This window comes from Poromitra crassiceps (genome assembly GCF_964638095.1).
Source record: "Poromitra crassiceps genome assembly, chromosome: 10".
NCBI lineage: Eukaryota > Metazoa > Chordata > Actinopteri > Beryciformes > Melamphaidae > Poromitra > Poromitra crassiceps.
The window spans coordinates 20,715,073-20,995,072 of record NC_139631.1 but is presented as its reverse complement, the minus strand read 5'-3'; the positions used below and the strand labels follow the sequence as shown (position 1 = coordinate 20,995,072).

General features: G+C 43.3%; 17 protein-coding genes and 2 pseudogenes across 24 annotated transcripts in view; 12 read left to right on the top strand and 7 right to left on the bottom strand.

Moving 5' to 3' along the window:
- The window catches only part of sgsm1a (small G protein signaling modulator 1a), a gene marked incomplete at its 5' end in the record, with an annotated part of 40,273 nt that extends 10,287 nt beyond the window's left edge, over window positions 1-29,986 (top strand). Inside the window, 24 exons of the mRNA XM_083645328.1 lie at window positions 865-940; window positions 6,953-7,115; window positions 8,228-8,380; window positions 8,482-8,549; window positions 9,048-9,193; window positions 9,848-9,985; window positions 13,111-13,235; window positions 13,889-13,956; window positions 14,262-14,425; window positions 14,884-15,019; window positions 15,153-15,281; window positions 15,965-16,094; window positions 16,794-16,858; window positions 17,179-17,324; window positions 18,953-19,081; window positions 19,190-19,372; window positions 20,052-20,123; window positions 20,307-21,686; window positions 21,790-21,914; window positions 22,819-22,901; window positions 23,999-24,108; window positions 24,261-24,357; window positions 24,826-24,993; window positions 29,853-29,986. Of these exons, the coding sequence (XP_083501454.1) occupies window positions 865-940; window positions 6,953-7,115; window positions 8,228-8,380; window positions 8,482-8,549; window positions 9,048-9,193; window positions 9,848-9,985; window positions 13,111-13,235; window positions 13,889-13,956; window positions 14,262-14,425; window positions 14,884-15,019; window positions 15,153-15,281; window positions 15,965-16,094; window positions 16,794-16,858; window positions 17,179-17,324; window positions 18,953-19,081; window positions 19,190-19,372; window positions 20,052-20,123; window positions 20,307-21,686; window positions 21,790-21,914; window positions 22,819-22,901; window positions 23,999-24,108; window positions 24,261-24,357; window positions 24,826-24,993; window positions 29,853-29,941 (4,143 nt within the window). The 3' untranslated portion in view covers window positions 29,942-29,986. The remainder of the gene's footprint in view (window positions 1-864; window positions 941-6,952; window positions 7,116-8,227; window positions 8,381-8,481; window positions 8,550-9,047; window positions 9,194-9,847; window positions 9,986-13,110; window positions 13,236-13,888; window positions 13,957-14,261; window positions 14,426-14,883; window positions 15,020-15,152; window positions 15,282-15,964; window positions 16,095-16,793; window positions 16,859-17,178; window positions 17,325-18,952; window positions 19,082-19,189; window positions 19,373-20,051; window positions 20,124-20,306; window positions 21,687-21,789; window positions 21,915-22,818; window positions 22,902-23,998; window positions 24,109-24,260; window positions 24,358-24,825; window positions 24,994-29,852) is intronic.
- A 10,082-nt stretch (window positions 29,987-40,068) lies between these two features.
- On the top strand, window positions 40,069-42,522 carry gatc (glutamyl-tRNA amidotransferase subunit C). Of its 2 annotated transcripts, none has more exons than XM_083644586.1 (5): window positions 40,069-40,402; window positions 40,578-40,628; window positions 41,102-41,271; window positions 41,958-42,061; window positions 42,242-42,522. In XM_083644586.1, exons 1-5 carry the CDS (start codon window positions 40,220-40,222, stop codon window positions 42,301-42,303), a joined length of 570 nt encoding a protein of 189 aa, XP_083500712.1. In that variant the 5' UTR covers window positions 40,069-40,219; the 3' UTR covers window positions 42,304-42,522. The 2 variants fall into 2 exon arrangements, with proteins under 2 accessions (XP_083500712.1, XP_083500711.1); XM_083644585.1 differs by having other exon boundaries at window positions 41,916-42,061.
- A 1,220-nt stretch (window positions 42,523-43,742) lies between these two features.
- Window positions 43,743-45,674, top strand: isg15 (ISG15 ubiquitin like modifier). Its single transcript, XM_083644589.1, has 2 exons — window positions 43,743-43,792; window positions 44,922-45,674. The coding sequence occupies exon 2, from the start codon at window positions 44,937-44,939 to the stop codon at window positions 45,414-45,416; it is 480 nt and encodes a 159-aa protein (XP_083500715.1). The 5' UTR covers window positions 43,743-43,792; window positions 44,922-44,936; the 3' UTR covers window positions 45,417-45,674.
- Window positions 45,675-45,801: 127 nt separating this feature from the next.
- On the bottom strand, window positions 45,802-48,590 carry pxmp2 (peroxisomal membrane protein 2). Its single transcript, XM_083644587.1, has 5 exons — window positions 48,445-48,590; window positions 47,731-47,853; window positions 46,546-46,708; window positions 46,330-46,449; window positions 45,802-46,225 (listed from the first exon to the last, which is right to left on the bottom strand). Exons 1-5 carry the CDS (start codon window positions 48,552-48,554, stop codon window positions 46,157-46,159), a joined length of 585 nt encoding a protein of 194 aa, XP_083500713.1. The 5' UTR covers window positions 48,555-48,590; the 3' UTR covers window positions 45,802-46,156.
- Window positions 48,591-49,736: 1,146 nt separating this feature from the next.
- Window positions 49,737-52,451, bottom strand: unga (uracil DNA glycosylase a). Its single transcript, XM_083644583.1, has 7 exons — window positions 52,257-52,451; window positions 51,699-51,905; window positions 51,513-51,608; window positions 50,855-50,952; window positions 50,470-50,558; window positions 50,205-50,383; window positions 49,737-50,125 (listed from the first exon to the last, which is right to left on the bottom strand). The coding sequence occupies exons 1-7, from the start codon at window positions 52,353-52,355 to the stop codon at window positions 49,985-49,987; spliced, it is 909 nt and encodes a 302-aa protein (XP_083500709.1). The 5' UTR covers window positions 52,356-52,451; the 3' UTR covers window positions 49,737-49,984.
- Window positions 52,452-52,911: 460 nt separating this feature from the next.
- alkbh2 (alkB homolog 2, alpha-ketoglutarate dependent dioxygenase) lies at window positions 52,912-54,554 on the top strand (the record flags this gene model as incomplete). Its single annotated transcript, XM_083645327.1, has 3 exons — window positions 52,912-53,179; window positions 53,264-53,462; window positions 53,548-54,554. The coding sequence occupies 3 exons, from the start codon at window positions 52,912-52,914 to the stop codon at window positions 53,855-53,857; spliced, it is 777 nt and encodes a 258-aa protein (XP_083501453.1). The 3' UTR covers window positions 53,858-54,554.
- Window positions 54,555-54,975: 421 nt separating this feature from the next.
- On the bottom strand, window positions 54,976-60,410 carry usp30 (ubiquitin specific peptidase 30). 2 transcript variants are annotated; one of them, XM_083644573.1, is made up of 13 exons: window positions 60,323-60,410; window positions 59,546-59,655; window positions 59,121-59,294; window positions 58,912-59,015; window positions 58,689-58,787; window positions 58,056-58,101; window positions 57,876-57,970; window positions 57,733-57,792; window positions 57,467-57,553; window positions 57,173-57,253; window positions 56,612-56,834; window positions 56,378-56,486; window positions 54,976-56,277 (listed from the first exon to the last, which is right to left on the bottom strand). In XM_083644573.1, exons 1-13 carry the CDS (start codon window positions 60,388-60,390, stop codon window positions 56,025-56,027), a joined length of 1,509 nt encoding a protein of 502 aa, XP_083500699.1. In that variant the 5' UTR covers window positions 60,391-60,410; the 3' UTR covers window positions 54,976-56,024. The 2 variants fall into 2 exon arrangements, with proteins under 2 accessions (XP_083500699.1, XP_083500700.1); XM_083644574.1 differs by having other exon boundaries at window positions 56,612-56,804.
- A 1,008-nt stretch (window positions 60,411-61,418) lies between these two features.
- On the top strand, window positions 61,419-68,504 carry svopa (SV2 related protein a; the record flags this gene model as incomplete). The annotated part of the gene is made up of 16 exons (XM_083644579.1): window positions 61,419-61,453; window positions 62,954-63,105; window positions 63,252-63,337; window positions 63,450-63,548; window positions 63,920-63,991; window positions 64,518-64,642; window positions 64,723-64,786; window positions 64,901-65,026; window positions 65,128-65,256; window positions 65,912-65,985; window positions 66,206-66,276; window positions 66,637-66,741; window positions 66,875-66,986; window positions 67,097-67,178; window positions 68,094-68,183; window positions 68,292-68,504. 16 exons carry the CDS (start codon window positions 61,419-61,421, stop codon window positions 68,502-68,504), a joined length of 1,635 nt encoding a protein of 544 aa, XP_083500705.1.
- Window positions 68,505-71,623: 3,119 nt separating this feature from the next.
- LOC310783669 (D-amino-acid oxidase-like) lies at window positions 71,624-80,310 on the bottom strand. The gene is made up of 11 exons (XM_083644582.1): window positions 80,259-80,310; window positions 77,988-78,183; window positions 77,753-77,867; window positions 77,064-77,140; window positions 76,840-76,905; window positions 76,178-76,232; window positions 75,873-75,977; window positions 75,686-75,768; window positions 72,939-73,056; window positions 72,393-72,491; window positions 71,624-71,852 (listed from the first exon to the last, which is right to left on the bottom strand). The coding sequence occupies exons 2-11, from the start codon at window positions 78,179-78,181 to the stop codon at window positions 71,727-71,729; spliced, it is 1,038 nt and encodes a 345-aa protein (XP_083500708.1). The 5' UTR covers window positions 78,182-78,183; window positions 80,259-80,310; the 3' UTR covers window positions 71,624-71,726.
- Window positions 79,732-103,775, top strand: ssh1a (slingshot protein phosphatase 1a). Its single transcript, XM_083644568.1, has 15 exons — window positions 79,732-79,858; window positions 83,043-83,080; window positions 90,409-90,509; window positions 94,711-94,775; window positions 95,442-95,563; window positions 96,368-96,436; window positions 97,001-97,066; window positions 97,917-98,111; window positions 98,239-98,332; window positions 99,062-99,190; window positions 99,384-99,430; window positions 99,556-99,702; window positions 99,895-100,095; window positions 100,282-100,978; window positions 101,151-103,775. Exons 1-15 carry the CDS (start codon window positions 79,778-79,780, stop codon window positions 102,243-102,245), a joined length of 3,147 nt encoding a protein of 1,048 aa, XP_083500694.1. The 5' UTR covers window positions 79,732-79,777; the 3' UTR covers window positions 102,246-103,775.
- A 7,114-nt stretch (window positions 103,776-110,889) lies between these two features.
- coro1ca (coronin, actin binding protein, 1Ca) lies at window positions 110,890-158,335 on the top strand. 3 transcript variants are annotated; one of them, XM_083644576.1, is made up of 12 exons: window positions 115,980-116,003; window positions 116,859-116,919; window positions 132,747-132,946; window positions 149,216-149,338; window positions 150,750-150,879; window positions 151,211-151,392; window positions 152,865-152,984; window positions 153,336-153,440; window positions 153,568-153,713; window positions 154,074-154,131; window positions 154,247-154,489; window positions 155,291-158,335. In XM_083644576.1, exons 2-12 carry the CDS (start codon window positions 116,913-116,915, stop codon window positions 155,408-155,410), a joined length of 1,434 nt encoding a protein of 477 aa, XP_083500702.1. In that variant the 5' UTR covers window positions 115,980-116,003; window positions 116,859-116,912; the 3' UTR covers window positions 155,411-158,335. The 3 variants fall into 3 exon arrangements, with proteins under 3 accessions (XP_083500703.1, XP_083500701.1, XP_083500702.1); XM_083644577.1 differs by lacking the exons at window positions 115,980-116,003; window positions 116,859-116,919 and adding an exon at window positions 110,890-111,005; XM_083644575.1 differs by lacking the exon at window positions 116,859-116,919 and having other exon boundaries at window positions 115,961-116,003.
- A 3,540-nt stretch (window positions 158,336-161,875) lies between these two features.
- On the top strand, window positions 161,876-166,477 carry tmem119a (transmembrane protein 119a). The gene is made up of 2 exons (XM_083644584.1): window positions 161,876-162,000; window positions 163,587-166,477. The coding sequence occupies exon 2, from the start codon at window positions 163,602-163,604 to the stop codon at window positions 164,328-164,330; it is 729 nt and encodes a 242-aa protein (XP_083500710.1). The 5' UTR covers window positions 161,876-162,000; window positions 163,587-163,601; the 3' UTR covers window positions 164,331-166,477.
- Window positions 166,478-170,416: 3,939 nt separating this feature from the next.
- iscua (iron-sulfur cluster assembly enzyme a) lies at window positions 170,417-172,002 on the bottom strand. The gene is made up of 5 exons (XM_083644588.1): window positions 171,879-172,002; window positions 171,558-171,671; window positions 171,336-171,446; window positions 171,147-171,225; window positions 170,417-170,994 (listed from the first exon to the last, which is right to left on the bottom strand). The coding sequence occupies exons 1-5, from the start codon at window positions 171,978-171,980 to the stop codon at window positions 170,903-170,905; spliced, it is 498 nt and encodes a 165-aa protein (XP_083500714.1). The 5' UTR covers window positions 171,981-172,002; the 3' UTR covers window positions 170,417-170,902.
- Window positions 172,003-172,410: 408 nt separating this feature from the next.
- On the top strand, window positions 172,411-186,840 carry sart3 (spliceosome associated factor 3, U4/U6 recycling protein; the record flags this gene model as incomplete). The annotated part of the gene is made up of 19 exons (XM_083644570.1): window positions 172,411-172,596; window positions 173,206-173,332; window positions 173,442-173,546; window positions 173,640-173,824; window positions 174,405-174,510; window positions 175,912-176,036; window positions 176,186-176,341; window positions 178,353-178,491; window positions 180,199-180,306; window positions 180,409-180,486; window positions 180,587-180,645; window positions 181,088-181,197; window positions 181,342-181,454; window positions 181,921-181,997; window positions 182,700-182,868; window positions 183,398-183,855; window positions 183,978-184,130; window positions 184,370-184,548; window positions 185,263-186,840. The coding sequence occupies 19 exons, from the start codon at window positions 172,411-172,413 to the stop codon at window positions 185,453-185,455; spliced, it is 2,826 nt and encodes a 941-aa protein (XP_083500696.1). The 3' UTR covers window positions 185,456-186,840.
- A 222-nt stretch (window positions 186,841-187,062) lies between these two features.
- ficd (FIC domain protein adenylyltransferase) lies at window positions 187,063-189,735 on the bottom strand. The gene is made up of 2 exons (XM_083644578.1): window positions 189,119-189,735; window positions 187,063-188,640 (listed from the first exon to the last, which is right to left on the bottom strand). The coding sequence occupies exons 1-2, from the start codon at window positions 189,396-189,398 to the stop codon at window positions 187,559-187,561; spliced, it is 1,362 nt and encodes a 453-aa protein (XP_083500704.1). The 5' UTR covers window positions 189,399-189,735; the 3' UTR covers window positions 187,063-187,558.
- Window positions 189,736-196,855: 7,120 nt separating this feature from the next.
- Window positions 196,856-221,262, top strand: LOC310783668 (chemerin-like receptor 1 pseudogene; annotated as a pseudogene). 2 transcript variants are annotated; one of them, XR_014554069.1, is made up of 2 exons: window positions 196,856-196,947; window positions 220,009-221,262. The product of XR_014554069.1 is annotated as a chemerin-like receptor 1 pseudogene (transcript). The 2 variants fall into 2 exon arrangements; XR_014554070.1 differs by lacking the exon at window positions 196,856-196,947 and adding an exon at window positions 219,653-219,747.
- Window positions 221,263-231,267: 10,005 nt separating this feature from the next.
- LOC310783665 (chemerin-like receptor 1) lies at window positions 231,268-232,821 on the top strand. Its single transcript, XM_083644580.1, has 2 exons — window positions 231,268-231,361; window positions 231,501-232,821. Exons 1-2 carry the CDS (start codon window positions 231,349-231,351, stop codon window positions 232,589-232,591), a joined length of 1,104 nt encoding a protein of 367 aa, XP_083500706.1. The 5' UTR covers window positions 231,268-231,348; the 3' UTR covers window positions 232,592-232,821.
- A 12,185-nt stretch (window positions 232,822-245,006) lies between these two features.
- Window positions 245,007-247,379, top strand: LOC310783667 (chemerin-like receptor 1 pseudogene; annotated as a pseudogene). The gene is made up of 2 exons (XR_014554068.1): window positions 245,007-245,039; window positions 245,184-247,379. The product of XR_014554068.1 is annotated as a chemerin-like receptor 1 pseudogene (transcript).
- A 5,995-nt stretch (window positions 247,380-253,374) lies between these two features.
- On the bottom strand, window positions 253,375-268,821 carry wscd2 (WSC domain containing 2; the record flags this gene model as incomplete). The annotated part of the gene is made up of 8 exons (XM_083644571.1): window positions 253,375-253,727; window positions 256,369-256,569; window positions 256,657-256,821; window positions 259,991-260,165; window positions 260,256-260,377; window positions 263,142-263,326; window positions 264,664-264,778; window positions 268,431-268,821. 8 exons carry the CDS (start codon window positions 268,819-268,821, stop codon window positions 253,375-253,377), a joined length of 1,707 nt encoding a protein of 568 aa, XP_083500697.1.
- Between the last annotated feature and the right edge of the window lie 11,179 nt (window positions 268,822-280,000).

The window sequence follows — 280,000 nt, the reverse complement described above, 5'->3', positions numbered from 1 at the left end:
GAAAACATTTTAGGTCCAAAAACCAAAGTAGGCCACTGGAGCACACGGATCCTTTTATAAAACTTTTTTATTGAAAAACTAACGTTTCAACGCCATGCGTCTTCATCAGAGTTGGTAGAGCGTAACCCTTCTCCCTGGAATTGTAAATTCAGCCTGTCTCTGCAGTGCTCCCTAGCGCTAAACCTGCCATCCTACCTCAATAATATGTTATACCATTAGTGAAACTGGTAAGTGGGAAAAGATGATATTCTGAATGTTTGAGGTCATGACTGTGATCTCCTGCCTCAAGATGTATCATAACACTAGTAATCACAGATTGGTGGGAAGTTTGGGAACCTATTCTCTGCTGCTGGGGGGCAGGACTTTGGGAAGGGGTCTGGCAGACACAGACCATTCTCCTCAGTCTGTCCTCCCTTCATCAAATACATTTGAGTTGATGCAAATGGACTGCTGATGGAAATTCATTAGTAGCTACATCTGGTGCAAAGCATCTCTCTCTGAGCTTACTGTTTTTGTACATGAAAATTGGCATAACTTATGTTAAAGTAGCCTTTAGAACACTAATTTGTTCCAATCCATACATGAGTTAGAGCAGGTTATGCATTGAGTTTGAGTGATTTCCATGGGCAGTGGGACCGTTTTACTTGCTCTGCCTTTCTCTGTGTGTGTGCAATCAGAGAGAGAGAGAGAGAGAGAGAGACAGAGATTTAACTTTTGATTGGGTGGACAAGAGATGCACATTTGGGTGGGTTGAGCCCACCCCTGCCCATAGCTACTGCCAGCCTTGATCCTAACGCATTGTTCGTATGTCAGTTGTAGCATATAAATGAATGAGTCATCCGGCATCTGCCATGTCATTCACAGGTGAAGCAGATTATGGAGGAAGCTGTCACCAGGAAATTTGTTCATGAAGACAGCAGCCATATTGTCTCTTTTTGTGGTAAGTAAAGACAATACATTTTAAAACATTCAATTTTGCTCTTTCATAATCTTTTTTGAGTTGGAACAAATCTGCATGCCAGTAGAGCTTGATTTTAGAAATCACAGTTGACGTAGACCTACCTCAAGGCCTATGAATCATCTAATTTGCATTATAGTGCAATTTTTACCTACTGTAGGGAATATGTTGTTGTGTTTGTTAGAACACAGGACGCAGAGGAGATATGACATCATCATCATCCGCCTGTGATGTCGGTGGGTCAGGGTTACGGTTCTGATCCGACTCATTTGTTTATCATAGCAGACTGGAGTATTGGCCTTTGCGGAGGTCTGCGCTCTCCGAGTGAGCTTCTAGTTTACAGAATTTCTCTCTAATAACATTACATTGGGTTTAAACGCAACTTGCTCATAATTGAACTTGTAGTCGATGTTTGCCCTAGGTGAAACAGCTTTACAGTCTGGCCTCTTTCCACTTAGCTGAAAGGCTTAGTATCATCTGCCTTAAATTTACTGTCTCACCCAAACATCGTTTTCTGCGAAGCTGCAGGTGACTGCAAAATAGCTATTAAGCAGATTCAATGATTTGTCCAATGATAGAAAAGCAAATTTTTTGATTGTTTTTGTGCTATCCACATATTATGTGGAAAGAGTATTTAAATATTTTACTCGGTAGAAATACTGACTTGAGTTTTGTCTGGCAAATTAAAGTAAAGCAGTAGAAAAAAAAACATTCATGCTCTAAAATCTAACTTGTTTGTAATGTGACTTTCAAAGTTTTCAGCCTGCAGAGAATTTGACATTTTTAGCTTACCTGCGAGGCACTTCTACATTCCCGAATGTCCCTGAGTGAGTGATAGATGGAAATGCGCTGACTGAAATGCAGGGAGGGGGAGGGGCTGCAGCTGGGAGTAAGGGGGTGGAGGGAGGAGGGGGGTGCAAGCAGGGGGACTACTTTCCTTGGAAAAGATTTGGCAACACTGTGGGTCAGCTACACTGTAGCTGCTACAGTATATAGGCTACTAGGTTTTACACCTAGTCTTGTTATTCTTTGGAAGCACTGTGTGCAGAGAAAGACTGTTCTTTACTCACATCCCCATGATTATGACTTGATAAGATTTAATGGTGCTAACCTCAGTGTAATAACTGTTATGGTTAATGTTGCGCGATTTCATATAGTCCATCACCCGAGTCCCTGAGGTGACCAAAATCATGTTTAGAGTTGGTTTGATGAAACCAAACCACTTGAATAAATCTAGGAAAAAATCATATTGGATAAAAAAAAGATCTGTGAGACATTTCCTTGATACAGAACTAAGTAGCTCATTACCATATAGAGTTGTGCTGGTAAATCAACCATCTATAGTGCAGTGGTCATCTAACCGCCGGCATATATACTGTCTGAGAAACTGTGGCATATAATGACTCTCTGCATTATTAGATTGCTATTGGCCTGTCTGCCTTATATGGTTTAATTTCACACTTGCTTGGATACAGTGCATTGCACTGACTTGATGTGGAGATGGGTGACATCTCTAATATAGCACCATTCCATCAACTAATGAGAAATTAAAGCTACAATCTGTATTACTGTAAGTCACACATTCACCATTTTAGTCAGATATAAGATATACCGTAAGTGAAAAATGGACAGCATCTGGGTCAAGGCACACAAAAAAGGGACAACCATTTCAACCCTCTTCCTAGAAGATTGAAATGGTTGCTCCCCCTTTTTTGTTTGTTTACCAGAATAAAATGCCCTACAGTGGGCCAGAGGGGCAGTAAATTATGTTAGACACAAGCCAACTACTCAGTGTTCAGCTGACCCCAGGCTAGGGTGTAATAATAATAATAATAATAATAATAATAATAATAATAATAATAATAATAATAAAGGTAATAATAATAATAATAATAACAACGATAATAATAATAATAATAACAATAATAATAATAATAATTATTATTGTTATTACTAGAAATCTTTTCTAGGGTGGAGACTCTGGGGACGATGTGCCATGGGACCAGTTTTTTGGGGGGTTGGGACCAAACTCATGTCATGCCACGCCATCCTATCATCATTGGTATGACATCACTTGACGATTGTGGGGCATGACATGAAATCATCAGTGATTATTATGACATCATCCTTAACGTTGCTCAGTGTTTTCCAGTTGAGCCTTGCTTCGCTGCCTGCTGAGCTTGTCTCTGTCAGGGATTGGCTGTTTAGAGTGTAGCCCTCCTGGTCATACCAGGCGCTCAGTCGAAAGGCCTCAGTATGTCTGGGTTGACCATGACTGTTGAGCTGAACAAAGCAGAGATGTGCCCCAAAATCAGACAGGTGAGCTCCTTTGATGGTGACGTGGTCATGGACCGTTCTGGTGGCTCCCTAAGTAGAGCGCGTACCATAAGGCGCAGTCCTTCCCGCAGCGACCCGGGTTTTAATCCGGCCCGTGGTAATTTTCTGCATGTCCTCCCCTCCCCTCACTCTCTCTCCTATACTTTCCTGTATATTTCACTATATACAGTATATCTATCTACTAAAGTATGAAAATGCCAAAAATAAATCTTAAGAAAAAAGAAACAGAGCGCTCATTACCAGTATTTCCAGCTCGCACGTGACTGGACTGGCAGCACTCATTTGTACCATCATGCCTTGTTGGTTTGTATCATGCCTTGTTGCTTTGCCCTCAAGGTCTTGTGCTTGCAGACGCAGCTTGTGTGGTCACATGCGCGGTTGAGCAATTGAGCAATCTTTTTTATATATATTTTTTAATTTTCCATTAATGGAGATAGAGTGCATGACAAAAATCAATCAGATAGGGAATCAAAGTGCAGTGTGCTCTTGGTGGGTTATGAAATGAATTTGTCGTATAGTATTGATTTTTATTATGGTATGACTATGTTGTAAATTCCACTTTTATGTTGCTCAAAGTGGCAGTGTTGCCATGTATTGTGTACGGAGGCATTATATATATGAGCACTTTCATGTTGGTGTCATCAGTTTTGCTGGCCTGCGGACGGACATCATTCTTATAGCCTCTAAATTTGAGGGTTTATCGGCTGCTGGTCATTCAATTGAGTGCCAACCCCTCCCTTACTAGCACTATTTTTCAGCCAGTGCGCTGACATCTTTGTTGTAGTTCTTATTGCTCCATGCTCTGCTCTTGACTGTTTCATAGATAACAGTGTGGAGGATGGGTGCAGAGCAGAGGCGTGGCTCGGCCAGCTCACCAGGGAGTCATTAGCCTCTAGCTAGCATAATGGCTGCTTTTATGATTTGACAAGGCACAATCTAAATGGCAGCCGAAGCATACTCTCTGACGAATGTGCGTCAAAACGGCGTTGTTGATTTGAGCTTTGGAATCATGAAAAGTAATTCAACCATGCTGAAATCTAGCCGTGTAAATGTGAAGTTTGGTGTTTGGAAATCCAACTTAATATTATTGATGAATTGAAAAGACGACATTTAATCTTAACGTAAGGTTTGGTTACCAACTGTCCGTTCAGTTTTTAATTCTTCATTTTTCAGATAGCATTGTGATGACTTGTGAACACCGGCAGTATAGGAGGTGATGGAGCAGAATGTGTTCAGGTGTGTTAATTGCTGTGATGCCAGCTCACAATGATGTGCCGACAGAGACAACTCAGACACCAAGAGTCTCTTAATGTGCTCAGTTGCCACAGTTACAGTCTGATTAGAGGTAATTTACTCTGGGTATCTGTTATTACCTTTTTACCAAGAGTGACTGGAGAGTGGACCGCTCTTACTTAGACACACATTTCCTGTTGTGTTAACAGCAACAGCTTAACAGCTCATCATGATTGCTGCTGTGGAAAATTGTATGGATAAAGCATTTATCTCTGAAAATGTACAGAAAAGGTTCACATACTGTATGTGTAATACTATGTGATCCTGACCTATCTGTTACACTGTGCTTCTTATGTTTTTATGTCTAGGCTATTTGTAAATGTGACCTACAGTGGTAAAGAGATTTCCCAAGTGTGGGGTAAACAAAGTATTAAGTATTAATACTAACTGATGATGGTTTTCTGTATCTCGGTGGGAAGACAATTGGCAGTAACGCTGTAAAGGTTTGAGCTTGGCTACCTGTATTTAAAAGGTCTGCACACGCAGCATTGTGAGGGATGTTTGTCATCTGAGTCTAGTTAGCACAGATGATCAGAGAGTAACGAGGGTGCGCTAACCAGCACAACCTTTTACTGTTACGCTTTGTTCTGACATTTAGCTTCTTGCTCTCATAATGGCAAGGCAAAAACAGAGTGGCACATAGAGATAAGGAGCGAAAACGCAGGACGAGAGAAAGATCAGCAGAGATATGGAGAGGATGTTGAGGGCACGTTGCTGAATAGTCCCCAGAATACAAAAACGTGAAATTTAATTTTCCAAGTTGACGGCTCTGAAGACGTTTTTGTTTTGGAAGTGAACAGTAAAACCCTGTTGGCGTGGTGATCATGGCCGAGAGCGACAGAGTGACGTAGAGACTCAGAGGGATTGAATGAGTGGAAAGCGGACTCAGACAGACACAGAGAGAGAGGCTGGGGGAAGGCGAGGAGCCACATCTGAAGGAGAGAGAGAGATGTTGATGCTGATGAATCGCAGCCCCTCCTTCGTCTCCTCTCTCCCAGAGCTCCATCGCTCCATCAACATGGGTTTCCATGACAACCCCAGCCTCCCCCCTGACCCCATGTGAACAGAGCCACAGGATTAGTCCTGGAAGAGAACTCAAATGTCAACACAGCTCGAGGCGCTGCCACGTAGGCCTTAGATGGAAGAGGGGTGTCTGCTCTTCTCTACACTAGAGTTGTGTCGTCGCATCATTTATGTTGTTACTAGTGTGTGTGCGTGGGTGGGTGTGTGTGTGTGTGTGTGTGTGTGTGTGTGTGTGTGTGTGTGTGTGTGTGTGTGTGCGCGCTGCGGCTTATTGGATAAGCTCTTCACTTATGCAAAGATGATCATGTTAATGTTTAATGATCCTTTGTGATTCTTGTCTGTTTTAGCCTGAGCAGACTTTTTCTTTTTCTTTTGTGTGAGAGTACATTGAGAGTTAAGCGAACCGGAGCCAATTTCCTTGTATGTGTGTACATACTTGGCCAATAAAGCTGATTCTGATTCTGATTCTCATATCAAGGCACACAAGGCTCATTTCAGACCATTTTCAATGCAGCCTGAAGAGAAAGTCTCTTTTAATACTATGGAGAAAGTCTCTTCACTTACAGTATGATGCCGTACTATGGAGTGTCCTTTACCTCTTTTACCTTGATGATACAGCTAAAATGTAAATCTGCCAGAGTTATATATTCTCTCAGAAGAGTAAATGTTCTCTCAGTTTGACTTATGTCCATGCTATGTAGAGTAAGCAAGTCTACATGGGATAACACTTCATTATCAGTTGCCAGGTGACGTTTTTTCAGTTTTTCTCCCATTTTTCTCCCCAATTGTACTTGGCCACTTACCTCTGCTGTCCCCGTCATTGTTCCACCCCCTCAGTCGATCTGCGGAGAGCCGTAGACTAGCACATCGCCAGCCGCTTCTTTTCACCTGACAGTGAGGAGTTTCACCGGCAGGACGTAGCGCGTGGAAGGATCACGCTATTCCCCCCAGTTCCCCTCCCCACCGAACAGGTGTCCCGACTGACCAGAGGAGGCACTAGTGCAGCAACCAGGACACATACTGTACCCCACGGGCTTCCCACCCGCAGACACGGCCAATTGTGTCTGTAAGAACGTCTGACCAAGCCGGAAATACCGCTGCCGGGAATTGCGCAAAACAGATTCCAGGTCGACCGAACGTTGTTGTAACCGGAAGTGTAGATAAAAAGCGCTACTTCAAACTACTCAAATGTGCCAGGCCTAAGTTCTCTATGAGGCTGCTCCTTTCTCTTCATGGTTTAGTTCTTTACTGTCATGTTCATTTCTTGTGTTCAGTCATGATTGTTGCACTTTCCTGGCATATCATTGTGTGTTTCCAACCATGTGTGTCTCATCCACACAGCTGCAGTGGAGGCATGTGTTCTGCACGGGCTGAGGCGGCGAGCCGCAGGCTTTCTGCGTAGCAACAAGATAGCGGCGCTCTTCATGAAGGTGGGGAAGAGCTTCACCCCGGCCGAGGAGCTGTGCAGGAAGGCCCAGGAGGTCGAGCAGATCCTCGAGACCAAGTGAGTCACACCGCGTCCACATACACACATCGCGTCCACACATACACACACCACGTCCACATACTGTACATGCACCGCATCCACATACACACATCGAGTCCACATACACACATCGCGTCCACACATACACACACCGCATCCACATAAACACACCGCGTCCACATACACACACCGCGTCCACATACACACACCGCGTCCACATACACACACCGCGTCCACATACACACACCGCATCCACATACACACACCGCGTCCACATACACACGCCGCGTCCACATACACACACCGCGTCCACATACACACAACCGCATCCACATACACGCACCGCTTCCACATACACACACCACGTCCACATACACACACCACGTCCACATACACACACCGCGTCCACATACACACATCAAGTCCACATACACACACCGCATCCACACACACACACCACGTCCACATACACACACCACGTCCACATACACACACCGCGTCCACATACACACATCGAGTCCACATACACACACCGCGTCCACACACACACACACCGCGTCCACACACACACACACCACATCCACATACACACAGCGCGTCCACATACACACACCACGTCCACATACACACATTGCAGCTCATTCTCACACATCAAAGCTCACATCAAAGGCGTTGAAAACAAATGCTTCTCTTAGTTGAAGGGATTTTTTTATTAAAGGCTTCAAAATAATCCATATTTATTAGCTGTAATGAATCACTGATGTCATCCGGTTCATACAGAAGCAGTTTTGCTTGTTCGTGAGGGGGTGCAAATTATTTAACAGATGCATTATTTGAAAAATAGCTGGAGGGGGGGCTTTGAAATCCCACACATGTGGGTGTAAGAATTTGTTCGTAACCCTTTTATTGTGTTCCCGTTGATGAGTCACTGGTTTTACTTTGTCTTCCCGGGTCAAATTCTGAGCACAACTTAAATGACTTAACTTTATAAATAAAGGTGAAGTTAATAAAATAAAATAAAATCATAATGTCAATAGGACATTTTTAAATGTTATTATGTTATTGTTATTATTATTACTCTTTTTAAACTTCCTACTGTATGTGTTATCTCTTGCTCTCTCCTGCCGCAGACGAACCCAAAGCATGCATAGTCAAGACAGCTTGCGGAGGTTGCCGAGACTGCCGAGCCTCACCCCACAGGTGGCTAAGAACTTGTGGATCCGCACGGCGCTGTTTGAGAAGGTCCTGGACAAGATCGTCCTTTACCTGGTGGAGAACAGCAGGTGAGTTGAGAGAAGGTGAAGAATGACGTGGCTAGCTGTGACCGTTCACATCAGAAGGAACTCCATGTTGACTCAGTTTCTGTGACATGTTTGTGTTCCAGTAAATTCTACGAGAAAGAAGCTGTTCTAATGGACCCTGTGGATGGACCGATCCTTGCCTCTTTGTTAGGTAATTATCTGTGACACTGTGAGCATTTGTATCAGCATGTTGTGGAGAGAAAAACAAAGTTTTATTTTGCATTGTGTTAGACTGGTCCTGACTTGTTTTTAGACAGGACACACATTTCAATGATTATGAAATGTACAAAGCCTTTGGCGATTAGACTCCGACCGACCAGAGGAGGCGCTAGACAGTGCAGCGACCAGGACATATACCCCGCCGGCTTCCCACCCGCAGACACGGCCAATTGTGTCTGTAGAAACGTCTGACTAAGACGGAAGTACCTCTACCGGGAATTCAACTCGGGTCCCCGCGGTGGCGAGTGCTTTTACTCCTACACTACCCAGACAGACAGACAGACAGACAGAATGGTGGAAGTCAAAATTGTTCTCACAGCAGTTCCTTGGACACGCTAGATGTTGAAAAGTGAGCTGATACTGGACACTGGTTGACACAGTCTTGTAGTGTGCATCTGCCCCCTGTAATTGTGCATCTTCATTGCGGCAGTTGGACCTTGTGCACTGGAGTACACCAAGATGAAGACAGCTGACCATTTCTGGACAGACCCCTCGGCTGATGAGCTGGTGCAGCGACATCGCATCCATGGTGGCCACGGCAGACAGGACTCTCCCACCAAGAGGCCCGCTCTGTGTGTAAGTAGCGGTGAAGATGAGTATGATGAGGCCATGCAGATTTACACAGTAATAAACCCCTTTTCTGTATCTGCATGTGCCATGTATGTACTATTCTGATCCAGTTGTAGGCGAACAGAGTGTCAGTGGTGAGATTGATCATGAAATCTCCCCTCTTACTCTCTCATCCGGTTAAAGGACCTGCTAAGATCACATTCACTCACTGAAGTACAGTGTGTCCCGAGGGAAAGGACAGAGTGTATCTGAAACCCTCTCTCCGGTTCACTCGTCAAGTAATCAGTGACCCAGCGCAGGTCAGGATATCTTGCAGTGCACAGCACTATAACAGTGGAGTGGTGCACTGAATATCTGCACACCCCAGGGAAAGCATAATGGTCTGTGGCATCAGAAACAGGGTAGGAATGGATTCAGTACACATTTCGATTACCTTGAATGAATGAAACCATTATCTTCCGCCATTTGAAACAGATTTAGCCACGGAAACGGCTATAGTCTTGTATCTGTTTGACTGGCCTGCTGTAATTCATTCTGCAAAGATAGTCATCAATTTAGCGTGTTATAGACGCAAACATGGTGTGTGAACAACATGTAAGAATGCATGGTAATGGTAAATATGGCGACAGGATTGGAGCTGATATTAGTGTGTGTTCCCAGATCCAGAAGAGGCACTCCAGCAGCAGCATGGACGAGCGTCCCTCCCCATCCCCCTCAGCTCGTGACTATGTGGAGTCACTGCATCAGAACAACAGGGCCACCCTCCTGTTCGGCAAAAACAACGTGCTCGTACAACCGGTAACCGCCTGCTTCTTTCCTCCCATCTCTACTAGAAAGAACATTAGCCATTAAGATGATGTTTGTGACCCAAAACACAAGATGGAGAAAGGACTGTATTTCCTTCTTCCTTCACAACACAGAGAACATAAACTGGGGGGTAATAACGCATGCATTCGCTAATGACTATTGATTAACTATTAACTAAGGCAACATGAAAGGGTACAGTGTGTCAGAGTAACGATGTCACACTTTGACATAAACCACCAAAGGTCCAGAATTTAGATGAGTGGCCTTGGCTAGCTTTCATTCGCTTAATGTAAGCAGCTCAAAGGGTCCGGGGGGGGAGAATAATGTTAATTTTGTGACTATTAGAGGGGTCAGTTTCTCCATATCACAGGCGATTCTGTAGTAAGGCTACAGCACAATATTACCATTAAAATGTGATGTAGAGCAGTGGTTCTCAACTGGTGGGTCGGGACCCAGATGTGGGTCGCGGGGCCGATTTGAGTGGGTGGCGGATGTGTGCATGAAAAAAAAAGATCTTCTACTCCTTGAGAATGCCGGCGTCCACGACCAACATTGCTGTCTTTCAGAGGCTGTAGCAGCAGGCTCATTTTATGGTATCCTCTGAAACTAGAAGGCCTAACGCATCCATTGGTACCAAACATGCCATGCTAGCTGTGAGCATCACCAGTTTAAACTAGTTTAAAAAGCATAGGCCTAAAAAAACAACTTAAATTTGCGTAGCGACTTAATGACTAAGGAAAGATGTGGGTCAGGACCAGTTGAGAACCACTGATGTAGAGCATCTTCTGAACTGGAACGTTCATGAGTAAGCAGCAGCACAGCAGAAGATATACTATCAGCTCTAATTCTGGCCGTGCATTCCAGTACAGAATAATACAAAGCCATCATTGTGCAGGTGAAAGCAAGCGGCTAACCTGGTTAAAGCGGCCTCAATCACAATCAGGAATAACAACAACAACAAAGCTTCCTCAGTCATCAAATCAGTAGCAAGTTCAGGATGGCTTACACAATCATAGAAGACCTCATTCATAATTTCATTTATTGTTTATTTGATAGGGACAGATGTGTTAAACATAAACAATTGCAATACAGTCATCCAATGCAGCACATCATAGCATGTATAGCTTTTGCTAGTTTCCAATGCTTGTCCCTAGACTATAAAAAGGAAAAAAGTTAAAAACAATACACAGTAAATTGCACATGGGTATAAACAATAAGTATACAAAGATACACACGCACACACACCACTCGCCCCACAAGCGTCCACACTTCCATCATGCATGGAAACACACACACACACACACACACACACACACACACACACACACACACACACACACACACACACACAGGTCAATTAGCTCATTATTAACTATACTACACACACATCTCCCCACCCTACACATGAGCACATGATTGACCATCCTTTAAAAAAAAACTTCAATTTAGTTTTGAAATGTTGGCAATCTGTAGACATTTTAAGATCTGATGGTAGTGCATTCCATGTTTTTGCCCCTTTTACCGAAAAGGATGTCTGGCCAAATGAGGTTTTCCGGAATGGCACTTTACAGTTCCCTGAAGTGGCATTCCTAGTAGACCTTCCAGAGGCCTGTAACGGTCGCACCATGTCACAGAGAACTTGAGGAGCCTGGCCATTCAGGCACTTGCAGATAAGGTTTGCGTGGGCAAATGCAATGTAGTTGTCAAAACTTAGCATCTTCATCTCTCTCAGGATGTGACAGTGGTGTGATCTTAACGGCCTCCTACATAGTATTTTCAGTGAACGGTTGTACAGCCTCTCTAGGGGTTTGATCACAGTAGGACTAGCCTGCGCCCATGAGGTTACACAATAACTAAAATGTGAGAGGAGGACTATTGAGTGCAGAAATATTTTGGCTGCCTCAAAAGTTAGGAAATCTCGGATCCTTCTAAAATTTAGACGGATCCGAGATTTCCTAACTTTTGAGGCAAATCTGTAAAGGCAAATCTGTATACATTTAGACTCTAAATGTATACAGATTTGCCTTTACAGTTCTATTGACTTTTTTAACATGTTTGTCAAATTTCAGGTGGGGGTCTAACATTAGACCAAGATATCTGACCTCACGAACTTGATCAATTTGTTGGCTCTTAAAGGAACACTCTGCCCATTTTCAACCAGCTTTGTATCATTAGAACATCAGTAGTATATCAGAAAACTGTAAACGGTTTTGAAGTCTGTCATTTAATTTGACAGTTATTGAGTGTTAAAGAGTGGACCAGTGACATCACTGGTCCACACTAACTCAAATTAATAACTCATTAACTCAAATCAGCTCTCAATAACTGTCAAACTAGATGAATGATGAATAGTTTGACAGTTATTGAGAGTTGATTTGAGTTAATGAGTTATTAATTTGAGTTAGTGTGGACTAGTGATGTCACTGGTCCACACTTTAACACTCAATAACTGTCAAATTAAATGACAGACTTCAAAACAGTTTACAGTTTTCTGATATACTACTGATGTTCTAATGATACAAAGCTGGTTGAAAATGGGCGGAGTGTTCCTTTAAGTTTTTAATTCTAGGTCAGTTGATGTGGGGCATCTTCCGGACGAAAAGCAGATTGACACTGTTTTCTTGACATTAAGTGTCAAACAGGAATTTTCAAGCCAAGAGATTGTCTCCAGATGCTTTGACAGTTGCTCAGTAACTGTTGCGGCTGTTTTTGCATACGCATAGACGTCAAAATGAGTATGGTTTGCCCACATCCCCTCGAACCCCACAGTGACTTAGGATCACATATCCTACCATTTTGACACTCAGTAAAAATGAAGCAAGTCTAAGAAATCATTTGTCCAATACATCAGCTGTAAAAGGGAAATGCAAAGTGGTGTGTTGTGTGTTAAGATGTGGGAACTCTCCTAATCTTTTTACTAGTATCCTTTTTTCTAGTGATTGTTATTTTTGTGTTTCTGCATATAGCATCCTCCTGCTAATGCTACACACTGCTTTGTATTGCTGTTTTGTCTTTTAGTCACAGTGTAAGGAAGGGGGGGAAATTATTTGAATCTAATACAGAAGTAGCCCCAGCTTTATATCAAATGAAAACAGTTGTCCTCCTGGTTGTTTCAGAGGGACGACATGGAGGCCATCCCAGGTTACCTGTCTCTGCACCAGACAGCAGACATCATGACCCTCAAGTGGACACCCAATCAACTCATGAATGGCTCTGTTGGAGACCTGGACTATGAGCGCAGGTGCAGATTACCCAGGGAGCAATAGGATTATGTTGGTCGTGTCTGTCGACAAAGCCTGGGCTCCATCGTATTAGTAATCCTTCAATACATTTGATATGTGACTAGTGCAGATTAATCTATACCAAACACAGGTTTACATTGTCTTTGAAATCCTCAAGTCTGCTGGTGTAAACGTCTTCCAACAAAGACACTGGGCGCTATGTTTTCTGCTTGTCTCTGCTGTTATATGCAACACATGCATATGAGTGAAGTGTGTGACTCAGGCTCTCGTATGCTAGACTAAATGCTGCGGCTATGATGAGGCTTGTTTTCAGCACACCAGCAGCCACCAGATGGTTTATTGAGTGAGCCACTGTCAAGCATCGCTCAAACTAACAAACCGCATTATGTTGCTATGCGTGTGCTGCATGGTTTCTGTCACCAGAAATAGATTGCTCCATTAGGTCTGCTTATCTACGGGCACACACTTTCACTTATTTTCTTGATTAAGCATAAAATTTGTGTTCCTTCAGGTTTTGTCTGGTAAGATGCACATTCCCTATTCAAATGTGTTGTTGCTGCTGCAGTGTTACGTGTTGTTCCTCACAATGTGAGAAGGGGAGTCTGGATTGTTCTCTCATGGACTCATGTGTATTTGATTGGATCTTTTTCAGTGTGTACTGGGACTATGCCATGACCATCCGTCTGGAGGAAATTGTTTACTTGCACTGTCATCAACAGGGTGGGTCCAGGCTCCTGGCATAACACCGCCTTCCATCAATGTTTAGTCTTTAAACTATATGCCATTGTGAAACTCAAGTGAACAATCTCCAGTGCTGGATCGTATGCAGTGAGATGTATTTGTCACTACCATTTGCTATCTCAGTCTGCACTCCGCTTTAATTCAATGCGATGTTTTGATATTACGATGTTTACTATTTATTACCGCTGTCTGTGGCTGTGCAGCTGTCCAATAACATGTCATCATGAATCATCATTTAAAGCCGAACCCATCTCGACTTCATCCCGTATGTTGTCCTCCTCTAGTGGACAGCGGGGGAACGGTGGTGCTGGTGAGTCAGGACGGGATCCAGAGGCCTCCGCTCCGCTTCCCTAAAGGAGGCCACTTGCTCCAGTTCCTGTCCTGCCTGGAGAACGGCCTCCTACCCCACGGCCAGCTGGACCCTCCGCTCTGGTCCCAGAGGGGAAAGGTCAGCACGGAAGGGGGGGTCATTCTCTTGTGTCAAATTACTTGTAGTGGGCATTCTTCCAGTGGAAACGAGATAAGTACTAAAATGCATCGGAGCAAATCAACCTGACCTGATCAATAAAATCAATATTGGAATTTGAAAATAGCAGGCTGTAGCCTCTGATGTGTTTGGCTTGTTTGCATCAATGGTTGGAGCAATACTGATGGAAGTATGTCCGTCCCCTCGTTGTGATGTTTCCACCGCCGGACAATACGTGTCCCTCATCGTGTCCCTTTGTGTGAATGGATGTCTTTGTTAGACTGAATAGCATTCACAGTATCTGCAGGACAAACTGTATCATGAAAACCCGCCCACGCATGTTCAGCCACTTCAGTGTGCAAACAGCCAGCCTCTTTAAATCACATGCTTTAGTGACTCTTGCTGGCATTAGTTTAATAACAGTTATTTTCTCATGGCAGGGCAAGGTGTTCCCTAAGCTGCGGAAGAGGGTTCCGCAGGGATCTGTATCCTCCGACTCGGTCTCCGATAAAGAGGAGGATGAGGCCACCGATTACGTCTTCCGCATCCTCTTTCCGAACAGCCAATCAGAGTTCGGTGAGAGACGTCTCCCCTCCAGTGAACCATGTCAACACGACATGTGTCTGGGCAGCTGTTAATGTGCAGCAGCACCATTAGCCTTGCCCGAGTGTTGACTTCTCATGAAAATGTTGCTCGTTGTTCGTTACAGTGACAGTAAGCCACCCTCCCCACCTGACTTCCTCCCTGTCCCTTCAACCGAGAGGAGCAGGGGCGCTGGTTGTCCCCAAGCGGTCCTGCAGCTGTCCAGAAGAATCCCCCTCACTCACAGGAAGCCCCTGTAACCCTGTCACACCTTGGCTTGTCTGTCCATCTGTCAGCTTGTCTTGCTTTAATTCCCTGCATTTAATATCCTCTTGGTCGACCTCTGTGCCCCTGGCAAAATTTATTGATGTTTCCCGTTATTAAAGCCACGTCCCCCCCCGTCCCCTGCAGCCCCCCATGTCCCATCTTTTTTAATGCATTACAAGGAAATAACCTTTTAACAGGCGATGGTGGACAAGGAATATTGCTGCTGAACTGAGAAAGGCTCTGGATCGCTTGATTTCTCTTGGTTTTGGGCTAAACATCAGTGTAATGTTAAAAAGACGCAAGAGCATTGAGTCGTTTACCAATTCCAAATGTTCTTGTTTATATGCTTCCCTATCTTTTCTCTAATCGAAATCCAGCGCAAACAAATTGTACTCTGAAGTGCTACCAACAGATCACAATTGATCAGTGTAATTCTGCTTATGCACAACATTTCCAGCTGTGTTCAAATCATCTAAGTGCAAATTGCAATAGTTCTTGAGTGCTTGAACAGCCTAATACTTTAAGCGCAATATGCTGATGACAGTCACTTTGTGTGTCTGTGTGCTTATGTATTTGTGTGTGCACATGCGTGTGTGTGTGTGTGTGTGTGTGTGTGTGTGTGTGTGCGCGCGCGCGCATGCACGTCATGATGCACATGCATGTATGCCACAGTGACTCCTCCAGACTTGATGGACCAGGGAGCTACAATGTGGCACCCGACACTCAGGAAGTCCTCCTGCTCCTCCTGTTCCCAGGGCAGCCTCTCTGACGGGATGCCACTCAAAGGCTGCAACCATGAGAGGTGAGCGATAACGCTCAGTAAAGGATAAGTTCACCCCAAAATTAAAATTCTGTCATTACCTACTCATCACTCAAGGACAGGCGACGTTTTTAGTCCACAAAACATTTGTGGAGTTTCACTGTAAAACACTGCATTCTCCTAAACAATTGAAGTGGATGGGGACAAACTTTATGTTTGAAACTTGGTCCCATCCACTTCAATCGTTTAGGAGAATTCTCATTTAACATTTGCTTGCTACTTTTGCTGGCATCGTATATTGACAGGGGGGACCTGTTTGCCTGAGGTTGCAGAGCCACAGCTGCTCAGCAGACCCCCGTCCCCCAGCGCCCATCAGGAGTTCTAAACACTGCAGAGGAGACAGGGATGCTAAAAGCATGCAAGAAACATGCAATTACCCCGAAGACAGTCATGTGACATTTACATAAGTGAGAGAAGAATGTGTTGGGGGAAATGAGATGATAAGCAAGGCAAATTAATTGCTTGAAGACTATTCATAGCTATCAGCACCACAGGTAGTCATTTGAATATTAAAAGGCTGGGGCCCCTGAAACACATTAGATACTGTATCTCACTGTTTCAGGACAGTATATGAATAATAACTCACAGATTTCATGAGGCTCCTGCAAGAAAACAACAGCACAGACAGAATAGTTGCATAATCATGTCAAAATGTCTTGAACGTGCTGTCTGTCCCTGCAGGGCTCCTTTAAAGATGCTGTGCGACAACATGAAGTATCAGATCATCTCTCGGGCATTCTATGGCTGTAAGTGATTGATTATTGTGTGCATTGAAATGCCTCGAATATTTTATCTTTTCTCATTCAAAATCACTGTGAAAATATAATTGATTGACAACTTACAGTACTGTTAGATGAATATATTCATTTTAACTATAGACGGTTTTCACGGAATTGTGTTGCTAGGGAACAGTTTGAAAGCTAGCTGATTTCCTGTCAGCTAGTATTAGCATTATAGACTGCATACACTGCAACAGGAAGTTAGCTAGGGGCAATTTAGAATGTTTATGTTGTCAAGTTGAAACCTTCTATAAGTACATTGTGCATTGACTTGTCTTGTCATGTAGGGCTGGCATACTGCCGTCACCTGTCCACTGTCCGCACACACCTCTCTGCTCTTGTTAATCACACCATTGTGGAGCCTGACGTGCCGCGTGACGCCTACAGGGGGCTCACCACCGACGTGTGGCACACCTTCCTCCAGGACGGCAGCGTAAGCGTCACTGCTCCTCACTCCACACGTCATTGTCACAGTCACACCACTGCAAATTAACCCCTGATGATATACTGACCACACGCAGACTACACAAGCCTGCATGTCCATCTCTCTCTCTCTCCCTCTCTCCCTCCCCCCCCTCTCTCTCTCCCTATGTTGCTCTTCTCTCTCATCCATATTTATCCCCTCTAATCATGTGGCTCACTCCATAATTCACACAATAATATGCATGAAGCATAACTAATGTCCTGCCAATCTTAAATGTATTTGGGCCCGTAAATATTAGTTATATTATCCTGAATTGATTAAGAGTTTGTCTTGAACATGAAAAAGGTCAGTTAAAAAAGGGGCAGTTTTTTTTTTGAAAATTAAAAAAATATGATTTTATTTCCTTTTTTTCTCTCTGAATACTGGTCGGTTACATCACATTTTTCAGTATCTGTTTTGTTTCAGTAGCTTGGAAATCTAATATTTGAAAATATTTACCAACATACAGGATGCGATGTTAAAATCCCTTGTGCCATACAGAAGCCCAACTCATCTGTCAAAAGAGTGATGTACTAATCCACCAATCAGGGTACACTGTTATAAATCTACAGGACCATCAGACAGGCAGCACCATTCACCAGCCACCTCATCTGTTACAGGGTTGAGTGTGTGTGTGTGTGTGTGTGTGTGTGTGTGTGTGTTGGGGGGGGTGGGGGATTTCACTGGAGGTGTCAAGTCACAAAATCCACTATCCACTGGGCTTCAGACCTCAACACAGTATTCAGTTCAGCTTCAGTGTTTCAAAGGTTATCAGCTCTTTCCTTCAAATCCATTAACCAATCTCTGCACCCCTGGTTGGCCTATAATATATATGCCTGCCCCAACAAGATACTCTTTTCTCCCGCACAGACAAAACCACAACCAGCTTTAATATCTGCCTTCCTATCAGATGACAGATTAATTTACTAATCATCTGCTCTGAATTGTCTCTGATGGACCCTTCAGCACTTGCTTATGTTGCCATGTGCATCATCCTTGCAATAGACTATTAATATCCTGACAAAATAGAGAAATAGATAGCGGTACATATAGGAGTAGCACCTGAACAGGAGGCCTTCACCTAACGAGCCAATTAACTGTTCTCAACTTACTTCAATGAACTCTCATCATTCAGCCCTCCCTGTAGCCTTTTCCCGTCTACCACCCACTTTGATCCACTAATTATTACCTCCATTGTCATAGTGAAAGCTAGAGGGGAATGCCGGTCTCCACATGCTGCCATGCTGTATTACCCTGTTGTTGTGAAGCAGATCTGATTATCTTGAATATGTAGAGTGGAAAACATTTTCTTTTTAATCCGATGAATGAAAATCTAAAGTAGTGGTTTGACAGTGTTTCACCACCAGATATATTCACCCACTGAGTCAACCAATAGAAATGTAAAAACTGAACTGCTTATATTCACCAGAGCATGTCATGTTAGAAACGCGTTTATATAATGGTGAATTCAATATATAATTTCAGGACAACACAAGGCACACTAGCAAGGATCATATACATTTCCTGTTGTGTGTGTATGTGTGCTCTATAACGTGTATTTTATAATATGACATATTGTGTTTGATGTCTCCCTGAAGGCCTACGAGGAGCAGGAGCTCCTGCGTCTGGTCTACTTTGGCGGTGTGGAGCCCTCGCTGCGTAAGGAGGTGTGGCCTTTCCTCCTGGGCCATTACCGGTTTGGAATGTCTGAAGTGGAGAGGAAGGAGGTTTGTCATTTCACTCATTTACTCATGCTGGCTTTGCTCTCAAAGAATTATCCGCCGAATAGCTGACCCTGGACCCTTGACCCCTGAACACTAACATCTCGCCACCAGGTGGATGAACAGGTCAGGGCATGCTATCAGCAGACCATGCAAGAGTGGCTCGGCTGCGAGGAGATCGTCCGCCAGCGGGAGAAGGAGCAGCATGCTGCAGCGTTAGCCAAGTGTTCCTCCGGGGCCAGCGTGGACAGCAGCAGCCAGAAGATGATCCATCGCGACTCCACCATCAGCAACGAGGTGACACAGTAACACTCATACAGTACGCACAAGTTATAGAGCCACCGGGGTGTTTGTGTAGTGTAGAGGTGAAAGCACTCGCCTACCACCGCAGAGACCCGGGAGGGGAACTGGGGGGTATAGCGCAATCCTCCCATGCGCTATGTCCTGCTGGTGAAACCCCTCGCTGTCAGGTGAAAATTGGAGGAAGCATGTGCTAGTCTACGGCTCTCCCCAGAACAGCAGAGGGGTGGAACAGCGAACAGGACAACAACAGCGGGAATTGGCCAAGTACAATAGGCCTTTTTCACAGCAGCCATTTTGTGCCTAAAAGGCAGGAAGTAACACAGGTGTAACCAAACATTAATTAGGGTTTACAACTTCCAATCCATTATGTGTTCCAGTGCTGGGGCCCTAATTAATGATTTGGTTGCACCTGTGTTTACCCTGCCATTTAGACACACAATGGCAGCTGTGAAAAAGGCCCATCTGAGAGAAAATGGGAGGAGAAAAAAGTTCTAGAGCCACTGTGCACACTGTAATGTTCAGACACATTGTAATCTGACACATTGTTTTTGTATTTACTATTTATTTCATTTTTGCATTGAGCTGTTGATGTGGATCATTTAACCTCATTTAGAACCAGACGAAGTTTTGCATGTATTGTCTTGGTTTCATTGTCTTTGTTTCCCAATCACAGTCCTCCCAGAGCTGCAGCTCAGACAGACAGAGTCTGGCTCGTCTACAGAGCGACTCCAGCAGCAGCACACAGGTATCACAGCCTCACTGCAGTACACACTGCACTAAATCTACAAATGAAGTAAAATTTCAGTGTTTTTAATGTTCTTGCTGATCACATTTTTGAGAAATCTTTTCAGTGTATGTCCAAAGTAATGTAATGATCTCAACCTTTTTGAACCAATATTCCTCACCCTTGCATTCTCTCTCCTGCTAGTTCTTCACATCCTCCCATCCCTTCCCCTGGAGTAGCCTGCTTCCCTCTGGCTTGTTCTTTCAGGTGTTTGAGTCCGTGGAGGAGGTGGACCAGATCGAGACGGAGCCCAAGAACGAAGAGGCCAAACAGGTTCCTAAGATGCCCAACGGAGCACTCCAGAATGGGACGAGCTCTCCTGACTCCGGCCATCCCTCCTCCCGCAACTTCTCCGTCACCTCTGGCCTGTCTGATGGCTCGCTCAGCACAGAGGACTGCCCCGCGCCCGACGTAGCTGCCAGAGCCGCCGCTGCCCCTCCTGCACCGCAGAGCCCCGTCAAGGAGGAAACACCTGAAGTGACCAAAAAGACAGAAGACACCATGGCTGAGGTGCTAGAAGATAGCACAGTCCAGCCAGTTGAAGAAGGCGAGTTAAAGGCCAGCGAAGGCATGAATCTACCTAAATTAAAAGACGGTGCTATAGATTTACCAGTGGAGTCCAAAGCTGTTAATCCTGAGGATGTTGAACAGAAGACAGAAACAGAGGGGACCAAGGCTGAAGATGGAGAGCTGATTGCACCGGTAGACATTAAAGAAAATGCTTCAGGACAAGAGGTCAAATGTGAGACATTTAAATTAGAGTCAGGGAAAACAGAGAAAGAAGTGCCTCAAGAGGATAGTGCTGTAGTATCACCAGTGGCTGCAGAACCCAAAGGAGAACAGAGAGATGTTGAACAAACTCTTAAACAAGGCGTAGACATGGTGGGTAATGAGGAGACATCAAAGGTAGAAAAAACTGTAGAAACAAGTGTGGAAAAGCCACGGGAAGAAAGTGAGGGAGAGGTTGAGAGACGTCAGGCAGAGATTTTGAAATTGGAGGAAACGGGAGAAACAAAGGCAAGTGAGACACCACAAGAGGCTTTATTGGCAAAGGAGGATCAGATTAGTAAAGCAGAAGAGACAGCAGCAGCTGAAGGGAAGGAAGAAATATTAAAAGATCCCAGGGCTCCCGCAGTAGAGAAGAATCTCATTTTCTCAGCAGAAGCTCGGGTCTCGAGAGCGATGGAAGCCTTCTGCGGCTCGCAGAACGACGAGGCTCACATCACGACTGAATCCGACGAATCTCCCTCCGCCATAGAGATGGAGGAGATCCCCAAAGCCAAAGTTTCCATGGTGCCTTGGAGCAGGGAGGGGCCTTGCGAAGCGTCCTCGTCCTCCGAGGACTCTGAGGTCCCCCACCTGGAGTTCAGGACGGAGGAGGAGCAGGGGAAGCCCAGTCCAGAAGGCACCGAGTCCATCCTGTCTGACGAGCCAGAGATGGAGAGCCTCTACCCTCATTTTGACTGTGTGGCCGTGTCCGGAGAGACCAAGAACGAAGCGGCCTCTCCAGAGTCCAGCTACTCTGTATGCACACCTTTTTTTCTTTTTTCTTTTTGTATTTCCAGTTGATTTATCCTCAAGTAATTCTACAGTATGATGAGTGACTTGTGTTTTTTCTGTGTTGCAGCAAGAGCTTTTGAACCTGTACACGTTAAATCTGCACCGCATTGAGAAGGATGTTCAGCGTTGTGACAGGAACTACTGGTACTTCACTCCTGCCAACCTGGAGAAACTGCGCAACATCATGTGCAGGTAAGTGCTGACAGGGAAGGGGTGACGGGTAAAGTCAATTTTCTATTCACAGAAGAGAATTTACCCATCTTTTAAGGCTATCCTGTTTTTTTTATATAAGTTATTTAGTATACATCATAGTAGGTAGTATTATATAAGTAATTTAGTGTACATCATAGTAAGTAGTATTATATAAGTCATTTAGTGTTCATCATAGTAAGTAGTATTATATAAGTCATTTAGTGTACATCATAGTAAGTTACACAGAAGCATCTGGGACGTCGTCTTTGGAAACTGTTTGGAATTCAAACGCATTCAAGGCGCATTCAAAAAATACCTGCCAGGTGATTGGATGAACCATCTGTCTATCCCCATCTATCACGGGCTCGCTTCTCACTGTCGTCACACCTAAATCCCGCCCATAGCTGCCTCTGGATGCTGATTGGTCCGGCCCACTGGTAGGACGGAGTTAAACCACAATAGCTTGGAACACGGCAAGATGGATTTCTTACGTGATCATGATCTCGCAAATCCAGCTGCCTCGCAAGTTAGCTACTATCGATGCTACCTATATGGGGATAGGGTCTTTAGAGGAAAACAAACAAACATAATTGATATTTGTTTACACTGGCGGTTGTTTGCCTTATGATGATCACTGACTGGAAGTTTCTCTGCCTTTTAATATGACCACATCACTTCCTATCACTGCTTATCTCTTGTTCCCAAAGGCAGAGAGTAATTACCAAATAAATGTTTTCACCATACTGAGGATAGGATGAGAAGCCTGATCATAATAAGGAATAAGGAAAAATACATGAATTGCACTCCAAAAGTACGGTAGTCATCTTGATCAACAATTAATTACTTTTTGAATTACCTTTTGTAGAAATGCTTCTAAATATGGACAATGTTGTACTATTTGCAGCTATATCTGGCGCCATCTAGAAATCGGTTATGTACAGGGCATGTGTGATCTTCTGGCTCCACTTCTCGTCATCCTGGATGATGGTGAGTCAACACGTTGGGTCAATTCTCACATTCACTCGTCTTTGACACTTGGTCTGTTTTTACCATTGAGATTCGTGGTGATGATGGAACAACAGAATAGACTTTGGCTGAGTTTCCCAACAAAGAAGCTTCTTAAGAGTTAAGAAGCTTCTTAAGGAGTTAAGAAGCTTCTTAAGGAGTTAAGAAGGCTCCAAAGAAGTGTTTCCCAAACGCCTTCTTAACAGTCGAGAAAAATAAAAAAAATAGAAGGGTCTTAAGAAGCATCTTAACTGGAGCGGCTCACTTGATGGCACTCTGAGCCCAGCAGTGGGCCACGACTCAGTGGTTGAGAAACACTGTTAACACCTAATCATGGTCATGTTAAACTTTATTAAACATTATTTATTTCAGACATGGACTGCAGTTCAAATTGCTTTATATACACAGCATACAACAAAACAGAGAAACACTACAGAATTTAAGCGACCTTGGGTTCTGTGAAAGGTGCTATATAAATCCACAACATTATAAAAGTAATCCATTCTGATTAGAGGAATATAGCCTACGGTAAAACATTTAAAACACAAGTAACCATACATACAGGGGAGATTTTCAAGTGTTCCCTAATTTTAAACACTAAAGGGTACATGAAAGAAAGGAAAAAGGGAAAAACACAAGAGGAACAGTGGACACAAGTATCTCCTTTTGCCTGACGCGGCTGGATCTGCCAGTGTTTTGTCATTAAGAAGGTGTTAAGAAGGCTCCAGACCCTTCTTACAAAACCTTCTTAACGAAAGATCATCTTAGCGCTAAGAAGCATTTGGGAAACGCAGCCTTCTTAACGGAGGATAATTGGAAGATAATTTTAGGCTAAGAAGCAATCGGGAAATGCGTTGGCTTCGTTGGCTTCTTACGGGAGCCTTAAGAAGGGTCAAAGAAGCTTCTTAGCGCTAAGAAGCTTTTGGGAAACGCATGCCTTCGTAAAGAAGCAATTGGGAAACGCGTTTGCTTCTTAAGGGGGCCTTAAGAAGGGTTGAATTAGCTTCTTAGCGCAAAGAAGCTTTTGGGAAACCCAGCCTTTGTCCCTCCACCTTCCTCTCTCTGTTTTCTGCTCTTAGAGGCCATGGCCTTCAGCTGCTTCACTGAACTGATGAAGAGGATGAATCAAAACTTTCCCCATGGAGGAGCTATGGACACTCACTTTGCCAACATGCGCTCTCTCATCCAGGTAAGGCATGCACCTCTGAAGTCAAAGTCAATAGAAATAAATCCTTTCAGTCCTCACAAACTCCCCACGTAACCTAATGTCTGTCTTTTCTTCCCCGCAACCAATCTCATTATTTGGTCCCTTGTGTCTCCCACAATCTCCTCTCTCGGCAGATCCTGGATTCTGAGCTCTTTGAGCTGATGCACCAGAACGGGGACTACACCCACTTCTACTTCTGCTACCGCTGGTTCCTCTTAGACTTCAAGCGAGGTATGGTGGTGGTTACTGCAAAAGGGTTTGTGCCAATTAGATGAATAGGAGATGGTGTCTTCACTAAGCCCTGCTTGTTGCTCAAATGACAAAACCACTTGACAGCCGGCTAACAAGGCCTGCCGGTAATAAGGCTTGGGAGGGATATGGAGGTCAGTGAGATTTTGTAAAACGCTTCTCAGGAATTGCTTTTGAAAAAATAGGCATGAATTGCTATTGCATGGATGTAATGAATTGTGGGCATACTGAAGATTTAGCCATGGGCGATTTCAGTATAATTCTCATGTTCTCTTCACCTGCTCACCCGGCTATCTCAGACAGTATATCCCTTCTGTCTGAATCTGATCCAGCTGACACCTGCTTCTTCTCTTATCTCTCTGACTGATAACTGATAAGACTTGCCTCCCAACTCTGTCAGTTGTGGGGGCTGACTCCTCTCCTCCTGTTCCTTTGTGCTTTGTCCTCCAGAGCTGGTGTATGACGACGTGTTTGCAGTCTGGGAGACCATCTGGGCAGCCAAGTATGCCTCCTCCAGTCACTTTGTGCTCTTTATTGCCCTGGCACTGGTGGAGATCTACAGGGACATCATCCTGGAGAACAACATGGACTTCACTGACATCATTAAGTTCTTCAATGGTAATGAGCCTCATTTATTTTAATGCACTGGAATGTATTGTTTGACTGTGAAGAGAATTATGCTAAATATTTAATTGCTATTATTAATTATAAATTGATAAAACATGTAGCTGGTAGCTAATAACCAACCACATAACCCGTGTTGAGTGCAAGATTCAGTAATGGAGGAGAATATTATTAACCCAACCTTTTCCTTTATTATACAGTAGGAAGGGAAATTTGGACAAGAGATTTTTTTTTCTATTAATAAATGAAAAGATGGGGACCGCACTCAAGGAATATCGTTTTTAATTTTCTTTTTCTTTAGCAACAAAACGTTTTCGGCCGTCCGGCCTTCATCAGTGTGCAAGTGCAGAATGGTTGAAACAGACAGGTCTTAACTAGGCTGTGACTGACAACATGACAGGTGGGCACAATCAGCAATTAGCACAGTTAATAGGTAGACTATGTCACACATGATCATGAATGCGTAATGGCTATGGTGTTGATACGATTATATCCTGGATAAATACATTATGCGAACATATATACATATTTCAAAACATTTAAACATTTAAAAATCTGTATGGAAATCAACTGTAGCACATTGGGAGTATCAGGTTGTGTAGAACCGTTCATAAATCATTGTACTAGTCATTATTGATAGACGAGTGTTTACAGATATAGGCTATGTCTCCAATTACAGGAATGGAGTCAAATTAAGCTCTTCGTTCATACCAGCAGGAAACATGGATTGGAGCCGATGAATCCATATACATTCACGCTGCAAAAGGATTTGTTCATGGTTACCACCCCTTCTATTAAGATACACCATCTCCAAACCTATACACTTGAGGTCACTGATTTTATGATCCATTTCGTTAAAGTGCCGTGCCACGGGAGAATTGATGTCGGCCCGCTTTATATTACTTCTGTGTTCGTTTAACCTAACTTTTAATTTGCGGGATGTCTGTCCAACATAATATTTTTTACACTGGCAGAATAATAAGTATACTATATGTGTAGAATTGCACGTTATTAAAGATCTGATCTTGTAACTCTTTCCAGTATGGGAATCGTGGAATGCATTTGTTTTAATCATGTGGCTACAAGATACACAGGTTCTACATGGAAAGCTTCCATAAATAAAAGGCTCTGGCCTTGAATATGAGTCCGCTTTAACGAAGCGGTCTCTCAAATTTTTCGCTCTCTTATGCGTAAAGCGAGGAGGGTGTTGGAAGCGGTCATTTAGAGTTCTATCGGATGACAGAATGTGCCAGTGTTTCAAGACTGTGGACTTAATAATGGAACTAAATGGATCATAAGTCAGGACGTAGTTGATGGTGCCTGGTGTTCTGTCCCTTTCTTTCTTTTGGAACAGTTCTTTTCTTTCGACTTGATTTACAGTGACCATGGCTGAGTTAAGGCACTGTTTTGGGTAGCCCTTTTCTCTAAATCTTCCCAGCATGTTCTCACTTTCAGAGTGAAACTCCTCCTCAGAGCTGCAGATACGTTTGAGTCTATATAATTGACTTACAGGCAGGCTTTTCTTCAAGGGCATTGGATGGTGACTAGAAAATTGTAGGAGGTTGTTTTTATCTGTCGGTTTTCTATAGATGGTTGTGGCAATTACATTATCAATTTTAGTTAGTTTTACGTCTAGAAAATGGATGGATTCTCGGCTCTTTTCCATGCTAAAAGTGATTGATTCCAAACAGGAGTTCAAATAGGACAAAAATGATGACAAATCTACCTCACTCCCTGACCAGACCATGAAAATATCATCAATAAATCGAGCAAAATATTTGATATGGGGTCTAAATACATTATTATTGTAAATAAAGTCTTCTTCAAATTTGCCCATAAATAAGCATGCATATGCGCACGCAGACGGGGAGCCCATAGCAGAACCATATTCCTGTTGGTAGTAGACATTTTCAAACATAAACACATTTCTGTTGAGTGTAAATCTCATCAGTTCCATGATAAATTCATGTGGAGGTGTTTGATCTGGGAGTTTACCTATGAAATAGTTCAGAGCTTCTAGACCAAGGTTATGGTTAATATTTGAATATAACGAGGTAATGTCTAGGGTTACAAGAATATCACTGTCAACAATATTTCTAACTAAATCTAGTTTAGAAAGAAAGTCAGAGGTATCTTTGACATAAGAGGGAAGTTTCCAAACCAGTGGTTGAATGTGGTAGTCTACATACTTAGAGATATTCTCAGTGAGGGACCCTTTCCCTGAGATTATCGGTCGAAGTGGTGGGTCATTTTGACATTTGTGCACCTTGGCTAGACCATAGATGACAGGTGTAACAGGGAAATCATTCACCAGAAACTTTGCTTCTTTTGCAGTGACCCATTTATTTTCTTCTGCTCTTTTAATAATCTGTTTCAATTCAAGGTCGTAATTATTCCTGGGATTCAACAGTATTTTTTTATAGTATTTGGTGTCAGTCAACATTTCTTTAATCTTTTCACTGTATCTGGATGTATCCATTATAGAGATCCCACCACCTTTATCACAAGCCTTGATGGTGATGTTTTTATTCTTAGCTAATTGGTCTGCAGCCTTTCTTTCGGCTTGGGAAACATTTTTTCTCTTGCTATTGATAGGTTGTTCCCTTACCACAAACTGATTCTCAACCTCATCCTCTACCAGTCTACAAAATGCATTAATAGAGTGATTGTTGATCTAAACTAGATTTAGTTAGAAATATTGTTGACAGTGATATTCTTGTAACCCTAGACATTACCTCGTTATATTCAAATATTAACCATAACCTTGGTCTAGAAGCTCTGAACTATTTCATAGGTAAACTCCCAGATCAAACACCTCCACATGAATTTATCATGGAACTGATGAGATTTACACTCAACAGAAATGTGTTTATGTTTGAAAATGTCTACTACCAACAGGAATATGGTTCTGCTATGGGCTCCCCGTCTGCGTGCGCATATGCATGCTTATTTATGGGCAAATTTGAAGAAGACTTTATTTACAATAATAATGTATTTAGACCCCATATCAAATATTTTGCTCGATTTATTGATGATATTTTCATGGTCTGGTCAGGGAGTGAGGTAGATTTGTCATCATTTTTGTCCTATTTGAACTCCTGTTTGGAATCAATCACTTTTAGCATGGAAAAGAGCCGAGAATCCATCCATTTTCTAGACGTAAAACTAACTAAAATTGATAATGTAATTGCCACAACCATCTATAGAAAACCGACAGATAAAAACAACCTCCTACAATTTTCTAGTCACCATCCAATGCCCTTGAAGAAAAGCCTGCCTGTAAGTCAATTATATAGACTCAAACGTATCTGCAGCTCTGAGGAGGAGTTTCACTCTGAAAGTGAGAACATGCTGGGAAGATTTAGAGAAAAGGGCTACCCAAAACAGTGCCTTAACTCAGCCATGGTCACTGTAAATCAAGTCGAAAGAAAAGAACTGTTCCAAAAGAAAGAAAGGGACAGAACACCAGGCACCATCAACTACGTCCTGACTTATGATCCATTTAGTTCCATTATTAAGTCCACAGTCTTGAAACACTGGCACATTCTGTCATCCGATAGAACTCTAAATGACCGCTTCCAACACCCTCCTCGCTTTACGCATAAGAGAGCGAAAAATTTGAGAGACCGCTTCGTTAAAGCGGACTCATATTCAAGGCCAGAGCCTTTTATTTATGGAAGCTTTCCATGTAGAACCTGTGTATCTTGTAGCCACATGATTAAAACAAATGCATTCCACGATTCCCATACTGGAAAGAGTTACAAGATCAGATCTTTAATAACGTGCAATTCTACACATATAGTATACTTATTATTCTGCCAGTGTAAAAAATATTATGTTGGACAGACATCCCGCAAATTAAAAGTTAGGTTAAACGAACACAGAAGTAATATAAAGCGGGCCGACATCAATTCTCCCGTGGCACGGCACTTTAACGAAATGGATCATAAAATCAGTGACCTCAAGTGTATAGGTTTGGAGATGGTGTATCTTAATAGAAGGGGTGGTAACCATGAACAAATCCTTTTGCAGCGTGAATGTATATGGATTCATCGGCTCCAATCCATGTTTCCTGCTGGTATGAACGAAGAGCTTAATTTGACTCCATTCCTGTAATTGGAGACATAGCCTATATCTGTAAACACTCGTCTATCAATAATGACTAGTACAATGATTTATGAACGGTTCTACACAACCTGATACTCCCAATGTGCTACAGTTGATTTCCATACAGATTTTTAAATGTTTAAATGTTTTGAAATATGTATATATGTTCGCATAATGTATTTATCCAGGATATAATCGTATCAACACCATAGCCATTACGCATTCATGATCATGTGTGACATAGTCTACCTATTAACTGTGCTAATTGCTGATTGTGCCCACCTGTCATGTTGTCAGTCACAGCCTAGTTAAGACCTGTCTGTTTCAACCATTCTGCACTTGCACACTGATGAAGGCCGGACGGCCGAAAACGTTTTGTTGCTAAAGAAAAAGAAAATTAAAAACGATATTCCTTGAGTGCGGTCCCCATCTTTTCATTTATTTGTGACATTTCTATATTGGACTACGCACCTGTCTGAGCGCAGTGGTTACCTTTTCTACTTTCATTTTTCTATTAATAAACATTAATAGATCAACATTGAAGCAATTTCAAAGTGATTGAAAACATGTCTGTCCTGTGGAGTCTGATTTGCAGTTAAAATGCTTCGAATTGGATTATCAGTAATGGAATTTATTTCCACCAATTGTGCATAACTACATTCAATGCATCATATTTTGTTCATGATGCCATTTTGTTGACTGGTGATGTAATGGACTTCAGTGAGTGTGTCTTTTGTTTGTTTCAGAAATGGCCGAGCATCACAACATAAAGCAGATCCTGACGATGGCCAGAGATCTGGTGTGCAAGGTGCAGATGCTCATCGAGAACAAGTGATCCCGCTTGTGTTTGTTTCTCCTTCTCCTTCCCATCCAACTTAAGTGTGAATAGCTGTAGCAGCACCAGAGTAAATACATACATACATGGTCTCTCTCTCTCTCTCACACGCACCACGCACGCGCGCACACACACACACACACACACACACACACACACACACACACACACACACACACACACACACACACACACACACACACAGCCTTTACAATCACAGTTTGCTGCTATGAGCCTTTATCCAGCGTATCCACTATGTTGTATGTGTTGTCAACTGGTGTGTGAGAATATTATGCTTCTGTCAGTAATTTCAAGTTAAGAGATGAAATAGTAAGAATGTTTTCTTTCATTTCCAAATATTTTTGTCAGAGAATCTGTTAAGTGTCGATCTTTATCTGAGTGCATTTTGACTTAATATTTAGAGATGAAGCTGGTTTTAGTTGCACATTTCAAACCAAATTGCCACTTGAGACTTGAAATTCAACCAGAGACTATATTTATGATAGAAGAAAATATGGTGCATTGTGATAATCGTCTGTATTCATTATTTTAATATGTAGGATATTAGTCTAGAAGATAAATATAAAATATCAGCAGTTATTCCCTATATTTAGGTGATACAGACAGAACTGCAGACGTCTTTTAAATTGCTGCTCATCAGACAATTTCATAATTCTCAAATCAAATGAAGTGTTCTTGTGATATTCCTTCATGTTGCCGTTTCATAGCATTAAAATGCTAGTGGGTCGTAGTCCAGTATAATCGAGGTTTGGCGCTGAGCATTACAAATAATTTTGGTTTCAACACCATGCCAGTGATTTAGTATCAGTATACAGTGTTTTAACTTAATCCATGGACTGCCTTGTCTACCAAATAGTATGTATGTCTCTCTATTTGTTGTGTGTGAATTGTACTGTAAAGAGAAAAAATGTTTAAATTATGAGGACTATATTATATTATTACACATAGAAACATTCAAGATTCAAGAGCATAACCTGATATTCAAGTGACTGACAGATCTCTGGGAAGGGATGCACACAAAGCAACAAGCCTGATGATTTGATAGTCCTCCTAGTTATATTTTTTATTATCCAGTGAACCATTGTATATTTTGTAAATTGTGTTGTTTAGTCACTTTTTTTGTCTTCTCTTGTCTTTCAGCATTTCCTAGATTTCTGTTCTTTGAATCAAATGTTATTTTGAGCTTGAGTGTAGTAGTGAATGGGGATGTCCCGACGAGGCAGTAATGATCCTTAGTCACAGTGACCAAATTAACAATCCTACCTATGTGTTATTCAGACTAGCTGGTGTGAAAGTAGCCCAAAAAGGCACTACAGTATGGTTTAGTTCTCTGGTTACAGCCAAACAAAGACTGAAAGTGTTTTGCTCAGACCTGATGTCATGAGGGGAACTGTGTGAATGGTTTGGCATATTTTGTTTGTTGATGATTTAACCAAGAATACGTCATCATGTTGCCGTTGCCCCTTTGTCTCCCATGATTTCGGAGTATCTCATTCATCGAAGTAGCTTGACAATATGTGAGGACATACAGTATAGCTATATGCTGTCATCCCCTAAATTAATATGAACGTTGGTCTCAATGACCAAAAAACTCATGCATTCATTGCCTAAAACTTCACTCAGTTCTCAAAGTGTTGTTTCATGAATGTGATTAGATTCATTGCATTTAGTATAGTGGTTATTTGTGAATGCAAACTGCTGTAACAGAAAATGAAAAGCTATTTTAATTTATTGTAACCATAATTTATTTACTAACATATTTATTTATTTGTTTATTTATTTACTTACTCATTCTGATGCTGCTTTGTTTGTAAAGCTGATATTCTTATTTTGTGCCCAGTTCTAAATGTGTATTGTAAAACAATCAAATTCTATATTAAGAATTCACATATATTAAATGGTATATGTTTTTATAATAAAAAATGAAATAAAATGGAATCATTCTTATTTTTCCAAAAAAGGTTCTAATGTCAATTTTTCCACATTACATCAACTTTGACCTGAGTGATACTCTGATGATTTTCGGCGCATACAGATATGATTTAGCTAAAAACATCCCAGCAGCTTTGGAGCATATTTAAGCAACTGCATCTCGCGCGCTGGATTCATAGGCTCGCCCGCCCTTCATTACTTAATGATTACTAAATGTCAGCTCGTGAATATAGTAGTTAATCATTAGTTACTGATTAGTCGGTCAGCTCCATGAGTAGAGTAGTTAATAGTTTGTTAATGATTAATAAATGTCAGTTCGTGAATATATTAGTTAATCATTAGTTAAGGTCATATTGTGAGTATAGTAGTTAATCATTAGTTCATGATTAGTTCTTAGTTCCTTAGTAGAGTAATTACTCATTAGTTAATGGTTAGTCAATGGTCAGTCAGTGAGTATAGTAGTTCATTGTTAGTTACTCATTACTTAATTATTACCGGTCCATTAGTTACTCTTTTTGTGTACCCTGTTGTAAAGTAGTGCATCATACTCAGTAGTTTATGAGTACTGAATGATTACTTAATTATTACCTGTACAAAGTTACTATTTTGTGTACCCTATTGTAAAGTGGTGCATCATACTGAGTAGTTTATGAGTACTTAATCATTACCTGATCATTAGTTACTCTTTTTGTGTACCCTAATATAAATTGAAACATCATATAAGTAATAAGTAAGTAGTAAGATAAGTAATAAATTCAAGACTTGTTCCAGGTGAGATTTTAACCCTCTGCCGCAAAGGGTGTAAGTCCGGTTCTCTACCAACTGAGCTAACCAGCCTGTTAACACAGTTTAGTCAGTAGAGCCATACTATGGATCTGTAGAGCTGGAGACCAAGTATTATAGTTTTGAAGGTATATTCCACTTAAATACTACTTTCTGTCCAAAGTACTTATAGTTTTGGAGGTATATTCTGTGCTTTAAAACACAAGTACTTAGACAGAAGTAGTATTTGGCTGAAACATATCTAAGTACTTGGACATGAAGTAGTATTTCAATGGAATATACCTTTAAAACTATAAGTATTTGGAGAGAATGAATAGGGTACACAAAAAGAATAACTAATAGACAGGTGATGATTCAGTACTCATAAACTACTGAGTATGATGCACCACTTTACAATAGGGTACACACAAAGAGTAACTAATGGTCAGGTAATAAATAAGTAATGATTCAGTATTCATTAACTACTCAGTATAAGAGTAACTAATGACCAGGTAATAATTAAGTAATGATTCAGTACCCCAGCATTGGGGAAGCTACTTTGAAAGCATAGCTTAGGAAGCTACCAACTACTTCACCATTGAAGTAGTTGAAATTACAGCAAAGCTACGCTGGGAGAAATGTAGTTTAGGAAACTACAAGCTACGCAGAAAAAGTACTTCAAACTACTTTGTAAAATAAAGCATTAAATTGACAATGTACATGTATGATATATGAAATAAAATATAATAGCCTACAAAAAAGCGTAATGCCAGCTAAAATATGCCTCTTAATTGAGTTTATTATCACAACAGTATGAAAACTTCGAGAAATCAGATGCTAACCCCCACATTGAGGAACAGCTCAGCAGGATGAGCAGCTGTTTCTCTGTCTCTGCATGAAGGGCTGAGTGTCGGTTCCCGATGGAGGAGAAATGTTGTTCCGTAAACCGGTCTCCCATCTCTTTAACATGGCTGGAAACACACTGGCTGACAGAGCGCCTCCTACAGACAGTCAGCCTACCCCTCAGTCACTTTTGAATGGCAACAGCCAGAGGAAAGAGTGAAAACCACTGAGAAAATCAGTCTTAAGAGGTCTGACCTGGTGGCACAGAGGGTTAGCTTGCTGCCCAGCAGTTTTGAGCTCATGGGTTTCGGTCTCAGTCAGTTGAATGGACAGCTAGAGGAAAGAGAAGAAAGTGCCCACAGATTAGTTACTTAACTATTTCTAAATTGACTAAAAGTTAAAATATATCCTTTTGACCTATAGCCAGCCACTTCAAAAGTAATACAGAGAGAAATACAGCATCAGTGGCAGTGCCTTTGTGGTTCACTGTGTATGTCAGCTGCCTTCAGAGAGAGAGGTTGTGAGTTCTAACCTGGGATGTGCACAGACTGAACTTTAAAGTTATTTGTATTTGAATAAAACTGGAAATAGGTGTAACAATCTTTATTTGGGTTTCCTTGCGCTTCTAATTAGAGTAATAATAATAATAATAATAATAATAATAATAATAATAATATTTTTGACAGTGCAGATAATCATAGTTTTTTTTAAATAACATTAAATAATAAATTAAGTTAAATTATATTTACACTAAAGTCAGGTGCTTTCATCACATTATTTATGTTATTTTCCTTTAACTTGTGCTTTTTTGTCTTCCATCCATAATTTATAAAATATTTTCAGCCATTGTATACGTTTTTGACAGATGTGTGTTGCTTTACAGCTGAAATTGGGTAAGAGAGCTGAAATTGGGTGAGAGACATAGAGAGTGATAAAGAGAGAGAGAGGTTTTGCTGAATACCAGACAGGTCAAACTTTTCATAGTGCATTGTGAAAGGTTCAACCAGCCACACCTGAACAATCACACCCAGGTGGTGCTAATTAAGTGTCTTAAAGTGGTAATCCACAACAGCTGCGCTGGATTAGGTAATGGAATTGATGAGGGAGAGAAGTCTCCCCTCAGGAAACCTGGGTTACATCATAACCATCCGTTCATCTCTATGCCTCTAAATCCCATTCTATAAAGTCTGGCCCGCTGACTTAAAGATGGATGCAGTCAGATTATTTAAACAATCTTTGAGCAACAGTTGTACCAAAGGTTTGTGGCTTTGTGTTGTTATTATTGTGGAAGAATCTTACAAATTGGACCTTGATGGTATGCAAACGCATGGGATATTTGAAATTATTTTGAATGACGGCTAATGTGCTACGTGCCATATCAGGTTTTATTTGGGGGCGGGGGGGGGGGGGGGGGGGGCTTCATTATAAAGTAACTTTGAAGTCATGAAAATCGACTATTTTCTTAGCACTTGGTCTAGCCTCCCCCAATCCCCCCCTTCGAAAAATCCTGGAGCCGTGCATGTTCCTTTCATTTTATTGCAAAAAATTGTAGTTTGTAGTCTGAGTAGTTAAACTACACCAAAATGACCAAAAAGTACTTTAACTACTTGACTCACTACACAAATATGAATGTAGTTGAACTACCAGCAAGCTACTAAAAAATGTAGTTCAACTACATAGTTCAACTACATGTAGTTCACTACTCCCCAACACTGTTGACTACTCAGTATGATGCATCACTTTACATTAGGGTACACAAAAAGAAGAACTAATGGTCAGGTAATAAGTAAGTAATGATTCAGTACTCATGCAGTAACAACTCTGGAGCAGCACTTAAGGTACGATAAACGTAAGTGGTGTTAAGTAATAATGAATGAGTCACTCTTTGGAGTGAACAGCTTTGATATACCTACAAAATAATCATTAACTAATCATTAGCTAATGATTAACTACTCTATATATTCACAAACTCACATTTAGGCTGCTAATCATTAACCATCTATTCAGGAATTGACCGACTAATCAGTAACTAATGATTAACTACTACTACTACTACTACTATATTCACGAGCTGATATTTAGTAATCATTAAAGGAACACTCCGCCCATTTTCAACCAGCTTTGTATCATTAGAACAGCAGTAGTATATCAGAAAACTGTAAACTGTTTTGAAGTCTGTCATTTAATTTGACAGTTATTGAGTGTTAAAGTGTGGACCAGTGACATCACTGGTCCACACTAACTCAAATTAATAACTCATTAACTCAAATCAACTCTCAATAACTGTCAAACTATTCATCATTCATCTAGTTTGACAGTTATTGAGAGTTGATTTGAGTTAATGAGTTATTAATATGAGTTAGTGTGGACCAGTGATGTCACTGGTCCACACTTTAACACTCAATAACTGTCAAATTAAATGACAGACTTCAAAACAGTTTACAGTTTTCTGATATACTACTGATGTTCTAATGATACAAAGCTGGTTGAAAATGGGCAGAGTGTTCCTTTAAGTAATGATTAACTACTCTACTCAGGAACTTAGATACTAATCATTAACTAATGACTACCTACTCATTAACTATGATTAACTAGTGATTGACTAATGACGAAGTATTCATTAGCTACTCATGAATAATGATTAGTTTACTAGTAACTACTACATTATTTGTGTACGTTATTGTAAAGTGTTACCGAATATTCATATAATGTAACGTTAGTGTGCACAATTTATTTTACTCCTCTGTTGTCTGGAAATTGACATTGTCTCATAGATTGTGTAAATAACATTGTCTGCAATTGACGTTGGACTGCCACCTTGTGGCTAAAGTGGAATGACAGGACAGCATAGTCAACACTTTTTCCATTGTTTTTCTGCTGAAAATCAATATTGTATATAGGCCTATTGGAAATTAGCTGTGTTCTTGATGAATCCAGGTCAAAGTCCTGACATTTACTGTAAAACTGAATAATTCCTCATCTCTTCTCTTCCAGTTCCATACAATCCAAAAAGGCCATCTGTAGACTCAAATTTTCCTCTGTTTCTATGCTGGTTGTGCTATATTTATTTCTGTATTATCCCAATCATGTATTGTTCTTATTTCCAAAAACCACATTCCACACTCTTTATATAGGCTACCCAGCAATGGGTATATGTAGGCTACAGCCACTTTACAGTCCCGTTTGGGAATTCATTAAGATCTCATGTATTTTAGTGGATAAACCACAGCGGCTAGAACTACTTTAATCTCAAAATACGTCAGAAAGTAATCTACATTGCAACTACGGTGCGACGAAGATAGAAAATTATTCCGCCCGAACAGGGACTTGAACCCTGGACCCTCAGATTAAAAGTCTGATGCTCTACCGACTGAGCTAAAGCTGGGGAACAATAGTCTGGATGGAGGGGGGAAGAAGGGGAAAGAAGGGGAAGAAGGGGGAAGAAGGGGGGAAGGAGAAAAAGGAAGAAAAAGAGAGAAAAAGAGAGAAAATTGGGTTCAAATGAAGTTAATTGAGAGTTACTATTGACTCTGCTGCCCATCAGAAGTTCTAGGTCACACTTTTGAGCCTCTTAATTTGAGAAATGTGTCTAAACATGACATTTCACTAAGTATAACATGGGGGACTATGGATGTGAAGGTGACAAGTTTGAATCCCGGCTGGAACACATCTCTAAACCCAAACGCTTACCAAGTGTTGGGCGGCATCTTTCAAATACCTGTTTGTCAGCAGGATTACATCAAAACTACTGGGCCGATTTTCATGAAACTTAATGGAAAGGCGTAGCATGGGCCAAGGAAGAACCCATTGAACATGGGCCTTGGTGGAGGTCTGTGTTCGGATATATATATATAGATATATATGATGTCTGCTTTAGAAAGGAGGCACAGCAACAATGTAATTGTCTTCTCTGAATGACGTAATAAGTGTGCATGCTTGTATGCAATGTGGAACTGTTTGCAATACTGTTCTGTTGATGTACATTTTCTGGTAATTTCATTACCTGCTTGGGGTTGCACAAAGCAATACTTTGCTTGACTCCTGTTGTCACAGATATTTTTGGTAGAAATAAGTAAAAAGTACTGCTGTAGAAATATAGTGCAAATTTATTACAAAATATATACCTCTCTCTCACACAACAAAGACATGAATGAAATTATATGAAATAATAAAAAAGGGGCAATTGACGCAAACAGTAAACTAAGATAAAATAAATATAAAAAAAGTGTCTACATTGTCCAAAAGTGTCCACTTCTCAGTGTGCAAGTGGGCAAATGTGAGCTTCATCAGACCTGTCTTGGAGTATGCTTTTCCAGTCTGGGGAGGGCTGAACAAAAACCTAACTCAGGACCTGGAATGTGTGCAGCGGAGGTGCTGCCGTATTATGGGCCTACCAAGTGGAACGTTCCCCAGCCTGGCGGAGCGGAGAGATGAAGCCACCGCCAGAGAATTCAAGCGGATGCTGGAGGAGGAAGGGTCCAACCCCCTACTTGGAGCCCTCAAAACTCCACAGCACCAATATGGCCTGAGAACTACTAGATTGTTCACAGGGCCAATAAGTCACACAAAAAGACAGCAGCAGTCCTTCTTACCAAGAGCTTACAGGCTGTGCTCACATTGTCCATCCTTTTAGTTATCTCCTCCCTGTACTGTAGACATGTTATTGTTATACTGTATCTATTCTGGTCTGTTTTCTAACTTGTAAAAAAATATCTCATTTCAGCTTGTGATGCAACAATGTTTTTTCTTTAATAAACTTGAAACTGATAACACAAATGAGAATAACCAGGGTTCCCACACCTTGTTAAACATCAAATTCAAGGACATTCCAGGCCCATTTCCCTCAAGTGCAAGGACCCAACACAGTATGCCGTTTGAGACACGGATCATGGTAAATTACTGTTACAACACTGATAATTGTATAATGAGAACTAGCAGCTTTACAGAAGCCCACAGACAACAATTACAAAGAGACAGAGAGAGGCTGCTTTTAATATGGCATAGCTTTATGTTTTATGATTGTACATAATCACTTTGTCCAAGTTTACCTTCAGATACAGATCATGCCACCTTTTCTGGTTTGATGCTGGTCTGTTTCCTGCCTCAGAGGGCCAGACCTCAGAGGCAGCAAACCTCCTGCCTCAGAGGGCCAGACCTCAGAGGCAACCTCCGCAGGCGGGCCATCCATTCCTCATCACCTGTGGTTGGAAGCCATCTGCCATTAGAGAACAGAAAAGTGCTGCTTAAACTAAACCAGCTAAAGTTTATAACTATTCAGTTTCATTACACTACTGTATAAACATATTAATGTGGGTAGTTCTAACTCAATAATATAAAAACAAATAATAGCATTTGTAAATCAACAAATAGGGTTAGGGTCTAACACAGTGAGTGGTTCTCAACCTTTTTACACCAAGTAGGCTACCACCACCACAGAAATTACCATCATATGACAGTGGTGCCAGTACCACAGGTTGAGAACCACTACACATTTCAGCTCCTAGTAGTATATTAAGCCTTGTGTTAAAACAGGAACATCTGAATACGACATATAATTATGCTAAATCTCTTTCAGTGTGCTAAAACTGCATGACAATATGTTCTAACGTTATTAAATGACTGTCTAACTAGGTTAGGTAGTACATATTAAAGTAGAATGACTCGAGCGTAAAATTGGAGCTCACGTCATGCATGTTCTTGGAAATAAACCAACGTTATTGCAATGACTGTCAAACCTACGTTAGCTAACGCTAGCTACATAAAGTAGAATGGGGGTAAAATTGGAGCTTACGTGATGCATGTTATTTGACATAATTCATGTTGTACTTACTGTTCCTTTGCGTGGAAAACTTTTGCGGCGCTGGTGATGCTGCTGTGTTTGTTTACATAGCATGTCAGAAGCTGGGATTGATGAGACATGAATGGACGATAGCGATGGAGGGGGGGGCGGGCACAAAGCTGGAAAGATGGAAAGGTGTAGACGTGATTGGACGACAAAGCTGGAAAGCTGGGCAGGTGATTGGACGACAAAGCTGGAGAGCTGGGAAGGTGATTGGACGACAAAGCTGGAAAGCTGGAAAGGCGTACACGTGATTGGACAGCAAAGGTGGACATGCTTAGATGTGATTCGACGAGAGTAGCCAGTCTCTCGCTCCCCCGGCACCGCTATCCGGGCTCTGAAAGCACATAGGATGCCAGGAGCAATTTCAGTATTCCACCACTAGTGGGCGTTGCCTTTACATTCCAAGATTGTATATGTATCAGAATAGGTCACATCCTGGTGGGTATGGAAACATTGTCCGGTTGACTGGAGAGGGCCAGATGAACATAAGTGTTTCTCTTTCTATGTGAAAGATAGGGCTAGGATTGTCTCACACCAACCCTATCAAGATCTATATGACGCTAAACGCTGTTTGGCTAGAACAAATAATCCTCCCGCAGACCTGATTTAAGCGAAGAAGGAAGTGCGCAGAAATGAAACCTCTCGCTCATGGCCAAAGATGTCATGACGCCCGGCTGACCCTGGTGACGTGAGGTTACCCCGCTGTCACACCGGAAATCCCGATTGACTTGAGAAAAGCTAGCTACAGCTATAGCAAGTTAACGTTACAATGTATTTTATGCAACAGTAGATATGTTTTCTGACATAGCGAGTTAGTTTATATGTAACTTACAACCCTTAGTTAGGTACACCTCGAAGATAGTTAGCAACGTTTGCCAATGACGCTGAAAATGGTTGTATTTGGCGTCGGGGTGCCGCTCAAAGTCCTCAGGACTTCATTTCACCAGTTCAGAACAGGTGAAGTTTCAGTGACAAACGTGGTGAGCCTCCAGATAAGAAGGGACTACTGCATACAGAGAAATGTAACGCGTCTGTACAGCTCTCATACACACAATCCCAAGGTAAAATAACGTAATCTGTAATGATCAATTTAACACTGTCAAATCACTTATTCAATACATGAGGCCTATAAAAAATGAACACTATTAAAATGAGTAAATTAGCTATATAGCCTACCGGTATATGTTTTTTTTTTTTTTACACATCTCGTTTGTGTGTGTGTGTTTGTGTTTCTAGGTACCAAAGGTTGCAACATGGGAACCTGTAGGAGAGGACCAACTTCCCCCGGTAATGATGTCACGAGGGGATGAATGTCAACAAACACTGTGTGTGACCTCATGCCATGAATTCCTGGTTTTCCCCCTGACATGTCATACTTTAATTATGGGGAGGGAGGGGGGGGGGGGCGTGGCACAAGAAAGCTCAGCAGGCCAACAGTGTAACAATGAAGAGAAAAAAGGAGCTTCTTCGATTACTTGCAGCAAGTTTTAATCCCGAAGTAAAGTACATGTGTACTGAAACAGTTTAGCAAACAATGTACATCTTGTATAAACTGGGGCACAAAATGCAATGCATTTCAACCTTCAACCTCACTGGTCTTCGGCAGGCTGTATGCATTTTGTGCCCCCCGGTTTATTATTAAACTGTTTCAGTAAACATGTACTTTACTTCGTGATTAAAACTTGCTCCAAGTATCCTAGAAGCTCCTTTTTCTCTTCATTGTTACATTTTAATTATAACCACCAGAACTGCTTTTACAGCCGGCCCAGATCCCCGCTGACCTGGTGGACAAACTGGAGAGACTGGCCCTGGTGGACTTCCGCACCCGGCAGGGACTGACCTGTCTGGAGAGAGCCATACGCTTTGCAGATCAGCTTCATGTCGTTGACACCACGGGGGTTGAGCCAATGGATTCAGTTCTGGAGGACAGGTATGCTACAAACAGACAGTGATTACAAATATGTGTGTTTGTGATGGGTGTGTGAACATAAGTAGTCTGTTAAAACGGATGTGTTGGTTCCCGCAATTTGCAAAATGTTTCCACCTAACTTTCTGTACGGCACAGGGGAAAGTTGGTCAAAACGGATATAAGGCGTGACATCCGCTGAAGGCAGGCACATCCGCTAATTTCTCCAATCACCTGCCTCGGTTTTATTTAAATGTGTTGTGATTGGTTGAATACTGAATACCATCGAATGTCCTCCGGTCTGAAGCATTTTTTTTTCTTCTTTGGAAGATGACAACTTCCTCTGGCCAATTTTTAATGGGCTGAAGTACAGACTGTCTCTGGAGCATTCAAAGATTGTGGAAGAGATAGTCTGGCTTGAGAGACTAATCACAAAGGCCAAGTGATGACATAGTTAAAGAAAATTCAGGAATGTGAGTGTTAACAGTTGCTAATAGTAATGGTATAGAAAACATATAACTCTGGGTGCAGACTTGTACTAAACACCCATAGGTCCCAAAATGGCTGATGTAGTGCATCGGTAGCTGTACATGTCCATCTCTCTGGCACTTCTGCTTCCCCAATATGATATAACACAAAATGTGTGTGTTTCATTCCTGCACATTCAGAGTGCTGTACCTGATGTGTGTGTTTCATTCCTGCACATTCAGAGTGCTGTACCTGAGGGACGATGCTGTGACAGAGGGGGACTGTGCAGAAGAACTGCTCCAGCTCCCCAAAAGCACAGTGGAGGAGTACTTTGTGGCACCACCAGGTAAGAAAACCACAGGGATGAATAAATAATTAGTGGAGTGACTGTTACTAGCGTGTTTCGCAATGAGATTGATCTAACATTTTGAAGTATGACTTGAAATTGAATAAAACTAAAGATGGCACTGCACAAACGTAAATCGTTTCCTGTGATAATAAAGTTTCTCCCCCCACTCTGCCACAGGAAACATTCCACTTCCAAAGAGGGAGGAGAGGGCTGCCATGCTGAAACACTCAGAGTTCTGACCTGAGCTTTGTGATTTTGTTTTTCTTTATATTTATTTATTTATTACAAGGTTTTCATTCGAGGAGGCGGTGTGTCTTCCATGAAATGATGTTCCAGATCTGTCAGTCATGTGCCTAAAGTTCAGACTTTGTTCACCTCACTGCTTTTGTGCAACCATCAGCTAATCACAGAAGGTGATAAACCTTTTTTTAGTGAATAAATTATTTGTCAGACGTGTAGTTCGGATTGTTTCATTTCAGAGCATAACCCAGCAGTCCTGTGCTGTAGTATGTTTTTTAATTAAGAAGGAAAAAAAGCATCTGAAGTGTACATGTAGTACAGGGATACTCAACTTGCTTTGCCCGGGGGCCACTTTTGTAAAATGATAGGAGGCCAGGGGCCAGGTAATAAACAAACATTAATATACATTTTTAGTCTGACAATTTTGTGCACACAAATAGTTAGTTAGGTTAAGTTAGTTAAGTACATGGGTGGCAAGCAGACAGCAGTATTTGACAATTTAGCTAGAGCTCAGTGAAACTTGATTTCACGTTAGTTTTCATTGTGAATTAGAAAATGGTAGGGGGGGCCACTCCGCACCTTATCGTGGGCCGCATCTGGCCCCCGTGCCGCAAGTTGAATGTCACTGATGTAGTAAATATGCATCTCCAACTTGCTGAATAAAAATCATCAAAAGGGGGTGCCCCGGTGGCTCATTTTCTTTTATTTTCTATTTCAGCTTAGTTTGTTTTGAGAGTTAAGTTTTGATACCTCAGAAATGCTTTAGTTTCAGTATCAGTTTTGAGCAATGTGTTGGTACAGTGTTATTATGTGGGTGTGTCTTGAAGGGAGATTATAATTGGTAGGGTATTTATAATTTAGATGACTCTTTTCACGTGGCATTGTTTCATCAGTTTTATTAAACTTTAGGCTAACAACACTGATTTAGGTTAAACCACATTTCTGTTGAAAATCCTACATTACAGTGAGTCATAAAATAGCCACCACATTTCTGTTGAAAATCCTACATTACAGTGAGTCATAAAATAGCCTATAACTTGGTAGTAGGGTACACATAAGGATGAAAGTTGTTGTTACCAAACAAATAAAATAATTTGTTTAGTCTATGGTTTTAACCTATCAGCTGGACTTCATGTGTTAATACAAGGCCTATTCTACCTTAATAACGGTAGTTATTTCTCGGATCAAGATTCAAGATCACTGATAAAACATGGGTTTAACCTGGTGAATTCATAAATTGTCCTCCAGGCCCAGTTGGAGCAAAGCCCAAACATGATGGTAAGTTACATTTCAGCAAACTCATGAGTGCAGAATGGAAACCGAAACTTATAGCTACTAGGAAGGGAAAACGAATCTAATACGTAATGGGGCGGGGCAGCCCGCTCAGCTGGAGTTTATAAACACCAGGCAGTCAGCTGAAACCAGAGAGTCTCGTCGCTGAAGCTCATCAGAGGAATCAATTGTTTTTGTAGCCTACTCAAGAACAAGGTAAGATGCCGTGACTTTCAAACTTGTAGGCTAATAATATAAATACTTTTCAATCAGTGGTTCTCGGGTGGGAGGTCATTTATAAGAACTTAACTTAATTAGAAAATGTAGAAGAATGATTATTTTGACATTTCACTGTTATCTCTCAACTATGCCTACAACACAAAGTCATTGAATTTTGGACAAAATCATCTGTAAAAAAATATTCTCTGATTTGTTTGGGTCCAAGAGACATCTCGTCATCAAATGAAAAAAAAATTAAGATAATGGTAAAGTTTTATGGGATACGAAAAATTCGGACGACAGCTACTGACTGCTATGGTGACTCAAGTTGTTATTAAAGTTATCATTTATTTATCCCCATGCAGCGTACGGGGACCAACTCCAGTTATTTAGCCTGTGCTTTGGTCAGGGGCACTGACAGGAGTAGCCTATTAACCATAACATACATGTCTTTTGGTGGTGGGAGGAAACCGGAGCACCCGGAGGAAACACACACGAACACGGGGAGAACATGCACACTCCACACAGAAAGGACCTGAGACGTACCGGGGTTCGAACCCGAGACCTTCTTGCTGTGAGGCAACAGTGCTACCCACTGAGCTCAGTTTTTAGCGCTGCTGCATCACAGCAAGAAGGTCCCGGGTTCGAACCCCGGTCCGTCCCAGGTTCCCTCTGTCATTCTGTGTGGAGTTTGCATGTTCTTCCCGTGTTCGTCGTGTGGGTTTCCTCCCACCATCAAAAGACAATGTTATGGTTAAAATGGCAATTCTATAACTGGAGTTCCAAGGGACAGCAGTTATTATTCATCTGGCTAGCACATACATTGACAGTAGCCTAATGTTCATTAATGTGCATTGTCCCTCAAATAAATAACATTGCTGTTATGGTCGATAATCGATATTTACCGATGTTGAATTATCTGTTAAAAAACAAGTTTATATGATAATCAAATTTTGTACTGAAAAAACATGTAAACACTGAATTTGGAGGAATTTTTGCCGATACGATAACCGATATTAACATTGGTGTTCTTTTGCTCATCGGCTGATACCGATATTGCTGATATATCGTGCATCCCTGTTTTAAATGATATAATCTGTCTAAGGCAATTGTAATACTCTTCCAGGCAATAGCTTTCATCATGGAGATAACCATCACAATGCTGAACGGGCTGAAACATCACCAGAGGGTGGACCCAGACACCACAGTGGCGTCTCTGAAAAGCCTGGTCCACCAGATCTTCAGTGTATCTCCAGAGAAGCAGAGGCTGACACATGGTAACGGCCAGAAGATAGACCTCAGTGACGATTCAAGGTCTGTCAGCTCCTATGGGTTGACACACGGATCTAAAGTGTGGGTGCTGATAACAGAGCCGGCTGAACCAACTCCAGTCCAGGTGTTCCTGAAAAACGAGAAGGGACAGACGCGCACATTCAACATCACCCCCGCCGAGACAGTGGAGGCATTCAAGCTCAAGGTCCAGCAGCGGGAGAGCGTGCCAACAGACCAGCAGAGGCTCATCTTCCAGGGCAAGCAGATGGACTCCGGCAAGCTGTGGGACTACGGCGTGACAGAGGGAAGCACCATCTACCTGACTCTCCGCCTGAGAGGGGGCTGCTGAGGACCCCCCATGGGACCTGCTCACACCTTAGCATTATTTAATTGATCATAAATTAACCATGACCAAATATTAGTTCATTTATTTTTTTATTATTGAGAAAGCACCTGTCACAGAATTTGTAATCCTGTTAGTAGTCTTAAGAAAATGTTTTCTGTTGTAGTTTTATTTTGGTAACCAAATCAAAGTCAACATGTCATACCACATTGTTAACAGAATCTATGCAAGAAAAAGGATAAAACAATAAACATGTATAACACATTTTCTGTACCTCTTTCTTTTGACCTGAGAAAAGTAACATTTAGCCCTGCATAGCTACGGTATATCCTGTATTACAAGGGCAGTGTAGTGAGAGTACACAAGAAGTAACAAAAAAGGCTTCCTTTAGGATTTGCTATTCAGATATTAAAAAATAGACTAATTCACTCACATAATTATTTTACAAGACTTTGGCATTTCTTTAAGAAAAATATTAATTACAGCATATTATAAACTACTACATTTACCATAGTCAGTTATTATACAGTCATGTGTTCAAATATCAACATCAGCAGTGCCAATTACATGTTACAATGACTCTTACCAGTTCAACTCGTTATTAGTTCATTAGAGAGCTACTGTGTGGGAATTGTGGTCCAGCTTACGACTAGTTGTACCGGCTGGATTATCTGGCATTGAAAAGCATTCCCCAGCTGCTGTGTCTTTCCTCCAAATTCATTATCAGGGAGAAACCTTGAGAAGCTTCATTTCCTCACAGATGAAAGGTAAGCGTACCAAAACAAGGCAACCACGTTGGCAAACAGCACTCGGAACTGAAAGTAAGAACAGAGGAGAAGGCAATGGAAAAGAGAACTCCCAAATAGTTTGGATCTGACTCATCGTTTGCTCGATCTCTCTGAAATCTGCCGCTGCTTACCTGAACAGGCACAAAGTTGATGTTGATGAACTGGAAGGGAGTCCATACTTTCCAGTTCATCTTTAAAGCAGTCCAGTAACTACTTCTCATTTTCCTTTCAAAGTCTTGCCACCCTTTAGCCTGAATAGATGTCAGAAGACAATGGACCATGACATTTCGTAAATATCTGATAGGTTAATATAAAAAAACATTACATGATTACGCATGATGTCCCACCTCCAGAATGTTCATAACAAAGTAGAAGATGAGCAGAAAGCCAGGGGCAAAGACAAGCCGGTCCAAAAGCAGACGTTTGACGATGCAGTACGGGTCTGTGCTGGGCATCCACACCTCCATCAGCTGGTAAAAGTAGTGGCTCACTGGTCCAGTAATAAACAACCTGAAACAGGCAACAATTAGTTATGACAGCAAAAAGCATCAACTATTGGCAACTAAATTGTTGGGATAATTTATTGGAAATGGTCAATGTACAACTCATTCGTATGTAAGCAGGACAGGAGGGTCAACTTTTGACTAGATCTTAATAGGGCAAACTATGTTGTAACATCAGTAGTTAGGCAGGCCTGCAACTGCCTGGCAGCAATAGGTTGCATACTGAAATATGGAAACTGGCCTAAGGGTGGCACTACAGCAACGGTTCAAATCTTAAAACCTCATGAGGTTGTTTGCTCAATGGAGAGGAAACCTTTGTACACTGCAAGTATGTGGAAATGAAGTCCATGACTCAGACGTTTTCAAAAACTGTAAAACTAATTAACTGCATGTTATGCAAAATTGCCCACAGGCACCTGCATGCTGTCATTGAAAAATGATCTATGAGGCTTGTTGATATCTGCAGAACTAAAACTTAGCTGTGCATGTAAACACACAATATGCCTACTCAACTGTACACATATGTAGACTACATTCTTGCTTGATATGAGTCCATATTAATCCAATCTTGATGACAACTATATGATGTTGATCAACGAACTATATATGTTAAAAAAGCCTGCTGATGATACTCATACTACTATGCTATTCTTTCATGCCATGACAATTCTCATATGCTAATGCAGCTTATTTGTGTGATCTGCATGTCCCCTTAATAGCTTTAAGACATAGTTTAGGCCTAACAGATTTTATTTCTCTCCCTTTTTCTCATATTTTCCTCATGAGTAAATGGCTAAGCTGTTCCTGGACACCGTATGGCTGCTTTGAGCTTTATTTAACTTTGAAATTAATGATAATAATAATTATGTAGCCCTACGGTTTAACTTGGAAGTCACCCTTACATTAATTTTCTTCTTGTAGATGAGTCCAGGTTCACACATCATAGCCAGTTCAAACCCCCTCACCAAGTTTTCACTCTGTATATAAATTCCTGTGATTTAGTGTTCATGAACAATCAGCACAGCTCACCCATAAATAGCATAACGTGTAGCAACAGCTGTGTCAATCTCCTTGGCTGGAGCTCCATTCTTGGCTTTCTGTTTCACCTCCAAAATCTGAGACAGAAGATTGCCTAAAGCTGAGAGGATGGCGCTGAAAATGTCACACACACACACCGCGCACGCACGCACACACACACACACACACACACACACACGCATACCCCCCCCCCCCCCCCACACACACACACACACACACACACACACACACACACACACACACACACAATAGGTAAATTCAGAACAAGACATGCTTATTAAATAAAGTGGTATCATAAACATCAGTATCTATCCAAAAATAGCCATGACAATGTTATTGGAAGTTATCAGGGGAGGTTCCCAAGCCAGATGCTGATTGGTTTAAACCAGAGGACTATGAGGTCAGTGCAAACAAAGTGGTCAAGAGGCTTCACTTTGAAGTCAACAAGCAAGTATAATTGTCAACAAATGGCAATAATGGAATAAAATCCAATGTGGTAAGGCAAACTGTGGACAACGATGCTAGTCTATGCAATAGTTTTACTATTTTCCTGTCGTTTGGCTTTGGTCCAACTTAAGTAGGCTAAACTTATCTCTATAAACTAACGTTAACTGAGCAAACATGGCCAGACACAAACGCCTGTCTGCAAAGCATGACTTTGTCAATGCTTTACAGATGCCATGTCAGTGAATGAATGATACTGACCTCGTTACAGACTTGGTTAGAATGGGATATTTCTTCAAAAGAACCAAATACTGCTGCAGCAACCGCACATGGATGGACGAATCTCGGATCGGCAAACTCTCCACAGGCATTGTCAGTTCTCTGTCTAGACGAGCAACACTAACATTACCGCTAAAACAATCAGCCAAGTTGAAGCTGAGCAAAGAGGAGAGGCACGTCTTCCTGACTATTTCAGCTCACCAGACCGGTGACGTCACTACGTACACTACAGTCACGCCTTCATCACGTCCAAAATATGAAGCAGAAAGAAGACAATCTTCAAATTATAAAACGCAAAGTAAAATATATTTTAAAGTGACATAGTGGAGTCCATGTAAATATTCATGTAATAAGTCCACATAAAATGTTTTTATTTTCCTCATTTTGACCAGGGACTCATCAAGAGGGTTCAGCCTAAAGTGTAGCAGCCCGTAGCAGCACACAACAGCCTACTACTGTATCTCCTGGTATACTGGATGTCAGCGCGCCACTATAGAGCCTCTTCCAACACAGCTCACTTATTAGTTTTCAATTCAGAATCCTCAAATCCCTGTAACAAATTTCATACTATGACCATGGACAGTTCACTCTGACTACAGTCCCAAAACTAGACAAATAACCAAGAGAGCCTAGGAGATCACCCTGATGTTACAAGAAAAGTTCAGGAGGTATTCCACCAACAAAGGATGGGAGATTTACTTTGATTGTTATGGGGATTTCACATGAACACACATCCAGCTGGGAGGAGACCACAGGGCAGATGGAGAACTAGGTGGAGATTATATCTCCACACTGGCCTGGGAACACATCGGGATCGCCCATTCAGAGCTGGCTTATGTGGCCGGGGAAAGGGAAGTTTGGGGTCTCCTGCTGGAACTGCTACCTCCGTGACCCGATCCCAGATAAGCGGTTGAAGATGTATGATGGAAATTATGTTCAGGCTTGTGCCTTTTATCACCTCAAACGTCACATGAAGATTAGAGGGTCAGACATTATACTTCCAGGGTTGTTGAACACACTCCGTTCACAAACTGATCCTGAGATGCTGCTGCTGAGCCTGGGCAACACCTGCATCTGCTTTATGGGCAGGGAAAAAAAAGATGGCATCTGAGGAAGTGAGCATATTTTAAGATTTGCTGTGCTGAGCAAAACCCAGAGACATACGGTACATTCACTTTATGGAACCAGTGTTTCAGTAAAAAAGTACAAAAGCAAACTTTAATGTGCTATAAAACAACAGAAGACAAAAATATTAACAATGTTAAACTGTAGCGTTGGGGATGAAATACTATAAAGACGTATCAACGTATCACAACTTTGGGAAAATGGCTGGAAATAGTGTACAGCACAAACAAAATGAACAATGTTTTTTTTACGAAGGAAACTGTCAATTGTGTTGTTGAAACAAAATAGAAAATCAGCTTATGGAATCAGCTTATGGATTGGTCTTAAGTCTGTAGTTGATCAACATGCATGTTCAGTGGTGTCTTCGAAAAACGGACACATGTATGTGTATGATGTTTTAGAGTGCCTTCCAGTCTATGGGCTTCTTCCCAGATTTCTCCAGCAGTTCGTTGGCCTTGGAGAAATGCCGGCTTCCAAAGAATCCACGATGAGCCGACAAAGGAGACGGATGCACAGTCTGCAGGATGTGGTGACGCTTCTACAAAGCAAGAATATAAAAAAGCTTTAGTTGGCGTCAGTACGGTAGTGTGCATATTAATACAATAGAGTACGCCTACCCTATTAATAGCTGCTCCTTTCTTCTGAGCGTACGCTCCCCACAGCATGAAGACGAGGCCCTCCGAGTTGGAGCTGAGCCACTGCACTACAGCGTCGGTGAATGTCTCCCAGCCTTTGTCTTTGTGGGAGTTGGCCTGGTGCGCTCGAACAGTCAGCACAGCATTCAGCAACAATACACCTGATGGAGAAGAGGGCAGGTCAGATGATGATTGACAGCTCTCTTGGTGTGTAGATATTTAATACACTGCTTTTTTTTTTAAATACCTTGTTTAGCCCATCCAGTCAGATCTCCGTGTCCAGGGTGCACAAAGCCTTCGATGTCTGTGGCCAATTCTTTGTACATGTTTACCAAACTGAGAGTGAGAGGGTTTAAGCATCTGATCAATACACCAAAAGACAGAATTATTAATAGTATTAATTTGGCTAAATATTTACTCCATGTGGGTTAGTATTACCCATATGGAATAAATATTTAGCACAACCAGTTCAGTTCAAACCAGCGCAGTTCACAGTGCAATGTAGGAATTGTATTTGTCACATAAATAAATAAATAAATGAATAAAATAAGCTGCAACAAAACTTCAGTTGTGGGTACTGTATTGGAACTGTGTTGGGACATCTTGCCAACATAGATCAAAAGGATGTTTACCTGGGTGGAGGTGGAACTGGTCTTTGCACACTGAAGCATAATCCATGGGCTTGGTTGGGACCATGATACGGATCCTGGCCGAGTATCACCACTTTGACCTGTAGTTAGAGGCAGAAACTTAAGGAGGCAACGGTGATAATTACTGCCAAACTAACTCAAAGCTCACCTAATGCATCTAACCACCATATTGAACACAACAGATATTTGTGCTATTTGCACTGGGCTTTCAGTAATTGTATCACAAAAAGGGAGAATAGCTAGACAATTCGATTAGTTTAGGATTAGTTTGTTTATGGAAACTAATTTACAGTCACTCCTTGAAGGTATGAACTCTATCCTGTTAATATTTGATAATGGATTTTCCATTATTTGTAGAATTGTATAGCCTAAATGTGTGTGTATTTTCCCAATATATCTTCCTCATGAACTTCTTTTAGGATGTGGATGATATATTTTAGTGCTGCTGCAGGAGCTACACCAAGGAGGAGGAGGTTGTGTGCATCACCACTGAATGAATACATTGGTAACACCTTGAGACAAATTTGATTTGTCTCCTTGTATCTACAATAAATGCTTGCTTTGATCAAGAGTACCTTTTTTGCCAAGTTGTAAGACATACAGCTTGGTGTCACAGGTATGACAGTATAGTTAACCTTACATCTCGGATGTTACACATCTGTGTCCAGGTGAAGACGTGCTCAGCTGGTGGGTACACAGTGTGGCGTTTCCTCTCTTCAGCAACGAAGGACGTCAACTGTGGAGTGGGTGGGGGGACTTGTTAAAAAACGTTCGCAACAACAGAGCGACACACTGTATTGTGCAACGTGATGGTTAACACTCTCACTTGTTTTAAATAAGGCTTTCCGAACTCTTTGGACAGTCCCGTTCTCCAGCTCTCCCCAAATCCATCTGGCGTTTGAGTGAAAGCAAGTTTCTGAAGAGCTGCTTTCTTGCTTTGGGCAATCCGGTCCAGCTGCTCCTGTGTCAGAGGAGCAGGAGGAGATGTCGGCTCTGCCTCTGCTGCAGCTGGGGACTTCTTCTTCCTCACAATCTTAGTATATTGAGCAAAACACAAAGTTGGTAAAACGTGTGTGGCTGGCCGTGCAACTACCCGTAGAGGCCGTCTGCCGTACAGTACAAACATTGTGCTGCCTGCAGTCAATGGGCACTGCTTTTGACAACAACCACGAACAGTGACGCTTGTGAATGCAGCCTTGTGTGTTGCACATGTCGCGGGATGTGATGTGACGGGTGCACTGCAAACACTTCAAAGAGGAGATTAAACTTACTGTGAGTGATTTTACCGGTATTGACATTTTACAAGCTAGCGCAAACGTGCATACATGGCGAGTCTTAGCAACCAAGTTAGCAAATTAAAAACCCGTTTTGGGGTGACGCTCACCGACTCGTCTTTGGCATCCTCGGTTTCATTCAGGTCCTGAGAAGTTCTCTTTTTCGAGACAGGCGAGAAGAAAGAATTAATAGTTTTCTGTCCAATCATCTTTCTAAAACAGACACGTTTAGTTTAACGTTAACTAGCTAGTTCGCTGGGGGGAAACAGAAAACCTAGAAAAACTCCCTCACATGCTTCCTCCTACCAAACCTGTTCCGCGCGAAAACAGTGGGACGTGACAGGGTTATGCTAATGAGATGAGTGCTGTTCAGGACCTCCACATGCTGTTGAACCAGGAGGGCTTCTCTGTGCAGGCTGCTGCTAAATCGCATAGCATGCATCTTGTCTTGAGCAAATCAGGTTGGCTCGTCATTTGATAATAATGAGATATTGTGTTATTTAGAGGATTTCCTTGTCATGATATTATTCTCCGAAGGTGTTACAGTCTGTCTTCAGGACAGGTATATGCAATGGTCTTCCTGGATACAGAATTTCAGTCAACACATAAAACTGTATGCTTTAGAAGATTCTGACAGGTGGACAGATTTCTCTGACTATTTCAGTTTCAAAATTGGTGATGTGTTTAATTCTATCTGGCATTGTCAAGGCCTTAAATTGTAGCCTATATTTAACTTGATGAAACTCACAGACAGCAGATTGCTTAATGGATAGCTTTGTAACTGGGGGACGGAAGCGTTCCTGCACTGATGATGACCTAAGAGGAAGAATCAAAGTGGAGAAGCGTGATGATGAGGGGATGAAGGAGGATGCTGAGGAAGATGAGGATGCAGCTTTTGCAGAGTTCTCTGAGCCTGTTCCCTGGCAGAAACTAGAGGCAGAAAGCCTGGACTGTGACTACGCTTTACTCTTCTCCAAGGAGGAGGCAGACCACCTTTTTAAACAGCTGGAGGAGGAGGTGGTGTACTTAACAGGTACTGTATCGACCCTGCCTTCCAGCAAAGTCATGACCAGAAATAGCTGTCCAGCTGAATGTCTTGTTGTTGTTTTTGTTCCAGGGGAAGAAGCAAAGGTCCAAGTATTTGGAAAGGTGTACAGTGTACCAAGAAAGCAGGCAACGTATGGAGATGCAGGACTAACATACACTTATTCTGGAGTGAAACATTTAGCCCGACCATGGACTCCAACCTTGGAATATATCCGGGATGCTGTTACCAAAACAACAGGGCAGACGTTCAACTTTGTCTTGGTTAACAGGTGAGGAATTACTGAGCGCCAAGTTGAAAAGTTCACTTTGATTTGATATTTCCGTCCCTGCTGAGCCTGTTCTTGTCTCCACCAGGTACAAAGATGGGCAGGATCACATGGGTGAGCACCGTGATGATGAGAAGGAGCTGGATCCTCTCTGCCCCATCGCCTCGGTCTCTCTGGGGGCAGCACGAGACTTCATCTTCCGGCACAGGGACGCCCGGGGGAAACAGAGCTGTCGACAGATTGAACCAGTGAGGCTGGAGCTTGCTCATGGAAGCCTGCTCCTCATGAACGCACCCACCAACACCTTCTGGTACCACAGCCTGCCTGCTCGCAAGAAGGTCCTCCTGCCTCGCATCAATCTCACCTTTAGACGCATCCAGCTGGCCTGCAAGAGATGAGAGCCACGGCACGATGCTGCTGAGAGGGATTTCAAAAAGTCAAACAAATATTCAGTTCTTTTGAGACTGAGCAATGGTGGTGCTTTTGTTGGGTGAATTTGTCCTTGCTCCTTCTCTAAGAAATGTCTGTTTATCTTTAGGGAAATTCTGTTCAAATTCAGCTACAGAACAAAACGCCTGAGGGACTCAGCGTGTCTTGCTCAAGGACGCTTCAGCAGGGTATTTCACAGACACAGAGGCTTGATCCTCCGTCTGAAGGACGGACTCTCTAACCACCACTCCACCCTGCTTCTGCAACCGACAATGTAGATCAGGGGTTTTCAAAGTCTGAGACTGTGGGCATCCCCCAGACATAGCTTGGAAGAAGGCACCCCCCTCGCTCAATTCCTGGATGCCTATGGCCCATAGGCTATGGGATCATTATTATTTGATGATGATTTGATCCCATATAGACACTCAACAATTGAGCCAAGATTGCTGTTTGGCATAAAGACTACACCAAATGCATGAAAAAGGTCTGTCTGAAGGCATTTATTTGTTTCTGACTCTGGGAAAGTGGGAAAAACTGTCAAATTCCCCAAAACTGTGTGTATCACACACATTTAGGCTATTCTGTGATCTCCTTTTGATATAACAAATGTATTATTTTTCACTTCCATTCACTGAGCCCCCGAGGAGGGCCACCTCCCACTTTGAAAACCTCTGATGTAGACCACCAACAGAACAGTTGCAATGTGCCAACAGAATGTGGGAGTTCAGTAGCCTAGGTAAACCCAGCCCCCACGTGATCTGCCCTCATTGTTCCCAGTCACTAGTATTAGTGTAGTGACTGAGAACAGGTCTGAGAGCAGGTCACGTGGATGCTGGGTTCACCCAGGCTAGGAGTTCAGCTCATAAGCGATTTTTCCCATTGTCGTAGTCATATTGTTTTTCAAACAGAACTTTACTGATGCCCTGTTTATGCAATGCATTTCATGGCTTGAAATGCAATCACTGCAATTTTAAGTGTATAATAAAGTGTCTAATAACTGGCAACATAGTGGATTTATAAAGTGCACATCTTCAGCAAATATTCCTTGATTTAGAAAACTGTACAAGTGTGCGTTTATAGTTTTATTTTGTACCTGAAAACAATCACCTTCTTTACAGATTGCACACAAATACACACAATCTCACATAAATATACATTAGTGCAAATTGATCAGCAAACACTAACAAGAGCTTGAACCAGGCCAAATTCTAATTTGAATCGAGAGGTGAAACGGCAGTATCTGTTACATACAACTATTGAGGATAACGTCATGCCAAGACATGCTGTCACTCTCCTTAACTTCAGAGGCTAGAGTCTTCGACAACAGCAGTTAGGCAATATAACGATCAATTAAACTGCCTTGTTGAATTAACTAATTGTAAATATTGCCATTGTACCAAATGGCGGTAATGCATCCACATTCTCATTCTGGGCTAAAACAGTCTTTGATGTATGTTCACATTAGGTTTACAGCATGTGTTAAAAATCTTAAGCATCAGAGACAATATGGCACTTTGACCTCAACTGTGCAGCAGCTATGCAAGTTATGACATATGGTTTATTTGAAACATAGAAAAATATAAAATTTAGCAGCTTATGAACAATGTAAATTGGGAAATTATTTCAAATACAATTTACACATACTGCAGTATGGGAATGATTAGGCAAATTATAGAGGACAAGAGCTGAGGAAAATGATACACATTTGACTTGTAATAACTTGAAACAACTCAAGTCCAAGAAGTCACAATCAACTACCTCTGAAATGTACAGTAGAATCCAAATGCTAGATGGTAGAAACAGTCAATTAACTTATATGATCAAAGATGTTTAAATTAAAGTCCTGCAGGTCCACAATCTTTGGGATCAAGAGCCTCCTACTCTGCATCTGAGCCACAGGCAAAGTATCCATTCATGAAATTAGCATCAGAACGGATAACCGGCTGACCGTTAGCATCTTGCTACAAACCCTGATGCAATATTGTCTCTATGATGACTTTGTCTATAATGACTCTCCTCTTGGCAGTCTCATTGTCACAAAGTCACCATCCATCTGCTGCTAACTGGCACACAAACCGAGTGTGAGTGGGAAGCAGGGAGGATAGTCAGGCTCTAGGCTGAAACCCCCCACCCGGGCTACTCCTCTGACCGCCAGGCGGGGCTGAATCTTCTGACCCTCTCATAGAAGAGCAGGTAGGCGTTGGAAGACAGCGCCTCCTGCAGGCTGGCTTTACGAACCGAGTCGTCCGACACCCAAAGCCACTGGGAGTTGAAGGGTGAGGGACTGCGAGGCGAGGAAGGGCTGCGGCGATACGTGACAAAATGTCCTGAGTGCATGTCGCCATGGTGGACCAGCACCGCCATGAGCTGGAAAAGATATTCTGAGGAACTGAGGGGGGAAAGAAGACATACATAAACTCATGAAAACTGAATAGCTTGATAGTGTATGTGTACTACCTTCAGGATCTGCTGGTTTAAAGGCGGTTTACCTGTAGTTGTATGCAAAGCTGAGCTGGGGGCTCACACCAGGAGAGTGGAGAAACACAGATGAGCAGGTTCCATTGGACAGAGGTTTGTTGTTGTTATGGTGCCCAGCATCTGGCAAAAAACATGTTGAGAAGAATGAATAGCTAAGTTGCTAAAATAAAGGAATGCATAAAAATAGTAATAACTGTAAAGCAAAACGATATATACAACAGTCAGTGTTCGCAGATGCATCATACCGGTGCCGTTGGGGGTGGGCTTGTCCCCGCCCTCCTCAGCGCTCTCTGCCTTCAGCAGCTTGGGAACACACTTCATCTGCTGAATCCTCTGGATGGTGGCATTGTGCTTGTAGCGGTCCATGGACAAGAACTCTGTGAAGTGCACATGCTCCTGCCTCTTGATGGGGGTTCCTTCGCTGGACCACGTCAGTCTCTGCAAATGGATGCAGAGGCACTGGGGGAGCTAGAAGGGACAGACATCAGACTGGCATTGACTAAATGGCTGTAATATAGTTGTGTTTGTCCAACTCTCAGACTTCCAACAGGTTTTCTATTGAATGGACACAATAGTACTGAGAGTTTTACAAAAGTTGTTATTGAGGAATAAGGAGAAGCTTTGGTCTGGGCAACATGTATAGAATTCCAAACATTTCATTCTCCTGAATGTCTTCCCAATCGGTTTCAATAAACAAGGTTCCGCTGTGCTCAGATTGCGCACCACTTTCTTTACTGATTATTAATAACTTGAGAAGATGTTAGTCACTAAATAAAAACACAATGTTGAACATAAACGATAATTACTTTTCCCAGTTTAAGCTGCTTGATAAATGTTGTCCTCTGGCTTTGCTGGACCGGCCCAATCCCTAAGGAGCCTTGTTGAAGCTGAGGAGAAATGAACAAAATGAGCAAAATCTATATCTGAAAATAAACACATACAGACCTTTCTGATGTACACCAATGCATATAATTGGAGATTGAAGTTACCTACTACTGCTAATAGTTCCGTCCATTTTCTATACATTTTTTTATTTAAAAAAATTTAAGCAATCACTTGATTTGTTATAAGGCAAGATGCTGGTAATGCAAGAGACGTACCTTGGTGCAGTTTTCACACTCCACTTCTTTAATGGTTTCTGAGGAGATGAAATGCTGAAGACATTGATCTAGAGAGACAGGCCGACCCTAAGGACAAATATCCATTAGATTATGATATACAGTTCACATTAGAAACGACAACATTTAGAAGCTGTTCATATTAAGCAGATATATGTACTATGATAACTGTGCTTCACCACAATATGTTTTTAGTCTCTTTCTTTACTACTTTTATTGTACTGCTCAGTATTGGCGATTTTGCTTACCCACTGAGGTGAGGGGATAGACAGAGACAGGCTCTCGAATGAGTCATATCGCACAGGACTCTACAAAAAGGATTAAAGGTTAGGGTGAGAAGACAACACACAAATTAACTTACTATTCAGTTCCGTAGCCTAAACAAACTCACTTGTTGCTCACAGCGCTTGCATGACATGTTGCTTGTTAACCGGCCGTGAAAAGGATGTTGAAACTTCCAAGGGCTTGGTATTGGATGAAGAGGGGCTGCAAAAAGAAACATGTATCTTGCTGAAATGTAATTCTCTCCGGTGTGATATTCCACAGCAAAATTATTTCTCTGTCTCCTTACCTCGAATTCTGCAAGTCATAGTTTTCTCATCTAGTTCAGGGAGACTCTAGGATATAAAAATAAAGAAAAAGAAAAACAGAATAAACGGGCATGCAGGGCCATAGTATTCATTACTCACACTTGTAGGAAACGGGCCACGGTTGACATACTAAAGACGGTTGTTCAAAACAGCAGAAAGCAGAATTTGGATCAAAATGAACAAGTGCACACATCTTGACAGAACCCACATGCCCTCCGATATGTTCTGCACTCCACCTCTTCTCAGAGAAACAACTTTTAAACATTAACTGGAGAGATGAGACTACATTACATTCAGTAATTACTTATTTCCATGCAGTTTTTCTTTGCATGAAAAAAATAATTGGGACATATTTGTCAAATATGAGTAAGGTCAGTTTCCTGCACCAAATGTTACAGCGAACCAAGTGCACAAGCGCACAGCAGTATCCACCAGCTACTGAGCAACACATTGTACAGCTGTGTGCAGGGCTCCTGCTGTGTCCTGTACTCCCTATAGATTATACATTTATGTCAAGAAAACTGCAGTGTAGAGCAAACAGAAGGCATCTGTCTTCAGGACATATTTGTACACAGTCTTTAATAGAAATAATGAAAGCAGAGAGGGCGACTTGCCTCGAGCGACTGCATGTCAAACAAGTGGGTGACTTTGGGTTGACGATCCCGCTCCTCCTCCAAAGAAGATGTAAGGACGTGAAAAAGTTCATGGGCATCCTAAGAATGGGCAAACAGAGAGAAATATACAGCTGTTGAGACCTGAATAAAATGCATAATTTTAGCACTACACATTATGAGACATAACATTAAAAAAAAACATTGTACACCATTATTGACCTACCTGCTCTTCAAACGAGTTGATGTGCCACCGGTAGAGTCTGAGAACGTCCAGCAAGCAACCAGCATCAAGCACATCCTCCTCCCCTGGGTCGTCCCTGGAGAGGGCTGTGCAGAGCATTTATATCAGCAGTGCCCAATGCCCATGTGAAAGACCCAGAATCAACTTTAGGTGTCTACTAGCTCATATTAAAAAAGACTGGGTTTACACACCTTTGAGGAGCTGGAGGAGAGTCCTGGACAGCTGGTTGTCTTTACACGGCTTGTCCTCAGACAGACTTGAAAATGTCTGAAGCCACCTGATGAAGGAAGGACATGCTGCCAGGCCCTGGAGCAAAGAGTTCAGGAAGCAAGTGTTGCCCAGGTTCAGCAGGCCTGGAACCATACCTGCAGGGAAAGAAGAGCCTTTGTAAGTGACCGCATTACTGACAGTTTCCCTGGAATTATGTTGCTAGGGAACAGTTTGGACTCAAGTTTATTTCCGGTCAGTTACTGATTATCAAACACTGCAACAGGAAGTAGGGCTAGGGCAATTTTAGATTGTTTATGTTGTCAAGTTGAAACAGTCTATAGCCAACATATTGTACATGATCAAGCGGTTACGCTAATTATGCTATGCTAATTATGCTAATCCTTACCTCTCTTCCTCTTCTTTCGCTCTGTAATTGGGCCCCACAGAACGTAAACTCCAGCTGCAATGGCAGCAGCTATCCCACCTATGACACCCCAGTTTTTTATCATCTTGCTTCTGAAAAGACAATAATGAGCATATTTGGCACAAGCTCAGATGGTCTATAGAGCAACCTCTCAAGGCGGATGAGAAATTCCTCATATCTACTACTGAGAGTCTATATGACCTAAACTGTGAGCTACCCTGTCGCACAAGAAAACCAAGTGAATCAGTAACATTAACTTAAAATCTGGTTGATTCACCGACAGCAGCGTTTAATTTCAGACTTAGAAAACCGGTTTCACTGTGAGATCAAATCGTTGTTATTTTATGAAATGTGCTGTCGGGGCTAACGTTAACATTAGTGATATGATTCCTGATCCAATTAATCCACAGATCTGTGGTTAAAAAAAAAGAGGAGCTGACACGTCTGATTGAGCCAAGATTCTTGCATCATAACCCCTGGTGGCCAAGTTAGCTAGATTTAATTATCTATTAAACAGCCAAAATTAGCGTAGGTAACACTACTAGAACTTACGACGCCAGGTCATGAACCTCAGACTCGTCTTAGCAACTATGTTAGCTAGTGACGTTAGCTAGCGTTAGCGTCATTGCTAACGGGATGTTTCTTGTCTGCGCACGTTCCGGGTTCAGTGCACGACAGTGTAGTAGTGGTCCGATTCACTCCTTCCCAAGTACAAGCTTACTAACGTTTGCTTGTTGTTTGCCAGGAGGGAGATTTTACCTGACTGGTCCAGTACCGAGGAACTCCCCAACAAGCTTGTCAGAGGTTTCTGGTCGGCACCACAACATGCTGTTGTCTTTGCCCAACGGAACCCCGTCTTTTGTTTGTTTGTTTTTTATTTCAGCCCGGACCAATAAAAAGGCGTACCGAGGTGTTCGCAGTTTGCATTCCGACCTGCACGCGGAACCATAGGAACCGTAGTTCTTTACAAAGTAGTTGTCAGAGCTGTAGATTAGCACTACGTGAAACCATGCGTGAAACAACTTGCAGTGAAATCAAACTGAACGGATTACCGAATGTACCTGGCCCCTACCACCCAGTGTGCCCACAAATGGTGTCTGTTAGAAGTTAATTGTCATTCATATAGAAATTAAAATACATATTTTAATCAAATCAAAAAAAGAATTTGAGGGGTGGGGGAGCAATCATATCAGAGTTGAAATTCCAGTCTAAATGTTGAATATGAATGATTACAGAATAATAATTATACTGCATTTTTTTTTAACAGATTCATTTGTTATCTATGCCAGGAAACATATAGGCTATTCAAAGCCCTTTCCCCCAAAACAGTACATTTTTATTATGTTTTTTTTCTATATGAGCATGGTCTAAATATCAATTTAATCAAAATATGTCTACACTTTATTTTCACTTCACATTTAATTGAATGTCCCCTATGAATGAATACTTGCACAACCTGTTTGGAGGCGGTGTAGAAACACTACTAGCCTACTGCGTAGAAATGATAATAAGCAGCAGCAGACCAAATTGTGTTATTTTGGGCATAGATACAATTAAGGGCGCCCACCTTGCACACGGTAATGTCTCATTACTTCTTAAAACATTTGAACGGCTAATCGTGGGTGGTGATTATTATCCATGCGTGGAATGTGGAACTGATCAGCAGTCCCAGAGTCCCACCCAGATCCTATCCGTGCGCTCCGTGCTGTGACTCGGGCAGCGAAGCCTCCCATTGGCTGTCAGCTGACAACACCCGGAGCAGGTCGCTCTCCCTGGTGCTGAAATCGCTGCTTCTTGGGATAATGTATTGTGATGGCGATGAGGCAAAACACAACGCCAGCCGATAAACACCAAAATGGACGATGATCTGTTCCAACTGAGACAACTGCCGTGAGTAACCTCTGCTGCTCACACACGCCTTTTGCTGTCATTCATCACGACAGCCTTGTTTGGCCGAGCCCGACGGTCGCCCTCCGACAGACAGACAGACAGAGAGACAGACATTGTGTGTGATTACTGTAGATCATTTAAGAAAGCACCAGAGGTAGACAGATATAACATGCAGGGATATCCACCCAGGTAGATTATCTGAAAATGCTCAAAGTTTAAAATAAATGAACAAAACTATGGTGTTGAGGCACTGACTGTGCAGTTTGTTTACAGTCATAGCATTTTCATAAGGGGCGACAAGGTTTCTTTGATTATAATTTATTTATAATATGCAGGTGCATTTATAATATGCGGGTGTTTACATATTTGTAACGTGATTATTTCAAACCTATGCATGCATGCACTAGGGCTAGGCTAAAGGCTGTCCTTGACTGACATGTAGCCTGGGTGTCAGAAGGATTTTGTTTTTGCCAACAGAAAAGAAATATGAACATGATGACATATCGAATTTCCCAATTAAATGTTGTATTAATCAAATAATTGAAAGTATACATGGACATATAGCAATCCACTCCCAAATGTAGGCTATTAAAATGAGCAACAATTGGCTGGATAAACAAGGCATTGCTACAATATTTCTGGATAGTTACGTATTCGTTGTGCATTTCCCTTCACAGACAATCACATTGGCTTAGAGTACAAGACAGATATTTTTAGACATCTCACAGGATGATCTTCAGTACTTCCCATGGCAAGTCTTTCTTTAATTACAGCGATTAAGACATCACTGTCAGTCTCCAAGTTCCCTCCACTGTGGTTCATCCTCAACAAGCCTTCTATTATCAACCAGTGCGAGGAGACTATATCCTCCATTTTCAAAGTTTATTAATTATCCCCAAAGGGCGATTTGTATTGCAGCAAGCATAAAACCACATAGTATCACATACACAAGATGTAAAAACAATACAAGTAAAACATGGATACCAGTTTACAGTACAAGTAGGCTAAGTGTACACCCTAACCCCTCAGCACAGCACCTCTGCATTTCAAGCTAATTGATGCTACAATAGTGCTATTGTATCTCAAATACTGCAAATACTGACTTTAACAAAAGTTGAGACATTGTTATTCTCACAATCTCTGCTATAAAATACATACCTCTAAGAAAACATTTTAAAAAATGGGGCCAGTCAACATAAGACAACGGCAACAGCAACATAAATACATACAATACATCTTTAGACGACATGTGTCTTTGGGTGGGTAGCCTTGTGAGCTTGCCAAGGGGTGAAGATTGATGTGCAGAACAATTGGCCTGACATGATTCACGTATAGGAGGATATCGCCACCCTTTCACAAAATACAACACATTTCACCAAGGCAACAGCCTCTGATTCTTATTTGCACTCAGTTTTGCCTTGATATGAACCTTCTGGCAGTTCTTTGACCAGTTAGACGGTTGGACCTTTAAATCCTCCTGCGTGTCTTTGTTTCTGTCAGTGTTGTCAAGTTCCGTCGCACAGGTGAGAGCGCGCGCTCCGAGGATGACGGTGAGACTCGAGAGCGGGACGTCGGGGTGGGCGTTGATCTGGAGTCTGTGGCGCTCGCAGATGGAGCGCCAGTTCCCCGGGAGTTTGCTAATCCGACTGATGGTACATTTCTTCCTCAGACAATGTCTTTGCATCCCTACCCAAGCTCGAAACTCCATGTTGTTTTCTATCCCTGATGTAGGACACTTTTTCAAATGATACCTTCTTGCACTTGGCTTTCAAGGTTTTCATATTTCTCATCCCTTCAGACACATTCATGGTGGAAGATGCTGTAGAGGCCATAGGCTTTGGGACGTTTCAATGGAAACTCTCCGTCCTTACTGGTCTGGCCTGGGTGAGAGCCACACTTTAGTGAAAATATGTCAATTTGTGGGACACCATGTCTGTGTGTGCATTTCTTTCAGTGAATACTAATGTATTTTCTCTCCTGACTGTGCTTTATTCAGATGGCCGATGCCATGGAGATGATGCTCCTCAGCATCTTAGCCCCACAGCTCCACTGTGAATGGAGACTGCCAAGCCTGGAGGTGGCACTACTTACGTCGGTAATGGCTCGTTCACATCCACAAAGTGCTCCTGTTTGTAGTGCTGTGTTGTTCTGATAGATGTTGATGAAGTGCTTGCAAATTGTTTTGAAATAAGTGCTTGTCTGGAACAGTGACAAGAATATGGGGGCGGGGGGGGTGCTCTTGTTCTGATTATATTATAAACAACATGTAAAAATGGGAACTAGTTTCATTGTCTGTCAAAAGATATCACTCAGATTAAAATTTCATCCTCAGTGGCTATCAGTAGCTCTCTCAAATAAAGGTGTACAGAACAGTTCATTTTGAAAATATGCATGAAATTATGCAAATTGCAGTGACGCTATCAGGCATTAGTTCAACATTTTTTTATTTTTTATTTTTTACTGCAGGCAGTGTTTATTGGAATGATGATCAGCTCCTCCCTTTGGGGAAACATATCTGACAAGTACGGCAGGAAGACAGTAAGTATTGTTGTACTAATGCCTCTGTTTGACAGGAAGAGGATTTCTATTGGATAGAAGTAGACCACATGGCATGATGTAGCTACTGACTGTCTGTGACACCCCTCAGGGTTCATACTATGGAAAGTGACGAATTAAAAATGATGAATACACATAAGCAGTTTTATTAATTGGTCAAACAATTAACCTCCATCGTCGGCAGCTCCAGTGTTCAGGATTGTTTTCCATGCTCTTTAAATACATAAAGGCAAATAGCATTATACATAATTGAAAACTTTGACTCAGAAGACAAAATGTAATGAAATGACATATGTCTGTAGTTTGTAGCTTTGCTTTTAGGTTTCAAAATAGAAGCAAGTGAGTAACATCACTACAGATACAGGAGGGGAGACATTAGTGGTGGATCATTCATAATCTCGTAGGGGGCTATAAGTGGTGAGAAATGAAAAGGTTCTCCTGAAGTGAAATATTCGATCACAGTGATTGATTTAGCAGCTTGTTGTGTTTTGACGCTCTGTGCCTGCAGGGCCTGAAAATGAGTGTGTTGTGGACCATGTTCTACGGCCTCATGAGTGCTTTTGCACCCGTATACGGCTGGATCCTCTTCCTCCGCGCTCTGGTGGGCTTCGGCATCGGAGGAGCCCCGCAGTCGTAAGCACCCCCCGTCTTTCCTCCCTCTGAAAATATAATGATGTGAGTTTGGGACTAACCGATGTGTCTGTCCTCACAAGGGTGACTCTTTATGCTGAGTTTCTGCCCATGAGGTCCAGAGCTACATGCATCTTGCTGATAGAGGTACAGAGGACCTGTTACAATGCCATCCGTTGGTCATCCGTCCAGCCACAGCACCGCATGCCTTGTATCTTCAATATCCACTTCCCCACTGTGTCAATTGCTGTTCCCTCACAGATCTTTTGGGCGCTCGGCACGGTGTTTGAGGTGCTTTTAGCAATCCTGGTAATGCCCACTCTGGGGTGGCGTTGGCTGCTCGGCCTTTCTACCATTCCTCTCTTCATCTTTGCTATCCTGTGTTTTGTGAGTATTAAGATATCAGTAGTTCCAGTTTAAGTATTCCCGTATTAACAATTACAGCAGTATCAAAATAACTGACATGTCATCATTTTGTTGGGGAACAGTGGCTACCAGAGAGCGCTCGATACGACGTGCTGACGGGGAACCAGGAGAAAGCTCTGGCCACCTTGAAGCGCATCGCCACAGAGAACGGAGCGCCCATGCCACTGGGAAAACTCATCGCTGCTAGACAGGTACAGCCTATTTATAAAGGGATGTGAGATTGTAGCTTTATTGTCTGTCATCACAAGTAACAGACATGTTCCTTTTGACAAGGCTCAAAAGTGCACATTCAACGACATGTTGAAAACACACACACACACACACACACACACACACACACACACACACACACACACACACACACACACACACACACACACACACACACACACACACACACACACACAATAAAAGCACAACTGTTAGCATCAGTGTTAAAACAGGTCAAAGTGCCATGTGCAGTGCAAAGTGCAGTGCCTAGTTTAAGTTGTTTGAAAGGATGAAGGATTCTTTTGTATGTGTTTTTCTGGTTTCCGGGCCAGTGGGACTTTATAGCGTGGACCTGATGGAAGGAGCTGGAAGGATTGGTGGAGGGGGTGAGAGGGGTCCTGCTTGATCAGGGTGGCTTTCCTGATTACTGACCGGTTGTACAGTTCAGACAAAGGAGTTTGGGGTGAACCAATTATTTTGCAGGCCTGATTGGTTATACAGGAGTTTCGTTTGACATAATTCATACATTTGTTTATGTACGAGCCCTAACCGCTTCTCTCAATTTGTCATTTGCATATTAATGTGTTCTTTGTTGAATCTCTTCTTTGTTGTTGAATCTGTCTGTTTTTGGATTAGGAGGATCGTGGGAAGATTCGAGACTTGTTTTCACCACACTTTCGCTGGACCACAATTCTGCTGTGGTTTATTTGGTAAACGAGCACTAATTATATCACAGTCATATCCCCAACTGTGAATAGATTTCATTGTTAATAGCTGCCAATGTATTTCTTATGTATTTGTATATATTTCTTATCTACCAAAGCGTGTTCTTCTGACTTTTATTTTAAATTGCTCATTATGATCTTTTTAACTATCTTTTTAACTTTGTCCTGTGAAGATCCACAGATTGTTGTGTCTCTGTCTCCTCAGGTTCTCCAATGCCTTCTCCTACTACGGACTGGTGCTGCTCACCACAGAGCTTTTCCAAGAGGGCGGTGCATGTGGAGGCGAGTCACTGCTCCACTCACATGTACATAACACCACCGCACAAACTCAAAGACACCCACTTTCACTTTGTAGGCTGAAAACAAAACACGGATAACCTATTGGACTGTTCTGCCTCACAATACAGTCAAATGTTTGAATAAAATAGTTCAAACTGAAATGGGACGTGCTGTTAGCGACCCATGTGTTTGCATAAAAACCTCAAATAAGGTGTGCTTCGGTGAATCACTGTAACAATACAATGTTACATTTTTATGCACACAGATTTGGATGTTTGTCTCTAAAAGTGATGCAGATGCATCTGCAGAGCCAGCCTGTGCTGTGTTGTGTAAACGGTTTGTTATTGCCCCCTCTAGTGTCCAAAGGTAATAAGATGGAGCCCCGATGCAGCTTGGAGTGTAAAGCCCTGAACTCTGACGACTATAAGGACCTGCTGTGGACCACCTTATCTGAATTCCCAGGTACACTTCAGTAAAATCATCACTGGGTCAACTGATTTATTTTCAATATAATATTTTTATAATTTACACTTGTGATGAACTTTGTGATACATGCAATCTTGGGAACTTTGTTGATTAAGTTTATGTTGCATAGGACTGCTGGTGACATTGTGGGCTATTGACCGTTTGGGAAGGAGGAAGACCATGGCATTGTGTTTCTTCATCTTCTCTCTATGCATTATTCCACTCTATGCTTGCATTGGGAGGTAAGGTGGACCAGAGTCAGAATGCATTTTTTTTTGTAAAACTCACTTGTGAAATAGTGTACCCACCATTTATGCCAATAAGAGTTTTGCTGTTGGTTTCTCTGTTACAGGACGCCCATGACGGTGTTGATATTCATCGCCAGGGCATTCATTGCAGGAGGATTCCAGGCTGCCTATGTGTACACTCCAGAGGTACGGTTGTCATGTTTCAAGTCAGTCTCAGGTCTTGAGGCACAAGTCTCAAGTCATGTCACGACTCTACATTACCAAGTCAAGTCCATATCATTAATACCAGTCTGAAGTCTAAATGTAGAACACCAGTCAAGTTAGAACAAATCAAGAGTCCAGTATCAATTAATACCTAAAGGAAAACTATCTTCAAAATCGATGGTTTTTCAGTGTCGTTGTTTTAATAGTACTAATCTCATAACTTTCAGTCCCATGGCGCAAGCACACTGGAAACGGAAGCGATGCAGGAGCGATGTGAAGCGTCTGGAAGCGCAGGCAGTTTCATTTCCACGTCCTTGTTCACACCGGCCACGGCGTGGCACGGGCGGCTCGCGGCCTGCAGCCATAGTTTCCGTGTCTGGTCTATTTTTGACACGAGCCACGAGCGATTGTGTGGAAGTCAGTACAACTCGTGACCGGCATGGAGGAAAACAGACCGCTTCTTGGTGGGAATGGCCAGGCTCCTGCTCGAGATTCATTTACGTGCGGCAGTGTGTTTGCGCCGTCAGTCATTATTTTATGCAAACACAAGCTCTTTTGTAAATAATTTAGAAACATTTTCAAGTCATCAAAGTAAAAGTCAAAATCGAGTCCTGAGTCACTAGAACTCAAGTCCCAAGTGTTCTCTTCATGCATAAAGTCCAGTCTCAAGCAATTAAAAAAAGTGACTTGAGTCTGACTTGAGTCCCAGTTAGGTAACTTGAGTCTCCACTTCTGATCGTAGGTAATGTACTACATCTATCCAACTAGAGTAAAGATTTATAAGCGTCATTCTGTTGTTAAATGCAGTAGTCGAGGATGATCTCAGCCAATCAGCTGAATAAAGGGAGCTGAGGGCGGGACAAGGCTATCTCCTCAGTGTTTTGTGAACCTCTGCAGGTCTACCCAACAGCGACCAGGGCTTTAGGTCTTGGAACAAGTAGTGGAATGGCCCGAGTCGGAGCCCTTATTACACCTTTTGTTGCCCAGGTAACACCAAGCCTCCATCTATCAAATTTCCTCCTTTCAATACTGTACAAAAACACAATGGAATAGGAAGGTCCTCTTATGTCTTTGCTGCTGGCCCTCGTCATGCAGGTGATGCTGGAGTCCTCTGTGTACCTGACGCTCTCTGTGTACTGCTGCTGCTGCCTGCTAGCTGCCTTCGCCTCCTGCGCTCTGCCCATCGAGACCACGGGCCGGGGACTGCAGGAGTCCAGCCACCGGGAGTGGGGTCAGGAGATGACGGGCCGCGCCTCGTCCCGCAGACCAGAGGGAACGCCCGGCTCCAGCTCGGGCTCCCAGGACTGACGACAGGCTGGGGTATGACAGAGAGGCGTATGACTCTTCAGTATATGCACCATAGTGGCGTCAGAGAGCCAGCCAGCACAGTGTTTTTGAAACTACAGTATGTCACTGTACTTCAGCCACCATTACTGTCATGTTTTTGCCAGTGTATGATAACCACACCCTGAGTGATTAGAAAGACCAAATGAGCTCCACCAGAACAACATTAACAAATTGAACTGTAGCATTATTATAATGAGCTCCATCAGATCAACATAACACATTGAACGGTGGCATTATTATCTTTTTTTAAACGGGGAGGGCCATTGAGAGGAAAGCCCTGATTACAGTAGATATACAAACAATAATAGCACACGAAAGTTACAGTATATATCAACAACAAATCATATATGAGAACAATAAAAACAATCAAAGTACATATAAAAACAATAAAATCACACAAATAAAGCACACAAAAGTTACTGTAAACAGATTTGACAACAAACAGGACAAAGACATGGACAACATCAATTCAAAGAAGACATTCACATTCACAGTGTGAAGCTTGTGAAGCCTTCTAGACAGACTGACATTTCAAGTGTAGTATTTGAATCCTCCTGTGGTGTTAAGATAGATTTATTTCACAACACCACTTTCATGTTGTGAGAAAAGTGAAGTGAGTGAATGAAGAGCGTAAAAGTGTTAGATAGGAGGTTGAAAATGTAGCTTCAGACAACTTACTTCTTTTCAAAAAGTCTTAAAACAATGGTCCTATTCACTTAATTGAGAGAGACTAAGGTCGTTTTCACACCTGCCTTGTTTAGTTCGGTTGAATCGAACTGTGGTTTGTTTTCCCCTTTGGTGCGATTGGTTTGGGCAGGTGTGAATGCAGCAATCGCACTCGGGTGCACACCAAAACAACCGGACCGAGACCTTGTTGAAGAGGTGGTATCGGTCCGGTTCCAAAAGAACTCTGGTACGGTTCATTTGTGGTGATAACGTGATCCGACCTCGATCTGACCCAACTGCAAGATATTGCACATTTGGTTAGTAGCCAGCTGCGCTGTGCGTAATGGGCTGAGAAGAACCATTTTACCTGCTAACAAGCACAAACTTTTTAGACCGCAGCACTTTTCTCCCTCACCCCCCCCAACACCACCCATATCCCCTAGCCACTAATCCTACCCACCCCTCGAATCCCGTCTAGCACCTTCCTATCCCTATGCCCCCCACCCCCAAAACCACACATAACCCCCTAGCCACCATTCCTACGCACCCCTCGAATCCTGAATCTCTAGCACCTTACTATCCCAAGCTATGGTCGTTTTCCTAAACTCACTAAACATCCATGAGTGAGTGAGTGAGTGAGTGACTGTCCTGACTTTTCCATCTCATGACCCTGGCAGGACCACTGGTCCAGCACCGCGGTAAAACATCTTCATTCTTCACATCCTGTTTTGGTGACTGGTGAAACTGCATCGATTAACTTTTGGGAATTTTTGCATCATTGCAATCATCTGGAGTTTGGACTGGACCAACTTACCTCCCTGGTCTTGTATGGCAAATGCCAACAAGTCGGGGTCTCATCAGAGCTACAGTATAGCTTTCTTCTGTGACAAGATTGTCTGATTGCAGCGTCTTCATTATTTATTGTTATTTTATTCTTGACAGGCGTTCATATGCTTCTCCATGATAGGCCTACTATAGGCAAAGTTGCGAGGGTTTGGATGGAGCCAAATTACCGCTTGTTATTGCCACATGGCAACACACAGCAGCCTGAACATTGCATTTTGGGTCTTGGCCTTGATTGACTGGTGAGAGAAGCATGGCTGGCACAGGGAATTGATGAATTACAGGATGGATTACTTTGTGGATTACAGGCAAATTTGATTGACGCAAATCTGTTTAGAAATTAGTTTGAATGAAGGTCTGTTCAGATACCATTCAGGTTTTCGCTGCTGTTGCTCTCCCTCCCTCTGTCTCTCTCACACACACACACACACACACACCCACACACACACACACACACACACACACACACACACACTGTCACCATTACGCAATGCCAAATACCACCTGCACCTGACATACAAAGTACCCAGCGCACACACGCATTCTTAGAATTTCAGCAGTCTAAAAATCTCTGGGAATGTTTTTTTTCCATCCCGGGAGACTATCCTAGACTGTAGACAATGTGGGAGGGTTGACAACCCTGTCAGTCATGTTTGAGTTTTGGCTGGTGAAGCGAACCAGCTGAAAAACGGACTATCAGGTCTGAAAACGTCCTTACTCACCCTTTATCTTATGGAACAACTGCTCATGGCGTTGAGATAGAGAGATAATAAGTAAGAAAGATCATTATCTTGTGCACACAAATTGCCTCTCTTAATGCACTAATTATTAACTCAGTTTTATTAGAAGTACATTGCTGGAGTTAAGTGCAGTGCCACATCATCAAAGTAATCATCAGACCATGAGATTAAATAAGGTCTGGGGCTACTTCACTTAAGATGCACTACTGTGAAGGCAGACATTCATTATCAAGGCAGTCAATGAGATGACATGTGTCAGTGCTTCATGTTTTTATTCTGTCTTAAAGCATTGTAATTTCCTGTGTTCAAGTAGGCTAATAATGTTTCATGTAAAATCCAGTTTGCACATGAATGACCAGAAAGGTGCAATATACACATATTATGTGAGTTTAAGAAGTGGAAGTGTTAGGAATTACAAAAGTCTGAAAATATTTGTGTATTTTCAGCACTCTATTTGAACAAAGACCTTGGTGATGTGCGCACATAAACATACACACCTGCGTCTTTATTGAGCAAAAGTGATTTCTGTAAATATTGTATTAATACCTGGTTTAGCTGTTGTCTTTGCTTTTGTTTGTAAGAAAGGTGATGTGGGGTTGGACTTTTGTCACAGATTCTTGTCAATACACTGGATGTAAATGTGTATGATACAGTAAATTATGTTTCAAAAAGAGTCGTCATGTTAGTCATCTTTTATTTCATAATAGACGGGAACAACAGGAGTGTCTCTACATATTGGTTATATATATATACAATTATATATATATACAATGTTTTAAAGTGATGTAATTACCCCATACTCAGTCACTACTGTATCTGGTTGCATTCAATTTTAACAATAAGTTAGTACAGTACATTATGACGAGTGGACCAATCACTGCTGACCACTCTGCTCTGAAAATCCAGTATTAGTAGGTGAAATGGTTGCACTGGTTTACAAGCGAGCTCTCGACCCTCTGCCTTTTTGTTCTGCGATCTGACCAAAGAGCCTGGCAGCTTCCTGGGCACAGCCGCGGTGAATGGTGAGTCCAAAACCTCCATGGCCGTAGTTGTGTATCACCTGAATGACAGGTGATTTTTTTAAATCAAGTCTTTCTGCTTTTTTTCTCTCATTTTTTCTCCCCAATTGTACTTGGCCAATTCCCCCTGCTGTCCCAGTCGTTGCTCCACCCCCTCTGCCGATCTGGGGAGAATTGTAGACTAGCACATACTTCCTCCGATACATGTGCAGTCGCCAGCCGATTCTTTTCACCTGACAGCGACGAGTTTCACCGGCAGGATGTAGCGCGTGGGAGGATCACACTATTCCCCCCAGTTCTCCTCCCCCTCTAATATGCGCCCCGAACCGACCAGAGGAGGCATTGGCGCAATGACCAGAACACATACCCCACTGGCTTTCCACCCACAGACACGGACAATTGTGTCTGTAAGAACTTCTGACCAAGTCGGAAGTACCGCTGCCGGGAATTGAACCCAAGTCTCCGCGGTGGTAGGTGAATGCTTTTACCTCTACACTACCCAGATGGCCCATGATAGGTGATATCAGAAGTGATGTGACCAACAATAACATCTAGTCTACTCATCAGCTTTGGTGGTTTACCTCTATGGTCGTTGCCCCAGATTGAATGCTCTCCCTCTCCAGTCTCACTTTGCAGCGAACCGGTCTGAGACCGGCCCAGTCCTCCACTATCCTGGCATGCTGAGGTCAGAACAACAAGGCAGATATGACTCAGTTCAAACAGAAATGACCTGGAATAACCTCTCTCTGCTGAGGGATTAGTTCAGGAGTGGCTTCACATTTTGCTGAAATGTCAACAAAACAATGTGAATCTAAATGATTACATTTACTTTACTAAACTTTAATGTAATTTGCTGTTTTCTCCAGCGTAATGCAATTTGGGCAAAGTCCAGCAGCTGGTTTAGGCTTTGTCTGACTTTTCAAGCAATCAATAATTTGATCTGCCTTAGGATTTTGCCACCAAAGTGTGCCTTGCTTGGCACTAAAACAGTCGAGGACTACTGAACTGCAGAACATGTCTTGACTTTATCAAATGTACTATGTTAATTACATCATTTATTGCTGCTGAGACAGAAACTCTTTTTGTGACCTCTTCGAGAAACCATATTTCGATAAGTATCACCTCACCTGGAGACTAGGCTCCAGCTTGCAAGCAGTATCCCAGATATTATTATGGTCAGTAGAGTTGTTCATTTCACTCCAGTTTCCCAGCTGGAAAACCCCACCAACAGTCACTAGACGACTCCTGCATGTAGACACAGAGCTCATAATCAATTTTGGGTAAAAACTACATGTATATTCCAAAATCATAACAAGTGCTGTGATATACAGTATGTAGATTAACACCTTGGCAGTGGGATAGCACCGCAAAACAATTGCTACAGTACCACTGCTGGCAAGGTGGGGAAAAGAGAGTGGGGGAAGCAGACAGAATTTAGCACAGCAACATGCAATAGTAAAAAAACAAGGCCAGGTCGAAACCTGGCATACGGCCGGTGCATGGGATCACCCATGTATACCCATACACATCTTAACAATCAACAGAACACATATAAGCCGTCATCTGATTTTCCACCTTTTTTCCCCGTTTGTGTTTAGGGATGCAGGATAAAGATTTTTTTTTTTAAATAAATGCTGCAGCTGCACACTTACTGTTTCAACTTGAATTATAATTGTTTTTCTTTGTTGTTTGATGTGAATTTATGGCTTTTTGGCACCTATATGTAACCTTTTAAGGTTGAGATATAATAATTGTATTATCATTATATGGTCCAAATATTTCAGTAAAGCACTTGAAACACTTGAAATATTCTTACTTGGGTGGTATCATTCTACTTGAAATGATGGTAAAATGTATTATTTTTAGTAAAATAACATGTCACGTGTGCAATGCAATATTTGTAATGGAATCATTATGGGACACGGCTAAGAGCCAAACTTAGCCATAGTTCCATAATGATTCCATTTGCATTGCACACGTGCTACACTATGCTAGCTAACGCTGTGCCAGGTATTAGCCGTGTCCCATAAAGATTCCATTACAAAACATGTTAACGTTAAAGGAACACTCCGCCCATTTTCAACCAGCTTTGTATCATGTATCAATTAGAAGTAGTATATCAGAAAACTGTAAACGGTTTTGAAGTCTGTCATTTAATTTGACAGTTATTGAGTGTTAAAGTGTGGACCAGTGACATCACTGGTCCACACTAACTCAAATTAATAACTCATTAACTCAAATCAACTCTCAATAACTGTCAAACTATTCATCATTCATCTAGTTTGACAGTTATTGAGAGTTGATTTGAGTTAATTAGTTATTAATTTGAGTTAGTGTGGACCAGTGATGTCACTGGTCCACACTTTAACACTCAATAACTGTCAAATTAAATGACAGACTTCAAAACAGTTTACAGTTTTCTAATATACTACTGATGTTCTAATGATACAAAGCTGGTTGAAAATGGGCGGAGTGTTCCTTTAAGGTTAGCCAAACGTTTTTTTGGTTACACAATGCATTGCCAGCTATCTCAAAAACTAATGTGACAGGATAAGGTCTGTTTGATATGTTGTTAAACGTGTTATTTTACACCGTTTGAAAGAATGAACCCACCTTGAATTCTTTGAACAGGTCTGCCATAAAAAGTTGAATGGAGGCTAAGTAAGCAGCAGAAGCACTATTGTTTTTGTTTTAAATACTTGAGGGCTACATGCCACTGGTGTTGCACTGTCTGCACTCACTGCTATACAGAGTTGAATGTAAGAAGTAAGCAGAAGCACATTGTTTTGTTTTAAAGTTGAAGGCTACATGCCATTTGTTCATTGGAAATGGTTGCATACTTTAATAAAGGAGATCTCACCGCTGTTTACATGCTTTTCCGATCGGCTAACACGCTAGTTATAGCCTACTTAGCTCAGCTGTTAGCTACTTATCTTAGCTCTCTGCCTCGCGGTAAGATGTTCATGTTCCTTACGCATAACATTCATGTATATTTGCTGGAAGGGGAGACGTCTCCCACTACTGTTGATGTCCAGAGACACTGGGAAATGTGTGTTTGTTTATTTGTTGCGTCGCGTGTAACGTTAACATGGGCGCGGACCCTCTGCGGCCGTGAGCGACTCTGTCAAGCTAAACAAGATCAGATCAGGGCAGACAGGAAGTCCGAAACCGGACATTCGTCAAATAAAACAAATTTCAAAGTAAAAGCCCATCTTGATGAAAGGGTGCCAGGAAGGGTGCCAGGAGTCGTGTATGCAGCGATTGGGACACACGTGCTCCTATAGGCCAGTGCAAGCACCGGCCTAAAAAGGGGGGGGTTAACCTGACTCTGCCAGACGGAGGCGGTATTGTGTTCCCAAGACACGTGAACACAATACCGCCCCCATCTGGCAGAGTCAGGTAAGGGAGGGCGAGGGGACAGGGACCAAATTGTGTAGACCAGAGGTTCTCAAATGTTTTTCAGCCAAGGACCCCTTACAAGATAGAAAATATACCGGGGACCCCCTCATTCTGATTCGTGATTTTGGGCTAAGCTTAATTGTTTCCACGGTAACGTGCCTGACTTTTAAATTGATAGGTTTGTTAGGTTAGAATGTAATCCATGAACCATTTTAGATTTAAAGCATAATATGTTCATTGAACTATGAAGCTTTTGAAAAAAAAAAGTTTTTATTTTTATTTTCCTGAAAACTTTTCGCGGACCCCCTGGCAAAGTGCCACGGACCGCTGGGGATCCCTGGACCCCCATTTGAGAACCAACTCAACCATTTGAGAAGACAACTCAAAAACCCAAGTACCACCAACCACCACTAGAACAACTAGTGGGGTATTTTGCCGTTCAATATTGATCAGTGGGCAGTGCCACTAGTCCTACCCTGGAATGATGTATGGTGAATTGTAGACTCCTGTGGAAAAATTGTGGGTAAGAATCCAGTGCTTCAGCCATGGAGCATCCACCTGAAGTACAGAGGGGTAAAGAAGGATACCAGCTATTTCCCTTATTCCAGTACAGTCAGATGACATAAGCAGTGAACAGCCATCTGAACATTTTGCATTCTCACCTTCACTATCTGCCCGCGGCCTGGTTTGAGCTCGGGGTCGGCCTGGAGTTCTCCTGATCTCACTCCGGTGCAGTTTATTATGACGTCTGCCCCACTTTCTGCCAGCTAGATATACAGTAGGGGAGCAACATGAGAGATGAGACACAAGTGAGACAACCAAACTTTTCTGTTTCTCTGTCTTTTTTGAGTAAATAGAAATCACAACTGTTTGGACAGTAGGATATTACAGTCTGGGTGTAATTAGCATTTTCTAAAATAACATGAAAATATAAATTTAATATTGAGTTTGAAAAGCCCTAACTAACCTCCTTGAAGGACTCTATTTTCCTCTGGTAAAATTTCACACCCCTCTTCTGCAACCTGGGATTAAATCAAAACTAGATGTTCATTATGAGCAGTAAAGAGCATTCCTGGGGAAAAAAAAACAATTCTCTAACATTGCATCTTACTCAAGGAATCATAGCGTTGGCCTAAACAATATGTTGTGAGGATATTTGATATGGCGTGACATCATTTGATCATGTGTTGAAGAAGTCTAGGACTGGCCTTCATTCTGGCCTTCATATGATATGATTAACTTAATTGATCCCCATAGGGACAATAAGAAATTAGCAGACAATTAAATCAATAGAGGATCTAAATAGCACACTATTAATTGTTTACTCCTTTATATGTATATGGTAATAAATGGTCTTGCAAACAGGTGCTCCAGTATTCACTTATTTAAACAGCAAGTTCAACTCTTGGCTTTTGAGTTGTTAAGTTTAGTTCAAATAAAAATGTCTTTAAGCTTTATTTTGTCATGTACCAATGCAAGTATCCATGAGTGTGTGTAACCTGCGTTGTGTAGTCCCCCACAACTAGCTATCAAGGAGTGAGGTTTACTCATTCTACAGTACTACCTGCTGGCTACTGTTAGATGTGCATGGGAAATAATTGACGACAACAACACAACTAAATCACTGACCAGTCCATCAGCCAAGGCAAGTAGGTCTTTCCCTCCACCATGAGAGCCGTGTTGAACCAGCCATGGCTAACATGTTGTCCACATTAAAAGAGGGAGAACAGTGTGGCAGCTGGTGAGACGGCATCATGACAATCATCCGTTCACAAGTCCTTTCTGCTATACATTAATTATCACTTTCTTTCAATGCTTTGCACCGATTCATGATATTTTCAACAACAATATACCTGTATCCAGGGAACATCTGCAGCTCTTGCTCTGTGAGATGTCGGAAGCCCAGGACGATATCTTTAAATGAGGGTTCCTACAAAAACAACAACATTCCAGGCTTTGTAAGGCTGAGCAGATCACTCTATTCATTTGGGTTGAATACTAATGACCTGTTTACATCATCATACACCATAGCAAGAAGAGGAAGTCCGCACACCGTTGACGCTCCAGCGACCACAATTTTAATTAAAGCTCATACAACGTTTCGACCCCTTCGGGTCTTCATGTCATCTTCATACCTGATGAAGACCCGAAGGGGTCGAAACGTTGTATGAGCTTTAATTAAAATTGTGGTCGCTGGAGCGTCAACGGTGTGCGGACTTCCTCTTCTTTCTATGGTGTGTATTTTTGAGTCCAGCACCTGTAAATTTTTACGGAAATGTGCGTGCTTCCCTTTTTGCTCTGAGTACATCATCATACAGCCATTGTATGCCAGATATTGTACTGGCCTGGTGTGTTATAATGAAGAGGAGTCATTTGAGGTTACATAGGCTGTGCACTCATCCACGTCAAGAGTTGCTGTTATAGTTTGACAGTTTCATTGCACAGTACCTTTGCTCTTGGCTGTAAAAGCCCTTTAATACCCAGTCAAAAGCTGCAATCTTATCTTAGAAGTTAGATTGACCAATAATGCAGTACTACTCACTGGTGCAGGCTCACTGAAGAGGTTGTAGCCAGATTGAAGGAATATACCCATTTTTACTGACTCTGGTGAACTGAGCCAGCTCAGCAAGTAGTCAAATGTCTCTTTATTCCATTTTCTAAAGGTGTGAAAAATACAGAATCAAACTGATGGTCACTGTTTGCAGTTGAAGATGAGAAACAGCCAATAGGTTTCTCATACGCTCTGCAGTGTCGTTTGCGTGAGACTCTGCACTTACGTCTCCTGGACGTTGCCCTTGTCATAGAGGTACGGCTGCCAGAGACCTGCAGCTCCATCACTGGTGGTCAGTGGAGTGAAACGGTCTGCGTACACCTCGATGGTCAGTGGACTGACGATAGAGTGGTACTGCTCATACAGGCTCTGAGCAGTCGACAGGCCGATGACTCCAGCTCCAATCACTGCCACCCGCATGTCTGAAGGAACAAGACAGAGGCCACATTAAGCTCTAGAAATCCAGGACTTGCCCACCCACAAAGAATTAAATCAATGTCAGCCTTAGCCTTAGAAAGCAGACCACATGTTCTTGTCAATTGAATGGTCAACCTGAATATACAGTAGTAGGTGGTTCCCAACCTTTTTTGGCCCATGACCCTATTTTGAAGTCACAAAAATCCAGGGACCCTAGACTTTTTTGTGTGTGTGCTAATAATAGGATAGGATATATTAGATAGACTACATAGATTAGGAATTGATTCTATATTATAGCCATATATTCACATTAGCCTATATGGAAAGTACAAATATTAACCCTACTTATAAAATAGAAGAACAAAAATCCTTACATCAACAAATAGTTCAGAACATGTAATATCCAAATTTGAAACAAATCAAGGTCACCCAATTTTCACTTTTTGTATGGCTATTGGTCAACCTAATGGAATTACCTCATAATAGGCCAGCTGGATCATCCACTACCACTGTGTAAACAAAACAGGCTACACAAAACAATCTCGGTAACGTTACAATAATTATTAGGCTATGTAACTGCGACTATATAGTCCAATAGTGAGCAAACCCTTCGAGACAAGTTTCGAGAATAAACGTTTCCAGTGCAATCAATCATCAACGTGAAAAGTTTGGCATTGGTGTAAGCGGTCTAATGTAAAAGTTGTATTCAAATAAAACTGTTCAAAAAGTTCCATAAAGTTTCGCATTACCTTCAAACTGGCGTCAGTCTGTCAACTCGATCGAGCTGCAGTGGTTTCTGACATGGGCGTTAATGTGTAACCGCACTCACCGCAGAGGGCGCTTGTTGCTGGGTGAACCCAGCCTCCACGTGACCTGCTCTCAGACCTGTTCTCAGTCACTACAGTCTGGCTAGTGACAGAACTCTGAGAGCAGGTCACGTGGCGGCTGGGTTCACCCAGGCTACTTGTTGCTGGCTCTGTGATGATCAGTCCCAGACAAGAATAGGCTACTTTTGTGACCAAGTGGTCTATGTTGTTTAAAATCATGAGAAAAGGCAAATGCTAAGTAATAAATTATTATTATAAAAATATAATTAATTAAGTTATTTATTTACCGTATTTATTATGACAGCAGATATTGTCATATATCAATATAAACACAATATAATAGGCTACTAGCACAATTTCTGAAGATGATTGTGATGTTGTGATGTAGCGTAGTTACTACTACTCTATACTAGCGTACTACTACTGCTACTACTATTACTACTACTACTACTACTACTGTTGTTGTTGTTGTTGTTGTAGTTGTTGTTACTGTACTAACACTAGGCCTACTACTACTACTACTACTACTACAGTACGACTATTACTACTAATTGTAATATGCCTACTACTCACATGGGTCTAAAGAGTTTACAAGACAGAAAGTCCCATCTAATTCAGTCAGTGCCCTGGACGTTCAGAGGATGGACGGGGCCTTGAAGGCACCACTTCCTCCTCAGCCAGACAGTATTTCTCTCTCCATCCATATTAGCAAGCCCAGCAGTTAGCTGCACACCAGGCCACAGCGGCCGCCGGGCATCCCCAGCTTCCAGCCATGGCGTTGGTTACTCTGCATCGGTCCCCGACCCCAAGCGCCGCATCCACCGCCAGCACCACAACAACGGCCGCGGGGGAGGTAAGTCTACACCTGGATAAAAAAGGATGCTCCAGGGCAGTGAGGTGTTCGTGGAAGCACTGAGGATGTGGGGGATGTTTCTGGTGATGGGCCCGCTGAATGAAGCTACGTTAGCATCTTTAGGCAACGTATGCTAGGCGGTGGCTAGCTAGCTTAACGTTCTTGGTTATTCATAACCAAACATGTACGGTAAAGGTATTGCTGGAACACCGGCCAAAATTGGGTAACTGCCAGATTTTTAGAAAACTGGAAAGAATACGTTAGCAAATAATATTCTCAAATTTGGTCAAAGGTTAGAGATAAAGAAGGACCAAGTAGCAGTTTAGCAAGTATGAATGATGGAAGCTGTAGCTAGCGGTTTATGATGTGATTGGCTGACATTGCAAAGTTGTTTTCCCACCTGAACTTTATCCTATACCACACAGTAACTGCTGCTGCTGCTGCTACTGAAGTCCACCCACTGTTAACTGTACATTATTACAAAATCTAACATTTAGTCGTTGTGATCAAATAGCTTGATGGCTCCTGCCCAGGCATGGAGACAGACAGCCAAGCATTAACAAGTTATTTCCATGCAGTTGTGGTGTCCTGCCTTCATCCCTCTGACAAGGAAAGGGAAGAGATGTCTGGGATTTCCAGACTGGGAAACAGTCATGTGGAAAAGGGCGAGACCTAACTTGCTCATACTCCAAGCTAGCTTCAGTTCAGAGGGTCACAATGAGCTGTTCAAATTTCACTTCCTCATAACTCAAAGCAAGAATCAGTGGTCATGTTCCACTGAACTGTTATCATACAAATATAATTTCCCCATGGCAATTTCAACTGCAGTGATGTCCCTCCCAGAGAGAAATCAATCTGTGGCAATCACACTGTCTTCACCACCAGATGGGGCCGCTAACGTAACTACTAGAGACAAGGAGGAGGCTCACCCTCAGTCCACTCTGTGGGACTGCATAGGCAGATGAGAGTCGAAATCCGTAGGTGGATTTATTTGCAACCACCAGTGCTGGGTTTATTTAGAATTAACTTTGGTAAAAATAGTTTGTTTCACTGGACCATGGTGTACAAAACCATAAACCACTCTGCATTTTAATTGTAGTAGTTTATCACATAGTTATTACCTATTGCGATGAGAACGGCCCTTTTAATGGTAGTAGTGTGTTAGTTTGACCAGGTTTAGTGTGATGTTCCCATACGTGTCGTTCTGGATCAGTGTGGTGAGGTGGGACAGATAAAGCTCACAGGAGGCTGCTGCAGCTATGATGTCATCTACTCCTGATGGGGGTGGGGTGGTGGTGGAGCTACTACTGTAGGATGGGGAGGAAAAGAGAATGAAGATGAAAATGCATTTAGGTTTAGTCATATCATTTCACCCTTAGTTCTACAATATCATCGTTTTGTATTACAGGCTTTGTATGGTGTAGCCTGCTGCTTTTGTTATTTTGTTGTATTTATTTATTTATTTTTCCACTGTGCTGCTGAATTACTTCACTTGCAGCGAGTGCATGTTGGATTACCCTGACAGTGACAGTGAACTGAACCATGTCTTCAAACACTCACACTTGCCCCTCCCTTGTTTCAGTTGCCAACCCTAGTCTTTGATTCAGGACTTATGCTTTATACATGAACATGTAGGCTATTATTCCAGTCACTATTTTGATTGATCATCAGATATGGATGAAAAGGTCTCCATAAAACATAAACATGGTTAATTCACATTTGTGCTTTTGGTGGTGCACCACCTTACTCTAGTCTATATACAGCAAATGGGAACTTGCTGTTTACAATAGGTGAAACACTGGCTTACTCCTCCAGCAGCCCCCTTACTTTCTGCTCCCTTAGTAATCTGGGCACCCAGAGTGTATCAGTCTGACGACTAATAAGACTGTGGGACAGATGGGTGATATTTCGGGGTTTCCGGTTGTTGAGCGGATATGCCCGCGCCAAGACTTCCACTTCCGTGTGCATCGGTCACAGTCTGATCGACACGAGGACGGAGATGGACCTGATCGATTGTAGGTGTTTTAGGTCCTTGCAGCATTTCGGGCTATTCATAATAATATATAGCTGCATATGAGAAGTCATCAGACTGTAAACAATGACAGAAGCGGAAGTCTTGGGGCGGACATAACCGCTCCGTACCGGAAACCACGACATATCGGCCGTCTGTCCCAGAGTCCATATAGTCGTGTGTCCATATAGCTTCGTTTCCTAAGCTCCAGCATCTTTTTTCAGTTGTTTACAATGAGGAGAGAGCGTATGCGGGCGCATAGGGCCGTCTAGAGAAAGTGCGCTGCGCCCAGCGTCTATTTTCAGAAGGCCCCGGCTTTTTTGTGCGCCGACTCACAGCGTTTCCAGCTGAAAATATCTGAACTTTTCAGAAAGATGCTGGTGTCGGGCGCACCGTTTCACGCAACTAATCATATGGAGAAACTATCACAACAGAGACAGAAAGGCTCAATTGTGGGAGCAGATTGGCTAGACACTTATTTCTGGGGAGTGTTGCGCTAAATCACCGTATGTGTGTTGTTAGCTAATGTTAGCTGTCAGCTATCAAGCTAGCTACCGCTGCTGAGCTAATGTTACTTTCATAACATTAGCTTCCTTGCTTCCTTGCATATTGCATATTGTGCGTTCAGATCACCGCTCCCCAGCGTACTTCCAGAGTTTACCTGTCAGAAAAAGAAGCTATATGGACACACAGCCTTAGTTATTACGGTAGTCATCATCAGACTGATAGACTCTGGGTTCCCAGATTGCTCCCTAGAGGCTAAACTTAACCCTATACTCAACCGTCCCTACACAATGCATCCTTCCTTCTGAAGTTCTGCAGTGAAACTTAGTGACCCCATTCCCACTATTTTGTAACACTCTCACCTCTGTCAAGGTGGAAAGTGGGTCAACACATACTGTATGAGGTGTCATATTGCTGTTACGGTAACATTTGTAGACAGTTTTTCTTCTTATATAATAGGCCTTGGAACAATTACACAGCTTGGTCACACAGACCATTACAAAATAATTAGGATTATCTTTCTTAAAAACAACAGTGACATACACCTTATCACCTTATATATGATTTGGTGTATTGAGTGTAATATAGGCAGGCATAAGCCTCTGTCTAGGTGGTGGAGCTTTTGTAGTATTGAATTCATGATATACTTCCCTCTTATCTGTATTACAGGATTTTGGGAGTGATGATGAACGGCGAATAAATCAGAGGTAAGTTTGGTTTAGCACTTCTTCTCAAATGTTGCATGGTACAGGGCAGGCCATGGCAAAGTAGGTCAGATATAGACAGGTGTTAGTACCATTTATTGGTTGCATCTGTCTTTGAGTTGGCATTACATTGTAATAAAACATCTGCCTGTCTATGTGGAGGTCGTTGATTCCTTGTTTTTACAAACCATGTTGTTCTCAGTAGTCTAGTCTCACAAGCACCATTCCTTCATTTTGATACTGTGGGTGTTTTTTGTATAGTTTGTCACCACTTCAAGTTTAGAGAACTAGTTTTGGAAAGAGTGTGTTATCAGCTGAGTTACAACTAGCTCTACCACATGGTGCATGCACACTGTAGAATAGATGTATGGCAGATTGGCAGTAGCTTGTTGTGAGTGAGTGACAAGTGTTCAAACCTGAAGTCAGCTTTCTCTGCAACTGTTAGAAGGCAGTAGAGTCCCCTGGAGCTGTTTCAAGTAAGGAGAGATCTTTCAAGTAAGATGAGCTGGTACTTTCACCGTTCCTTTTATTATGCAACATATTGTACTTATAGAAATGCAGACTTAAGTCTGGGGCTACGTGACCTAAATATGACATCAATGTGTCACGTAAAAAAAAAAGACGTAATGTTCACCAAGCCAGAAATGTAATTTTTATTTTTATTTTTTCTTCAGTAAACTAAAATATTTCTTACTCGAAGTTATCTTCAATTACCATCCTAATTGGACTGAAACATGACAGCCTTTAGGCTACTCTTTTGAAACAAAATAAATCGTGCGGAGCTCTTTGCTAATAAGCATTAAGCTGTAAAGACAGGCTGAACAGCTGTCTGTCAGTCACATGGCATCAGATCAGCTGAAGGACGCCTCTCCTTGCAGCCTCCAAATGAACAAACAGGTGGGGATATTAACATTATACTATTAAATGATCAGGGTGCACAACTGCACATAGCCTGCAGCTTTTGGACTAGTTCCCGAATATGATTTATGAATTGGCGTTGCTTTTTTTGCATAAATTGATCAAACAGTATGTGCCGCTTCTGACCAGCAAAACAGAAAATGCCTTCTATTTCTTTTCAACTCCAAATGCCAGTTCTTATTCGTACTGTGAATTGCGCTTCACAGGTTAATTAGTTATTAGCATTAAATTAGCAATTTAAAATGACAAAAATCGTAGGAAAAAAAAATCAACCGGCGGTAGAACTCAGCCAATACCAAATCGTCCTATCGTTCAATGCTATTCTCGGTAACAGTGTCAAGTGAGTGAATTGTAGTTTTTTTTCTCCTCCAGTCTATCTCAGGACACTCAGACATCTTATCAAAGCTGTTCTTCTGCTTTAGCAATTCATTCCATTTAACAAGATGAAAACAAAATGAGACCATGACACCTGCTTACAAAGGTTTCATTCTTTCCACAGTTTTTGATGTATATTGATTATAGCCTTATAAAACATTTTCATGGTCTAGCGGCCATGGGAAGCTATGTGACCTTATGATCAAATGTCATCAGTCATCAGCATTATAAGCAGTCTGATGATACCATAACGTTTTCTCTTCAGTTATGTAATAGCTTATGCGATGTCCTTAAGCGATGTGTCTGTGCAGGAATGATCTATACATGATGCGAGTCCTGTCTTGCCTCCAGAGTCCTATTAGTTTTAGGGACTGGCAAACCCCATTACGTAATGAAATCACCAATAAATTAAGCTCTTCCTCTGAGTTTTCTTTTACTTGACGGGTGGAATTTCTCATAGTCCAGGCACTGCTAAATTAGCACAACAGATAGATAGCCACGTTAATTGACAGCTACGTGACTGCCAGGTGGGCGTATCAAATATTTTGCACACGGCACGCTGTTCCATACTGAACTTGATAATCATGGAAAGCCCGAGGGGCTGATGGAGGCCAACATAAACATGCAGGTGTCAGCGGCACTCTACCAAGGAATGATGTCATCTCACCACATGGTACCCAGCCGTGTTAGGCAAGAAACAGAGAGGAGCCAGAAGGCTGTGTGTGTGTGTGTGTGTGTGTGTGTGTGTGTGTGTGTGTGTGTGTGTGTGTGTGTGTGTGTGTGTTTGTGTGTGTGTGTGTGTGTGTGTGTGTGTACAGGTGTGTGTGTGTGTGTGTGTGTGTGTGTGTGTGTGTGTGTGTGTGTGTGTGTGGTGTGCGGTGTGTTCAACAACAGGTGCGGTGCTTGGGTTTGGTTTGGGGAGGGGAGGGGAGGGAAAGGAGGGGGTATTCAGCATGGAGGCTGAGAAGTATGCTCTGCAGGTGATGATCTCTACAATCTTTTATCTCATGAGGTTAACTCCTATATTACTAATGTGAATTCCATTTGAACTTTATGCAACACTTCTTCACTTAAAACGCACGCATTGTCAAGACAGCTGGTGATAAAAATGTCATAATATGTCTGTTACGTTTATATATACAGTTTACTCCCTTTGGGTTTAATGTTAAAAATGTTTGGAAAGGCCCAAGCCCGTTACTGTGGGTCCTGTGCAGACCAGCCGTCTCCAACACCCCCCCCCCCCCCCCCCCCCCGACACCTGAGGAGGTTGGTCCCTCCCTTCTCTCCTCCTCCTCACCCTGTTCTCCCCTTACCCCTTTCAGCAGTGTCAGTGAGAAAATGCCAACGTTATGCAACCCGACAGCCCCAAGAGGAGTCTTTTCTTCCTTTGTGCTGGTGTGTGCAAACCGCTCTGAAACCATGACTAAACCAGCCTGCTGACTGCTTCTCTGTAGCCTCTTTGTAGTGAGTCCTCGGGGGTAATCCGCCGCACTTCTCACATACACCTGCTGATTCAGAACAGCGGCGTACAGGACATCTGGTTCTGTTTGGCCCCGTCCAGGTCCATCTAGCTGCTGCTGCAACAACAGCTAGCTATGCTATGCTTGCTGCTTCTAACTCTCCTCAAATCAAGAACCACCAGGATCTGACCCAGTCCCTCCACTACTGGATACTCCTGACATGTTCAGCTGTCCAAATTCCCACCTGGAACATCAGCCAGCAGATGATCTGTTAGTGACCAGGCCCTTTATAAGCCTGAGTCTAGTGAGATTGGGGAGTTTTGGGAGCTTTGCCAGTTCTTGCTGCCCTTCCCGTCCATGCTTGGCCCGTGTGTGAAGCTCCCTGGCAGCCCTGCCTTGGATTCAGTTGACCCATAGGGTGGCATGCAGATCAAGACATCCCATTAGGATGCTTTGGCCAAACTTCCTCTGTCCTCTTTTTGTCTTCCACAACTGATGCAAGTACTCTTGCTTGTCCCAGGAAGAGAGAGAGAGCGGCACTCTCAATGGTTTTGGAGAGCTTTTTTTCTTTTATTGGACAGCAATGCAAGATCCTGAATCTGGACATGTTTTGCATTGCTGAAGTGGGAGCCCCTCGCTCACTGTCTAGTGTCTACTGGAAAGTAGGCCATGGTTTGAGAGCTGTGCCATGCCTGATGGAGGAGGACAGTCAACAATCACAGAGTTCATGCTCCAGGAAGAGGAAATCCAAAGCTTGAATTCCACTGGATTTATTGCCCTCTCGAGCCGTCTGTCTGTCTGTCTGTCTGTCTGTCTGTCTGTCTGTCTGTCTGTCTGTCTGTCTGCCTGTCTGTCTGCCTGTCTGTCTGTCTGTCTGTCTGTCTGCCTGTCTGTCTGTCTGCCTGTCTGTCTGCCTGCCTGTCTGTCTGTCTGTCTGCCTGCCTGTCTGTATGTCTGTCTGTCTGCCTGCCTGTCTGTCTGTCTGTCTGTCTGTCTGTCTGTCTGCCTGTCTGTCTGTCTGCCTGTCTGTCTGTCTGTCTGTCTGTCTCTCCTGTCTGCCTGTCTGTCTGCCTGTCTGTCTGTCTGTCTGTCTCTCCTGTCTGCCTGTCTGTCTGTCTGTCTGTCTGCCTGTCTGTCTGTCTATCTGTCTGTCTGTCTGTATGTCTGTCTGCTTATGTTCATGTTCATGTTCGATAGCAAAAGGGAGTTTGACTCTGTGTGCGCGCGTGTGTGTGTGTGTGTGTGTGTGTGTTTCTGTGTGTGTGTGTGTGTGTGTGTGTGTGTGTGTGTGTGTTTCTGTGTGTGTGTGGGTGGGTGGTGGGTGAGTGAGTTTGTGTGTGTAGCCAATGCTGTTAAAGAGAGTGAGGGAAGGAGAAGGCGAGCACAGCCCTCTGTGCCTCAGGCTGCGGGTGGAGACTCCAGGCAGGCAGGAGTGTGACTGGACTCTTCCTCACAGCTCCTCTCACTCAAACCCGGCGAGACGCACAGACCAGACAAGGGAGGAGGGGACAGAGGGAGGGGCATCGGGACAGACATCGCTTTTCTACTGAGCGGCACTGATGAGTGCAGACTTAACTGTCAGTCAGTCTGTCACTCAGAAGCATGGGCCAAGCCTGAAACAGTCTGTCTTCATCTGGACATTGCTCTGGCACTTTGTTGTCTGGAGGCTGATGAAGAGGAGGTAGCTTGTTGTCTGGAGGCTGATGAAGGAGAGGCAGCTCGTACTGGAGAGGTCTGGCTTCGCTCCGGGCAACAGGATGCATCTGGTCCATGAGTCCATGATGATACCCTATTTTGTGGAGAACGCTGTGTTGACCCAGTCTGAAATATGCCGCATGTGAGTCTTTTAAAGTGGGGTGGGAGGGAACTGCTACTAACATGTCTGTCACTGATCACATTTGTGGACAGTTAATATGAAACTTGACTCATGTTTGGCCGACTTACCATGAACTTCTGTTTTTGAGACGTGGGAACTCATTCACCGATTGACTTCTTACAGTTATTTTAAGTCGCAATATTACTAGTTCACTGTAAGAATGTTGGCTCTTGAATTGATTTTTCATTGTCATTTTGCTACAAAAGCATGGTGTCATTATATCAGACGAACAAACTGAATCAGTAAGCGAACTTGCCCAGTTGATTATGCGTTATTTAGCTATAATTAGCTATCATTCAACAGCCGTTGTTCAATGGGACTAGCCTGTGTCTGTACGGGGTATCTGCGCCGTAGGTTGTAATCATGTGGAATCATTGAGGCTATCTGGCAAGCTTTCTATCACCGGCGTCTTTGTTTGCCTTGATAGCAGATGTATTTTTAGCGCTGGTGTTTGTGGAGAGGCTGATAGCAGGGTGCTGGAGGGGCGAGAGACACCAGAGCCAGGGCTATTTAATTAGGCTGTCTGAGCCTGCGGAGCAGCGGGGCCGCTTTTGATTTACACGCCGGGAGAAGTTTCACACTTGCTCAGATTTCATGAAGAATGCACCTTTGAAGGGATTTGTACTGGTACGTTTCAGGTATCAGGTACTAAGTCCTGTGAGCCCTAAGTTGCCCTACCCGTAGCTGAGCAGTAGGGGGTTGTGCAGAGTACTGCAGCGTTGAGTCTTCCCCCGGCTACTGCAGCTCTCCCCTCTTTAATATCCATCATTCCCTGACAGGAGAGCCTCCTGACAGCCCCATAAATCTCTGAGAGGACAGACAGACAGAACAAAACCAAACCAAACAAAAGTGAGACAAAAGCTGGTGATGAGTGTCCACCCCCGTGCTCTGTTACTGTGGAACTTTGTTCCTGTGCTGTTGGCGGTGTTGGGATTTTTTTTGTGAGGCGCACAGAATGGAGTCTCTTGTTCCTGCAAAATCATCTGTTTAGTCTTCTGTACTGGACTCTGGAAATCCAGTCTGAGAGAGCCGGGGCCTGTACTACGAACTACAAAGCAAGTCCAACAAAGTCTGGATATCTTAGAAATTAGATTGTTGCACAGCAAAAGTAATATGATTCAGCTGGGAAAAGGCCAAAGAACATGAGCACAAAAATATAAAAAGAACGAATAACCTACAAATAGTTGAAAATAATACAACATCCTAATCAAACAATAAAAGCCGTAGACAATAGACCTAATTATAGGATGATATAATGTAATAAGCCCTAATAGCCTATTTCCTGCTGACATTTTCAACACATGGTTATCGGAAAGAAATACATTACATTACTGACATTGGCTTCTTCTCTCAAGAAGAATAAAATCTTATAATAGTGAATAACTGTCAGCATTACAAGACAAACGTTGTTTCTGCTTCAAAGGTTAGAGAGGATTACTGGACGAACTGCCCCGTCATTAGGAGACAGTGGGCATATTTTCATTGATAAAATGGTTTGTTGTGGACACATTGAGGCTTTAACAAAGTAAAGTTGGCCTCATGTTGTTCAGTGCCACACCAGTGTTTGGTACCTGTTTGGGATTTGTTTTGTTCCAGTCTCTCACCACCTCGTTCTTTAATGATGTCCTGGTCTGCTAGACTGTGCACACCCACAATACGTACGTGTTCCGCCCTCCTGCCAGGTAGATTTATGAATGTGCTCAGACTGTCATGCTGTAAGCACAGTGAAATGGAAGGATTGAAGCCCTGAGGAAACACCTCCATTCCACTCGCACTCCAGTGTAACTTATGTAATCGTCAGTTTGCTCAAAAGCCCAGAAACACGCAGGATTTTGAAGGCAGGTGTGAATTGTTAATTGCTGGTTTTTCAGCCATCGGGAATGTGAAGCATTACAAACAACTGCAGTTAGGTCCATTATTTAGGTCTGTAGTTCATTAGGCCAAAGCCAGCAGAGAGTTGACAAGTGAAATTAGAATGCAGCTCATGCAGCAAGGGGAAAAAAAGCCAGATAAGCACTCAGCTTGATTCATGGCTACTGCAACCCTGAAGTCTCCCTCTCTAAATGTGGCAACTGGGCCTTTTTCAATTGGCTGTTGTGTAACGTACAGGGCAGGCAGCAGACAAGCATGATTTATGCTCGTCTCATTGCCTAGGTCTTCTGAACGGAACCTCTCCACTAAAACGAATACTTCATTTGTCCCGCGTCCCACTTCTTAGCCTCCACTCACAGTGCACTGAACTAGGAGTGATGATTCTAACAAACAGGTGGGACACAGTCCCACTTGGAGCCTAAGTGCTAACGCCCCGTGCAGACTACAGCGTGTAGACGCCTGCTGTTGCCTGCTGGTCGCTTGGTGCTGCAGCTTGATTGGCTGTCTTGCTGTATTTCCGTCTTCAATTAGTTGATTTCAAACTGGCCCCTCCTCTCGTCGCTGCCGTCCACCGCTCATCGCCTTGCAAAGCATGCTGGGATACCTGGCGATGCGATCCAATACAAAATGAATGGGCAGCAGCGACAGCCGGCGTCTACACGCGACAAACGTCGCTCTAGTCTGCACGGGGAGTAAGCAGTGGCCCTGCAGCATGGTGTCTGAGGCATGGTGCCTGATGCACAGTGTCTGATGCATGGGGGTGTCTGATGCACAGTGTCTGTGTGTTGTAACGCGTCTAAGTGAACTCATGTCTCCTGTCTGTTTGGCAGCCTGAGCGAGAGCTTCTTCATGGTGAAGGGCGCTGCTCTCTTCCTGCAGCAGGGCAGCAGTCCCCAGGGCCAGAAACCACATCCACACACCAAGCATGCAGGTGAGAACCACAAGACGGCACACCAACAAAGCATATCTGGAGTTCACACTGTTTGGAAAACTACTTTCTTTGTTGACATCCTCTCTACCCTAACTATAGTTTTGAGGTCTTCAGTCTCAGCCAGTCAAACTGTTATTTAGTCTAGGTTATGCAGTGCATCTGTCTGATAAATTGATGTGCTACGTTCCCAAACTTTACAGCAGATGCTTGTCTAGTGCATGGTGGAACTTCTGTTCACAATTCAGAAAGGACCCATAGTGTTCATTGATGTTTGCACAATGTACATGTCTATCCTCAGCTTACATGGACATGTCTATCCTCAGCTTACAGTACATGTACATGTCTATCCTCAGCTATGTACATGTGTGCTGGTGTCTCTGCTCAGTCTGTTGCTGTAATAATTGTTAAAGTGAAATTGAGTTGGAAGTTGGAACAGTTTGCGGCACAATGTAAATGGCAGCCAACATTGAAAGTTGGCTGTTGGCCTACATCAAGTGTGAAAGAATCTACAGTTGTGCACATAATATTAGAGGAAGCAACAGGGCGTTCACACTGTGAGCAGCTCAGCTGATGGGGGTCGTTCCGTTCTGACTGGTTGTAGGCAGTGCAAGAGGATCTGATTCCATTCATGCAGCGCTCTCCTGCAGCTACCGAGGCAAATCATGTATTCTTTTGTTGCTCTGTTATTGCGTCGTACTGTTACATTGTTTTAATGAGTTAACATTGCTAGCTGGCAAGCACTAAGTAGGTAGCATCAATTAAAAATCAACGAAAACTCACCAAAATTACATCGTCCCTAAACATGCAACCATGCTCCAAACATTGTTTTTGAGACATTTATATCTGTAGTCTTTCAAATAAAAGTTAGAAAACTGCCTGGGAAGCTTGGAATGGCTGTAATCCATTTCTCACCCATTTTCCCTTGCCCAGCAGAACTACTGTGTACTATAGGAAATCTATATCTGCTGATGGCCGGTGACTGCGAACACTTATTCAACCACCAAGCTCGACTTATTCAACCACCAAGCTTGTTTATTGTATTGCTCACAGTCTAAATGCATGCTAGAGTTGGCTTTGAGAATGAACCTCTTGTATCAGAGGTTGGGCCCTATCATCGCAAAAGCGGTAATTTAGCGTTTGCGTTTTTTTGCGGTCATTTAACGCCGCACGTAATGCAAATTGGGGGGCGTGCACAAGCGCATTTGTCTTCCCCCTGCCGCGCTATTACCTCTACGCGCATTATAATGATCTAATCATGCGTGTCTGCTCAAAATCCGGGGACACAGATGGCATTCTCCTATCTTCAGCATGCGCACAATTACTTTGCGCTAAGAGCTTTGAAAAGCACCTCTTAGCGCAAAAATACCCCGCTGCGCTTGAGTGCACCATAACACCGCCCAAATCCCGTTTGCGCCGTGCACAAATGACTTGGCACGCCTCCAATTTGCACCTGCACCCGTTACGCACCCCCGTCGAGTATTGCATCCCCACCATATTTTGGGGCTGTTTTAACTTAAAAACAGGGAGGTCACGTCTACCCAAACAATTATATAATTTTTAAACAGTTACGTTTCTGTATAAATCATTACAATATGGTCGCGTGAGGTGGGGATGCGTTTGGCGGCGGGGGTGCAAAACTCGGCATAACACCTGGACACTTGCGCGAGGTGGACTGCTATCGTCCCTGCAGGGATGATAGCATAAGGCACGCGTTAAGGCACGCAAACAGATGCGCAAAAAGCGGATAGCGCCTGTACCAAGATAGGGCCTGTTGTTTCTAAAGCCCATGGTAAATGTTTCAAAGAGCTGGCCTCACGGTCTACTGGCATCATGCGAAAAAGAACAGCACCCACCCACCCACCAGCCAAATGTTTCCAAGTCTTTGGCTGTGGCTGGCAGGTGTGTCTACTTTGCCAGACACTTTGTCAGGTAACCCACCAATTTGCTGGTCCTGCTTTGTTCTGAAAAACAAAAATACTTGTGGGATGTCCCTGCAACTGTGGCCTACAGACAGAAAAAGATGATGAGATGACTAAAGCAAACTGCTTGCCAAAGCTACTCCTGCTCCAGGAGCTGGTGCCCTACTGTCAGAACAGTAGCAGCATGATAGACTAAAAGAGGGATACAGTAAGAATGCACACAGTTCACATATCTTACGGCCAGGACAGGTTCAGACAGTCTAACATAAGCATCTCTAACAGGCTGAGAAGATAAAAAAAAAACACCTAGATCACACTAAACCACACTATAATCTCTGATACCACACCAGTGTGCAGCTCAGAGCTACTGGATTGATAGTAACTGATTTTGTGGATTCATCCGATGTAAAAAGAAAAAGAAAAAAGTGTGCAGTGATCGCAAGAAAATCATCACAAAAACGATCACAGTCATTCTCTCCATTTTTCTCGATTTTCTCTGTAAAGCTGTATTTTGGTGTGACATCATCACAGACTACAGCTCTTGTTTTCAGGGTAGCGGAGTTGGTAATTGTTCATCATTACTAATACAGAGTAAACTCTACCTTATTTCAAAGCTGAAATCCAGTGGTCAGTCAAGGCTGCCAGTTGAACTGGCCTGAACCATCCACATGATAACATTGACACGTGATACATCATTTTCTGGAGGTATATTTATGTTTTTGGATATGACCGAGCGCCTCTGAGTTGGACTGCCTGAGGAGAACACTCCATCTGTTTTTTATTCAGAACAGATGCCAATTTGGCTACCACATACGTGGAGCTATGTATTTGAACTAAGGCCCTGTACACACTTGACTTTTACAGATACAATCTGGCCCATCAAAACCACAAAAACTCTTTGAGACACACTTTGAAATACAGTGAGCAGCTATGGCCTCGGGCTGCACAATTATTCACGTCACAATCGAAATCACAATATGGCCAAGTGCAATATCCAAATTGCAGGAGCCTGCAATTATTTGATAAATGTAAACATGTATCACTAAATACCATTACATGAAACATTGTGGAGCTACAGAGATGTCCCGGCCTACAAATCATATTCTCCAGACGTAAGGGAACGTGCTTGCTTGGTACAGACCCCAGTAAAAATCACATCACCTGTTTATTTTATTTTTTTGTGTGAAAAAGAATTAGAAAAATTGCCATTCCCACTAAAATCGTATCGCATATCGCAATTGCAATATATCTGTTGGGGGGGGCATATCGTGCAGCCCTACTATGGACATTTTACCTGCAGGTCATGGTGTTGGAATAGTGAGAAACAATTCATATGGATGTCTTTCTCACTCCGCAAAACACAAAATTAATCTTACATCTTTTGTGGTTTCACTTTGTGATGAATATACTGTAGTTTGATTTTATTTATTTAGTTTAGTTATTTAGTTATTTCAACTAAAAGGTTTCCAAAATCAAACCATTCAAAATATAGGCTACAAATGTCTGCAAAGCCAAAGAAAGAGTGCCCTCTGCTGTGGGAGGGGCGTGTTTACCCTGAGGCCATACATCACCAGAGCCAGAAGGTACATGAGCAGGGAGAGAGCCTGGCACTTTCTGTTTCTTCCTGGAAGCTGTAATTAAACCCAGCCAGGATGACATCATCTATCTACCTGTTGTGACACATAGACATAGTTGGCTTTTGTTCTACAGCTACCTACCACTGCTGTGGGTAGAGCTGTCATGTTAGCTCCCTCCACACCCAGTGTTATTAAACCACTTCCCTGGGTTACCTTACCTCAGACCTGGCACTGCAACACTGAGACCTGTCATCGGAACAAAGGGACGATCTTTTGGTGGGAGGTTGAGGGTGATCAATTTGCTCATAACTAGAAGGAAAAGTATCTTCACTTCATTGCACTGCATTGTATTGACAACACAATCCACATGATAAGGCAACAATGACCGTATTATGATTTCCATGGAGTCATGACTTGGGTGTAGATTTCAGAGTTGAACACCAGGGACCACTGTTCCTTCACATACCTTTACCAACTAGACTAGAGCAACGCCTTGAATTGTATCAGCTTGTGTATTCCATAGCATCATTACATTCTCATTCTCACTCTATTGCCGAAGTGGAATTGACTGGATTTTCTTTGGGTCTTCTGTTTCAGGTCAAGAGCTACAGTATCACCTGTATGACTAGATCTTTTTATAATAACATGACACCAAACAGCCACAGATATTTACAGATCTGTTTACTCTATGATCTTCCTCAACAGGCGACTTACCTCAGCACCTGCAGGTGATGATAAACATCCTTCGCTCGGAGGACAGAATCAAACTGGTGAGAGACGGCATAGTTACGTACGCACACACATAGAAAAACACACAGGCCAGTGACTAACACCTTGGCGCTCTGTCATAGCAAAACCTTCCTCAATGCTTTTTATTGTCTACTTAAGACTCTCATTTGCTCACTATAATTATTAGCTCATGAGAGCATGTTTGAACACACTCAGGAGAGCATTACCAAATGTTTCCATGGTGTTTGTGTGAAATTGTGTTTGTTCGTTTTATGTTTACCCACCACTGTGCTGCGCTCTCACACTTTTTGAGGGCCAAGTGACCTTTATTACATCCAGTCTGCAATGCTGCCTTTTTGGGTCAGCGCGTAGGATCAGCCCTCATTGGCAGGCACCTCTAGAGCATTGGCTGTTGTGTAACTTCCAGTCATGGTGCATGTTTGCTAACTACCTTGGCTTCATTTGAATGAAGTACAGACTAGAGACCCAGCACTAAATCTCTTTGCTCTGCCTCTGAGCTGCCTCCGAGGTGCCGGTGCCATGTGGCTGCAGGAGCACGGCGTGCACTCAATAGAGTACCGCAGGGATGACGTATTTTTGTAGGCTTAACCAGAAATCGCCGCCATGTTGGTTCTTAGGTGGAAAAGGCCATGGGATTTTAGAATGGCCCAGCCTTAAGTTGATGTGACCTGTGTCTCCCCCTGTAGGCGGTGCGGTTGGAGAGTGCGTGGTCGGATCGTGTGCGGTACATGGTGGTGGTTTACACCAGCGGGCGACAGGACACAGAGGAGAACATCCTGCTGGGAATGGACTTCACCAGCAAGGACTGGTATGAATGAGCATCACTGTACATGTATGCCAGATATAGACAGATACCTTTAAAGGCAAACACCAATCTATTTAAGAACTGCTGATATATTCATTTATGCAATGTGTGGACGTAACGTGGACTAGTCCAGTCCAGTTTATATGTTTGTGAATGTGAACAACTCTCTCCCAGAGATGTATGCCTCGAACCCAGTCTGGAGCTGCACATACTGTACTTGAAAGGCACAGACAGGATGTTATTTTAGTTTTTTTCCCCCCAAATGAGCTTTAGTTTTCTATGGCAGAGTTGTCAGTTCTGAGTCAGAAAATGTAGCACTTCCCAAAATGTCACTTGCGGGCAGAGGCACCTTTGTCATCTTTCTCCATTAATTCACACTGATTTTCACTGAGATGTCCTAGAACACATGAACAACAGGAAAGCCTGCAATTGAGACTTAAAGGGACACTCCACCAAAAACAATGCTGATTTATTTTGCACATAATCTCACACATATCCGAAAACTGTAAACAGTTGTGCAGACATTCATTTAGCTTGACAGTTATTGAGAGTTTATTTGAGTCAAGTTGTGGACCAGTGATGTCATTTGTGCATGAATGACATCACTGGTCCGCAACTTAACTCAAATCAACTCTCAATAACTGTCAAATTAAATAAACGTCTGCAAAACTGTTTACAGTTTTCATGTGTGAGATTATGTGCAAAATAAATCTGCATTGGTTTTTTTCAGTGGAGTGTCCCTTTAAGTTATGGCATACATAAACTAACATGTTAAATGTGCTTTCCTCGTTGCCGATCGAACAACAGCAAAAGCTGTTCGATCGGCATGGTGCTGCCTCTGTGGAGTGACACAAAGATACATCTGGATGGAGATGGGTGAGTTTTGACTCTTACCCCTGCTGTCAGGACAGACACCACACAGCAACAGCATTTAGACATATTGCCATTGATCTACCTCTTAGTTGACAATGCATCTACATCTGAGACTGTGAATATAATAGTAGAATATTGTTCTGTAGAAAGATAGGTAGGTGTGTGGGTACAGTAGGTAGGTATGTGCTTCAATACTGTAGTTCACCTAGAGCAGTGGTACTCAGCCTTGCCCTACTCAGGAGCCACACTGACAAAAATGCTTCGAAAGAGCCACAATCCCCCCCAAAAAGTCCCTTTCCTCCCATTATTTTTATTCGATTTTTATTTATTTATGTATTTTAAGTAGGACTTAAAAGAGCCACAACTACCCATAAAGGAGCCGCATGTGGCTCTAGAGCTTCGGGTTGAGTATCACTGACCTAGAGGGAAATAAAATTGCTAGCATTATTTAATTCTAACTCAATACTAATATTGTATTAAGTGTAATAATGAGGTATTTCAGGAGATCTGTGCCGCTCCAGCTCGGGGGATGACCATCTGTTCTGTTTGCTCCTGTTTGCTCCTCAGGGGGTTTACTGTGAACACAGCAAGTCGGACTCATGTCTTCAAGCCTGTGTCAGTACAGGCTATGTGGTGAGTCATAAACAACCTATGGAGCCACGCTGGCTGTCTACAAAAGTTTTGGGCGATGAATCAGTCTCACACACAACCATAAATCTTCTGATTGTATCTGATAAACAGTTGAGGTAATGCATATTCAGTCTGCCACCTGCTGGTACAGAGATGCATGTGCATAGGATTGCATAGAACCCTGCCAGATTGGTCGTTTGATTACTTTTAAGCCCCTGACACACCAGGCCGTCGGTGAGGGTCTGTGGACCTAGTTGTCTAGTCGGCCTTGTCGGATTTTCTTGTGGATGATTCGGCATGTTGAATCGGCGTCTGGCCATCAGTGAGGGAAATCACTCTGAATGTCTGGTGGTCAGCTTAAGCCAATAAGTGCACACGAAGAGAGGGCACGCACAAAATGTTCTTCTCATTTTTCAACTTCTTCTCATCGGATCATTCCAACACACAAATATTTTTACAATGACATGGCCTTTGGGGAAGCCCCTTGAGATGTTTCTCCTTATTTTTCCACCCCCGTCTCTTCCTTTCTTCTTCCACAAGCAAAAGACCAAGGGCTGACAACGCCAGTGCCATTTGCAACTTTTTATCAGATATATTAGAAATAGATAGGTAGAAATAGCTGTATTATGAGAGTTGTTTGAAAATGGTAGGCAAACGCTGCTTTGTATTAACATAACAATGGTTTGTATATCTGCAGTCCTAGGTCTCATGCAAGCACAAAACGTACGTGCTAGTTGACTGTCAGCTGTAGTGTTTGCGGTGTGTTCAAGTGCAACTTTTTGGCCCCGACAGACAAAAGTGAATCAATCAACTCCAGGTCTGACAATAATCTTTCCAAACCACCTCCATCTAGGTCGGCTCTGCAAGTTCTGCACAAGGCATGCGAGGTGTCGCGCAGGTACAACTACTTCCCTGGAGGTATGGCCCTCACTTGGATAGGCTACTATGAGAGCTGCATCGCTTCAGAGCAGAGCTGCATCAACGAGTGGAACGCCATGAAGGACTTAGAGACCACGAGGCCAGACTCGCCCACCATGTTTGTCGACAAGTCAGTGAACAGAAATCCACTCAGATCAGATCCATACAGGAGCCTGATGTAAAGGCTAAGCTGTTGAAATGCTACTTTTTGAGTGTTGTCGAATATTCAGATTTTAATGAGACTTTATCTTTGATAGGCCTTCAGAGAGGGAGAGGACAGAGTGCCTTATTAAAGCCAAACTCAGAAGCATCATGATGTGCCAGGATCTTGAGAATGTCACATCCAAACAGGTAAATAGAAAACACGCATGCATGCACACACACACACACACACAATTTTAACATTTCTTTATTGTGATGATTTCTATTTTTATCTTTATAGTATATCACAAAATACAGTTGCAGCAAGCCAGCAAAGTAGTAGTAACATTTCACACATAGTTAATATATGTACATGTTCACAATTTTATTTATTACAAATTTATTACATGTTTACATTTCATTGTTTTATATAACTCAGTTGTTCTTGGACTCATATTTGTGTGTCACACATTTCACACATATTTTTTATGTTATGTTGTCATTATTATTAGTGGTAGTAGTAGTAGTATTTGGATATTATGTTATTATTATTATTATTATTATTATTATTATTATTATTATTATTATTATTATTAATAATATATTATCATCATTATTAGTAGTAGTAGTAGTATTTCCCTGTAATTGCTTCCTTGCTGGCTTCAAATAGTAACTTATCAAGGTATTACCCACTCCATAGCAGTTACATTTTCAAGGCACACAGTATAAGTCTGTAAGTCTTGGGTATGTCTGTGTCATGGCTTAGAATTATACTCCCCGCTGCATAAACAATATCCCCAAATAAGGTATAAAATGTGTGTATGTTTTTAAGGCACTTCACGAGTGCTTTACAGCCAACGCATTACAGCGATAAAGCAAAAAGCTCCACACAAATCAACTCATACTGTATAACATTTGCTGTTATACTCTCTTTGTCAGATCCGTACAGAGGTGGAGCAGCATATGAACTGCAACCTAAAGGAGTACAAAGAGTTCGTCGACAATGAGATGATGCTGATCCTGGGTCAGATGGACAAGGCCACGCTCATCTTTGACCACCTCTACCTGGTGGGACACCAACTAATTTAGACGCACTGTTGTTTCCCTTGAATAGCTTGTATAGACTTATTCTGTCCTGTCCAACCCAATTAAAGACTAATCTTGCCTGTGAAATAATTGCTTTTGTAGAAAAAAAAAGAACAATTAGACAGAGTGGAAAAATGCTGAGTATAAACAGTATTTTCCCTCCCCCTGTTTGTAGGGATCTGAATGGAATGCGTCTAATTTGGAGGAGCTCCGAGAGTCAGGGTAATTTATTTTATGTTGGGGCGGAGCAAAGATAACCTCATTCAAGATGTATTTTTATTGTGATTTGAGCATGTAAGAATGTTGTTGATGGTAGAGTGTCCATTAACACAATATTTCCTCCCCAGGGTGGGCTATATCCTCAATGTCACCAGGGAGATCGACAACTTCTTTCCCGGCACATTCAGTTATCACAACATACGCGTCTACGATGAAGAGGTCACTGACCTGCTGGCTCACTGGAATGAGACGTACAACTTTATTGTTAAAGCCAAGTGAGTGCTGAACGGAACAGAAAGCACATTATAAAGACAGCCCATTATCACTAGAGACACATTGTTAAACTCTCATTTGCCACATTTATTCTTTCACAACATTACAGACCGCAATTTTTTCTCAACTAAGTGAACTCTCTCGCACCTCTTTCTTTCTTTCTTTCTTTCTTTCTTTCTTATTCTCCCAAACAGGAAGAGCCGCTCCAAGTGTCTGGTCCACTGCAAGATGGGCGTCAGTCGGTCTGCCTCCACAGTCATTGCTTACGCCATGAAGGAGTATGGCTGGACGCTAGAGAAGGCTTACAGCTTTGTCAAGCAGAAGAGGAGCATCACACGACCCAACACGGGTTTCATGAGACAGCTGGCGGAGTACGAGGGCATCCTGGATGCCAGGTAAACCACCCCCCAAACTGTGTGCGTGTGTGTGTGTATGTGCGCGTGTGTGTGTGTGGGGCAATAATTAAACCCTAAACAGTGTTGTTGTCTTTTTGTATCATGAGTTGCATTTCATCTATTGGGTATACTAGTTGTTTGTTCTCAGTTGACCTGTTTTATGACTTATTTTATGACTTTTTCCAGTAAACAACGTCACAACAAGCTGTGGCGTCCAGACCCAGACTGTGAGATGGCAGAGGGGCAGCAGGGCCAGTGTTGTGGAGGGGAGGAGGGAGACCACCTGACCCCAGAGCCAGGCGTGACCCCCTGCTGTGAGCAGGCGCTGTCTGCTAAGGGGGCGACGTGCCTTCCCCCACGCAGGACTGTTGCACTGGAGATAGACCCCGCCTACAACAACTATTACTTCCGCCGGCTCTCTGACTCGGCCCTGGACAGTGAGCCGTCAACACCGGTGCGTGGTCCTCCTCTCCTGAATATGGACAAAGTCTTCATAGAAATAGATGATGTGGAGCGGGACGCCCTACTGGATGATGAGAACTTTGAGGGGCGCGAAGGCCCGGCGCTACCCCACTTTGCGCCTACAGGGGAGGGTACAGCTGCCCAGACCTGCTGTCGGGGTCCTGAGCCCCTGGAGGAACTGCGTCTGAGGCTGGAGTTTAGCACGGTGGAGGAAGAGGATGAGGAGGAGGTGCAAAAAGAGGAGGCGGAGATGGAGGTACTCATGCACCCTGATGGCGGAGGGGGCGGGGGAGGAGGCGGCGATGAGCAAACGCAAGAATTGGAAGTAGAAGTGGAGACAGAGGCTAATGGGATGGACCTGGCAACCTTGAATGAGAATTCCAACAACAACAACCACTTGAGCTCCGCCCATTTCCTCAATGTAAGTTCAGGAAATAGGCTTGAACATAGTTTTGCATTATAGAGTTTGAGATGTACATTGTAATGCGTTGTAGAAAATGGATAACCTAAATTTCAGAGTGGAAATCCTGTTTGTAACTCCGTCACCAGCTTTCTCTCTGGACCCTTAATTCTTCCTTTCTCTCTGCATTCAGGAAAATGCTCCCTCAAACGCTCATCCAGTTGGTTCTTCTGTGCTGTCTCGGTGGGATGGTCAGTCCATGCAGAAAGAAGACTCTCCGGTCCTGCTTGCTAAGCTTTGCCTTAACCCCGATCCTCTTGAAGTCCCAAGTGCTTCAGTGCTGCAATCCTTTACCTCTTCTGGTGGTGTATTTCCTTCAGTGGGACTGCAGTGTCCCTGTGGCCCTCTGTGTGACTGTGCCAACTGCGTTGCCTCGCCTCCTACACCTGACACTGACAGAGAGGCGCAGCCAGGAGACTCACTGCACTTAGTGGAGCCTGAGGACAGTGGTGATCTGCTGGAAGTAACGACTGAGACTAATGAGCGTCAGTCCCTGGAGGCCTGTGAAACTCTGCCTGAGCTGATGAAGATGGATTTGGAGGAAGAGAAGCCTGGAGTGGCCTGCTACCTTGGCCACCAGCAGGAGACCCTTGTGCAGCTGCAGAGGTCTGGACTCGTCCGCCGCCGGGCCGAGAGGCTAGAGAGGCTCTCAGGCTTATCCCAGGAGAGCCTCCATGTCCTGCAGCCTTTGCATGTATGCCAAGAAGCCAAGAAGAGCTCACTTCACACAGAGGAGGAAGAGGGCGACTTCCCTAAATCCTCCACGCCATGCCAAGTGCGGCTCGAGCCACTGCCGGTGCCACTGACCAATGAGGCCTTGTTGGGGGCGGTGGGGTCTGGGTTGTTCACGCCCACCTCCTCGCCTCACGGCTCCACCCTGACACGCAGCTCCAGCACTGACAGTCTGCGCAGCGTGAGGGGGAAGCCGGGCCTGGTGCGTCAGAGGGCGCAGGAGATCGAGGCGCGCATGCGTCTGGCGGGCCTCACCGTCCCCTCCAGGCTCAAGCGCTCCAACTCGCTGGCCAAGCTGGGCAGCCTCAATCTCTCCTCTGACGACCTGTGCTCGGCCTGCTCCTCAGACGCAGGCACCCTCCTGCTCTTCTCCCTGTCGCCGGAGCCAGACCCCAGCCCAGAGTGGGACTGCCCCACCGCCACCTCTGCACAGCCCCGGCCCTGCAAGGACCAGCACACTCCAGAGAGAGCGCTACCAGGGGAGCCCAGAAGCTGACAGGACGAATGGAGGTACACTCCTCCACCCATCCCTTCATCGCTCACTCTGGGGAGCTGGAGAGGGTTGGACAGATTCTGGAGAGGCGAGAGAGAAAGTTGAGTCTTAGGAAACAGATGAAAATATGTGTGCCAATATGATTGGTATGCCAATTAATGGAACCTGCGGAAAAAAACAATGCCAACCTTTGTTGTGAGAAGTGTTGTGCCCGGCAACACGACTCCTTTGCCACATTGTGTCCGATCCTGCTGTTCACAGTGATGAGTTATTTTGCTGTATCTAATCTGACAAGTGTGTCAAGCCATCAGTTCACCTCTAACTTTGTTTGATTCATGGACACAAAAGTGCCTTTACCTGTGAGACCAGAGGCACACAGCTGTGTGTTGCTGCAGTATGAAAGGGGCGGGTTTTAAGCTGTTAGTACCTGTATCTACCAAACGATGGTGTGGTATCCATTGGCACTTGAGTTATTGTGATCTTTCTGGTACATAGTGGCACATTGATGAACTTGAGTCACTCAGTGAATCTTGAAAGAGAGCAAAGTGTTAAATAAGTCATTGTAAAGTTGTTTACCACAGATGCTAGAGGGTCGTAAAAGGAAGGGTTACCTCATGGTACATTCTTGGAGTTCTTTCTCAGACGAACACTGGGCCAGAGTTTTAATTCAGTTCATTTATTGATGTTGTCGTCGAGTTATGTGAGGAAATCCATGCTAAACTCATATTAATGCAGAAATGTATGTTCATGCATCGATGCATAGCTGTATGGGAGTCTGTGAGTGAGTGAATCAGTGAATGGGATGAGAGAGAACAGACAGAAAAACATTTCTTATTTTGTGGTTCCTTTGCACTGCTTTTCATGAGTGTTGGCACACAACAAGCTAAAATAAAATAACATTAGAATAATGTTATTGACCTCGTCATTCCCTTCGATGCTGTTGGGAATGCAGGGTGAGGAGGAGTCACGCTGCATGGCTTGGAATCATCCTATAATGCAAGAAGCACCTGTGCTGACAGAAACAGTCCAATCATCTAATGTGAAAGTGTGAGTTGTTTCCCTGGGTAAAGCCGTCTGAACAGTTTTGATAGGATATAAAACCTCCAAAAGATTACAATCTGTTTGTCCAAATCTTCTATACCTTATCTATTTGTTGCTCCTTGCGGGTTGCCAACATTTTAAACTCATTGTGCTTTTGAAATGTGGAAGACCAAAGTTCTACGGCTGTCCCGACAAATTGGATACACCATTGAAGCTGTAAAAAAATATGTGAATCATTATGTCAATCATGTTTAAATCATGTATGTATTTAAACGCTGTTACTTATTTTTTGCACCTTTGGGAGAAACGAAAGAGAGACTCATTGATGAATTTTAAAGCTTTTGTCACACGGATGTGACAACGATCACAATAGGTTACTTCACAGTTTTGTAACCATTTCTTTTTATATTTAAGTATGCAGTCACTTTTGTACTGTACATTTGCTGTAGTTTGAATGCATATTGCACTTTTTATGTTGGTTAAAATAATGTACTGTACGTGTTTATTATGGAAATAAACATTTGTTTTACATAATATCACAGGGACCCAGTTTGTTCTCTTACGGGTATAAGTATTATGTATACAACCAATAGGATTGTCCATTAAAAATGTATTCAATCTATACACTGTCGCTTTCAATGAGCTAATTGAGAAATAAACAGCAGTACCACAGGGGAAAAGAGATGCACAATGAGAGCGTTTGCATATTATTTACACATCTCTTGATATTCATCACTCAGGCAAAATGGCAGTGGGTTGATAAATCTGCTCAATAACACTGAAAGCGTGGCCTGATTTCCACAGCTGACGGTTTACCACAGAGTTCTTTCTATTTGGGTAAAGATCCGTTCACACCCGTTTAACCTCGGTGCCCTGGCTAAATTCCCACACAGGCCTTCCTTCCATCATGGCCACCTAATGATCCCTTGTTATCTAATTGGCACTTTCAGTCCTCAACTCTCCACCTGAGAGCTGATGTGAGGTGAGCAACTGGCTGCCGTGCATCACCCAGGTGAGTGCTGCACATTGGTGGTGTATGAGTTTTAGGCTACTGGGCTAAAAACAAAACAGAAAAACAATTCACACTACTGACTTCTTGACTGTGACAGTCTGCATCCTGAAAGGCATTACATCATATGCCCACATCTGTCTCCCTTGGCAAGAAACTAGCTTTCTAACAGCCAGGTTATATAATATTTGGCTGCCCATCCCCGTTTGCATGACATCAATGAAACACTTAAGTTGCATGCTCTGACTGACCTAAATGTGTAGACATTTTAATAACATAAGGATCAAATAAGAAACTTACTAAAAATGTATTCTTTAGTGAGGCAACAAGCCAGTGGATTCTCTTGTGACTGTCTGCTGATTATTTTAAAATGGGGGGGAAGGGGGGGGTCAGCTTTAGTCTGGACGAGGCTTTTCTTTTTCACTACAATGATGTCACTTCCTACGAGTGCCCTGTTACACGTTTCAAACACAAACATGAAAGCACCGGGTGCCAGAGCATTTGGACGACAAGCTGCCTGTCTGTCAGCACAGCAGCCCTCTCAACCTATACTAACCGGGTGTGGGCCAGCCCCTCTTCCCCTCGTCTGCCTAGATGTTGCTGGTGAGTTCTTGGCTGCCATACCTCCGCTTTTGTTTTATTATCTGAGTGAGTATCCTGTTTTGGATGTTACTATAGAGACCGAGAGAAACAGAGAAAATTCACAGCTATTTTTCAAGTAATTTCCCTCCCTCCCGGTAAAGACAGACCCAGGTCTTTTAAGTTACTACTCACCCTCCAACCCACAAACATTCTTTCACTGTCTCCTACTTCCCTCAACTTGTCCCCTGGCATGACATTGCATGTCCAGGCCGTGGCAGCACAAACAGTGTTGGGTAAGGAAGAGAGAAGGAAGGAGGACATTCCTCATATTTACTCTAATGAGGTTGAGGAGTTATAGCAGTGTCAGGATCTGAAGCTGGTGATAAAACATGATACCATACCGTTTTTTCCCTCTCTCGCACTTGGACAACCGGGGAAAAGTTCACCACACATCTGTAAATAACACAGGTTCACGCCCAAAACACACTCCATGTGCCTGACTGATGTAAACAAAAGTTTAGATGGAGTTATGAAAGAGAATATATTTCCTAGGCTTGTCAACCCAGGAGAAAGTCAACCTAAAAGTAAGAGTTTTCCCTGATTGTATTAGTCAAATGTGCTGTGACATCACATGGCCGGAATATAAGGCTCCCATTGCTTGTGCAATTGAGGGAGGACTGAACATCACCCAAACAACCAACAAAGAGCACTCTGTCGCTCCTGGGAGAGCATCGACTCTGCGACGTCTAACTGGTAAGTGTCAACCCCGATAGACCTGGATATGACAGGAGAGATCAATATCATATCCATCACATTGCAAATGCAACAGCGGTAATCTGTCATGTGCCAGGCCCAGCTCTATGTCTTGTGCTGCTAACCAGCGTATACACAGAGAGGTGACAAAGTTGGTTGTGTGTTTTCCAGATGCCGAAACTTGAACAGCTTGTTTCCCAAGGGTTCTTCTTGCGTTTGAATACTTGTAAGTCTGTGTATGTTGAGGCAGCAGAGCACATGGCGATCAAGTGATCGGCTTTAGGCAGTCAGGGAGGAAGAGCCAGCATAATAGAATGGTTGTTACTAGGGATGAGCTGCCTTGTGGGTCGGGGGTTCTTCTTCATGTGTGCCATAGTCCTGATGGAGAAGGCAGGGCTCGGGGGTGCTGGACGATGCAACAGTGTCTTTTAAAGTCCACATGATATGATGGATGAGTAAAAGGGAGTTCTGTTTTGCATAAGAGAGCTCACACTTCCTCTTGATTTGTGAGTTTGTTCTCCATTATAGACATTCATTTTCTGCTCTCGTGTTTTTATCTCTGAAAAAGATCACGCTCTCTAAATACCAACATTCTTGCGTCTTCTCCACACAGCTATGTTACTATTTTAGTGAGATACCGTGAGTTCACTGAGCCATGTCTCTAGCGAATGTGCAGGCCTGTCAGATGATAAGACAACAGCAGTCATATGCTGTAACACAGGGAGTACGGCCGGGGTCATCCTCAGGAAACAGACCCGTGGTCCAGATCCTTGTTCATTGTGCTTCACCATTTTCTCTGCTTACTAATGCAGTTTAGTGGGAGAAAAGTTTGCTTGCTAGCACAATGGACAATTACACATAATTACATGTGATAGTCTGCCTATGCATTATGTCCATTTACCTAAGTACTACTGTGCTCTGCTTGACTCCATAACTATTCAGGACAAAGTCACTGGTGATAAACTAGTACTAATACTCCTCCTTTCACATCAGTTAGACAAGGTAAAGACTGGATACTGTAAGATGTCCTGGGTCACATGGAAATAAAATGGCGTGGGAAAAAGTTTTGCAGCCAACGCATCATGTGATCTCATAAACCTTCAATACTGGAGAGGAAGGATTATTTTATCAGTCGGACTGCAGTCTTGTTGTTTTTCTCTGCCTCACCTGCTGTGATGCTGATTATCCCAAACAATTGCTCAAATTGCACTCTGCTTCTTTCACCAGTCTCTCATTGGACTACATCAAATCAAAAACATCGATGTTTATTCTCTATTTCCCCCTTTTCATTCCAAATTCAAATCATCTATTCATTTTTGCATCAGTGTGAACTGGATATTGTTGTTGTGATCATGGCTTATCATCATGGCTTCTCAGGCCAGAAGGCAGATTCATAACAGAGGTCGGTGCAACATCTTGTGACTCCAATTTGTTTCTTAAAGTTGACCTACGGTGTGCATTGCAACAGCATGAATACACAACAACAATATACAACTGAGTCTATAGTTAAGTCATAAGATACTCAGCATACTGTTCTGTGAAAAGGCTCCTGTGTGACTATCAGTTTTTTTTTTGTAATGCTATGACATTCAATTTTGTACTGTGTCTACACCATGTCAAATATGTAGGTGTCTGATAACTAATTTCACTGTTTTCCCTTTTTCTGTTTCATTTCTATTTCAATCTTGTACGGTGTGCGGTGTATTATTCAAACATGGAGTGTTATTAGGGATGCATCGTAGAAAAGAGGCGGGATCAGCCATGCTACACAGACAAACAAATAAATAATAAATGGTGCTGGCCTGGCATGCCAAAGACATGGCATCATTCGGGAGGACTGGTCTTTTATTATGTGGTTAACAGCATGTCTCTCTCCACAGAGCAATATGGGACAGAACCAAGACAAAGTGGAAGGGGGGGAACAGGCCCTCAGTGAAGGATCGGAGGAGAGAGGGCCCCGCCCCAACTCTGGAGGTGCAGCCAGCGATACAGGTGGAGACATGGGGGGAGCAAGCCCTGATGAGGAGGCTGGTAACACTGGGGAAAGTTCAGGGAAACCAGACGCACAGCGTTTGGATGACAGCCCAGGCGAGGAGCCAACAACACCTTCTATTGAGAAACACATACGCTTGCGGGTGAGTCCTTTCCCTGCGAGGGAGGTGAGAGAGGGAGGGGCTGTAGGAGAGGGAGGAGAAGAGGAGGGAGGAGGCAGGACTGCTCCGCTGGTTCCACAGGAGCCAGAATCCCAGAATCCAGAATCCAGAATCCATAGCCAGAATCCAAAGAAGAGTGGAAGGTTTGAGGAGAGGGCCAGAACATACAGGTCGTTCAATCAAATCAAGAGAGGGAAGAAGAGTGAGGAGGAGCTTCACACGTCCTCAAAGATCAGCATGGAGTATCAGGCCAAGGGGACGGCCCCACCTCAGGAGAGCCCAGACGAAAACCTCTCACCTGGAGTCTCAGAGGGAAAGTACAGCCCCGCTGTTGGAGCAACTGTTGGCATTCTCTCAGTGGATGGAAACTCCACTGAAAATAAAGAAGAGCACTCTGTGATATTGAAGACCAGCAAAGGTGGGGCTCATCCAGGAACCAACGATGACCTCGCCCAGAGGGCAGGAAGTGAGTTATTGCCATCTGTTCAGCGAGATCAGAATGAGATCATGAATGTTGAAATGGAGGATGAAGATATTAAGCGCTGTGCTGGAACAGTGGGCCACTTGAGTGAGATGAAGGAACCGCCTACAGCTCAACCCCGACCTCCTTTGAAAAACAGTGTGGAGAAAGAGTCTCTATTAGCCATGAGTGATACCTTTTACTGCAGTCCTCCAAAGGGGAGAGTAAAAAATAATACAGCAGAGGGGAGGCAGGCATGGGTTAAAGACAACAAATACTCAGATGATGTGGAGTCTGTTTTGGATGACATAGGTGACAAAAAGAACACCACGAACACCATCCAAACTGGATCTCCTCACACTGTCCAAGACGATGACGAAGACACATCTTCGCATGAAACCAAAACAAACACAAACCAAACCAAACCATCATATTCGGCATCAACTCCAGTGATGCCTATTGAGCCCAGCTCTATTTTGGAGAGGCTCCTGAGAAGAAATAGAAATGAGGCAACGAAAGAGGATGACACAGAAAACAAGGATGCCATGGATGCTCATGTGGAAACGAACACAAAGAGAGCCCCTGATTCACAAGGCGAGGAGACAGACAACGTAGCAACAGCTGATGATACTCCAAAGGTTGATCAGTCAGATATAAATATACCTCCTTCACTATGTGCCACCAAGGGGATTGTGCCATCCTCCTCTGACTTAGCTGAGAACCTAACTGAGGCAAAGCTTGCTACAAAAGGTCTCCACAGAAAAAAGCTGGCAGTGAAACAGAATGAGAATATTGACAGTGTGGCCTCAGGTAGTGAGATGACACTCACAAAGTCACATTCAGACAATGCTGATTGTCAGAGTTCTGAGCAGGACATCAGCTCAACAGATGAAGTGGATATAATGCTAAACGCAGCCCCTTCTAAAAACCTCTCCCTAGAGAACTTACAATCAGCTGCTCCAAATAAGAGGTTGTGTGAAGTGAGTGGTGTGAGCACAGAGGAACCTGCGTCTATCTCTGTGTCTGAGGTCATCACCGATGCAAAGTCTCCACTCCAGAAACACGTTGACCGAATTGCAAAGTCCCACCATTTATTTATTGATGAGAAGGCGGTAAGCCCTCCACTACAAGGAAACAATGGGGCCGAGAGCAAAACTGCACCAAGATTATACACCTCTGGGACCTCAAATGCTGAGACAGGCCCCACTAAGGATGACTACATTCCTGCCCTGGATGCTGGCTCAGCCAGGACAGATGAAAGCCACCACGAGCACATGGCCAGTGTGAAACAGAATGAGAAGCAGCAGTCTCAACATGCGACTCTTAACACAGAACATACGATAACGGGCCAGCCTGATAAAACGTCCGGCAAGGGCAGCGATGACAGTGTTACAATGAGAGACAAGTCCCAGAGCGTTCCCAAATCCAGGCCCGTCTCAGAACTCATAAAGGAGACCATTCAGCTGCACGAGAAGCTGAAGCACCACGACTGGCCCAAGCCTCATGAAGTGAAGCCTGACGGGGCCTCGGAGCAGGGCCACGTGACGGTGGCACAGATGAAGGCGGCTTTCGACTCAGCTCAGAAATCCCCAGATAAGGGTCTGGAGAGGAAGCCATCTGTGAGAAAAGGTAAGGGTGTTAAAATAAAGCCTACTGAACTATAGAGTATCAAATTAGTAGAAACTCTCTGATGCTGGATGGATGCACTGAGGATATTTGCGTAGCAGGTAAATGAATCAATGAGTCATTTGTCGTTGAAATGAAGTCTGCGTTTCTGGTCAATGGTTCCTGAGATTTTGGGTTAAGAGATTTACCACAATCACTTGCATCAACCCTCAGCTACAAGACTGAAGGCAGGCCAGGGGGAAATGGATTGGATGATGATGGAATACAGCTGTTTTGGACCATGAGAAATCAGATGCAGCTTGGATTTGTGAAATAACGCCATCTTGTGGTGCACTAATAAATCTGCCGTACATTTTGTTCTCAAGCAGAACTGCAATTATTTTTTAAATATTATAAAATGAAAACTGGTAGCTGACAGTAGCCTGTATTAAGGCGAAGTACTATTTCAACATATTTTCATCCATTTTAGATGTAAAGCAGCCTGCACACATACATTTCAAATGGATGGAGGAAGTAATGTTATTTGCAATTGGCATTACGCAGCACCTGCACTTGCATTTATTTCCATGAGGATCTTATGTGCATCCCCCCCTACCCCACTATCACCCTTATGAAAAATATTTTTTAAAATATTACTGCACCTCTTGGCTCATTTAATTTAAGCTCAGAGCTTAAATTTATATCCTAGGCAACGACAAAAAAAATCATACAGCAAAATTCTGAATTATTAAATTACATGTTACAGGAGTATTGTAGTAATACCACTGGAGGTAAAAACAAACAAACAAACAAACAAACAAACAAACATGATATGGCCGTTATAAGCAGTAAGCACCAGTCTGCCTCTATTATATCTGAATATCGGTTAACTGGCAGCCTGGAGCCAGTGCTTCTCCTGATTGGTTACGGCGGCTGCCTGTTAGCAGTCGTTGTTCCACACCCGCCTCGCCAAGCCATATGAGAGGCGGGACTTTAGGGAGGGCGTAGCTACCCACATAGAGCTAACGTTACCGCACAGTGACAGTGGGGAAAAGAGCACACAAACCAGCAGCGGCTTCAGGGAGGAATCAATTGGGATACACATTGGGCTCTGTGCTATCATTCGGCTTTCGGGAATAGTTTCGTTTACCTCTTGGAAGGTAAGTTATGGCTCAGTCTTTTGCTAACAGCTGCTGGGGGGGTTTTCTCTCTTTTCTTGGTGATTCTTCTTGCTTATCTAACGCACGGTGGCCATCCAGACCGATCCAGACATCCAGACAGGAAAGTGCATGCGCTAGCTAAATGAATCGGGATGGTCCATAGATTTTGAATTGGCTTTTTAGCTAGCATAGCGGGTGGACCCCAGCCTGCTACTACAGTTATCCAATGAAAATATATTCTTTCTAACCTGGTTGTAACCGAAGAGGCGAGTGTTTTTAGTCAAGGTTTTGCTTTTTGTCTTATGGTGTGTTAGGTGGGATTCGTTGACATCTTCGTCGCTAAATTAAATGTCCAGCTGTATTGTGCTGTATGGGGTGGGGTAGCTCGTTAGTGCGGAGGGAAAACTTAAATCCGAAACATAGATCCACATAGGCGGAGATACAGGGGTGCAGGGAGCCCAACCGCGCCCAGGGCCCTGGCTTTTGGGAGCCGCGTTTATGTGGGTTCCTCGGACCCCAAACATAGCAGCAGCAGCAATATGTTATATTGCTGAATTAGCTCTGTCAGTGAACAAGACACGTCCTGTTTATCAGTAGCTTATGTTTTTATAATCCAGATCCAAGATCCTGTGGTGTGATTTCAATCCAGATGTCTGCCAAATGTGGCCCAACACTATTGGAAATCTCTCTCTGTGTGTGTGTGTGTGTGTGTGTGTGTGTGTGTGTGTGTGTGTGTGTGTGTGTGTGTCTGTCAGTCAGTCAGTCAGTCAGTCAGTCAGTCAGTCTCCAACCTGCTTGTCTGGCTGTAACACGTGGAGAATTGTTGGTGTGAAATTGTGCATAGCCCTGTTCAGGGTAGCCATAATATGCAGTACAAGCGAGCATAATAGTTAATGAGGCAAGACACAGCTGTGATGCTCTTCCACCTGAGCTCATACCTGATCCTATGGAGCCCAGAAGCATTCTGTTGAAACCAAGACTGTTTGGGTCACAGATGTGTTATCAAATCACTTAAGTTATTGCATTCTTCAATGTAACTTGTATTGAACAACAATGTGCCTTACTTCCATTATCAGTCGGAATAGCACAAATGTGTGTGATTTTTAATGTATTTTATTTACCCTGCCCACTAAAATGATTTAGTCTGTAGTGACTGTTCTGTCAAATAAACAAATCCAATCCTAGTGTTGTACTCTGCGTTAGCCTCTACATGAAAATCCCTACTTAAAAATGATTGGATAAAATGAAGTGTATAAAGAGATCCATAAAGACTTGATGGCGCTTCACTGAGCATCCATAAATAATCTCTGCAGTCAAGCCATAGTCAAGTGGCTGGCTGGGTGCTGACCCACATAGTCCTCTCTGTGACCCTTATGTCATTACACCACCTCTGGCTGATGTGTTCGCTTACGACAATAGGGCAGTTTGAGTTGTAAATGACCGTGGTTAGTGTGCCAAAAGGGCAGCCTGATTTGCATATTTGGCCCTACGATCTACGCTGCTCGGCTCCGGCTCTGGAGTGCTGGGAGTTCCCTCGCTTGTGCCGTGTGATGCAGAGCAGGTGAAGGCTGACTGAGACCTCAGGGTTATGTCATCTGTCCTGCAGCTGTGTTTGGGCTTGTTGGTCATTCCAGACGCATCAGCCTCTGCTTGTTGTTGGTGCTGCAGAGCACTGTCTCTGAAGAAGTGCATATATAGCCTGCCCTCCTATGGCTGACTGTGCTGCCTGCGAGAGGAAGTGGGTCAGGAAGCAGAGGGAAATTAAGCATGAGACGCGCAGAAGTGTTGTTTCTTAACCACTGCGGCAAGGCACGCTGGTGTGGCCGTAAGATTTAGATGAAATATTTTTCCAAAAAAAAAGTATATTCATGTGCAGTGGCACTGTCCAAAATATCCATCACATTTGAGTACTCTTAGGCCTGCACTACTTTGTAGACTTAAGGAACTGTGTGTTACAGACAGAGTATTATAGGTTCACCATGAGATCTGCATTTTGAATGCAGCATCTGTTGGTTTCCAAGATTGCATACCTCTGTTAACATGTCTGACATTCCTCAGTTTGTGTCAGGTCCTGTCTGTGGCTGTGCAAGGTGTTATCAAAGTCCACATCTTCAAGAGTAACTTCCACCAAAATCTTTAAAAATGAAATAGAACTTGGCATTTTGTATTTCATTTTATTTGGAGTTTAATGTGCTGTACTGTACAGAATTAGTCTTCCTCAGACAGGCTTAACAATAGTGTTTTGCTAAGGACGTGGGGAGAAAGTATCTCCTGAATCGAGCGCCTGCTCAACTTAGAGTGTGTTTTTTGTATGAAGCAGGTGAGCAGGATCACAAAGATTATGATGGATAATCACACTTGGGACTCACAGAGTCATGTTATGATGAAACACACACACACACACACACACACACACACACACACACACACACACACACACACACACACACACACACACACACACACACACACACACACTGAGCCTACTACACAGGAATATATTGAGTGTGTGTAGGCCTAATCATAACAAAAGAATAGCCCCCTTGATTTGATGAGCCGGGAGCAGTTAGTTTTTGATAAATATGATATCCATTTTCTCTTGTAGTCCGTATGGCTGTAAAGTGCTTTTGCTTCGCAGGCAGGAATCAGGATACTAGGAAGGAAGGATGCCTCAATCACAGATGAAGTTCAAATGGCCTTCTCTCTCTCTCTCTCTCTCTCTCTCTCTCTCCCTCTCTCTCTCTCTTTTTGCTGAATCTGCTCTCAGAGCATTGTAATGCTTCGTAACTCAGAACTTCCAGCAGATGCACAGACTAATATTATTTCTTCCATTCATTTTTCCCACCCACAGTTGACAGCATCTGGTGAAGTGGAGCAGTGGCTGCTGCATTGCTGGCTGGGGGAGGGGAGAGTAGCCAGGGGAAAGGATGGGACAGGCTTGCTCCCAGTCACAATTTGGAGTTGTCACTGTTTACTGTTTGATTTGAAGCACCATTTCTGAAGATGATTCAGTTTAGGGCTACAGCATACCAACTAATTTATTAATAAGGTGTGTGTGTGTGTGTGTGTGTGTGTGTGTGTGTGTGTGTGTGTGTGTGTGTGTGTGTGTGTGTGTGTGTGTGTGTGTGTGTGCGTGCGCGTGCGTGCGTGCACGCGTGTTCGCTCGCGCGCCAAATTATGTTGTCCTCATTTGTTATTGAACCTGAAATTCATCCATACTCTTCAGTAATATGACTGAAATGAACAGATATTTGAGTTGTAGTTTGTATGGTTGTACTTTATATAGTAAATACTAATACATACATACACACACCATGACCAATACAAAGCTTTTCCTAGTTTACATAGTTTTATGGGATTTTCAAGTGGCCGCTCTCAAGTCTTGACTGTAAGGAGGATAAGCACCAGCTTAGTGGAAGGCCTCCCTTTTGAGGGACGTTTGACATCTTTCGGTTTAGTCCGTCATTTTTAAACATTTGTATTTAAACAGGTCATTCCCATTGAGATGAAGCATTTCTTTAGAGAGAGAGTGAGATGCAGGAAGATGTTTATCTGTTGTGCCTGTTCTGGAATCACAAAGTTGGTAGCATCTCATTTGACTCCTGAGGCTTTTATCATTTCCAGCCGTGACAGAGTTGGCTGCTGTTGTTTTCACTGTGTGTGTGTGTGTGTGTGTGTGTGTGTGTGTGTGTGTCTGTCTGTCTGTCTGTCTGTCTGTCTGTCTGTCTGTCTGTCTGTCTGTCTGTCTGTCTGTCTGTCTGTCTGTCTGTCTGTGGCAAAATGTGGTCCTGGAGGAGACACCTATTGTAGCGGCAACTACCACAAAAGCGGGTTTTGAGTACTTTGCCAGGTGTTTATATGGCTGTCTGTCGACCGCGATAGCGACCGTGCAAGACGAAACTTTACAGGTATGTATTGACATCAAAATGAAGGCCGAGTTAAAAAATTGGTGTGATCCAACTCTGAGCAAGGGGGCCGGCCCCTCCAGATAGCACACCCCCCCCCCCCCACACACATAGGCCCCGCCTCCACGTTATGCCCCTGGCCCATGTTTGGAGTCACAGGTATCGGGGCTGCCTGGTGTGATCTAGTCTCTAGTTAGTTGTAAATGTCTTCTACACCACATGTTCTGGATGGGCCTAGTGGTAGATGGCCTTAATGTCTAATGGGATCAGTTCTGGTGGATGGTTCTGTCCATACGTTTAGCTTGGCACTGAGATGGTCCGTGAGCTCCATTACTCCTGTGTGTGTGTGTGTGTGTGTGTGTGTGTGTGTGTGTGTGTGTGTGTGTGTGTGTGTGTGTGTGTGTGTGTGTGTGTGTGTGTGTGTATCTGTAAAGCTCATGTCCTCCACAAAGCGTAAGAGAGAGCACAGCCCTATTGCCTGGAGCACTGGTGCATAATGCGTTGTGTTGTGGTAGTATTTTACAATGAGCAGAGCAACAGACCACATGGTCCCGGGTGGAGAGGGGGTGAAAAAACAGAACCTTATCTCATTGTTGCAAAAAGCGCTGGAATGTAGCTGGAATTTGATTACAATGGTGGTCGGTGGCCTTGGTTACAGGAAGGGGATTTAGGTGGCGTCTCATGCGTTCTTGGTGACAAAAGGCAAAAGGCTGCCAGTGTATGGAGAGCATTGAGCCCACAGAGCCATGGGGCGATATGGGTAGCAGACTGTGGGAACAGACAGGCCGTGGCACACACATACTGTGTACTTTGTTAGAAGATGCAACTTTTTTTAAATGTTGAAACGCTAAGAAATAAGTAGGATATTTACATGTTATCAGTCTGTGTCTGTGACCTTGTTTATACACGCCTACATCGTGCTAGTTTGACTGAAATGGGCTTTTCACGGATGATCAGGCTGTTTTGGGGGCGTGTACTGTTTGCTGTGGGCGTGGCTCTGTGTAGGCGTGGCCAGCGGTGAGCTGGGTCAACTCGTTCCCATCAAGGTGAGGCGAGCAGCAGGCACAGCAGAGAGAAGCAATGGCGGACAAAGGTAAGAAAGAAAGGAGCAGGGAAGTTAAACATGTGGCAGACAAGTCCCGTATTGCTCTATTATTGTTGTAGCTTTGAGATAATATAAAGTGTTGGAATGTAATGAGCATGTGCCACAATCTATGTTAAAAACTGTGACTATTTAAGGGATATGGAGTCTACTAAATCACAACAACCTATTAGGAAAATTCAAGTTAACTGCCTTGAGTTGTTTCTCACATTACCTATCACTGTATGACATTTCATGGGTTTGGTTGAGTTAATTTGTGGTTGTGAGGGTCATAGCTTCTGCCAGCTCCTTCAGCCTGTGAGTGGACTGCTTCTGTAGATTCTGTTTGCCGTTGTGAGGAAGCAGGCCTGTTATTTGTCTACTGTAAATCGCCACTCCCTTCAGGCTCAGGCAAATAGTAATACCTCTGAAATATTAATGTTAATACTAGTAATAATAAACCCATCCTACTTTATCATAGTTCTTGTGCTATTTTAAATAGCACAATAACTATGATAATATTTGTTTTCCCCTTATGCTTGACTAATACCAGATTGACTAGCTGTTTTTAAACTGTTGTCTTAGCATTGGAAAGGTAATGGAGAGAGAGACTGCATCTCTAGGCTATATATAGCCTAGTAGTTAACCTAAAATAACTTTTTGTTGTGGAGACAGAGAATCCTTTGGCTTCATAATAACTCTGTTGCTTTCTGCTGCCCCCTCCCTGTCCCACATAGCTCATCCTGATTTGTGGCTGGGATTTTAATGTTATGCCTTAAATCTCACCTGCAGATGGTGAGAAGATAGAGGCTGTCTATTTAATTGGGATTGAACATTGTAGTAATGTTCACTCTGGTTTGGATCTAGCTGCAGCTCGTCCTCCAGGATAAACCCAGCGTCATCGGGCTCCACAGGGACGTAATGGGCTGTGAGTCTTTCATCCAGCTGGTTGTCTGCTGCTGTTGTGATCTCATTGTGAGACTTTTGTTGCTAGGCAGTTTAGCGACCTCCCTCTTGTCCAGAACCCACTTGTCAGACTGATCATTAAAGGAACACGCCAACATTTTGGGAGATTCGCCTACTTGCCATCTTTGCGATAAAGACGAGAATGATGCCCTGTGCATGTAGTAGTAGATGGCAACCCGCCCCCTCTCGCTAGCTAGCTTAGCACAATGAATGGTAGTCATTGGTACTGGCTAGCCTACCCCTGAGCAAAAACGTAAAAAAAAAAAAAAAAAAAAAAAACTTCCATACTGCTCACCTGGTGTAATCCAAGTCTCCACAAGCCCTGAGATGCCAAGTTGACTTGAAAATAAAATGTCATTTTTTACACCCTGTTTTTAGCGAAGGAGAGGGGCATCGATCTTCTCGTCTTACTACTATGGCAAATAGGCGAATCTCCCAAAATGTTCCTTTTAAGCTGCTGATGTTCAGATCACTGTATGTAGACTAGAGCTGTTTCTTCACTACCATGAGTTCTACTGTCACTCAGGGGGCGTGTCTCAGCCCTGTCATTGACAAACCAGTTGTGTCAAATAGCCATTGACAGAATGGGGTGGCCCAAGTTTGAATTGGAATGCGTTAACATAACCGTGCATGGCAGGAACAGGCACAACATAAATGTCTCTCGTCACCAAGAAGGGGCCACAATCATACATGTTTTATGCACATGTACTGCTCTAAGACCCATAGGCTGGTGAAAGGGTTTATTTATTTATTTATTTATTTATTTATTTATTTATTTATTTATTTATTTATTTATTTATTTATTTATTTATTCATTCATTCATTCATTCATTCATTCATTCGGTGACCATCTCACTTTAGACTTGTCAATGTATTACTGTATGGACAGTACAACATAGGCTATATATGTCGACATACCAAAAGGTTAAAGAAATTGCATAAGACCTTTTCAAAAAATTGCAGTTTTCAGTTACTTCATATTAAAAGTGAAACAAATTTTATTTTATTTTATAGGCGTCAAGACCCCAAAACACAATATCCTAAGTTGCTTAAGTTAAGTTATTAAGTTAAGTTAAGTTATCCTTTATTTATCCCCTTGGGGAAATTCATCCTCTGCATTTGACCCATCCTCTACTAGGAACCTTCCTAGAACTAGGAGCAGTGGGCAGCCACTGTGCAGCGCGTGCTTTGAGTCCATAGTTTGAATGTTTGAATGTTTGAATGTCCATAGTTTGAATGTTTTGTCTGTGATATTTTAGACGTCTTTGTAAATCCGGAAGAAACACTATTTTCAGAAGAAAAAATATTCTAGATTTGACTGGATGATGATCATCTCCAAGTGCCCCAGTGACCTTAGTGTTCAGTGACAGTCACTAAGATGTATCTTGGTTCTTGGATCAAGTGACAGCTAAAGGGTTTTTCCTTCCAGTAGTAATAATAAATGCCCGGCCGGTACATATTGGGTGTTTGTATAACCGGTGGTATGTGTCAAGTCAGTTTAAGCACTTGTTGTGAGTTATGAGTATGACTGCAGACAAGGTTAGAAATACTCTTGAGGGTCACGTTTAGATGGTATCTGTGACTGTGACTGATCTGGCCTGCAGTTATTCATCACTGGTGCATGATGGTGTTGAGACATCATCTCAACTGAATAACAGAAGGCTTTCTGGCACACTGGCCAAATATGAGCCCTTTTTACTTGTTTCCTCTAAGTTGTATTATACAGGGTTTCCGCGGGGGGTCTTGAAAAGTATTAAAAGTTGATAAATCAATTTAGGGAAAATTAAGACCCTTAAGAAAAGTCTTAAAAAGTCTTAATTCCCAATGCGAGAGGTATTACATTTTGTAGCTAATGTGCTGATGGTGTTAAATGAGCATATGATATCGTCCCATATCGATCGTAGACCCCTGAATTTAATCGATATCGTATTGTGGCAGACTTTGTGATATCGGAAAATATATTGTATCGTTGTCCAAAGAATCTATATAATATTGTATCGTGATGAAACTTGTGATTTACACGCATATCGTTGATGTGACGAAAATGGCGTTGAGGTCTTGAAAAAGTCTTAAAAAAAGGTCTTCAAAGGTATTGAATTGAACTGAAACATCCCTGCATATATCCTGGTATATGTTTTGCAGTCTTATGTCAGTCAGACTAAAACCTTTTCCCTGTTTGTTTAATGGAAGGCAGCAGTCTGCACTATTCTGACGGAGAGGTAGAGTTGAATCCTGCAAGGCGTGACCTCCAGTGAGCTCTAAGGCAACAATGAATGGCCTGAATTCTTCCCTTATCACTTGACGTTTTGTGCCGTTCCATTACAGTTTGCGATGTAGGATTGTCTAATATTTATGCTCCACTGACACTATAATCTAACTGCCTCAGTGTGATACAAAGATATCTGAAATCTGGACAGAGCAGCACAACATGATCTCTGTTCATTTGGTTTTCAGTGTGCCATATGAAATCAGTTGAATTCTGTTTGATTTTCTTCCCAAATTCCCCCCCCCCCCTCCTACCATTTTAATTAGAATTTAGGGGTTAGGGCTGTTTGTTCGTTCGTTTGTTTGTTTGTTTTTAATCACTTGGCCACTGTCTGAGTCTTTTTGACATGTTTCTCAGAAAGACAACCAATTTGTGACGTAACGTCAGGGTCCCACGCAACTTAGACCGGCCCCCCTCTCCTCTCAAAACACCTCAATCGAAAACTGAATTATTTATCTAGGCCTATTTTACAATTATGAAATAGGTTACTACAATAATTAGGCCTCTTTTTTTAACAATTTCAATGGAAAATTCTGCAATATTCTATGTTTTACAGTTCATTCCATTTTTATTACCAAATTCTGTGATTCCATCCGCGTTTTCTGCATTGCGGAAATCATACGGCCCTAGTAGTGTTAATCTGCAGTCAAGACTAATCATGGAAAGAGACGAGTGTAGCAGTCAATTTGCCATCAGACCCACATTCAACCCACATGTGGAGAGAGAGCTGTGGAACTGTCAGACGTCTGTGTGGAGAGCTGTGGAATGCAGAGAAGGATGCTAAAAGCCATGTCACACTGGCCCCATTTCCTGTTAGTCATTTCCCCGGGCTCTGGGGTCCCCTTTCTGTCTCTCCACATCAGGGTCACTGTTCTCGCTGCCTGAGAAGATAAGTTATGTTGCTGGCTCAGAAGTTAGGAAGGTACAGATGCCTGTATTGGCTCAGAAGTTAGGAAGGTACAGACGTCTGTATTGGCTCAGAAGTTAGGAAGGTACAGACGTCTGTATTGGCTCAGAAGTTAGGAAGGTACAGACGCCTGTATTGGCTCAGAAGTTAGGAAGGTACAGATGCCTGTATTGGCTCAGAAGTTAGGAAGGTACAGACGCCTGTATTGGCTCAGAAGTTAGGAAGGTACAGACGCCTGTATTGGATCCTTACATCTGATTTGACCTGCAGGGCCTTGAGGCCTGGATCAGTGAGCCATATGACCCAGGAGAGTATCACTGGACACCACAGCAGTCCCACAGGATGTGTCTGCCTCTCTTGATGTATGTCTGCGGCTGTCAGACTGGGAGCAGCGCGTCACTACCTCAACACAGCCACTGCTGACCTTGTTACATTACATACATACGTCAGCCATGGTCGGATGGTACGATGTTGATGTTAGGGGTGGGTCATATAAACTGAACATTCATTCATGCGGATCAACGTTTTTTTTCACATTTTCAGATTGCTAAATAAGCTTTTTTGGTTTTCAGTAGTATTTGTTAACTGTTCTACTGGGTGAATGAAGAATAAAATCACTGTAATTGTTTAGAGATGTCTTACCCTTTTACAGAATGAATGCCTTTACTACAGTTCCTGGGGTTACTGGGGCAGGTAGTAGTCTGACTTTGTAGTTGGCTGCTGGGATGAGGCCTTCACCAGTTTTGGCAGAATGCTCCTCCCCTTCTGCTTCCTGTGTGCTGCTCTGTTCAGAAAGCTCCTCCTCTTCCTGTGTGCTGCTCTGTTCAGAATGCTCCTCCCCTTCTGCTTCCTGTGTGCTGCTCTGTTCAGAATGCTCCTCCCCTTCTGCTTCCTGTGTGCTGCTCTGTTCAGAATGCTCCTCCCCTTCCACTTCCTGTGTGCTGCTCTGTTCAGAATGCTCCTCCCCTTCTGCTTCCTGTGTGCTGCTCTGTTCAGAATGCTCCTCCCCTTCCACTTCCTGTGTGCTGCTCTGTTCAGAATGCTCCTCCCCTTCTGCTTCCTGTGTGCTGCTCTATTCAGAATGCTCCTCCCCTTCTGCTTCCTGTGTGCTGCTCTATTCAGAATGCTCCTCCCCTTCTGCTTCCTGTGTGCTGCTCTGTTCAGAATGCTCCTCCCCTTCTGCTTCCTGTGTGCTGCTCTGTTCAGAATGCTCCTCCCCTTCTGCTTCCTGTGTGCTGCTCTGTTCAGAATGCTCTTCCCCTTCTGCTTCCTGTGTGCTGCTCTGTTCAGAATGCTCCTCCCCTTCCGCTTCCTGTGTGCTGCTCTATTCAGAATGCTCCTCCCCTTCTGCTTCCTGTGTGCTGCTCTGTTCAGCAGAATGCTCTTCCCCTTCTGCTTCCTGTGTGCTGCTCTGTTCAGCAGAATGCTCCTCCCCTTCCCCTTCCTGTGTGCTGCTCTATTCATCCCCATCTGTTGTTACAAAAGTCATTAATCCACACACCGTTTGCCTCCACTTCAATTCACTGTTGCAGCTTGGAGAATCATAGCTTAGGAAGAAGGCGTTTGGAACATCACGATTTTTTCCAATCCAACTATGGTCTGTACACACAGCCTTGTGCTAATTGGTAATTCTGGATACAAGCGTTGACTAAACTGTCTGTAATGTAAACATTTATTTATTAAATAATTAAAAATGCAGTTGGGCCTACATGTTTGGCAATTTGTATTGCATTATAGATTTCAGAGCAGTGGTGTCCTACAGGTTAGAGAAGCGAGCTTGTGAACGGAAGGTCGTCTGTTCAATCCCCCGACTGGCAGGATAAATCTGGGTCGGGATCATGAAAATCAGTACTTGCCCGCCCTCATTGTCACCACTGAGGTGCCCTTGAGCTCCAGTGGAGCTGTTCAGTGGCCAACAGACCAAAGTGTGTGTCTCTGTCTATCTACAGTATCACTCTCTGTAGGCTACAAGTATACAGCGATTTGCTGATCGCTGAGCTGTCATTGGCTGTTGTGCTCTCTCATAGGCATTCTTAGCTCAAATATGTGGCTGGTCAGCTAGGTAACCTACGGTGGATACATTTTTGTTTTCATCTCTTTTTTCCCCAGGCTTCATTGCTTAAAAACTGCTTGAAAAGTCCTTGAAATGTATCATTACAAAACAGTGGCAACCCTAAAGTTGCTCAAGTGTCGTGTGTGTCTGTGTGAACAACAACAGTGCTGTTTGTGTGAGTGTGTTCTTCATCTTCTTCTGGCAAATAACTTGCAGGTGCATTTTTTGCTCCTTGATCATGGTTTTTAGGGGCATTCTGAGATTTCTTGTGGGGATTTCTGCCCCTTGGCTTGCCCCTGGCTAATTTCCTACACTGTTTTCAAATCAACTTGGCAATGCATCTCAGGGCTTGTGGAGACTTGGATTATGCCAGACGAGCAGTATATAGGCATTTTATGTGTGCTGGTGGCGACCCTGTTCAGTGTTCACAGCAGCAGACCGCTCTACTTCCCTGACACGGGCGGTCTCTACTTCTCCAAACTGGGACCGCGTCGGCTGCATTCTACTGCATGTAGTCCACTGACTGTTGACAAGTAGCCTACCTCGTATAAGCCCACGTCCCCAAAATCTGAACTATCATTAAAAATGTAGCCAGCTCGAAAGGAAACATCAGTCGATTATGTAGCTGGCAGCTACAGTACATTGTAACATAGCATACACCTTATATTGATGCCACAGGAGGTTGTTGAGTGGCTTATGGAAATGCACTAGTCTGCGTCTGCTACTGATTTCTGCCTGCTTGGCTCCCCTTGCCATGTCATGTGTATCTATGGGAATGGCTGTTGAATGTGCAGCAGTGAACAGGAAGTGGTGTGATATCTTCCTAAAAAGGATTGTCAGGCTACACAAAGCAACAAGACTCCGTCTCCAAGTCCCAATGTTGCACAACCAGCAGCAGCCCCACCCAATCTACTATCACTTGTGTCCACTAAAACGGCTGTAAAAGCCCAACCCTCTAAAGTTTTCATATACCATGCCTGTAACCCAGTTGATCCAAAATAGCTCAGGTAAGCCACGTACGTGTGTCAGGATTATCTAACATGTATGATTCCCATAATCACTAATTTGTCTCTCTAGTTTTACTGTGAAATGATCATGAAATAGCAAATAAAATTGTTATGTTTGACATGTATATGGTAATGCAGCTTCGAAGCCTGTGTGTGTTTCCAGTAGTCCTTTTTCAGATGGATTCATCTAAAACATCACAAATTGTCAAAACCTTCCAATCTGCGTTGTTCTTGGTCTATCAAGTTTGTCTGAACATGTATCCTATGGCCTGCGGCTGGCATTTAAACCCGACCCCCGCCTATTTATTGTGCTGTCAGCACAGATTAACCCAATTTGACAACCAATTATCATTGCAATGATGTAGCCAGAAAATATCTTTCCAGAAGCACAAATCAGGTGATTTTGCAATGGTATATTAGACCTTACAGGCTGAACTGCCCTACGAGCATTTGAACTTCCTCCTTCAGGTCGGCAGGGGTGTTTATATCATACATGTTCTGCATGTTTGCATTTGCTTATTGGCACTGTAAGATTGTTGTATTGTAGGTACAATGTTATCTATTTTGAGTCTTAGATCTCTGTGGATTTATCTATTGGTCCTTATTGTTCACACCTTTTTATATATATTCACCTGGCCTGCAAACCAAATTTTGCTCAGAACAATAAAGGTGAAAGACCTAGATAGATAAAAAAAATCCGTACATAAATTAATAAAAGTAAAAGCAATGTTCTTACACTTTGCATCTCAAGGTAATAGATAATCTCCCTCAATCCATTACATCGATTTATTTTTTTGTTGGAAGTTTTTTTTTCGGTTTTTCTCCCCAATTGTACTTAGCCAATTCTTCTGCTGTGCCAAACGTTGCGCCACCCCCTCTGCCAATCTGGGGAGAGCCGTAGTGAGGTCGGCAGGACGTAGGGAGTGGGAGGATCATGCTATTCACCCCAATAGATGCCCCGACTGACCAGAGGAGGCTTTAGTGCGACGACCAGGACTCATACCCCACCGAATTCCTGGACACGGCCAATTGTGTCTGTAGGAACGTCTGGCCATGTCGGAGGTGCCGCTGCCGGGAATTGAACCCGGGTCTCCGTGGTGTTAGGCGAGTGCTTTTGGCTCTACACTACGCAATCGCCCCCCATTAAATCGATGTTCTAAATACCATCAGGTTATTTGTAATGGCTTTAAGTTTTATATACTAATATTCAAGGTCACATCTCATGGAATACGTTTGATCTACGTGGGGCGGCTGTAGCTCAGGAGGTAGAGCGGGTTGTCCACTAATCGCTTTGGATCAAAGAGGTCGGTGGTTCGATTCCCGCCTCCTCCAGTCTGCATGTCGAAGTGTCCTTGGGCAAGATACTGAACCCCAAATTGCTCCCGGTGGTGTGTACTAGGCACCCTGCATGGCAGCCTGCCGCCATCGGTGTATGAATGGGTGAATGTAGACTACCTACTGATTGTAAAGCGCTTTGGATAAAAGCGCTATATAAATGCAGGCCATTTACCATCTACTTGACTAAATACTGCATAATAAATAGCTAATTCATTAGCCTCAACTCAAGATAAAATGACTAGTGCTTATTATATAGTAGAGCATACCAGCTTAAATGGAATTGTTAGGCTACCTTACACTGTTCACCATAAATCTCCAGACAGAGCTTTGGTGATTGTAAATCACTTTTATATTGTAGTTCCTCTTTTCCCATCATCAGCACAGCCTCAGATCAACTTGTTGAGCAGTACCACCAGTGTGTCTTATGTCTGCCAGCACAATAACAGACAGCCACATGATAATCAAAATATCATAACACTGTAACAAGGAGGTAGCTCGTAGGGCTGCACAATTACGTGTGTATAATCAACTATTTTGATTTAAAGTTTCCACATTATTATACAGTACAATAAGCTATATTTAAACGTTTCTTTTAACTTAGAAAGTCCACTGTGGTTGAACATGGTAATATTTCAAATGTACATAAAATAATGGACTAATAATTGTGATTAATAATAAATAACCTTATCTAGCCATATCATTGGGATGGTCATTTTAGCTATGCTAATGCAGCCCTAGCAGTTTGTTTCCTGCACTTTTAACATATTTTCTTTCACTGTCCTGTTCAATTTGCAGGATGAATTTGCATAATTTGATGTGAGGCACTGACTTGCATGTATAAACAATGAGCCAAACAGAAGACACTTGACTTGATTCCCATTTTTTTTATGCGTATTGAATTAATAATTAATTTTATTAATAATTAATTTTATTTTGAATAATTTGGTTCAAACTAAATTTTTGTGGAAGGAGTGTCACTGTCAGCTCTAGTGAAGATGCAGAGGCCTCAAATATTATCACCCCCCCCCCCCCCCCACCCCTCTCTCAAACCAGAGTAAAGCTTATTTGTTGGTACAGGGCTAATACAACTCTGGGACTGACTTGTTGTCCTGAGAGTAGCTTGTTGCTATAATAGCAACATATGATATTAATTGAAGCTTTCCTGTTTGTGGAGCTGAGGATGGTGTGACTGGGGATCTTTGTGCTGACCTCAAGAATGCAGTGATTGTTTAGTCTGGGCTAGTCACACTATTGTGGTGATAAAATCACATCTTATAAAGCTCTCCTGCAAGAAAAACAATGCACTTTTATATTGCAAATTAACAGAGCCAAGAAGAGCCCTGACATTGAGGCATTAGGACAGTTGTCACTGCTTGCTCAGTATTAAGAATTCTCCCATGGCCACATGTAAAAAAAAATGTTTTGCCCAACAGTGTTTTGTCTTCCAAATGAAAGTAGTGTCTGTATTGTTCTCATTTCCCCTTTGTAACTGATCCAAATCTTGTAGACTTATCCTTGGTATAGGCTGCCCCTATTATGATTTTGCCGAGTTGGATTCTTAATGCCAAAGGTTGATATTGGAAATCCCAATATGTCTTTTCAGACAGCAATTGTTCAAAACTTCTACTGTGTTGTCTATTCTAGTCGGATTACAGAACCTGGAGATTTCAGTGATTCTTGTCATGAAATTGGGCACTCCCATCATGTGCGGTATTTATTCAAAGTTTAACAGCTACTTGCCTTTTTGATATTATGAGTTACAAGGCATTTGTGTTGCTGTTTTCTTTTCTTTCATCTTTTCATTTTTTTCCTGTTTTGTTTTTTTATGGCCGTGCGTGCGTTAGCTCATAACACATCATCATGTTTCTTTTTGACTTTTCCTGCGCTGGTATTTCCCTGTTGTTGTTGCTAAGCAGCAGCATCTCTGAGTTAGTAAACATGTCCTGGAGACAGATTGCAGCCAACTGAACACACGCATGCATCTGACCACGACATGAGGTGAATGTGCAGTGAATGGAGAAAATGAACTTTCAAAGTTTTGTCAGCATATTGCTTCCTGTCTCACTGTTGATATACAGTAGGGGAGCAAAAAAATCCCCTTCAGCCTCATCTGTCACCCAAGTGTTGCTGTCGTGACTCCTCCTTGACCCCCTTCATGCAGACCTGTAAGACTAAGCAGAATCCCCCAGCATGCAGTGCGGCCTGCCAGAGAGAGTGGTCATTAGACATTCCAGTGATGCAGACTGGCGTGGAGCCGGACCTGGAAGTTGTAAGATGCTTACTTCATCCCCCTGAGGGTGAGGGATGCTCAGGGTTCACTGGGTCGGCCAGGAGCACACTGACTTTCCAGACATCACATTCAAGGCCACTATTAGCCCATCACACCATGTCCTCTGTTGTTCTAAATCATCGTAGAGGGACTTTATCAAAGGCAAGTTTTCAGATCTACAACACACTGGAGAGGAATTATACTCATCACAATTGATTCTTAGTTGGCTCTGCCCGCCAGTCAGATTACTGGTGCAGTGTGATGCGCACACAGTGGCTTCACCAGTCATTTCACACCCTCCCTTTTAGGAGAGAGCACTCACTGTAGCCAAGACGGCATATGGTCCCATTAGAGAAGCAGTGGGGGCTAGCTTTAATTCAACACTTGCAGTGGCCAGCTATTAGCTCGTCATACACTCGAGTGCCTGCAAGCATGCAATCATACATGCTTGCTATGAATTCCAGTTATGTGATAAAAGTGGTTCTATGTATTATTTTTAGAGGGCCGAAAGTTAACGCAACGCTAGCACTACTAACAATACAGTGTTGTAGAACAAGCAAGGCTTACCAGATGGCAGATATTTACAATACATGTCCGGTATAATCCATACTACCGTTATGATCGCTGTTAACGTAAATTCAATGATTAATAGCCAACAACAAGCCTATTTCTCCATCGCCCGGCTGGAAAAAGCGGTTGTAGTCACCCAGCGCTCTCAGTTTTTGAAAGCGCTCCGCTCTGATGAAAAAACCCGCCGGCTGCAGCGCCTTTCTGGAGCACCTTTTTGTGCACCCTTTAACGAGGAAAGGGCGCTGGAGCTAAATAGAAGCTAAGTGGACACACGTCACAGCCTGAAGTAAGTCTTTATAGTGCAACTTCACCAAAGCTAACATTGTTTTTGAAGTATTATTGACATGTTGTCCACAGGGCTTATTGGGCAGATCCATTGCTGACTGTCCTCTCTTAATACCAGAATATTACAAATTGGTTTTTGACCTAGCAAGATGAGCTCAAGCACAATCACCATAGTGCGACAAAGGGGCCAATTAACCGCCTGGTTGTTGAACCCATCAGAAGTGACATAAAGGCATATTTGTATTCTAGTGGGTGTCTGTCTAACAAGGCTATGTGGCAGCTCCAACCTGGCTGAGGTCCTCATCTTCTCTGTCTCCCTCACTGCACTGTGTTCATGTGTTTTGGCAGGACCATCGCTAGATTGTTCAAATAACCCTAGAGCAGGGATTTTCTACACTGCATCATTTTATACACAGGCAGACGTGTGTGTGTGTGTGTGTGTGTGTGTGTGTGGGGGGGGGGGGGTATTGATGGTTTAGAAATCCTGGGAACTTGGAAAGACTGAATTATTGAGGAATTGATGGTCAAATTGTTACTTTCTCACAGCCTGATATTCACATAGAGTTGCATAAAGGCTGACCAAACATGTTGAAACAGTGTATTGAAACCTACTATATTCACTTTAACTGGTGTCTGTAAGGTGTCGGTTAGATTCCTGCTGGGTAGCATTTGAGTTGTTCTTTGGCTATGGGCTACATCTGCAGTATTAGGTGGTCTGGTTGCCATTCACTGTAGCCTTTATAGTTTTCAATACAAGTTACGAGGTAGGCTAAAAACGCTCTGAATAATTTGGCAAATGATAGCACATGCAGTGTTGAACAGGATACTCTGCTATCGCAATTACATGCAATTTCCTGCTGTTTTATCAGTGTTTTCTGTCATTCACTATCACAGCAGCAGAGCAGCTTCAACATGGGACTAGGCTGAAGCATGAGAAATGACAGGTTGCAAAGGTCAAATGGAAAAATGTCAGAGTTTTCGACTAGGTTATTAAGCCTAGCCTGCCCCTGGACAGCTGCTTGATTTAGGTGTGTGTTCACATACAGCTTCCAGTGCAACCAGGCTATGTGGCAGATCTGTAGTCAGGAAGCGAGACAAACAGGCCTCATGGCTCCTCACCGCTTCAAACAAAGTTGTCCTTGTTGAATGTTTTCCATAGACTGCCCTTAGATTACTGTAAGGAAGAGCAACTTTCCCTTTTCCATTTCTGACATAGTTGAAAACCAACCATAACTGAATGTGAACATCAGGACTCAGGAGTTCAAGTTGAGATGAGGCTTTCCCACCAGTGGCAAAGGGCTGATTCAGTCCGGCCAATGACCTGCTATCAAAATAGTGAATAAATGATCTTTGAACTTCTTAGCCAAATTCTCCATTCCCTCCCTCCCATCAAATTGAATTCTGGGTCTTTAAAACTGAATGTACTACCAAGATTTCTCAACATTGCCTAAGATGGGAAATCAGTTCTGGCCTTTTGCCGGAGTCGTCACATTGTATTTATTACAAGACAAATGCACTTCTGTTCTGATCCAGATTAATCGAAGGGAGGATTTGGGGGATCTCATAAAACCTCAGGGAAATTGCAAAACAGTTAGAGTGAATAAAGGGAAAGTCGAGGTGACGTCTGGTCTGAGTCGACTGATTTATTCCATAGAGCAAAGTTGGGTCTTGTTAGCCTTACATCTGTTTAGAAATTTCAAAATAAAATGTTCTACAATTCATTCAATGACTTGACATGTTTTACAAAACAGTTGGCCCATTAGGAGACTCCCACATCCCTACAGGAAGAACTTCCTGCCTCCTGTGTTCTGCTCCTTCTCCTGTAGGATTCATGTATTTCGCCTTCATCATACACACACACACACACACACACACACACACACACACACACACACAATGAGAACCACCATGAACATATGTCCAACATCCTCTGCTTTGGTCATGTTAGTGAGTCAGACACAGCCTGGGGAAGGTTTAGTGGAGTTGAGTAGAGTATCAAAGAGGTTCAACAAGGATTTGATGAGCTTCACAAAACATCTTTTTCCCGTGAAATAGCGAGCCCAGTTAAGGGCTTTTGTATTAGCTTGGGTTGGTTAGATTGGACCTCGGTTCTGTTCATTGATGTGAAACTGGCCAGCTTTCCATTGTGTTTGGAAGTGCTGTGTTATTGTAGGCTGAGCAGCACGGCTTGTAGCTTTTCAATAGGCTTGTTTTCCGAGACTCTCTTGCCTGCCAGCAGATTTTTTTTCGCCTGGGCGAGAATTTTAGCTGAAGCAGCTACAAAGTCTGTGTGTTTCTGTTAGGATTGGATCTGTCATATTTTCCTTTTAGAAGTGGCTCTTCTTTCTAAGTAGCCTATGTCACAGATAAAATGGTGTTTGTAGTATTTCAGATGGTTAATATTTGGCACAACAGAAGAAGAAGTGGTGACTGGTGAGTCATTGGAAATGCTAGTCAAACATGCGACTGTGTTGCCATATTCAGAATCAGAATCAGCTTTATTGGCCATTGGCCAAGTATGTACACAATAGATACAAGGAATTGGGCTCTGGTTTGCTTTGCTCCCAAAGTACTCGCATACAGACGAAGAAGAAGAAAGAAATAATTCACGTGGTGTACTAGTGCAGGATCTGGAGAAACATTTTTACAAATAACCTTTGAAGCAAGCAACAATGCCTGTGGCCATCACCCATCAGTGACTTATATTTGCATTTGATTGTAAAATACAATCTGATTTGCTTATCTTCCCGTGTTGTGGAAATGTCTTTCCAAGTAGAAATCTGCCCTGAAGCAGAAATGCTTATGTATTGGTTGGAGTGGGTAGTGTGTGTGTGGCATGTAGCCAATAGCCATGCAGGTTTGTACAGCATGTTGATGCTCGACCAGTCACAAATAAAACTGCGTGATTGATGATGCAGCGAGCATTCTTTACCCGGGTTTCTAAAGTAGGACTGGTTTTGGGTGGAAACATGTAAACGTCATAATAACTCAGAATAACCCAGGTAAGATTATAACTCAGGTTATTAGAAACCTGGTATTATTAACACAAATGAGACTTTAACCGGAGTATGGCTAATGATCAGAAAAGTGAACTCCATGCATGGTAACATATTAACTTTATTTATTTATTTATTTATTTATTTATTTATTTATTTATTTATTTATTCATTCATTCATTCATTCATTCATTCATTCATTCATTCATTCATTTATTTATTTATTTATTCCATATTTTATTTACAATTTTTGACAGAACTACACAAACAAAACAACGAACAGGCTCAGACACAGGAAAAGAAATAAAAAGCATACATGATTTCATCGAGCTTCAATACTACAACATGGTGCTAGCAGCTGCATAAGGTGCTTATGTGCTTGTAAGAGATGTTCATGGGATCCCACGCAAGGGGTCCATGAGGAACCAGCCGTGCGAGTCATCCGTCGCCCCTAACCTCTTCGAGGTAGGCGAGAAACGGGTTCCAGGTAGTTGATTTTTTTAAAGTGAGTTGGTCCTCAGGAACCTGAGTCTCTCATCCGTGCAGTATAACAGAGATCATGTCTGTCAACCACAATTGAAAGGAAGGTGGAGAGGGGGACTTCCATTCCATCGGAATGAGTTTTTTAGCAACAGTTGTCCCCTGTGTCAGAGACTGTTGCACAGCTGTAGGGATGTATTTATTTAAATGAATGGCGTTTAGGCACTCAAATTCCAGAGACATTTTAACTTAAGGAGTCATTGTATGGAAGGAAAGGCAGTGATTCATTTCATATTTCCCCCTATTTGTGTTGTCTCTTTAGTTGTAAAGGTATTGTAATGAGTGAACCACATAGATACAGGTATCAGATTTTTGTGTGCAAAAAAGGAAAAATCTGAGATATAGCCTAGTTTTGTTTTTTTAATATTCAAATTATTCACCAAAATTCATGAACTTTCTGCAACTTTGAAAAAAAGGCCATGCAGTCAATGCTTGTTGGTAAACCCTGTGCTAATTGGTAGCCACATTAGCTTATGTCTGCTAACAGTCAGTGATGTGTCAGAGAGAGGAGAGTAGGAATGGTCTACAGCATAACCTTGCAGTCAGACAACCATACACATCTGGAAGGGGAATGTGTTGTGTGAAAAAGCTCACAGATGCTCTCAATATGTTCCACCAGCTTTGCTGCAGTATGTTGGATGGGACGTGCTGTGTGCTCATGTCTTATAGAGTGGCTCACTCACGTAGTCTGCATGTGTTCCTTCATATTGCACATACAGCCAGCGTATCCGCGGGATCTTGGAAAGTATTAGAAGTTGATCAATCAATTTACGGACAATTAAGGCCCTTAAAAAGTCTTAATTGGCATTTGATGAGGTATTACATTGTGTAGCTATTGTGCTGATTGTGTTAAATGGGCATATGATATCTTATCGATCGCAGACCCTTGATTTGAATCACAATCGTATTGTGGCAGAGTTTGTGATATCAGCAAATATATCTTTGTCTAAAGAATCTATATAATATCGTATTGTGATGAAACTTGTGATTTACGGCCCTATCGCTGATGTGATGTGACGTGTCTTTTTTGGGGGGCGTTTTTGCCTTTATTGGATAGGACAGTAGGCAGACAGGAAAGGTAGAGAGAGAGAGGGGATGACATGCGGCAAAGGACCACGGGTTGGATTTGAACCCGGGTCGGCCGCGCTGAGGATTAAGCCTTTGTGATACTCGCTCTACCAGGTGAGCCACCGGGACGTCCCGATGGAAGTGGCTTTCAGTTCTCAGAATATATTGCAAAGGTCTTAAAAAAGGTCTTAAACGGTATTGAATTTAACTTCAGGATTCCTGCATATACACCCTGACATCTTCTCAATGTTTGTGGTTTTAAACCTATTCATAGATGTAGTAATGCCTGAACGATCCTTGATGAGCTTCATTTAGTCAAATAACATGATTATAATCTTCCTCTCCACTATGTCTAGATGAGTTGTAATAACATGATTATAATCTTCCTCTCCACTATGTCCAGACGAGTTGTAATAACATGATTATAATCTTCCTCTCCACTATGTCCAGACGAGTTGTAATAACATGATTATAATCTTCCTCTCCACAGATATGTCCAGACGAGTTGTACGGCAGAGCAAATTCCGTCATGTCTTTGGGCAGGCAGCGAAACATGACCAATGCTACGACGATATCCGGGTGTCGAGGGTCACATGGGACAGCGCCTTCTGTGCGGTCAACCCCAAATTTGTTGCCATAATTATTGAGGCCAGTGGAGGTGGAGCTTTCCTGGTTCTTCCTCTTCACAAGGTAAGTTGATGGAGTTTGATATTAGTGACTGATGGATTTAGCAGCCACAGCAGATTTACTTGAAGTACTCGGCACACAGCCTCTCAGTAAGAGGTGCACTTTGTGTTCATCAGTGCTGTGAGGATGTACAGATAGGACAGTGCTGTAGTACTCGAGTGCCAGTCCCACTTTTGAAAACTCGGACACTGAGGCCCTGAAGTTGAGACATGATCACAACAACAACTACAGACAGGCTACACGTCTTTTCAGCATTACCCTAAATTTGTACCTGATCATCTGGTTGACATTCTGATAAGTCAAGTCAAGTTTATTTGTATAGCACATTTCATACACAGAGGCAATTTAAAGTGCTTCACATAAAATGGTTGACAGGAAAATAAAAGAATAGAAGAAGAGAATAACATGGACATTTAAAAGCATCACCACAACAAAACTTTAAAACATTTTTTTTTTAAAGGGTATTAAAAGTGCATTAAGCAACAGGCGCAGCAGTTGCAAAAAGAGCTAAAAACTTATAGAGGAATAGACTATATAAGAAACATGACTAGACACACATATGATAGTGATTGAGAAATAGCTGTCAGCAGTTAAAAGCGACAGTAAACATAAAAGTCTTTAGTCTATTTTTAAAAATAAGTAAGGTTATAAATAACATAAATAAGATAAGACCTGTCCTGGACTCCTGGTTTATGATTAGCACTGATAAGACCCTAGATGGTATTAAGATTGGACATGCAATCATATTTCCTGTTGCTCTATGCCACTCCATGACTCCAGTCATATGACTCGAGCATCTAAAAAGCACTAGCGCACTTCTTAATCAGTGTTGTCATTTTTTTTATGTCTCCTTGTCAGGTGAAATTGTCAGGTTTGTTTGGCAGCTTTGGCAGTATCCTGCATTATGACTGCATGGTGTGACACCAGTCCCACCTCTAGTCTAGATAATCTACTGTACAATAATCACACACACGTTACACACAGAGAAAACTTTGCTGCATGACTCAGAGCTCAGTTCAGGGAAATCACACAGACACAGTGGCCACTGTCCAGATGCTGTAACGTAACAATTACCAACCCACTGCTGGATTTGAAAATATATGTTTCTTAATCTTGCTTGTTCATTCATTCACAAAGAGTATATTCCCAGTGTATAGTATACATACAAAGCCATTCTTAAAGTTGTGGTTTAGCACAGGGGGAGTTCTACAGTATGTGTGACTGTAGCCTATAGTGGCCTGTTTGAGTGGGTGAGACAGAGATGGGTTGTGAGCGATTGATTTTCTCAGCAGTGTAACATTCACCAGTAGTCTGTGGAGACATGCAAACTAGCCCAGATGTCAGCAGCGTCGTCCATGCTGGGATGGAGTTGCAAGCCTTCAATCTATTCAAGCTCTTCTTCTAGGTCCCGTTAGGTTCATGTTGAAGTTGAATGGAAAACACTGAGTTTTGGGAGATTGGCCTGTTGGTCAACTTACCCATTTTGTGATGAGAACATCAAAATTATCCATATAGTATGTCTTGTCCCTGGTTGATTATAGGCAACTAGCATCATCCAGAAGAAGGCTAATGTTTTAAAAAGTTTAGTGGTTTTTATTATTATGTGGCCTGCATTTCATTTTGAAAATGAAATATCATTAACTTAATATAGCTGACGTAGCCACATATATTTTTAGAATCAGTTCAGGATAGCAACCACATATTCATCTGATGTGCAGTGATTTTGAGCTGTACACAGTCTGCCATTGCCCTGCATGCTGACTTCCTATGGAAAACCAAGTCGCATACCAAGTCTTGTGGGAAGTGAGGCCATTTTGAACTAGCAGGGACAGAGAAAAGTGTCCCTGCTCAAAACGGCGTCATTTGTGTATCATATTCAGCACAATTTGAACCTTTTACAAAAGTGACAGACCTGACCACTTACCATTGACTAGCATTAAGATAATGTGAATCATCTGTGACCACTCAGCGTTGGCATGGAGAACTAGAGCAAACAATGTACCGGCTCCAGATGGATGATTTGGTATCATAGTCTCATTTAACAGGTCACGTAACAGGTACATTAACGAGTGTGTTAATCTCCCTAAAAGTCTGTGTAGTAATTTATTGGGAAATGGGTTTAAGGATCATGTGTATGTTTTCCACTCGGTGAGAAATGGTGCAGTGGTATATGGTGTAACGCTGGCCTTTTAAAGGCATTGTCTCTCTCCTGAGTGTGTGTATGCATGTGATGATGTAGTTACACATGATGTAAGAGGGGGGTCATATTACATAGGGGTATTTTTAGAGGGGCGGGTAAAAGCTCAATATCGTTAGAGAGAGGGGGGGGGTAAAAGCTCAATATCGTCGATATCGTAGAATGATAACGATCTGATATCTGAGGGATCATGTTTTGGACTGACATGAATGCATTGCAAACATTGGAAGTTGAGGTGAAATGTTCTTCCATGGCTTCAACTCCCCCCCCCCCCCTGGCTTTTGTTTTTGTCAGTGACAGTCCTCCCTTGCTTTGTGTACAGAAAATACACATTTGCATTGCAGACTTTGCCTGCTACCAACAGGACTGCTGACTCTTCAGGTCAACGTACGCTGGGGTTATTATCATTTAGCTTCACACAGCCGCCATGTATACAAGCGAAGACTACAGCAAAGCCCCGGAGGGGACGCTCTCCCTGCACCTCACCTCCATATAAGGGCCTTGGATTGCTGCACTGTAACTGTAATTGCCCTCAGGTTGGGTGTTAGACTGCATTTCATGAGTGTTTGGTTGTCAACAATGTATGTGAATACTTCCCTCCTCCCTCTTCTTCTAACCCCGCTGTCATAATTGGACTAATTAAGGTGTGGTAAGAGGTCACACTCTAATTCAAACCACCAAAGTGGTCTGCTATGTTTCCCAGAAGGTTCTTGGGTGACATTAATGGTGGCCACTGGCCAGTAGTGAATGGGCTAGGGTTGGGTCCTGAAAGGTACTTTTAAGGGTACAGACGGAATTACATCTGTAGGCCTACTACAGAGTACTGATTCAAGTCAAATATATTGGTACCAAATTTCGGTACTTGCTGAGAGTGCATCTGTGTGTAACATGTTATAAATAAATAACAGTGTTGAAATTGATAAGTTTAGAATATTTTTTTTACCACAAAAATTACATGTTTGTACTTACGGAGAGCGTAAAGTACCGAAAAAAGGTACTATTGGGTACCGAATTCCGGGTACCGGTGTCAGTTCAAATGTGAACTGTACTGTACCCAACCCTAGGCGGTTGGCTGGAGCAGATACGTTCTGCTGGGGTGCCTCTCCGGGCTGCACCCACCGTGGCCCTAGTGACAGGTCCTGACACTCTGAGTGACATAAGTGGCGCTGTGCCGGTGACAGATCCAGCCCGGGCCTGTAATTAGAGCACGCCAGCACACCGCCATGTCATCCCAAAACCCCATCCTTTAGGCCTGTCATCACGCCGCTTAAACACCGCTCAGCACCTCATTCAATGCAGAGCTTTGTACTGCAGCTAGATTAGCTTCACACTCCTCCTCTCCTGTCCTCCTCTCTGTGTCTTGACTGAGCTGCCCTCTCTGCCTGGCATGTCACAGTACAGTCGTGTGTGTGTGTGTGTGTGTGTGTGTGTGTGTGTGTGTGTGTGTGTGTGTGTGTGTGTGTGTGTGTCTGTGTCTGTGTGTCTGTGGAACAAAGTCTGCTTTCACCGCCAAATTAAAAGTGGTGGGAGACTGAGGTCTTTATGTGCGGAGCAAAGCTTGGGCAATTTCCTCAAGTGAGAGATTAGAAAAGACCTCTTGATTTTTAGATCTGCCCACATAGAAGCCGGCGGTCAGGACATGGAGTAATCTCTCTCTCAGCAGTAGTGTTTTCTCCATCTCAACAGTCCACGCATTGAAAAACTAAGAGGAGAAGGGGAATAGCCTACCATTGTATTTAAGAATTCAAGTCATGTTATAATTCAAGTATGTTATTCCTATGGCTTAGTGCAGTCCTCTCGGTATTTATTACCACACACGATCCCATGTCTGATATCATATTTACTGTATATTACAACATACAATTGATTGACAATGAATAGAAGAGTGATTTTGTGAAGGCATATCAACTTTGTCTGAATTTTGACATCCATAAAACATTTATATTATAATTGTGCTATCAGGTTTTTTTTAATAGTCACATTCCCATTTGATCCAATTCATTCTTTGTGGAGCTACACATCTGCGTTACATCATGATTAGGGGGTGGGGAGGTACTGTACATAGCCTGTTGTTTCTGGATGTGAATGTTCACTTACACAAACTGTGTAGCTCATAAGGATAACATACATTTGAGAGCTTAAATTCACTGGTATTCCCCTTTTGTAATTCGTGTGTGTGTGTGTGTGTGTGTGTGTGTGTGTGTGTGTGTGTGTGAAGATTGATGTTTGGATTCATTTGAAGATACCATGGTGATAAAAGTCTGTGTAATCTCTCACAGAAAAAAGATGCTTGATTTGGAGATCTCCACATAGCCTCAGCTGACAGTGCAGATCTGTAAAGTGGGGCGAGTCTGCTCTTGCAAACGGTAAGACTAGAGCGCACTGCAGTGGATCAGTATTACAGAGCCTGCAGTGATTTAGTGCATTTAATCAAAACCATTATGACGTTTCCTCTTCATTAGAAATGGGTTGTAATGATTTGTAAGGCACTTACATCATTCATCAGTATGCTATACCACGGCTCAGTATGCTGATTGAAGAAAGTCGTGGCTGTTTTACTTAGCGTGTTTCTGTTGGACTCAGCTTTGCACCATGGCCAGACCTCTGTGCCTTAGTTTGAAGGGCACTTGGGGTTCGAATCGGTTGGGTATGGTTTCATTTTTGTTGCAAGGATGCAGCAGAACCCCCCCCCCCCCACACACACAGACACACACACACTCTCACACACACACACACACACACACACACACACACACACACACACACACACACACACACACACACACACACACACACACACACACACTGCCCCCCTCCCCTCCCTAATGTGAGGGTGCATCTGGCCGGCTAGCCCATCTGCCCATGCTGCGCTGCTCCCAGTCTGTGTGGGCAGCCAGCTGCTCTGCGCCTTTGTCCCACGCTTTACTCCCAGCTCAGCCCTTTGTCATGACCACACTCCGGCTGGGGGGGTGGGGGGGTGGAGGGGGGGAGGTGGAGGTGCGATGCTCCTCCCCCCTCCCCTTCCCAAATAATAAGCCTTCAGAAAATATGCAACAGTGCTGCACTGTCTTCTTTGTTTTAGTGACGTGATGGAAGGAGGAGAACTCTTCATCCAAGCTGAACACTGACGTTTTGCTTCGTCTGCTGAGATCCGCTGTTTGTCATGTTTCTTCTGGCTGGAAGTGCAGAGCATCTCTTGGGGGGGGGGGGGGAGCAGAGGTTGATGTCACGGGTCTCTGACCTGACCCCCGAGGTCTGAGGCTGGACCAAACCAACAGAGCTGGGCAGGGCCGGGCTTTCTCTCCGTGTGTGTGACTGAGTAGGGTGAGGTTAGCATGACTCAGCACAGCCACGAGTATTGTTCCTTCCTCCTGTCAGGACATAGGGATTTGTGGAGGGAGGGTGTCAGATGTCCAGCTCAACACATGTCATTCCCTTCCCTCATGCTTTCAATATCCCCCTTTCACGTCTCTTAGCTGGATACCCGCTAATTTATTCCCTGATTTCCATATGAAGGAAGCTGTGGGAGTGTGAAGGCAGCAGCTAGCAAGTGTGCAGTGAGACATTCCTGCTAATTCCTCTCTCTCTCTCTCTCTCTCAATCTGACCCAGCAGAGAAGGAGCGGCTGGACAGGGGAGAAAAGTCTCAATAAACCATTAGTCCTTTTGATTCACAGTATATGCCAATGACTAGAAATCCTTTATTTGATTCAGCCACGCATGATGTTAAGTTCTCCTTAGTGTCTGCCTGCCCCGCTTTAGCCTCAGCATCTTCATTTTCCATGCATGTATTAGCCACTATGTGAAATATCTAGGACACACTGCTTTCCTGCTTTTGTCTGTTTCAGTGTGAGATGGACGAAGCTAACAGCTAACGGCTAACAGCGAGTAGTGCATTGCCTAATAGAAAAGGCATGTTCCACGTTAGTGCTTGAAACAGCGCCTCTGTACGGAGAGGACGATGAGATTAGAGTATGTGTTTGATTTGGATCCAGTCCCTCAATCCCCCATTCATCATCCAGTGCTCAGCCTCTCTGCTGTAAGTAATCCCTGGGTGTGTGTGTGTGTGTGTGTGTGTGTGTGTGTGCAGTGCACACTCGCACATTTCTGTTTCCCTCTCTCACACACATATGCCTGATGGGATACAAACTAAAGCCACGCTCCCTCTCTGAGTCTCTGCACACACAGACAGACAGTGGGCTGCATGCTTCATATGAAGGGTCGTTCCCCCATCCTCCAGTTGATCTGTGTTCCAAGACCTCGCTCTATACTGCCGCTGCCGCTGCTCAGTCCTGCTGACTGCAGATTTTACCATATATGGTCATTCACTGCTCCCTGCCTGACAGCCTTCCAAGACCATTTCCTGCCTGGCCTGCCATTGGCTGCTGCTCGCTGTGCCGGTACACATGTGAATTCAGGGAGAGGCTGTGATAGGAAGAGCGGCCAGGATGAGAGAATGGGTTCTAAAGTGACGGGAGGGATGTGTCTCTCTGTGTTGCATCGTCACCGACTGTATCTCACTGTCTCAAGTGCCACATTTAGATTTTTCTTCTTCTTGTTTTTACTCTGATAATTAGTATAATTGTTGGATTGCTGAATACTGTAGTAGTACAGTATTGCTAATTCCATAAACATTTGTGTTGGACGACGCATTTCTTTTAACCCAAGACAGTTTTCAGTCGTTTATGCATGTGAACTTATGTGGACAGTGGACACCACAGTTTGAATCGTTTTGTTATGCAATTTTCAAGGCATCATGCCTTTGACTTGTTCCAGCATGTTTCCCACTAAAAATACCCATTCATTCATTTTCTCTCTCCAGCCAATCCTGTTCAAGCCTATCCCAGCATGCACTAGGCAGAAGGCAGGGAGACGCTCTGGACAGGTGGCCATCCATCACAGGCATGTCTGTTCAGAGCAGTGTCATCATGGAGACCACCAAAAAACTTGAACCAAACATCTGCTAGTAACTACATATTGCTATAGAGTTGTCTATTTGCTGCTGACAGCTGAGCTGATGTAGCCCCAAACTTTTCCTCACGTGCAACCGATGAAAGTCTGTGGACTTGTCTGGGGTCTTCCTGCTCTCATACGGAACGAACAGGCGTGCGCTGACTAGTTGCTACAGTCGTTTGCAGTGTGGTCATCACCTCACCCCCTATTACCCTATTACATTCTGCAGTCACCAAGACAGTCCATGCGCCAGAGAGAGCCATATATTCTAGTTAAAGTGTCTGGTCTGACTGAGGGTAACTGCACTGTATTGTATTGTACTGTACTGTACTGTACTGTAGGCTACCCCCCGGCCCTATCATTCACAGGCCATAAATCACCAGCAGAAGCGGTGGCTTTGACAGAACTGCTGCTGCTGGCGTTTGTCTCCAGATCAGGCAGGCGAAGGGACTTGTTGTAAAAGTGGAAATTTCCATGGCGCTCCGAGGAGCGCCGGGCAGCATGCATGGAAGAGCCTTTAGTGGTGTCTGTGTGAATCACATGTCGAGCTGCGAGCAAAGAGGACGTGTGTTGTGTGAATGAACAGAATGCCCTCTATTGCTTTGAGGGAATGTTGTTGTTCGTCTTCATCCATTTGTGTGTGTGTGTGTGTGTGTGTGTGTGTGTGTGTGTGTGTGTGTGTGTGTGTGTGTGTGTGTGTGTGTGTGTGTGTGTGTGTGTGTGTGTGTGTGTGTGTGTGTGCGTGCGTGCGTGCGTGTCAGCGTGGTGCTCTGTCTGTGTCTCTCGCAGCGTGATTCACCCTCATGTTGTACAGCCTCACTTGTTGCTATGCAACTAGACGATTGCTCTGCATCAGACATTCCTCTGGAAGGATATAAATGACATGTTAGTTACTTTAAACCCTGGAGCTGTTAATTTCCTCAGCTCTCGCCTGCCTCATCTGGGCAAAACCATGCTCACTGTGACCTTCTCTAGTTCTGCTAATCACACTTCCTCTAGGCTGGTTGCCATGGAGATGATCACTGTTCTTGCTTGGCTGGTTTGGTCTGTCAGAGTCCCCCCCCCCCCCCCCAGTGTTGGGGAAAGTGTGACGTCACAGACCGTCCTGCCAAGCCCACATGTAAGACGCTGATGATTCTTGCTTACTGTAAAGCTTAAGTCGGAGTGTCGGACTACAAGACTGTTCAAATCTTGCCAGATGCGGGCGGATCAGCCTAAACGTTTGATCCTGAGTCAATCTTTGCCACGCTGTCAGAAAGGTGGGGGTCACACAGAGTTGTTCGGATACCGCTAGTGGAAATGCCTCCGTTACTGCCTAAAATATCCTACTATTATAATTGGGCGGCAGTTTCCACACGGCGGCGCACAAAATTGCTCAACTGCACAAGCCAGTTGGAGCTTCCTGTTCCTCGTTGAAAACCAACGAGGAACCGTAGAAATGAGCGCTGCCAGTTCAGCAGGCGAGCCAATGAGAGACGCTAGACGCTAAATTTCTACTTGTAGTATAAGTTCAGGTGTAGGGAAGGAAAAATGCTATCAGAACATGTCTAATATTTTACAATTTAGAACAGTTCACTCACTGTCAATGAAATACATACTAGGTGTTCTATCATTTCAAGTGTAAATACAATCGGAACTTCCGATTGTATTTACACTTCCTGTTAGTCTCTCATTCCAGACGGTCTCTTCTGAATAAGGTGAATAAACAACAGCAGGTATAGACGGTTTTAACTTGACAACAAAAACATTCTAAATTGAACCCCCGCTCACTTCCTGTTGCAGTGTTTGCTATGGACATAAAAGAAAAAAAAACATTCAAGTGCAGGACTGACTATTCCGTGAAAACCGTCTATAGACTTCCTGTTCATTATTTCTCTGATGAGGCTGTGGTTACATTTTTGGATGTAAAAATATCTGTCTATATGTAACGGTGGCCAACGGACAGTGATGCTAGAGGCTTTAGCCTCCTTGGTAGAGCGTCCACCTCCCATGCCAGAGGTTCCTGGTTCGATCCTCGTTCGAACCACAATGTGAGAATATAAGTTAATTTAAATATCATCTTCAATTCATAGTTCATCATTTCTAGTCATTGTAATAAGACATAATAATGTATAAAAATGTATCAAAACAAATGCATATGGCTATATTGAATGTTGATTGCGGATGCTCCAAATATAGTGAGTGATGTCATCATGTGCACTTGGTGCAGGAGAGTCGTGCAGAGAGCTGTGTTGCTGTGCACATAGGAGCACATAGTTTTTCTACCATGTGACAATGTACTTTTTTCAGTCAACATTTTTAATCTGGATTACATCTCCTGTCATTCACGCTACACTGAAGTTACTGTGCCTACAGCTCATTTGTGTCTTATTTTGACAACATCCAGACGGAATACCACTACAACCTATATTAGGAATCTCTACTGGTGTCAACTATGTATTTACATGAGTGGATGTTGCTTGTTTTTAATTGACTTCTCTGATCTAGTTAATTCATTCTTCCCCCTTGAGCTAAACTCACTGGCTGTCACATTTTACAATTGATGTAAAAACGAGTCCGACCTATAGCCTCAAGTCTGTTCATCTACTTGAGATTGATTACTACCAGCAAGTACATAATCAAAGTTAACTTTGTAGTAGCTGCCTCTGCTGAATCGGATGCTATTATTCCTGTGGTTAGTGAACGACATGGTTAGGACACATTCTGCTGAAGCTCTGGCTCTGTCCGAGGGAGGGAGGGAGGAGAGATGAGAGTATGAGACAGGTAGCCACTTGCCAACTGGTTTGCATCTCATTGTAGTGAGCTTAGTCAAAAGTATCGATAGTATCGATACAAATCAATAATACAAAATTGAAACGGATACACTACTAATCAACAGTATCAATATCAGCAGTACTTTCTCTTAATGAAAAATCAAACAATCGTACCGATTTCTCCCTCCCTGTCATTGGTGGGTATCTGTTGCTTGAACAAGCTCGAAGTGTTCTGATAGGCTGATGACTAGAGCAGGGGTAATCTGCTGTGTAAGGTCAAAGTTTTTAGAGTTTTATTGGGCCTAGATTATGGAGAAGCGTCACAAGCGTGCATCTGTCCGTCCATCTGTCTTTGCTTCTTTGTTATGCCTCTTGATGTGTTGTCATCTCCCCGCGTGGTATCGAAAATGGTATCGATGGAGTATCGATATTTTCCTGGGTATCTGTATCAAAGTAGAAATTCTAGTGTCATGACATCCCTACTGTCTAGCCTTGGTTTATGTATAGAAAGCCACTGGTTGAGAAATGTACAGTATGAGAACATGCATCTCATACTGTATGCACTTTGTGTTTCTGGCATGATGCTGGGCGCCTGGTTAGCATTAACATTGTTTTCAGTTTGATTGTTAATTGGCAGTGCAAACAATGACAGTGATCTCACGCCGTACAAGCTGCGTTCCTGCCTGGTGGATCATGCTTTCACGGCGCACTTTACGGCAGGCTCGGACTCGCCGCGCGATGCACTCACTCGTGTTCCCCGCTCGGACCCTGGAATTCCTAATGGTGTATATCAGACACAAACACTATTAACACCTCAAAGGGTGCTACATTTGACACCCTGGCAGCCCTCCTTGCTCTCATTAGTCATAGCCATACCAGAGCTGCCTGGGGCCGAGGTGTGGAATGTGAGGAACGCCAGGCTCTCTGCTGAACTGACTGGCCGGCAGCCCCCTCAACTGTGGCCAGAAGAAGGCTGCTCTGCAGAGCTCTGCTGGGCCAGGGTTTACCAGGAGGTCAGCCTGCAGGGCTCGTTGTGCTGCGGGGCTCCATGCTTCAGTGCCAGGCTGCAGTTTATCACTACAATCTAACATCCTGTTAGCAGTTCATGTGATGGGCAATTGACAACATGTCATATATGTTTATTAGTGTGTGTATGGACACTGGGCTTAACATGCGAGATGTGCAGGGAAGTATGAAAGTCTGCCACTGAGGTCTCTGCACTGATCGAGCCGCACAGAGCACATGGTCTCTCTGTCAACCGGGCTTCTGTGTGTGGGACAGCATTCGTCAGCAGGAAATACAGACAGAAAGTAGGAGTGTGTGTGTGTGTGTGTGTGTGTGTGTGTGTGTGTGTGTGTGTGTGTGTGTGTGTGTGTGTGTGTGTGTTGAGTGTACATACTGTACTAGGCATGTTTTGTCAGTGTTTGCTTTAGTAGACAAGAACCTAATTTATCTGAACCCTCCAAGGAATGGTCAAATTAAATACTCAAATGTGGGCCCATTTGAAATTCTAGAATAAAGCTTATTTACACATCAAATATATGCATGTGTGCTTATTCTGAAATGTTCTGCCATAAACCTCCCCACATCAGTAGTATAGCCAAAATACTCACAGCAACACATTCTTCGCCCCGTTGGGTAGACCAGTCTTTTCAGATAAGGGTTTTGACTTTTCACTGAATATAAATAATACACCAGCACACCCAATACACCAGGTCATAGGTCACTCCCATTTGTTGTTCTCGTACATAACCATGAGATATGTTGCGAACCTCCAGCGCTATTGTTCGCGTCAGTTTTAAAGTGCCACAGCAAAGCCAACTGAACATAAAACCACAGTGTTTCATGAAAAACCTCAGCGTATTGTTTGGGGAAAATTTGAGCAGGCTCAACACTAACAATTCCCCTTGGTACAGATACTGTCTGGCCCTCAAGTACTTGTACTTGGCTTCATCAAAGACCGCAGATGCCAACAGAGTGCTTGTACAGCGCCATTTGATGCTGGAGTAGTATTATCGGTAACTGTAATGTTTATATTACAAAGTTTGATGGAAAATTTGAACGGCCTGTAAACATTTTTTGTTAAGATCAAAAAAGTACTGATAATGGTACATGGGTTTTTGTGGTTGCTGAAAATGTAGAACTTGGCTGAACCTGATCTGGAGCCCTTTGGACCCGTTTGATTTGTAAAAATAGTACGGTAATTAAAATTAGTTGTCGGTATGGATGAAATAAATGTCCGTGATCAGTAGGTTATGTTTTTTGTCTGACTTGTTCCCTTCCTCTCCCTACTACACCGCATCGTCTCTCTCTGTGTCCTTCCTGCTTTACTTCCTGCTCTGCGGGAATCTGAGAAACTCTCCTCTCAAATATCCCTCTGTGCGAGGAAATAAATATGCACTGAAAGACTGATCTGACTGAATTTGATTTCTTTTAAATACCAGAGGCAGATGGAGTGTAATGCTAGACACTATATTGTGTCCACCTGGCGATGCAAATTGTTTTTTATTTTCTGCTTTAGGACTAGGAGCAATATTCAAATAGGCTCAGCACTGGTGTCGGGTCACTAATCTTGTGTTCTGATAGCAGTCAGTGGCAGATTGATCAGCATATCTACTATACTCGGAGCACCGCTGTGGATTTTTGGGGTGTGTTCACTGTGGACAGGGTGACGTTTGGACAAGATCTTGTGATTTTCCCCATAAACATATGCACACATGCACATACACACAGTGTCACTCTCACATACACTGGACTTTGATCACTGAGCTTTGAGTTGGAGTATGTGTCACGGCCCAAGTCTGTGTCAGTCAGGTGATTGCATGAGGTATAGGCCTACTGTGATTTTCTTTTTTCCCCCCTTTACATTTTTGTATTGCCTGTGTGTGTGTGTGTGTGTGTGTGTGTGTGTGTGTGTGTGTGCGTGCGTGCGTGTGTGTGTATCCAGCAATTGTAGGACCATACTGACGTAGTAGAAGCTAAAACATCTGTTCAGTCTAGCTTTATGAGATGTGAGTCATTTTGCATGGTGGAATCAACCACAGTACTGCGGGGGTGCATTGTAATGTGGCAGCAGACGTGAAGTGCCAGGCTGTGTGTTGTCTGCTGTGGCAGAGGCAGGGAAGTGAATGATTCTCCTGGGCCACATACTGACTCATATCCTCCTATCATCATATTAGCAGCACTTGAAGGAACAGCTCGCCCCAAATGTAAAATCATAACTCACCCCCCTGTGTCGTCAGAACTCCACCAAACACACATCAAGTTAGCTTCTCCTCCCAAGTGAACAGGATCTGCTTGTTTCGAGTTGCCAAAAGAACATACAATGACCACCATATTTATAGAGTTTTATAGCCAAACAATCCCTGAGTCCCAGAGGTCACTACAGTATGTATCTCATTCTCATTATGATTCCCCATCAGTGATGTCTTAAATTCCTGGTGTCACTTGAGCAATTGTGCATTGTGACATCACTGATGATGTCATAGGCATTGTGACATCATAAGAGCAATTGTGATGTCATCAGTGATGCGAAGTTGTGACAACATCAGTGATGTCATAAGAGCATGTGAGCTTACACAGCGGTCCAGCTGCAGGGCGGGCAAGCTGCCTAGTTTCAGAAATAAGCCCTGTTTCTCCCACTGTTATGTCTGTGCTAGATGATGGCGATGTTCTATACATGCATGTACTGTATCATCGCAATGTCTACATACTGTAAGCTGGACACCCTCTGCCATGGAGCACTGAGATTAATCTCACATTTTAAAGCCATTACTCACCATTGTTCTTTGTATGCTCCGGTCTGCCTTGTCCACCCGCAGGCTTAACCACTGCCATATCTTTATCCTTCCTTTTTATCTACGGAGCTACATCACCCAAAACAGTATGGGAAACTCCTCTCTTCGCTCCCGGCCCGGGACATTTACCTTTTAACTGTCCGGACTGAACTGAGAAAAAGAGCATTTATGTATGCAGCTCCCTCTGCCTGGAATCTGTTACAAAATGGCCTGAATCTTCGTTAGCTGGTCCCCTTAGATACATTTAAAGTGCTCCTAAATGACTTGGAAGCAAGCAAGCTTATCTGACTGTAGATGTTTTCATTGTTGATTGCTGATTATTACATTTATAATTCTGTCATTTGTTATCTGCTTTTGTTTTTAAATTGTTCCATGTCGGCAACTGTATAATTGTGCCGCTGCCTGTCTTGGCCAGGACACTATTGTAAAAGAGATTTTTAATCGCAATGAGTCTCATTTCCTGGTTAAATAAAGGTTAAATAAATCAAATACAAATAAAATTGCCCTTTTGCGTATAATCATTTACCGCCAGAATTTCCATATAGGGGTGAACTGTTCCTCTGTGTAGCTTTCGTTAAAAATACCACCACTACCTTTTTGCAGCTGAGACCGACAACCTGTGGTAGCTTAGTAACATTTAGTTCACTCTTTTTATCACATCTATTTAGTCGACTCGTGCGGTGTGGCTTTTTAGAACAGTGCATCATACTTCATTATTTTCATACTCAACGCACTTCCGTTTGTGTGCATCGGGTTAGGGGTAAAGTTCTTGCTTGTCTCTACCCCCCCCCCACACACACACACACACACATGCACCTGACTGAATATGAATATACTGTACATCTCTTTAGATTTAGCAGCCCATCTCAAGGCATTATTGTCACTGTCTCATGGCAGAATAGCTGTGGGCAGTGAGGGAGTGATTCTTTATGTCAAAATGTATATTAGGGAAGCCATTCTGCCTTTTAAATAGGGCAGCAGCAGCAGCAGGACTGGCTTGCTACAGTAGGTGACATCATCTCTCCGGCCCTGCGGTGGCACTGTTGGAATCAACAGCAAAGAATGGGGTGTGTCTCATAGTCCCCATCCACAGACAGCACAGAGAGGAGAGGAGAGACGCCACCTGACTCTCCTGGCTTCTGGGGTCAAGAGGTCAAATCCTATTGCAGCCTGATTCCAGGAGGACAGAGGAAGTCAGTCGATATAAGTGGAAGCTCCATTGTCGCGTGTGTGTGTGTGTGTGTGTGAGAGACAGACATGCATCTGTGGTCATCTGGTCCTTGAGTTGTGTAAGTAGGCTATGTTATATATAAAAGGCACAGTTCAGCATTTGATTCAGGGTTATTATTTTTAAGTAAGAGATGCTGTAAAAAAAGAAGAAGAAGCGTTTGTTTCATGCATGGACTGTATAATGACACACCACCACTAATAACCTTCCTTAATGAATGTGGTTGGTCCAATAGGGACTGAAGGTCTCATTATGCTTTCCGCATCAGCGAGGAACGCGAGTGTCCGCGCGGAAAAGTGACGTCAAATCAGCAGACACGCCCCTCCGCAAGGCTCCGTGCGGACGGTTTTCGAGCGGCCGTGCGCACGCCGAAATTTGTAACTACGCGGACGCGGACGGGCGGACAAAGTGGAGTTTTCAAGACTCGCGCTCAATTCCGCCTGCAGAAACCCACACAGAGTATACAAGCTCCACACGTTTCCTCGTCGGATTCCGTGTCTCTCATTTCCGTGCGGCCGGCCAAAGCGTCAAGCATAATCCAGGCTTAAGTGTCATCTGGCTCTGCTTCTTCTGTGCAGCACCAATAGAAGCCAAACCTCTCTTTTGGCTGAACAATGGAGTGACAAAACAAGGCTGATGAATCTCTGGCTTTGGCCTTGGGGTGATGATGTTTGTAGGTTTCTGTGGTCATAATACATTAATAGACCGTGTAATAAGACACTTTGCCAACATTTTATTTTCATAATGTAGGCTAGACTTACAGCACTTGCCCGGGGTTTTTGTGGGACTGGGCCCTGTCAAAATGCCCTGTCAAATTCACAGATCCCACACGATGGGCCATTCAAATCTCAAGACAAAAAAATATTTCTGAAATTGTTTTCATTTTTCGCTCATGTATCAAAAGTTAAAACTATATTCTATACGAAATGCATGAATGAGTTCTCACATGTCAGCCATGATCATATTGTGTCAAGTCACACTTTGCCATATTGCCTCCATTTCTCATGCTCTGTGGCTTTTGTGATGTTGGGCAGTCCCTGTGTAGAGTGCAATGCTTCCTCTCAGTTTGGCCCACTTGCAAACAATTGCTTTTTCTCCTTGAGAGTTGAATCAGTGGAAACTCCTCTTCGTGTGTGTGTGTGTGTGTGTGTGTGTGTGTGGAGGGGGGTGGGCTTGGTGGATGTGTGTGTGATCTTAATTTTGCAGGTGGGATTTAGGATTATGCCATAGTTGTTTCAAAACAGGCTGACTCCTCCGGCACGGACTGTGTGTGTCATCTAAGCAGGAGCAGGCTAAGACTCATCTCATCACTTTGTGTTTGTGTTGTGTATCTTTGTCTTTACAGACGGGACGCATTGACAAATCCTACCCCACAGTGTGTGGTCACACAGGCCCTGTGTTAGACATTGACTGGTGCCCCCACAATGACCAGGTCATTGCCAGCGGCTCCGAGGACTGCACAGTGATGGTAAGTCGTTTCCATCACCGCCTCTACCTGAACTGAGACCTCTTAGTATTAATTGTGTGAAACAGTAAGACACACGCACACACGCACACACACACACACACACACACACACACACACACACACACACACACACACAGTCACACACACACACACACACACACACACACACGTAGGTGACGGGAGACTACATGTTGTGATTGTGAAAGAGCAGATTTGTGTAGCCGGTGGGATGGGTGCAGGCCTCGCCCTCTGGTTGAGATTAGGCTGAAATATGTGTCGTAGGAATCAGAGCTGGGGAATGATTTAGCTGTTTTTATTGGGCTGAGGTCACTGACTTGCTTCAGGCTGCTGTACTTTCCTCCATATGTCCTTATTTGGTCCATGAAAGGTGTGTGTGTGTGTGTGTGTGTGTGTGTGTGTGTGTGTGTGTTGCCTGCTACGTACACCGCTGACACTTCCTCACCTGAACGTGTTGACTTTGCCAATAAAGCCCCTCAGAGGATCGAAAACAGCACAGACTCTGGATCTGTGCTGTTTCACATTCATGTTTGCACTTTGCAGAAGTTTAACCGTCAGTGGTTCCTCTCTTAGCTCTTGGTTCCTCTCATAGCACCCTGGTGTTGAAATGTCACAGCCTAAATAGGCTCTTAGTGGTGTTAAGTTTAGATTAGGGCTTCCTTATACTTATACTGCATCATGTGTCCAAGGTGCAGTCTAACAGAGAACTCATGAAGCTCCTGTTGTACAGGGTCAAGGCACACACTTCCCTATTTCTGTGCCGGCTATGTAGCATATGATTTTACTGGGAGGAGAAGCATTGTTCAGTCGTAGCGATAATGACAATGCTTATGTTGCTAAATTTGACTATCTGGTATCTGTGTGTGTCTGTCTCCAAATCGTATAGGTTGCCCTTGACTTCATGGTTTCTGCTGCCCCCCTCAGGTTATTTTGGGGACTGCCATTTTATTCTGATTTCTTTGTGCAACATATTCACTTAGCCACATCAGTCAAGTCAAGTCAAGTCAACTGTATTTATAGCACATTTACATACAGCGGCAGCCGAACCAAAGTGCTTCACAGGCGGGGGAGCAAAGTGCACAAATATAAATAGGTAAAGTGCAAAAATACTAATTGAAGGCAACATAATACAAGGTGCATATATGATGGCAATTAAAATCAGAAAGATAAGAGACTAAAACAATAAGACAATAAAAGCAATAAAACGATAAATGCCAGGGACCTAACGATGGCTAAGTAGGGGGGAAAGCCAGGGAAAACAGGTGGGTTTTTAAGAGTGATTTAAAAACCTCCAGGGTTCAGTCAGACATCAAGGGGAAATTGTGAGTCTATATCCAGCACGATTCCTTCTCTGTTTATAATTCCTGGCCTTTGCCGATCTCGTTGTCAACAGGTGTGGCAGATCCCTGAGAATGGCCTGGTCACCGCCCTGTCTGAGCCGGTGGTGGTGCTGGAGGGCCACTCCAAGCGGGTTGGCATCATCACATGGCACCCCACAGCACGCAATGTCCTCCTTAGTGCAGGTGAGTGCCTTCATCTCTGCCACTGGAATATACCAAATAAGGCCGGGAACAATATTATGTAAGACATTATAGGGACGTGTGCAAAAGATACAATAAGCTGGGCAAGAGTTTAGTAGGCAGTTAGTGTTTGATTAATTAACAGAAGCCCATGCTTTCGCTTCTCATGTCAGAGGATGGATACTTGGCCCCGGAGTTAGCCTATGAACCTTGTTGAGGTTTGGTGTGAACAGTGTGAACATTCTTAGCCAAAATAGCCTTCAAGGCAAATGACTATCACAAGCTGATACTGTGTCTTGGATACATGCTTAGTTTAACTTTGCTCTATTGCCAGGTTGTGACAACCAGATCATCATCTGGAATGTGGGCACGGGTGATGCCATGATCACCCTGGAGGATATGCACCCTGACGTCATTTACAGCGCCTGCTGGAACCGCAACGGCAGCCTCATCTGCACCTCCTGCAAGGACAAGAGCATCCGAGTCATCGACCCTCGCAAGGAGAAGCTTGTGGCGGTGAGCTGAGTTTTCGAAGACATTCAATTGGCTGGTGTTTCTCTTTTGTAGGTCATTGTATCTCTGAAAGGTGAAAGCTGATTCAGGAGATCAGATGGACTACTTCAGGAGGCTGGTGTAGCAAGTGAGAGGGAGCAAGGGAGACTGCTTCAACTGCAAGGCCTGGGTTCAACAAGCACCTGCTGCTGACGTGCCACTGAGCAAGACACTGAATTGCTACCAGCTCCAGCAGGGGCGCTGTTCTATAATACAACCGCAATAGTCAAATACCCCATTTACAATGAGCCACTTAAAAAAGTCACATTTAAAGGCAACAAGACTCATTGGAGACTGTTTGGTATAAGAGTGCTCAAACTATCTTCGGGGGTGACTTGAGACACATTGTGTCCTCAAATTTGCCAAATGTAAATGCAGTCTTGTCAAGAGACAACCGTCAACTCATCCTAAATGGAATAACATCTCTCAACAACGCCCTTAACCTACTAGTACTACACCAAGTAAATTTCCTTGTATGTGCAAACATACTATGGTAGAATAAAATAATTCTGATTCTGAATGAATACTGATATATCTCCTTGTCATTCCATTATCTGTGTGAGAAAATGGCAAAGACAGAAAAGGGAAATTTCCTCAGTAGCCTCGGTTCAGGCATCACCACCGAAATCAAGTTTGAGTAGCAATGTGTCACAGCAGCAGTTAATGCCACCAGCTCAAAAGGTTTATAAAACTACAAAAATGTCAGCCGGACTGTTTATCAAACTAAATATGTATATGAAGATAATAATAAAGGTTGACCCCAAGAAGCTCATTGTGGTGTCGGAGAGCTGCTTCATAGGACGGCTGTGTGCCTGCATGGCACAAACCATATTGTTTTGTTAATGTAGAACCTTATGACCAGTCTATAATGACACCTACATAGATGCTTTTTGGGCAAAGATGGGCAACAAAGACACTTTTGACACTGATTATTATTATAATTTCCATTATAATTTGCTGTAGAGACGGCCTGGAAGCGAACTGACTGTAAAGGCCATTTTTTACTTTATTTCACTACTTTTGCCATCAAAGTCGCCATTCCCCACTGTCTGAAGTGTGCGCACGCATGGATCTGTTATTCTAACTAGTGTTTTTTTTAGTTTTTTTTATTATAATCTGTGTGAAGTAGCGGCTGCCATTTAACTTGAAGAATACACAGAGATGCATACAAAATCTGATTTTCTGTGGCGCCTGCCATCTCCACATTTGCTTACATCACAGGAAAGCAGTAAGAGATGCAATCTGGTTAACAGCTAATCGAATGACAAGTGTAAATGGGACCACAGTTCCTCAAGCAGGCGTGTTCCAGGAGCCCTGATGGCAACATAAAGGAGACATTCCCTTCAGGGATCAATAGAGTCTAAATGAATGAACAGAATGTCGTGTTTTTCCTGAGTTCAGGAAAGTGTCATTGACCTTTGAAGTATACTTCACAGGAGAAGGAGAAGGCACATGAGGGAGCTCGACCTATGAGGGCCATTTTCCTGGCCGATGGGAATGTCTTCACCACAGGCTTCAGCCGCATGAGTGAGAGACAGCTAGCCCTCTGGAACCCGGTGAGCGTCCTCTGGTGACTGTACTCCATAACTACAGTCACGGCTTATATGTTCCACACTATTACAGCACATTTATTTGTTACAATATGGCAACAAGCATGAATAATTAGCTATGAGGATAACCTATTTACATTGTTGTTTAGCAGGCAGAACAAGAAACTCCATATGCATAAACAACACCGTATACACCTGTTAAGAATACAGTATCCACCACTATATGGACAAACCTCTAGTCTAACAACCAGCAACAATAGAGATTTGATTTAAACTCTCTTGAGACCCTCTGGAGTAGAATGGATTTTGAGGCAATGCACTCCTAGGCTCTGACTGAACTTTATCCTTCATTTTTAGCATTGCATCGATGAGGCCATTTCTGTTCATGAGATGGACACCAGCAACGGAGTCCTCTTGCCCTTCTATGACCCAGACACCAATGTGGTTTATCTTTGTGGAAAGGTAAGTCCCCTTCAAGTGCTTAAGTCGATTTAACCATTAAATACTGTAGCATACAGTAGTGTGGGCTTGATTTCCATGAAGTTAAATCCAGACATAAAAGACTCTTGTGTTTCTTGGTGTTGGACAGGGTGATAGCAGCATCCGCTACTTTGAGATCACGGACGAGGCTCCATTTGTCCACTACCTCAACACCTTCACCACCAAGGAGCCCCAGAGGGGCATGGGCTACATGCCCAAGAGGGGCCTCGATGTCAATAAGTGTGAAATAGCTAGGTAAGACTATATACAGTATATATAAATACACACATGGCAAAGATGGATCATATTTTCCTCTGATATCCAGAACTCTGTGTGTGTGTGTGTGTGTGTGTGTGTGTGTGTGTGTGTGTGTGTGTGTGTGTGTGTGTGTGTGTGTGTGTGTGTGTGTGTGTGTGTGTGTGTGTGTGTGCGAGTGAGATTTTCAGCGCAGACTAGTGTGGAATTTCTTAGCTTCACCACTAGGAGGCAGTAGTCATTCATAACATAATCACTTGGCTTTCTTGGCACAGCCCAAAGTAAACATGGTGCTAAGACATGTTCTTTAATGATGCACTAAATTGTGGGTAATTGGTCTTTGTAATTGTATGTTGACAGGTTCTATAAACTGCAGGAAAGGAAGTGTGAGCCTATCATCATGACTGTACCTAGAAAGGTGAGTCTCCAACTTTGCAGACAGCTTGCTCTATCACAGGCTGCTCTGTAAGGCTCTACCCTGTAATGTGTTGGCTGCAGTGTTTCCTGACAGCTGTCACTCTCCCTCCCTCCAGTCGGACCTGTTCCAGGACGACCTGTACCCGGACACAGCTGGACCAGACGCCGTCCTGGAGGCTGAAGAGTGGTTTGATGGCAAGAATGGAGACCCCGTCCTCATCTCCCTGAAACACGGCTACGCCCCGGGCAAGAACCGCGACCTCAAGGTGGTCAAGAAGAACATTTTGGACAACAAGCTGACCAAGAACTCAGAGAACACAGGCCCAGCCAACAAGCCTGCCTCTCCCACTCCATCGATTGTGAGTTCTGCCGCATACGTTACATGCAGTCAGTGATATATTAGACCAGACAGTCAGTAGACATCAACAGACATCAGACTGCTCTTCTTGGCGACTGTTGTCATGCCTTTTATTTTTGGACCTTTTAATCTAGGTCGGCTATGTACAGTATGTACTTTGTGCTATTTCCATATGGATACTGTCCGTCTGCACTGACTCTCAGCTCCATCACTGTGACTCACTCATTAATGCACCTCAGTCCCTGCCCCATCACTTTGGAGCCGGGTCTCTGGAGCATGCAGTGGTTGTCAGACTGACTGTATACATGTAAGAAGCATGGAGGATTGCTGGCTGACTTCATGAGGTGGTTTGTAGATGTTGTTCAGCCCCATCTCTGACCCACAAAACTGAGGGTCTGCTGCTGCTGCGGGCGCCCTGCTGCTGGGCGTCCCTGCCGCACCTCGCCCACAACACAGCCGCCCGCCCTGGGACCCAGCCCATGCCTCTGCTCCTCTCTGCAGCTCTGGCCTGTAATCACAGCCCACGGGGCTCCTGCAGTGCAGCCTGCTGGCCAGCGCAAAGCAGGTTAACCCTCCCAGCTCCAGGCCCTGCCACATGGCACATGCCGTTCAGGCTGTAGGTAGTGATGGAACAAAGGGGGTGTCTTTTGGACTATGTCAACCTAGAATTAGGCTGGGTATTAACCAGAATATGACTGTAGGTGTGCTTTGTTTCACAGCATGGTAGTTGTAGCACTAATGGAATAGAATGGCTACAGGCATGCCAAGAAACGGTCTCACATGTGTCTTTTGTCTCTCACAGAAAAGTGAAGCCAAGCTGGAGGAGATCTTGAAAGAAGTTAAATCCCTCAAGGACCTGGTCAGCAGTCAGGAGAAGCGAATCATCAAACTTGAAGAGCAGATGTCCAAAATTGCCATTTAAAATGAACCCTTTACCCAACCCACTACAATTCAGGACGTTCCATTGGCTGGGGGGCGGGCGGGACCAGTCACTGCCAATCTCAATGACAGCGTTCTGCCTGAGGCCTGCCTAGCAACGATCCCTAGCAACATTCCAGATGAACTTTTTTCTTAGCCAGCCCCTAACCCTCAGTTAACACAGGTGGAATAAGAAGGACGTGTGGCAAACTTTTGCAGAAAATATTCTTGCTTTTTGGTGAAAGAGAAATCTATTCCTTTTAATCTGTGGCAGTCATTTTTATTTTGTCTACTTGTTGTATAAAAAGTCTTACATATTCCTTTTCCTTTTAGATTGATGACCAAGAAAATTCCAATGTGAACAATTCCCATTTACTATGGTATACCCAAATGTTTTTTTTAAGTAGGTATCAGTATTTCATGTCCCCATAGCCCGACTGTTGCCAAATTTGCAGTTTTGTTTACACCTCCTTGGCAGTATTTTTTCTCTCTCTCTCCGTTTTTGTGGGAAGATTCAAAATGCAAACCGCGAGGCTCAATGCAGTTCCCGGTTATGCAAGGAGGGGGGATTTCATCAATGAATCATTCATTTACTATGAAATTCTCAATCAAGACAAATTGGATAGTTCTGATAGGCAGACTGACTAGGAGGGAATTCAATTCTGATTGAATCTACATCCATGCAGCTGCGACAGTCAAGACTCTCAGACATAAAATGACAACATCATTCCTGCTGTCTGTGTTAAAGCTGCGTCAATCTATACTTCTTTGTCATTTCTCCCATCTCCCTTCCCACCATTCTAATCTGCCCCGTCAGTGGACACAACAATTCATGTCAACACGCATTCCTTTCGTACCTGCTTTATTAACATGCATCGTGTGCTTTATTGGAGTAAATGACAAACTGCTTCCACAAATCTCATTTGCCATTGTTCACGTGGAAAGAAGAAGAAAACATATAAAAGTTCCTCTCTACACTCTGTAAACACTCTACTGTAGTCCATGGTGCTGACTCCAGTACTGTGGCTGGTTGTATATTGTGACATTTATGGGTTTATATGATTTCTGTTTGGTCTGTGTACTTCCCGTGGTAGGGCCAATGACGTTGTAGATGTTCAAGCTTTCTGCAGAAAAGGCCTGTCTATGCTTTGTTTTTGTAAGAGAGGTTCAGTTCAGTCACCGACCTCAGTGTTTTAGAATGTGTGGGCTTTGCTCATGTTCGGAAACACAAGTGTAGACCAGGATAATGGGATTCTTTTTTCCTATATGCCATCGCCATCTCAGATCTGTTTTATCTGTTCAACCAAGACAGGAATGTACAGTATATGAAACAACTAAGTCATCTCATTTTGACTATGTTCAACTGTCTGGTGATCAAGACGCACATTGCTTCAGAAACCATTCATGTTCGACTATAAAGGCTTGAAGTATGTGTGAGTCTGTGCCTCATGTCTTTGGCCTGTTGGCTATTGTTGTAAGGATGCTTTGTTTCACGTGGGGTTTTTGTCCTTTTCTTGTCACTGGCAGAACATGTGAGGGAGGGGTTGGTTATGAAATGGACTCACAGTAGAATGTGGAAGACTTGCCTAAAACTATGACGAATAGTTGGGTCATTGCTTCACCGTTAATTTTAGCGTTTCTTGCTCCAGCTGTGCTTATATCCCTCTTAGCACTTCCACTTCTTGTTTTTTAAAAGGTTATTTCTCAGATGCCCCAAGTCAGTATAGTTAACTAGAAAAAAAAAACAAGGAACCATTGGATTGTCCAGTTTGAGTTGTTTTGATGGATTTGCCAGCTATGATGGACGCTCTGTTTTGATATTTTAGTTTGGATTGTTTGCCAGAGGGAAGGTGAGACGGGTAGTGGTTCAGTCTGTTGTTTGCCTTGAAAGTTTCTTACCACTGTAAAGACCAGAAAGTGCCATAGAGGTGATCATGGGAGTGTTTATAGAGGACTGTGTGAGAGTAGTTTGAGTTGCTTAGGAAAAAGTAAGGTTTGATAGGTGCCCAGGTTGAAAACGTTTGAACAAGTTTAACATCACTTGGAGAGGTGCTAAATGAAGTCGACACATCCTTTCTTCAATGGACGTTAAAGCATGTCAGCCCCTGGATGACATCATCATCCCCGTACAACAGACACTAGGCAGCGTTTCTGATTGGGTTCAGTTGGGTGCATTGAATCTGATTGCTGTGCTTTGTCGCCAACGTCTGGATGCTTTCCACCATGGTATGGGTATAGAAAATGATGTCAAATGGGGAAGCTTTCAGCTAAATGCACAGTCCATTGATTCAACGTGGCTTGAAGATACATTTATAATCCTGAATTCGAGCATCATTGAGGAAATCTAGAGTGCTATAGAAATGTCAGTCCGACACCGAAGACCTGTTGTCGTAAACTATACTGCCCTATCTTGTACTTGACTGCCACTCTATGGATTCTTGATAGCACTCTAGGGACGAGAGCTAAGGTTTGAGGGATATTAGTGATTAGTTATCCAAAGGGACACCGTAGGTTGGAGAAATGTGCAGTTTAAAGGTAGATGTATGTTTGTAATAAAGGCCTAGAAAAATGAGTGAAAGCTGTGTAAATAACATGACCATATTTTTTTGTATTTTATTTTATTTTGTCTTAAATTCTGTTTTGTGGTTGTGCTGAAGAGGGTATTTGTATGGGAGTTGGGTTATGGTGGGTTTTAAATGTTTCCCCCTGTCTGTGTTCCCTGCACCTTGCCATGAAGCATCATGAGAAAAGCAGAACCTCTATTATATCGCAGGTATTCTGAATATGGAAAGAAAGAAATTAATCACAGAAGAAAACAAACCAGGATTCAGCCTCAATGTGGAGGTCTGCTCAGCGTTTTTGTTCATTATTCCTGCTTCAAGTATCGAACATTGATTATAAGAAAAATTAATAAAGAAATTTTAAAATGTGGGCTCTGTATAGTTTTGAGTTGGTGAATGTGCTGATTTGCATGTGGAAGTATGTTTCACATTCACCCAGTGGCTTGTTTGGGGTGTTACAGTATGTGCAATCAAAGTTTTCATTAGAGAAAAGGGGTTGACAAAAAGACAAATGCCTGCCTGTACATTGGGCAACAAATTGCTCAGTGGCCCGACTGGTGGAACAATACATAATTAACTAAATAGCTCAAACTAACAGCTGGAAAATAACTTGATAGAGAAGGATGATGAACTGGATAGTTGGTTGAACCTAAATTAAATCTGTTCAAATCAAAAGTGGAGTTTCTATAGTTTGCATTACTTTGTAGATTCAGGGCCCCATTTTACTCTGCAGTTAAAAAAAGGGAACAAGCCATCAACATTAAAGTTTCAAAAAGGGGAACTGCTCTTCAGAGGCACTGTCTTTTTGCCTTTGCAGATTTATCACTCCTGCTTTATAGCAGGGGCGGATCTAGAGAAATATTCATAGGGTGGCATGGAGATTTTTTAGGGGTGGCAGAAATATATCAATATTAATATATTAATATTATTATTACCTATATGCCAGTAAAACATATCTTGGATTTAATTGATTTACTCTCTCATTCTGTCTGTGGGAAAGAATGTGGTTTCAACATTGCTGACATAACATTTGTCATGAAATGAAACCAATAGAAAACTGGATCTCTTATTCTAACATGTTACAATGATAGATACACAAGGACATTAATTGATACATTTGGGGAACATTCAGAAGGTTCTCTGTGCTTATCTCTGGGAAGACTGAGAAGTCTTTGTATTCTGAGCAAGAAACCACATTCTTTCCCACAGACAGGATGAGAGAAAATTAAATCCAAGAAAAAAGTTTAAATCTAACAGGCTGGCCTGAGACCTGTAGTGTGAACATTGGCATTTCTTTGTAGGCTGAGTGCTGATACATTGTATGGGTTTTCCTTGACCTGCCCTGATGTTCTGTTGTTCAATGTTCTTTAGTTATTACAGTACAGTAGTTATCAAAAGGAGATCACATAGAATAGCCTCAATGTGTGTGATTTGGTTCAAAAGATAGTTACAACAACAAAGACTACTCTTTTCTCAAGTCTGTTTTATTAAAGACAATCTGCCATCACAATCTGCTATCAAAAACGGTTGACATTTGGAGATTTCTGTAAGAATTAAAATGTTCAGCGATTGGGAGGTGAGCACTTCTGTTCTGGAAATTGCTCAGAAACCTCCTTATTGTCAATATACGCCATACATGCCCTGAATGCCCTAGGTCTCTAGTTTGTGATTGTAAAGTTTCATGAGGCTGTGATTATCCTAGAGAGATCACAATAGGTCATTTTATACAGTGAGGTCAAGTTTAGAAGATTTTTCTCACTATAATGAAATGGCTACTATAGGGACTAACATCATTACAAATGAATACAATTGGGCTCATTGCATCCACAAGCGTCTCAGCTTTCCAGTCATACCCAATTTATGCAATTCCAAGACTGTTTAGGGAAGTGGTTCTCAAACCTTTTCACATCAAGGACCCCTAAACTGACACAAATTAGACCACAGACCCCGATTTGATAAGATTTTTTCCATGCAGGATGCATCTGATAAGATTTTTGCTTGTAATGTTTTATTACAGAACATGTATGAAACCCATGACCAAAATAGCCATACATTCTGTCATTGTGCTACTTATGGAAGGAATTAGTGAAGATAAATGATTCCCCTTTTTGTTGGGGAACCCCGTCAAGGACCCCCTTGGGCTCCCCGGACCCCACTTTGAGAACCACTGGTTTAGGGAAAATAACACATTTACATTTACACGTTTTTGCCCAAAACTGCATGGGATTAGCATAAAGTGGGCATGTCTGTAAAGGGGAGACTCGTGGGTACCCATAGAACCCATTCTCATTCAGATGTGTTGAGGTGAGAGATCAAGGGGCCCCTTTGAAAATGGCCATGCCAGTTTTTCCATCTGCAAAAGTTATTTTTCCCCCTTCCCTGACAAGCTAGCATGACATGGTACCAATGGATGTCTGAGGTCTTCTAGTTTCATATGATACCAGTATCTTCACTCTGGCTTTAAAAATGAGCCCGCTACAGCCAGTAATGTCAGCTGCGGATGACCAGCCACAACTTTTCTGGGGTGGTAGCTGGGGTGGCAAGGCCATTTTAGGGGGTGGGGAAGGGCAGCTGCCACCCTATGCCACCCCGGTAGATCCACCCCTCTGACTTATGGGTATGTTGATACTTTCTCTGTCAAACACTTTTGTCTCAGTGTGTTTACTATGGGGAGATGAGGCAGTAAGCCAAGTACCACAGAGGATATCCACAAGAAGAAATAACCAAACACGCTATTTCACTCGTGTTCTCCAAAGAGCAGATGTAACACACTTCAGAAGCAGTCTGTGTTACAGCGTCTATTCATACCCCAGTAGACCTATAAATGAATCTTGATCAAATCCTCCCAAGCCTTTCAAATTCTCTTGTGAATTTCCACCACATTCACACTTTCTAGGCTACTGACCAGCCACAGCATCAACATCTCCTAATCAAATCACAGAGATAAAGATACCTGAATTGTCTTGTCTCAAATTGCCATCCTGCATATTGGCAGATGTCTTGAAGTAAATGCTTGTAAAAGACTCTATAAGTGTACATGTGTGTGTTCACTCTGTACATGTGTTTTGGGATGAAAGGCGTTCCTCCGTCCTGTGCACTGGTCTTGTATGCCCTATCGGGACAGGCTGTAATCAAGAGGACTTAATTAGAGAGGACTCAGTGGGAGGCAGAGAAATCTTGGGACTCGCCCTGCCATGGACAGAAATACCCGCTGGCCTTCACCATAGGAGTCATGTACTCACTGCAACGTTTGTGTGAATGGAGAAAGCTCACTTTTGACTGTCTATCTGATCAAGACAAAGTCTGATAATCAAAACATAACCTGGTGAAAAAGATATTTGACCCAAAAGTCTTCCAATGATGAACTTTAAAGGGACACTTCACCAAAAAAAAAAAAAATGCTGATTTATTTTGCACATGATCTCACACATATCCGAAAGCTATAAACAGTTTTGCAGACACTCATTTAGTTTGACAGTTATCGAGAGACTTGAGTTAAGTGTGGACCAGTGATGCCATCGCAATGATTCAGTGCCTTCTGATGACATCACTGCTCCACACTTAACTCAAGTCAGCTCTCAATAACTGTCAAACTAAATGAGTGTCTGCAAAACGGTTGACAGTTTTCGGATATGTGTGAGATCATGTGCAAAATAATAAGTGTCCCTTTAATGGATGCATCAGTTTATCCTTGCTCACTGTATGATACAATTTTGCATTGTATAGATTCACTTCTATATGGCTGTTCCTTATACTATATATGGTTGAATCCCAAAAAGGAGGTGAGGATGGGAGGTAGAAAGGGAGGGAGGAGATGCGGGAAATGGAGGGATGGACATCGTTTCGTAGTTAGCAGGCTTTTTAGAGCTTGGAAAAAACCTCAGTATAACTTAGTAGGGAGGGCGGGTGCTTGGAAGCTCTCCTCCACCCTTACTTTCCTCTCATTCCTCCATCCCTCCCTTATTCTCTCTTTCTCTCTGTCTTTCGCTCTGTCTTGTTCTGCTCAGAGGACAAACCCAAGATATCACATTCTGTAAGTATATATTTCTATTTTAAAGTGCATGTTGTCAAAGAAGAAAGGTTGAGATAAATATTTCAGGGGGTCCAGGACGGTCTGTGTATCCTGACATTTCAGAAAGTTGTTTTTTAAGTTGATTTATTATCTGTTTAATATTTTATTTAAGGTTGAGCGATACATTGCTTTTTCCTTCTCAGCATCAGTCATCACTGAGTGTCATGTTTTGACAACAGCAGTATTATTCTATTGCCAGAAACATCAGAAAATGCTTTGTGTCAAATTTAAATTGAATGAAAAACATCTCATAATTAATATCCATTCCAGTGAATGCCTCCGGTCTGTCTGACTCTGGCAGGAATCCAGCTCCTAATAATGTCACTTTGATGACAGGCATGTTTTATCTGTAAATGCGATGCCAAGAGCTGTAGCTAATAGACTGTAGAAGCTAATGATGTTTCACATGATCATATGAGATTACATCTTGAGATACTCAAATGACACATGAAATGGATTAATTGCATGACGTCTGGATGGCCTTCAGTTGAAGGACCAGTGGATTCCCGGAGATGTAATTATGGCTTGGTTAAAATTATGGTGCAGTGAGTCGCCATCCTATAGCTGTGCATCCAAGGAGGAAGATCCAGCCTAACATCTGGTTCATAGTTTGTATTAGGCCTATATATGTACGACCACACAGGGAGACGTGGGTACATACAGTGTAAATCACAGGAGCAGCAGGCAGGCTATAACATGATGCTGATTAGAAGCTTGTCTTTACAGCTAAGCATTGTCTAATTACATACTATCTTAAGTGTTAAAATGTCAAATGCTAACAGATTCAGGTTTCCCCTAAACGCAATTTTGACACTTTTGAATGCTAAAGCAGCCTCTTGATTTCAGATTCAGAGAACACTTTATTGGCATAAATCAAGTACTGCGTGTTGCCAAAGCATATTACAGTAGCACAGGACAAAATCAGGTACAAAACAGATTTTCTTGATTTCTTGAGGGAGGGGGGTGATGGAGGGACGGAGAGAGAGAAATAATCTAATATTGGGGAGTCTACAGGAGAACAGTTTATTCAGTCAGTCTGTACTGTAACGGTTTTCAAGACACAACAGTAAATGCAGGTTCCCTGCCTGCAGAAATATCTTCATCAGGTCTCTGCCACTGTGGTCTGCTGTGAGGCAGCTGCTGCCCAGAGTAAATATAGAGGCCACGGCCACAGGTCTCCCACGCCTCCCTGCTCCCTGGGGAATATATAGCTTCCTCTTGGCTTTGGTGTGGTGGATGGGTGGCCTCCCTACTCCCTCCACTTGACAAATTATAAACCCTTCAGCACCAAACTCACTGTCTCCACCCCGAATAAGTAATGGCTACTCCACTGCCTGCTAAAATAGATCTGATACAAGAAAGAACAGCCTGAAAGAAAACCTGAAAGAAAAAGAAAAATAATTTTCCTTTAATGCATATTTTAGTTGCATTACACAGAAACACCTCGAAAAACATTCATATTATTTTCATTGTGTCTGTTGCATGAATATTTGACTGTGTGGGTCCTGTTTTGCCTCTTGATTCAAACCACCCTGTTGTTGTTTCAGGACTCGGAAGAGAAGATGACTTCCTGCTCGGTGTTGCACCTCTCCTGTGTCGCCCTGCTCGTGCTCTGGAGCAGCGGGTGTCATGCCTCTCCCCTCTTCAACACATCCATGGACGGCAGCGGCGATGACGGCAGCGAGCCGGAACTGCTCTTCCCGACCTCCTTCTCCACCCGAGCTCCCGCTCACGTCACCTCCGCCACCAGCGCTCCCTCGCTCACCAACACCATCACCACCACCATGATCCGCCTGAAGGACTTCGTCCTCAGCCGAGTGGTGGACTTCCTGCAGGAGAACCTGCTCATCATCATCGTGGTGACCTCTCTTCTCATCGTCATGGTCTTCATCATCTGCTGTGCCTCCGCCATGAGTCATAAGCGCAAGTTGGAGGCCCACAAGCCCGTGGCTCAACCAGCCAGGAAGTATGTGGCAGACAAGACCGCAGGGGTCAAGGGTTCGAGCGACTTCCAGGACCGGCCGTACGCCGTCGACCACGTCAAGAGGATCCAGACTCAGACCTCCCCCAAGAACCTGCGTGTGCCCTCTAAGGCGCTGGTGGGGGAGAAGGGCAGGGACGTCCGGTCGTCGCCTCGCCAGGAGGTCAGGAAGGTGAGAGAAGCAGACGAGGTGGAAAAGAGGAGAGAGGAGCCCCAATTCAAAGCAAAGCCCAAGCAGAGAGAGGAGGTGCAGCAGAGCTCCAGCCAGCCTGTAGTCTGCACCTGCCATCTCAAAAAGGCAAACCACTAGGAGGAGAATCTCAAGGCTGGTGCTGACATGAGAGATGAAATGTAGGGAATCGAACCGTGAAATACATACAGTACATAAGGAGACAGGTGGTTTATTCCAACAGAGGTGGGCAAAATATATCTAAATGTCTTGTGAATCAAATTAGAATAGCAAGATGAGATACATGCCCTTGGTATAAAAAAGAAAAAAAAAAGAAAGAAAAAACATGAATTGAAACAGTAACAAACATTTGTGAACATATGAAATACTACCTGTTTTTTTGTTTTTATTATTATTATTATTATTATTATCTAAAGCTAAAAACTCAGTTGAGTAAAATCTCAAGTGTGTTGCTATGGTTACCACACAAAGCCTGTCTCTATAAATGTTGATCCCATTTCCCCCAGTTTTCATTCTTCTAGACCTTAAACATCAACCCCTGATAGCAGGTGTGTGGCTAGCTAGAGGGAACACCATGGGACTGGAGAGAGAATAGAACAGCGGTCTATTTGCCTCATGTAGCCTACTGCTGAGGCCTCATGGTGTAGCTTACTAATGCAATCAGCTGTTTTTTAATCATTGATTAGTCTCAACAGCCTAATATCACACCACTGTGCCATTAAGGTAGCATAACAGAGATTTTTTAATGGTCAAGATTTTCTAGTTTGATTTTCTATTGTCCGTCTTGTCTGTCTAACCCTAACCCTGTAATTCAATATCTTAAAAATGTAAAACTCCCTGGAAGCAGTCTACAAGATGATGATTTCCCCATGCTTGCCAGGTAGAAATGACAAAATAGTACTTCTGCATGTACAGTATTTTAAATACATGTAGCTGAAACCACCATCCTGGTGTTTTTAGCTATGGCACTGCTGATGGGCCGTGCAGACTACAGCGACGTTTGTCGGGTGTAGACGCCGTCTTCAATTGGTCGATTTCAAATTGACCCCTCCTCTTGTTGCTGCTGTCTGCCGCTCATCGCCTTGCAAAGCATGCTGGGATACCTGGCGACATATCCAATACAAAATGAATGGGCAGCAGCGACAGCAGGCATCTACACGAGACAAATGTTACTGTAGTCTGCACAGGCTGTGAGTCTCGATTGATTGATCTTGTTGAGGTTTTAATCCTTGATCTCCTCCCATACAGTAGCTACGTGCCCTGGTGCTGAAAATAGTTGAGAGAAACTTGGCCATCAAATGTTGATATTTGTGAAAGTTTGATAATTTATTTCTTGTGTTTCCATGTTTCTGTTTGCTCAGTCCAATAAGATCTTTGGTGCTGTAAATGAGATGCCAGTAACCTTGATTTATTGGATGTGATGTAAAAAACCACAATCTCCTCATATTTACTTTCATATTAACTTCATTTTGTATTTACATTGTGTTATTTCATATCATATTGGATTTCACTCTGAGGCTCTAATTCACAAATGTTTACACCCAAAGCTTCGGGGTAGCTGAACAGCAAAAAATAAAAGAAAGAAAGAAAGAAAGAAAGAAAGAAAGAAAGAAAGAAAGAAAGAAAGAAAGAAATCATTATTTTGAGCATCCCTATTTGTCTGAATATGTATTTTTGTTGGTAATTTGGGTGAAGGTCAGCCTTAAAATTACAAATAGTTTTCTGGAAAACAGCTTTAATTTGTTCTTTAGAGTAAACGCTTTGTGAATCAGAGTTAGAGTTTTTTCAAAACTGAATATTGGTCATATTTATGTATGAGATAGATTTTAGGAATATAGTTTATTGCTTTTAATGTTATGTTTTTTTCTGATCTAAATCAAAAACCTTTTCTGCTAGTGTTATTATTTTAATATGGTTTGACTTAGACCAATGGAGGCGAGTAAAGACATAAAATCAAAAGCTGAGATGTTTTTATTTCACATGATTTGACTTTAAATCCATATTACACTGGAGATGAACATCTGAAAAAAGAAAAGCTTCAGCTCACTGCCCCATTACTTGCTATCGACTCTATGAATTTAAACCCTGTGTGATATTCAGTTTGCATTAGGGCCGGAATTTGATATGTTTATATACTTTTTTCCTCATTTAACCAAGATTGTTTTCCAAATAGCTTTCGAGGCAGATTCCTCTGTAAGTGACAGTTTTGTTTACAAGATGATAATTAATTTCTCTTTGCTTGAGTTTAATAAAATGGTTGATGTTGATGTATCTGTCGTTATTGAAAATGTGTGGCGGAAACGGTGGAAATCGTTTCATGATGAAAGTCAAACAGTTTTGACATTTAACAAGAAACCTAACATTAGAAATGACATGAAAGGGTGAAAAAGACAGGATCCTAGCTACATGCACATTATGTATAACTTTGGAATCTGTAATTTTGAGCTATTTACTCAAGAACCATGTGTAGCTTTAGCTATTTTTACGGTTAATGTCAGATTTGTAATATCTGTCCTCTTCTAAGTTATAAACGTTGTATTTACATCTAGGTGCAAGTACACACTCACCCACACCCACACCCTGTGCTGGCGTCTCCTCCTCATTTTATGCTTGGCCTTGGTAAGGTAGTCGGCCCCACCATGTGAAGTCCTGCACAAACACAAAGGCAGCAAAAGGCACTAGACGAGCCTACAAATGACGAGAGCCCCCTTTGTCCTGCTGCTGTTCCCTGAATAAGTTCTATACATATTTCAACAGCCATCAACCAGATACATGCAGCACTTTTCCTCCACAGCATGACATGATGTCTTTCCCATTAAAATCTTGGAAGCACTGATTTGTTTCTATTGAGGCAAAAACTCTGATCTTTATTTCAAATAACTTTTGTGTCTGATGTGTGGAACCTCTGAGTGCCTCCAGGTTAATGCTGCCCTCATGTGAACGATGCAAGTACTGACAAGTCCTCCAGCAAACAGATTTATATTCATGACTTTGCTTTTAAAACTACTAGTTATATTTTATGGGTAGTTTCTTTATAAATGCCAAGAAATTGACCAACAACTATTGTTAAATTTGTTTAAAAAAAATAGTGCATAAGAATGTTATGTTTCATAAGAATTAACTAGAACACAAATAGGTTTTGAATAAAAAGTAAGAGTTTGATTAGGATGATCAGCAGGTATTCAGAGTGTCAGCTTACCCAGAGCAAACATCAATGTTGGCAGAACAGCTCAAAAGCAACGCGTAACCTTGTAGTAGCTGAAATGTGAGAGCTGACAGAGCCGCACTAGGGTCAGATTCCCTGCTCTTTTGTCAATGAGGTGCTAAATAATTCTGCAAAATACTACCTTCACTTTCACTCTCCCACCAGGTGATAGGAAGTTACAAGGCCACAGGACCACCCAACCAAGCTCTGTCAGAGGCCTGCTTGCTACGCTCACCTAGCTAACGCTCACCCTCTCTTAGGGTTAAACCACGAGAACCTCCACCTTCGGTAACCTCAGATGAGGGAATATTTAGGGCAACTGCATGGTTTCTTTCGCACTGCACCTACTGTGAAAGCTCCCGGCATATATTGCATTTTGATGCATCTCATTGTTTGCCACTGACAAAAGAACCCGGAGCTCTGAAAACAGTTTGAATGGTGAAGAGGATCCAGAATGGGTAATACAGCACCTTAAGGCTATCGTTAAACTTTGATGAGCATCTGCTTGAAATTCTCAACAGCGGTCATTATCTTTAGAGAGACAGTTGATCATGTAAGGACCACTGGGAAGCGAGGCTGCCAATCTCTTCGGAGGAGTAGATATGAGAGAATGGTGAGTGATTGATCCTCAATACTTTATTCTACGCTGTTTGATGTTTACTAGTAAAGGTCAAGCTTATCTTATCTGGATTAAAATGACAAACAACGTAGTGGACTTCGGATTGTTGCCCATTGTATTCACACTCGTCATGTCGTGCTCTCTCCTCCCTCACAGTGAGTCATGCCGTGGTGCCGATGTGGTGTCCTACTGGTTCTCTGTGTCTGTCCTCTCACCTGCCTGGTGATGTCTCCCTGTCCACCCGGCTGCTGCTGTCCTCGCCCGGGGCTTTTGGTTCTCTGTGAGTCCCTGGGTCTCAGGTCCTTCCCTCGCACAGTCCCCCTCAGTACCTCGGGCCTCTCTGTGGCCAGAAACCAGATTTGTAACATAGACCACCTGCTCCGGCCCTTCGCCGGTCTGCACGAGCTCAGCCTCAGTCACAATCAGCTGGCCCGCTTCCCTCGCGGCCTGCCGTCCAGCCTGGAGACGCTGCAGCTGCAAGAGAACCGCATCACCTACATCACCTCCGGCGTCATGCGGCAACTGGGGAACCTCACTCGGCTGGATCTGGAGGACAACCGCATTCGTGCCATCCAGCCGGGAGCGCTTCAGGGCCTTGGGAAGCTGCAGGTCCTGACACTGAAGGGCAACAAACTAACAAGCCTGCCTCTGGATCTTCCACCCTCACTGACCCACTTGGACCTTTCGGCTAACTGCATCTCTGCCCTGGACCTGCCCTCGCTGTCGGCACTGGTCAACCTGCAGGTTCTGAAGATCAACAGCAACTGCCTGCGTTCGGTCCCGGAGAGCGCCTTCGACCGCCTGCCACGTCTCCGATCTGTGGACTTGGCGAACAACCTGTGGGTGTGCGAGTGTGACATTCTGTATCTTTACCGCTGGCTGCTGAGTGGGAGGCTGAGGATGGCCACGGACCTGGTGTGCACCGAGCCAGTTCATCTTGCACACCGTCTGCTTCTAAATCTTTCCGTCATGGCTATCTGTCCTCGTGTCCTGAGGCCAAATGAGAGAACCCACCAACTTGGCGTCTCCTCTAGACCAGAAAGAAAGCTGGAGACCCCGACAGTGAAGCCCACAGCACTGGCTGGAGTCCAATCCTCATGTGTAAAGAGCGATTTGGGAGGTCTGACAGATGGATCATCGCAGCAAAAATCTAAGGAAACAGCCACCAATGCTGGACTCCTACCTGAAGTTCGCAAACAGGATGTCCCTTTGACTCATATATTACATGAATACTACTCGTTAGAGACTCTCAGCTATGAAGAGTGCTTGTCCCTCAATGCAACACCACCATCTGTCACCCTGCCCCATGTTAAAACAACTACGTCTCCCCCTGACGAGGAGCCAAGGTGCCTAGACAATGTCACAGGACAGTACCCTCAGAGAAATGCTACCTCTATTGATGGGACAGGCTCCCCGCTTTCCACAGACAAGGCTGGCCCCTTGCCCACTCCCAACCCCCGGCCAGTGGCTCAGCAGGACTCTGCAGTGGTCATCTCTCTGCTGGTGGTGTTGTGTGTGTTGGTAGCTCTCTTAATGCTGGCAGTGCTGCTTGTACTGAAAAGAATCCTGATGCACCAACAGAGAGTGGCTCCACTGCAACCATGTCCAAGCTAATTTAAACTCCTGAGAAATTAAAGTTGGCCTAATTTAAATCTGCTGGTTGATGATCGACACAGACGACTTTAACACATCTCTACTAATTCTCAGTAAGAATGAGACAAGCGCATACACAGAATCTTATGTCCTGTATCCAATGTGTTATATTCTGTATGTGTAGTTTAGCTATTGATATACGTTCACCGAGCACTTTATTAGGAACACCTGTAGACTTGCTTATTCATGCAATTATCCATGCAGCCAATCATGTGGCAGCAGTGCAGATACAGGTCAGCAGCTTCAAAGAAAGCTGCTAAATATATGATCTCAGTGACTTTGACCGTGGCACGGTTGTTGGTGGCAGACTACCAGGCTTTCAGTATTTCTGAAACTGCTGATCTCCTGGGATTTTCACAAACAAGTCTCTTAGAGTTTACACAGGCTGCGAAAAACAAAACAAAGAAAAACAAAACATCCAGGGAGTGGCAGTTTCATGGCATGGACGGAGACGCCTTGTTGATGAGAGAGGTCAGAGGAGAATGGCCTGACTGAAAGGCTTCAGTTACTCAGATAACCTCTTTACTGTGGTAAACTGGTGAGCACAAAGGCAGCTCAGAATGCAACATGTGAAACCTGGAGGCGGATGTCACGTTGGTAGCTGGTTGACATTAAGCTGAAAGCTGATACCTACAGTATTAGATAATGTTCCTAATAATGTGGTCGGTGAGTGTATAACTGCATTTTTAAAGTGAATCCTCCTAATGACCACTGAGTTTATATACCGTAATCAGTCATGCCAAATAAAGCTTTAATGCCAAAAAATATACACAACAAATACAACTCAAATTACAACTCCTCATTTCTATATATAGTTAATTTTCCTTGTAGACAGACACCCTGCAACAAGAATAATATTGAACTAACTTGAGAATCATTACAACCAAAGGGGCAAGAGTACAATTATTAATTAATACACAGGACAAGATGTTACTATCCCTTGTGCCAAAATCCAAGGAAAAACACATTTAGAAGCCCAATCCAGAATAAACAGCATTAACACCTACGCCTAGAAGTAGCAGTTATGTTCTCCGATATGAGAATCTTTGCTTGCGCTCAAATTATTGAAACCACAGCAGTGTTACAGGAAGGTTTCCATAGAGTTTCTAGGGGGTAACAGCTGACTTTTCCCACCGATCTGCCCAACAAACACTGCAATGCATCATTACCATGCTGGTGCTGCTGAGATACAGTATCACTAAAGGGACACTGATACTAACTGCTGGCTTTCACATGCTCCTCCTTCTCATCCTGCTGTTTGAGTCTGTAGTTTGACAGGGCTGCTCTTATGGCATCTTCTGCAAGCACTGAAAGAGAGGGAGTAGATAAGTTAGAGAAACAGTCGCATAAATTCCAACCATGCAGCAAAACCTGTTATTTTCAGAAGAATATTGTGTTTTTTGACCAGTGTGTGATACAATACACAAATGAATGATTTACTTTGTTGCCTTGAACTTACTAGAGCAGTGAAGCTTGACTGGAGGAAGGCAGAGCTCTTTGGCAATGTCTGTGTTCTTGATCTTCAAAGCCTCATCAATCTGCATGATGGAAAACAGAATAACCAGAAATCCCAGAAACCAAAACATTGTGCTTATAACAAAAAGGCAATGGCCACTGTTTGACTTCAAACTCGGATGTGCCAACTTACAGATTTCCCCTTCACCCACTCGGTTACCAGAGAACTAGAGGCAATAGCTGAGCCGCAGCCAAATGTCTTGAATCTTGCTTCAACAATCTTTCCATTTTCATCCACCTGGACCTGTAACGAATCAAGATTCACACTGCATATTAATTAACTGCATAATGTGACACTGACTGACTGGAAGACAGACAGGGACAAACACCACAGCTCTTTGACCTCCATCCATACCTGAAGTCTCATTACATCACCACAGGCTGGTGCACCCACCAATCCAGTCCCCACGTTCTTGGCATTTTTGTCAAGGGAACCCACATTTCTGGGGTTCTCATAGTGGTCCACCACCTGCAAAAAGACAGAGAGGAAACAAAATACAGATATAACTAGGCTAGCAACGTTTGTTGTTCAGTCATGTTGTTGAGAGAGGACGATAGTATACCTTTAACGTTACTGGCGAAAACAAACACGCCCTATGCGTGTTTGTTTTTTACACGGATAACTATAAATATTCTGTTCATGTGAAGGACAAGTTGAAGACATTAAATTGATTACCTTTTTGTGATATGAACAACGTTCACTCAGCTCCGGGCCGAGTAACCTTCTGCCAAATAACACCAGCGGGGACGCACACTTTCCTAAGGAGACCATCGCCATGTTTTATTTTTTGCGATCTGTGGTAGACAGACGATGATTCACGGAAACTGCCGAGTGATCACGAGGGGAGGTTACCCTGCTAGCCCGGCCCCCGGCCAGGGGAGGGGACCCGTGCGCGTGGCCAGCGGTGAATTTCACTGGTCCGTTTTGTGAGGGGGCAGGTCAGGTGTCAGGTATAATCAGGTATAATGTATTATTCACCGATAACTGCTATTATTATTAACCAAGTGAAATATATTGTCAGACTCGTCAGAGGCACTTTGGGTGCAGAGCAAAACACACAGTCACAGCAAAACGGCTTACAACCAAAGAGTTTAACTAACAAACACAGCGATCAACAGACTCAAGTTTACTGACAGGCTCCACCTCTCGCGATGCTAGCTTGTTGTTACCAGGCAGGCAGGCAGACGAGAGACAGCCAGTTTCCAACATGGCAGCGTCAAGCAACGCAGAGGAAACGCAGTTGCAAGATATGGAGGAAGATGCAGGAATGGAACGAGAGATGGAATCGGACGAAGAGGACGGCATGGGTGTCGAGAATTCAGATGACGAAGAGGACGAATCATCAGAGGACGAGAAAGAAAATGAAGCCGAAATCCAGCGTTTGGAGGAGCAGGTACTACCGTTAGCCAACTGCTAGCCACAATGAATGGGTTTTCCATATCAGCCGATCTTTAGCCATCAACAACGTCCAAACTGTGGACTACTAACGTTACGCAATATGGTTTAATCATAGAAATGTAACTAGCTAACTCTACCGTTAAGTAGAGTTAACGAGCAAACGAGCGCGCACCGTGCAGTACAATGATGTGACACAATAATGAACGTCATTAGCTTCCCAGCAAATCGTTGATGCTAATAGGAGTCTCTGTAACGTTACCCACGCGCCTTTTTTTGGGGGTGTCCATGTGGCTATGGGCTTTTTACTTACCAATGTCACATTACAGCTGTCTGAAGTAACGTTACAGTAGCGATAACGTTAGCTACAAGTTTGAGTGTCATGTTAAACTGTTGTCTGATGATTCAAAATGTGTCGCTCTGCCTCTGTGATTGAATCTGTTGCAGCAGTACGCACTATACGTGCGTGTGTGTGTGTGTGTGTGTGTGTGTGTGTGTGTGTCATTGCGTTCATTTGCTTTAGTCTCCGTTTCTAGACCACATAAGGACAACTTGGTTATATGTTGTTATTGATCAAGTTCTTGCCTCTCCTTTGTGTGATTTTCAGCTTTCAATCAATGCATTTGACTACAACTGTCATGTGGATCTCATCAAACTACTAAGGCAGGAGGGAGAGCTGCTCCGTCTGCGTAGGGCGAGGCAGAAGATGAGTGAACTTTTCCCACTCACTGAAGGTCGGTGTATGACTATTATTTTGAGATCAGCAAAAGCCAATTCATAGCAAGGATACAAATGTACTGTCTCTCAAATTTTCCTGAAACCACAATTTTACTTACCGTGCAGAGATCTGGCTAGACTGGCTCAAGGATGAGATTCGCCTGTCCGAGGAGGAGCCCAACCGGGAGAAAGTCTATGAACTATTTGAGAAGTCGGTGAAAGACTATATCTGTGAGTGCTTTACACAATTATTACTCACTGCCTTTGATTTGCTGCGCTGTCATGGTGAGGATCTAATATTTAGGCCCTTGTCTTTACACCCAGGTCCAGATATTTGGCTTGAATATGCCCAGTACTCAATTGGTGGCATGGGGTCACCAGGTGGGATTGACATGGTGAGGTCCATCTTCGAGAGGGCCTTGACAGCGGTGGGCCTTCACATCACCAAGGGAGAGACTGTGTGGGAAGCATACAGGGAGTTTGAGAACGCCATGCTGTCCACAGTACAGGTTTGAGTTTCCTTCAGTAGTATAGATCCAGTGTTTCCCACATAATCCAAATCTGTTTGTGGTGGTAGGTGGGTTGCAACATGAAGGCGAACATTTTCCACATAGCTTAGTTATTAAGAGCCTGCCTGGTTTGGGGTTGCTATGGCGATTAATTGGCTTGTTAATGCAACCTGTTGCAGACAGTGACCAGTAGATTCTTTTTAACAGTAAGGTTTCTTTTGTTTACTTCTATGATTTCAACATGGATTTCATTGTTCACAATGAACAATTAAAGGGTATCTGTGTGGGAAACACAGATCTCACTGCTCATCATTCACACAGACACACACACCCTTGTATTTGCTCTTAACTGTTGGATGCATGCATATGCTAGAGAAACTTAAAGCTTGATTTTGAAAAGGAGAAGGTTTCTGAGAACAAAATTAGACTCTGCAAGGTCATAAATGTTGCACCTGACCAAAGCATACATTTAGTCGTAGAAAATACAAACCTAAAATGGATGATTGAACTCCTTTGATGCCACACAAAATAGGCTTTTCCTGAATTTTTACACCATTTTCTGTCCTTCCTTTCTTCTCAGCCTCCCGCTGGCAGGGTGCTCACCCGTGAGGAACAGAAGCTGCTGAAGACTCAGCTTGAGCGCATCCATACCCTGTTCCGCCGCCAGCTGGCCATCCCCTTGATGGGTACGGATCCCACCTCCTCTGTCCAGAGGGGGTGCTGTAAAACGGGGAGGATTGTTATCGTGTGACGGAATTGCATGTCATTAGCCTGACATCGGCAGGCCAATTCGCAAATGCAAATGAGTCTGGAAACTCAGTTCAGTGCATCTGGACACAATTGGATTACCACCAATCAGAGCAAGAAAAGGTGTAGCACATCTTGGTTGTGTATGAAAATGCCTCAACGGTGCTCCTCTGTCAGTCACAGTCATCATATCAAACCCGCCCCATATTAGATAAATGGTTGTGATTGGCCAGACCGTTGTCAGGTTAGGTGGAAATGGGGCTGGGCAATATGACTTCAAATCGATATGATTATTTCAGACTTTTACCTCGATTATGATTAATGAACAATTATTTATTTTATACGCTTTTTTCAACACTGCCCTCGTAGTCTGTACAGTTTGTTGGCTCGGTGTTTCTCGCTCGTTTTTGCTCCTCCTTGCCGATAGCTTTGCTTTGAGTGAACGCCTTTGAGTTGGACGGGCGGATGCACGTGACGGGGAACATATAGAATTTTTAAGAGGACAGTTCTTGAAGGCATGTATGTGGAAAGTATTAACCAAATTAACATTAATTAATTAAATTAATGAATTAATTGACATGAGCAAGATTAAGTCAGTGAGAAATTCTCAATGTCGGTTTCGATACATTTTCTGTTAATTGCTCAGCCTTAGGTGGAAATCTATCTGAATGGGAGGGGGAACAGATGTATGCCAGAGGAAATTAAACATGAGCTGGCAAACTGGTCAGGTTTCCAGGCAGGCATGTCATGGCTCACCTGGGAAATGGTGAATCACCTCCATTTAAAAAGATCTTTTCGAGCGGGGGGATGCACTGCTAATGCTAATGCGGCCTTATGGGATAAGCTGAGTGTTGAACAGTCTGTGGTGTGTGGTGAAAAGCTTTAGCCTGTAGGTTTGCAAACACATCACTCCTCTCCAGGCCCAGTTGCACACTCCCTGACCAGCTTTTCAGTTAATTGCGGGAGGACTGGACTAGAGATAGCCAGATGGTCTGGTATTGTGCACGTTTTTTTCCTGGCCCAGCTGAATGGACACCAGAGGCATTTCTGGAACGAGTCAGCCTCTCTTGTCAATAACCTGTGCCAGCATTCTGCTTAGAATCCGTCTTTATCTGAACATGTCAGTTGTTCCCTCAGATTATGGGGACAAAGAAAAGGCAGTATATTAAAATATGCAAATGTATGTTTTTCTACAGCACACATTTGTCTGTCTTTAAAAATCTAAACTTCCTAATATTTACCTTCTTTTTCATACTGTAACTAACTGGTTTAGGTTTGTTGGTAGTGTTGAGAAAAGAGAACAGGATCTCTAAAACTGAGAGAACTGTGCTCTTTTCTAGACATGGAGGCCACCTATGCAGAGTACGAGGAGTGGGCTGAAGATGGGGTGCCTGATACAGTCTCTCATCAGTACAAAAAGGCCCTGCAGCAGAAGGAGAAGTGCAAGGCTATTGAAGAGACCCTGGTATGTATCTTACGACACTTCCCCTTTCTCGTTTTTCAAATTCTCTGGCTGGAATAGCATTTATTAGTCTGATATTGTCCTCCTGCATCAATACCTGATGTGACTGAAATGTTTTGCAATGGATTTGATATGCCAATGTCTCACTGCAGCTGGTCGCGGAGCCTCCCAAGCTGGCAGAGTATCAGACCTACATTGACTTTGAGCTAAAGGAGGGTGATCCGGCACGCGTCCAGCTAATCTTTGAGCGGGCGCTGGCAGAGAACTGTCTGGTACCGGACATGTGGGCCAAATACAACACCTATCTTGTGAGTATTGTTGCCCTCCCCCCACAATCATGCAGCAGTGTTGGGCCGGGCACACTCTTTTTAGGGATCACAGTCAGGCAGTGATGTACCAGCTGGGTGGACCAAGTGCTCCAATTCAGTGCCAGTGGCCAAATGTATCAAGAGACATTCAGAGTTTGTGTGCATGTCCTCATCTCTCGACTCAAGATAGCTCCCAGCCCACAAAGAGCTCATAAGAAAGCCATGTAAATATTCTATTGCACCAATATTTCTGTTTTATTGGGGTGCACAATATGTAAGTTAAAGCCCCATTCAGCAACTTTTCCAAGTTTTGCTATTGGAGAAACTGCGCCCTCTGGATATCGCAGTTCAAAGTCAACAAAACACAGCGCCAGAAAGCTCTATGTACATGTTGTGACATCGGGTACTCGCCACGTGATGAAATAATAATTCATAGTTACGTGAAACGTCATTTTCGTAACAAATCCGCATCGAGGTACTTCCTTGTTTCCAGGAACACAACGCTCCCGCTGTAGAGCGCATGCGCACATCTTGCCTCCGGGACGCAGGCACCAAACTGCTTAGTCCCAGGAGAGGTCTTTGGAGGGCGGTGTGTGACCAATACAGGTGACATTCTCCCTGTTACAAGTCACTCTACCATCCTCAATGACTAAAAAGCTGTTATATTAAGGTGAAAAAGTTACTGATTGGGGCTTTAAGTTGTACACATTTATTTCCTCTGTATTCATTTAGCAGTGTTGCATGGAGGAATTTACCACCACTGCTAGATAAAATATGAAATTGAAATTAGCATTGTAATTTTGTCTTGCTGCTGTATAATCTAAAACTAAAATAAGTGTAGTTAAAATGTTTTAGAAATAATAATAAGAAGCAAAACAACCTCAACTTGAAACAACTTAGAGCCAAACAGCAACAATTTGGGACAAAACTAGAATGATCTCCCCAAGCACAGCTGCATACAATTACGGAGGAAACACTAATGATTTGTGGTCGACTAAATTAAACTTCATTCATCACTGAGTGAAAATGTAACAGCTCCTCTTCTCACTTGATCTGTCATGTTTTGGGACATGTTCCTCTTGCTGCAGTCGTCAGCTTACAAATGTACTTGATTATGGCAATATTGGGAGGAGGTGCTGTGTTGCACTGTAGAGCATCTAATCTTAATTACTCACAGCTAGATATCTCTCCCAACAGCTCCTGCTGAAATTTATTCATGAGTCTTTTAATTGCTTTAATGGAATGGTAATTGGCTGCTGACATTGCAAACCATAACTCACAGTATCCGGCGATTCATCAAGATTATTATCATCATGCTCCTCTGATTAGAGGAAAATGATTTTGCTAAAATGTTTTCTAACCCATTCATTCCCCAAATGTCTTATTGGATCTCTCAATTTTCGCTCGCAAGGTTCTAGAAGCACAAGGTCATGGAAGCAGCCACGCCTTGTATGAAAAAAGTTGTTAAACTAATGGTAGAAGTCTCCTGCTTATTATTCAGTGAAGTGACTACATTAATGGCGGTGGACTCTAATTGAATTGCTTTAAGCGAAGTGATTCAGTACTACTCATATTTCAAATTATAAATAACGGCTGAGGCCAATTTCCCCTCGCTGAACAATGTGAAAATGTGCACAACTGCACATAAAAGCAGCCTGCATTAATAAGGTAGAGCGGGGTGCTCTAAAGATGTTGCTACTCATATATAGTAATGATTGAAAATCTGCAAGAGTAGGTGGGATGTTACAAGATGTGGCCGCCCATAAAAAAGACTTTGTATATGCAGCAAAAAGTCTCACCACGTAGAGCAGCGACCCAGGTTCGAATTCGGCCCGCGGTCCTTTGCTGCATGTCCTCCCCTTGCTCTCTCCCATACCTTCCTGTCTGTCTCTAACTATCTCCCTGTCAAATAAAGCATGAAAATGCAAAAACGAGTCTCTAACAGACTCTTTAACCAGTGTTTAGAGATCATTAACCCCTTTTTCTATCCGTTTTCCTCTGGGTTCCACAGGACCGCCAGCTGAAGATCAAAGACATAGTTCTTCCCTCTCATGACCGTGCTGTCAGGAATTGCCCCTGGACCATGGGTCTGTGGAAGAGCTACCTGCTGGCCCTGGAGAGGCATGGGGCTGAACATCAAACCATCTCAGGTAACCACTCAGAATGTTTGATTTGTCATTTGTCTGTTTATTTTCTGAATGTTACAGTTCATTTACTGAGTTGTTTCACAAGCATTAGCAGGGGTTGACAGCTATGAATTAAATAGCATTTTGAATCTCTAAAGGATTTATGTACCGTAAATTCCGGACTATAAGACGCACCGGTCTATAAGCCGCGGGACCAAAATTGACTATTTTTTTCTTCTATAAGCCGCACCGGTCTATAAGCCGCGGGTGTTTTGATGTTTAATTACCATATGAAAGGGTTCGTGCACAGAGAGGAATGTCGGGAAAGAGATGGCTGTTTGGGGAAGCTCCCATTTATTAACATTTCAACAAAACAAAACAAAAGTCAGGTCACTAATCCCCAGACAAAATCACACAACAATAGGCTATATGTGCAGCAAACCTGTAACCAGAGAAGTCAAGTCACTAATCCTCGTCTTCCTCTTCTTCCTGCGTACTGAAACCACCAAAGTCCTCATCTTCAGTGTCGGAAACGAACAGGTTCAGGGTGGCTTCGTCAACCACTCTCCTCTCTCCTTCATTGTCACTCAAAACCAACGAACTCCTCTTCGTCACTGTCGGCATCGAACAGCCTCTGAAGCCTCTGACGGCCCTCAGCGCCAGCTGTGGCGGCGTCATCCTCTTCATCCCGCAGCAGTCCAGCGTTTTGGAACCCGTTGGTGATTGTGGATGTTTTCACACTCCTATAATATTCCGTGCTGAGACAGTTCCTCCTGCTGCACCGTCCAACGCCTCACCATTGACTCATCGATGCCCAGGTTACGCGCGGCTGCTCTGTTTCCCTCTTTTAATGCGAGATTGACTGCTTTCAACTTGAAAGCTGCGTCGTGTGAATTTCTGCGTACCTTCCCCATGGTAAGTGAGAGTGTTGCTTCTACTGCTCGTTCTCATGCTGTCGAGAACGAGCAAAGCTTTTTTTTGGTGAAAGAATCCTCCAGGGCGCTTCTTGTTAACAGTCCGAGTGAGTGGCAGGTCGAACGTCAAAGGCACTTCATCCATATTTATGATCTGCTCCGGTTCGATGGAATATTCCTTGATCTTCCTTTGTGTGAATTCGCCGAAGTTTGTGATTTTCTCCTGGTAGTCGGGGGAGGGAGTTGATGGCCGAGTGGCCGTTTGCTTACCGTAATTACCATATGTAAGTGGTCACGCACAGAGGGGATTGTCGGGAAAGAGATGGCTGTTTGAGGAAGCTCCCATTTACCGTATTACCGTAACATTTCAACAAAACAACATAACACAACACCACCGTTGTTTATTTTTACAGTGCACACAGTGTCCGCGGTGTGGTGAAAAGAGGGCAAGAGAGGAAATTAAAACAGAAGTGGATTTATAGTTAGAAAGAGTGCTAAAAAAGAGAGATTTTATTTGTATTTTTTTTTTTTTTCTGAAAAAATCCATAGATAAGACGCACCGTTATATAAGCCGCAGGGGCCAAAAAACGGGAAAAAAGCCGCGGCTTATAGTCCGGAATTTACGGTATGTATTATTGGTGAACATTGGCAAAATTGTATGTTTGTTACAGTGAGAGATGCAGAAATTAGATAAGTTAGAGAACCCTAAACTTCTTGAATCCACTTTTAAATATCAATAATAGTAGTATGGAGAAATATCCTACACTACATGGATTTTTCTGGGCCCAATCATCCTTGATTTGTGTCTTCTTCACAGACATCTTTGAAAAGGCGTTGAATGCAGGTTTCATTCAAGCTACGGATTATGTGGACATCTGGCAAGCATACCTTGACTACCTGAGGAGACGTGTGGATTTTAGCAAAGGTGAGAGCAACTGGTATGAAACCTGACATTTTCTTTGTGTCTGTGTGGAATCCAGTACAGATTTTGTTAACCTATTGAATGGTGTTATCCTACATTTCTCAGAATCAAGTAAAGAGTTAGAGGAGCTACGGACAGCCTTCTCTCGCTCTCTGGACTACATGAAACAAGATGTTGAAGAAAGTAAGTGGATTGCAGTCTTACTCGGCTTTAAGTGTATGTTTGTGTCATTCTTAGTTTTTATTCTCGTGACTTGACTCACTAATATCTTGCGCTTCTGCAGGATTCAGTGAAAGTGGGGATCCTTCCTGTACCATAATGCAGATCTGGGCAAGGATAGAGGTATGGGTGAGAAATAAAGAATTAAGATGGCAAAAGTTGACATGACACTAATTTTGAAAGGTTTGCTGCTCAGGACAAAGTTAGGTATTCCACATGCTACCAAAGTACAGTGAAGGAGAACGAGGCCACTGCTAAAAGACAGTTAAGATGAACTGCAAAGAAGTACAGTATAGATCTTTTGCTGAACTATAGTAGGAGTTTACCTCTTTTTCCACACCTGCTGCAAAATGTGTGACAATTTATGTTGAGTAGATGGGGTGGAAATAAATGAATTTCTATGATCAAATGATTTAATACTTTCTCTGGGCAATACTGAATACATTTAGTTTCAAAGTAAGACAGAAAATGCATATAAGTTTTACATACTTTTCCTCTGCATATAGGTGTAATATAGAAACGGTGCAAAAAGTGTCTCATATTTCTCCTTTCCTCTCCCTACCAGGCCCTCCACTGCAAGAACATGCAAAAGGCCAGAGAGCTGTGGGACAGCATCATGACAAAAGGGAATGCCAAATTTGCCAATATGTGGCTGGAGTATTATAATCTTGAAAGGTCCGTCAGCGCTCTACTTGACAAATAAATGAAATATAATTGTTAATTTAAAGTGCAGCGGCTAATACCTTTAGCCGCAACATTTAGCTAAAAAAAAAGTATGTGTGTGTTTTTTATTTCTTTTATTACTTACTTTACCCTTAGGTCTTATGGAGATCCCATCCACTGCCGGAAGGCTCTCCACAGGGCCGTCCAATGTACCTCGGACTACCCAGACCATGTGTGTGAAGTCCTGCTCACCTTTGAGAGGGTGGAAGGTGAGTTTTGGAAGAAAATAGTGTAATGAATCCCTGTTAGTGGGAACAAAACCTGTACACTGTGGCCAGCTGACTTTTTAATGTATGTATCTTTTTATTTATTTTATGTTTCTGGGCTTTTATTTTTTGTCTGTTGACAATGAGAAATACCAACAAATAAACCATAGGTAAAACATTTGAGTCCCTGGAACAACTGGGGAAAATATGGGCAGACATTGCATAATGAGGATATGATTAACACTCTTCCCTCCCTCACCAACAACTACCCTTGAGGTGCCATTGAGCAAGGCAGTAGAGGACTGGTTGTATATGTACTAGCAGTGGGTTTGTGTGAAATGTATGTGAAGTTGGTCGAAAAAGAGCATGAATGGTCAGCAAAATGTCCTAAGTAAGGGAAGATGAGGGATAATGTCTGTGTTCATAAATGACAGTGTGTCTCTGAATGCTTTGGTCGTCTCACCTACAGGTTCTCTGGAAGATTGGGATGTGGCAGTGCAGAAGACCGGGACTCGGTTGAACAGGATCAATGAGCAACGAGCAAAAGTAAGAGAACATCTCAGCACTGTAAAGCTGCCTTCACACGATAACCGCGAGGTAGAGCGGAGAAAGGTCAGTGTAGGTCAAAGTTTAAATGCAGCAGTGCACGGTGGCAAATTCAAGCGGTGCGCGACGCCACAGAAAACGACGACACAGCGGGCGCCCAGCTGTTTTACCGTGGCTCATGTGAGGGGGGGCGTAACAGTAACTGTAGGAGCCAAATTTGGCCTGGTATTATTTCCTGTGATTATCATGTGTAATACTTTATATGTCCTTGGGGTGTCGCTGTGCCATATTACCTGGGCTCAGGTGATCTATATAGGTACTGGCTTCACTATGGGTCACCAGGTGTTTTGACCCCGGAAGGGCAAAGGGTTTTTGACCGCTTCGCTGTGGCGCTACATTTGTTTGGTGTGCTCTGCCTTTTCTATGTTTGGACAACGAAATGGACTGTATTCACGTTTGTGCACTGGAGCAATAAATCCACGTTTTCATCTGAAGGACTGCCTCGATCGTTTCTCTACGCAACACACAACAATATGGTATCGTATTGAACATCAACAGAGCAAGCGCGTCAGCCAAGCTATCCGGTGCTTAAACAACTCAGTAGCTTACAGTATAGATTGGGCTCCATTTACAGTAACATTACAGTTCCGCATCACTTTTGCTGCTGTTGGCTCATGTTGCTGTCCTCCACCCATCTGTCAGGTGGCCGAGAAAGAAGCCAACCTGGCCCGCCAGGAGGACGACAAGGCTGAGCAGCGGCGGAAGTCCAAGGCAGACAAGAAGGTTCAGAAGAAGGGTCAAAAGGGTACTCGAGCTGGGGACAAGAGGAAAGCAGAGAATAATGATCAGAATGAATGGGATGAACAGTCAGGTAAGGAAAGATAGTCTGGTCTATACAGTTTGTATGATCAAAGTTTATTTTCCCTAGAAAGTATGACCTGTGAGAAATAGGGCTGGGTATCACCACTGATTTCCTGATTTAATATGATTCTGATATGCAAGGTCCTGATTCGTCTCCATTTCCAATGCGATACGATTCAATATTGATATTTCGGGTAAAATACCAATTTTGCTTGGATATGAAAGAGATTCTCAAAGAACTAATGCAGTAAATTGTACAAGGAACCCTTTAACCTGGTGCAGTATTAAAAAATAATGTTTACAGATGTTTACAAGCTCTCATGCTAAATCATGCTAAGAACCAAACCATGTGAGTCTAACGGGGTTAAAACTTTAAGCATCCACGGGAAAAGACATTAAAAGATCGATATTGGAATTTAAGAATCGATATCAGTACCTTCAAATAAATATCGATTCAATATCTATAAAATTGAAACCCAGCTCTAGTGAGAAAATCGGACGACACAATGTCATCTATGCTTTCTCTCTGTGTGCGACAGATCAAGCTCCTAAGAGGCACAGAGGAGACGGCGAGCCCGGCAGCGAGGAGTACATGGAGACAGAGGCGGGACTGTTTGGGCGGAAAACTCCGGCTGGCCACAAGCTCGGGCCACCTGGCGCTAAAAAAGCCCAGCAGGGGGCAGCAGCCACCACTCAAAGGCAGCAGGACGAGAAGCCCGAGCTCCGCAATGATGGCAACAGCGTGTTCATCAGCAACCTGGGCTACACCCTGGAGGAGCCGGAGAGCAAGCTCAGGACACTGTTTGAGACCTGCGGTCCCCTCCAGCAGGTCCGCCCAGTGTTCAGCAACAAGGGCACCTTCAAAGGCTATGGCTATGTACAGTTCGAGTCCCAAGCGTCTGTCCCCCTAGCCCTGAAGCTGGACCGACGAGAAGTGGAGGGCAGGCCCATGTTCGTATCGCCTTGTGTGGACAAAAGCACAAACCCCGACTTTAAGGTAAAATATCTTTTTATGGATTTGAAGGCGGATGAACATTCTATTCTATTCAGCTTGGGCTCATTTTTGTGTTATTATTAACATGCACTACCAGTGACCACTTGACATTCACTTCTCAATAGGTTTTCAAATACAACTTGTCTATGGAGAAACACAAAATCTTCATCTCGGGGCTGCCCTTCTCCTGCACCAAGGAGCAGTTGGAGGAGCTGTGCAAGAGTCACGGCACCATTAAAGAAGTTCGTCTGGTCACATATCGGTCAGGCAAACCCAAGGTGAGGCATTCTGCAGGGGGACAGGACAGCGTCCAGATGTTAGGCTACAAATTACCACTGATTCCGCAAATTAGCCCCACTTTTGACCATTCAATAGAAAGCACGTGGCTTTTTGGTCATAATAAATGTTGAGAAGGATTGCTTCCTATCTATCTGTAACATGCCAATTATTCACAAGAATTGATGCTTTTAAAATGTAGTGACATACTCATTAACCTCCTCTTGCTGTGGCTGTTCAGGGTCTGGCATACGTAGAGTTTGCAGATGAAGCTCAGGCTTCTCAGGCGGTGCTGAAACTGGATGGCATGGACATAGAGGACAACAAGATCTCAGTGGCCATCAGTAACCCCCCACGCAGAAGCATGAAGGACACACCTGGCTCCATGGCAGCCACCATGCCTCGCCAGCTCTATGGATCGTAAGCTTGATCCACTTCTCTGTCACGCTAACTGAAACATGCTTGTTTTCACAGTGAATGTATGCAGAAGTTACAGCATTGGCTCAGATTTTTAAATGTTACTGATATCAGATCTGCAGCAGCTGTTGACCATTGTTGAGATTTTACCTTTCAACAGATTGTATAGAGTTAAGTTGTGGAAATATACAATTCATCTTTGTATCAGTAATGGGAACTGCAAGTATGATCTAAAAAGGCATTTAGTTTAGAAGCAGCCATAATGCTAAGCTTATAGTCTCGTTTAGCGCTGTACCAGCACTGGAGAGAGTCTGGCTCAACCCACCATATTCTGCTATGGGGGGGAAACACTCTGCCTTGTTTACATTTCTTTAAACCAATCACATTCGTCTTCGGTGGCGCTAAGACCAACGACACTGTCCCTGCAAAATTGCGTCGGCGGAGAACTTGTTTTGGTGAAACCCAATGTCTAAATCCCTGCAAAAGAAAACATCACATAAAACAGTAAAAATAAACATGTAAATGCATGTAAAACTTGCCATTTTCAGCGTGTAGACAGCAGCGTAAGTGGATTCCCCTTTCCCGCTCCCATCTGAAATGGTAAATGGCAGAGCTTGTGTTGAGTCAGACTACGAAGCTTATAATTGGTAGCCTTTTCATAGTCCAGTACAAGAACAGAATTTGGGCCAAAAAAATCATTTTCTTTTCTTTTTCCAGGAGAGGGAGAGGACGCACCCAGCTCTCACTAATCCCTCGTTCCCTGCATCGAACAAGTGGGACCCCGAGCAAAGCGGCGAATGGGACTGCGACTAAACCAATACCAGTGAACGCAGCTGGAGACACTGGGTTTGAAGCACCGTCAAAACCTTTGTCGAATTCAGACTTTGCCAGAATGCTTCTCAATAAGTAAAGACGACAAGCGAGAGAATTATGACTTCATGTTGAAAGCCATCTTGTGTCCTTACAAATTAGTGATGGTGATTTTTTTCTTTCTGTAATTCGTTGACTGACTTCCCTTTAATCCAGTCTTGTTCCTGTCATCAGTTCCTGAGAAAGCCTTAATCACCCTAGCTCCTCCCCTTTTCAACGACCGAGTGAAGTTACTTTTGACCAGTATGACAGAAATGTTTCATGAGAAGTTTTTGTGTTTTGGGGGGAGGCTGGCAGATTTTATATGTATATAAAAAAATGTATCATATTTGTGTGTAAATATATAAATTTGTACACCTCATGTTGCAAGGTGTATTCTTTTGTTGTGCTATGTGAAAAGGATTTGACAGAAGCATAGGGGTATTTTTTTTATATATTCCAACAGCCAAACTTGTGAATGTTGTTTAAAAATAGGTATATGCAAATGTTGGACATTTCAGATGTGATGTATCATAGTTTGTGTGTGTACATATATTGGGTGTGCTACAATGATGAAAATACATTCTCCAGACATTTTTAGGAAAAATAGTACTTGTGTAACTTGAACTTATCTCGGTCTGCTATACAGTCACTGACATTCATGTTATGTCACACTTCTAAAGCTTCAGCTGGAATTATAAGTAATTTCTTCACAGAACTGTCCATAAGTTTACCTTCTTATGCTATGTTTGTTGTTTGTGCGTCTTCTGTTCAGTAGTATGGCCCTTTAGGGACAAATGATAAAATGAATATCATTAATAGTATATTGGTTAAGATTTTTAAGACTTCCTAAGAAGCTTGATTTGTAGGCGACTGTATGAAGGAGATGGATGTTATGGGAAAATGAAACATCTCTTGCCAGAGAGTGCAGACTCGTTGGCACGATGTTAATGTGTTGTGATGTTAGAAGAAATCCTTAATTTTACTGGCTACTGTACTTACCTAGGAGACAGGACACAAGCCTGCTTCTAACAAGCATCTAATCTTTCTTTAACTTTTGATGAAAACTAATTTTTTTGAAGTTCATCCAGTTAGGCTATTGCTACACATCCTATTTAAGTCTGCAGGGTCCATTGATACAAAAGAGTCTATGCAGCTTTTATTTTTATTTGTGTTCAAAGTATATACTTTTTCCATCTTGGGAAGAGTTTACCATTCGCTGATGTAGCTTTGCCACACTAGTTTACTGTGTACTGGAGTTCACTTGTTTGGATTGGGATTTTGTTTGGATTCTGTACATTATGTTCCGTGTTGAAATTTAAAAAACATCACCATTTGTAAAGAATTTATAACTTTGAAAACAGATGGAATCCAAACTATATGTATTGATATCACCACAGTGGCCTAATCGATAAAAAAAATTATGAATATATTGGGTCTGTAGAAGTTCTCATTTTTCTGTCCAATAAAAAAAGGTGGTGTATGCGCATTGTTTTTGTATAATTTCTATAGTCAAAGTTTTCAATTTGGTATACAGTAGAAGTAACAAATGGCTATTTCTAGCCACTTAGTTTATTTTCCTGCTTGTTTCATGGTCTACTGTGTTTTGGGTGCTGTAAAAAAAAATCATCTTGTCACATTTTGTTTCTGGTCTAAAAGTTTTTTTTTAATAAAGACATTGAAATTAACTTTAATCCCAATATCATTCTGACAGTTTCACTCCGTTCATCCTGGACAGGTAAGACAACCTGAAGACATTACAGATGGTAATAAGACGAGCTTATTTTATAGTAAAATAAATAAATACATGAAAGTGCTTTACAGTGTTATGAGATAGCATATTTATGACAGACAAAGGTAATTACCTAAACGCCTGCACACTGCACACATTTCAACATCAGTGGTCACTGAAGTATCTCAGGTATGGTTTTCTTCCTCACATCTACAGTAACAGTAGTCATACTGTTATTCAGATGACAAAATATTTCTATGGCATTGTTGCAAACTATGGGAAATAGCTTTCTTTTCAATATGTAGGAAATACATTTGTATGTTAGCAAACAAGCACAGCAACTTATAGCCATGAGACCAGTCAAATTAAGAAACTAATATTTATGCTAGGGTTGTTCTTGCCCATGCTCCCTGTGCCATGCTATGCTCCATGTCAGTTGTGGACTGGGATAGTCTGTTGGCAGTCAGTACAGGCCTGGTTCTGGTCGGTGCCTGGCAGCCCCACAGCGTACTCAGTCGTCGCAATCAACAGCGTGTCCAATGTCATCTCTGTGCATTTGGCTATGAACCGAATGAAGGGGCGAACATCACCCTCGTTGGCCGTGTCTAGAGCTGCATAATATTCAGACCTTTGTTCTTTGCGAATTGTAATAGGGGGGTACCGTGCTTGCATGAGTACAAGGTTCATTAGCAGGCGCGATGTGCGTCCATTGCCGTCTACAAACGGGTGCACATACACCAGTTTGTAGTGGGCAAGCGCTGCGTACTCCACCGGGTGCAGCTGGAGACCCTCCTCCGAGTTGAGCCACTGAACCAGCTCCTGCATGTGTCGGCCCAGGTCCTGAGGGTGGGGTGGGATGTGGTGGCCCACAAACACCTGGCTGGTGCGCAGCCTCCCCCCCTCCACAGGGTCAGTGTAGCCCAGCACACGCCGGTGGATCTCCAGGATGTCGGTGACGCTGATGGCTCCGGCCCGGGACAGCAGAGTGGTGTTGATGTACTTCATGGCTGCGTCCACACCGATGGCCTCGTTCTGCTCCTGCAGGCTCTTGCCGGGCACGGCGTAGCGCGTCTCTAAGATGTGACGGATCTCGGACAGAGTGAGCGTGTTGCCTTCGATGGCCACCGTGTGGTAGATGTGGTGGTAGTAGGTTTCCTCCATCACACGTCGGAGTGCAGAATTGCCCTTAGGGATGGACATAAGCCTGCGCACTTTACCGTCGATGATACCAAAGTGACGCTGGTCGATCTCCTCCACCAGGGGAAGGGTGCGGTCTCGGCTGACCAGAGCGCGCTCGTTGCACGGTGAGATGGCCAGGGCCTTGGTGTAGAGGTGGTCTGCCTGGACCACATCCTTCTGCTCCTCCAAAATGGTCCCCAGCTCAGTCAGGGCATCCACGAAGTCTGGATTCATGTTGAGCGCGTGCACCAGCAGCTTGTGGGCCTTCTCTCTCTTCCCCTGCTTCTTCATCTCCACAGCCTGCTGCAGGGCTGCTTTGGCCTCCAGCTCTGTCTCTGCAATTGGCACATAACACACAGCATCATCTCCAATACTCTCTTCATACTGTACAGCATGACCACCCAATTTGGCGCAGACAGGCCACGTTTGGCCCGTGCTCCTGTTGTTGTGGCCTGCCATGGATTTGACAAGCTCATAAAAGAAAAACAAGACACTAATAATGGCATGGCTATGCCACGCCATTATTGGACTCGGTGGCTTGGGACTGGTCAATGCTCTTATGTTGTTGCCGCAGGTTCAGGCTTTATTGGCTCAGCTATGAGCAAGAGTCGTCCAATTTATAACCTCAGCAGCTAAGGATTTATGATATCACTGATGATGTCACAAAGTCTATGTAAAGTGACATCATCAGTTCACATCAGTTCCGATTTAGGACATCCCTGATCGCATGGCCCCAGATTATGACATCATTATAACATCATTGGTATAGCAACGTTTACACACAACAGGGCAAATGGTGGTGATTGCCTTTACCTTTGCTGGGCTTGGACCTATGAGGCAGCAGGTCCAGAGCGGTGAAGGGGACAGTGAGGCTGGTGGACTGCACACTGGGCTGCTGCTGAGACCTTCCCCATAGCTGACAGCGTAACTGAGCAATGCCCTTCAGAGTGGCACAGCACTGGTCCTCCACTCCGACCATTGGCATCAACAGCGCCACCAAAGACCCGAGGAGAACACACAGCAGCGGCCCCCATCCTCCAAGGACACGGCCACAGTTGTAACGCCACGCCGTTAACGTCACAGCAGCCATCATCCGCGGTTGAATTCCCCATGCTCCGCTGACTCGCCCCCCATCTACTCCACTTCCAGCCGGAAGAACGAAAGGGTGGCCGAGGTGAGGAAAAGCATAACCGACGTGACAGCTGTCACTCACCAACAACACTGCCAAGTAAACTCACCACTCCCTCTCTCACTCTAAAGTTTAGAGTCTAAACGTTAACTTGTTCGTCTTATTAGCTAACGCTAGGTCTAAAACTTACTTGGCATCGTGGCTAATCGCTATCGCGTTAATTATTTTGTCTCTGTAAAACTGTCATGTAACGCTAACTTGAGGATGAAATACCGACACCGACCAAACAGTGAATAATACTGCAGCTTGTGTCGTTTTCAGCGGAGGCAGGGTTATGTACAAAATACACATCATCAACTTCCTCGATCAAAAGCTGGACTTGTCAACATGTTGAGATATCATTGGTCAGAAGCATATAGATCGACGCTGCGGATTGGCCGACAGCGCAGCAATACAACAAATGATTCGTAGCCGTCTTTGATTGGATGTAGCGTCAAGCATGTGGGAATGGTAGGAATCGATGGTAGAACAAGACAGGTAAGTCCGGTTTCGCCGGTTTAGATGGGTTTAGAAGAGTTCCGACATCTCCATTCACTCCAATGGACCAGTTTTTTTCCAGGAAGTAGAAAGTGGAACTATTCAGTAAAAAAAAGCAGCACTGTCGAGTTGCATCAAAATAGACAGTGTTATACTTTGAAAGGGTTTTTCATCCCTTGAAATGAATCAAATTGTACATTATCGGCTTTATTTTAGCATGCAAAAGTAGCGCGAGACCCATTCCTGGCTGTTCATTGGCTAATGATTCTTGCATTTTGGTCCTCCGCTGACGCCACTCTCTTACTAGAGGACACTAGGTTTAGCAACCAGCTATGCACCTGTCCCTGTTTCAGACTTTGGTCCTCAGCCAATGAACTGAACGAGTCCAGTCGCATTTAACGTTACCCCTTTTTGGTTCGTCCCCCAAATCAAGAGTAAACTTATTTATTTTTTTATCTCCAACATAAAACGGTATCCAGGGTTAACTGAATAAATAATGTATGCAGATATACAGTATTTAAAATACAAAATATGAGTAATTACATTACATGAATTGGTGGTATTCTGAATACAGTTAGGCCTACTTTCTTTAAAATAGAATAGTTGGGAAACTTGTATTTGTTTGTTTTGGTTTATTTGCTCTAAAATTCATATGAAGTTGTATGCATGCAGTGTACCTGCCTCCCGATTGACAAAGTGATAAAATGTCATCTTTGTCAAAAGGCTTTATGCCTTTTATTTGGTCAGTATTTTTGATTTTGTGGACATCTGCACTATTTACAGCTCCTACACTAGTTTTTATAAATTGACATTTTGTTTGAATTAATCATTGGGTGGACATAATTTAATCAGATTTTTATGTCAGTCAGAATCTCTGCAATATTGATCCACCAGGAAGTGGCCATTCTATTGATTCGGTGGATATAACAGAGTTTGTTTTACCTTTCCAGTGGAGCTTTACCCACAAACAGAGGAGGGCAGTATTGCTTTGTCATGCAGCTATGCTGTAACGTGCCACAGCCTTCATTGGCGGCTGTAGCAGCACCTTTTGACTCAATCATTAGTCAAGTGTTGTTTGTATTCTACCATTTTTGAAAGCAATTTGAAGTCTTATGAAGCAAGATCCTATAGCCTATTTAGCCTACTACTAACGCTAGCATTTTGTAAGCTTTTACTCATATATTTATGTCTGCCCTTCATGTGCTTGGTATTTCTGTTCTGTTATTCTCTATTTTATTAAGCTTTTATATTCGTGTGTCTCAACTATTTGCAGTGAAATTCCCTTTACATAAATTTCCTTTGGCTGTGAAGTCGGCCTGTGATGGTGAGGACTGACCCCTGGCTGCTTTCCAAGCAACACTGGCAAAAGAAAGCATGTCTGAAGGCTGATCTAGTTTGTGGAAAGAGACAGGTGATGGGTCTATCACTGATGTTCTCTGCTCAGCTTTGGATTTCACCAGACAATTGTTTTCCATACACCAAGCACACAGTGACACAACCTAACCTCCTTATTACCACTGTGCTACTGTGTGTGCTGCTTAGTCCTCCAGTCATTTCTGTGCTACATTATTTCTTTCCACTCTCATCCACTCTCATGCACACACTTCTCAAAGCAACGAGAGAGGCTGTAGCTGCTGTGTCCTCTCTGGCTGTGTGTGTGTGTGTGTGTGTGTGTGTGTGGGGGGGGGGGGGGGGGGTGGATTTATGATACAAGGGCCTTCTTTCCCTGCAACCTCAAGCAGTTATGGTGGACAAGTATATTTGCTGTGACGACTCCTCCCTCAATGAAATTTATTTGAGAGTGGAGGTCCATCAGAGAGAGAGGGAGAGAGAGAGAGAGAAAGAAAGAAAGAAAGAAAGAAAGAAAGAAAGAAAGAAAGAAAGAAAGAAAGAAAGAAAGAAAGCAAGCATCCCTGGGGAGAAATTTAATCAAAATGTTGCAAATGATCAACTGCTGTATGTTGTGTGTGTGTGTGGGGGGGGGGCTGCAACTGCTAGTGGAGGGAAATGCAGATGCTGCATTCTGTGGATTTGTGGGTCAGCACTGGGACACATTTATTATTACTGGTTTGCTTGGAAGGAGCTTTCCATAATGTATGAAACACAAGGCCTGTTGCAGTTAGCAGTGAGAGGAAGGAAGACGCCTTCACATGCTGATAGTTTCACATGGAGATTCATCACTTTTAAAATGAATCAGAAGATCATAATGTCTCTGTGCAGCATGCAAGCTGAAGGTTGTTGCACTACCCAACTGCCGGTTATTAGATATGTTTGCATTATGTCAAAGAGAATGACAAGTGAGCAATTTAAGCAACATGTAATAAATGAGGGGAACATTAGAATATGGTATGAGCAAAAACAATAAGAAGAAGTTGCAGCGTATAACCTTATACAGGAAGAGCAAACATATGCTTGTGTTAAAACGGGTCCACAGAGTGCCGAGCATCGCTGCTGTCATGGTAATCTGTTTCTACTTAAATTGGACAAACTGCATCCCTCAAGTTTATTAAATTGTCCCTCAAGCTTATTAAACCATTTCAAATCCCATTGAATAAACTCCTAGATGCATGGTAGTCGAGTCAAAACCAAGGCTGTTTATCTTAGTTCCTGAAAAAAGAGGTACAAGCAAAGTTTTCATACAGCAGCAGCGAACCGGTGAAAGTGTGTCTGTGTGTGTCTGTGTGTGTGTGTGTGTGTGTGTGTGTGTGTGTGTGTGTGTGTGTGTGTGTGTGTACTTTATACTGATTGCTGCAGCCAGCATGAGAGCATGGCTCTGCTATCGTCAGTCTCCTCCACGCCGATGACAATGATCATGCTTCTGTTGTAGATGATTTTGTGAGATGGTGTGATCTGTGATAGGGCATTCCTGCAACTTAATGTGGCTAAGATGAAGGACATGAAGTTGAATTTCAACTCCAACACAGAGATGCTTTGCAAAAGGAACCAGCAATGACTGTAATAAACAATAAAGCCTGAACCCGCGGCAACAACCAGGCTCAAGACACCGAGTGCAATAACGCCATGGCTGTTATTGCACTCGGTGTCTTGTTTATAAATCCTACATTGAGTCAAGCTGAAAACTGCTCTTTTAATATAGTGAAAGTTAGCAGTAAAATCATAATCAAAATGTATCTTTGTTTACGATGGCATTGTCGGTTAGGTTGTTTACATTAGGCTGTTGTAATTGTGTTTACATTATTCATGTTGTATTTATATTGGTGACATGTTCATCAAGTCAGTGATGTACCGAAAAGCACTTTAGCACTCGAGTCTGTAGCCTATGCAATTATATGCAGTATTTGATTGGGAAGGTCAACTTGGGACCACTGTTGGTCTCCCCGAGTCCGCAATATTCAGTGCCCCCCACCCACCCCCCTCTGTTTGAGGTGGTAGGTGTTTTGTACAATCTATGTCTGGCTTGTATGTCTTGCTTGATGTTGAAGTTGATACAGTCTAGCAGGGTCTTCTGGTGACTAGAGAGGCGACAATGAGACTCATTTGACTACTACACCCTGATGTTCATCAAACCACTCCTCACTTTGTTTAGCAGTGTGCATGGGGACATCATCATCAAACCAGTCCTCACTTTGTTTAGCAGTGTGCATGGGGACATTATCATCAAACCAGTCCTCACTTTGTTTAGCAGTGTGCATGGGGACATTATCATCAAACCAGTCCTCACTTTGTTTAGCAGTGTGCATGGGGACATTATCATCAAACCACTCCTCACTTTGTTTAGCAGTGTGCATGGGGACATTATCATCAAACCAGTCCTCACTTTGTTTAGCAGTGTGCATGGGGACATTATCATCAAACCAGTCATCACTTTGTTTAGCAGTGTGCATGGGGACATTATCATCAAACCAGTCCTCACTTTGTTTAGCAGTGTGCATGGGGACATTATCATCAAACCACTCCTCACTTTGTTTAGCAGTGTGCATGGTGACATTATCATCAAACCACTCCTCACTTTGTTTAGCAGTGTGCATGGGGACATTATCATCAAACCACTCCTCACTTTGTTTAGCAGTGTGCATGGGGACATTATCATCAAACCAGTCCTCACTTTGTTTAGCAGTGTGCATGGGGACATTATCATCAAACCAGTCCTCACTTTGTTTAGCAGTGTGCATGGGGACATTATCATCAAACCAGTCCTCACTTTGTTTAGCAGTGTGCATGGGGACATTATCATCAAACCACTCCTCACTTTGTTTAGCAGTGTGCATGGGGACATTATCATCAAACCACTCCTCACTTTGTTTAGCAGTGTGCATGGGGACATTATCATCAAACCACTCCTCACTTTGTTTAGCAGTGTGCATGGGGACATTATCATCAAACCAGTCCTCACATTGTTTAGCAGTGTGCATGGGGACATCATCATCAAACCAGTCCTCACTTTGTTTAGCAGTGTGCATGGGGACATTATCATCAAACCACTCCTCACTTTGTTTAGCAGTGTGCATGGGGACATTATCATCAAACCACTCCTCACTTTGTTTAGCAGTGTGCATGGGGACATTATCATCTTGGAAATATGGGAACATCATCAGGTCCCCAAAATAGCTTCATATACCTTTGCCATTACACGGTCATGCAGAACAACCTCTATTAATTCCCACAAGATGGCTGACAATACCATTTCACATCCACAACAATGAGCGAAGGCTTTCAGGTGAAAGATCACTCAAAGACCTTACTTATTTATGGCTTGAATACAAGCGGTTTTCATGAAGCACAGTCTTTGCTGAGACTGTGTCACAGAGGTGTTTGTTCATTTCTGTGGTCATTTTGGAGGACACAATTTCACGTTGTGTTTAGAACAATCCTGAATCTGTCCCTACTGACTTGCAGCCACTGCTCCTCTTTACAGATGCAGTTTGTCTGTGTTTTGCATGTTGTCATGATTGTCAAGGCTGCTCCTCTTGCCACATTAAACATTTGGCAGTTTTTATGACCATCCATCCATCCATTTATCTTCAACTGCTTATCTGGAGTCAGGTCACGGAAGCAGTAGTTCAAGCAGGGGGCCCCCAAACTTCACTTTCCCTGGCCACATTAGCCAGCTCTGACTGGGGGATCCTGAGGCGTTCCCAGGTCAGCGTGGAGATATAATCTCTCCACCTAGCCCTCGGTCTGCCCTGTGGTATTCTCCCAGCTGGACATGCCTGGAACATCTCCCCAGGAAGGCGACCAGGTGGCGTCCTTACCAGATGCCCGAACCACCTCAACTGGCTCCTTTCTACGTAAAGGAGCAGCGGCTCTATTCCGAGTTCCTCACGGATGACTGAGCTTCTCACCTTATCCCTAAGGGAGAGATGCCAGCCACCCTCCTGAGATTTTGGCTGCTTGTATCCGCGATCTTGTTCTTTCGGGCATGACCCATCCTTCATGACCATAGGTAAGGGTAGGAATGAAGATCGACTGGTAGATTGAGAGCTTTACCTTTTTCTGATATAACTATTTTGGGGCTATTTGGAAGTCTGTTAAACATTGCCTCATGTTGCTTTGAATGCCCTAATTGGCATTCAACTTAATATGGCTTGCTGTGTAGCTGTCTTTTTAATTATGATTTAGTTAGTCCCTTTTAATGTGCTGCCCCCACCCTGTAAATGTGTGGAGGAGCTGGGGGAGTGGCAAGAGGGTGTCTGGCTCAAAGTCCCCAGAGATATTGTAAAGGAAAAGTAGGCCTAGGTCTGTGGAGTAGTAACTACCCACTATAGGCCTATCGGTGAATGAGAGTGCATTTCAAAGCAACTAGCTGATGCTGAATAAAGTGTGTGGGATGGTTACATTTCAGTGGACCCTGGATTTGAAGTCCAAATTCTTGAATGTTAAATGTGTGTTCACAGTCATTTTGTTTTGTTCTGTTCTTGGTGTGTTGTTTTCTCTGGCTGTTGCTGCAGAATAAAGCACAGATGAGCTTCAAAGCAGCAAACTCTTAGCCACGTCTCCAGTCCACAACAATCCACTTTAGGATAGCTCTATAGATAGCTACTGTATATAGGCTTAAATTGAAAAGGAAGTGTGCGTGTGGCAGAATGAGCAACTGATGAAGGAGAAACGATGGCATGAAACAAATGACCCTCAGGCCATATTGTGGACTAATTCCATGCGCATCTGGCATACGCTCATATGAGCTAAAAGCTCGGCTGTGGTATAGATAAAACTGTGTGGGTGCAGGAAATAAAATCAGCCAAGAATACTAATTACAATTTTGCTGTGTTGATGCAATTAAACGCCTCATGTCACTTTGGGATTATTATCAGAATGGAACAATCTTACAAAACACGTTAGGTGCCTGCTACGTGTACTGTAACTCATTCCTTGACTTGATCTCCTGTATCGTGGTGTCAAATGATGTAATGCATGGTACATGGATTACACGCCTGCAATGACAGCATACATTACTCACTCCACCAGTGAGGAAAATCTGTGTCTCCATAAAACACTTATATATATTTGATTTGACAAATTTTGTAAAGGGAGGAGGGATTGCTGCATGCGACAGCGTGATCTTTAGATTAGGTGACATGTTTAACTTGAAGCGCTGCCCGGCGCACAGAGAAGCCCCGACAGAGGAGGCCTCACGAATACACAATGACCCATCACAGACGATTAAAATAGCAACCTGTCTTTTGGTGACTTGCAGCCGGGCCTCTGCTTCAAGAGGTAGAAAATCCATCTGCCCACCGGAGAGAAAAAGAGACCTGTCAGGCCTGGATATAAATCCCTCTGGCACGGCTGCCTCGGTCTCTGACTCTCTCTCTCTGTCTTTCTCTCTCTCCCCTCTCCTCTCTCTCTCTCTCTCTCTCTCTCTCTCTCCCCTCTCCTCTCTCCAGCCTCTGCGGACGGGCTCTGGAGCCGCCAGTCTGCCATGTCTTTCTGTCTGAGTGGAGGCTTTGTTCTGGGTGACAGAGCTGGGCGTCAGAGATGGAGGATCTCGTTAGACAGTCAGAGAGGGAGAGGGATGGTGAGTATGGATGGCTCAGAAGGCAGGGATGAGTGGGCAGTCAAATGAGTGACAGCGTGAAGCAGAGCTGCACTGCCAGGAGGAAGAAGGGCCTCCCTGAGTGTCAGAATCCCAGATGGAGGGTTTGCTTCAAAATACAATATGTACAATTTGAAGAAAGTGATGCCTACTCTTACTAAATGATTATCTTTTGTGGGGTGCCTGGCCTTAGAGGTGTATTCAGTTCAAAACAAAACAGAAAGCACCACTTTCTTTCTTTTTTTGGTTAAAAATTGGCTAAGTGTGGTTCAGACATGATTGAGATGTCATCAGTGATGTCATAAGTGATGTCACTTGAGCAATTGTGATGTCATCAGTGATGTCACTCAAGCAATTGTGATGTCATCAGTGATGTAAAAAATCCTTCCTGGCTGAGGCTTATAAGTAGTGGGAGTCCGGAGTATAATCCAACTGTGAGAGGTAGCAATCCCACAAGGCATCTGCTGGAAAGCCATTAGAAGACCAAATTTTTGAGGTAAAAGGTAAAAGGTAGTTTCTCCAGAGCCTCCAGAGTAAAGCTTAGGACATGCTTGAGCCAGGCACCATGAGGCGGAGCTCCGCAGATCGCGCGCATACATTTTTTACAAGCACATAAGCACTTTATGCAGCTGGTAGCACCACGTTGTAATATTAGTGTGTTGATGTATATGTTTTTTTCTCTTTCTTTCTTTCTTTCTTTCTTTCTTTCTTTCTTTCTTTCTTTCTTTCTTTCTTTCTTTCTACACGCACTTGCGGTTGTGGAGGCCTCGCCCCCGACACACCCAGCACGATGACGTCATGTTTGCCGTGCACCCCTCGTGCCTGGCTGCCACGCTCGAGCATGTCCTGGCCTTAATATGATTGGGCAAAAGTTGTCGCAGTGCACAATTCCCCAACTGTGATGTCACTCAGCCAGTTGTGATGTCATCAGTGATGTCACTCGAGCAACTGTGATGTAGAGCTGATGGCACACAGTTGCACAATGGTGCCTAGATGGGTGGGCGGGGTCTGTTTGTCAGTCCAGAGTCTCCACCCTAAAGATGAGTGCGCGTAGCGCACAAGATTTCTAGTGTCTATAAAAAGGGCTATGGGCATATACTGTATTCATGCATACATACTCACATTCATACATACACAGGCACATAGAATAATTCTCACTTGTAAATTACCCTCATCAAAAAAAGAGAAGTAGCAGAAGAGAAAGTTTCATAATGAAACAACCATTTTCATTTTCCAATCAACTTTGTAAAAAAAAACTTCCTAATTATGTCATAGAAGGGAAAATACCTAGTTTCAACAACACAGTCCTCCTCAGTGGTGTCCACATACCAAAATGCCTCTCTCAAAATGAAAATATTCCAGCTCTCAATTGAACACATAATTAACACCTCCTTTTCCCAGGCAGGTAAGTGTCTGTGGTTGGCAGTGGTCCTTCCTCTGTCGAGCCAGGAGTTCTTACGTCGGTCAGAGAGATCAGAGAGACAGTCCAAAATAACTTATTGTTACGGCCTCGCGCGCACACACACACACACACACACACACACACACACACACACACACACACACACACACACACACACACACACACACACACACACACACACAGCTTCCTGTGGTTCTTTAAAAAAGTAGTAGTTAAGTCCATGGTTGACAGGAACAGGCCCTTTGATCAATACAATCTGAAGTTTGACTTTGTGCTTTCAGGTATAGCCAGAATGTGATGCTTTCAAGAGCCAAGAAATATCACAAAAGATTTCTGTTTTGCTGTTAAAGCCTCTTTCTAAAAAAAGAAACTATTCAAATGCAGAGTGCATGTCCCAATCATTTTGTAGCTAAATCACTTTTACTTTTCACCACAATAGAAATGAATAGAAATGTGTTTCTCATACAAAACTTTAGATACACCACATGCTTATTATCTCATCAGGTCACAGACAGTCTGACTATGACTGCCTCGTCTGCAGATCAGCTGCCACATATTCCATAGGGTCTGTTCAATACACAACAACCCTACAGCACGGAACGCAACATCGTGGATAATTAATTTTCCTGGAAGCTTACGCCGTATGCACGCTAACTGGGAGGGAGGTGGAGTGGAGAATCACTTTTTTTTAGTATGCTGTCCTTCCTAAACTCCGGACGAATACAGAAACGATTAGGCGAAAGGTAATATATATAAGAGATAATTTTCCCGCATGAATTCGTGCCCGTGGTCTGGAGAGAGTGGACACCATTAATTCACCTTATGCTCTTATCTGTCCTTCCTCTTTAACTTATTGACACAGCCCCCCCCGAGGGGAGGCATTTCACATAGAGGCACCCTTTATGAATGACTGAACAAAGAGGATATTTACTGTGTGTGTGTGTGTGTGTGTGTGTGTGTGTGTGTGTGTGTGTGTGTGTGTGTGTGTGTGTGTGTGTGTGTGTGTGTGTGTGTGTGTGTGTGTGTGTGAGTGAGAGAGAGAGAGAGAGAGCATTTGTTTTGGCAAGCACTTCTCATGGAGAGTCAGACAGGCACAGATATGCATACGGTATTTGTGATCTGTTTTCCAGGCGATTGGCACAGCTCTCTTGTGCTCATCAGTGTCATATTGCTTGTTTGTCAGCTGCGGCAGATTACAGCGTGGAGCTCAGGCGCTCTCATGTGCTCGGCTTGCTCCTCCAGGCGAGTCACCTCTGCTTATGGAAGATCTCAGCAGGGCCAACAGGTGAACGAAAAGACCTGGTGAAAAGACAGGAGACAGAAATAGCTCAGAGAGCTCAGGTCTCAGCCATTACCGGGGACCTCCCTCGGGCGCTTCTCGCTGTCCGACTTCTTATTTCACTTCCACATTGGCCTATCTGTGTCTATATGCCATTCAGGGGAGTGGGTGGACGACAAGCCACTGGCTCTGTCAAACCAACCAATTCCAACACTAACAACCACATACAGATACAGCACACAAGGATGACTCAGCAACACTAACAACCATATACAGCACAAAGGATGATTCAGCAAGCGTGGGTGGCTCATTACCTTCTTCACCCACCAAGAGGGGATGTGAGATGGCAACACAGGAGATGGCTGGCTGGCTGGTGGCTTTGTTCAGTTTCTTTGCTAACATTATTGCTCACACGTGCTCCCTGGGAATTGTTTACTTGTCTTTATAGTTGTAACTTGTTTATGAGCCTTTGTGAATGCAAATGGGGGGATTAATCAGACTGTTTGAGTGACATTAATTTAATTGCCCCAGTTTGGATTCTGAGTAGCCTTTCAGATGGATCATATAACAACTAGAGATGCACTCAGAGAGCGCAGATCTCTGCCAAGGCCAATACTCAGACACCACCCTCGAACCCTAACTCTCTACGACCTTCCTATCCATAGCCCCGCCCCCTTTCCAGATCACAGTCCCTCCCACCACCCACATAATCTAGCCCCTACCCACCCCTCGACCCGCGACTCTACGACCTGGCTATCCCTAGCTACAGCCCGTTTTCCCCAGCCCCGCCCCCTTCCTTGACCCCCCCCCCACCACCACCACCACCACCAGCACCCACATCCCCTAGCCACTCCCCTGATCCACCCCTCGATGATTTGAGGCCTGTCCACATCCTAATAGAAACTCATATGGCAATAGCCAGTTGTAATTTAAGAAGCAAAAGCAGTAGTAGCAGTATTAAAATACACAAATCAATGCTGTTTTATCAGTGGTACTTGTTGGAACTATGTAAACTCCTAGCCTGGTAAACCAATCACATGAACTCACATTGTTTTGTTCTGCGGATCAGTCTGGCTTCCAGCCCGCCCCCAGCACTTTCAGTACTTGCCTTGACAGACAAACTCCTTCAGCCAATCAGCATCACCAAATCCAATCCAAATCCACTTCAAAGAAGAAAGTATTTTCCACTGAGAAACTCCGCTGGTGCATACTCTTGTTCTGTTTTATTTGTTGTTATTTGAGTCTATTTCTGCAATAACTGCACTTATGGCTGTGTTTACTCTACTAACGTTAATGTTTGGCTCGTTGCGTCAGGAGCCGCCATACTGTTTTGCCAGCGGCGATCCTCATTGGCTGGTTACATTGACAACTACGAGGCAGGTCCCTGATTGGTCCGTGCAAGTAATGCAGGTGCAAGCAAACATCCAGTACACTCCATTTAGGTTTTCCAGTGCCAGGGCCCTCATCAATGTTTTGCTTGCACCTCTGTTACTTCCTGCCTTTTAGACACAAAATGGCTGAGGTGAAAAAGGCTCATGTGAGTTCACGTGATCAGTATGGTTTAAATGTCACCCATCAATTGTTAAAGGAGAATTTAGGTATTTTTCAACCTGGAGCCTATTTTCATATTTGTTTAGGTATAACTACCGTACATCATGAGAGTAGATTTTTTTTAAATTGATGCAGTATTGACCTAGATCGCTTCAGTCGCTTTTCCCACATGCCCCTCCTCCTGCCTTGGCAGCCTGCACGCACGTCCACTAAGCAAGCTTGTTTTTGCAGATTGTTATTGTAAAAGAGAGAGAGAAAATGAATGCTAGTATTGACCTTGCAGCAGCATGTTCCCCCCTCTGTCTGCTGCCCGTCACATTGGTCGAGATAGAAGCTCCTGTTGCCCTCACTCTTCAGTTTGTAATCCATATAATGTTAGTCTGGCTCAAATAAATAGGGGCGGTCATTGAATTCAAATGCATCGTCCATATTCTCGAAATTAGCTAAATATTCAGCCATAAGTAACAAAATCATTCAGCTATGGCTATCTGTTACCCCAAACAAACATGGCAGCTCCCCGTCCCAGCTTTCCGCCCCACCACAGCTGACTTCCGGCAAAGGGAGCTTGTATCTCTACCAATGTGACCTCATTACCCAGAGTGCCTTGCGGCCCGAAGAAAACCGAGCTTCCGTCCGAAATTATATCTCTCTATAATAATGTCATGATGGCATAATCGGATCCTGTCAGTGGTAAAACAAGCTTGTTTAATGTAGTAGGGGCAAGTGGGGAAAGCGATCTAGGTCAAATACTGCACCAATTTCAAACATTTCTGCTCACATGATGACTTACTTATACATAAATAAATAGGCTATGAAAATAGTGTCCAGGTTGAAAACTACCAAAATTCTCCTATAAGTTGATTAAGTGATTATGTTTTAGGAAAGGGCAATGAAGTCAATCAGGCCGAGCATGTCATGTTTTACACACACAAAACAACTTAAAGTGGACGTCGCTCTTATAAAAAAGTCACATGTGAAAGTCCACTTTTCACATTTTGTGCTTTTTGGATGAAGTTTGTGAAGTTTCCTATTTCCCATGTGAAAGTGAGAATGACATTTGCAACTGTGAATTGTCTCTTTCATGTGAAATTAATTTTTCACATATGAAACAAACAGGGGCGTAGCTATGGGTGGGCCTGGCTGGGCCTAGGCCCACCAACTTCTTGCCTAGGCCCATCCAATCACGAGACTTTAAAACCTAAACGGCAGACCTTACTGTCTTTCAGAGGTCTTACTCTTACTATCAGACTTCGTATTGACCATTTCACACTCCTAACCTTATAGAATAACATTTGAATTTAGGCCTAAGTATTTAATGTGAATATTAACATATTTATATTAATCTAATATTGACCTAGAATATGAATTAGAATATAGGATAGTAGAAATTATGTTATCATAATGACATAAGTAATGCTAGCATTACTTATGTCAGCATGCATTTTGAGCTGACCTAAGTGCTGTTAGGATCCACTTTTGACACTTTGGTCAGTGTCAAAAGTGGGGTTTTGCTAGGTGTCAAAATGGCGTACATGTAGTTACACGCTTTAGACAGCAAACAAACCCTACTTTTACTGTCTTTGCAGTGAGCTATACAATATACAATATTTGTACATAGGTATACAATTACTGTAAATCTTTATTTTACTCCTGCTTATATACATAGTCATAGCAGACATTCTACATCACACTTAAGCTGTTTTCACACATGCGCTTTTTACCGCTAAATGACCGGAAAGCGGTCTAATGCCTTCATGTGTGAAAATTGTTTTCCAGTATAAGCCGTCATCGCGGACTTTTCACCAGTTTCGAGCCAGTCAGAAGAGCGGTATGCCGCGATAAGGGACACAAGTGTGAAACGGGTCCAGTCATTTGCCGGTCCTTCTCTCATGGGCGAGGTGTACACACGTTGCTTAACGTTCACTTCCAGCATGCATCATCTAATCATTCGCGCACATCAAAGCAAACTACTTCCACATTTCGCTTCGTGCATTTGCTTTCTCTACATACATACAAGCGTAAGGTCAAAGTTTTTTAATTAGTATTATCAGGCCTAGATTATGGAGAAGCATGCATCTGTCCATCCATCAGTCTGTTTATTTTGTATGCCTCTACTCATCCCTACTCTGAAGTCACATGTGCGTTGACACATGTGTAAGTTGCTGGCAGGTGGTAATTGAGGGGCGAGGGCCATTTAATGCCACTGACATCTGATTCATCAGGCCGGGCCGTATGGTAATTGAGGGTCCCATCTGGACAGCTCCTCCAATGCATAATACAAAAACAAATAGCCAGCGGCATCATCCATTCCCTCCAGCTTCACATCTGCAAGGCCACCATGTAAAACTCCAGAATCAGGCAGCCAGAGCTCCATTAACTGCTTCCCCAGCTCTGCTCTGCATGCTTCTAGGACAGAGGCCTCCACCCATCTGTCCCTATTGTCCTGTGTGACTTGAAACATGACACAAATGTTTCTCTGCCACCCACCAGAACCTCTTCTAGCTGATTATTTTAAGCATATTGCATTTCAGATATTCAGTTATTACTCTGTCTTAGTGTCTTATATAAATTCAATCATGAGAGGCCAGTTGGTAGGATTTAACTAACTTTATTTAGCAATCGGCATGCATGGCAAATACTTTGGCGCATGACTCCATTGGCCAGTGGCGCTGCTCTTGAGGCAAGAGGAGGGCATCTGCATAGGCTAGGAGATCCCCCCCCCCTCCTGTAGGGATCCTACAGGAGTCAAGACTCGTTGGTGGCGGACTGGGGAGGTGGGTGGGGCAAAAACAATGCTTCAGAGGACGGCTTCAGGGGAGATGGACTGCCGTGAAGCTAGCTGCTGCTATGATCGGCCAGAGAGAGAGAGAGGTGACGTAGAACCCTTGCTATATATACAGTATGAGAATGAACTGACGTCAGATATGACGTCATTGCAGACGTCATACTTGGACTTTGACTGACCACGTCATACTAGAACTTGACTGACGTCACGGGATGATCAGGTTATGCATGTGTGGCCTTCTGCTTGAAATTTGGTCTGGAGACCTCACTTGTACTAGATTGGACTGATGTTATTATCATCATCGAACTTGGGAGGGAAACTGTAATGATATGATACAGTATACAATACATTGCTTACATGCAGAAATCTCCTCATGAGCCCAGGTCACTTTGAAGATTAGTGTTGCTAATTATCTTTTTCCTTTGCCATAGGATATTTCTGATCAGGCTAACAGGATTTAGATGGTAACGCTGCACAGATGATCACATAAAACCGCAGAGCCTGGGCCATTTTGGGTTATCATAGCTCCATAATTTATGACATTCCTGTTTGTATCTTATTGGTTTATTTTGATTAACCCCAAAGCTCCTCAAAGTTAGAATGTATATTTTGGTGAGATCTATGAGAGAGTTGACATAGTTTTCTCTTAATCTACAATGACACTGATAACAGTAAGCATGTCTGTGCTTTGTTTGATTAAAGTGAGGGCGATATCCTTAGTTTTCCACTGGATCTTTTGAATGAATGTGTACATCTGCAGCAGCAGAAAGTCTGCCTGGCAGTGTGCTTAACAAGATAACAGTAAGACTGGTATTATGGTACAAACCGCTTCATTGGCAGTTTGCAAATATATAAATTATTACAGTGAGTGAGGTGCCAGCATTTTTAAACTCTTTTCAGTTTCCTCGGATGTTTGATTTGAATTTGGCATGACAATGAGAAAAGATATCCTGTTCGGTAACAGATTATTTTGGATCGTCCGCCTACAGAAAGTACAGAGTATTTCTAGCATTTCAACAGCTTATTAGTTGATGCTCAACAATTCAAATGTATTCACTGTCGTAGATGTTTTTTTCAGATTATCTATACTGTATAGACTCTATAGAGTTTATCTATAGATTATCTATACTCTAGGCAACATATTCTCAGAATAATTTAGTAGCTCCAGGTGATGAGAATCAGGTGTGTGTGTGTGTGTGTGTGTGTGTGTGTGTGTGTGTGTGTGTGTGTGTGTGTGTGTGTGTGTGTGTGTGTGTGTGTGTGTGTGTGTGTGTGTGTGTGTGTGTGTGGAATGGGAATCTGTTAAAGATGTATTATAATAGCCACAGTGAAACAGTTTAATTGTTGAATGGCAACTAATAAGCTGTTGAAATGTTACAAATACTCTCTGTATGTGGACTATCCAAATAAAAGTGTTACGTAATGTCAACTATTCTTTTCCTAACAAATCAGTTATTCTTTAACTGTGGCCCTTGGAAAGATAACTCCCCCAAACTCCTTATATAATGTTCTCTGTAACAGAGGAAGAGCCTCCCTCGACTAATACCACTAGTTATAGTGGTTGGTTCCCTGTGGTGGATCCATCAAACTACAAGAGAAGATGCTTGACATTTTCTATTTCTTCAGTGGGATGTGTCAGTTTAGATGGATGTAGCCTATATAAACATAACAAATACACACACTGCTGATATGATCACAAACCGCTCAGCACTTTCTAGTACAAAGCTTCTCAATTAGTGACCTTATTCAAGTCATGATTCAAAGATCTCAGCCGGGTGAATGAAATACCAAAGGTCTTCAGGGGGTTGAGACAACCACTCACAGTATAAATAAATGACTACAGGCTGCAAGCCGTCTTTACATCTTCAGACAGAGACAAAGCAATGATCTCCAATATCATCCACTGAATTACAATTTAACAACTAGCATGTTTTTTTCCTTTAAAAAATAAGATAATCTGGTAACACTTTAGGATACAGCCTGCAATTTACAGCGTAAGTACAGGGTAACAAACAAAATCAACAAAATCTGTACTTACAGGGTAAGTACAGGGTACAAAATCTGAATGTATGGAATAAGGGGGTAATAAAGGGGGACTTATAAAGGACTTATACCGTACCTATTCTTGTAACTACCGGGTAGCTATTATGTTGTTACAGGGTATGTATGAGATGTACTGTATGAGAAATAATAATTTAATTTCAATTTAGGAGAACTTATACTGTAGTTATTCCGTAACTATCGGGTAGGGTAACTACAGGGGCGCGGGCTGCATTCTAATCTAAAGCAACGTTAATTCCCTCCTAGTTAAATGTAATTACAGGGTAACTACAGGGGCGCGGGCTGTATTCTAAAGCAATGTTAATTCCCTCTGTCTGAGACAGATAGCTTTGCAGGCTAGCTTTGTAGGCTAAGCGTCAAAGAAACGGTAAGATTGTACAGTGAGACAGAACCTGGCCCGTCGTGCGTAGATGAAAGTTATGAAGACATTTATTAGTTAGTCTTTGGATTAATAGCTTGTTGTTGTTTGATAAAACAACAAGACCACACACCTTCACTACACAGCAGGACCTACCTGGCTCTCCAAACAGGATGCTGTGTGGGTTGAAGCGCTGCAGGTTTTGTATGCATTTTGAAAGCTTGTAGCCTGAGGATGGAGGGGATTCATGCCAAAGGAATCACCATGGTCGTAACGTTACCTTGACAAATACATAAATTTAGCCGAAACAACAGAGACAAATTATGTTGTTTACGTGCTTACACACACTCTCAATACCTTGTAAAATATTTAAAAAAAAATAGATAAATGTAGCAAACTACTCTTGCTGTGTTGCCCATAGCTCAAGCTGTGTTGTTAGTATAGAAACGGCCTAGATTTTGACTTTAAACCTGCCCATGACTAGGCGTAAGATTTACACCCGGTTTTAGTGAGAAGAAGGCTTAAGCCTATATGGTACAACTGTTAGGACGTCAAGTTACGCCTGACTTAGCTTAAGACCAGGCGTAAGCCCTGTTGGTGCAACCGGCCCCTGAACCCCAAATTGCTCCTGATGGTGTATCAGCACCCTGCGTCGTAGCTTGGCCCCATTGGTGTATGAATGTCTGTGTGAATGGGTGAATGTACCTACTGATTGTAAAAAATACAGGCCATTTGCCATAAAATCGTGTGTTAATTCCATAGACGTTAAGAGAAAAGAGGTCAGAGAAGTCAGGCCACTGAAGCAGACAACCACTGTTTTTTCCCCAGCTAAGCTTTGAGTTTTCAAAAGGTTTTCTCTGCGCATCAGTTCCTCCTTCGTTAATGTTGTGTCACATGTCCTCCACACAGCAGTTGCCTCTGCTGCGGTTTCCCTCAGCTGCTGTACCTCTGGCACACATTTTAGTCCCGTCATAATTTGTCAAAGTAAGCAGCAAGTAAGGCCTGAGGGACAGTACTCGGGCTATAAAGGACACACACACACACACACACACACACACACACACACACACACACACACACACACAAGCATTCACAAGCATGAATCACAGACAGACCCACTCACTCACTCACCCACTCAAAGCACGGAGACACTAGATGACGGAGGGAAAAAAAGTCAGATCGCTGTTCTGTTCAGATTACACAACTTCTTGTCTTGAAGTCGTTGTGGTTTTCACATTATATGACTGAGCAGCGACAGGATCACACATTACAAGATCTTTCAGCAGGGGAATCCCCGACAAGTCTGTCTCTCTCCAAACTACATTTTGTAACAAAAACACACACGAGAAATACACTGATTCACAGTGAAAAACAAGGAAGAAAAAGGTCTGCTCACTTCTTAGCCAGCTTTATTTCCAAACACCTACTTTCTCACAACATAAATGCTTGCTCTGTCTTTGCTCCTCAGTCCAGACTAAATTACAAAATTCAGGCTTATAATAATTTTTCCAATATTTTATTTTAAATTTTTCAGAATAATGTACAGACAAGAAGACAAACAATCATGCTGAGACACAGACACAGGAAAAGAAAATGAAAAAAATATACATACATTATCAACATTCAATATTACAACATGATTACCAGCCGCATAAGGTGCTTACATGCTTGTGAGAGATATTGTGCCCGGGGTCCCACACAATGGGACATTGAGAAACCAGCCAGGCGAGTCACCCGTCACCCCTCACCTCATCGAGGTAGGCTAGAAACGGGTCAGGCTTATAATAATGATCACAGATTCTCAGAGGGCTGGAGCGCACGTCTTCTCTGGCTCCAGCACTCAGAGAGCATAATTACAGGTAACAGTGTCAGACTGGTTCAATACAGTGGAATGGTTTGGAGTAAAAGTAGCCGTCCTCCTGATAAATCCTTATGTCGAGGTTAGGTTCTTCTTATTTAACTACAACCAAACCCTAACCTTAGCCAAGTTGTTTATACCTAACCCAAATCAGAACAACCAATATCCTTAAATAAAAAATAAAAATGCAATGAAATAGAAATATGTTTGAAGAGTTTTATGGAGTTTCTCTGATCTCCCGTCATCCCAACAGGAGCTCAGCCTTCTTCGGACCGCAAGGCATTCTGGGTATGCAGGACACAATAGTCTCTCCCTTCACACCCCCCATCCTCCGCCTGAGCCTCACACTGCTTCAGTGTCTGTGTGTGTGTTTAGTCAAACTACACACACACACACACACACACACACACGCGCGCACGCGCACGCAAATGCATACATACAGAGATGATTCCTTGCTTTATAGCCTAGTTAAATAACTATGTGGAGCTTTGTATATCAATCGAACTGAAATGGAAGGCGTGGGATGAAAAATCTGTGATGAGAAGGGTGTTCTGACTGCAACATCACCCATCGTTCTGTACACTAAATGGTGCTGCAGCAACGTGTGTGCATGGGAATCATATTTCTACAGTATGGGGGCTGGAAAGTGGTCATAGTCAGACGGGATCTGTGGAAATAATGTCAAAGGAAATAATGTAACTAAGGTCTTGTCTGAATGGGAGGCATCTGTATCCCTGTCTGAACCCGTGTCTTCCCTCTGGATGGATGAAGCCTGTTCATGTAAAGATGTAACGTGGAACCCTGTTGGCCCATCTGCAAACAGCCAGCTCTAATCCTCTTGGGTATAAAGAGTGTGTGTGTGTGTGTGTGTGTGTGTGTGTGTGTGTGTGTGTGTGTGTGTGTGTGTGTGTGTGTGTGTGTCTCTCTCTCTCTCTCTCTCTCTCTCTCTCTCTCTCTCTCTCTCTCTCTCTCTCTCTCGCTTTCTGTCTCGTTTCCCTTTCTCAATTCAATTCAAAAAGGCATTATTGGCATGGATGATTATGAAATCACTGTTGCCAAACCAATACAAATGTGTCCCAGTGAAATCAATACAACATGCAGAGTCTAGATTGATTTGCGTGACATTGGTATATATATAATTGTTTATGCCTATTGAAATCAAATATCTAGTATACACTGAATGAACAAAATATTAGGAACATATTCCTGATTGAGTTGCAACTCCTTTTGGACAATCCATATTTCAATTGTCACAAAGCTTAAAAATGCTTCGCTAACTCGTCTGCTTCTCGTCATCTCCTCCTTTGTGTTTGGTATAGATTTATTAAGGACAATCAATCATGGCGTCATGTTGAAGTGACTTTTTGACTGCTGTCCTTTAAGCTTTACATGTCATCACCGCTGCTCACTGCTTCTACTACTGTGCTGCAATGGATGCTAGCTCCCCCGTGGCAAAAGATCATCAGATTTGCCGAGGCCTGTTGCCTGTTCTCGGGGTATGGCACACATCATAAGTGCCAGGCCCCAGTCATTCCACAGGAGGACAACTGTTATACATGATGCTCATACGCATTCAGAGGAAATCAATAGTTCTGCGGTCACAAAGGACATGGGATCCGGTCATTGACTTGCCAACATAGCCTGTAGCTATGTTGGGCTCTAATTAGCTACTGGGAGAGTCAGATATGGGTCAGATAATGTATGCACATCTTAACACTTGTTTCACCCTGCTTGGCATGACAGATAGTCGGGGTACAGTGTGCCACATCCGGACAATTCAGATATTGTCAGCTAAGCTGTCAATCACAAACAAGACAAGTACTATCAGACGCACCAAACGTAGACTCAAAGACAGATTTGCTGAGCACAAATATGCTATACGGACTAACAACCCTAATTACCCTATGGCCAATCACTACAAAACTGCTGCACACACAAATTGTAACTCTTTGAAAATCATGGCAATAGAAGTCATCCCCAAATCTGCCAGAGGAGGGGATAGACTCAAACATCTCCTCCAAAGAGAAACGTTTTGGATTGTAACCCTAAAAGCAACCACCTTCCCTGGTTTGAATGATGATATTGATTTCTCTCCATTTCTCTGAGTCAGACATTGTTTTTTGTTATTGAGATATTTTGCTCAGTTAAATGTATTTGGTTCCTCTTCCTGTAGCTTCCTGTGAGGTCTCTATGGCCTCAACTTTGTAGGTTGCACAATTGTTGCTGGTACTGTATTTAGTTCCTCCTGTCAGGTTGGAGTGTTATTCCTCTAATTCCCTGTAGTCTGTGGGCATTGCATGACATTGGTCCCACCTGCAGTTTATTTATTTTTTCATTCATTCATTTATTGGGTACCCAATTGTTTTTAACTTTATTGTTTCCTTCTCTATATAAACATAATGTATCTAGCATTATTGTGAATATTGCAAGCTCCCTGTGATGCACAGGTGTATCCAGGAGGGCTAATCACTAATTGCTTGAGTGATGTCACCAGGGCCGTAACCAGGGTTCCGAAATAGGGGAGGTCCAGCAAGGGGAGGCGGATTCGGTGGCGCCCGTAAGGGCGCCGCCGAAAAAAAATTGAGTTTTTTCCCCCCCCTTTTTTGCCATATTTAGAGTAATATATCATTTTAAATCAACATTAGGATTATACTGTTGTGATGTCATTATTCAGTATATTCTCTTTCATGTCACCACCTGCTCAGCTCTCCTGTCAACATAATTGTAACTAACAAACACAAACTGTTTTAGCCAAATTCATATCAAAATGACACCTACAAACACAGGTACACAACCCAAGCCATACACAACACACAAAGTCATCATCGATAATAAAAAAAACATACAGAGGGACATTTATTTATTCCTGATAGGAACGATTGAAAAATAAAATAAAATATATTATGTTGTTTTTAACTTTACACCACCTCTTTTTGTTACTTATTGGGTCATGAAACTGAAACCATGCATATACTGTAGCCACCTGCATACCTGACTTCGGGAGCTTGGCAATTGGCATCATGCATGATTAGCCAGTAGCATCCCAACGTGTCACACAGGTAACATTACTTAAGAGACAGACTAGACACTTACTTTCTTGGTTGTTGCTAAAAAATCTGTCAGTGTCACTCACTGTCTGTCGTTCACTCGCTCACTGTCTCGCAGCTCGCTCACCTTCAATTATCTCGCCAGGCAGACAGACAGTCATCACTCACCACCATGGTGCTGCTCTCTCGGAATCAAGTTACCGCGGACGCGGAGTCAGATGACTTCCTGCCTGACCTGCCTTTCGTTTCAAAATAAAAGCGATCCCGTGTTTTTCATGCTTTTCCATGCAGATTGTTTTATAAATTTTTTTTTTTTTTTTTTTTTTTTTTTTTTTTTTTTTACCCTCTGAAATATTAGGGGAGGTCCGGACCTCCCCGTTCTCATAGCTAGTTACGGCCATGGATGTCACTATATATGCACATACATTTCTGTGTTAGGCGTCTCTACCCTGATGAAGGCTCTGTAGCTGAAACGCATTGGTCTTTTTAATTGTTAGATTTAGCCATGCCACAATAAAGGCTTTTTAACTTTTCTACCTGAAACAGAGTGGCAACCAAAGGGCACCTGTTTCAGTGATTTTACTAAGGACCCACGCAGCGCTTCCTCTTCCCTTCTCTCAAATAAGACAAGTACTAAATTGACTTTCAGACTTTCAAAGACTTGATTGTCTAAACATTCTGTCACTCAATGCATTGTCTTTCCCCGCCCATCCACCCGTCTGGCACTAAAACAAACCATTATTTTCAAAGACAATTTCACCCATGCCATTCCAAACAAAGTTACAGACGTTTCTGTTCTAAAGGAACTCTATAAGCATACAGATTGTTCACATACAGAAACTGGTGCATACATGTTGTCAGTATGTAGGGCCTCTGACTCAGCACATGCATTGTCTTACTCAGTCAATATGGTACAGTAGTATCTATGCTGATGCTCCAGCAAAACACACACAACTGCTACAAAACCATATGGCTCTGGTAATAGAGGAAGTATGAAATTACAGCATTGCCATCTGAGATGAATGCCATTGCTTTGGTCAATCGATCAATTTCTCCACATGATTACCATCCATTTCCGATATACTGTAATTCAGATATCCTTTCATTTTAATCTGCATTGTTCAGCTGGATTTGAGGTAAGCAGATTTATGCTTTTGACTGCTGCATCTCTGCCATTCAATCTATATAATGGTTTTCAAGCGGAAGACACTAATGTAGCGGTAATGCTCAAGTTACAATACAATTGAAATAGCAGCACACTGTCTGACAGGAGTGGAACTTGATACGGAGATGAGGGCAGACGATACTCCATCAAACCGGGAAAGAGACAACCCAGAAGGAATGAAGAATCATGACTGCAGCGGCTTATTGCAAGATTTGAATGCTTGAAAGAAAGTAGAGAGAATGGTTGAGTTAAGGTTGGAGCATTTCATAAATTAGGTCACATCCTGCTGAAATCAATAGTAATTTATGCTTCTATATAAGTCAGTTTGATGTCCAAGTGTGAGGACAAATTCTGTGCAGCATAAAATCAACATGCATTTTGTATACATTCTTTGGTGGAGTTGAGTAATTGGACTGGTTTCTTCTTTGTCTTTTGTCTTAGAGATCATTTATATCTTGCCCCATTGTTCACCCTCATCTCCAGCACTGTACACATTTAAACCATGGAGACCTCATGCAAACAAACACACTGGACTACTTAGAAGTCATGATGTCAGACGTTACACAGAAATAATGTTTCCTATCCTGTAGATTAGATATTTAAAGCCAGCATTTATCATTTTACGCTTACAAGGAAGGACTTTGGATCCCACAAAACATCAGCTTTACTCAAGCATGTGTGATGTGTGAACATGTGTATCTCAAGTCAAACCAGAATCCTTATCAGATTAGTAGAGCTGAACGACCTAGGGAAAAGTTGGGAAGTGATTTATTTGACTCCATAGTAAAAAATATATCACGATGATCAACCCTGAGGACTGAAACAAACAAACAAACAAACAAACAAACAAACAAACAAACAAACAAACAAAAACAGTATATTCTATCTACCGGTTTTAGGCTGAGGGAATAATGACCCTGCTGCTTAATCAGTGGTCTCTAGATGTCCAGCTGTCCAGCTAGGTCTTTGTTTTGGACAGTTTCTGTTAAAGGTGCAGGAATTAAGAATTTTCTTTCTGTGTGTTTGACAACACAATTTCACTCTTGCAATAATAAAAGAGAGGATTAGTAGTGTATTTTTGTTCCTTCATAAATTATTTCAAAACTGGCGAAATCATAACCTCCGTACGTAATTACATGCAAATGAAGGAAAAACAAAAATGCCACTGAGGTGCCACTGAGATGCCACAGGCTGCCATGAGGTGCCACAGCCTGCCAGTGCCACTAGGAAGATCCTGGTGTCTCTCGAAATCTATGTTGAAACAACGGTTGACTGCAATCTTCTGAATGGCTGAAGTGGTTTTGCGCCCCGGATGCGCGCGCACCTAGTTTGTATACAAGAAACCCGTCTGATGGATCAACAATGACTCTGTTTTTGGACCAGTATGCATTGTTCCAGACTCACACATTTGAACACCCAGTACATTAATTATTAAAATAACAGCACACGCGTGAATATTCTAGATTTTCTCATCTAACCCTAACCCTCTGATTTAGGCTTACTGCCCTTTACATCTTATGGGGATATCAAATATGGGGATATCAAAAGCGGGGAAACACCTTTAACTGTAGCCGAGAACATTTTCATGACTGTGTAAAGTAGATTTGGATTGATACCTTAATGCTTAACTCAGCACAGAGAGTAACTAAAACCTTTAGCAGTTGGATTTGAGTAAAAGTAGAAACTTGTGAAATGTTACTTGTGTATCACTGTTCAGCTTCTAAAATATAAAGCAGGAATCCAAGCTTCCTCAAAGGGCTTGCTATAGACATTTCCCAGGGAAAGACTACCTGGCTATTTGGTGTGTTATGCTTGATTATTTATAGCCTAGGCCTTCATTGGGAAATGTAATCTCCCTCTAGGTCCTCATAGGTGAAAGTGACTTTGCTGAGTGCATCTATAAGTAGGTCAGGTATGCATGCATGCAATTAAACATTTTCTAATTTAAGTATCTGGTTCAGGATTTACATGTAAACGCTTCTTTCCAAATCTAGGTATGAAATTGCCTGTTCATCATAATTATCAAGATAAATAAAAATAGAAATAGATCATATTAAGAGAAAGTTATTTTCTATATTGGATTCTATAATGTGTACTTCATCTACATTCACTAAAAAAAACATTTGCCTCCCTTTAAAGTTTAAACACATTATGTTGTGCTTAGAAAAAATCTAACTGGAAAAAGCAGTCTCTAAATTTAGGCAAGGTTGTACATTTTAAAGAGAGTAAGAGTAAAATATTGTTTGTATCACCCCCATTATTTAATTTGGAAGATATTACAGTCCAAAAGATTTGGTATTATGAAGTCTCTGCAGACTGTTTATGTTTAAGGTCTAGTTACATGGATCCTGATGTGAGCTAAACCACGCTCTGTATACAAACAGGGGAGCAAACATTATAAACTCACAGACACGGTCTCAGGCTGCAGACTCTACTGAGTTGATTGGATTCTTGATGTTGGAAGTATTCAGAACACCACTGGGAGCCTTTATCAGTCTTCAGTGTTTAGTTTGTTCTCAGGCAGCACAGAATAATCTAACAAACAAGACAGGACCAGTTTATCAAAACCTGCTGTTTCAGAGAACATGATTAGCACTTTAAATTGCAACCGTAGGCCTCTAATTCTGTTCAGATCTATATGCCCCTTGCAAATACCAGTTTCTCAGATTAGATTTGCTGCTTTCCTTGGATTCACACCAAATGAAAAATGCCTGTGCTAGGTTAAAAAAGAAAAAATCATAAAATATCATTACATGTAATGTAATATCATAGGCAGGAAAGATGAAAGATAAATAACATCATATGACTAGAACTTATTGTTTATTCAATCACCCATACACACAAATACACTATATATTGCACTGTTTATCATGGAGAATCATTTATGAGATATTTTTTTGCTTCCTTCACACCTTCAATAAAATGGAAAGTGGGGGATGTCAACAACAACACAAACGTTGCATCTAAACAGAATTTTGAATTGCGACATGCTCACACTAACCTGCAGTAGCTGCCAGTGTGAAACAAGGCATAAATTGGGTAGTTATTGTAAATGTATAATGTAGCAGGTTTGAGGAAGTTCAGAGCCAGAATGCAGTATCATAATAATATAACATACAAATAGGGTGTGGAGAAGACCCTGCTGTGTCTTGGAGGTGAGAGTTAATTTAGATAGACCGAGATCTCTACAGCTGCTTATAAACATGAAGAAAACTCTGTCCTTCCTTCCTCTCTCTGTCCTTCTGTCTGTATCATGGGGAAAGTTTAATATGAAAGAAGGAATCTTGTGTGTCATGTTTGGAAACATTGGTCTCCTCCTCTTTCATGATAACCTTTTAAATTTTGTGCTGGTGTGCCCCTAAACTTCACCATAACAACAACATGGGTTCTTCTCCATTCCTGACAGTGGATCCTGCTCTCACGTCACTATACACCTATTTCACATTACACCCAAATCAGCCATTTTGTGTCTAAAAGGCAGGAAGTAAAACAAAGAAGATCCAGTTTGCTGTTCCTCTTCTATCAGTGCATGCCGTTTAATATTTATATTGTGTTACTTCCTGCATTTTAGACACAAAATGACTGCTTTGTGTGTGTGAAATAGGCTAAGTGTCAAGGGAAGAGCAGTGCACCGTAGATGAATGTATGCATCTGCCGGGATAATTATTGCTATGAAGCAGAATGACCCAAGAGGTTTAGAGAGAATGATGGCAGTGGTTTTCTCTGGCTTGCTTTCACAACAGCTGTTGTTGCTTTTGTGTGTTATTAGAGTCGACTTCTGCTGCTCTGCATCAAAAGCTTAAATTAAAATCATTATTTGTATGGCTCATACATGGCTCTCCACATCACAGTGGAGAAAAGCAGCAGTGTAGTTTCATGTGCCTTTACCCTTCTGTGTGCCTTGACCCACCAGAACTGCCGGAAGTTGATATTATCAGAGCCATATCACACTTAACACTTAAAGAGAAGGATGATCATGAGGACACGTCCCCATTTCACAAACCATGACATAGAAGAAAATAGTAAAAATACTGAAAAAACAACTGTAAAAAATACTGTCCTGTTAAAATCATTTAAACCCTTGTGGGGGAGGGACATGGAATATTTGTCAGGACATTTTCATCAGCAAGATAATCCATCTTTTGTTGTTGTTGTTTATTGTGGAATGGGGATATGCTCAAATTGGCATCTTTTATGGGCAAATACCGAAGATGAGCGCTACAATGATATGTATCTTCTATCTAGAAGCTTGATTTTGGTTTTCTCTTTCTTGAAATGTGTCTTATTCTTGAATTAGTTGTTGTGTGAGGTTGCAAAAAAGGGGAACTTATTTACACAACATCTACAAAACAACAGGAAGAGACCTTCAAGAGGCCAGTAGGTCAAAAGAAGGATGGAAGTGGTGGGAAACCGTTCTGGGGTTGGAAATACATCTTATAGTAAGAGGCAACACAGCTCTGTTGACATTCAGTTCCGGACAGCATCAGTCAACAGTCAGTGGATGGTCTAGCTATATGTATTTTATATTTAATTCACCTAATTCCTTTTGTTTAGATTACATGAAACTGTATTGATCCTTGTGGGGAAATCAGCTAAATCCTGAATGAATGAATGAATGAATGAATGAATGAATGAATTTATTTGGTGATAAAACAAAAAAGAACACAACAGTACATATAGTAAGAAAAGAACAGACAATATATCAATCACCGAGGATAAAAACACAAAAAAGCCCGAAGACTTATTTCCATTGTGGTTCTCACATAAAACAAGACGAGGCATAAAAAACATAAAACACTTAAAACAATAAAAAAAAACATAAAACAACGGAGAGCGGTAACATTAAAGGAACTCAAGGTAAAACAAATAGCAGCAGATAAAGCAAATAGCAGCAGGGCAATGTATCACTTATAAAAAGAATAAAATAAATAAAAAGGCTATCAAATAAATGTAAAGTGCATTGCCATGGAGCCAGTAATTTAAAGTGCATTTCTATGGAGCCAGTACTTTAGGGCTATTTTAAAACTTGTCACAGTAGTACTTGCTTTTATTTCCCTTGGCAGATTGTTCTAGTGAACTGCTGCAATGTACCTGAAACTATTTTTCCCCATCAGACTTTTAAAGCGACAGGGTATAAAATCTGTCGACCTACCTCGAGTAGCGTGCTGATGTGTTTCTCATACAAGTAAGAAGTAGTTTAGTAGGTACCTCGGGACCTCATGTAAAGTGATTTTAAAAGTGAGTAGCATTTTGATATATATGGCCCCTATCGTTGCATCGGCGCAGTTTCTAGGCCGAGCGGCAGGCGCAGATCAAAGCAGTGGGCGTGGAAAGGCGCACTTGATATCGTCGTGCTGGCGCTAGATGCAGCCCAAAGCATTACAACCACGCCTTTTAGGCGTAAAATTATGCACCGTCATGCTCATTGGATAAGTGCAATAAACGAATCGCACGCTTGCCTTTTTAGCTCCAATTCCAGTGATCCCGCAAAACCAGACGAAAGCCAAACGCTCTGCCCCCCCCCCCTCCCTTCATCCAGCCTGTCTGTCTGCATTATAGGCTATTATTCCATATTATTATGCTTCTCAAACCAATCTAACTGCAGTTTCAATACTGCAAGCATGTAAATACGCTACACTATAGCAAGATCAAAGTGAAAATAATGTTCTATGCATCAGCTAGAAAAATATAGCCTATTAGATTGGTGAAAGTTTGTCCAGAAAGATATCATTTTCTCTCGCCTGCTGCAGGAAGGATGATGCACATAAATATACCCTACATTATGTCAAGTCATTGCATAAATGTGTTTTTATTGTAAAACTAAATGTGAAATAGGGCCAAGTTATTGGAGGGACATCACAGTATAGCAGATGCCATTAGAAGCGCGTTCCGAAGCGCGTTCCGCTGTTACTTCTCTAAATCACGTTAACTCGACAAGGGGTATATATAGGCCCAGGAGGACATATATGTTTCACATAGGGTGGTGTTTTCATTTCGAGGTTTTATTTGGTCCAATATTGAAATGTTGACAATGGCAGGCTGTGTTACCATTACACATTAATTTAGAACTACCTTTTATATCTATTTTGGCTCATTTGGTGGCTATTTAGTAGCGAAATGAAGAAACACAATGCATGCTGGGAACTCAGAGAGAGAGAGAGAGAAGGGTGACAGAGAAGAAGCAGTGAAGGCACAGAATAGGCCTGCTTTACAAAAGCGCAAAGCGCTAAATGTAGGCCAGGTCCCAAGATATCACTAGGCTGGTATTTAGCGCCGACACGCCCACTTTGGGACTGCGCCACGCCCATTCGGCCTAAAGCGCATTTGGCAGCCTAAAGCCTATTGCTATCTTGCCGAAACAGGCGCAAGGCACGTTTTTTTGCGGTTAAGGCCCGTAATAGCGCCGATGGCCTGTGGGAGAATAGAGCCCATAAAGTGCGCTTTTCAACCGATAGCCATCGGAGACTTTCAAAGTGCTTGGTGTCAAGGTGAGTACGGGGATGCATCTTCAGTACTCGGATAAATTTATTTTGGGCTGTCTGCAGCCTGCCCTTTAATCGTTGTGTTAGGCCAGTGTACCATGAGGTGGCAGCATAGTCAATGTGGCTTTGCACTAGTGCCCCGGTAAGAGTGTGTAATATCTGAGTGTCTAAGAAAACCGCTTTTCTAGCTAGGAATTTTATTCGTTGGTGAATTTTTGTTAGAGCAGTCAATGCCATTTTTTCACCAGATAAGCAGTTATCCAAGACACATCCAAGATATTTAATGTTGTCAGTGCCCTTGAGTGTACAGTCTCCTATTTTCACAGCAAAACCCGGTGACCTTGCTCTGATTTTGCTGCCAAACAGGATGGCCACGTCATGGTAAATCAATCAGAGGCAGAGTACAACATAGGCGTGCTCCCATCCCATTAAGGTGGGGTTTCCACAATCAGAAGTAGTTCCCAAGTGGGAAAGGAGCGAAGGAGGGGAGTTCCATGAAGCTGGCCACAATATAATTTCCGGTTCTGTCGCCGAAGCGCATTGTCTTTTGGTTATGATACTGAATTCTAAAACAGAACAACGCCTCCGAGATTGTGCTCTGTCATATCACTACTCTCCCCACAGAAACACCCCTGCTATATATGGTATGCACTGCAGTCTGTTGAGGCAGTTGAGTCTTCTACTTCGTAGACAGAGCCTAGCTACTTCCTTTTTTTCGACAGCTGAACCCCGTGAAAGAGATTGATTGTTTCCTTTTCTCTGACCCACAAAAGGTAAGCGGACTGACACTTTTTCAGGGTCAATAGTTTGCTCTCGCCAAAGTGACCTGTACTTTAAACTCGGTTGGCTAAAATAGTCTAGAAGATGCAGGCAGGTCATAGCAAAGTATTACTCTTTCATGACACCCTAGGAGAAAGACAGAAACTGCACAACTGATTTACAGCAATTCATTTAGATTACATGAAACTTTAATGATCCCTGTGAGGAAACTAAATCCAGAGTAGATCTTATACATACCTTCTTTTCTTCCACAGGGTTTTGAAAGTCAGTCCTGCTACTCAAGCAACAATGGGAGATGATGACTCCGGCGGGTTTGACTATCAATACAGCAATGACACTTACGAAGAAAACACCATTCCAACTGAGAAGCCAGTTTTTAAACACATATCAACATGTTTCAAGGAAGCCTCATGTGTCACTCTGGTGGTGGTCAACGTAGTCATTTTTCTGCTGGGATGCTGCGGGAATGCGCTGGTCATCTGGATGTCCGGCTTCAAGATGAAGAAGACGGTCAACACCACCTGGTACCTGAGCCTTGCCATCTCCGACTTCATATTCTGCGCCTGCCTTCCATTTAGCATCACATACATGGTGATGGGGGAGGACTGGATCTTCGGGCGATTCATGTGCAAGTTCACCTCCTTTGTTAATGTCCTCAACATGTTCAGCAGCATCTTCCTCCTGGTCATCATCAGTGTTGACCGCTTAGTGTCGGTCATGTGTCCGGTCTGGGCTCAGAACCACCGCACCATTAGGAAAGCCTCTGTGGTTGTTGTCTTAGCCTGGGTTGTCTCCATCACACTGAGCATCCCCTCTGTCATTTTCCGGGACGCTGTTAGCCACCTGGGGAAGACCACTTGCTTCAACAAATACCCGGACCAACACAGCCACAAGGCAATCGCCGTGAGCCGCTTCCTAGGAGGCTTCGTTGTCCCATTCTTGATCATCATCATCTGCTACTCTGTCATTATAATGAGACTTCGAAACAACAGAATGACCAAATCCTCCAAGCCCTTCAAAGTCATGACGGCCCTCATCGCCACTTTCTTCATCTGTTGGCTGCCCTACCATGTCTTTGTCCTGCTTGAGCTGAACCACAAATACTACAACCCGCACTTACTAACTATTGGGCTCCAAGTTGGCACATCTGTGGCTACAGCAAACAGCTTCCTTAACCCTGTGCTGTATGTTTTCATGGGCAATGAGTTCAAGCGGAAGTTCAAGAGCTCTGTGCTCTCTAAGATGGAGAATGCGATGGCAGATGAGGGCCGCACTATGAGCCGATACCTGTCCAGGTCCAGCTCCATGGATCGCAGAGCCTCGACGCACGTCTAGAGGTCTCTGGAAAATGTCAGTTCAGTGCTCTCACTTGTCATCAAAATGCTAGGGCTTGGAGCAAAATTTAGACTTTTCAGGAATATCACACTGCACCACTTCATTTCTCTATTAGAATATTTATTTTGTTGAGGAAAAGGGACTGAAAAAAAGATTTTAAAAAGGTTTTGGCCTTCTTCTTTACTGTTCTAATGTATATAGTTAGTTCCATAGTGTGATATACTGTTATTTTTATGTGTTATTCATAGTTCTGGTTTTCTATTTGTAACATTGATAATGAAAATATATTTCTTCAGTTTAAAAAATATTGCATTTGTGTTTTTTCTTGGAGGGGGGGAGGGGGCCACCTCATAGCGATTACGCTTAGGGCACCCAAATGGCCAGCAGCAGTGCTGCTTCAGTGTTATGAGCAGAGTTTTACAGGCCTTTGAATGTGTCCCAGGAAAAGTAGTTTAGAATCAAAAATAGCTATGTGACACACTAGTGGAAAGAACAAGTCAAAAATCATATTACTTGCTGCTGATAACAGCAACGCAGCTATATATATTCAGGGTGCCAATTGTAACTTCAGTGAACAGTTACAGTGCTGTTGCGCCGGAGGTCTGGCTTCGACTCCAGGTTATGGAAACTTTATTTTATTAATTATTTTTTTAATCTAGCATAAATAGTAATAAAAAAATACACGCGATAATACGATCTGGACATAACACTGCCATTTACGGTTCAAGGAAGTTTCAGAAAGTCATATTAACATAAAAATGATGAAATGGAGTGTAAATAAAGAGCTGCACAACGTTTATAATTGATGAATGGTAGGTTAATTTAACACAAGCCAAGTAACATTAAAATTGGATGCAGAATAAATCCTGGTGAGTGGGGATGATGGTGATATTCTCACAAAATACTTTTTTTTTTATATGATTTTGTCCAGAATTCCCATACAAAATAAATAAATAAATAAAAGTATAGACGGTTTTCACAGAACTGTCAGTCCTGCTCTGCTTCTCTTTTTTTTTTGTTTTCCTGTCCATCGCAAACACTGCAACAGGAAGTGAGCTGGGGTTCAATTTAGAATGTTTTTGTTGTCAAGTTAAAACCGTCTATATAGATATAGAAATATAGAGGTTAACAGTGAAACTATAATCAAAATAGCCATTCTTCTATTCTCTCATTGTTAGCTTCTTGTAAATGAATCATTTCCCCATTGATTTCCCATCAATTTGTTGGGGAGCCCGTCGAAGCCCCCCAAAGACCCCTGTGGTCACCAGACCCCTGGATCATCTCTTTCCAAAGTCTACCCCCCCCCCCCCCCCCAGTCTATAAATCCCCCCTATGTGAATCATAAGGGGGGAGTTCGCCCACAATTTGCAAAATAAATTTTAGGCCCTGTGTTCTAGAAACATGTTTTAGTTCTATTTAAAATATAAAATACACTAATCATTTTCTGAATTGGTGTGTAAATAGCCACATTAGCTATTTACACCCGGGTGCAAATAGCATCTGCCAAAAAGGAAACAAAAGCTGCATAACCTAGTAACCTGTAATTCTGTAATTCTGTAATTCTAGTAGTTTTCCCTACTAACATTGCAATGGGTGAAATTGTGTCATTTAAATGTATCTGATTTTATGATTATGATTTTGTGGTTACATGTAGCATGTGTGACTCACACACAAGACAGCAGCTGCTCACAAGCTCACAGAACAGGAAATGAACGTCTAGCTAAATTAATCACACCTTGGCTAATCTTTTTTGGATGTGCTTTCCTGTGTGAGCTGAGTGCATCTGTCCAACAACTCAGTACAGCATTCTGGAGAGTGTGTCCTTGATGCTGTGCACTCCACTGAATAAACTGTGCAGAGTTTTACAGTTGAAAAATCCACAATGAAGTGCAAAACATAATGCTATTGACTGGGGTGCAAATATCATAAACCCATCAATTATAATATAACAGCCATTCCGTTTGTATTAAATGGATCTGTGTTTTTGTCATTTCATGTTTTGGGAATTTGGGAAAAACACCAGTGGGATATTTGATCAGTGGGTGTGGTTGATACAGTCAAAGTCAGTGTCATTTTCTGACATTTTTATTTTATTTTCTGAAATAAAGATTTAACTTTCACAATATATATTCTATCTTCTAATCAGTTCATGCAAGTATAGCACCTATCCAGTGAATAAATTAATATAATTTATAATGTATTTTGGTGCCAAGTGCCCCAGTTGAATTATGTACCGTAATCGTTTACACTTTTATTCCTAATTTCCATTGACAGATAAGACTAAGTTCATTAGACACCTGTGGAGCTGGACAACCAAAGCAGATAATCTGTCTTCACTTCAGTGGGGTTGAGGAGGTAATAATGAATTAATTATTGAGGAGACTAAGCCACTAAGAAACTTGAATTTGGCCTGGGAGAGTAGCTACCACGGTTATAGAAGCAACAAGGCGATGAGTGAATGAAGAGCCGGGGTAGATATACTGTGACTGATGAGATGATGATCAGCATGTGAGCAGACTGGTAATGAGCTGAGAGCAGACTGGTGTGTGGAACAAGCTGAGCAGGGAGCCAGCCACAAGGAACACAAAGAAACACTAGGAATCTCTGGGAGTACAGTCACAACCATAACAGTACCCCCCTCAACGGGCGCCCCCAGGCGTCCCAACAAGCCGAATAGGAACACAGAGCTGGGTAGGTGTATGGGGCCTGAAGGAGGGACTCAGAGGCAAGAGCCCCAGGGCAGGACAGGGGCGGAGCAGGAAGCCTCAGGTGGCAGCCTGGTCTGATGGGCGTAACAGATCTGGAGGGCGATCAAGGAGGCAGGACCGAAGGCCGGAGCAGGTCCGGAGGGAGAACAGGACACCCAGAACGGCAAAGCTGCTCTGGTGGACGGGCAGGAGGACGACTGGAGTAGTGGAGCAGCTCTGGAGACTGGCGACGTAGGCGGGACCACACAGGAGGTCGACGACAGAGGCGGGCCCACTCTGGAGGTCAACGAACTGGAGACAATGGAGAAACGAGACACACTGGAGCCATCGGTGTCACTGGAGTCGTCCTGTCAGTGGAGTCATCAGTGTCACTGGAGTCGCTGGGATTACTAGAGTCACTAGAGCCAATGGAATCACTAGAGTCACTGAAATCACTAGAGTCAATGCTGTTGACCGGAGACTGGAATGGAGGACTGGAGTCCTGCAGCAGCTGAATGGCAGGACATCATCAGATACGGCAGACGACTTGGAATCTGGCTGGACAATGACAGGTATGGCCGGAGGAGCCAGAGAAACAGGAGGCTGCAGGAGTACAGCCACCGGAGACTGCAGCAGAACAGGAACTTGAGATTGGTGCAACTCAGGTTGGATTACTGCAGCACAGGAACAAGCGACAACCACGGCTCAGGAAGTGTGAACCGCTGCAGCCCAGGTATATACCACTGTTACGCTGACGACACTCAGCTTTTTCTCTCTTTCCCTCCTTCTGACACTCAAATAGAGGCACGCCTCGCTGCATGTCTTAAAGACATTGGTACCTGGATGTCTGCCCACCACCTTAGATTGAACCTAGGCAAAACTGAGCTACTTTTCCTCCCAGGGAAAGACTGCCCCCTCACTGACCTTTCAAACTCAATTGACAACACTAATGTACTGCCCTCTCAAACAGTCAGGAATCTCGGGGTGACCCTTGATAACCAGTTGTCCAGCTTACCCTACATTGCAGCGACTGCCCGCTCTTGTAGGTTCTCACTGTATAACATCCGCAAGATCCGTTGGTTTCTCACGAAGGATGCAACCCAACTCCTGGTCCAGGCACTAGTTATCTCCCGCCTCGACTATTGCAATGTTCTGTTGGCTGGGCTACCTGCCTCGGCCATCCGACCTCTCCAGCTCATCCAAAATGCCGCAGCCCGTCTGGTGTTCAACCTACCGAAATTTTCTCATGTCACTCCCCTGTTCCATAACCTTCACTGGCTTCCCATCCTGGCACACATCAAATTTAAGACTCTGGTACTGGCCTATAGGGCAGCCCACCGGTCAGCCCCTCTGTATCTGCAATCCATGGTCAGGTTCCAGCCATCGCATCGCTCTCTCCGCTCCTCCACCCGTCCAGATCGCCTCACTCCTCCACCGCTACATGGATCCAGGGGTCGCTCATCCTGATCGCAACTCTTTGCCTCCCTAGCGCCACAATGGTGGAATGAACTCCCCCTCTCGGTCAGATTGTCCGAATCACTACCTATTTTTCGTCGTGGACTAAAGACTCACCTGTTCGAGCTTCACCTGGACCCTTCTGGAACTGTCTTCGTTTCTTAAAAACTAAAACAAAAACAAAAACAAATGAACTCCTAGTGTACTCGCTGTTTTTATGCCTACTGGCTGTTGTTACGTGTTGTTGTTTTGCCCCTGATTGCCTTTTGCAATTGCTATTCTATGTTGTTTTGCTCTGGATGTCTGACTGTTATTGGTTGTGTTTCGTGCTGTTCTCTGTGCTCTTGATGTATGTTGATATGATGTGTAAGTCGCTTTGGAAAAAGGCGTCTGCTAAATGACATAATGTAATGTAATGTATAGAAGGCATTAACAGCTCAAGAACAGAAGGCTTTTGCAGCTCAGGAAAGGAAAGGTTTCATAGCACAGCAAATGGAGAACAGGGAGCTTCCACTGTGCAGGAACAGGGGACTGCCGCAGCTCTGCAACAGGAGAAAGCTTTGGCTCAGCGGGAAGTGAAGATCGCTGTGGTGCTGGGAAACAGACACTCTGAGACGCTTGGGAATGGAGACTCTGTGAAGCTGGACTGGTGGGACAGCCAGTGGTGTTGGGAGCCATGGGGACCTTGCCTCCTTTTGGAGCGTCTGCGGTTCCCTGTGAAAACAGCTAGGCTAGGCTCCCTTCATAGCATAACCACTGGCTGTTCAGCTGCTCCACAATAGGCTGAACCAGGACAGATGGAAACAAGATGGGCAGGCAGCAGGCAAGCCAGCTCAGGACAAGATCCCAAGCCTAACCGACAGCCTAGATGCAGGATTACAAACTGAACAGCGGGGGAACGGGAGCTGCTATCTACCAACGTGACAGACAGCAAACAGGGCATCATTTTCCGTTCTTTAGTTATCAGCAGTAGAAGATAGGTTGGTTTCACCAAAAACAGACGTTTCAAACTAGAAGCTGAGATAATGAGCCTTTTGTGAAATGAAGCATTTCAAGCACATCACTGACTCTGAAGCTAATATTTTCTGATGTAGTGACACCTCAAAAATAATTTCCTTCAATAAAACAGCGAAAACAAAGGAATTTTGATGGCAAAATAATATTTTTTAGCTGCAACCAGCAGCGCTGGCCCCTGCGTGCGCAGACCCTACACCTTCTTGCTGGTCTTGATTTACTGCTGGTGGGCATCAGGTATTCCAGCTTGTGTTTGGCAATCTGTCCATCGAGCCTGCCATCTGGGTCGGTGTTGTATGGTGCCCTGCGTGCCCCACCCCCCTCACCCCTCCTCCTCCGTGGGAGTGTCTCTGGTGGCTCTCTGTGCTCTGAACTTTCTGCTGCACGTTTCAAAGTGCGCTGCACCCGCTGCACCCAGCGTATATTTTCACAGCGCTCTGCCGTTTTTGTGCGCCGGCTCCCAGCGCTTCCAGCTGAGAATAATTTATCTTTTCAGAAAGACGCTGGTGTCGGGTGCTCCTTTTCTGGCAACTAATCATATGGAGAAACTATCGCAACAGACAGAAAGGCTCAATTGTGGGAGCAGATTGGCTGCTGTTCACAGGCACAGCTAACGTTACAGCATGCATCGGTTTCCGTTTCCCCACGGCTTCTTCTCTGTTTTTTCCTCGCCTTTCTCTAATCTGGAGAGCACTGTCGCCACCTAATGGGTCCGTAAAATAGCTTATACACCTTCAACATCCCCCATATTTTTACAGGAGATGCATCAGGCTTTGATCCACGTCCCACCGTCAAAAAACGCAATTGACGTCTTTAGACGTCATTGGCACTCTACGTTACTATTTGAATTGACGTCTTTAAGGCCCAATTATACTCAACGCTAAAGACGGAAACGGAGACGGACAGAGCCTTCTGTCCGTACTCTGCGTTCATTTTGTCCGTTTTCTGTCCGTCATCTGAAAGCTTATGGATATGCACGAAACGGAGGAAAACCACATACACACTCATACATTTGACTCTCTACTGCCCACTGGTGGATGTATTGCTTAACATGATACCAACGTGAAAGACGCATGGAAGTATGTGGGCAGTGACGATTACACCGTTTGAAACGGACGCCCTTATTTACGGATGAAAATGGAGTATAATTGGGCCTTAAGACGTCATTGGCACTCAATGAGTTAATTTTCTCATTGTCTCTATGATATAATAATAAGGATATGAGCCACTGCATGTCAGAAAATAAGCTATTTACAGGATGTAAATACATGCATTACACATGCCCCATATTCCTCATTTTCAGGTCGCAGTTCAAAACATCGTTTCAGTGCATGGATATAAAAAAAAACTCAGGGTGAGTTAAAAATCATAATTAGAGCTGGAAATAAGGTCCAGGTTGTAAAAAGAAAATTCTCCTTTAAACCCTGTGAAGGTTTCTTCCACTGCTGGGAAACGAGAGGGATTGGCCCTGAGTGCGCTGGGGAGACTGACAAGAAGGCAGGGAAAGGGAATATGATATCAATCAATCAATCAATCAATCAACTCAACAATATGAGAGAGAGGTTAATGTTATGCCCATCCGTTTTAATTATTTCACCTTTGATTCTGAGATTTTGTGTGTGTGTGTCAGTTTTGAACGATAGCGGAAGGTTACAAATTTAGCCTACTCATGATCCTCTGTGACCGTTACTGTGGAAAGAAATTGTACTGAATTATTATAAAAAGGGAGCAAGTGGGCAATGTTTGTTTGTTCTCTGTTTCAATTTCTGTCCCACTGATGATGTCATAGGAGGGATTGTGACATCACTGATGATGTCATCGGTGATGTCATAAGACTGATGATGTCATCAGTGATGTCATAAGAGCAATATCATCTTATGACATCACGGCACTGATGTATATTTAAGGGGCACACACACACAACACACACCCGCGCGCACCCCGTAAACATCTAAACTAAACAGCTCGGCGAGCGTGGGCGAGCCTAGGAATCGAGCGCGCGTACACGTAACGCGCGAGATGCCTAGTACATCAAATATCTAGTACATCAGTTGAGCTAATTAACCTGCATCTAGATCAGGCCCGGCTTCAGGATGAAGTGACTGAGGGGGCAGTTAAACATGGCGAGGGGGCAAGTTCAAAATGGCCATGCCAGTTTTTCCCTCACCAAAATTTAAGGCAAGGCGCGATCCAGCACTTCCTTGTACTGTCAAACTCAGGACAACAGATGGGCAGACGAATCCAGGCAGAGGCAGACAGAACGGGGCAGATCCGTGGCAGCAGACAAGGTCAATCGAGTCCAAGTTTCAGCATCAGCAGTCTGGGAAGAGAGCTCTTCAAGCCCCCCTCCAGGGTATTTTTAAGATATTTCATGGCTTGCTGGGTTTTTCCCTGCTCTGTCGATTAGCCACAGTGTTCGCCAGTGTATTTTGTTGACAAAATATTTTGGGCTCAAAGTCCCAAAAAATAAGCTGTTGGTAAAAACGTCAGACATATGGTTGTCAACAAGTTACGTATGATATTCAGATAATACATTACAGTATATATGAGTTACATTTAGCTGGCGTTAGCCTCTGGCATTAGCTAAATGTTAGCTCTGTGAGCTATGTTAATTATGTGGCACCAAAACACCACTGAATGTCCAGTTTTATATTACTATCAACAAGTTCTAGTCACTCTCTTTCCATAAAGCCCACCAGCATTGATATATGCTGGCTAGTTGTTGATATAACAATATTGTGGTCTGGGCACAGACAAAGAGTGAGAAAAGACACACAGAGAGAACAGTGGGCGGCAGTGGAATAATCAGTGGAACAAGGCATTAACTTCAGTTCTTATCAATGTAAGCTCTTTGGCGTAAATGCCCAGAAAGGAAAATTCCCATTCACTTGCGTCCTCACTTGCGTCCTCACTTGCATGGGGACCCCGGCAGCTGTTAAACCCAGGGGAATTTTTTCCAGGTGTCACTCAAAGTATAAAACGACTCTTTTAATTATCAAATACATTTTTATGGGGCATTTTTTCTTCAGAAGCCACTAAGAGCCGTATACGGGTGTATTTTCTTCTTTTAATACATCCATGGGTGGGAGGGGTGGGAGACGTCATGGAATACGTCATGGCACGCATGCGCACTTCGCCTTGGGCCGCATGATCAGGAAGTAAAACCAGGAAGAAAACCAGCCCATGATGGCTTCATGCGCCAGTGAGCAACCTCCGTCTGAATGCATGGGTGGGCGTGGCTCGTCCCCTATCCAGTTCTTTTAATACATCCATGAATAGATGCTGGACATTCCCACTAGGAATATTACGATGTCCAGCGCTGCAACTTTGGCGATGTAGTTGGATCCTAGACCCATCCTGACAGTGAGAGTACGCCTCAGGAAACCTCACCCCATTGAAAGAGTTAGCTTATTTGTGTAAGGTGGTGCCGCGTCTATGTGCCGACAGGCCGCAGTGCCGACAGGTTGCAATGCCGATAGCCCACAAGCAGAACCAGCTGAGCGAGGCGGCGTGCAGCGTGTCGGTGGAGCTAACCTCTCCCAGCCCCCACGCCAAACCTAACCTCCCCCCATGCCTAAACCTAACCTCCCCCAGACCCTAACCCAAAACCTAACCTCTCCCAGCCCCACGCCAAACCTAACCTCCCCCCATGCCATGCCTAAACCTAACCTCCCCCAGACCCTAACCCAAAACCTAACCTCTCCCACCCCCACGCCTAAACCTAAGGTCGGCATTGCGGGTGGTCGGCATAGCGGGTGGACCCCGTGTAAGGTCACCTGTCTGTTGCTGTTGCTTCCATACAGCTGAACCGCTAGTTGTAACTTTCTGCAACCAGTTCGGCTCCGCCCACAAAATACGTAATAGCTGTTTACAAACATAAAAAGGGTCTATGCCACTGGAAGTAGCAGCAGGCCGACCAGTCATCACACAACTTTGGAGCATTATTGCACCCCCTTCCCGACAAGCTAGCATGGAATGGGTGATACCAATGGATGCCTTAAGCCCACCAGTGATTCGCAACGCAACGCAACTGTTCTAGAAAAAGGCTGCAGTGGTCTGAACAGACCCGTCTCATCTCCTCTCCAGTCTATTTTAAACGTAACCAGAGTTGCAGATCATTGCAAGCAGTTGCAAGTTTCAACTCGTTGCGTTGCGAATCATTGGTGTGCACTGGGTCTTCTAGTTTCATATGATCCCAGTATCTTCACTCTACTGTAGCTTTAAAAATGCCTCTGAAAGGCAACAGTGTTGCCAAGCGGGGGGAGGGGTTGGGGGGGACTTTGGCAGAAAATGTAACTCAGGGGGGCAAAGCCACTCATCCCCCCCACCCCTCCCCCATGGCACCGGGCCTGATCTAGATGACCTATAAGGGAAAAGTGAAGATGTTAGTTTATTTCAGATATTTTAGATAAAGCAGGAGTCGAGCACACACACACGCACGCACGCACGCACACGCACACACACACACACACACACACACACACACACACACACACACACACACACACACACACACACACACACGGTTGATGTGGCTCATGGAAGGGCTGTTGTGGGTGGATGTTCGTTGGAAGTTGTAAATGTTCCCATTTTTTGCAACTTCATAAAAGGGGACTATGTACAATTACAGTATGGACACAACATCTACCATTTCAATTCATTTATTGAAGAAAGAGTTTCGCAGAGACAGGTCTGAAATGCACTCTTCTTAACAACAAAGATAAAAAAATTGACAAAGTGTACATACTGTAGGCTGAAAACTAAACAAGGATAAACAATTTAACTAAGTAAGTGATTCACATATCAAGCCTCAACATGGAGATGGTGACGGTCAGACAGTTTTCACTTCTTTATCATTATAGAGTCTGACTGCAGTGTGCAGGAAGGACTGCTGGAGGCGCTTGGTCCTGGCAGTATACAAAACGACAAGAATATCACCAAGAGGCCGGTGATAAAAATGCAGTAGTGAAAGTATTTGGAGGATGGAAGTGTTGAGAAACGCTCAGACAGATGATGGGTTATTTTGGGTTGGAATTAATCTTAAGAGGCAGCACAGCTCGGTTGACATTCAGCTCCGGACAGCATCAAGTCAACATTCAGTGAATGGTCTATCTAGGTATGTATTTTATAATTCAATTAATATACAGCAATTCATTTATATTGGATTACATGAAACTTTAATGATCCCTGTGGGGAAAATAGCTAAATCCTAGCTTAGCATAGATCTTATTCGTATACCTTCTTTTCTTCCACAGGGTTTTTGAAAGTCAATCCTGCTACTCAAGCAACAATGGGTGATTACATCTTTGATGTTGACCCTTCATACATGTACTACGGCAGCAATTACACTTACGAAGACGAACCTTTTGACGAGCCCGAGCCATTTTTTAAACACAGATCAACATGCTTCAAGGAAGCCTCATGTGTCAGTCTGTTGGTGGGCAACGTAGTCATTTTTCTGCTGGGATTCTGCGGGAATGGGCTGGTCATCTGGATTTCCGGGTTCAAGATGAAGAAGACGGTCAACACCACCTGGTACCTGAGCCTTGCCATCTCCGACTGCATATTCTGCGCCTGCCTTCCGTTTAGCATCACATACATGGTGATGGGGGAGGACTGGATCTTCGGGCTCTTCATGTGCAAGTTCATCTCCTTTGTTATGTTCCTCAACATGTTCAGCAGCATCTTCCTCCTGGTCATCATCAGTGTTGACCGCTGTGTGTCGGTCATGTGTCCGGTCTGGGCTCAGAACCACCGCACCATTAGGAAAGCTTCTGTGGTTGTTGTCTTAGCCTGGGTTGTCTCCATCACACTGAGCATCCCCTCTGTCATTTTCCGGGATGTCGATAGCTACCTGGGGAAGACCATTTGCTTCAACAAATACCCGGACCAACACAGCCAAAAGGCAATCGCCGTGAGCCGCTTCCTAGGAGGCTTCGTTGCCCCATTTTTGATCATCGTCATCTGCTACTCTGTCATTATAATGAGACTTCGAAACAACAGAATGACCAAATCCTCCAAGCCCTTCAAAGTCATGACGGCCCTCATCGCCACTTTCTTCATCTGTTGGCTGCCCTACCATGTCTTTGTCCTGCTTGAGCTGAACCACAAAGACTTCAACCAGGACTTAATAACTATTGGGCTCCAAGTTGGCACGTCTGTGGCTACAGCAAACAGCTTCCTTAACCCAGTGCTGTATGTTTTCATGGGCAATGACTTCAAGCGGAAGTTCAAGAGCTCTGTGCTCTCTAAGATGGAGAATGCGATGGCAGATGAGGGCCGCACTATGAGCCGATACCTGTCCAGGTCCAGCTCCATGGATCGCAGAGCCTCAACGCATATCTAGAGGTCTCTGGAGAATTTCAGTTCAGTGCTCTCACTTGTCATCAAAATGCTAGGGCTTGGAGCAAAATTGAGATTTTTCGGGAATACACTGCAGCACTTCATTTCTCTATTAGAATATTTATTTTGTTGAGGAAAAGGGACTGAAAAAAATCTAAAAAAAAATCTAGTCTGAATAGTCAGACTAATGGGGATCCATAATGAACAATAAACAATAAACTGTTCTATATAGTTAGTTCCATAGTGTGATATACTGTTATTTTTATGTGTTATTCATAGTTCTGGTTTTCAATTTGTAACTTGTTTGTAATTTGTAAAAAATATATATATATATATATATATTGCATTTGTGTTTTTTCTTGGGAGGGGGTGGGGGGGCACCTCATAACGATTACGCTTAGGGCACCCAAATCAAAAATAGCTATGTGACACACTAGTGGAAAGAACAAGTGAAAAATCATATTACTTGCTGCTGATAACAACACAGCTACAGGGTGCCAATTGTAACTTCAGTGAACAGATAGCTCACCCACTAAGTTACAGTGCTGCTGCGCCGGAGGTCTGGCTTCGACTCCAGGTTATGGAAACTTTATTGTATGAATTAATTTTTTAATCTAGCATAAATAGTTAAATCTGGACATAACACTGCCATACGGTTCAAGGAAGTTTCAGAAAGTCATATTAACATAAAAATGATGAAATGGAGTGTAGGGGACTCTTTACAGTACAACAAAATAAAGAGCTGCACAACATTTATAATTGATGAATGCGGTAGGTTAATGATAGAGAATGAAATTCCACAGCCAAAAGGTAAACAGTAAACCACTTGAAGGAAACCAGTTGAAAGATCATTTGTTCTTTTCCCAGATGTTAATTGTTAGTTTGACAAACAGTTAGGGAATACTTCATTGCGAACTTCCATATTTTACAATTATTGTACTCCTTTAATTTTGGCTCTTGGGAAATGTATGGATTTGGAAATGTATGAATTTGTTCACTTTTGCTGTTTATAATGCTTTTGGTTTCATTAGTATGGTTGTGGGGTTCTTTCAGACTTGTTCCTTATATATTCTTGAACTGGTTTCCCAATAATGTGTGGCCTTTTTCCACCTACTATGTCGACTAAAACATAGTGTGTCGCCTTCTGGCCATCTATAATTATGTCAACCTGTGAACGAATATCTTGGTTTCCCCAATAATGTGTGGCTTTTTCGCCTACTACAATTATGTCAACCTGTAAAGAACACTTCTCAGGCTCACTCGGTGCTTGTTTCTCTGGCCGATCCTGGCCAGTGCGCAATAAAAGACAGTGTGTCGGCTATGCCAATCTACACCCCGCCGAGTGAGTTTTTAGAAATTCTGAGGAGATCTATTATTTGCATGGTGTTGGCCTTGCCAATTACCCAGGGCGTTCCCCTTCAGTCTCAAGAAAACCCACAACAACTAACTTAGGTTCTTTTATATCAGACAAACAGTTAGGTAAGGAATTATAAAATTTAATTCAACTAACCGAACTGTTTGTAGATATCCTGTTCGTGACGCCAGTTGATAGAGAATGAAATTCCACAGCCAAAAGGTAAACAGTAAACCACTTGAAGGAAACCAGTTGAAATGAAATGATGGAGCCAGGAGTCAGAAGAAGTCGTCTGATATGATATATTGAACATAGATCTTGGCCAAGAGATGCACTCTTGTATATTCACGGATGGATACACAGGCTTACATACATTGAACAGATACTCAAAGATACTTATAGGACACACATCAGATTACATGTCTTGACGCACACTGGAAGGCCATTCTGTAGACTCAACCTATCTGTTATTCTGGCCCTGTAGAGCGCACCGTGGCACGGTGACAGGGCACAGTGTGCGATAGAGAGGAGCTGCAAATGTATGGTACAAGTTATCTAAATACGTCTGTCTGTGTATGTACACAGGTTATCCAAATATGATGTCTATCTGTGTATGTACACAGGTAATCTAACTATGAAGTATGTCTGTGTCATAACTATATGTAACTAAAAGGGAAATGTATATTAATATATTAATAACTAGTGATTGTCCAAATAAAGGCTAATGTGATGTAAATTTTCTCTATCAGTTAATTTAACACAAACCAACTAACATTAAAATTTGATGCAATGTGGGGATGATGGTGATTTTCTCACAAAATATATTTTTTTAGATATGATTTTGTCCAGAATTCCCATACAAAATAAATAAATTAATTAATTAAATAAATAAAAGTACCGTAGGTATAGAGGTTAACAGTGAAACTACTGTATAATCAAAATAGCCATTCTTCTATTTTCTCATTGTTAGCTTCTTGTAAATGAATAATTTCCCCATTGAATTTGTTGGGGAGCCCGTCGAAGCCCCCCAAAGACCCCTGTGGTCACCAGACCCCCGGATCATCTCTTTCCAAAGTCTACCCCCCCCCCCCCCCCCCCCAGTCTATAAATCCCCCCATGTGAATCATAAGGGGGGAATTCCCCCACAATTTACAGGCCCTGTGTTCTAGAAACATGTTTTAGTTCTATTTAAAATATAAAATACACTAATCATTTTCTGAATTGGTGTGTAAATAGCCACATGAGCTATTTATTTACACCCGGGTGCAAATAGCATCTGCCAAAAAGGAAACAAAAGCTGTGCATAACCTAGTAACCTGTAATTCTGTAATTCTAGTAGTTTTCCCTACTAACATTGCAATGGGTATTTTTGTATCATTTAAATGTATCAGAGTCACTATTAATATGTAGATTATGATTTTGTGGGTACATGTAGCATGTGTGACTCACACACAAGACAGCAGCTGCTCACAGAACAGGAAATTAATGTCTAGCGAAATGAATCACACCTTGGCTAATCTTTTTTGGATGTGCTTTCCTGTGTGAGCTGAGTGCATCTGTCCAACAACTCAGTACAGCATTCTGGAGAGTGTGTCCTTGATGCTGTGCACACCACTGAATAAACTGTGCAGAGTTTTACAGGTGAAAAATCCACAATGAAGTGCAAAACATAATGCTATTGACTGGGGTGCAAATATCATAAACCCATCAATTATAACAGCCATTCCATTTGCATTAAATGGATCTGTGTTTTTGTCATTTCGTGTTTTGGGAATTCACCAGTGGGATAATTGATCAGTGGGTGTGGTTGATACAGTCAAAGTCAGTGTCATTTTCTGACATTTTTATTTTATTTTCTGAAATAAAGATTTAACTTTCACAATATACATGTATATTCTATCTTCTAATCAGTTCATGCAAGTATAGCACCTATCCAGTGAATAAATTTATATAATTTATAATGTATTTTGGTGCCAAGTGCCCCAGTTGACTTATGTAATTGTTTACACTTTTATTCATAATTTCCATTGACAGATAAGACTAAGTTCATTAGACACCTGTGGAGCTGGACACCCAAAGCAGATAATCTGTCTTCACTTCAGTGGGGTTGAGGAGGTTAATAATGAATTAATTATTGAGGAGACTAATGCCTACCCCACACTACAGGATAATTTGCAAGATTATGGCCAAGATTCCCCCCTCCCGATTTTCTCGGGGGTGCTCCCGATTTGAAGCGCGTCGGGCAGATAATCTTCCCAAATGATCCTGTAGTGTGTGGGGTTCAAAGATTCACAATCGGGAAGACTGCCTCTTCCCGATTGTGAATCGGGCATCTCTAACATGTTAGATATTTACAACCCGACAGGCGATTGCATCTTGAGCAGAGAGCCATAGCTGCGTTTCCATTACAGTTTTTCGCAAAATAATCTGGTCCGCGTCCGCTCGCAGCCCCGCACAGAAACAAAGAACGAGGAAATTGTCATCGAGGTGAAATACCCGTGCGTCTTTGAACGGGACGGAAAACTAAATGCTATACTGCAAAGCATGTAGCCTACAACAAGCGCTTAGGTCTCAGCTTCCCGCATCGGCGAGTGTCCGCACGGAAAAGTGAGTCAAATCAGCAGACGCGCCCCTCCACAAGACACCTGTGCAGACGGTTTTGGCCTGGCCGTGCACAGTAGGCCTACACCCCGAATGGACGCGGCTGTCCACGCAAATATTAGTTAAACAAATCCTTTCAGTGCAAATGCATTATAAAAACAAAAAATAAAATTTGTTTAGAAAACGAAATGACACTACTACACCCGGTGCGCACACTGAATAGGCATTTTAAAAGTTAACGTCAAGCCCTGCTTCCAAGGTGAGTCTTCGGCATAATCTTCTAGTGTGTGGGGTTGCGTTTGAACAGACGCGATTGTGTGTGTGTCCCAAGATTGAAATGTTAAAAAATCGGCTCTCTCTGTCCTGTAGTGTGTGGGCTCTCAAGATTTTTATAATCTTCAAGGATTTGAAAATCCTGTAGTGTGGGGTAGGCATAAGCCACTAAGAAACTTGAATTTGGCCTGGGAGAGTAGCTACCACGGTTATAGAAGCAACAAGGCGATGAGTGAATGAAGAGCCGGGGTAGATATACTGTGACTGATGAGATGATGATCAGCAGGTGAGCAGACTGGTAATGAGCTGAGAGCAGACTGGTGTGTGGGACAAGCTGAGCAGGGAGCCAGCCACAAGGAAGGACAAACACAAAGAAACACTAGGACTCTCTGGGAATACAGTCACGACCATAACAGTACCCCCCTCAACGGGCGCCCCCAGGCGTCCCAACAAGCCGAATAGGAACACAGAGCTGGGTAGGTGTATGGGGCCTGAAGGAGGGACTCAGAGGCAAGAGGCCCCAGGGCAGGACAGTGGCGGAGCAGGAAGCCTCAGGTGGCAGCCTGGTCTGATGGGCGTAACAGATCTGGAGGGCGATCAAGGAGGCAGGACCGAAGGCCAGAGCAGGTCCGGAGGGAGAACAGGACACCCAGAACGGCGAAGCTGCTCTGGCGGACGGGCAGGAGGACGACTGGAGTAGTGGAGCAGCTCTGGAGACTGGCGACGTAGGCGGGACCACACAGGAAGTCGACGACAGAGGCGGGCCCACTCTGGAGGTCGACGAACTGGAGACAATGGAGAAACAAGACACACTGGATTGACTGTTTTCTTTCATATCAGACACAAAAGAAAGAACGTAAAAGAAAACAGTCAATCTAAGTAAAGTATAGACACTATGAACCTTTTTGGATTGAGACACACTGGAGTCATCGGTGTCACTGGAGTCGTCCTGTCAGTGGAGTCATCAGTGTCACTGGAGTCGCTGGGATCACTAGAGTCACTAGAGCCAATGGAATCACTAGAGTCACTGAAATCACTAGAGTCAATGCTGTTGACCGGAGACTGGAATGGAGGACTGGAGTCCTGCAGCAGCTGAATGGCAGGACATCATCAGATACAGCAGACAACTGGGAATCTGGCTGGACAATGACAGGTATGGCCGGAGGAGCCAGAGAAACAGGAGGCTGCAGGAGTACAGCCACCGGAGACTGCAGCAGAACAGGAACTTGAGATTGGTGCAACTCAGGTTGGATTACTGCAGCACAGGAACAAGCGACAACCATGGCTCAGGAAGTGTGAACCGCTGCAGCCCAGGTATATACCACTGTTACGCTGATGACACTCAGCTTTTTCTCTCTTTCCCTCCTTCTGACACTCAAATAGAGGCACGCCTCGCTGCATGTCTTAAAGACATTGGTACCTGGATGTCTGCCCACCACCTTAGATTGAACCTAGGCAAAACTGAGCTACTTTTCCTCCCAGGGAAAGACTGCCCCCTCACTGACCTTTCAAACTCAATTGACAACACTAATGTACTGCCCTCTCAAACAGTCAGGAATCTCGGGGTGACCCTTGATAACCAGTTGTCCAGCTTACCCTACATTGCAGCGACTGCCCGCTCTTGTAGGTTCTCACTGTATAACATCCGCAAGATCCGTTGGTTTCTCACAAAGGATGCAACCCAACTCCTGGTCCAGGCACTAGTTATCTCCCGCCTCGACTATTGCAATGTTCTGTTGGCTGGGCTACCTGCCTCAGCCATCCGAATTCTCCAGCTCATCCAAAATGCCGCAGCCGGTCTGGGGTTCAACCTACCAAACTCTGGTACTGGCCTATAGGGCAGCCCACCGGTCAGCCCCTCTGTATCTGCAATCCATGGTCAGGTTCCAACCATCGCATCGCTCTCTCCGCTCCTCCACCCGTCCAGATCGCCTCACTCCTCCACCGCTACATGGATCCAGGGGTCGCTCATCCCGATCGCAACTCTTTGCCTCCCTAGCGCCACAATGGTGGAATGAACTCCCCCTCTTGATCAGATTGTCTGAATCACTACCTATTTTTCGTCGTAGACTAAAGACTCACCTGTTTGAGCTTCACCTGGACCCTTCTGGAACTGTCTTCGTTTCTTAAAAACTAAAACAAAAACAAAAACAAATGAACTCCTAGTGTACTCGCTGTTTTTATGCCTACCGGCTGTTGTTACGTGTTGTTGTTTTGCCCCTGATTGCCTTTTGCAATTGCTATTCTATGTTGTTTTGCTCTGGATGTCTGACTGTTATTGGTTGTGTTTCGTGCTGTTCTCTGTGCTCTTGATGTATGTTGATATGATGTGTAAGTCGCTTTGGAAAAAGGCGTCTGCTAAATGACATAATGTAATGTAATGTATAGAAGGCATTAACAGCTCAAGAACAGAAGGCTTTTGCAGCTCAGGAAAGGAAAGGTTTCATGGCACAGCAAATGGAGAACAGGGAGCTTCCACTGTGCAGGAACGGGACTGCCGCAGCTCTGCAACAGGAGAAAGCTTTGGCTCAGCGGGAAGTGAAGATCGCTGTGGTGTTGGGAAACAGACACTCTGAGACGCTTGGGAATGGAGACTCTGTGAAGCTGGACTGGTGGGACAGCCAGTGGTGTTGGGAGCCATGGGGACCTTGCCTCCTTTTGGAGCGTCTGCGGTTCCCTGTGAAAACAGCTAGGCTAGGCTCCCTTCATAGCGTAACCACTGGCTGTTCAGCTGCTCCACAATAGGCTGAACCAGGACAGATGGAAACAAGATGGGCAGGCAGCAGGCAAGCCAGCTCAGGACAAGATCCCAAGCCTAACCGACAGCCTAGATGCAGGATTACAAACTGAGCAGCGGGGGAACGGGAGCTGCTATCTACCAATGTGACAGACAGCAAACAGAGCAGGCTGAGCCAGCTGCACCAAGGTAAATATTGTACATCGTTAATTGGGGGGGCATGGTGGCGCAGTGGTAGTGCCATCACCTCACAGCTAGAAGGTCCTAGGTTCGATTCCCACCTGGGACACTGTGAGCGCTGAAGGAGTGCGTGTCCATTCGCATGTCCTCGAGTGCCCACCGCCCAGGTGGGGTTGTCAAAAGGGCCTTTCTGTGTGGAGTTTGCATGTTCCCCTCGTGCCCCCTGGAGGTTTCCTTCCTGTAGGAACCCCTCACCAAAAACTTGCAATATCCTGGTCGCTGAAGTGGTGCCTCCTCTGGTCATTCGGGGCGCCTGTTCGGAGGGAGGGGAACTCGTTGGAATAGCGTGATCCTCCAACGTGCTATGTCCTACCGGTGAAGCTTCCCCTGTCAGGTGAAAAGAAGCGGCCGGCTACTGCCCATGTCTCGGAGGAAGCATGGAGCCAGTTTCAGCTCTCCCCAGATTGGCAGAGGGTGGAGCAGCAACCAGGCTGAATACATTAAAATGAGCATTAATGGGGGATAAGAATGGGATACAAAAATCAGGGGGGGGGGGACATCGTTAATTTTCTCATTGTCTCTATGATATAATAATAAGGATATGAGCCACTGCATGTCAGAAGATAAGCTATTTACAGGATGTAAATACATGCATTACACATGCCCCATATTCCTCATTTTCAGGTCGCAGTTCAAAACATCGTTTCAGTGCATGGATATTAAAAAAAACTTGGGTGAGTTAAAAATCATAATTAGAGTTGGAAATAAGGTCCAGGTTGTAAAAAGAAAATTCTCCTGTGAAGGTTTCTTCCACTGCTGGGAGACGAGAGGGTTTGGCCCTGAGTGCGCTGGGGAGGCAGGGAAAGGGGCTATGATATCAATCAATCAATCAATCAATCAACTCAACAATAGAGAGAGAGGTTAATGTTATGCCCATCCATTTTAATTATTTCACCTTTGATTCTGAGATTTGTGTGTGTGTGTGTGTGTGTGTGTGTGTGTGTGTGTGTGTGTGTGTGTGTGTGTCAGTTTTGGACGATAGCGGAAGGTTACATTAGCCCAGAGCCGTATAATAGAAGAGTTCCGACATCTCCATTCACTCCAATGGACCAGTTTTTTTCCAGGAAGTAGAAAGTGGAACTCTTGAGTAAAAAAAGCAGCACTGTCGAGTTGCAGCAAAATAGACAGTTTGTGTTGTACTTTGAAAGGGTTTTTCATCCCTTGAATCAAATTGTACATTATCAGCTTTATTTTAGCATGCAAAAGTAGCGCGAGACCCATTCCTGGCTGTTCATTGGCTAATGAGTCTCGCATTTTGGTCCTCCGCTGACGCCACTCTCTTACTAGAGGACACTACATTAGCCTATGATCCTCTGCGACCGTTACTGTGGAAAGATATTTACTGAATTATTATAAAAGGGAGCAAGTGGGCAATGTTTGTTTGTTCTCTGTTTCAATTTCTGTTCCATGATATCATAGGAGGGATTGTGACATCACTGATGATGTCATCGGTGATGTCATAAGACTGATGATGTCATCAGTGATGTCATAAGAGCAATATCATCTTATGACATCACGGCACTGATGTATATTTAAGGGGCACACACATACAGTACAACACACACCCGCGCGCCCCCCGTAAACATCTAAACTAAACAGCTCGGCGAGCGTGGGCGAGCCTAGGAATCGAGCGTACACGTAACGCGCGAGATGCCTAGTACATCAAATATCTAGTACATCAGTTGAGCTAATTAACCTGCATCTAGATCAGGCCCGGCTTCAGGATGAAGTGACTGAGGGGGCAGTTAAACATGGTGAGGGGGCAATTTCAAAATGGCCATGCCAGTTTTTCTCTCACCAAAATTTAAGGCAAGGCGCGATCCAGCACTTCCTTGTACTGTCAAACTCAGGACAACAGATGGGCAGACGAATCCAGGCAGAGGCAGACAGAACGGGGCAGATCCGTGGCAGCAGACAAGGTCAATCGTGTCCAAGTTTCAGCATCAGCAGTCTGGGAAGAGAGCTCTTCAAGCCTAGCCTGGTAAACCGCCCGTCACATGAACTCACATTTCATTTGGTTCTCCGTGACGGTCTGGACCCGCACAGGCAGTTAAGATGATTGGTCGAGCCATGCCGGCTCGACAAATCAGCGGCAACCTTAGGCGGGCTTAGGCTCGTCTGGGCAAGTAGTGGGTACATGGTCTTTGTAGTTCTTTTCACTCGTCAACATGGCTGCCGCCGCGGAAGTGACAGGCAGTCTGAATGAAATTGAATGTAACGTTCCCAATTCTATGTATTAAATTCTAAAAAACGACCCTCAACATTTGGGAAGGCTAAGCCACACAACTAGTTCGTTATAATCTAACTAAATGCTTCGAAGGTGACTTTACGACCGTGAGGACTCAATCAATGAATACCACGGAGATCATCCACAGGCACCTTCGGCGATCTGATTGGTTGAAGTTAACACCCACCAGCGGTGATAGACAGATGGGTCATCCAATCACCTGCCAAGTAGCTTGGAAAAAGTGCCCGCCTCCGTCAGCGGGTCTGGTGACTTCATTCCCAGATCGACTGGTTTAGTGAAACCTATGTGGAGCTATACCGTCCATCTGGCAGCGTCAGGTTACTTCAAGCCCCCCTCCAGGGTATTTTTAAGATATTTCATGGCTTGCTGGGTTTTTCCCTGCTCTGTCGATTAGCCACAGTGTTCGCCAGTGTATTTTGTTGACAAAATATTTTGGGCTCAAAGTCCCAAAAAATAAGCTGTTGGTAAAAACGTCAGACATATGGTTGTCAACGAGTTACGTATGATATTCAGATAATACATTACAGTATATATGAGTTACATTTAGCTGGCGTTAGCCTCTGGCATTAGCTAAATGTTAGCTCTGTGAGCTATGTTAATTATGTGGCACCAAAACACCACTGAATGTCCAGTTTTATATTACTATCAACAGGTTCTAGTCACTCTCTTTCCATAAAGCCCACCAGCATTGATATATGCTGGCTAGTTGTTGATACAATATTGTGGTCTGGGCACAGACAAAGAGTGAGAAAAGACACACAGAGAGAACAGTGGGCGGCAGTGGAATAATCGGTGGAACAAGGCATTAACTTCAGTTCTTATCAATGTAAGCTTTTTGGCGTAAATGCCCAGAAAGGAAAATTCCCATTCACTTGCATGGGGACCCCGGCAGCTGTTAAACACAGGGGAATTTTTTCCAGGTGTCACTCAAAGTATAAAACGACTCTTTTAATTATCAAATACATTTTTATGGGGCATTTTTTCTTCAGAAGCCACTAAGAGCCGTATAGGGGTGTATTTTCTTCTTTTAATACATCCATGGGTGGGAGGGTGGGAGACGTCATGGAATACGTCATGGCACACATGCGCACTTCGCCAATTGGGCCGGGTCAGGAAGTAAAACCAGGAAGAAAACCAGCCCATGATGGCTTCATGCGCCAGTGAGCAACCTCCGTCCGAATGCATGGGTGGGCGTGGCTCATCCCCTATCCAGTTCTTTTAATACATCCATGAATAGAGAGCCCCAGGGATGACGTATTTTTGTAGTCGGAACACAGAAGTCCCGGACTTCCTGGTTCTTCACTGTTTCTGTCTATGGGATTTTTGAATGGGTTTTTGCCGCAATGCTTCAAATAAGGTCTCTGGGCAACGCAAGATTAATCAAACGCGAACCAGAGTTCAGTCGGATAATCTTCACACATGAGGACCACTTTCACGAGTTTCGTAGCGTAAATGCGAGCCCTAGAAGTAAAAAGCTTGAGCTAAGCTAATCCAGAACTACACACTGTTGCATAGGCTTCCACGTCACGTCAGCACTCAACCTGGGCTGTTGTTGATGTGCACTGATTACCCCGGGCTGAACGGGCTGAACCAGGTGAGGGAAAGAGAATTTCCGTGTTCGTCCTTTGAAGTGATGACGTTATTGATGTACAGTATATATCCCCGTCGACTCAACAGTGTACTGTAGTCTCATTTAGCCGTTTGCTAGCTAGCCGCCCTTTTAACGGCACGTAAAAGCTTCAAAACTCATAAAAGTGATCCTCATGTGTGAAGATGATATTACTAAACACTCGTTCGCGTTTGATTAAGCTTGCGTTGCCCAGAGACCTTATTAGAAGCATCGCGCCAAAAACCCATAGGCGAAAACAGTGAAGAACCAGGAGTGTTAGCATCGATGATTTCCGGACTCGTTCCTGGGGCTCTGGCTCTCTATAGATGCTGGACATTCCCACTAGGAATATTACGATGTCCAGCGCTGCAACTTTGCCGATGTAGTTGGATCCTAGACCCATCCTGACAGTGAGTACGCCTCAGGAAACCTTACCCTATTGAAAGAGTTAGCTTATTTGTGTAAGGTAACCTGTCTGTTGCTGTTGCTTCCATACAGCTGAACCGCTAGTTGTAACTTTCTGCAACCAGTTCAGCTCCACCCACAAAATACGTAATCGCTGTTTACAAACATAAAAAGGGTCTATGCCACTGGAAGTAGCAGCAGGCCGACCAGTCATCACACAATTTTGGAGCATTATTGCACCCCCTTCCCGACAAGCTAGCATGGAATGGGTGATACCAATGGATGCCTTAAGCCCACCAGTGATTCGCAACGCAACGCAACTGTTCTAGAAAAAGGCTGCAGTGGTCTGAACAGACCCGTCTCATCTCCTCTCCAGTCTATTTTAAACATAGCCAGAGTTGCAGATCATTGCAAGCAGTTGCAAGTTTCAACTCGTTGCGTTGCGAATCACTGGGCTTTAGGTCTTCTAGTTTCATATGATCCCAGTATCTTCACTCTACTCTAGCTTTAAAAAATGAGCCCGCTATATAGCCTCTGAAAGACAACAGTGTTGCCACGCAGGGGGAGTGGTTGGGGGGGACTTTGGCAGAAAATGCAACTCAGGGGGGCAAAGCATCTCATCCCCCCCACCCCTCCCCCGTGGCACGGGCCTGATCTAGATGATCTATAAGGAAAAAGTGAAGAGAAGGGCTGTTGTGGGTGGATGTTTGTTGGAAGTAGTAAATGTTCCCATGTTTTGCAACTTCATAAAAGGGGACTATGTACAATTACAGTATGGACACAACATCTACAAAACAACAAGAAGATCAAGAGGCCGGTGATAAAAATGCAGTAGTGAAAGTATTTGGAGGATGGAAGTGTTGAGAAACGCTCAGTCAGATGATGGGTTATTTTGGGTTGGAATGAATCTTAAGAGGCAGCACAGCTCGGTTGACATTCAGCTCCGGACAGCATCAAGTCAACATTCAGTGAATGGTCTAGCTAGGTATGTATTTTATAATTCAATTAATATACAGCAATTCATTTATATTGGATTACATGAAACTTTAATGATCCCTGTGGGGAAAATAGCTAAATCCTAGGCTAGCATAGATCCTATTCATATTACATACCTTCTTTTCTTTCACAGGGTTTTTTAAAGTCGATCCTGCTACTCAAGCAACAATGGGTGAAGTAATATTTGATTTTGAGGATTTTTACATGTACGGCGGCAATGACACTTACGAAGAAGAACCTTTTGATGAGCCCGAGCCAGTTTTTAAACACAGATCAACATGCTTCAAGGAAGCCTCATGTGTCACTCTGTTGGTGGGCAACGTAGTCATTTTTCTGCTGGGATTCTGCGGGAATGCGCTGGTCATCTGGATTTCTGGGTTCAAGATGAAGAAGACGGTCAACACCACCTGGTACCTGAGCCTTGCCATCTCCGACTTCATATTCTGCGCCTGCCTTCCGTTTACCATCACATACATGGTGATGGGTGAGTGGAACTTTGGCCTCTTCATGTGCAAGTTCACCTCCTTTGTTATGTTCCTCAACATGTTCAGCAGCATCTTTCTCCTGGTCATCATCAGTGTTGACCGCTGTGTGTCGGTCATGTGTCCGGTCTGGGCTCAGAACCACCGCACCATTAGGAAAGCTTCTGTGGTTGTTGTCTTAGCCTGGGTTGTCTCCATCACACTGAGCATCCCCTCTGTCATTTTCCGGGATGTCGATAGCTACCTGGGGAAGACCATTTGCTTCAACAAATACCCGGACCAACACAGCCAAAAGGCAATCGCCGTGAGCCGCTTCCTAGGAGGCTTCGTTGCCCCATTTTTGATCATCGTCATCTGCTACTCTGTCATTATAATGAGACTTCAAAACAACAGGATGACCAAATCCTCCAAGCCCTTCAAAGTCATGACGGCCCTCATCGCCACTTTCTTCATCTGTTGGCTGCCCTACCATGTCTTTGTCCTGCTTGAGCTGAACCACAAATACTTCAACAAGGACTTAATAACTATTGGGCTCCAAATTGGCACGTCTGTGGCTACAGCAAACAGCTTCCTTAACCCTGTGCTGTATGTTTTCATGGGCAATGACTTCAAGCGGAAGTTAAAGAGCTCTGTGCTCTCTAAGATGGAGAATGCGATGGCAGATGAGGGCCGCACTACGAGCCGATACCTGTCCAGGTCCAGCTCCATGGAGCGCAGAGCCTCGACGCACATCTAGAGGTCTCAAACTCTCCTCTGGAAGATTTCTGTTCAGTGCCATCAAAATGCTAATATGTTCTGTCTTATATATCCAATAGTTAACAACAGCATTCATCCCAATCGTGCTAAGATTCATTCTGTGAAGAATATACATTAGGTACATTAGGTTTTGTGGAAATGCCTCACTCGCAACTTTCAGTTCCATACATTGAAGGAAATACACTCAAAGAAATATTACTTGATCTGTATGATGCCCAAGGCACATTTCCTAATTCATTTATTGAAGTCAATGAGTTTTTCCGAACATATCATGCATCACTTCTGTCATCTGTATCATTTCTCCACAATTTAGTCTCTTCAGCTCGGCAAGGTCTACTCTGAATATACAAGCTGAGGACAATGAAAACGCTCATTGAAGGAAATTAGTCAAAAAGTGATTGATATTGTTGGTCTTTTACTTGAAAAAAAATGAAGCTGTGCATCGTCCAATAGATATGTTATTATGTAATTCTAGTAGTTTTCTCTACTAACAATGCAATGGGTATATTTGTATCAGAGTGGCTATGTACTGTATGTATGTATGTATGTATGTATGTACGTACGTACTGTATGTATAATATGTATGTATGTATGTATGTATGTATGTATGTATGTACTGAGTATGTATGCATGTATGTACTGAGTATCTATGCATGTATGTGTGTAGATATGATTTTGTGGTTACTTGTAGCATGTGTGACACACAAGACAGCAGCTGCTCACAGAACAGGAAATGAACGTCTAGCAAAATGAATCACACCTTGGCTAATGTTTTTTGGATGTGCTTTCCTGTGTGAGCTGAGTGCATCTGTCCAACAACTCAGTACAGCATTCTGGAGAGTGTAACATCGTGCCCTTGATGTTGTGCACTCAATAAACGCTGAATAAACTATGCAAATTCTGAGTTTTACAGGTGAAAAATACACGATGATGTGCAAAGCAAATAAATGCTATTAACTGGCGTGCAAATATAACAAACCCAGCAATTATAACCAATTGACATACAGTTTGTATTGAATAAATGTGTTTTTGTCATTTCATGTTTTGAGAATTTAACAGTGCGATATTGATCATCAGTGGTGTACAGTCAAAATCAATGTCATTTTCTCACATTTCATATTTTCTGAAATAAAGATTTAACTTTCACATGATATCTTCTATCGTATCAGTTCATGTAAGTATAGCACCTATCTAAATTAATATTATTTAGGCTGTAGTCTTTGTGCCCCAATTGAATTATGTAACAGTTTACACTTGAAAATTTCCATCGACAAAGATAAGGCTATGTTCATTAGAGACCCATGGAGCTGGAGAACCAAAACATGATCAGTCTTCACTTCAGTGAGGATGAGAGGATTAATAATTAAATAATAATAATTAATGAATTTTTTGTCTCTAGTTTTTCAAAAAATGTATTTTATTCAAGAACACTCTCATTTAACCACTTATTGCATAAATGGAAATACAGTTATGTTTGGCGTTGACGGCTCCGCACTTTACAGAAGTTGCTCCTCCCTGAACCGAGCAGGGAGTGCAACAAAATCCCCCATGGGGATATAAGATTCCAGATACATTTAAAGCTGTAGTGGGCAACAGTGGGAGCCATGCAGACTAGAGCTAGAATACATGTTTAGCCTTTGAGCTATACAGACTGAGCTAGAAGGTGAAGGCTGGGGTGGTGGAGGCAAAGCATTGCCAGCAGCCGCAGTAAAGCATCAGCACAGATCAGAGTGAGAGAGGGGGCCATATTTAAACAGACCGCCTTGTCATGAGAATGGTGATTGGTGAATGATTAAACGATGATCCAATCAGCTGGTTACAGCCGGGGCGTAGCCTATGACTTCCGTGTCTCGAATGAACTAACGCAGGCTTCATTTATTTCTGATGTATTCATGGCCGTGGACCAGGTTCTCCCTGACAGTTTCCCAAATTGAACTGAAATAAGGTTATCGAAATGTATTAAGAACTATGAGAATCTAATAGCAAACACCAGCTGATCCAATTTAAAGTCGCTCACCGTCTTCACTACTCCAAGCATAAATTACACAAGATCTACCCTTCTTATCTCGAGTTTGAGTTGAGTCTCAACTCCCCGGAGTTCGAATCCAAGTCTAAAGTCACCAAAGAAGAGTCAGTCGAGTCAAGATGCCCACAAACCATGAGGAAGGTGTCAGCTGCTGTCTGCGGCCCGAAGCATTTCCCTCTTTGGTGTTTAGTGACGTCACATGTGAGGATGACAGTCATGCATGCTTTACCATGTTTACATTACAGTCATGGAAGTGATACTCACCATCTTTGGCTGCTTGGAATACTCTCTGCTCCTCCCTATGGCTGTGCAGCAGTCTCTGACGCAGGGGATGACTGTCGCCAAAAGACTCATTCTGAAGGAGTGGAAGTCCCCCTCCGCCTTCTTTTCAGCTGTGGCTGGCGGACATGCTTTCGGTTGTGCACATGGAAAGACTCAGGTTCTTGAGGACTAACTCACTCAGGAAGTCCTCAACTATATGGGACCCGTTTCTGGCCTACTTGGATGAGGTTAGAAATGACGAGTGACTTGCCCAGTTGATTTCTCATGGACTCCTCGCACGAGATTTTATGTATAACCTCTTTTGCATTCTTAGGTGGCTGGTAGCACCATGTTGTAATGTCGGTATGTGGTGGTGTTGTTGTTGTTGTTGTTTTCTCTGTCTTTCTTTGTGTCTGAGTTTGTTTTCCTTTTTGTTTTCCTTTTGTCTTTTGTTTTGTTTTTCATGTTCTGAAAGTTGGACCATTTGAAAAATAAAATAATGAAAAAAAGAAATAAGTACATCTGTGATTCGTGTTGTCCTTGGTTTTGTTTCGACACTGATCATCATCACTATGTGTTGCTGTCTCTCATCACCAAGATTCAAGATTCACTTTAATAGCCATAGTAAGTAATCAGACAAGGAATTTGATTTAGTGCAAGTATGCAGTGGAAGACAAAGCAATACAGAAAAACAATCACAATGATGAAGTGCAAAATATAAAGTCCTTTAAAGTGACATGATGAGGTGCAGCCTGGGGGTGAAGGATAATGTCCCCACCCCCTTACTAAGCTGGCTGTGCTCAGGGGGTATGGAGGGGGTGATAAAGTCCTTATTTGTGTGGGCTTTTCGCTCTCATTGAAGAGGCGGGTGGCAGTTGGGTAGAAACTGTCCCTGTGACGAGAGGTTCTGGTACCACTACCACCAGACGTCAGTCTTCTGCCAAGGGGGAAAGGCTTAAAGAATTTATGATCTGGGTGGCAGGGGTCGGCCATGATTTTCCGAAACATCTGCATCTGACCACCTTTTCAGATTTTCACCCAGATGGCCTCCAAAACCTGCAAAGGCATGAGTGCAGTGATACTGTAGGTCAATGATAAGTACATTCCTAATCTCTTGGCTGCCCAACAACAAAGCAGAAGTATTACAAGTGCAAACCGCTGCATAAGAGCAATTTCTCTGTGCAATCGTGGGAAAGCAGTAAACACCATCATGCATCTCTTTTGTGTCTAAGAGCGAAAATGCTTCTGAGGTGGAGGGGAATTGCAGTATTGAAGAAGTAACCTACAAGGGACATCTACAGAATGTCTCAATCCTCCTCAGAAACATCTGACACTTCTCTATTTCACAGCTTCAGAGAAGCGTTTTAATTATTCTATGTCTAAAAGAAACTCACCCATCTAAATATATTAGTATATCCAGTATCGCATCTATTGGCTTTCGCCTGTAGAGGCATCTTTATACTGGCTTTCCTATTAAATACTGTATTGATTTTCAGATGCTTTTAATTACTTATGCAGCATTAAACAGTCTGGCTTCATTATTGGTGAATTATTGACCTCCTCAAAGCTGCAAGGTCCCTTAGGTCTTCAAACCAAGGACTTGTGGTTGTCAAGCAGTCCAAGCTTAAATCAGAAGGAGACTGTGTTCATTGTTAATTTAAACTGCATCTGAAAAATAATTTTGATTTATGCTTTCCATTGATGTTATTATCTGTCATGTCGCTGTCTCCTTTGAAAAGTGCTACAGTGTATATAAATATGGGAAGATTGACTTATATCATGTCCCTGTACTGTGATGGCATAAACACTTTGTAATGAATTAGACAATGTTTGCTTTTGAAAAACATGTCGGTAAAGGATGTTTATTTTCCTGTAGTGCCAGCTGCCCTAGTGCCAACCTTCACTCTCAACCTAATAGGCCTAATATACCATTTCCAGCTCCAATTGTAGCAAAATATGTATACAGTGTATATATAATTGCATTATAATTGTATTTCTGTAAGCAACAGTGAGGCACAATCATGTGAATCCATGATGAATGTCAAAGTAAGATGGTTCACTGACACCGTTCCCCCGAATGCATGGGAAACGAGTAGCCTAATGATGAATGTTGGCACACACAGACAGGCATTTGTATCCTGCTGTAGGCTATGCCAATCTTGCGATTGACAGTTTTGGGTGTAATTAGATTTGCGATGTCAATTGGGTTTGCAACGCTGCACATTGCTGCCAAACCTATTTACCATCTCATGTCCTGACACACAGAAAGGTCAAGAGCAATCACATGAGGCTGGGAAAGGGTTTTTGAGGTTAGAGGAGTGTATTGTATATTCTTACCCCGGGAAGGATATTTCAGTCCTGCATTGTTCTACAAAGCATGTGTGTTTGTGTTTCTGTGTGTTTTTCTTGCCCAGTATTTTCCAAACCTGTCTCTGGGGCCAGGAGTCACGGTTAAGGCTATATATACCGTATATATGAATAATCCATAAAAAGGCACTGCAGTTACATTAATTGTCTCCAGGATTTAGCTTTTTTTATTATTATTACCGTACAAACATACAAATATTCTATTTTGAAGGGGGTTTTCTCAACAACAAAAAGCAATGCAATTTGCAGAGTATAAGTGATCTTTGCAGTAAAATTGTGAGAATTGGTAGAATAAAATGGTGAAATGGTACTAAAGTGGCACTGAACTGTCAAAAATTGGGATTTTTATAACTAAAGGGCTCAGTGTCCTTATTTTCTTATACTGTAGTCTGTACCTGTAGAGTTGAATACAATTATATGAAAGGACAACTCTGTGTCATCGGAATCATTCTCCATCTTTTCCCTCTCTCATATAAGAACAAAGTAGACAGTTTGCTGACATGCTTTCATTTAACCATTTTATGTGGAAGAAATGTGACGATTAACTAAAATTACAAGCAGAATTGATCTGACCTATCATTCAGAAAAATTGCAGTACGTTTTCTGAATTGCAAATTCTTCAAAATATTGGCTGAATGTGCATTTACTGTGATCGCAAAATTGCAAATTTCCTGGAGGAACTGTGAGAGACCTATTTCATTACAGGATCAACATAATCTCTACCTCTCAGTCTCCCTTTACAGAGCTGACTTCATCCAAATCATTCAGCTAAGGCCCTGTGCACAATGTCATATTGTTCCTTTTGATCAACAAAGGACAGACAACCACCTTTTTACTGATTACATTGACAACATTTCATTGTAAAAAAACAAACAAAAAAACATCATTTTTATTTACTTATTTATTGGGCCTCATCACATTACATTCATTCCATAGAAAATACATTCAAATGTGACACCCATATTGAGAAAGTGCCAGCTTGTCAATGAAAGCAAGAGTCACTAAAGGTTAAAGTATGTGTCAAAAATAGAAACAACTTCTCCCGTTTGCTTCTTGCATTACAAATATTCTGTTGTTCTTGCACACATTATAAAAATAGACATATATGGTATACAGAATATGGAAGTAATTTCTTCTTTCCTGGCTCTCAGCCACCACACCAGTGTTTCTTTTTTGGAGCATATGGCATTAAGACGTGCTACTATGTGAATTCTGAGTGAAATGCTTCACACCTTTCAGTGGACCGTTGAGATTCTTTAAGCTATGGAGATGAAAAGTACCACTGGTGTTAACTTTTGTCTAGCTTGTATAACAATAAAGCAATTAACAGAAATAACAGTTTTTCACATTCAGTATAAGTATTTGTTATTAAAAAAAAAATCTAGAATGATCACTACTATTAGAGGCATCCTCCAATCTAAATAACATACATTAGAATATAATGCCTAATTCCTCAGTGATCTTTGGGGCAAGTGTTGCACAGTGAAATGCTTTTTGGATTTCTGCAGTAAGTCCAGTGTTACGAAAACATATGCACAACCAAATTACTCAATATGTGCGCTGCACACCAGAGACAAGATAAATGGTGTCGAGATAAATCTCCTTCTCTCCTTGAGTCGCCCCTCTTACAGTGCCATCAAGAGGGATTCTTCATCTTCTTGAATATGAGGAGTTTGCGAGAGGTTTCAAGTTCTTTACCTCTTCATCATCGAAAAGCTGATGATTTTTATTTTATAGTATAACTTGAAAATATACAGTATCCATCATCGGGTAAAGTCATATTGCATTTTTTTTCCTATCTAGCAAAAAGCTGAACATGACATTTCAAAGTTTTCAGTGAACCTTATTTCACATATAAAAGAGTAGTGTTATATCTGTGATAGCAGCAGACCATGTCAGTTTTTATTTTATTTTCCATAATCATTATTTATATTCTGCATAAAATAACCTCATATAACACCCCTTACAGTGTTTCATTATACCTTTCGGATCAAGTGTTTTTCCACTAGCAAAAAATAACCCAGAGCATAACTGGTGTGCCTCTGAATTAACTCACAGCTACTGTACCTTCTTCATGTTAAGGCATGTGCACATGCCTATAGCACATGTGCATAGAGCAGGAAAAGAAGTGCTTTTCATTCATATTCCCAGACAAAGTTCATAACAGACCTCAACATCAACGGCCTCTCCTAAAACAATGTCTAGTATGAAGCTGTTGTTGTCTAAGTTGATCATGAAATGACAAAATGTGAGAACAATGACAAATGGAGGGAATAGAGACTAATTTCTTCATACTTATATAGCTTCAATGGACAATATCCAAAAGAAAATATTGTCATGTAGTCCTGAAAAAAGAGAGAAGAAAAAGAGCAGACAGAATAGTCAATAAAAGGGGGGGGGGGGCAGGGAAAAAGAAGCGTCACACATATATATCATCTTGGCATATAATCCCCTGGAACCCCAGACATGTTCCTTTTCTTCAGGGCAGCATCTACTGTTCTGATCAGTTCATCGATGTTAGCACGCATTTCAGGAGTGTAGGGGTCATATTCAAGCTTGCGTAGCCCTGACCGCTTGAAGCTGCCGTCCTTCTGGCCCTCGACACAGAGCAGCCGGTCCTCGGAAACCTCTAGGCCCAGAAACTGGACCATTCCCTTGAGCCGGGAGAACAGGTCTCTCTTCATTTCCTCAAAGTGAACCACATGGACATTCTTCCCATAACGCAGCCAGTCCATGGTGTGGGAAGCCCACCAAGGGGCGTAGTTCTTCACAAACTCGGGCCACTCTGTAAGACAAGACAACCCAGAACTTTAAACAAGCGCAAATGTGAAGCCCACGGGGCAGTGGTATGGCCATTCAGCCTTATGGCACTTTAGGCAATGTTTTCGGGGGTACCTCAACAACATGGCTAATCGTTTTCAACATGGAAGATGGTCCTACACCTAACCCTGACCCACCCACATCCTCCTAGTCACTTCCCCAACCCACCCCTCAAATCCCAACTCTCTACGACCTTCCTATCCCTAGCTATGACCCTTCTTCGGCTAACAACAAAATGCATAAATACATAGGAAGATAAAATGAATTAAAATGGCCCTCTTGCAGAGAATGCATTCTAAGGGGAAGCAAGAGTCGTTCTAATCAAACACTGACGTCATTTTGTGTGCGAGGTCTGGCGCAATTCACCGATTGTTGCCACTGCACATAAAGTCACTTCTGAGACATGGTGACAGTAAAGTTGTGGCACTTAGTTGTCACTCAAACTGTACAGTTAGCACCTTCTTTTGGAACGACCTTACCTGGCAATTTTGATAATCCACTGGCCCAAAGCCCATCAAAGCAGAGGCTGGCAAGATGTGTGCTGCATTAGCATGTATCTTTAGCATTAGGCGAAGGCACTGTTCAAGTGGAAAGCCTGCTGTGCTGAGCTCGCTGTACTGTCTTAGAAACCAATTAGGGAGGCAACTTTAGTGCCATGGAGAACAAAATATTATCAACTGAATGTGAGCATGGGCAGTTTTGCAGTGAGGCAGAGAAGCTGTACAGTATATCTGAACAGCGCTGTCACTAGTTCTCCTTGCTGTCAGGTTTTCAAATGAAAAGATAGAAAAGTAAACTAAGCCCCTTTCTCCATGTTTTGATAGTGTCAACAGTTTGACTGAATGTGAAATGTAGCTGGGATACTTTATGTTCTTACAATAGCCATGTTCTGATTTATGAAGCCAGAGGACACAATAACGAGCTTTATGTAAGAGCCTTCAACTAAATATAGCAGCTAGTGAAAAACAATGGATACTGCATTGGGATATGCCATGCCCTCCAAATTAACTTGCATTTGCCTGTGAGTTGACTTTATGGGGCCACGCTGAGCACCACGAGAGGCTGTAACATCAGCTGTGCCCCCACGGTCTCCCTTGACAGAGGTGAGTGCATCGACACCAATCATCTGGGTCCCCTTCATGTCACACAATGTCATCCTGACTCTCAGCGTGGAAGCCTCTCTTCGTATTCGAAGTGGCAGCTGTCAAAAAGCCTTCCTCTCACTTATGTCATCACATCATCTCCGCACCAACAAAAAGATAAACAATCATTGGGAATGTCAGGTCAAATGTGCTGATGTTTACACAAAGAGAGAGACAACTGCTGGGTCGGCATCTCTCCACTCTCAGGAAAATCGATTTAACCACAGAGAAAGTCGGAGAGAAGATAGGGGGATAAGACAAGGGCAGTTGCTATGGTTACTGAAACACACTTTGGTGGGTGGATTTCGCCTGTAGGGTGAGCCGGCCCAATCAGTCATCAACTATCGTTTATATGTCAAAATAAAATAAAAAATCATCTGGCCACTAGGGGTTGCACGTGCATCCGGTGCACCAATGTATAATCGATTGCCTATGGATGGAGGTACTCAAAAAGGGGGCATACAGATGAATTATAACGACCTCTTAGCAACAGGCAAAACATCTGGTAAAGTCTAACAGACACCTGGCCCAACATTTTTCCCTTCCTGCAGTGCCTTGGTCAGAATCACTTTTGGTCAAAATCACTTTTATCTGCCAAGTGGGTGCACAAGGAATTTGACTTGTTTCATTGGTGCTGACACATCACAACATGGTTACACAATACAGGATTGACGCAGGACGAGATGTCTGAATCCACTGAACAGCAAAATGGAAAAGGCGATAAGGGAAGTATGCATAAGTGTGAAATTGCTGAATGCAGCACTGTCTTAAAAACAATAGAATAGGTTTAGGCAGCTGTTAGAAGTCCATCACAGACTCCTGATCCAGCTGTTAGAAGTCCATCACAGACTTCTGATCCAGCTGTTAGAAGTCAATCACAGACTCCTGATCTTAGACGGATGCATTTTGTTGACTTCTTAAACCTAATCTCAGTGAAGTTTTCTCTGGTACACAATGCATCTTCAGGACACAAAACACAAAATATATAAAATGCCAATAGGTTCCTCAAGGGTCCAGTCATCAATGATGTCAGAATGTTCTATTGAGAATCCCTTGCCCATATGTGCTGGTCTCAAACTGTCTGGCTTTTATTAGAAACACCATTCTAATACTGGGTATGTGTCAGCTTTCAGCTCAGTTTCAACCGCCTACCAAAGTGACATCCGCCTCCAGGTTCGACGTGATGTTCATTCTGAGATGCTTTCCTGTTTCTGTTTTCATTCTGCCGTTTCAGAAATACTCAAACCAGCCTGTCTGGCACCAACAACCATGCCTCATTCTCATACTTGATGTAAGGTCAAAACCACCAAGACAATAGTTGAATTAGGGGGATACGATTTCAAGACTTCAACACTGTGTATGTCTTAAGCAAATTAAGAGTTCAGAACGTTTCCATATGGATGGCTGCACTTAAAGTAAACGTAAAAGAGTAACTGAAACATGTCGTAGCTTTCAGCGGCTCACCTTTCCCTCTCCAGTGCGCCTGGGAGGCAAATCCAATATGGCCGCCGTATTTGCGGTTGAATTCGGCCATGAGGGCCTTGTAGGGGTTACGGATCATGAGGATGCTCGTGTCAAAGGTCTCTATCTCCTTCTTGCCACTCTCATGTGTCTTAATGCAGATCGTCCTCCCGCTCCGCCAGTGGTCTCGCTCCCCTTTAAACCCTGCGGAGAACAAATGCATCATTCATAAAGGTGAATTGATTGGGTGCACCTGTTTTCCAACCATGTCATTTCAATGTTGACCTTTACCTTTGTTATACAGGGAGCCATCAAAGTAATAGCTGCCGGTGTAGAAGCCGGTAGCGAGCTCGATGAGGTGGCGAGCCCAGGTGTTGCCGGCTCCGGGGAAACTGGCCAGGGCAAGCAACTGCTTGGAGCGGGTCGGCAAGAAGTGCCGGTCCATGCAACGGTTATCTGAGGGGTCAATACACAAGAGGCAACAGACTTTACTATTGATTTTCTGTACTTCCATAATCACTGAATAATGCTATATAGATTTTCTTTTTTTAAGACACTGGCATGCTCTGCAGACTGTGAGGTGAAGGCGAGGTGACTGTCAGTAATCTATGACACAATAAACCCTCAAATTAGTTCTGTGGCTAGATGATGGAGGAGTTGAGTCAGTCACTTCTGCCTGGGTGGTGACATACTGTAGCTTTCAACATGGAAGGAAGAGGCCTAATGACAAATGACCTTTATTTTGAGACTGGCCAGTGGTTTGAGTTGTGTTGAAAGAGTTAGGTTGGTTGTTGGGACACATTTGACATCAGTGGAGCACGGGGGAGATGAGATATTTGCAGTGAGTCAGAAGACAGACAGCTAAATCATCATTCTTGATGTGGTGGTCTTTGTTGTGGGGTTGTTCAGCTCCATTGTTTCCTGCTGTCTTTTCTGTCTTCTTCCTCATCACACAATGCCAAATAACAGCCAGTTAGCGTCGGTCTTTTGTTAGCTGAGATAGGATGTGATGAGATTGGATCGTAGATACTTAAAAAAAACATGGGCGCGGGGGGTAATTACAGGTACATATTCCTGAACCCCAGGGGCGGAGCGACCCTATCAGCCCAGAGGGGGCGAAGCTCTTAGGGGGGCCCCATCAAAATTTTTTTTTTTTTTTTTTTTTTTTTTTTTTTTTTTTTTTTTTGAAGGCCAGGCCAGGCCGCAGGGCCGGTTCCAGAACAAGATGACTAGGGGTGCATCCTAGATAGGAAGGGGTGCAGATGCCCGGCCGAAGGCCGGGCCCGCCCGAAAAATTTGACATGTTATTTTACTAAAAATAATGCATTTGACCATCATTTCAAGTAGAATGATACCACCCAAGCAAGAATATTTCAAGTGTTTCAAGTGCTGTACTGAAATATTTGGACCATATAATGATAATACAATTATCTCAACCTTAAAAGGTTACATATAGGTGCCAAAAAGCCATAAAATCACATCAAAGAACAAAGAAAAACAACAACTATAATTCAAGTTTAAACAGTAAGTGTGCAGCTGTAGCATTTATAAAAAAAAAATTTTTTTTTTTTTTTTTTACTTTTCAACTGAGCATGCAGACAAATAAGGGTGCAATGCATGCTTTTGCACCCCCGTAGAACCGGGCCTGCCAGGCCGCGAAGAAAAATGTGCCTTTTTTGCATGTTTGAATCGGTTTTAGCCATATTTAGTGGAATATCTCATTTTAAACACACCAATGTTATTGTCTATTGATTGAATTCCTCTCAGACTCACACCACTGACTTTATTAAATAAAGTAATTTTAAGTCACAACTGTAAAATAGCTGATAGCCCCTATATCCGAAAACACAATTTGTCACTCATTGAGCCAAGTAATATTATGTCCAAGAAAGACTACAGTGAAGCCACTTTACAGACAAGCTTGTTCTGAAGAAGAAAAATAAAAACACAGGTTGCCAGCCAGGTGGCCTGGCCTGCAAAAAAAAAAAAAAAAAAAAAAAAAAAAAAAAAAAAAATTTTTTTTTTTTTTTGATGGGCCCCCCTGACGAGTGGGCCCGTGGCGGCCGCACCCTCTGCCCCGGCGTACGCTCCGCTACTGCTGAACCCATCTTGAACACAGGTATCCGTATGGAGTAGTATTATAGTTTTTGCTGGTGAAATCTAAAGCACTCGGGTACATTCGGGAACGTTGCTCACCACAACCTATACACAGAAATGTGGGGAAGAAAACACCTCTAAATAGAAAGCACAGGGTAAATTATTTTGCTAGCTCACAAGTTGTTTTTTGTGTGTGTGCAACTTCCTTTTCTCACAGCTATCTCACAAGTTATCTTCTCACAGGAAATACACTACTGCATGAGTGTGTGTGTGTGTGTGTGTGTGTGTGTGTGTGTGTGGGGGGGGGGGGGGGGGGGCGCGTGCTTGTGTACATATGCAGTGTGTGGCTTGCACCTGCGCTGCCTGACTTGCCTTTCCTACCAATATGTCCTATTTAAACTGCTGCCTGTGCTCTTACATAAGGCCCTTTAATACTGAACGGTGCTTGAGCCACCAAACCTTACCTTGCACCTGTCTCTGGTAAACCTTACCTTGCACCTGTCTCTGGTAAACCTTACCTTGCACCTGTCTCTGGTAAACCTTACCTTGCACCTGTCTGGTAAACCTTACCTTGCACCTGTCTCTGGTAAACCTTACCTTGCACCTGTCTCTGCCTGGTCCACCTTACCTTGCACCTGTCTCTGGTAAACCTTACCTTGCACCTGTCTCTGGTAAACCTTACCTTGCACCTGTGTCTGGTAAACCTTACCTTGCACCTGTCTCTGGTAAACCTTACCTTGCACCTGTCTGGTAAACCTTACCTTGCACCTGTCTCTGGTAAACCTTACCTTGCACCTGTCTCTGGTAAACCTTACCTTGCACCTGTCTCTGCCTGGTCCACCTTACCTTGCACCTGTCTCTGGTAAACCTTACCTTGCACCTGTCTCTGGTAAACCTTACCTTGCACCTGTGTCTGGTAAACCTTACCTTGCACCTGTCTCTGGTAAACCTTACCTTGCACCTGTCTGGTAAACCTTACCTTGCACCTGTCTCTGGTAAACCTTACCTTGCACCTGTCTCTGGTAAACCTTACCTTGCACCTGTGTCTGGTAAACCATACCTTGCACCTGTCTCTGGTAAACCTTACCTTGCACCTGTGTCTGGTAAACCTTACCTTGCACCTGTGTCTGGTAAACCTTACCTTGCACCTGTGTCTGGTAAACCTTACCTTGCACCTCTCTCTGGTAAACCTTACCTTGCACCTGTGTCTGTTACAAACCTTACCTTGCACCTGTCTCTGGTAAACCTTACCTTGCACCTGTGTCTGGTAAACCTTACCTTGCACCTGTGTCTGGTAAACCTTACCTTGCACCTGTGTCTGGTAAACCTTACCTTGCACCTGTGTCTGGTAAACCTTACTGTACTCTGCACCTTTCTCTGGTCAACCTTACCTTGCACCTGTGTCTGGTAAACCTTGCCTTGCACCTGTCTCTGGTAAACCTTACCTTGCACCTGTCTCTGGTAAACCTTACCTTGCACCTGTGTCTGGTACAAACCTTACCTTGCACTTGTGTCTGGTAAACCTTACCTTGCACTTGTGTCTGGTACACCACAAAGTACTGGTCGCTCCCGCAGCTCTCGAACTCTTCCCCGTGACAGCGGTGAAGGCACATGTCCTCATCCTCCAGCTCGTGAAGGGAGAAGTGACGGGTCGGGAACCCGCAGTGACATCGATCTCCAGCCAGGACTGCCAAAGTCTGCTCCTGAGATGCAGGCGGAGGAGAAGGCCGTTAGACGCACCCACAGGCACCAACGCACGCATGTATCAGCACACACATCCACAGCGCCCTCACCTTCTCTGTGCACATGTCCACACACTTGTCCACGGACATGTTCTGGATGACTGCACTGATAGGAAGTGCCAAAGTGACATTGTCAGGCCGGTGGAAGCAGCCCTTGAATATGGCGTTCCCATCTGAAACAGATAGAACATATCAGAACGCTAGTCTCCGACAGCAAGACACTATATACTCTGGTTTTGTGGGCACAGATTTCATCAGCTTGGCCTCTATCCACTGACCCCTGATTTAGAGGTCCCACTGGGACTCTCCCTGGTCTATTGAGGCGCTGACCTGCCAGTGGACTCAACCAATAGCGCACTACAGGGGTGCTCACATTCCTGCACTATGTTGAGGACCTTTAGCAGCAGATCCTCCCTGTGGACTGACATAGACCGTATATCATGGCAGCAAAGAACAGGGAAGTCTCCCTGTCTGACAGCCCTCTCTGGTACATTATGTGGTGTATTAGCTCGAAGTCGAAGCTGTTGGTCCATCTGTAAAATTATATTACACTGCTTTACTCTTGTGTTATTCAACCCATTAAAATAATGACAATTATTTACTTTCAACTACTGGAGACACAGTATAGTGTAATTACATGGCATAGGCGACTACTGAATAAATGTATTAAAATATTGTTACGCCAGGAAAAACACACTTGCTTATCAGACTCCCATTCTAGCCATGCATTTTTAGACGGTTGGTGAAAATAATCTGAACATCCATTTTATATTTATGTAAACCTGTCAAGATATTAGCTTGGCTGACTTTCACATAGGCTATATGGCTGTCTCCATTGTCAACAGACTGTGAAATGTTAAGCATTAATATATATCACACACTCAAAAAGCTTTTTACACTGACAGATCTCTGATGAAGACAGCTTGCCTGCTGTAACAGTGAATAAACAAATGGAGCTGTGTGTGTGTCCTATTTTTAATGCTACACATCCATTTCTCCCATAATGTCACACATCTTCAGTACATCATTTTTCTTTTGATCTTCCTTGCTCTCACATAAGGCAGTTCTCCATATTTGGTATTAAAATGCCTAATTGGTGCTCCCTTGTCTTGCAGCATGCAACCATATATCACACACAAGCTCTTTGGAAGCAAGGTAATAGATCACTGATGCAAACCAGCTGAGTGAAATCAAGGTATGTTTGCAGAAGACGAGCAAACATGATCTTTCTGCTTCGCTAACAGAATGGGCCGTCAAAAAGGAAATCAAGGTGGGGCCCCTTCGAAGAAATGCTTCCTCTGCAGATGAAACTACATTGGCAGCTTATCTGTATTTGCAGCTGCAGCGGTATAAACACGGTTTTGCAGACAACACGCGGATCATGTTTCAGTCATGGTTTGTTTAGTGGCAAACCACCATGCAGCCACGACACCACACTGCATTCCCTGTTTACTGTGCTCAGCAGGGCTCACATGACAGATCAGGGTGAGAGTTGAACACGCATGAAAAGCTGTGACAGCAGTTAACAGACGAACAAAGCAGAAATGAAAACAATGATGTTTCATGACAAAGTAAACAAAGGGCACTAAACTGGATGGAAGAATTCAGATTGTATTTTTTTGAGCTTTGTAGAGACTTAAGAGTAGTTTTACAAGATATACACTGAATTATCAAACCGTATAGACGGTTTTAACTTGACAACATAAACATTCTAAATTGAACCCCAGCTCACTTCCTGTTGCAGTGTTTGCTATGGACATAAAAGAAAAAAAAACATTTAAGTGCAGGACTGACCATTCTGTGAAAACCGTCTATAGACGGTTTTAACTTGACAACAAAAACATTCTAAATTGAACCCCCGCTCACTTCCTGTTGCAGTGTTTGCTATGGACATAAAAGAAAAAAAAACATTCAAGTGCAGGACTGACCATTCCATGAAAACCGTCTATACAGCTGAGCGGCGAAAAAACAAAAGTAACGATGTCAAGTGAATATTTCTGCAGTTTGCCGAATGCTGAGAAAAAGGAAGTACTGTGGGGTTGCGCTCTGGTGAAAACCGTCTATAGATGGTTTTAACTTGTCAACATAAACATTCTAAATTGAACCCCAGCTCACTTCCTGTTGCAGTGTTTACTAGTACAATAGGACAGGAGGACTGACAGGACTGCTAGTCAGGACTGACAATTCTGTGAAAACTGTCCATAGCTTGTCTCACCACTCTCAGATGATCACTTTATTTCTCTGTTTAGTCAATGGGTGGAAGGGTGAGAAAAGGGAAGAGGGAGAAAAGTGCTGAGAATGTGCACAGTCCCTTCTTCTGGTGGCCTGGACTTGCTTAAGACTTATAGCAAGGTTCATCTATTGCATTTCAAAGAAATGAATAATAGACAATATCTTGCTGCCAGTCCAAACAAACCACATCCACACATTGGTCTCAAACTCTGGGAGCTATTCCTTCCTTCCTTCGTGTCAGTTTTCAGGTGACAGCAGTGAGTATTTGGAATGCAGACCACGGCTGGCTGCGCGACCAGGCCGAGCTAGCAGCTCTCAAGGGGAAGAGGTAAACACAAGAGAGCTGGCCCGCTGCCAACTGTGTGCATTAATCCAAGATGAAAAATGCTTTCCTCCAAAACAGCCAGTCTCATTACAGTACCTGCATCAAACTAGCATCTCTGTCTTTCACGGAACACTATCAAGTGTACAGTACACTCATGCCTGTGCACTTCTCTCATATTATTTCACTCCAACACAGTGCATACGTGTGTCAATTGAAACACGACAGCGCTGTCTTGTGTTAGTCAAACCCGGCCAGCACAGGTGAGCTTGTCGTCGGGGGGGGGGGGGGGGGGGGGGGGGGGGGGGGGGGGGGGGGGGGGGGGGGGGGGGGGAGGGGGGGGGGGGGGGGAGGGGGGGGGGGGGGTTGATTGGCTAACTCACAGCGGCGCGCTGACTCTTGGCTCAGCTCCAGCCTGAAGATGGAGAGCCGGTTGGCTCCTCCGCACAGCGTGCTCTTCTCGCCCTTACACTCCATGTTGCATTCACTCTCTGAAGAGTTGGGCGCCTGGATCTTGTGGCCACAGTAGCACTCTGCCCCAAATTCCAGACCTGCGTACAGGTAACCTCTGCACAGAGAGAAGACGGGAGGGAGGTGGAATTAGCATAATCAGTAAAGGAAGACAGAGGTCCCCAGCTAAAAGGAGAATAATGTATTTTCACTATATAAGCAACACAATGACAGAATGTATGACTGTTTTGGGTATGGATTTCATACACTTCACTTCAACATCAAAAAGCAAAACTCTTCTCAAATGGGGGTCCGACAATCCATTTGTGTCAGTTTAGGGGCCCTTGACGTGAAAAGATTTGAGGACCACTGGTATCGATTATTATTCAAAAAAGAAGGGGGGGGGGGGGCTGCGTGACTGAAAACCTGCCAATATGATGTCTGAAGTTCCACCCTGACATCCTGTCCAGTGTGCTCGTGTTTAAGAAGAAGCAGAATATGCATGTTAAAGCACTCCAGCTGCTCCACAGGGCCAGTCCACTATAGCACAGGTGATTCAGAGTCAGCCAGCGATTAGATAACCGGTGATCCGCACAAACCCGACAAATGAGAAACAGCATTGCCTTGCTGCGGGATGCATAATGGAAGATGTTGACGTAATGAAGAGAACACATTACGCCGGAATAAATCTGTTTGAAAACTAGAGAAATTAGACATGCTACAAGGCTCCGAGGAAAAGCCAATTATGAATCCATGCAGTATGAAAAGTGAATCCGTCAAACATGGCCTCTCCTCTCTTTACGGACAGGATCTGACTCCCGAGAGGCCGTTCGAATGCAATTAGATGGCTAACACACCCCTCACACAGGAGAAATCCCCTGGGCTGTCAGTCAAGCCCAAACCTCTCTGTACTGTGCGCTGTTCTCCCCCATGTGTTTGTTTTGATCAAGCCATTCCTCTGGAAGGAGAGTGGGCAGGCTGAGAGAGCCGAGCACAGGAAGGAGCTAAAAACGCGCTCCTCTCCTCTCCCGTTCTTCTCGTCTCTGTGAATCAGTGATGGGTGTAATGGAATGTATTCGACAGAGCCGTCTGTGATGCTCTTCAGGGAGGGGGAAAAAGGAGCGGGAGGAAGATGGTAAGGTAGCAGAGAGAGGAAGACGAGATGTGGGGAAACAGGAGACAAATGGAGGAGAGAGGCAGAGAGCTCTAATACAGAGAGAGAGAGAGAGTATAATGTGCATATAGCTGCAAGTGCTGCGACAATTTAGAGGAATGGAGCATGATAAACTGTTTTTCATGTATTATCCCCATATAAAACACCAGAGTCTTTGAACCTTTGGTCATCACAGTTTCAATGAGGTCATTTGATTTCATTGAATTGAATGCACTATCAATTTTTATTACACTTTATCTACTGTATAATAGAAACGTGTGTTTTTCTTTTTACTGTCATACCTTTCTGCACAGTTGTCCTGGCAACGGAAAACAGTCATCTTTTTGTAGTCAAAAAAGGACACTCCCCTCAGAGCTCTTTTCTGTATGTCATCAATGTAGCAGCCAAAATACTTTGCTGGGAAAGACAGAAAAAGAGAGAGAAAAAGGTTAAAAAATCACAAGGTAGACATGTACAGGACAATTAGAGAGTCATTGTACACTTTCAAGCTAGAATTAATAGAAATACGCGTAATTACAATAGAAAGTACTGTAATAATTTGCTCTAATTACTTTACAATATTGGCAAAATCATTTTTGAAAGAGCCATTTGACCATCAAGTGATCAAAAGGCAACTTAACAACAATAATGTTCTTCAGAAAGAGCGTATGGATGCTGGTGTAGGAACAGTCCAGTGCGAGGCGTCCAAACTGGGGCAGAATAAACTGGGGCAGAATCTTAATTTATTTATGAAGACACACCCCCTTCTAGTGGCCTGTTACTGCAATGGCAGACATTGCCCTGTGTTTTTTACGTGTGGGGGGTTGGGGTTGTGAAGAGGCAAAGGGATACAGCGGTCCTTCCACCCTTTCTTCCTACTCATTAAAACACTGCCCTTGTCAGCAGAGTTACACACGCTGTGCTGCTGGACCACAGACAAACAAAACTCTCACCATCTGCACACTGCATTACCCCTTTCAACCTCTGCTAATAGCTCAATGCTGCAGCACACAGTCCTAGGCCACTGCATTACTTTGATTGTAACAGTGTAACGGCCTGGGTTTGAGCAGCATGTGGCGTGCTGGAGGACCGCGGTAATCTTCCTCCTAACCATTGTTGAGCTGGAAAATAATCTGCTTTATGACAAAGGGAAAGACTGATTTAAATGCAGCCGCATAGCCGAGTATTACAGTATATGACACGCAATCAACACCTCAATCTAAGGAGCATGTACCATTCTACACTGCAGTCGCAGATGAAGCAGCAGAGTCACAGCCAATGCATTCATAGAGTACATCATGCAGTAGATAGTCGCTTTACATGATGGACGGACACGGCTAGATAGCTATGCACTTGTGGCAGAACTGGGGGCTTGCCACTCAATTCTTTGCATTATGCAGAGATCGTGGCAGCGCACGTGACCTCCTTATCTATATATAAAATTGAGTATGTGGGCGATATTTATATGTTTGTATGTTTCAATTCTGTGTCCGGCCACAGCTACGCCGTTTCAAGTGCAATCGGGCTGAAACTTTCAGGGGGTGTAAAGGGCACCAGTGCAAGTGACCTGACCGGATTTTTTAATTAGGCTAATTAGCTAATGATGTGATGTCATCAGTGATGATGTCATAAGGGCGCACACACACACAAGGAGGCATTGTGACAAGACTGGTCAGTGATGTCACACACACACACACACACACACACACACACATACACACACACACACACACACACACACACACACACACACACACACACAAGGAGGCATTGTGACAAGACTAATCAGTGATGTCATAGGGGGGCACACACACACACACACACACACACTGATGATGTCATCAGTGATATCATAATAATGTGAGTTCAGTGATGATGTCATCAGTGATGATGTCATCAGTGATAATGTCATCAGTGTGAGGCTATATAAGTAATGGGAGTATAAGCAGGTAGAATCGGGAGGAACCAGACGGAGACGATGGCTTTCGCCCCTGGGCTGTGCGCGTGACCTGACGGAGCTGGATTTCTTAATTAGGTGATTGCCCTAATTACGATGTCATAGAGCAGGCGAGGCAGAGACACGCAGTGGTCATCAGTGATGTCAAAAGAGCAAGCGAGCTACGGGCGAGGCTGCGAATTTAATTAAAAAACCTCATAGTATTCAGTGGATCATATTATCAACAATTATTCATCCCTACTCTTAAAGCGTCATCATATCATATGTCCGTGTGCTACAGCTCCACGCAGTGCGGATGTGTTTATGTGCTGTGATAGGCATCTGATGCTACACTATCCCCTCCACATCGATTTCAGAGGGAGTGGGAATGTGTGCATTTGGGGTGGGGTGGGGACATGACAGGGTCCTGAAGATGGCTCAGGCAGCTGTGTGGAGTACTGAGTGCTGCTGGATGAAAGAGAGCAAAAGCTTTGAAGCTCCTAATTACACTATCATCACTCTCAACTGTGGTCCTGTGGGGGTGCCATTACAGCATTACAGAGAGAGGAGGAGGGGAGGGGAAGGCAAGGGGAAGAGGAGGACTGAACAGTGGAGTTTGGATGCAGACTGAGTCCTTTCAATCGTCCGATCAGATAAGCGGTAACCCAAAGCTTGAATGTACAGTGCCGTGCAAACATGCTTGTGTTACTGTCCCCGCATTGCCCGAGATAAGCTTAATGTTGTGTAAGCTAGACAAACGTTGGCCTATAATCTACTGCACTCTAAAGTTACGATACTTGCACAATTACTTTGTAATAGATTCATGAATTCATTTTCTCCGCTGCCCTTCTTATAATGGGGTTATACTGCATTAGTACAGTCCTGCTGTTTGAAGGATTACGGCCGTTTCTGCTGCTCAACAATATGCACGTGTATTAGATGCTATGAGTGAATGGAGGAGCGGCGTGTTTTCATTGTCTTTCATGTCTGCAGAAGATCAGCGGGCTCCAAACGCAACGTGTGATGCGATAATTAAAAGCATCGCCATAAAAGGTGTTTATGGTGTGCATGGTGTGCAGGCTCTCGTTTTGTTATTTCACTGTGTTCTTTCATCTTGTCCAACACTCAACATCTGCGTTTGGGCGTGTGTGTATTGTGTCGGCTGCTCCTCCGCGAGTGAAAACAAAATACCGAAACAGCATGTGAGAGTTTCACCGCTGTGAAGCCATTCCAGGAGTTTCTGAAGGAACGGGCGCTCCATCATTCCTCTTTCGGAGTTACTTTGGACATGTTACATTTTGGAATGGAATATGTAAGCAAGATGTGGTGCTAACCTTTATAGGAGATGTCTGCTCCACACACACACACACACACACAAAAAAACACATCTGTTTAGCAGTCCTTCAAATTATGAACATATTTGCCTTTAGTGTGTGCAGAGACTATACTGTCCTCACAATGGCTGGTGTTAAGGTTTTTCATATAGTGGAAAGTGCTAGCGAGTCGTTTATTTCTAAACCTTTTTAGAGGGGATTGTGTAGATGCAGGGATTATTAATATGCATAATAGAATGCTGATATGATGAAGTATTAAATGTCCTGATTCTGTACCAGCTATGCTAAATCATTGTCATTAAATGCGTGCAGTACTGTAGCATATTGCCATAGCTGAAGGACAGTGTGTGGAACTTGCTGCTTGAATCCTCAAAGAGAAAAGACGAGGGACTTGCCCGTATTCATCAGCTCACTCCTCGCTGCAGTTTGCAATCACAGAGCTTACCTTCAATTGTTGAATCTTGCAGAAAGAGGCTGTGTGTGTTTGTGTGGATTCACCTTGCGCATGAGTGTGTAAAAATAGGATTTAATTTCTATATCGTCTTTTAATCCATGGAACTACAACAATGTGATACTTATAATACTAGCATTAATAATGATGTTTACGCAAATATTGTTGCTTACCAAGTTACAAATTGTACTAGATTTGAATTTTAAGATGCTGAGACAAGCTCTGAGGAGGTTCTCAGGAGGTAGCTCTGCTCTGGAAGCCTGCCAAAATGAAAGCAATACCTCTGCAATAGTACCGTAATGCATCTCGGCTTGCCTGGCAGAGTGCCTCTAGTAATCTGTAACCCACCTCTTCCATCTTCCAGGTCTTTGGCATTACGTCCTTTAAGTGCACGGTTCCAGTTGCTGCTGTAGTCTCCACTCCGTCCCCCCAAACCCTGGCCCTCGTGTCCAGTCTTTTTCATCCACGGGGGCCCGTACCTCCGGCCGCCGGGCCTGCTGCGCGTCTCCTTGAACACCCTGCCCATGACGCTCCGCTCCCGATTGTCTGAGGATGATGCTCGGCTCTCCGAAGCCACCAGGGGGTCCCGTGCCCCGCCCCTCCCCGAGGAGCTGTCCCCAACAAAGCCAGAGTGGAGGAACACGAGGCTGCCGGCGGTCAGGTAGAGGAGGATGAGGGAGAAGAAGCGGACAGGTTTCCTGCGGAAATAGCGCTGTATCTTCAGCAGCGGCCTGGCCATGCTGGCTCCCCCTGCCGCTCAAGCACACTCGCCCGGTGATGAAAACTCATAAAGCAGAAGAAACCACACCCGGCTCGCCCTCCTCCCGCTCGAAAGCCCCGCAGAGGAGCACCGATTAAAACGGAAGGAGAGACGGCGACAGACGTCTTAATCCAATTCTGTACGGAGGTCGCCCAAGCAATAGTGTGAGTTTCTCCTCATGGATGCCTGGAGAGCCTCCTGAGGCAGAAGTCCTGCTGTGTTGGTCTGTGTGTCTACGTTGCCTCTGACAGCGCGGGCCTGGGAGCCAGCGCCGGGGCCATGGCATGAAAGGTGAGCGCCTCCGAGTGAAAGATGATAGCTGAACACTGCTTTCACTGCGGTTATCAAGCTACAGTGATGCCACGCCGGCTCCACACTGCCACTTTCACTCCTCCACTCTGGAGACGGAAGGAGGCTTTATTGACTCGCCCAGCCGGGATCCCTTCACCTTTGTTTGAGCGGCCATTCACTGAGATGATCCGGGAGGCGGGGCCTGACTCGCCATCTGCAATAAAGACAAAAAAAAAGCAACAACAATGGCACACCTGAGTAAGCTTTGTTGCAGTTGGGGAAGGGTATACGGTGCAAGGATGAACCCAGTGTCACCCCCCCTGCATGGCAACACACCTCACATTGACTGCTCATAGGCTTTCGGTGGTTACGTCACTCCCAGCATCTCAGTTTAGAGACATTCAAAGAATATGTTTGAATAGCTCATCTTATTGTGGTATGCTCTGAAGATGGTCTAACCACTGAGAGCTTGGGCACTGAATGCAATGTGTATTACAATGCTGTTGTTGCATGGAATTGCACATTTCTGTCAACAGCAAGTGAAATTGCCCTCATTCTTCTGTGTCTGGAAATTGGGTACACACACACACACACACACACACACACACACATGCATGCGCACGCGCACACACACGCATGCGCCTAGCACAACACAAAGGGGCAAAGAGATAAGCAAAGGAATAACAGGGATACATGTAATTAAGCATGGGAAGCCTGTGAAGTGAAGTGAAGTTAGCTTGCCACTAAACAGCAGAGGAGCCTTTCCTCCAACATGCTCTCTGAGCTCTATACGTGCCTCATTATCTGTGATAAATTAGCTTACACACCACAAGTGGAAAGGGGAAATCCGAAACAAAGCACTAAGCTCTACCCTGCCCCCTGCGGCATTTTCACTGATGCTTCTGAGAAGCAATGGGTCTAAGAATTGAAGAAAATTTAAAACATTCTTCAAGATAATCCGAGGTGAAAATTCGTATGAATGTTTTTCAATAATTCTGTCTGATGTCTCTGCCAACCCATTCGATCCACAGAGTATCATGCATTGACTTTGATTTCTTACAAAAAATACTGTGCACGCATAATTCCACTTCACAGATCACTACATTTAGTTGGGAAGGCTGAATCGCCACTTCCAAAGTTTTCTGCATTCTCTGTCAAAGGAGTCTCTGTTCAGGGATACAGACAAACCTGAGACGGTACAATTGGCAGGTGTAACACAACACTCTCGTCAGGTCAGGGAATTTTCCAGAACATTCGAGGGGACACTCACCCTTGTGGCTTTCTGTCTGCCCCGGGACACGTCTAAAAAAACCACGACTTGTCACCTGAAACCTCACCTGCACTGCGGACCCACCCCCTCCCCACCCGACTCTCCCCCTGTCTGCTTTACCCCCGGTAATCCAGGAAGAGTCTGGGACCCTGAAGGTGAGACGGATCATATTCTGTTCATCTGCAACCACAGCATCTGTGCACAAGAATACTCTTGATCTTCACTGACTTCTAAAAACGTTGCCCCCCTCCGTTTGGTACTTTTACAAATCTACAAGTCTGGTCTTTTACTTGGGATTTCTTGATCCATGTCTGACTCAATTCAATCTTATTTGTTCAAATTAGGATCAAAACTGTAGGTCAAATTCCAAATGTCAGAGAGTAAATATTCTGACTGTTGAAACAGGCGAGGGGAATGAAGTACCGTAAATGACACTCACTGACAGTGAGGGTTCACACTCAGGAACCACGAGCTCCAGTGAACCAGCATCCATACAGCCCAGCCTCGTTTGTCCAAACCACAGTTTCCAAATGAGTGATAATGAGCAGAAACACACTGCTTCCTGGAATGTTCCTGTTGACACTGAAAGACTGCAAAGCGCATTCAGAATCTTGAATATTTAATGGCCTGGAACTTCAATGCATTTGAGTGATCTTTCATTCCCATGAACAACCTCTCTTTGCAGAGGGATTTTACAGAAAATGCCGTTCCACAGTGTAACACTCCTATACCCTCAACTCAACAGCTGCATAAACAAGGGAAAGTCACTCCTGTCCTGCATTCGATCGACACTGTAACCGTCAATATTCTTTTGTGTTGTGTCAGCGTTTTGCTCCCTGATGGAAGAGAAAATTATTCATATTTCAGGACAAGTGAGATGAAGTTTCCTAACGGACCATAAATACTTCGTTCATTCAAGTGACTCTCAAAACAAGCCAATCTAGTCATTGAATCATTTGGAGTGCTATCTAGGTGAGTTTCCTCTGTGTAACACAGCACCTAACTAACCGCAGACGTCCTTAAGCATTTTAGCTTTATTGCTTGGCTTTGAGGCTGTGTACATGTCAGGTCAGGTCATCATGGCCGGAGCTTACAGAGCAGCGAGGGGTTGCAGCAGCATCTATACCGACTCACAGCAGACAGGTTTAGCAAAGGAGAATATGGAGAAAATTACATACAGTAGGGATGCATCTTACAACACTCTCTCCCCCTCTGTCTCTCACTTACACACACAGAGCATCCCGGGACCACACACACACACACACACACAAGTTAATCATCGATATTAATTATTTATATCCACCCAATTAGGAAAATGGAATTGAACTCTACTCGTGACTAATTTGGATGGGTCAGATGACAGTAACACGAGTGTGAATGGACTTGACTAGACTCAATAGGGAGGTTGGGGTTGGTTGGAGGTACAGACCCCTGGTGTATGGATGGATCCTTCATAAGAGGGAAGAGACAGAAGGGCCACACACAGGTCTCCCTTAGGTCTGCAGTGCTGTGAGTTGAAGTGTGTGTGTGTGTGTGTGTGTGTGTGTGTGTGTGTGTGTGTGTGTGTGTGTGTGTGTGTGTGTGTGCGTGTGCGTGTGCGTGTGCGTGTGCGTGTGTGTGTGCTGCTGCTGAAGGCCACTGCAGGTGATACATAAGCAATTAGCCCTAAACAAGAATAGATGAAAGTCAGGCTGTCGGAGAAAGAGGAAACGCGAAAGATAAGGAAAGGGGGAATGCCGCAGGAGTCTGGCAGCCAAATCAGGGCCATCACTCAAGTGGAGCGGGCATGAACTCACTGACTGACCATTAATTCACATGTATATTAAATGAGCCAGCAAATATTTAATCAGAGCAGATTTGGGGGCGGAAACGTCAAAGTCAATCTTTGCCGACAGCCAGCTCGGCCTGCGCTGTGGGCAAATGGCTCCGCGGGTCACTCCATAAATATGCTTCATATCTGTCCTGGGACTCATTGACCAGGGAGAGGGTTGAGCGCGGCGCCGGGCAGCATTCAACACTGTGACACCCCTCCACAGCAGAAAAAGGTTCAGCAACACCAGCAGCCACTGTGTGACTGTCTGTCCTGCACACAGTGGATACACTGCAAAAACACATTCATCATAACAAGTCATTTAGTTTCATATTCAGCCTTCAAATATTTTACTTTTCTTAAAACAGTCGTTGCTCCACCCCCTCTGCCAATCTGAGGTGTAGACTAGCACATGCTTCCTCTGATACATGTGTAGTCGCCAGCCGCTTCTTTTCACCTGACAGAGTGCAGGATCATGCTAGTCTTGCTTGCCAGACTATCTCCGTTTCGCGCTACCCGTGCAGAAGAGAGTCTGGCTCCTCTTACGCTCACTCTGGTACAGCGGGTGGAAAGGATCTGTTATCTTTACAACCATCCACTGAAAGTACTAAGCAGGCCTGCTTGCACAATCCAAATCTTCGTCAAAACTTGCCATTTTCAGCGTTTGCTAGCTAGCTAGCATGTTTCACAGCAGCGGAGGCATTTGAGAGCGACACGCTTCCGCTCCGAATGGTCAGCACCACTGGCAGAGCTTATCCCCGCAGCTTGCTTCCAGTTAGTGAGACTACGCTATTCCCCCCATTTCCCCTCCCCCCGAAACAGGCGCCCCGCCGACCAGAGGAGGGGATAGTGCAGAGACCAGGAGTCATACCCCACCGGCTTCCGACCCGCAGACACGGCCAATTGTGTCTGTAGGAAGGAAATTGAACCCTGGTCTCCGTGGTGGTAGGCAAATGCTTTTACCTCTACACCCAAATGCACGAAACTATCTAGCGATATTGCAAATGTTTTCCACTTCTTTTAGGAAAAGGACTTGTTAAGATGGAGATCTTTTTGCAGTGTAGGTTTAACATTGAAGGAGCCAGTGTCTGATCTGTACTACAGATCTGTACTACAGATCAAACACTGAAGCTACAGTTGTACTCAGTAATACAGGTCAGTAAGAGAGCATACATTTTAACTTCAGACGGTTGGAATTTGTCATGGTTTAACTTCAAAGGATGTCAACACAGGAAGAAATAAAAAAGGAAGCGACTAGTCACTAGCTGCTGTTATGACAAGTACAAGCTGCCGGGTAAAAGATGGGACTTCATGCGTCAAGGGGGAGGACAAAATATCAGCCCCCCCCACCCCCCCACCCCCCCTCCTACAAATCATGTCAACAAGATATAAACACTGAAGAGCTGGAGAGAGTTTGATATTTCCCCATGGTCAGAGCCAGAGATACATAAAATATGTAGTTTGGCTTGGATTCTGCACATGTATTCAATTTCCATTCCTTCGTCTTTAGATTGCCAAAAGACACCTCATCTCACTGAATCCGTCTTGGGAAACTGCGGGCGAGGCTTTTAAACTGCTAGACCTCCAAATCCCCAGTGAAAATCACAGCAGCTGGCTTATATTAGATGTAAGCGATATCCTCGCTCCATACTGTACTTTCTCCCCCCTGGTGTTCACAATGTGACAGAAGGATACAGCAGAGTCCTAATACTAAAACAACTGCATGGTGAGATGATGGCCAGTGAGCTTGCTTTGAGCCCGCAGCAGAGCCAGTACTGATGACAGTCATTAGCAGTGGGCTAGTGGAGAGCAGAAACACATTACTGTGGCACTCACTGTATCAGCAAGGCCAAGAACAAGAGGGTATCAGGTGCTCTGGCGCCAGCTGTCAGTAACAGAGGTACTTGTTCATGAATCTTCCTCTCTCTCTCTGTGTGTACGTGTGTGTGTGTGTGTGTGTGTGTGTGTGTGTGTGTGTGTGTGTGTGTGTGTGTGTGTGTGTGTGTGTGGATGTGGTCTGTGCAGTAAACTTAAAGGTACACAGTACAGTGCTGTACTGTAACTGCCCATATCCATGTAGGTGTCCAGTTGTTTTACGCTTCATTCATTTATGGTGGGGGGTGCCAAGTGGCAAGTGGTAAACGTGTCATCTCCAACCTACGTGCGTTCGAGCTTCAGGCTTCAAGTCGCAAAACCATGGATGCTAACAGCCGTTAGCTGTCTAAGCTAACAGCTGATAACAACATTAACGTTTAGTAGTATGGGTTTAACCAACTGATTGTATTGGTATGCTGATTGGTCTGAACGCTTACTATTGTTGAAAAGAAAAGAAAATGTGTCAAAAATGTGTTTTAAATTCTTACAATCGTGGGCACCATGTTGAAATGACATGACACGCTGGGAGCAACTGGGGGTTGAGAAATCAGACCCAAGTAGGAACTCCCAGTTAACATGGCGTTTTATTTGATTTTTGCGAGTAGCAAATAGCAATTTTCCACTTGCCAGTTATAAACGAATGCAGCATAAGTAAGAGCAGCAGCAGAAGGGTTAAAGGCGGAGCGGCAGCATCCACTCTGATAGCGCTGAGCCTTCCCTCATCCTGCGGGCCAGTCTTTCCGCTCTCCTGGTGTGTTTGGCCTGCCAGTGCGCATTAGCTGTGTGTTTGTCAAATCAAGTCAAACCAGATATCACATTCCTCCCCCAGTGATAACACAGTCATGCTACACTCAAATTAAGAGCAGGCTTTTTTCCATGTTCCACACCATCCACCATACAGCCCTGCCTGGTGCCCCATTACCGGGCCAGGAGACACGGCGCCGACCGCTGGAGGTCAGGCAGCATTTCAAGGACGTCTCTGAAGGAGGATTCAAGGTCATGAGGTCAGGAAACAGAGGAGCATTCATACCAGACTAACATTCATGGATATTAGATGCAATTATTTCTTAGTCACTATTTATGTACTGGTAGGTATTCATTTTAAGCATATATGTGACCTGGCTAGTTAATGTAGGTAAACATAAATAAAAATGTGTTGCAACAAAAATATCATGTAAAATGTAAAATGTGATGTAGGCGTAACAGCAGCTAAATCTAAGTATTACCGTAGCAGCACAATCGTGCCATTCAGATATGAAAATGCAGAGATCATCACATGCCACATCATTGCTGCTCTGCAGAACAGTTTTAAATAGTCTGCGCTCACTCAGGGCAGATGGCAACTCTTAGGAGTGCATGACCCCTGCAAACTGCTGCGTAACCATGGAGTCCCTCAACAGGATGACTGTGCCAAAGCACGTTTCTCTGCTTTGTGCCTGGCAAAGGTAACCGCAGTATGAGTGCTAGAGTTTTGACTTCTCACCTTCATGCTAGCTATTTTAATTAGGCCGCTGTCTGATGCTGGGTGTGCCAGCATCAGAGATTGAACTCAGTGCCCGATATAATTAAGTGGTGGCCACTCAAGGCCTTGGAAACTCATCAGCAAAGATGTTTGTGAGAGTCCCTCGGCAGTGACCGGCTATATGAAGCTGAAAAAGCCATTTTAAAAACTTCTAGTGTTGCTATTATTATTCTTTGTTACTCTTTCCACAAACCAACATGATGGCAATACATAATTTACTGAAGAAGACACCATCTGGTTGATTGTGATTATGAATTCAATTCAATCTAATTCTTAAGGAGGGCTGACTAATTTGATGTACGCTGAACATCAGTCATTTCATTTGTTGGTAAAACCATATGGTTCTGCACACATCAGCTTCAGTATTGACACTTTAGCACTTCATATTAATGTGCCACTGTGGCAATTTTCAACCAAAAAGAAAAAAGATTCCAATGTTTATGATACGGTATGATATTATTTGTTTATTTGATGATAACGACAATGTTAAACCTTTCCACAAAGTTTTGTGCTATTAATCCATTTGGAAGTTACTTCGGTGCCTTTCTGTGATTGACCACACCCATAGGTTGAGGCCACGTCTCGTCATAGACGCTGGTTTAGCTGGCTCCGCCTGGCTCGGGGCGTGGTCAGGGTGGGGTAAAAACCCCCGTTCTATCCATTCAGCAAAGTTAGAATTTAGCTGATAGCCCAGCCCAGGCAGACACGATCGGGGATTGAACCACCGCAGTAAACGCACATCTGAGCAGACGTCTTGTGTTCTGCTCTAGAACCCCCAAACCTGTAGTTTAGAGCCGCAGCGCCGTCTTTTGGTGAGTCAGCCCATGACATATATGGGCGGTTTTACCCCACTCGCGCGCCAGCCGTTTAACATTTTGTGGGCGTTCCCAGACATGCGGACTCTCTCTATTGCCACTCCCCCTTTTGGCCAGTGGGCATGGAAAGTTGTCTACAAAGTTTCGTGCAAATCCGTTCATAACTTTTTGAGATATCATGCGGAAAAAACAGACAGGTCCTGCGAACAAACAGACAACTCTGTTGGTGGAGGTAATGAGCACTGCAGTAGTTAGTCTGTGCAGTGTAGCAAACAATACTGCAATACCACTATAACGCACTATTGCAACTGCCTCAGTGCCAAGCCATAATCCTGAGAGCAAATTAAGTACAGCCCCATTTATCATGAAAACAAACAGCTAGATGTTTAGTTCCATGACTGAATGACAAGGACTTGTAGAAAAACGATAAATATGAGATTATAAGATAATTTATTTTCCACCTAGTCTGACTTATGTCAATATAACTACTAAATGAATACAGCCCATATACCATATAGATTGCATATTATATTCTAAAAACATAAGCTAGTCTTTACATGAAAATGTAGCTAATTGCTGGTACTTATTGCACTGGTGCCTTCCTTTAATTAAGACTGACAATAGGAATGGAAAAAATATGAAACACATGTAGAGGAACTAATCTGCCACTAGAGTGGTGCAGGTGCGACCTCAGGTGACCTCACTGTGTGACCTCAGGTGACCTCACTGGGAGTCTGTGCTTGTTATTGTGCAGCCAGTCACTAATAAGGATGTTCATGAATAAGTTTAGCCTGATCACTGATCTGTTATTTAGGCCTATTTTTGACAGTGTGCATCAATCATTGTTATCAAGATTAAAAGATTAATTTTGGTGTGGGGCAAAATGGAAAAATAGTTTTGAATTGTTGTTTATTGTTGTTTATTATGGATCCCCATTAGTCTGACTATTCAGACTATTCTTCCTGGGCTCCCTATTTGATCGTTGATTGTGGCATGTAGAAATATTATACTTAAGCTTGTTGGATTCAACGAGACATGAAGGTCCCGCTGCTCTACCCAGTGACCTAAAGCACGTGTGAGGCGACCTGAGAAACATACAGCTATTGTATCACACACACTGACCCCACCAGTTAAAAAATGGTTCTTCTATAGGAAGAGAGCCTGCTTCTCAAGTGGCAGTATGTAGCTACTGTAGGAAATAACCAGCAGGTCTGAAACAAGCTGCCCAGGTCAGGTGTCAGGTGAGTGTATTTCTCTGGAAGAATAGCAAACCACCATTTTCTAAAATGGGTTACTGGAAATCTTTAGCACAGAGCTGAAATGTAGAGTGCTAAGCCTATTTGGATTTGTGTGTTTGCTAACTTTGCTTCCAATATTGAATGAGGCAAACTTCTCACTTTAAACCCATTTTATATTAATGAAGAGATAAGTGTATCCTGGCTATTGTTGCCAAGAAGTGATTGCTTTCCTCGGTCCCACGGGTTACAGTCTCCTAAGACTTTGGGGTTAATTACAAATCTGGCATTAGGAAAGCAGAACAGACCAATCAGAGCAAGAGTTTTTAAGCACACCCTTTAAAGCTTAAAAAAATAAGCCTATGGTGGCAGGAAAAATGCTCATTGTTAATCCTTATAATACCCAATGGTCCATTAAGCTCACTGGTGACATTTTACTCTGAAAGAGAAGAGGTAAATTAAAGGGACTAAAAATAATGTAATCCTCTTCTTCAACTGGTGCATAGTAGCGTTAATCCTGAGTGTTGTAATCAAGTGAATATTTCCTCAGTACAGGTATATATATGGTGATATGCAAATGACACAGTCAAAAGAAAATGCGAGTAAAGAAGAGCTGCAATGATTAATTGATTAGTTGTCAACTATTAAATTAATCGCTAACTATTTTGATGATCAATTAATCGGTTTTAGTATATATGTTTCTGAGTAAATTCTCTGCTTCCAGCTTCTTAGATGTGAATATTTTCTGGTTTCTTTACTCCTCTACGACAGTAAACGGAATATCTTTGGGCTGTGGACAAAACGAGACATTTGAGGACGTCTTCTTGGGCATCGGGAAACACTGATCGACATTTTTCACCATTTTCTGGAATTTTATAGACCAACTAATTGATTAATTGAGGAAATAATTGACAGATTCATGGACAATGAAAACAATCGTTAGTTGCAGCTTTAGAGTGAGGAAATAACAGCTCCAGTCCATTCCCACAAAAGGTGGATCAGCATGTTTTGTTCCACAGCGCAGTAGTAGCGTCGCACTGTCATGGTCAAACATGGTCTATTTGTGAAGCTGCATGCTTCGGGAAACGAGCGAGAGACAGAAATGGAAGAGAACAGCTATACAGTCAAGCAACCCCTCCGCCTTCACACTTTCTGACAGAGAAGCCCAGAATAAAAAAGCTCATTATGCCAAAAGGGGAGAGAGAGTCCTGGCACTAATGATGTGTTTCACCATGCAGCACCAAAAAGAAATAGCTCCGATTCCTTGGCTGTGTGTTTCAGACCCGCCCTCCATAGTGCAGAGAGCCCAGTTGGCCATATAGATGGACATTTGAGAAACAATCACGTGAATGTGCCCTCTCTAATGGCTCCATAAAAGAAGTAATTATTCTGCACTGGTGCTGAATGGGGAGGCGCTGTCAATGGGAGATCAAATGATGTCTTCCACTATCCAACCTTAACAAAGCTGTTCATTCACGGCCCACAGAATATCTGTATTTTTTTTTTCAAAGAGGAGAGAGTTTTCCCCCCTTTCTCCTCTCCCCACCTTCACTATAACCACAGAGGATCTCTCTGCTTTAATTAAAAGTGAGTTCTCCCAGCTCAGTTATGCTCTGAATCTCAGGCGTCTCTGCTGGAACAGACTTAAGTGGGGATTGCAGCGCGTTTCGGCAAATGTTTAGTTGATGGAAATTAAGGAGGCAAGAAAGGAAATAGGAAATTCCTCTCCTTCGAAACCGATTGCGTAGAACTTAAGGCTTTTTTCACCACATCATTAAGTTGAACTGCGGAACCGTTACACAAGCAATGGTACACAAAACACATCTTAGCAACTGGCAACTAAGAAATGCAGTTATTTATTAACTGAGAAGAAGGCACTTTGTTTTTCCATGTCAGACAATGTGGAAAACCTGCTTGACAGCAACACAAAAGGAAAGATTGTCAGCAGTGCCAAATAATGGCTCCCTATAACAGAGGAGCCACTTTGGAGCTGCAATTATGTTTTAAATTGGGACAGCACTCATGCAGTAGGAATTTACATTCCACTCACTTTGACAGAACAATCACGATTTGTGAACATGAGCAGCTCTGTCACAAAACCAGAGGCCAATCTGTGCTGTCACACCAATGCCACTGCTCAACAGTCACTGAATCTGTGGACTTGCAGTCTATACTTTTGCATCTAAATATGAAAATGCACCATTATCCACAGAGAATCATGAGTTACTTTTCCATATTTTCCAATTCATTCCTGATGGATTTGTCAATCAGATCAGGGAGCCAGACTTGTGTTTCCCTCTATTTTTTGAATGGAGCCAATAGCAGATATTCACTAATGTA

What these genes read in the sequence shown, in the direction of transcription:
- pxmp2 (XM_083644587.1), bottom strand. Translation starts at nt 48,554, where the DNA reads ATGCCTGTGGAGAGTTTGCCGATCCGAGATTCGTCCATCCATGTGCGG. An exon ending in CTAACCAAGTCTGTAACGAG is followed by an intron (nt 47,854 to 48,444) that starts GTCAGTATCATT and finishes TGACATTTTCAG; the next exon opens with CGCCATCCTCTCAGCTTTAG. An exon ending in TCAACTTTGTGCCTGTTCAG is followed by an intron (nt 46,226 to 46,329) that starts GTAAGCAGCGGC and finishes TCTTACTTTCAG; the next exon opens with TTCCGAGTGCTGTTTGCCAA.
- gatc (XM_083644585.1), top strand. Translation starts at nt 40,220, where the DNA reads ATGACGCTGAAAATGGTTGTATTTGGCGTCGGGGTGCCGCTCAAAGTC. An exon ending in CTCATACACACAATCCCAAG is followed by an intron (nt 40,403 to 40,577) that starts GTAAAATAACGT and finishes TTGTGTTTCTAG; the next exon opens with GTACCAAAGGTTGCAACATG. An exon ending in GAGAGGACCAACTTCCCCCG is followed by an intron (nt 40,629 to 41,101) that starts GTAATGATGTCA and finishes CTGCTTTTACAG; the next exon opens with CCGGCCCAGATCCCCGCTGA.
- usp30 (XM_083644573.1), bottom strand. Translation starts at nt 60,390, where the DNA reads ATGTTGTGGTGCCGACCAGAAACCTCTGACAAGCTTGTTGGGGAGTTC. An exon ending in TCAACTCGTTTGAAGAGCAG is followed by an intron (nt 58,788 to 58,911) that starts GTAGGTCAATAA and finishes GCCCATTCTTAG; the next exon opens with GATGCCCATGAACTTTTTCA. An exon ending in AGCTTTGCATACAACTACAG is followed by an intron (nt 56,278 to 56,377) that starts GTAAACCGCCTT and finishes TTCCCCCCTCAG; the next exon opens with TTCCTCAGAATATCTTTTCC.
- LOC310783669 (XM_083644582.1), bottom strand. Translation starts at nt 78,181, where the DNA reads ATGCGGGTGGCAGTGATTGGAGCTGGAGTCATCGGCCTGTCGACTGCT. An exon ending in CAGATGTTCCCTGGATACAG is followed by an intron (nt 76,906 to 77,063) that starts GTATATTGTTGT and finishes ACAACATGTTAG; the next exon opens with CCATGGCTGGTTCAACACGG. An exon ending in CTGGGGCAACGACCATAGAG is followed by an intron (nt 71,853 to 72,392) that starts GTAAACCACCAA and finishes CCTGTCATTCAG; the next exon opens with GTGATACACAACTACGGCCA.
- tmem119a (XM_083644584.1), top strand. Translation starts at nt 163,602, where the DNA reads ATGACTTCCTGCTCGGTGTTGCACCTCTCCTGTGTCGCCCTGCTCGTG.
- ssh1a (XM_083644568.1), top strand. Translation starts at nt 79,778, where the DNA reads ATGGCGTTGGTTACTCTGCATCGGTCCCCGACCCCAAGCGCCGCATCC. An exon ending in CAACAACGGCCGCGGGGGAG is followed by an intron (nt 79,859 to 83,042) that starts GTAAGTCTACAC and finishes TCTGTATTACAG; the next exon opens with GATTTTGGGAGTGATGATGA. An exon ending in GACTTCACCAGCAAGGACTG is followed by an intron (nt 95,564 to 96,367) that starts GTATGAATGAGC and finishes ATCGAACAACAG; the next exon opens with CAAAAGCTGTTCGATCGGCA.
- isg15 (XM_083644589.1), top strand. Translation starts at nt 44,937, where the DNA reads ATGGAGATAACCATCACAATGCTGAACGGGCTGAAACATCACCAGAGG.
- ficd (XM_083644578.1), bottom strand. Translation starts at nt 189,398, where the DNA reads ATGATGGCTGCTGTGACGTTAACGGCGTGGCGTTACAACTGTGGCCGT. An exon ending in TAGGTCCAAGCCCAGCAAAG is followed by an intron (nt 188,641 to 189,118) that starts GTAAAGGCAATC and finishes TGCCAATTGCAG; the next exon opens with AGACAGAGCTGGAGGCCAAA.
- iscua (XM_083644588.1), bottom strand. Translation starts at nt 171,980, where the DNA reads ATGGCGATGGTCTCCTTAGGAAAGTGTGCGTCCCCGCTGGTGTTATTT. An exon ending in GTGATGTAATGAGACTTCAG is followed by an intron (nt 171,447 to 171,557) that starts GTATGGATGGAG and finishes GATTCGTTACAG; the next exon opens with GTCCAGGTGGATGAAAATGG. An exon ending in AGTGGGTGAAGGGGAAATCT is followed by an intron (nt 171,226 to 171,335) that starts GTAAGTTGGCAC and finishes TCCATCATGCAG; the next exon opens with ATTGATGAGGCTTTGAAGAT.
- coro1ca (XM_083644575.1), top strand. An exon ending in TGGTTCTTCCTCTTCACAAG is followed by an intron (nt 132,947 to 149,215) that starts GTAAGTTGATGG and finishes TTGTCTTTACAG; the next exon opens with ACGGGACGCATTGACAAATC. An exon ending in CAATGTCCTCCTTAGTGCAG is followed by an intron (nt 150,880 to 151,210) that starts GTGAGTGCCTTC and finishes CTCTATTGCCAG; the next exon opens with GTTGTGACAACCAGATCATC.
- unga (XM_083644583.1), bottom strand. Translation starts at nt 52,355, where the DNA reads ATGATTGGACAGAAAACTATTAATTCTTTCTTCTCGCCTGTCTCGAAA. An exon ending in AGATGTGTAACATCCGAGAT is followed by an intron (nt 50,953 to 51,512) that starts GTAAGGTTAACT and finishes CTCTAACTACAG; the next exon opens with GTCAAAGTGGTGATACTCGG. An exon ending in AAGGAGCAGCTATTAATAGG is followed by an intron (nt 50,126 to 50,204) that starts GTAGGCGTACTC and finishes CTTGCTTTGTAG; the next exon opens with AAGCGTCACCACATCCTGCA.